Below are 234,494 nucleotides of genomic sequence, written 5' to 3'. Positions count from 1 at the left end.
AATATATCTTCCATTTATATTCCCTTTGGATAAAGTTATTTCTTGATGTAGTAGTGTCTTATTTTCATTTTTGTTCTTTCTCTAAATGCTATGAAGATCAATAGAAAAATAAATAAAGAAATCAACAGTGTGTATGGCTTTAAACCAGAAGCAAGATGGTTGTGAATATTGTTAGTATAGGCAAATGGCTCCTTTGTTTCAGACTAGATTTGAGCTAGCATCTCACACTTTTAATTTAGTAAAATCTGTGGTTAACCCTACCTAGAGGACAAAATTAATCTGGAAAAAAAAATCTCCTTAATAAAAAGTAATTTTGCCCCAGAAAAAAAAAAAGTAGTTTTGCCAAATTTGGCTATGATCTACTGGTTTGTAAAGCAATGCAGGACACCTTGATCTTGGGCTTCCAGCTTCCAGGACTTTGAGAAGTAAATGTTTATTTTAGAAAGAAGAAGAAAAGAAAAGCAATATGGCATCATTGACCTTGGGCTCTTCCATACTCCAGTATGATCTTGGACACAAGCCATTGCTTTGTGTTTCATAAAACTGGGGCTCAGAGTCAGACACTCCAAGTTTCAAGTCTAAGATTCTGATATAAACAACAGTGTAATTTAAAACTGGATTCAGGAAACTATATCACAAGCCTGGTTAATAACCCTTAGCATACACTGTGTACTGAATTCTGTATTACTTAGAACTCTTTGCAGAGAGAATTGTCATAAATTTGTAGCAAAATTATTGTGTGCATTGAGTAGAGATGACTTGAGGTGCAAAGGGACTGTGAGAGAGGCTGTGACCTTTCAGGCATGTCTCCCTTTCTTCATTCCAGGGAGTTACTGTCTAGAAATGTCAGGTTGTGTTGCTTAATTATGCACATTTATTTGATCTCTGCACCATCACTTCTAGTTGCAAAAAGTTACAATTGGAAAAATATAGCTAGCCATAAAACCTCATAGAGGAAAACATCAAATTTTACTACAGTATATGGATAAGGTTCTTAAAACATGAATTTCAGGGGAGTTGGGCTGTAGCGCAGCGGGTTAAGCGCAGGTGGCGCAAAGCACAAGGACCAGCATAAGGATCCCGGTTCGAACCCCAGCTTCCCACCTACAGGGGAGTTGCTTCACAGGCGGTGTCTATCTGCAGGTGTCTATCTTTCTCTCCTCTTTCTGTCTTCCCTTCCTCTCTCCATTTCTCTCTGTCCTATCCAACAATGACAACAATAAAACAACAAGGGCAACAAAAGGGAATAAATAAATAAAATAAATATTAAAAAAACATGAATTTCAAATACCTTTGGTCTGATTAGGTATAATACATTCCAGAATAGCATAATGATTAATAACTTCTAAAGATGGTTAAATATCTCCATAGGATGCTATGAGAATTATTGTAAACAGAATAGAACTAAAAATGTAGAAAAGTGGAGACTCTTCTCAGCTCATGTTGATGTTCTAAGTAATCAATTTTCATCTAATGCATAAGGTATACTATGTATAGTCTATGTTATTTTAAGATTATTTAATAGCAGCGTTAAGTCAAACAACACTGGAGAGGGTCAGTTTACTCATTTTATATAGTATCTTTTGGTTGATTCTGTCTAAAAAATATTTGGTGTAGTTGTACACTAGTAATTTCATACTCAAAGTTCTCTCTGATAAATATTTTACTTTGCTATGTTCCATATGTAGGGTTGCTAGAAATAGTAAAATATGAAAGTATGGAGTGTATTATTTTTAATCAGTCCATGCTGACTATTCCTTCGGTAATTGCTTAATGACAATAATGAGTATCTTTTCATAGGCATGTTGTATATGTGGCATAGAACATACAAATTCTAAGGAATTATTCACTGAGTGTTGTGTATTGTGTACCTGGCAATATTACCTGTCAAGTATTGCAATAAGGACCATGACTCTTTTACCTTTTGTGTTTCCTCTTCTCTCTCCCTCTCCCTCTCTGTGTGTGTGTGTGTGCGTGTAGTGTTGAGGCCTCCTGATTGTGCAAAGCTACTGCCCGTGGACCAACTTTTTTATTCTTTTTATTTCAAAGAGACAGAGAAAGAGGGAGAGAAGTCACAGCACTGTTCCACCTTCTGTGGAATTTCCAAATAAGTACCATGCACTAACTAATTGCACAATTGGAGTTCCCACCATCCACAGAATTTCTTTCAAAATACAAACCTGGAGCCCTCAACAACCAGACAGACTTATCTCCCAGTACCAGGGTGCATCTTTTTGAGTCAATCTCTTCTAAATTATAATAATCCTTTGGCAGTAGTTTACTAAGGCCAGATCCAGGTGTGGTTGGGAGAAGTTTTGTATATCTTGCCATCATTAAATAACCAATTAGTAAGACATTTCTGAGTGCTGATAAAAATAGCATAAAAAGTATGTAAAAAGGCGTTCATACTTTAAGCTCCAAAGTCCCAGGTTCAATGCTCAGCACCACCATTAGCCAGAGCTGAGCAGTGCTCTGGTCTCTCCTTTCTCTTTCTTCATATTAAAATAAATCAAATAAATATCTGAAACAGAAACCCAACATTACTGACTGATTAGGTGATTAATAAACAGAGGTCTAGAAAAGAGAGGCATGAGGGTGAGTGATGGTAGGGGTAGTGGGGAGAACTCAAATCTTTATCTCTGGGAATCACTGGATATTTGGGTATTAACTCCTGGCTAGGATAAGGATGATGGAGTTTATAATGCGGTAACTACAAGGCATGACTCCTCTGGTGACGCCCAGAGTCATTTTGAAGAAAATGACTGAAGATTTTCTAGTGGTCTGATTAGTCATCCTGCCTTTATTGTGTGGCCTGCGGGGATATACGACCCCCCACTGGAAACCTCTGCTTTGAGTTCTTTTAAAGCCTAAATTGCTTTCACAGTTGTTGGTGATTCAGTCCTGAAACAGAAAGTGGTAAAATCCTTGTGTGACTAAATAGTCTGGAAGTTTGTTTGTGGAATTTCAATCAGACTCTTTTATATTTATCTGATTTTTCTTTTTTTTTTTCGTTCCTTGCTGCATAGTACCGAATGCTTTGAAAGAAAATACACACAGAAATATGAGTATGCTTTGTAGATGGTGGCAAGCCCCTTCCAATATTCCATCTTGGGAATCTGCATTCTGGGATAACTAGAGCAAGTTAATGATTACTATGTCTTATTCCCCTCATCGCAAAACTGTAAAGGTGATTAAGAAGCATTCCATTTGGATACTAAAATTAAATGAGTAGAAGTACAGCAACTCAAATATTAACTGGCACATAGTAAATCTAAGTTTTAAAGATACTATTATTTTGAACCTATCTGAAATTTTATCATGCGTAACTTACTTTTTGCCTCTACTTTATTTTTGGTGTTTGTATGTTAATTGACCCCTTAATAAAAAAAAATCTAGTTTTTTTAAAGTCTTCTTGTCCCTTTTTTAAAAATTAATATTTATAAAATGGAAGTATTGACAGGGCCGGGCGGTAGCGCAGCAGGTTAAGCGCAGGTGGTGCAAAGCACAAGGACCAGCAAGGATCCCGGTTCGAGCCCCTGGCTCCCCACCTGCAGGGGAGTCGCTTCACAGGTGGTGAAGCAGGTCTACAGGTGTTTGTCTTTCTCTCCCCCTCTCTGTCTTCCCCTCCGCTCTCCATTTCTCTTTGTCCTATCCAACAATGACAGCATCAACAACAACAATAACTACAGCAATAAAACAAGGCAAACGAAAGAAAAAATAAATATTTAAAAAAATGGAAATACTGACAAGACTATAAGATAAGGGGGGTACATTTTCACACAGTTCCCACCCCCAGAGCTCCATATCCAATCACTTCTGTTGATAGCTTCCCTATTTTTTATCTCTCTGGAAGTATGGACCCAGGATCATTATGGGGTGCAGAAGGTGAAAGGTCTGGCTTCTGTAATTGCTTCTCTACTGAACATGGTCATTGGCAGGTCGATCCATACTCCCAGCCTGTCTCTCTCTTTCCTTAATGGGTCAGGGATCTGGGGAGGCAGGGTTCCAGGACACATGGTAGGGTCATCTGTTCAGGGAAGTCAGGTTGGGGTCATGTATCATCTGGAACCTGGTGGCTGAAAAAGAGTTAAGATATAAAGTAGTATAAATTGTTGACTAATCATGAACCTAAAGACAAGAATATTGCAGACGAGAATTTGGGGGTCTCTGTTTTGGAAAAAGCTAGTAGGTCTATTTTAGGTATATCCTAAAGAGCACATGACTTTACTAGTTTTTGCTTGAGCCTGACAGCTAATGTGGTGGATCCTGGTTATTGTCTGGGGAGATGGTGTCATAGTTGGAGAAAGGACCAGAAATTTGGATCAGGGAAGAGAGTAGTTAGTTCCAAAACATGGGGAAAGTATGTAAATATTGTTAACTACAAACCTCATCATTTGGATCTAGGGCCTATATTTAGCACAGGAGCCTATGTGATCTCTGCTTCCCTGTAGGTCTGAGCTGGCATTCTGTGGTCACGGCTTGGAACATACTAGGCTGCACTAATTTCAGGACCCATCTTCCTTGGGTAGTAGGTAGAATATGTTACCCAACTTCCCTTCAGAGAACGGAACATTCCCTACGATTATTGATCCACATTAAGGGCAAGGTCCTATGAAACAGTTTCTGCTTAGACCTAAATACCTTTCCTCACCTACCTCCTATTACATGTCCCTCAATCACTCCAAAGTTAACCTTGTCAGACAAAGTAAGGACTACAAAATAGGGCAAGAGATTGGCATACCTTAATGATGACTGTTAGTCACTATCAGGCCCTAGGCCCATCACCTAGGGCCCTATTCATGGAGTCCTGGGATTCCCAGACAGACATAAGGGGCCTAGACCTCTAACAGATCCCTCTTGCCACTGTCACTGTCATATCAGGAACAACATAATGGACCCCTTTGTGGACCGCTATAGAACCTTGCCTTCAAAAATCTAGTTTTTAAAGTCATTGGTCTTTGAGCTGGGGGGGGATAATATAATGGTTCTACAAAAAGATTTTCATGCCAGAGGCTAAATTTCATAAGTTTTCTGGAACTACCATAAGCCAGAGTCAAGCAGTTTCCTGGTTAAATTTAAAAAAATAAAACAGTTGGTTTTTAATTGTTCATATTAATGGGCCAAGCTATGATGGGATTCATTGCCCCCCAAAAATATGTATCTATAACTCAAAATTTGATTTTTAAAAATGAGGTACATTAAAATGCTCTTGATATATGTTCAGAGTATTGTAAGGTAAATGTTTTGCCTTCTTAGTGATTGATATAAGCTAATATTAGCTTTTGTTTGCATTCCCTGTAGCTAGCTCACTTAGGCAAGAAAATGGAAAGGGGGTAGAAAGAGGTTGTGCATGAAAAATGTCAGTGTAGACTCCAGTCATGGCAAGTAGAAACTGGACTGTATCATGAATGATTAGACAGGAAGCAGCATTAGGCAGGAGGCAACATGCTCTTGAAAGATTGGGGACAAGATTGGGTGTGTGCTCTGTATCAAGAAAATTTGGAAGCTTTCTCAGTAGCAGTGAGACTTACTTGAAATGGAGAATAGAACATAGGAAGATAAACGCTGCCGTCTTGAGGGAAATCTGAGTGAGGAAAAGAGAAAGTCTGAGCAAGCACTTCCTAGGAATTTATAAATCCTCAGCTGAGAAAAGTTAACCGAATACAGAAGAACAAGATCTGGAGTGCTTAATGTATTGTAGAAGTAGATTATTTCAGCAAAAATCTCTATAGTAACAGTGTGGCCTGCCAGAAGATAAAGGTCAAGGAGATGGGTTGGCTGCAGCTCTGAAAATGAGAGATTCATGTTTAATTTGAAGAGTTCATTTCAGCTACATTTTTAAAAACACCTATTTATGCCATCTTGAGTGTGGGAGGTAACTATCCACCTAAAAAAAAGTTTAGTCAAAAGACATTTAAGGGGGTCGGGTGGTACTGCAGCGGGTTAAGTGCATGCGGTGCAAAGCTCAAGGACCTGGAACTGGGTTCAAGCCCCCAGCTCCCCACCTGCAGGGGAGTCAAATGGTGAAGCAGGTCTGAAAGTGTCTATCTTTCTCTCCCCGTCTCTGTCTTCTCCTCTCTCAATTTCTCTCTGTCCTATCCAACAATGAATGACAACAACAACAATAATAATAACCACAACAAGGCTACAACAAGGGCAACAAAAGAAAAAAAAAAAAGGCCTCCAGGATTCATGGTGCAGGCACTGAGCTCCAGTAATAACTCTGGAGGCAAAAAAAAAAAAGACATTTTAATTCATTGGGGAAAATATTCCCCTTAGCCATGTTTTACATATTTTAAAATTATCTTTATTGATAGAGACAGTCAGAAATCAAGAGGGAAGGGAGGCTGATAGAGAGGAAGAAAGAGAGACACCTCCAGACCTGCTTTACTGCTTCCAAAGCTTTCCCCCTTCAGGTGGGGACTGGGGGCTTGAACCTGGGTCCTTGAGCACTGTAGCAGATGCACTCAACCAGGTGAGCCACAACCGGGCCCCCATGGTTTCCTTTTTTTTTTTTTTTTTAAATTCTTTATTGAGGGATTGATGTTTTACAATCCACAGTAAATACAATAGTTTGTACATGCATAGCATTTCTCAGTTTTCCACATAACAATGTAACCCCCACTAGGTCCTCTGTCATCCTTTTTGGACCTGTACTCTATCTGCCACCCACCCCAGAGTCTTTTACTTTGGTACAATACACCAACTTCAGTTCAGGTTCTACTTGTGTTTTTTCTTCTGATGTTGTTTTTCGACTTCTGCCTGAAAGTGAGATTATCCCATATTCATCCTTCTTTTTCTGACTTATTTCACTTAACATGATTTCTTAAAGCTCCATCCAAGATGGTCTAAAAATGGTGAAGTCACCATTTTTAATAGCTGAGTAGTATTACATTGTGTATATATACCACAACTTGCTCAGCCACCCATCTGTTGTTGGAGACTTGGGTTGCTTCCAAGTTTTGCCTATTACAAATTGTGCTGCTATGAACATAGGTGGACACAAATCTTTTTAGATGGGTGTGTTGGCTTCCTTAGGATACATCTCCTGGAGAGGAATTGCGGGATCATAGGGTAGGTCCATTTCTAGCCTGCTGAGAGTTCTCCAGACTGCTCTCCACAGAAGTCGGACCAATTTACATTCCCACCAGCCATGCAGGATGGTTCTTTTGACCCCACAACCTCTCCAGCATTTGTGGCTGATACCTTTCCTGATGTATGACATTCTCACAGGAGTGAAGTGGTATCTCATTGTTATCTTTATTTGCATTTCTCTGGCAGTCAAAGACTTGGAGCATTTTTTCATGTGTTTCTCAGCCTTTTGGATCTCTACTGTGGTGAATATTCTGTCCATGTCCTTTCCCCATTTTTGGATGGGGTTATATGTTTTCTTGTTGTTGATTTTGGCAAGCTCTTTATATATTTTGGTTATTAGCTTCTTGTCTGATGTATAGCATGTAAAGATCTCCCATTCTGTGAGGGGTCTTTTGGTTTGGGTAGTGGTTTCTTTTGCTGTGAAGAAGCTTTTTAATTTGATGTAGTCCCATAGGTTTATACTTGCCTTAGTCCTCTTTGTAATTGGATTCGTTTCATTGACGATATCTTTAAAATTTATGTGGAAAAGAGTTCTGCCAATATTTTCCTCTAAGTATCTGATAGTTTCTGGTCTAACATCCAAGTCCTTGATCCACTTGGAATTTACTTTAGTATTTGGTGAAATATAGTGGTTCAGTTTCATTCTTCTGTATGCTTCAACCTATTTTTTCCAACACCATTTGTTGAAGAGACTCTGCTTTCCCCATTTAATAGTCTGGGCCCCTTTGTCAAAGATTAGATGTCCATAGGTGTGGAGGCTTACTTCTGGGCTCTCAGTTCTATTCCACTGGTCAGTGTGTCTATTCGTGTTCCAGTACCAAGCAGTTTTGATGACAGTGGCCCTATAATACAATCTGAGATCTGGGAGTGTGACGCCTCCAGTTCTGTTCTTTCTTCTCAAGATTGTTTTGGTAATTCTAGGTCTTTTCTGGTTCCAGAGAAACATTTGTTTCATTTGTCCTATTCTCCTAAAAAATGTGGTTGTGATCTTGATGGGGATAGCATTAAATTTGTATATGGCTCTGGGTAGTATATTCATTTTGATGATGTTAATTCTTCCAGCCCGTGAATATGGAATATCTCTCCACTTCTTTGTGTCTTTTTCAATTTCTTTGAGTAGTGACTCATAATTTCAGTATACAAGTCTTTCACTTCTTTGGTTAGGTTTTGTCCTAGACATTTTATTGTTTTGTTGCTATAGTAAAAGGAATTGATTTCTGGATTTCATCTTCTTCTAACTTAGTGTTTGCATAGAGGAATGGCACTGTCTTTTTAACATTAATTTTGTAGCCTGTTACCTTATTGTATTGCCTGATGATTTCCAAAAGCTTCTTGGTGGATTCTTTAGGTTTTTCTATGTATACTATCATGTCATCTGCAAATAGGGAGAGTTTGACTTCTTCTCTTCCAATCTCTATCTCCTTAATTCCTTGCTCCTGCCTCATTGTTATGGCAAGAACTTCCAACATAGACTATGTTGAATAGTAAAGGTGATAGTGGGCAGCCCTGTCTAGTATCTGATCTGAGGGGAAATGCTCCCAGTTTTTCACCATTGAGTATGATGTTAGCTGTAGGTTTGCTATATGTAGACTTCACTATCTTGAGGAATTTTCCATCTATTCCTATTTTTTTAGCGTTTTGATCATAAAGGGATGTTGTATTTTGTCAAATGATTTAGCTGCATATTGATATGACCATGTAGTTTTTGATTTGCTTTTATTGATGTGGTGGATCACACTGATTGATATACGTATATTAAACCAACCTTGCATGCCTGGGATAAACCACACTTGGTCATGATGAATAGTCTTTTTAATATACAGCTATATCTGGTTGGCTAAGATTTTGTTCTTTTTTTTAGCATCTTTGCTCATCAGAGATATTGGTCTATAGTTTTCTTTTTTGGTTGTGTCCCTTTCTACTTTTGGTATCAGAGTGATGCTGGCTTCATAGAAGCTAGAAGGGAGTATTCCAGTCTCTTCAATCTTCTGGAAGACTTTTAAAAGTAGAGGCAATAGTTCTTCTTTGAAGGTTGTGTAGAATTCATTTGTATATCCATCTGGTCCAGGAGTTTTATTCTTGGGAAGGCTTTTGATGACTGTTTCAATTTTGTTAGCTCTGATGGGCCTGTTCATATTATCTAGTTCCTCTTTATTTAATTTTGAAGCTTGTAAATATCGAGGAAACCATCCATTTCTTCCAGGTTCTCTAGCTTGATAGCATATAGTTGTTCATAGAAGCCTCACATAATATGTTGATTTTCTGTGGTGTCTGTTGTGATAGTTCCTCTTTCCTTTACAATCCGATTTATTTGGTTCTTCTCCCTTTTTTGTTTTATGAGTCTGGTTATAGGTTTGTCGATTTTGTTCACTCTTTCAAAGAACCAACATTTACTTTTGTTGATCTTTTGTATGGCTTTCTTATTTTCAATGTTATTTATTTCTGTCCTAACTTTAGTTATTTCTGTCCTTCTGGTTGCTTTAGGGTTCATTCGTTCATCTTCTAGGTCTTTAAGGTGTACAATCAGGTTGTTTATTTGTGCTTTTTTCTTGTTTCCTAATGTGTGCTTGTCTGGCTATGAACTTCCCTCTCAGTACTGCCTTAGCTGTGTCCCAAATATTTTGATAGCTTGTGTCTTCATTTTCATTAAACTCTTGAAACATTTTGATTTCATCCTTTATTTCCTCTTTGATTAGTAGTTGTTTAGGGTGCATTGGATCGACCTTCCCATGGTGCATCTTGTGAGTACCCATTCATTGGGGAAACTGACGATCCTTCCTAGCCGACTGAATCCACATGGATCCCAGTCACTTTCAAAGCCAGCAACAAGCAGCTCCTGACAGCTTTCAAGCTGTTGGTCCTGCTCTTCGAGTCCTCCAACTTAATGTTGAGGGGCTGTCCTTTGCCAAACGCGTTCTTATTGGTCAGTTGGCGATACAGCATCAGGCAGATGTTATCTGCCTACAAGAAACACATATAGCAGTCGATGAAGCTGCTCGATTCACCATCAGTGGATTCGATTTAATATGCTATAATCTCCATCCTAAACACGGCCAAGCCATCTACGCCAAATCGTGTCTTGCGAACGTTTACCATACGGCCTCTTTGACCTTCTACGACTCCATTACTATTGGAACTATTCAGCTCGTCAATGTATATAAGCCTCCCAGTGCCTCATGGGATAATGAGGTCCTGCCTAGCCCGAATCACCCAGCCGTTTACGTTGGAGACTTTAATAGTCATCACCAAGACTGGGGATATTCCTCCACTCGTGCTGATGGCTCTATCTTAGCCGACTGGGCTTCAGCTAATGACCTCTCCCTATTATACGATCCCAAACAGCCAGGCTCTTTTCACAGTGCTAGATGGAATAAAGACTCGTCACCCTGTGCTGGATTAGCACAGTCAACGGCCAATCCTTTCCCGCTACAAGACAAGTTCTCAAGATCTTCCCGCACAGTCATCACCGCCCAGCTATCATCCACATTGGTCTCCAGCTCCCACTGATTCTGTGCTCAAAGAAACTAAGATGGAACTTTCGGAAAGCAAACTGGCGTCTGTTCAGTGATCTTACCAACAAATCTATTCCTGCAATTCCAATTAACTATATCCCCTCTGAAGATTCCTACAGGCGCTTCCGCCAAGCCATCTTCAAAGCAGCTTCCCAAGCCATTCCTTGTGGGAGACGTGCTAACTATACGCCTTGTCTTGATGCTGAATGTGAGCAACTACTAAAGCAGTATGATGAGTCAGGCGACCCAGATGTGGCTGACCATCTCATTGCCTCCCTGGATGCAGCACGCCAAGCCCGCTGGCAACAACTCACGGAAAGTCTGAACTTCACCCACTCAAGTAGGAAGGCCTGGAAGCTTCTTCACAGACTGGGTGCCGGTAGCCAACCCCTTCCCGTCTCCCATCCCCCCATATCTCCAAACTCAGTGGCCAGTCACCTAACTCAAATTGGACGTGCTAAGATCGACCCAATCTGGAAAAGAGAAATTTCCCAAGAGTGGTCATCCCACTTCCGGTTATCTTGTCCATCTCCAAAACTCTCTCCCTTTACACTGTCTGAACTGGAAAACGCTTTGAAGAGGGTTAAACCGGGAACAGCTGCTGGCTATGATAACATCACCCCAGAACTCATTCTTAACCCGGGTCCCGCGGCAAAGAAGTGACTCGCTTCATTCCTGTCCCACATCTTGGAATCTGAGTCTATGCCCAAAGTTTGGCATTGTGCGAAGATAATAGCGGTTTTGAAACCAAAGAAAGACCCAACACTGGCCGCCAGCTATAGACCAATTTCTCTCCTTTCCGTGTGTTACAAACTCGAGAGGCTGCTTCTGTCACGTATTTCTCATCTTACAGAGAAATTCCTATCACCCGCCCAAGCTGGTTTCCGCCCAGGAAGATCTACCTGCGAACAAGCCCTGGCCCTCTCAACTTACATTGAAAATGCATTCCAGAAGAATTTAAAGATGGGTGCTGTCTTTGTTGATCTCACAGCAGCCTATGACACGGTCTGGCACCGTGGTCTCCTAGTCAAGATCTCAAGATGCCTGCCTCCATGGGTGGCCAACACTATATCGTTTCTTCTCCAAAACAGAAGATTCCGGGTGCATCTGGGTGACAAGTCTAGCAGATGGAGACTTGTCTCAAGTGGCCTCCCCCAGGGCTCTGTCCTGGCTCCTACGCTATTTAATATTTACATCAATGACCTCCCAGAAACTTCTTCAAGGAAGTTCATCTACGCCGATGACATCTGCTGTGCAACTCAGGCATCCAAGTTCAACATCCTCGAGGAAACACTCACGAAAGACATGTCTCTGATATCTGATTACTGTAAAAAATGGCGACTAATCCCTAGCACTGCAAAAACGGTATCATCTGTTTTCCATTTACACCATGCCTCGGCCTCGCGTGAGCTTAATGTGCAGCTTGGCGATACGAGAATCCGGCATGAAGCCCAGCCAGTCTATCTTGGCGTTACTCTCGATCACACTCTGTCATTTCACAAACATCTCATAAAAACTGCAGCAAAGGTGGGCTTGAGGAATAACATCATTGCAAGACTGGCCAGCTCCTCATGGGGCGCGAGTGCTTCCACACTACGATCATCATCTCTGGCATTATGCTATTCCACTGCAGAATACTGTGCCCCAGTATGGTTCCGTAGCCCCCATGCCCACTTGGTCGATTCCAAATTATATTCCTCCATGAGGATAATTTCTGGAACCATCCGTTCAACCCCGGTTCCATGGCTGCCAGTTCTTAGCAACACTGCCCCGCCAGATATTCGTCGGGATGTGGCATCATCTAAGTTCATTTCCCACGTCTACGCTCCACCGGACCTGCCAATATACACGGATATCTTTGCCCACCCTGTCCAACGCTTGACGTCTCGTCACCCAATCTGGTCCCCTATGCCTACTCTGAACTTCTCTGTTCCAGTCTCTTGGAAACAGAGTTGGCAGTCAGCTCAGGTAAAGAACAAACACCTCATCACAGACCCCTGCAAGTGTCAACCCGGCTTTGACCTAGCACGTTATGATTGGGCCCTCCTCAATCGCTATTGAACAGGCCATGGCCGTTGCGCCGCTATGTTCCATTGCTGGGGAGCCAGAGACGACCCGAACTGCCCCTGTGGCTACAGACAGACTATGACCCACATAGTCAACGACTGCCACCTCTCCAGATTCAAAGGAGGTCTCGAAACTTTACATCAGGCTCAAACTGACGCTGTTGACTGGCTACGGAAGAAGGGCAAACGCTAGAAGAAGAAGAAGAAGTAGTGTACTGTTGAGCTTCCACATTTTGGGACTATTACTAATCCTTTGTTGATTGTTAAGTGTTAGTTTAATTCCACTGTGGTCTGAGAAGATGCTTGGGATGATTTCAATGCTCTTGAATTTGCTGATGCTGTCTTTGTGGCCTAACATATTGTCTATCCTTGAGCATAACCCATGTGGACTTGAGTAAAATGTATATTCCAGTTTCTTGGGATGACTGACTCTGAAAATGTCCAATAGTTCTAGTTTATCTATCTCCTCATTTAGCTCCCTCATGTCTTTACTGATTTTCTGCCTGGATGATCTGTCAACTTGAGAGGGTGGGGTGTTGAATTCCCTTACTGTTACTGTGTTGCTGTTAATATATTGCTGTAGCTCTTTCAGAAGATGTTTGATGTGTTTAGTTGGCTTCACATTGGGTGCATAGATGTTAGTAATTGTTAAGTCCTCTTGACTCACTGATCCTCTGAGCATTAAGTAATGTTCATTCCTATGCTTTTAAATTGTATTTATTTTAAAGTCTATTGTGTCAGATATAAGAATAGCTGTTCCTGCCATTTTTTTGTTGGCCATTGGCTTGTATGATAGTTTTCCATCCTTTCACTTTGAGTCTGTGTTTGTCTTGTTGAGTTAGATGGGTTTATAGGAGACCTTTCAGAACTTCTTTCAGGGCAGGCTTGGTGATAGTTGATTCAACTGTTGCTTGTCTGAGAAGGTATTTCTGCCTCCATCTGGTCTGAATGATAGTCTAGCAGGATACAGTAGTCTTGGTTGAAAACCTTTCTCATTGAGCACTTGATAGATATTTTGCCATTCTCTTCTGTCCTGTAGTATTTGTGTGGAGAAGTCTGCTGATAATCTTATGGGTTTCCTCTGTAGGTGACTCTTCATTTTTTCTTGCAACCTTCAGGATCCTTTCTTTATCCTTATTCCTTTCCATTCTAAATATGATGTGTCTTAGTGTCTTTAAGTCTGGGTTAATTCCATTTGGGACCCTCTGGGTTTCTGGAACCTTTATGTCTTTGATGTTGTCTAGGCTAGAGAAGTTCTCAGCTATTATGTTCTGAAGAATGCTTTCTTCCCCTCCCTCTCTTTCTTCCTCTGGTAAGCCAATAATATGCATATTATTTCTTTTTTTTTTCCTCCAGCGTTATTGATGGGCTCAGTGCCTGCACCATGAATCCACTGCTCCTGGAGGCCATTTTCCCCCCTTTTGTTGCCCTTGTTGTTGTAGCCTCGTTGTGGTTATTATTATTGTCATTTTTGATGTTGTTCCTTGTTGGATTGGATAGAGAGAAATGGAGAGAGGAGAGGAAGACAGAGAGGGGGAGAGAAAGACAGACACCTGCAGACTGCAGACCTGCTTCACCACCTGTGAAGCGACTCCCCTGCAAGTAGGGAGCCAGGGGCTCGAACTGGGATCCTTACACCGGTCCTTGTGCTTTGCTCCACATGCGCTTAACCCACTGCACCACTGCCCGACCTCCCGCATATTATTTCTTTTGAAGTCATCCCCTAGGTGTCTGTTGTTGTTTTCAGTATCTCTTAGTCTCTTTTTGAGATGTCTTACTTCTTTTTTAGTCGTCTCTAATTCGTCCTCGATCTTGCTAATTTTGTCTTTGGCGTCATTTATCCTATTGTCTCTCTCCTGTACTGTTTTCTGTAGTTCATCTATTTTGCTACCCTGTTTGGATACTGTTTTAGCTTGTTCAGCTAGTTGTGGTCTTAGCTCTGCTATTTCAGCTTTCAGCTCTCTAATATCCTTGAGATAATTAATGTTTTCTTCCAGAGTCTCATTTATTTTTTCTGCATTTCTGATGACAATTATTTCAAACTCTTTACTCACTCCTGTGACTATTTCCTTAACTAGTGTTTGGATGTTGACCTCATTATTTTGTGCTTCAACCTTTGGGGCACTTTTAGCTGGAATCTTGTCCTGGTTCATTTCTCCAATATTTCTTCTTGTTGGTTTAACCATTCTATATAGTATGTTATGAGGTCCCACTCTCAGTACTTTTCAAATTACTGATCACTCTTGCCTGGTTTGACTTGTGTCTAAATAAGGTAATTAAAGAGTTCACAGTTGTGGAAATTGACGTTTGTTTAAATATTATTTCAATCCCTGAGTTGGAGCACAGGGGCTGTTAAAAGTCTCTCTTCTTTTTCCTTCCCTGTAGGCTATGGGAGCCTGAGGGCTTTTAAACTATAAGTAGGCTTCTTAGCTTAATCACTCCTGACCAAGAGATAAAGCAGGGTAGGGGAGAGATAACACAGTGGTTATGCAAAGATACTCTCACATCCCAAGCATCCAAAGCTCTGGGCTTAATTCTGCTTCTCTGCCATGCCAGGCAGCACTGCTGGGCCTATGAATTTCTCAAGAAGTTCCGTTTATAGTCTATAGGTTCTGAGGCAATTATTCACCATGTTCTCATCAGGAGAACAATGTGAAAAGGCTCCCACTATACAACCCCACTGCTAGGCCACTGAGGTGTAGCTCTTCTCCTGAGTTTCCTGGTCAGTTCTCTGTTTCCAGATGTCAGCACAGGGCCTGCCCCTGCTGCTCCAGTCTCTGAGAGCAGTAGCAATGGAGACTCACAGTTGCATTTGGTCAGTTTTAGGGGAGTCCTCTCATCCTTTCAGCTATCTTTTTTTGATAAAACAGACTGGAGGTGTTTCCTCAACTGGTAAACTGGCGGACAGTTACCAGCTGCTCAATCTCTCCTTAGGCTCCTCCCTGTCCAAGAGCCACATGTGTTCGCACTACTGGTGGTTTGGTGGTTTCCTGAAGTCATTCTAGTCCTGCTTGTTGTGGTCCCAGGTGGTCTCCTTTGGTATTCCTAGTTGATCTGGGAGAGGAGAGGAGAGAAACACAGCTGCTGCTGCTGCTGCTCTGTAGCCCTGCCTCCAGAAGTCTCCCCATTTTTTACTTTTTAATCTTTGTCACCATACAGATAGTTCACACCTTCTAACAAAAAGTAGTTAATATTCCAAGCATGGATTCAAGGGTCTGTTAGGAACTAGTATTTTTTTTTTTTTTGCCTCCAGTGTTATTTTTTGGGCTTAGTGCCATCACAATGAATCCACTGCTCCTAGTAACATTTTTTCTCATTTTATTGAATAAGACAGAAATTGAGAGGGGAAGATAAAGAGGGAGAGAGACACCCACCTCCCAAACCACAGGCTCAAACCCAGATCCTTGTGTGGGTCCAACCTGACTTCCCTGTGCAAATGACCTCACCAATGTGTCCTGGAATCCCACCTCTCTAGAGCCTTAGCCCACTAGAGAAAGATAGAAACAGGCTGGGGGCATGGGTTGACTTTCCAATGCCCATGTCCAATGGAGAAGCAATTACAGAATCCAGACCTCCCACCCTCTGCACCCCATAAAGATCTTTGGTCCATATTACCAGAGAGAAAAAGAATAGGGAAGCCTCCAATGGAGGGGAGGGGAAAGGGAACTCTGGTGGTGGGAATTGTATCTCTTGTAGATCATTATTAAATCACTAAAACAAACAAACAAAAATATATATGAGAAAAAAAAGGGGAAAAATTAAGGGTTGACCTTGCAAACTCATTATTTATCACAAATAAAAAATGAAAAAAAAGTACAACTCAATATTTTTTTTCATGGTTGTTCTCCACTTGTCTACTCTTGTACACTTCCATTCACTTCTCACTATTACCTTTTGAATTCCCAGGTTACCCTCCTCATCCCCATATCACTGGTCCTTTTTTCCACTTCTCTAGCTAACAGCTTTTCCCCACCATGATTCATTGAAATAATCACAAAGTACTACAGTCTGAGTAGCTTAAATAACCAATAGTTATTTTTCTCATAGTCCTGGAGGCTGGAAGTTCAGGATCCAGGTGCCAGGGTGCTGATTTCTTCTGAGGCCTTAATTTTCTGACTTGCAGACAGCTCTTCCCTTGCTGTGTCCTCACAGTATTTTCTTGGTGCATGCATGATGTCTCTTTTTTCTTTTCCTAAAAGGACAACAGTTCTACTGGATTAAGTCTCCACTTGCATACCCTCATTTACCTTCCATTAGCTCCTTTAAGGCCTGATATCTAAATATATACACACTGGGAATTGGGATTTCAACAGCAGAAGGTGTGTGGGTGGAAGTCTATGATAACTTCAGTCTATGATAACTAGTATTCTCGCTATATTCAGTGATGATCAGGCTTACATGCAGAAGAAAAGCCTCACTGGCAGGACAGGCAGGCCCATATTAACAGTGGAATTAGCAGCTTTGTCTACAGAAGTTGCCTTGTGTGGCAAATCTAAAGGAATGATCATGGTGTTTGTGAACCCTCCCTTCTTAACTGGTTTGCTAACTGACAGAGCCCTGAAAGTCAATCTATTTTCCTAGTGGAAGACACTGAGTTAGCCTCCATTTCTTCTGTATCTCAAATAATATATTTCTTAATGCATTTCCTTTTGTGTATCCTCATGCTTTTTCCTCTCATGATCCTGTTGGAGAATTTTCCTTTGGTGATGGGAGTGGTGGGAAAAAAATAAATAGATAAATTAAAAAAAAAAGGAAAAGAGAGATAGAAAGAGAGAGAGAAAGAAAGAGAAAGAGAGAATTTTCCTTTCTGGAGTTTATAGTTTAAGTACTGCTCCAAGGTATAGTACTTTAGAGTTATGCCAAGTACTGCCAGGATAGGAACCCCAATTTTCTACCTTGCCAGCTTGATATTATTGCCTGCTTTCAAATGCTTTCTATTTGATTGTTACAAAGTGCCATTCCACTTTTGTCTAATTTGCGTTTCTTTGAGCAGAAGTGAAATCAAGCATCTTTTCTATATTGATGACTATTCATTTTGCTTCATGAGTCACCAATTAATTTTCTAAAAGAAACTGGGCTTTTAGACCAGTAAGGTAGTTCACCTGAGAAGGTGCATGCTTTGTTACATATGTGACCCAGGTGCTTGCTGGCCTCCACCCCCTTTCTATCTGAAAAAGTTAGATTGGAGCAGTGATGCCCCAGCAACACAATAATAAAAACCAAAAGGGGGGGAGGAAGAAGAAGAAGGAGGAGGAGGAGGAGAAAAATTTGGATTTTTTGTTTGTAATAAATATAAATGAATAAATAAGCCATAACAGTTATTGTTTTGTTATGATTTATAATTAAGTAGAAATAAATTACATAATCAGAATTAGAGAACACCAGAATGCTGTACAGTGTGGTAATTCTTGAGAGGGCAAATAATAATAATAATAATAATAATACCCTGAGATTAGAACCTTCATGTGCTTATATTTCTATAAAGGAAACTGGGAGAGATTTGGAAGCACAGGAGAGGTAATACCAGAGGACAGACAACATTCAAAACATACTACACCTGGGCTGGGTGATCACATGGGGATAAGCACACATAGTGTGAAGCACAGGGATGGGCACAAGGAGCTCGGTTCGATTCCCTTGGAGGCACCCCACCTGCACAGGGGTTGCATCGCAAGGTGAAACAGGTCTTCAGGTATCTATCTTTTGCTCCCTCTTTCTATCTTCCCTATCTATCTCAATTTATCTCTGTCCTACCCAACAACAACAGCAACAACAATAACAGCAGCAGCAATGACAACAACAATGGAAAAAGATGGCCGCCAGGAGCAGTGGATTCATAGTGCAGGCACAGAGCCCCAGTGATAACCCTGGAGGCAATAAACAAACAAACAAATAAATAAAAGAAAGAAGGAAAGTATTTTTAAAAAAGATACTATACCAAGAAAACATGGATAAATGCTAAATTACCAGTAAAGAATAAGAAGTCTAGCTTCAGGGAGGGTATTGTTGGGAGTGACAATTAAATTTGAACAATTTAGATTTAATCAGGGAAAAAGATGAATAAATTTTTAAGCAGAGATTATGGTCAAAAGTAGTTGCTATCTTTCAAATATTTCTGCTCCTCCTCAAACCATATATTGAAATCCTAATCTCCAAAGCTGAAAATATTCAAGTATGGGACCTTGATAGGTACTTAGGTCATGAGATTAGAGTCCACATGAATGCAATTAGTACCATCAGAGAGGATGCACCAAAGATATCCCTTCTACTATATGAGGACACAATAAGAATGTACCAGATAGAAAGCGTTCATGGAAATAAGATCAGGATAGTGTTTGATCTTTTTAAAATTTTATTTATTTATTTATTTATTTTTATTTAAGAAAGGATTAATTAACAAAACCATAGGGTAGGAGGGGTACAATTCCACACAATTCCCACCACCCAATCTCCATATCCCACCCCCTCCCCTGATAGCTTTCCCATTCTCTATCCCTCTGGGAGCATGGACCCAGGGTCATTATGGGTTGCAGAAGGTAGAAGGTCTGGCTTCTGTAATTGCTTCCCCGCTGAACATGGGCGTTGACTGGTCGGTCCATACTCCCAGTCTGTCTCTCTCTTTCCCTAGTAGGGTGGGTCTCTGGGGAAGCGGAGCTCCAGGACACATTGGTGGGGTCTTCAGTCTAGGGAAGCCTGGCCGGCATCCTGATGACATCTGGAACCTGGTGACTGAAAAGAGAGTTAACATGCGAAGCCAAACAAATTGTTGAACAATCATGGACCCAAAGCTTGGAATAGTGGAGAGGAAGTGTTAGGGGGATACTCACTGCAAACTCTAGTGTACTTCTGCTTTCAGGTATATATTTTGCAGTAGTTTATGGATACATGTGAACATATGCTCTCTCTCACAGAAACTGGTGTATAATTTCTATACAGGGTGGAAGAGTGAAATATATTATTCACAGGATTCTTCCCCCTATATTTCTTTCCCTATTCTCAGACTCTTAGGTGATATGTTAACCTTTCCTTTCTGTCCACAAACTACCACTTATCACATAGTAAGCACTGCTTGGACATTTTCCTATATTCCCTAAGATCTTGAAAAATACAACCAACCTTTTGTAAAACTTGCTATATTTTCATAATACTTGAGCACTGTAATAAAACAAAGCGACACTACCAAGTGATAATGGTCCTTTTATACATGATTCTCTGAATCTATGTTGTGGTCTTTTTGGTTAATATAATTGTTAAAATCCTCTCAACCAAGTACTGTTATAGTGACTGTCCTCTGGGATTTGGACAGAGAACTCTATGTCATACTTTAAAGGCATTTTGACATTTATTAGAATGCAATTCTATATGTATTATTAATTCCAACATCAGTCTGGATTTTTTAGCCTCCTCACAGCAGGAAACTTTGGTAATTATGCTAATGATAGCTGATTCATTAGGGCAACTTCCTAAAGTACACTTAATTAACTTGGAGATTTTATAAACAGCTGTACATGTAGGTTCTACAAATTGTAGAGATATGTCAATCTGACATGTATACAGTCTGCCTCCCTAACCTCATCACTTTTTACTATAGGCTGAAAATGAGAAACTTATCTCTGGCACATTTTTGAAACAAGTGTTTGGAAAGGATTCTGAGAAATTTCACTTTACCTTGTACAAAGATGAAGATGATCTGATCCATCCTGGCTGACTCAGAGAAGTTAGTCAGAGACTTGTGTTTTTAAGTTGGTATGAAGGAATGTTTATTAGTTTTCTTTTTAGCAAAGGGTACAACTGTACAACTTGTTCCTATAGTATGATTTTACCCATGGGTGTGTTAGTCCTATTACTAACAGTGTTTTTCATAGGACTCTTCTATAAGTCAAATTTCTCACACCTAGTCTCCAGGAACTCTGCTGCCTTTAGTTCCAGCTGCTGGGATGATGTGATATTTGCAAGCCTGGTCACTCTCTATGAATGTTAGTTACCTACGTTCTGACATATTTTGTTCAAACTTAATTTCCTCTTTCAAGTTAAAAGTAATGTACACAAACATGCCATTCAACCAAGACAGTACCATAGAAGACTACACACACACACACACACACACACACACACACACACACACACACACGAAACACAAGGTCTGGTGTAAGGATCCCTGTTCTAGCCCCTGGCTCCCCATCTGCGGGGGGGGGGGGTCGCTTGACAAGTGGCGAAGCAGGTCTGCAGATGTCTTTCTCTCCTCCTCTCTGTCTTCCCCTCATCTCTCCATTTCTCTCTGTCCTATCCAATAACAACGGCATCATCAACAACAACAACAGTAATAACCGCAACAACGTTAAACAACAAGGGCAACAAAAGGGAAAAAAATAGCCTCCAGAAGCAGTGGGTTTGTGGTGCAGGCACTGAGCCCCAGCTATAACCCTGGAGGCAAAAAAAAAAAAAAAAAAAAAAAAGGTAAGAAAATTGCAATAGAACCTACATTAAGCTAACCAAAATGGAAAGAAAAAATATCAAGACAATGGAATAAAAACATTACTGCATACAGTTAGGAGAAATACCAATTGCACAGAGCTAATGTGCAAAGGAGAATAAGGATGACTTTTTAATAATCTTCTTATTACCATTGTATAAGATCACACACTCAGCTAAGTCCCAGAAACTAAGCTAAGGATTTATTTATTGTTTCTCCAGGGTCCCAGCGAGATCTTTTTCCTTTATTAATTTAAGCTATAGTCTTGAGTACAATCTCTTTGGGAACGAGCTTGATTACATCTAGCCACAATCAAGCACTTATTGCTTAACCTTTTCCTTGACTTCGATTGTCAGCACCTCCTCCCCATTTTCAGCAGAGGGAGCCATACTGATGATGAGTGATTGATGGGTAGTCCCTCTGGGGAAAAATGCTCTTGTAGCCAGCTGGGGTGGTTCCTCTGCTGTAGAGGAAGTTGCTGTAAATTTTGATCTCTCCTCTGATTTCTCTGCTGGCTCACTTCCTTTGTCTTCATCCTTTGCTGGAGCAGAACTTTCTCTGTGTTTGTATCTGTCTACAGGTTTCTCTTCTGGCTCTTTTCCTTTATCATCTTTTCCTTTAGCTTTTCTGCCTTCTGAGTTTTCACTTTTCTGCAAGAGGCAGTTACAAAGAATTGGTAGTGAAATCATAATCAAGGACATTAAAATCTCTTGTTAATATGTAATGACTAAGGATCACCACTCAGAGAAAAACTTTGAATTAAGTCAGTCTGGGAATCATGCCTGCCTTTCATTTGACTCTCATTTGGCTAACTTTTCTCATGTGGTGAGAATGGAGATGAGTGCTACATTTGACTTGCAGAGTGCCTGGATTGCAGTTTTCTTAGTACCTAAGAATTCACCTACTTGTCTTCAAGCTCTGATTTACCAGATTCAGTGCTCAGGCCTATTTATATTTCTTTTAAAATATGTGCTCATTTTATTTTCTTTATAAAGATGAACTTTATAGGGACCAGGCAATGGCACAACAGGTTAAGGGCACACATTACAGTGCACAAGGACCCAAGCTCAAGCCCCTGGTCACCACCTGCAGGGAGAAAGCTTCACAAGTGCTGAAGCAAGGCTGCAGGTCTCTCTCTCTCCCTATCTCCCTCTCCCCTCTCAATTTCTTTCAGTTTCTATCCAATAATAAATAATTAAATAAAACAAAAAAATGTTTTAAAGATGAATTTTACAAATATTTATATTTAAATAAGAAGTATTAACCAAATAGTGTAAAAAGTGCAGAAAATATGAGCTTCCTCTTGCATAGACTCATGGAAGAACTTTAGGAAGAAATTCATCTCTTTTGTCTACAATTCTCTCCATTCCCCTGACAGAAGCTTCAGTTGTAGTTTTAGAACCCTTTATGTTAATGTTGTCTGCAGAAACTTCAAATTAAAGGAGACTATCCTTTCTCATGATTGGTCATGCTTGGAATCAGTTTGATAGAGACTAGTATAGGGTATGAGTATGCACATAAACGTTGAGAAACTCACTCAACAAATTTTCTTATATGTTTATCAATCTTAATTTGTCTTTTATATATAATTGATCATTTCTGTGATGAGATAAAGAAGATATTTGGTTCATACTGTATTTTTAACAGCATGTGTAGAAAAGGAACAAATTCTAGTCTTTTTTGAGTATGACTGACTTTATAATATTTGCTTTTCCAGTTGTCTGAGAGAAATACAACTACCCATTTACTGTAGTTTTATTGACAAAATAGTGGTAACATTGAGAAAACATAAATTCTTACTCTAGTTCTTTGTACCTACCTTCATAGGCTTCTTATGAGAATAAAAATAAGAAAAAGAAAAATTAACAACATTTGAGTTTCCTGATACTTCTAGGAATTTAGAAGATAGCTTAGAATAGGTCTAGACATTTGGATACCTGAGAAGTAGCTTTCACTCTGCTACTGATGTGATTTTATTCAAATTCATTGATTTTAATCTTAGTTTGAAGGGCTTCAATGAAATCTACAAAGCCATCTTCATCTTTAGACATTTGTGACCTAGGACTGAATATTTCTGAACATGTTTGCTAACTAGGTAAATTGTACTTGTACTATGTATTCACAAGCATATATGTATGTTCATACACACACCATTGTCTCTTATTAGTCATGGTTGTTTTGTTCTACATAGCTGCCCACATACTGAATCAGCAATTACTGAACCATTGCTCTTAGGGCTAATGCAAGATTAGGTTCTTCTAATCCGATTTTATGTATATTGGAGTTTTGAGGCTACTTATTTAATATATTGTTCATTCATTACATTGAACTCATAGTCAGTAACTCTATAACTCCTACCTAAATGAAGCTTATCTGACCCACATTTGCTCTATAAGGTACACCACAGCATTTGTGGTAGGGAGCACTGGACAACTTTGCCAGTATTATACTTGGGGATCCTTTTTAACAACAGGGCAGAAAAGCAGAACAAACCGCTGGGGGAAAAATAACTTGATACTAAATAGATCATGAAAAGATAACATTATGATTACTGAAATATGATATAGAGTGTTCCAGTTCATCCTCAGTTGGGCATATGAGCATTATATCATCCTTTGTAATTTCACATGTACATATCAAGACCAGAAAAGCAGTGCACGTATTAACTTTCGGCTTACATTTTAGTGAGCAGGAAAAGATGCAAATACAAAATTCAAAAATGATGAGTGTCAACTGGACTCAAGTATTTCATAACTATACTAAAGTCATCTGTAGTAGATTTATGAAGATTAAGTGTGCTAATTTCTAGGGGTACAGATTAAATAATATGTTCTTTATATAAAACAGTATTATTTAGATGCAACTTGTTCTGGTATCAGGAGTGGGGTAAGGTAGGAGCCTGTTTGGCTTTATTTAATCCAGTGATCTCTCTCTCTCTCTTTTTTAAAGATTTTATTTATTCATGAGAAAGATAGGAGGAGAGAGATAAAGAACCAGACATCACTCTGGTACATGTGCCGCCGGGGATTAAACTCAGGACCTCATGCTTGAGAGTCTGCTGCTTTATCCACTGCACCACCTCCTGGACCACAGTGATCTCTCTTTTACAGCTTTCCATTCACTTTGATTTATTACCTGAACTGTTTGTTCTCTCTTCAGTTTGAGTAACCTTGCAAGACCTCCTTTCCCTGTGCCTTTTGAAATAACTTTAAATATTTGGGGTGTGTCTTGTTTTGATGGGACAAGAAAGCCGAATCCTTTTCTTGGAGGGGTTGCCTCTGTGGCTGTAGTCTTGTTTAGAAGTTCTCTGTGGATAGGCGATAAAGGCTATTTTAAATGGCAATGTGAGTTTTTTATTTTCATTTTTAAACCTACCAGAATGTAATACTTTCTTCTAATATATGAGCATTTCAGTGGATAACAACACAAACAGTTGGCTGTTAATTAACTGTCACGGAGCAAGTTGATCACTGACGTTATAATACAATTCTTCTCTTAGATTTTGGACTTCTTTCTAATGGGATTTTAAGGGTTGTACCTGGCTTTCTTCATAAGGAGCTTTTCAGCATCTGGGTAATGCACCAGAATTTGTTGGAGGGTTTTTTTGTCCAGAATTAAAAGATTAGCAAATCCATGGGCCACCACATCGGCAGTTCGACGACTTCCTCCTCTGGGTGCTAAAAGACTGTAAGCAGGAACAGTTAGTCTTTGCCACCAATTTCACTTTTCTGTCGCTGAAATATCTTTTATTCTGTTTAAGTAAACATTATTACTATTAATGGTGTTTCAGAGATTATTCCCTAAAGGTGAGAGTTCAGGTCATGGTTAAATGTGGTAGTAATGAATTGGCATCTCATTTTCTTCTTCTTTTTTTTTTTTAAATTTGGTTGTTTTAAAAATTTACTTATTGGGTAGAGACAGAGAGAAATTGAGAGATAAAGGGGAAATACAGAGATAGAAAGAGAGACACCCACAGTAGTGCTTCACTGCTTGAGAAGATTTCCCCCTGCTGGTGGGGACAGAGGCCTAGAACCAGGGGTCCTTTCACACAATAGCCTGTGTGCTTAACTGGGTGCACCACCACCTGGCCCCAGCATTTCATTTTTCTTATTTATTTATTTATTGACTGTTTTAATAATGATCAATAAGATCGTAGGACAAGAGGGGTACAATTCCCACTACCAGAGTTTTCCTATTTTTTTATCCCTCGGGGATCATGGGCCCAGGATCATTATGGGGTGCAGAATGTGTGGAGGTCTGGCTTCTGTAACTGCTTCTCTGTTGGAAATGGGCATTGGCAGGTGGATCCATACTCCCAGCCTGTTTCTATATTTCTCTAGTGGGATAGGGCTCTGGAAAGGAGGGGTTCCAGGACACATTGGTGAAGTCATGACCAGGGAAGTCAGGTTGGCATCATGGCATTTCATTTTTCAGCCTATTTTGCATCTAACTTCCACTTCAAAGCAAGAATATATGGATATCAGTGCCCTATGATAGTCTTCATCTGATATTCAAGAAGTCCAGAATCTCTTTGGACTTGGTGTTCTCTATTCACTCCCTAAATTCATGTTTCATCCTCCTCATTCCCTCTCTCTTATATTTACTTGTTTTTTTTTTAATTTTTAAATTTCTTTATTGGATAGAGACAGAGAGAAATTGAGAGAGGAGGGGGGGATAGTGAGGGAGAGAGAGATACCTGCAGTCCTGCTCTACCACTTGTGAAGCTTTTCCTCTGCAGGTGGGGACCAAGAGCTTGAACCCTTGTCCTTGTGCACTGTAATGTGTGTGCTTAACCAGGTGCTGCCACTGCCTGGCCCCTCCTTCCCCATTCTCTTTGCTCTGCAAGAACTAGCACTGTGGACTTGCCCTTTGGGTCATTTGGATTTGGCCCATGGGGAATACAGTGAATAATAAGAAGGTCAGAAAGCAGGATAGAGGGGTTGAGTTTTTATTTCCCTTTCATTTCACAGATAGACTTTAGGTTAGCATTGGCTGCATTTCTCTTTCAAAATCCTGGTTCCTGACACATGTACATTTGCAGACTCGCTCTGGGTCCAGCTGTCTCCCCAGGCATTGGAAGACAGAGGTCAAAAGCGGCCTTCAGGGGTCCTGGGGTAGCTCAGCGTGTTGAGGGCAAACTATGCAGAGAGACAGGACAGTCAGCTCTGGGAAAAGCCTCAGAGGGAAATTCATTTATTGAAAGAGAAAGCAAGTACATATACCCATTGCCCAGGTAGAAGGTCAAGGTAATCATTTACCCAAGCACAGAGCAACATAATGCATAGCCACATGTTGATCTATAAACTATTTGATCACAAATGAAGAATTACCACACAAGGTTTGATCACAAGCTTCACAATGCATTTTTCCTCGGGGGTAAATTACAGGTACCTCAGGGTAAATTACAGGCATTTCTGAGGAAGGGGGAGAAGGAGGGGGGCAATTGAGCAAGAATGTATGTGGTGGCTTTCAAGTTAGTCCAAACACAATGTACAGTAATTCATGGCCTTTGTTTTAAGGGGAGAGGAGAGGCATGTGCAGAAAGGTAGCCCCTATTCTGGAGAAGCCATCCATCATTAGTTCAGGAGGTCAGGGGGACCTGCCCTCCTCTCTACTTGAAGGGAGAGTTGGGGGTCAACTGGCTTGGACCTCATGGAAACAATGGCCTGGACTTCCTGGGACAGTGGGCCCCATTCTCCAACATACATCTATCTCCTAGAAGTACAATGTTCACAGCTCTTTCTGGGTGGTATTAATGTGCTCTTCCCCCTAGACCCCTTCATTCCTAGCTGTGGAAAACTTTCCCTTGCTATTGCCAACCTTAGGATGCATCATCATCCTTCACTGGGTACCCTTATATTTTCCTTCATTCATTACTTTAATTATTAAAGTTCTACTAATGGTCTTGCTTGATTTTTTAAAAATTTCTTTATTGGGGGATTATGGTTTACAGTTGACAGTAAAATACAATAGTTTTTATATTCGTAACACTTCTCAGTTTTCCACATAACAATTCAACCCCACTAGGTCCTCCTCTGCCATCGTGTTCCAGGACCTGAACCTTCCCCCCCTTCCACAGAGTCTTTTACTTTGGTGCAGTACACTTACTTGATTTTTTCCCCCCTGACCACTCACAGATACAGCTCTGGCATTCACTTCTAACGATGACCTGGTTACTTCAGGTGAATCCAATTTCTTTCTCTACTTAACTCCTAAATCACCTTGTTTCTCAGTACCATACATTTCTCTATTATATAGTTATTCATACAGCTTCCTACTAGGCCAGTAAGTGAATTTTAAAAAATATTTATTTATTTATTTATTTATTTATTTATTTTTCCCTTTTGTTACCCTTGTTGTTTAACATTGTTGTGGTTATTGATGTTGTTGTTGGATAGGAAAGATAAAAATGGAGAGAGGAGGGGAAGACAGGGGGAGAGAAAGACAGACACCTGCAGACCTGCTTCTCCACATGTGAAGTGACTCCCCTGCAGGCAGGGAGCTGGGGGCTAGAACTGGGATCCTTATGCTGGTCCTTGTGCTTGGCGCCATGTGCACTTAACCTGCTGCACCACCGGCCAACTCCCTAAGTAAGTGAATTTTAAACTTTAAAGTTCTTAGAGTCATTGCTGGGGATTTTGCATTTAGAACTGATTTTTAAAAAGTCTCAAATAGCACACAAATGATAAAAAAAAAGTAGATAAAAATTATATCATTTATCAGTAATCTTCAGAATAAGAGCTGAAAAAATCTGAAAAAAACTATAGAAAAGAAATAGAAAAAAAGCACTATAGTCCACATTGTAACAATGACATGATAGACTGCATCTCTTGGGGTTAAAAATGGAGAAAGAAGACTTACTTTAATAATAAAAAAAATCTGTAGTGGGGGAAGGACAGAGAAAATATCCTGGTAGTAGGAACACACATTTACAGTCTTGACTTTGGGTTAATGAGATGTAAGAAACTATGTGAGTTCTATATTAAAGATTTATGTTAGATAATGAATACCTCTACTATTGTTGCAAAAGAAGGAATATTTCCTTTATCAATTATTAAAACACTAATATGGTTTAGCTCTGACATGTAATGAACTTAGATGTTGTCATTCCTGTCATTAACAATAAGAAAATAAAAACAAAGATGAATAAACTGAAAATCAATGATGTTTATTAGACCCAATAGGTTTTACGATAAACTCCCAGTCAAATCTGGATGGATAGATGACTCTAGAAAGAAATAAAGTTATTTACTGAGAACAGAACCACCATGAAGTATAATTGATGGGGCTATTTAAATGGTAATTTGGGTAAATTGCTATAGACAGAGTAAACTTATTGTCAATGACTTGGAGAATTTTTTGTATATGTTTATTGGCCTTTTGGATCTCTACTGTGGAGAATATTTTGTTTCTATCCTTTCCCCATTTTTGGATGGGGTCATTTGTTTTCTTGTTGCTGAGTTTCGTGATGTGTGATATTTTTCCAGTAACTTAAAATTTTTTTTGTTTATTATTGGATAGAGACAGGGAGAAATAGAGAGGAAGGTGAAGGGGCAAGATGAGAGAGACACCTGCAGCCCTGATTCACCACTCATGAAGCTTTCCTTCTGCAGGTAGGGGCTAGGAGCTTGAACCTGGGTCCTTGCACACTGTAATGAGTGCTTAACCAGGTGTGCCACTCCCTATCCCCAATGAGAAACTCTTGATGCCATGGTTGAGGAGACACTGACACTTTTACTTCGAGGAACCTTATTAGAGAAATGATAAGAGTAAATAATGGTCTACATTGTGCTCTCATAGAGATGATGGATGACTCAGACAGTGGAAGGTCACATTTCAGGGCACATAAACACCAAAAGACTGAAATTTAATCATATGATTATAGATTTCTGTGATACCTAACTATTAGTTCAACAGAGCTCCAGTTGCAGATTTTATTTGAAGAAAATTAAGGGAATGTCAAGGTTACAAGGAGTGACAAAACTCATATTTATGGATATCTATTTTTTGATAAGTGGAACAAACTATTAAATAAAGGAAGGAAGGTCTCTTCAACAAATGGTACTGGGAAAACTGGGTTGAAACATGCAGAAGAATGAAACTGAACCACTTTATCTCACCAGAAACAAAAGTCAACTCCAAATGGATCAAGTGTCCTGGATGTTAGACCAGAAACTATGGAATACTTAGAGAAAATATTGGTGGAACACTTTCCCATCTAAATTTCAAAGGCATCTTTGATGGTACAGACCTGATTGCAAGGAAGACTAAAACAAAAACAAATCAGTGGGACTACATCAAATTGAAAAGTTTCTGCATAGCAAAGGAAACCATTACCCAAACAAAGAGACTTCTCACAGAATGGGAGATCTCTACATGCCATACATCAGACAAGAGACCAATGACTAAGATATATAAAGAGCTCACAAAACTTAGCAACAACAACAACAACAAAAAAAAATGACCCAATTCAAAAGTGGGGAGGATATGAACAGAATATTCACTACAGAAGAGTTACAAAAAAATCCTCAGGGGTCGGGCGGTGGCGCAGTGGGTTAAGCGCATGTAGTGCAAAGCCCAAGGACCGGTGTAAGGATCCCCACCTGCAGGGGAGTCGCTTCACAGGCGGTGAAGTAGGTCTGCAGGTGTCTATCTTTCTCTCCCCTTCTCTGACTTCCCCTCCTCTCTCCATTTCTCTCTGTCCTATCCAACAACGAACAACATCAACAATGGCAATAATAATAATAACCACAATGAGGCTACAACAACAAGGGCAACAAAAAGGGGGAAAAAGTTGGCCTCCAGGAGTGGTGGATTCATGGTGCATGCACCGAGCCCAGCAATAACCCTGGAGGAAAAAAAAAAAGTCCTCTGTCTTCCCCTCCTCTCTCCATTTCTCTCTATCCTATCCTACAACAATGACAACATCAATAACAACAATAATAACTACAACAATAAAAAAGGGCAACAAAAGGGAAAAAATAAATATTTTTAAAAATCCGACAGACATATGAAAAATTGCTCCAAGTCACTGGTTGTCAGAGAAATGCACATAAAGATAATGAGATACCACCTCATCCTTGTGAGAATGTCATACATCAAAAACAGAAGCAACAGCAAATGCTGGAGAAATTGTGGGGACAAAGGAACCCTCCTGCACTGCTGGTGGGAATGTAAACTGGTCCAGCTCCTGTGAAGAGCAGTCTGGAGAACCCTCACAAGGCTAGAAATGGACCTTCCTTATAACACAGTAATTCCTCTCCTAGGGATATATCTTAAGGAGTCAAATACACCCATCCAAAAAGATGTGTACATCTATGTTCATAGCAACACAATTCATAATAGCCAAAACCGGGGAACAACCCAGGTGTCCAGCAACAGATGAGTGGCTGAGAAAGTTGTGGTATATATACACACAATAGAATACTACACAATTATTAATAATATTAATATCATTAATGATATTATTAATAATTATTAATAATAATGAACCCACTGAATTGTACCTTTCTTATCCCACAATATTGTCAATCACTATTAAATCACCAATAATAAATAAAAAAGAAGTTGAAAAATAAGAAAACACAAAGCAGCACAGACTGGGTTTGGTATATAGCACTAAAGTAAAGGATTCTGGGCATCGGGGGAGGGTTCAGGTCCTGGAATATGATGTCAGAGTATCTAGAGGCAGTTGAATTATTGTGTGAAAAACTGAAAAGTGTTATACATGTACAAACGACTGTATTTTATTTTTGTTACTATATTTTATTATTGACTGTAAACCATTAACCCCCCCCCCCCCCAAAATGAACCCACCTTTTGACTCATCTTGGATGGATCTAGAAGGAATTATGTTGACAAGTATGGAGTGATCCAACTTAGTAGCAGAATTTGTGAAAGAAGAACAGAAAGGGAAACACAAAGCAGAATTTGACTGATTTTTGGAGCAAAGCACCAAAGTGAAGAACTCTGGGGAGAAGGGAAGGCTAGGGTTAGGGACACAGATCTTTGGTGGTAGGAATGGTGTTAAAAATACTATTAAGACTATTAAATTATAGTCTTATAAATCACTGCTTAATCAATATGAGAGGGGACAAGTAGATTGAATGTCTTGAACTTTTTAATGCAGTGGAGGAGAAGGGATGTGGAACTCTGGTGGTGGAACTGTATGGAACTGTACCCCTCTTCTCCCACAGTTTTGTCAATCATTATTAAATCACTAATAAAATTATTTTTAAAAATGAGTGACAAAAACAAGGATACTAGAGAGATTTGGAAGTTCTGGAATCTACAACAAACATTATACACAGTCAAATTCTTTTTAAAAAACATTTATTTATTTATTCCCTTTTTGTTGCCCTTATTTTTTTATTATTGTTGTTGTAGTTATTATTGTTGTCTGTCTTCACTGTTGGAGAGGACAGAGAGAAATGGAGAGAGGAGGGGAAGACAGAGAGGGGAAGAGAAAGATAGACACCTGCAGACCTGCTTCACCACCTGTGAAGCGACTCCCCTGCAGGTGGGGAGCCGGGGGCTCGAACCGGGATCCTTACACTGGTCCTTGCGCCTTGCACCACGTGTGCTTAACCCGCTGCACTACTGCCCGACTCCCACACAGTCAAATTCTAATCAAATGAATCATCACACTAAAAATTCACCTAACATTTCACACTGAAGATCTATTTACCCCAGCTCTTACTGTCCATTTATATACTATGTACCACTTTCAAGACAAAGCAAGGACTAGGACCAGCCTGAATTAGAACGCAAATCTTGGGATTATATAACAGAGAATTAAAAACTATGATTAATATATTTATTAATATAATATTTAAAACTATAATAAAATATTTATTATATTTTATATAGTAAAAAAGTAGACACCCTACAAGAACACATAGATAATTTAGACAACCTAAGAAACATTCAGAAGGAAAAGTGAGATATCGAAAACAGTGTAACAAAATTGAAGAATGACTTCACTTTTTTTTTTTTTTTAGATTTTTTTCATTCATGAGACAGGTAAGAGGAGAGAGAGAAAGAACTAGACATCATTCTGGTACATATGCTTCCGGGATCAAACTCGGGACTTCATGTTTGAGAGTCCAATGCCTTATCCACTGCACCACCTCCTGGACCACTGACTTCACTTTTTTTTTCAAATTATTTTATTAGGGAAGTAATGATTTATGAGACAGTTACTAACAGAAGGGTACTGTCTCTCATCTGCCCATGGTAGGTGTGTGTACACCACTCCTTCCTCTCACCCAAGTCATTTTCCACCATTGTCCAAATGAACTTCCTTCCTTTGCCCCAAAGTCCCTGATTTTGCTGCAATACGTCACGGCCAGTTGAGGTTTCATCTTGTGTTTTCACTATCTTTGGCTTTTTTCTCAGCTTCCACCAATGATTGAGTTCATATAGTATTCATTCTTCTTCTGACATAACATAATGCCTTCAAGTTTCATCCAGAGTAGACAAAGGAGAACATTTCACCATTTTTATGGTTTTATATAGTATTTCACTGTATACATACACCACAATTTTCTTAGCCATTTTTCTATCTTTGGACATCAAGGTTGTTTTTCAAGTTTGAGCTACTACAAATTGTACTGCAATGGACATAGGTGTACATAATTCTTTTTGCTTGGATGTTTCTGTGTTCTCTAGGTAGATTCCTAGGAGGGGGATTGCTGGAACATAAGGTAGGACCGTTTTCAGTGTTCTGAGGATTCTCCAGGCTCTTTTACACAGAGGATGAACCAATTGACGTTTCCCTCAGCAGTGTAGAAAGGCTCCTCCCCCCCCCCCAAATCCTCACAGTTTGTTTTTTCCTGTCCTTTTAAAAACATATATCATTCTCGCATGTTTGCGATGGTATGTCACTGTTGTTTATATTGGATAATCAGGGGCCAGGTGGTGGCACACCTGGTTGAGTGCGCTGTGCATATTACAATGTGCAAGATCCTGGTCCCTACCTGCAGTGGAGGAAGCTTCACAAGGGTGAAGCAGGGCTGCAGTGTCTCTCTTTCTCTTTCTCTATCTCCCCTTCCCCTCTCAATTTTCCTCTGTCTCTATCAAATAAATAAATAAAATATTAAGAAAAAAGATAATCAGTGACTTTGAGCATTTTTTCAACGTGTCTGTTGGCTATCTGGAGATCTTCTTTGTTAAGATTCTGTTTATATCCTCTTCCCATTTTTTTTTTTTAGTGGAGATCTTTGTTTTTATGTTCTTAAAGAGTCAGTGAGCTCTTTATGGAGAATTACTTTAATAGACTCTTCAAAAGATCAGACATGACCAAGAAAAGAACAGATTAACATGAAGATAAGTCAAAAAGAAGTTCCCAAACTGAATTGCAAAGAAGAGAAAAAAAGAATAAACTAGAAAACAGAAAATAACATCAAGAACCAGAGGGACAGAGATTATATATATCCTGCTGCTATGCATATGAATACATTATTGCTATTTTGAATACATCTTATGGTAGATCAATTAAGAGAAAAATAATATGTCATTTTCCACTACTGATTCTTTCAATAATTTTCCTCTATTTATGCAAATTTGAGTTCTGATTTGTCTTATTTACCTTCTTGAAAGACCTCTTCATACATTATTATTATTATTATTTTGCAAGACAGGTCAACTCGCAACAAATTACCTAAATTTTTATTGACCTATAATTTCTTTCACCTTTATAGAAAAATTTCCTAGGGTACAAAATTCTAGGCTGGTGGGATTTTTTTTTTCCTCTCAACATTTTTAATACTTCACTATACTCTCTCACTTGCTTGGGTTCTGAGAAGTTAGATATAATTCATGTTTTTATTCATATATATATATATAGTACATTTTTTCTCTTTCCTTTCATATTTTTTTCTTTCTCATTGATTTTCTGTAATTGAAAATTATCTGCTGAGATATAATTAAAGCATTATCCTGCTTGGTTTCCTCTGAGTTTCATATGAGGTTATTATTTGCTGTAAATTTGTGAAAATCCCTAGCCATAATTGTTTCTAATATTTCTTTTATTTCATAGAAATAATTCCTTTTTGTTCCTCTTCTATGTTACACCTGTCCCACAATCAGTGAATATTTTGTTATTTACTTTATTTTTTTTAGTTTTTAAGCATAACTGCTGATATTCTTCCCTTCTCTTAACAGCTTCTAAATGTGTAATGAAGTACTGTTAAGCATACTGTAATATAAATCTCAGCAACCTCACCACAGCACTACTAAAGTTCTACTGCCATCATGCTATCAAAATGAACCCATCTAGCACCTATTTCCATCCCTTTTCCTCTGGTCAATATCATGTATTGGTGGTGGTGGGGGGCGGGGGCAAAATCTAATATAAGGTCATCTCAAACAATCACATAGGACCTACCACATGCACTTAACATTTACCTCTGGTCCAGAAATATCCAAAATAAGAGTGGAATAACTTCCAAAATAAAAAGTATTTACTTGGAATTCATAATGTTGCTCATATTAATTCCTGCTTATTTAGCTTAATGATTTCACATTTTAAATTTCTCCTTCCTTTTTTTTTAAAATAAAAAAAGGACTATGAATTTGTCCTTTTCTTAGCTTATCCCCAGAATAAACTTTGACTTCACCTTCTTTTTTTTAAAAACAGAAATGAATTTTGGTCTGTTCACGCACCCCCCCCTTCCCAAATTCACTTCTCTTTCTCCCTCTGTCTTTTTCTCACTCAATCAATACAATTAACCTCGTTAGTCATTTTTTAAATATTTATTACTGGATAGAGATAGAGAGTAATTGAGAGGGGAGGGAGAGATAGAGAATGAAAGAGACAGAGAGACACCTGCAGCAGTGCTTTACGACTCATGAAGCTTTCCTCCTGCAGGTGAGAGCCAGGGGCTTGAATCCAGGTACTTAACCAGGTGCACCACTGCCTGCCCTCCGCCCCCATCAGTCATTTATATACCTAACTTCCTGTGTACCTTCCTACCTATCTCTGTATGAAATGGATGCTTATATTAGAAGGACAGTGACTGAATGAGGCTATTTCATTCACATTCCAGTAGCCTTGCACACAGGGTAATCCAGCAGTTAAGCAGAGCAAGATGGCATTAGGAGCTTAATTTGAATCTGAGAGTGGCTCTCTGTGTGTCAGGCTATGAGAGCAGAACGGAAATAACATATTTAAATGTCAGGTTATTTTGAGACTTCTCAAGCTTTAATTAAACTTGCCTACAGGTTACACGTTTGGAGTGCTTGATGAGTTTTTGAACGGAAGAAATAGTCTGTCTGCCAGATGGATTTTGCCCAAACTCTCTCAGCAATGTTTAAAATAGCACCCCCCATCCACTAAATGCTGCTCCAGCATTCCACCAACGGAAAGTTTTGCTCATTAAATTGCTTAGTAAGAAGATCTCTAAATATCCTTAAGCCTGTATCAAGTTTCTGAAAGAGCACCTGCTGGAGGACAAACGTTGAGGTTAATGATAATTGTTCCCAGGTCAAAAAAGAGCAGTAGCCCAGGAGACAAGGGACTGGTTTCTAATTTTAGATCCACCTCTGTTTGTTGTGACATTAAAGAATACTTTTAAAGACTTTTCTATTTTAATTCCAATAAGATAAGTACTTATGAAACACCGAATATGAATTAGCACAGTGAGGTAAAGTAGCACAAAAAGGGAATTAGTAGAATATGGTAGAGTTTTGTGTAAAGAATATAAGCTTTAAAATATGAATGTATAATATTCATTGTATTTTTCCTGAGCAAGTTACTTAGTCTCTTTTTTAGCAAAGAAGACCATCCTTTTATACCTAGTATAGATACCTGATTATCCTGAGGGAGAAATAGATGTTTATAGATACATGATGTTTAATAATGAAGAAGGTGCTCTCAGGTAAACTTTTTAGGTAAAAAGTTTTAAGTCCTGGTTTGTGGTATGTATGTAGTTGTAGAAAGTCCAGAGCTGGCAAGCTAGCTCACCTGGGAGGTGCTCATTTTGCCATGCATGCAACTCAGGTTTGAACTCAATCCCCACTGCCCTGCGGGAAGCTTCAATGTTGTGGTGTCTTTACCTTTCTCCTCTTGTCTCTATGTGCTTGTATTTCTTTTTTATTTATTTATTTACTTTCCATTTTATCGCCCTTGTTTATTTATTGTTGTAGTTATTATTGTTGTTATTGATGTCATCGTTAGATAGGACAGAGAATTGGAGAGAGGAGGGAAAGACAGAGAGGGGGAGACAAAGAGAGACAACTGCAGACCTGCTTCACCGCCTGTGAAGCGACTCCCCTGCAGTTGGGGAGCCGGGGGCTCAGACCGGGATCCTTAAACCGGCCCTTGAACTTCGCGCCACGTGTGCTTAACCCGCTGCTATACCGCCCGACTCCCTGTGCTTGTCTTTCTATATGAAAAAGTCAACCTAGAGCTTTGAAGCCCTCTTAAAAACAAAAAAGAAACAAACAAAAAGGAAAAGTATACTGATTATATTACTCAAATCTGTTTAACGCTAATGAAGCAGAACTAGTTATCATCTATCAATCTATCTAGAGCATCTGACCAAGATAACTAGAAAAAAAAAATCAGTATTTTAACAGTTTATTTTTATTACCTTTTCCCTTTTTATTGCCCTTGTTGTTGTTATTATTGTTATGCTGTTGTTGGGTAGGACAGAAAAATCGAGAGGGAAGGGGAAGACAGAGAGGGGGAGAGAAGGATAGACACCTGCAGACCTGCTTTACTGCTTGTGAAGTGACGTCCCTTGCCTGTGGGGAGCCAGTGGCTAGGAGCCAGTGGCACAAACCCAGATCCTTGTGCTCCACACCTTGTGCACTTAACCCACTGTGCTACCCCCTGACCCCCTTAATATTTTATTTAATATTGCTGTTGCTGGGGCTTCACTGCTTTTGGCAGACTTTTTCAGATAGAAAAAGAGGGACAGAGAGGGAGAGACACCACAACACCAATGCCTTGGGGAACCAGTAGATCAGATCTGGGCCATGCACATGGCAAAGCAGGCACCTTCCCCAGTGGGCTAGCTCATGACTCTAAATATATTAAATGATAGTCACACTATCCAAAGCATATAAGGATATATTTATCACTAAATTCTACTCAAAAATTTATATATGATAAAGGAACGTAGAAGGCAAATGATTACATTTATGAAAACTAGCAGGGCAATAGGAAATTAATTCATTTAGCAAGTATTTATTGAGAATCTCTTATTTTCTAGGCACTATTTAGAGAAATTCAAATTAAGACAACCTATTAAATTGCAAAGCCAATGAATAAAAAAAAGAGTAATATTAGTGTTGGGAAAATAGCTATACATTGCTGTTTGTATAGTAAATTGGTTTAATTCTTCTGGAAGATAATGTGCTCACATATTATAAGCTTTATAGAAGTATTTTTTACCTTTTGACCTTTTTATTTCTCCTTTGGGGATAAACCTCTAATAAATAACATAAAAGAAAAGCAAAACATCTTTACAAAGATAAGCATAGCAATGCTATTTTTGATAATGAAAATTGACAAACAGGGTACAAGGTTGGGTATGCATATTCATGACAAATATAAATGTGTATTTTTCCACATTTGCAAAGACAGAAAGATAATTACATTCACTTACTTATTCAGTAACTATTTATTAGGCATGCATGTGGGTCAGGCACTGCCCTAAGAACTAGGCATGGCATGCAGAACAAACTCATGTGGCATCTGCTGATATGTCTGTGAGTAGTGTTTTCATATGAAATGGACAAATGTCCTCTGAGGGCTTCCATAATCCCATGAGTGCACAGCCTGGCTAGAAAAGTGACCTCTTGGGAGTCGGGTGGTAGCGCTGTGGGTTAAGCGCACATGGCGCAAAGTGCAAGGATCCATAATGTTTGAGCCCCTGGCTCCTCACCTGCAGGGGAGTCACTTCACAGGCGGTGAAGCAGGTCTGCAGGTGTCTATCTTTCTTTCCCCTTCTGTATCTTCCCCTCCTCTCTCCATTTCTCTCTGTCCTATCCAACAATGACGACATCAGTAACAACAACAATAATAACTACAACAATAAAACAAGGGCAACAAAAGGAAAAAAATAGTTTTTTAAAAAAAGTGACCTTTTTTGTAAGATAAAGGATACCCGTGCCTGAGAAAGAAGAAGCCTCAGGGCTCAAGACTCAGGACTGGAATATGAGCTGGATACCAGCCTTCCCAGTCCTTCACTGGACGTCTAGGCACAGAACACCAGTGGCACTGTCATACATAGTAGTTCTGTTCCTTATAATTTAATGAAAAAGCAAAATCTTTTTTGTTTTATTGCCACAAGGGTTATCACTGAGGTTACTGAGGGTGAGTATATGAAGGTATAAAATATGCCTCTACCCCACCCCCAGTAAAATGTGAAAAATTAAGGTTTTCCAAGACTTTTGTAACATAGGCACAAAACCAGAGACTGAAAATAAATGAAATTTATTCCCTCACAGTTCTGGAGGCCAGAATCCCTATATCAAGCTGCTGGCAGTATTATGTTTCCTCTGAAGACTCGAGGGAAGAATTCTTTCTTGCATCTTCTGGCTTCAGATGGTTCCAGGAGTTCTTTAGCTGTGACTGTATAACCCCAACTTTTGTCTTGGTGTTCATATGGGCCTTCCCTTCTTCCCTCTGTAGTGTGTCTTCTGTTTCTTGTGGAAAGACACTTGTCATTAGATTTAGGGCCTATCCAGATAATCCAGAATGGATTTCATTTTTGAGATCACTAATCTTTTTAAAATATTGTTATTGGTTTATTGTTGACAGAGACACAGAGAAATTGAGAGGGGTGGGGTAGATAGAGAGGGAGAGAGACATAGAGACATCTGCAGCCTAGCTCCACCACTCATGAACTTTCCCCTTCAGGTGGGGATCAGGGGCTTGAACCTGGGTCCTTGCACACTGTGATGTATGCGCTTAACCAAGTGTGCTAGATCATTAATTTAATTTCATCTGTAAAAATTTTTGTTTGTTTCCAAAGATAGCCATGTTGACAGATGCCAGGTGACAGAACACGCGCATATGTATCTCTGTGGAGGTCTATCATTTAATCACCTATAAGCATAATGTGAATGACCCTAGCTTTACCCCACAGTAGTGGCCACTGGTAATTATCTATGTACACACATCACAGTTTTCACATGGCTTCTATGAGCGGGCACTGAAAAGTCTACCTTCATTTCTCTAGTAACCTCAAGCAACTGCCAAATCCAAAAGACAACTTGGTTCTTTTTTTTTTCAATTTTTTTTTACATCTCTATTTTATTTATTGGATAGAGAGAGCCAGAAATCAAGAGGAAAAGAGGTGATAGAGAGGGAGAGATAGACACCTACAGCCCTGCTTTACCACTCGCAAAGCTTTCCCCTTTCAGGTGGTGACTAAGGGCTTGAACCCAGGTCCTTGCTCATTGTAACATGTGCACTTAACCAGGTGAGCCACCACATGGCCCTGACAAGCTGGTTCTTATGAAGCCTTTGTACTCCATAGTATCCTGCTTATACTTTCCATGGAGTATGCTTTATATGTCTGATCACCTGGCCCCAAAATAATTTGTTTCCTTGTTTGAGGGATGCATTGGATCGACCTTTTCGCGGTGCTTCCCGTGAGTACCCATTCATTGGGGAAACTGACCATCCTTCCTAGCGGACTGAATCCACATGGATCCCAGTCACTTTCAAAGCCAGCAACAAGCAGCTCCTGACAGCTTTCAACCTGATGCTGTTGACTGGCTACGGAAGAAGGGCAAACGCTAGAAGAAGAACTTGTTTGTAAGGTCCTTGAGGGAAACAATTGCTTCTTGCTCACCACTCTACCTTTATAGCTGGTGCCATGTAAGTCAAGGCCTCTTTGAGGCACTTTGTATTACGCTGCAAAGTAAGGGGTCAGGCGGTGACACACTCAGTTGAGTGCACACATTACCATGCACAAGGACTGGAGGTTGAGCCCCACTCCCCATTTGCAGAATGGATACTTGGCGAGTAGTGAAGCAGGTGTGTATCTCTCTCCATCACTCCCTCCTCTCTCAATTTCTCTCTGTCTTATCAAATAAAATAGAACAAAAACAGGGGGTTGGTGGTGGTGGTGTCAGGAGCAGCAGATTCTTAGTGTAGGCAACAAGCGTAGCCCAGCTGCCAATAAAAAAAAACAAACTATTATGCTGTGTTATATCACAATGATAATTTTCTGTTGTTCTTTTTATCAAATAATTTATTTATTTAATTAATTAAATTACTTATTTATTTCTTTTTCCTTCAAGGCTTTCACTGAAGCGTGATGCTGGCACCACGAATCCACTACTCCTGAAGGCCATTTTTTTTTTCCTTTTATTGGGTAGGACAGAGAGAAATTGAGAGAGAAGGGGGAGATATAGAGGAAGAGAGAAAGGTAGAAACATGCAGCACTGCTTCACTGCTCGTGAAGTGTCCCCCCTGCAGGTGGGGAGGCTCGAACCGGGTCCTTGTGCTTAGTGCTATCTGTACTTAATTGGGCATGCCACTGCCTAATTCTCGACAGTCATTCTGTAATAAATTAAATTTAATGGATAGATCCTGAACATTATTTTTAAGTGGACACTGGATATAAAAACAATCAACACTTATTGTAAAGACTTGGGGGTGGTGGTGGTGAGGGAGAGACAAAGAGAGAGGGAAAGACACCATAGTACCTACTGCCTCACCATTTATGTAACTTCTCTTGATGCTCCCATATGGTGGCAGATCTTAACCAAGGGAAATAGACATGGTAAAGTCTATGTTCTAATGAGTGAGCTATTGCCTAGCCCAACTTTGTATATATTTTATGTAGCTATTATTAACATAAAGCTGAAAAGTTGTTATATATTTTTTATTGATTTAGTAATGATAGAGTGTTATATTTTAATAGCTCAGTGTACTGAGGATTTAGTCTGACAAATTATATATTAGTGGTGACTACTCTGGTAAAATCATGTAGGAGATAATATGGAAGTCGGGAACAGGGGCAATTGGTTGACTTGAGTATCGTTATAAATGACTACAGAGAGGTAAAATTTAAATTGAGTCTTTAAAAATGCTTGGGAAGCTATTCCATAGAAACAATGAATAGGAATATTATTGAGATTATAATAGCAATAGTAGCATTAAGAATTTATATGCTTTTCAAGAAAAGCAAGATTTTAACAGGCACAGATAGAGGCTAGGAAGTAGTTAAATAAATTCTGTTAATATGACCTGGTACTAAATGTGTACATAAGGAAAACAGTGAAGTCAGAACTGTTAAAAGGCTATCTGGCAGACCCTGTGTCTCTCTTTCTTTTCAAAATGGGGTTTCTGTACTGTTCAGATGTTAATTGTAAATGTGGTCTGGGTTTTCGCCACAACAGGCTGTAAATCAATATTTTAGTCAAGACTGTACTCTTTGAGATTAATATATAATGTCTTTGAAAGTCCTCACCTTTTAAAAATTTCTTTATTGGGGAATTAATGTTTTACACTTGACAGTAAATACAACAGTCTGTACACACATAAAATTTCCCAGTTTTCCATATAACAATACAATCCCCGTTAGGTCCTCTGTCATCCTTTTTGGACCTGTATCTTCCCACCCACTCACCTCAGAGTCTTTTACTTTGGTGCAATACGCCAATTCCAGTTCAGGTTCTACTTATGTTTTCTCTTCTGATCTTGTTATTCAATTTCTGCCTGAGAGTGAGATCATCCCATATTCATCCTTCTGTTTCTGACTTATTTCACTTAACATGAATTCTTCAAGGTCCATCCAAGATCGGCTGAAAACGGTGAAGTCACCATTTTTTATAGCTGAGTAGTATTCCATTGTGTATATATACCACAACTTGCTCAGCCACTCATCTGTTGTTGGACACCTGGGTTGCTTCCAGGTTTTGGCTATTACAAATTGTGCTGCTAAGAACATATGTGTATACAGATCTTTTTGGATGGGAGTGTTGGGTTTCTTAGGATATATCCCCTGGAGAGGAATTGCAGGGTCATAGGGTAGGTCCATTTCTAGCCTGCTGAGAGTTCTCCAGACTGTTCTCCACAGAGGTTGGACCAATTGACATTCCCACCAGCAGTGTAGGAGGGTTTCTTTGACTACATAACCTCTCCAGAATTTGTTGTTGATACTTTTTCTGATGAATGACATTTTCACAGGAGTGAAGTGGTATCTCATTGTTGTCTTTATTTGCATTTCTCTGACAATCAAAGACTTGGAGCATTTTTCATGTGTTTCTCAGCCTTTTGGATCTCTTCTGTGCTGAGTATTCTGTCTATGTCCTTTCCCCATTTTTGGATGGGGTTATATGTTTTCTTGTTGATTTTGGCAAGCTCTTTATATATGTTGGTTATTAGCCTCTTGTCTGATGTATGGCATGTAAAGACTTTTCCCATTCTGTGAGGGGTCTCTTGGTTTGGGTTGTAATGTCTCTTGCTGTGCAGAAGCTTTTTAATTTGATGTAGTCCCATAGGTTTATACTTGCCTTAGTCTTTGTTGTAATTGGATTCGTTTCATTGAAGATGTCTTTAAAATTTATGTGGAAAAGAGTTCTGCCAATATTTTCCTCTAAGTATCTGATAGTTTCTGGCAATATTCAAGTCCTTGATCCACTTGGAATTTACTTTTGTATTTGGTGAAATATAGTGGTTCAATTTCATCCTTCTGGATGTTTCAACCCATTTTTTCCAACACCATTTGTTGAAGAGACTCTGCTTTCCCCATTGAATAGTCTGGGCACCTTTGTCAAAGATTAGACGTCCAGACCTTCCACCTTCTACAATCCACAATGACCCTGGGTATCCCCCAGAGGGATAGAGAGTGGGAAGGCTATCAGGGAAGGGGATGGGATGTGGAGATTGGGTGGTGGGAATTGTGTGGAGTTGTACCCCTCCTACCCTATGGTTTTGTTAATTAATCCTTTCTTAAAAAAAAGATTAGATGTCCATAGGTGTGGGGGCTTACTTCTGGGCTCTCAATTCTTTTCCACTTGTCAGTGTGTTTATTCATGATCCAGTACCAAGCAGTTTTGATGACAGTGGCCCTATAATACAGTCTGAGACCTGGGAGTGTGACGCCTCCAGTTCTGTTCTTCTCAAGATTGTTTCGGCAATTCTAGGTCTTTTCTGGTTCTAGAGAAACATTTGTAGCATTTGTCCTATTCTCCTAAAAAATGTGCTTGGGATCTTGATGGGGATAGCATTAAACTTGTATATGGCTCTGGGTAGTATATTCACTTTGATGATGTTAATTCTTCCAGCCCATGAATATGGAATATCTTTCCACTTCTTTTTGTCTTTTTCAATTACTTTGAGTAGTGACTCATAATTTTCAGTATACAAGTCTTTTACTTCTTTGGTTAGGCTTTATCCTAGACATTTTATTGTTTTGTTACTATAGTAAAAGGAATTGATTTCTGGATTTCATCTTCTTCTAACATAGTGTTTGCATAGGGAAATGCCCCTTCGCCACTTTAGAATGTTAATTTTGTAGCCGGACACTCTATTGTATTGCATGATGATTTCTAAAAGCTTCTTGGTGGATTCTTTAGGTTTTTCTTTTTTTTAAATCTTTTTTTATATGTTGTATTTATTTTCCCTTTTGTTGCCCTTGTTGTTTATTTATTGTTGTTGTTGTTGTTGATGTCGTTAGGACAGAGAGAAATGAAAAGAGAAGGGGAAGACAGAGAGGGGGAGAGAAAGATAGACACCTGCAGACCTGCTTCACCACCTGTGAAGTGACTCCCCTGCATGTGGGGAGCCAGGGACTCGAACTGGGATCCTTATACAGATCCTTGAACTTCACGCCATGTGTGCTTAACGGGCTGCACTACCGCCCGACTCCCAGGTTTTTCTATGTATACTATCATGTCATCTGCAAATAGGGAAAGTTTGGCTTCTCTTCTAGTCTGTATCCCTTTAATTCCTTGCTCCTGCTTGATTGCTATGGCAAGAACTTCCAACACTATGTTGAATAGTAATGGTAATAGTGGGCAGCCCTGTCTAGTGCCTGATCTGAGGGGAAATGTTCCCAGTTTTTCACCATTGAGTATGATATTGCCGGTATTTATTTATTCCCTTTTGTTGCCGTTGTTTTTTTTTTATTATTGTAGTTATTATTGTTGTCGTTGTTGGATAGGACAGAGAGAAATAGAGAGAGGAGCGGAAGATGGGGAGAGAATGGTAGACACCTGCAGACCTGCTTCACCACTTGTGAAGCGACTCCCCTGCAGGTGGGGAGCTGGGGGCTTGAACTGGCTTCTTTATGCCAGTCCTTGTGCTTTGCGCCATCTGCACTTACCCCACTATGCTTCCACCCAACTCCCTGAACAATCTTTTAAATATACTGTTGTATCCGGTTGGCTAGAATTTTGTTCTATATTTTAGCATCTATGCTCATCAGAGATACTGGTCTGTAGTTTTCTTTTTTGGTTGGGTCCCAGTCTGCTTTTGGTATCAAAGTGATGTTGGCTTCAGAGAAGCTAGAAGGGAGTATTCCAGTCTCTTCAATCTTCTTGACGACCTTTAAAAGTAGAGGCAGTAGTTTTTCTTTGAAGGTTGTGTAGAATTCATTTGTATAACCATCTGGTCCATTTCTTTTCTGCTTGGGAAGATTTTTGATAACTGTTTCAATTTCGTTAGCTCTGATGGGCCTGTATATGTTATCTAGTTCCTCTTTATTTAATTTTGGAAGTTCTTCGGTATCTAGGAAATCATCCATTTCTTCCAGGTTCTCTAGCTTGGTGGCATATAGTTGTTCATAGAAGCCTCACATGATATCTTCAATTTCTATGGTGTCTGTTGTGATATCTCCTCTTTCATTTATGATCTGATTTATTTGGGTCTTCTCCCTTTTTTGTTTTATGAGTCTGGCTAAAGGTTTGTCAATTTTGTTCACTCTTTCAAAGAACCAACATTTACTTTTGTTGATCTTTTGTATGGATTTCTTACTTTCAATGCTATTTATTTCTGCCCTAACTTTAGTTATTTCTGTCCTTCTGGTTGCTTTAGGGTTCCTTCTTTCTTCTTCTTCTAGGTATTTAAGATGTGCAGTCAGGCTATTTAATTTGTGCTTTTTTCTTGTTTCCTAATGTGTGCTTGTATGGCTATGAACTTCCCTCTCAGTACTGCCTTAGCTGTGTCTCAGATAGATCTGTGTCCCAAATAGATCTTCTCCTGAGTTTCCTTGTTGGTTTTCTGTCCCCTGGTATCAGCACAGGGCCTCCCTGCCACACTGCTCCAGCTTCTGAGGGTAGTAGCAATGGAGACTCACAGTTGCATTTGGTGATTCTTAGGGGAGTCCTCTCCTCCCTTCAGCCGTCTTTTTGTTGGTGAAACAGACTAGATGTGGTGTCTCAACTGGTAAACTGCTGGACTGTTATCAGCCACTTAATCTCTCCCTAGGCTCCTCACTGTCCACGAGCCACATGTGTTTTCACTCACCGGTGATTTTGTGGGTTCCTTTATTTCTTTTTCTTTTTTTTTTTAAAGGAAGAATCTTCTTTAAAAAGTTCACAATAGTGTTGAATTTAGCTCATTTGAACAAAGGTCATAGCATTTTGAGCATTAAGCATGATTCCTTGATTTTTCCAGTATCTAGATGGTTGCCACTGCAGAAATAACTAGAACTTTTGGGGCATATGACAGCCTATGGATATCTGGGGCCAGCAGGTGCATCCTGTTCTCAACCACAGCCAAGACGAGAACGAAAGCAAGAACTCCCTTTTGCTTGAAATCACCGCACTGTTGTACACGTTTAGAACTTGCCTGGTCTACTGGTTTCAATTTGGTCTTAGAAACCAAATGGATGATAGGAGATTTGTTGGAGAAGCTGCTGTCAAAAATATAAGATTCCTTTCAACTGCTACTCAGCAGCACCTGGATTCTATTTCTTGAGTATTTTCTCCTGTGATGATAATATCAGCAATTAACATGCTTGTATTTATAAAATTTTATTCTTCTGGGAGGAATCAATTCTAGGGAGAGGTCATCTAATTAATTTTCACAACATATCAGATTAGATTGCTGGCTGTTTTATGACCTTGAAGTTACAGTGATTATTAAGTCACTAAAATATTAAATCATTTTTTGCAAGTACTTTCAGTAAGAGAACCATAGAAAACTGACAAAGAGTTCAGAGTTTAGAAATTCTGAGAAGTGTTTTTCACTACTATCCCAGAGAAGGACCCTCAGAGAAGTGTCCATTCTATTTTAATCAAGGAGGAAAAGTAAAAATGGAAAGCCACATTATCAACAGCGAAATGCTCTAGCATTTTAAGCAAACACAAATTATGTTAACATGAAGCCACCTGAAATTATCCATATCTCTGGAAACCTGAAGATCTGCAGCTAAGAAATTGATTTCCTCAGCTGTGAAATGAATGCTAATAATGTGTACCCTTTCCTCTTACCTTTAGAGACAGAATTATACTTCTAGACTCCATCTTTCACTTGAACTATTGTAACTGACCTCCGGTGGATCTCCTTTATGTTATTATTGATACTATACAATCTATTCTCAACATCAATTCATGTTTTTATTTTATTTTATTTTTTCTTTATTAGGGAATTAATGTTTTACATTCAAGAGTGAGTACAATAATTTGTACATGCATAATGTTTCCCAGTTTTCCATATAACAATATAATCCCCACTAGGTCCTCTCATCCTTTTTGGACCTGTATTCTCCCCCCAACCCACCCCAGAGTCTTTTACTTTAGTGCAATATGCCAATTCCAGTTCAGGTTCTACTTGTGTTTTCTCTTCTGATCTTGTTTTTCAACTTCTGCCTGAGAAGTTGAAAATATGATCATCCCATATTCATCCTTCTGTTTCTGACTTCTTTCACTTAACATGGCAATTCATGTTTTTTAAAATTGTGGAGTTGGGTGGTGGTGCACCCAGTAGAATGCACATCTTAACACGCATAAGGACCCAGGTTCAAGTCCCTGGTTCCTACTTGCAAGGGGGATGCTTCATGAATAGTGAAGTGGTGCTCTAGGTGTCTCTCTTTCTCTCCCTTCTTTTGTCTTCCCCATATCTCTCAATTTCTCTCTGTCTACATAAATAGTGTATAAATAAAAAGCACTTAAAATATTGAAAAAATTATATCATGGTGGAAAAGGACCTAAGTTGGGGGTGAGAATATTCTGTTGCCACATATCACGAGAACACAAGAAATTGTACCCCTGTGTCAACAACTGTGTTGTAAATCATTCATCCTCCCCAATAAAATGATTTGAAGAATGTAAAGAAATAAAAATAAACATGTGGGGGACCTGATGGTGGCATATTCAGCTGAATGCATACATTATTATGTATAAAGACCTGGGTTTGAGCCCCTGTCCCCCACTTGCAGGGGGGCAGCAGGTTTGCAGGTGTCTATCTTTCTTTGTTTCCTTTGTCTCCCCCTTTTCTCTGTTCTATCAAATAAAATATAAATTTTTAAAAAGAAAAAAAAAGCAGTCAGGGAGCAGTGTACTTGTAGTGTGGGCAATGGGCCCCAGCAATAACCCTGGTGGCAATAAAATAAATAAATAAATAAATAAATAAATAAATAAATAAATAGCTCAGGCATCGGAGAAATAACTCAATGGGCAGAGTGCATTTCTTATATGTGTGAGACCCAGGTTTAATGCTCTGGTCTTTGCTCTCCTTTTCTCTTTCTTCTTAAAAAATAAAATAAGGGAGTAGCGCAGCGGGTTAACTGCACTTGGCGTCAAGTGCAAGGACCAGCGTAAGGATCTCTGTTTGAGCCCTGGCTCCCCACCTGCAGGGGAGTTGCTTCACAAGCAATGAAGCAGGTCTGCAGGTGTCTTTCTCTCCCCTCCTCTCTCCATTTTTCTCTGTCCTATCTAACAATGATGACATCAGTAACAACAATAATAGTAACTACAACAATGATAAAATACAACAAGGGCAACAAAAGGGCAAATAATAAATATAAAAAATAAAAAATAAAATAAAATTTAAAATATTTTTAAAAGAACTTGAAAAAAACACAATTCAGGTACTCGAACTATGTCTTTCTTTTGTCTAAAATCTCCACTGCAACTCCCCCCTCCCCGTCCACTTTTTAAGACCTGGGGTTCTGTGGAGTTGCTTTCTCAGCTGTCATGTAAGATTGTGCACAAGTCTTGATTGACCTCCAAGCACCCCTAGTCTTGCCATCTCTAAATCACCACTTTTATTTAAAATAGAATGCATTTCCCCCCCCCCCCCAAGGTCTTGTGTAAACTGGCCCTGGCTAATTTCTTTAGCCTAATCTTTCCATAGTGCCTCTTATTCACTGAACTCCAGCCATACTGACCTTTTCATCTTTTAACCAGAGAAGCTTGTTTTCACCTTTTGGTCTCTGTACTTGCTCTTCTATCATCCAGGTAGTTCTCACCTATTTCTGGATGACTGCTCCAGTTACTATTCCAAGTCTTAGTTCAAACACTGTCTGTTCAGAGTGATCTCTGACCTTTGTATCTAAATTAGTCCTTTTAGTTAATTTCTATTTTTGCCTCCATAGTACTTATGCAATGTGATTTTATATTGACTACTTATGTATGCATGTGTGTATTTATTGTCAGTTTCTCCCCTGAAAGGTGGGGTTTATAGTTAATAGTATTAATATACTTTTTCCATATTTGGGAGCCTCTCTCTGCCCTGATCCAGGTTTTTAGTCCTATCCTCAACCCTGACACCATCTTCCCAAACAATACTTTTAGCGCCCCCTGCATGTTAGCAGTTGAATTCAGGCAAAAATTGGTAAAGTCATGGGCTGCTTAGAATATACCTAAAATAAGCTTCCTAGCTTCTTAAAACAAATGAAGAAACAAAAATTTCATCTGCTGTGCTTTTACCTTTAGGTTCATGATTATTAAACAATTTGTTCTGTTTTTAATTCATTCAGCATTTTAATCTCAGGTCTAAATCAGTGCCTGGCATAAGGAAGATGCCCAATATATGTTCAACGAAAACTGAATGAATGAAAGAATGAATGAGAAAAGAAGAGGCTGAGAGTTAGTTGTTAGATTGTTAGAAAACTTGATAACACACCAAGAACAGTTTTGGGTAGGGGAATGAAAATGACCATCATGGTGGGATGTGAGTCCAAATTCCAGTTCCACCATATAAGAAATTTGTTCCTTGATAACATTCATAATAACAATAATGACGATTGTAGTAAATGTCGTAGGAGGTCTTGTATATGGTTTAATTCATTAAAAGAACTTAGAGGAACAGGGCAGTTGTGGCACCTGGTAAAGAGTGCCCATTACCATACTTGAGAGTTCAAGTTCAAGCCCACAGTCACAGTTCCTAAAACCCTTTTGTGGGGTGGGAAGGGAGACATAAAAATGCAATAATTGATGTCCTTTTAGCACAATCCAATCTTTGATAAACTGAGGGGGGAGTTTTACTAATTTTGTAACCTAATATTTTCCTGTGATGACAATGACAAAATTCAATATATATAATATGTCTTTTTGATACCTGATCTCTCCAAACACTGCCCCAGCTTTCAGAGTAACCAGAACTTGAACTCCATCAGAGCCTCCAAGGACTTGAACTTCTCCTTGTTTGATGATGTACATTTCCTTGCCAATTTCTCCCTATATATCAAGTACAAATAGGAAATGGTAGTTGTTTTGTTTTTTGACAGTCATGACCCAAATTGAGAAACGTACATTCTTTTAGCTTATGGAAACGAAGGAAGCAAAGTATGAATGCAAATGGAATTATATTAAAACAAAGTAGTTACAGCTACAGATAGTGGTTGAGCATGTGCTGTGAAATAAACATTTCTGTGAAAGAGATACCTTTTGATGTGTGAACTCTGTATGCTATGACTGGGCACATGAAGATATTTCAGTGAGCACACTGCCCCAAGGATTAGCACTAATAAGAATAAATATCTGTCAGCTTGGCCTCCCTGAATACGGTTACTATACTTTGAGAAAAGTACTTGGTCTATCCACTACAGATACTACGCTTCTAACTTTAACACTGAGAGAGAGAGAGAGAGAGAGAGAGAGAGAGAGAGAGAGATGAGGGAGACATAATGAGAGACACCTGCAGCACTGCCACTCTGCTTGTGAAGCTTTCCCCTGCAGGTAGGGACTGAGGACTTTAACCTAGGTCCTTCCACATGATAACTTCTGTACTCTATTGGATGCACACTGCTGCCTCTAGTATTAGCTTTTATTAGTGATTTTACAATGTTTTACAAACTTGTAAGTTTGAAGGGGTATAGTTTCACACTGTACCTACCACCAAAGTTCTTCCCCCCCCCACTTTCTTCTACCCACCAACCATCATAGTTCTCACAAAGTCTGAGAAAAATTGGTTACTTTCTGCTTCTTCAATTTTATGTGCTTTAATTACCTATTTTTCACATATAGGGATGAAACCATCTAGTAGTTGTCTTTCACTGAGGTCTGATTTTACTAACTGGAGGACAGGAGGTCTTTAAACTATTATTCTAACACTGTATTGAGAAGAACATATTAATGTTGCAGGGTTTTTATTAGTTTTTCCATAGGTCACACTTATCAGTTAATGTTCCTGTAGTCAAAGCTGTGCCCCTGTTCAGGTCCTGAGAACTAAGCTTTTAGAATTTTCAGACAGTCTGGAATTGTACCCCTCCTACCCTATGGTTTTGTTAATTAATCCTTTCTTAAATAATAAAAAAAAAAGAATTTTCACACAGTCACTAGATAATTGTGTTATTCTGTGTGCATGAGAGAGAATTGCTTATGTACTAAGCTGTCAGCATTGTTTTAACATAAACACAATTTATGTTATATCCTAGGTATCAGTTTGGAGTATAAACACAGTTTATTATGTAGCTACATGACCAACAACCTTTAAGAACTCAGATAGACTTCATTAGGTGGAAATATTTTGTTCTTGTCTCTGTGTCCATAATTTGACAGAACAGCATAAACTGTGACCATTTCAGAAGTGGGCCTCAGATTAGATTGATGAGGTCTACAGTTAATGGTATTTATATACTTTCGCCATATTTAGGAGCTTCTCTCTGCCCTGATACAGCTTTCTAGTCCTGTTCCCAACTCTGACACCATCTTTCCAGACAATACCTTCAGCCCACCTATATGTTAGCTGTTGGGGTCAGGCAAAAATTGGTAAAGTCAAGAGCCCCTTGGAATACACCTAAAATAGAGTTACTATTTTAAAGTGGAGATGCAAAATCTCATCTGCTATATTTTTGCCTCCAGGTTACTGATTACTAAACATTTTTTTCCCTGCTTTATATCTTAATACTTTTCAGCCACCAAGTTGCAGATGCTACTGTCATGCCAATTTGACTTCCTTGGGCCTTATTGGCTTTACACAGCAGCACAGAGTGCTCACTGCTAGAGAAGGAAACCTCTAGGCTTTTACTCATTACCTTAGAAGAGACAGATCACTGAACTGGGGACAAGAACACACCACAGTGGCAAGGAAAATACCTGTCCTGGTCTGTCCTGGCACTAAGGTGGATATACAGGAAGATAAACTTATCAGTGGCTGGTGGCTAAATAGAATAGTAAGCCACGTTTCTTCAAACATACTGAATAAAGCAGCCACTGCACAGCAAGCCCCTGAGTCTGGATACAGGCTGCAAGTCTACACATCACAGTGAGTTTAGAGACACATCCAGGAAATAACAAGAAACATACCCCTCCCCCACCCACATATAAACAAAGTGAAAACCAGGAGCATAACAACAGCGTCATCTTCTGGCCCAGAAATAAACAGCATGTCATATGTGCAAACAGTTAACATCTCATAGTTAACATTTGGGAATCCAAACTTTCATTTTATTTTTCCATTACTTTTATGAAGAAGGTAGAATAAGTACTTGGATTTTCAGCTTACAGAGACAGAAATAAAAGAACAGGTAGTTTTAGATGACTAGTTAAAAGTTTCATGTCAGTAACTAGAAGCAAAAGTAAGTCTATAATCCACATATTCTAACTGAGCAATGCAAGAGGTATGTTTACATTCATCATTGTACAGAGTAGTAAGCAGTTAATTATTTTCAAGTATAAATTAATGGAAGAATCCTAATGTAGGGCTGGGGAGACTGCCTAGTGGTTATGCAAAAGGTGTTTATGCCTGAGACCCTGAGAGCTTAGGTTTAGTCCCCAGCTACTCAGCACCACCATAAACCAGAACTGAGCAGTGCTCTGGTTTCTTTCTCTATACCTTCATTTAATTAAAAATAAAAAAAAATACTATGTGTGTTTAACCCGGTGTGCCACTGTCCAGCCCCCTACTAATGATGAATAAAGAATAATATGTTTAGAGCCAATAGAATATCTAAATTTGATTTAAAAAATAAGGGAAAGTGTTTGAATGAGTTTTTATTGGGAAACTTCAGAAAGTGATGGTTAAGACAGGGTTATACTTCTTTATTCTTTGTGTGAAGTAATTCTCAGGGAACTAGAATAATTTTTTTTTTCAAAGGCAGTTATTACAACTGACTGGAGGTAGAAGCACATAATGGGTACTTATATATAGTTCAGCACTTTAAATTACTTTTTAATGATCATTTCAATAATTTTCTGAGACCTGGCATAATCAACGAACCAAAACTTTCACTGTTTCTTGCATATTTCTAGGTTAATTTAAACCTTTCCTGCAAGTTTAATTAGCATTCAAACGGAGTAGACATTCTTCAGAGAACAAAGTCTGACAGCCTGTTCAAAACAAGATCAAATCAAGCACTTGTAGTTGGTTTGTGTATTAATTAGGAGAAAGTCTAGAAATGTAAGGGTTTCCCTGCAGAGTTGGGCACTTCTCAGTGAGAGAGCACTTGAAAACTTCAGGAAGCTGGCTGGCCTATTTCAATACTACAGAGGGAAATCTGCCAGTCAAGTGTACCACCTCATATAAGAGCAGTACTAATCAAAGTTGGGTTCCTGAACTGGTAATATTAGCATCACACAGGAGCTTCAGTAGACAAGCCTCACTGCAGAAGTATTGGATCATCATGTCTGGTGTAAAGCTGTAGAAATCTATGCATTTTCAAGATATTTAGGTGTTTTTTGCATTATAGGAAAGCATTCAGGGAAAATTCTCAAACATTCACTGAAGAACCACTGTAAAGATTAGGTATGTCAGCAGACTCAATCTTGAAACCTACTTTTTTTTCAATTATTCAATCAATTGTCAAAAAGGTGTGAGTCCCCCCCCCCCCCTTTTCTACAATGTTTTATGGAAATGATGAGCAAAAGCTAAGCTGAGTTCCAGTTTAGGTCAGGTCAAGTAATAGTCTTTCATTTCTGTTAGTATTTGCTATGGCTTAAATCCCCCCATATGCTATCAGTACAACAAAAACCAAATTCGTCTGTGGTTCTCATGACTTCTCACTTTTGCTCTTTTTACTCCTTGTTTTTTGTAAAGATTTATTTTCCTATTTATATCATATGATAGAGGTAAAATAATAAAAACAAAACAAAACAAAACAAAACAACTAACCGACCAACCAAACAAAAACAGAGTACCATTCTAGTACTTGAGGCAACAACATTGAATTAGGAACCTCAGGCATGCAAGTTTGCAATCTACCATTCCCCAACTGTTCTTTCTATGATTTGTTCCTCTTTCCTCATTAATGTTTGCTAGTCTGTCTTTATTATTGAGTGATGGATGCAACATGAGGAAGAGATTAGAAATGAGATGACTCCATGTACTCTACAAATCATCATATATTTTATGTTGCTTATTGGCATGGTACCTAAAGTTTATATGTTTAAAATCTTTCAATTTTCAGTTCCTGCAGTCATTAGCACAAACAGAATGACCATTTTTGGTGCATTAAGGCTAGGTCAGTCCAAAAGTACCAATGCACTTAAATTGAGCTGTGCCTTCTATTTTAATGATAATGATTTTATATTGTAAATCTCCCTACTTAAAAAAAAATCTTTATTGGAGGATTAATGGTTTATAAAATCTGTCTACTTTTAACATGAACTAATTTGTGTGGCACTATATATATTCCTGATTTCCATTATATCATAATCTAACCTCCAATTTCACCCTAATAGATAAACAAAGATCTATTTCTATTTACCTAAAACTAGGTAAGAGAGTTTCACTTGATAGAGAGATAGGGAGAGAAATCAGAGACTCAGGCATGAGAGTCTTGGGATCTACCAACTGAACTATTTCCTTTCTTCTTTTTCTTTTTTTTTAATTTATTCCCTTTTGTTGCCCTTGTTTTTTTTTTTTTTGCTTTGTAAGCATCTTATTTTATTTTTAAATTTTTTTTAATTTAAGAAAGGAGACATTAACAAAACCGTAGAATAAGAGGGGTACAGTTCCGCACAATTCCCATAACCCAATCTCCATATCCCATCCCCTCCCCTGATAGCCTTCCCATTCTCTATCTCTCTGGGAGTATGGATCCAGGGTCATAGTGGGTTGCTTTTTTTTAAAAAAACAATTTTTATTGCTATAGTCGTTGTTGGATAGGACAGAGAGAAATGGAGAGAGGAGAGGAAGACAAGAGGGGGAGAGAGAGACAGACACCTGTAGACCTGCTTCACTGCTTGTGAAGCAACTTCTTTGCAGGTGGGGAGCTGGGGGCTCGAACTAGGATTCTTTCGCTGGTCGTTGAGCTTTGGGCCATATATGCTTAACCCGTTGCACTACAGCCCGGCTCCCTTTCCTTAGCTTAAAAAAAAAAAAAATCATTAACAATAATTCTCAGTTGCCCACATGTCGGGATATTGTGAGGAGCCTCACATTCCTTAAAACATTAAGCGGGGAGTCAGGCGGTAGCGCAGTGGGTTAAGCTCATGTCGTGCAAAGCACAAGGATCTGCTTAAGGATCCCAGTTTGAACCCCTGGCTCCCCACCTGCAGGGGGGTCACTCCACAGGCAGTGAAGCACATCTGCAGGTGTCTGTCCTTCTCTCCTCCTCTCTGTCTTCCCCTCCTCTCTCCATTTCTCTCTGTCGTATCCAACAACGACGTCAATAGCAATAATAACTGCAACAACAATAAAAATTGTATGTCTCAAAGTTTTTCAAAACACAAACTGAATCTTTTTAATATGTAGGCTGTGTATTTGATATGCGGACTCTCTCAAAAGCCTAGACCAAGTAGATTAGAAGCATCCAATAGCACAGCTATATACAAGATACTGGATACTGTACAGCAAACCATAACAAAAGGACTTTTCAAAGTTAACCCAATTACCAAATAATGTGATGATAACATTAACTATCAATTGTCTTTTTGAACCATAAAACAGCAGGAACCTCACATCTCCACTATAGAGCCCCTACTTCCCCCAGTCCTGGAACCCTTGGATAGGGCCCACTTTCCCATATGCATCTCCCAATCCAAACCAAATAATATTGCATCTGCTGATCACAACCTAACCAACGCAACGATTGCCACCTCAACATGCTTCACTTCAGACTGTGTCCAGAGACTTCACGTGTGGAATGACAACCCTTCAGCTTCATTACTCGGGTGAGACCTTTCCTTTTATAGTACACTCTAATTTCATCTCAGGTGGTTCACTTTCTAACAAAGTCCCATAACCTAGATATTCACCAGTTTCTGTGAGAGAGAGCTTATGTTCACACGTATCCATAAACTAGTGCAAAATATATACCTGAAAGCAGAAGTACACTAGAGTTTGCAGTGAGTACCTCCCTAACACTTCCTCTCCACTATTCCAAGCTTTGAGCCCATGATTGCCCAACAATTTATTTGGCTTTGTATGTTAACTCTCTTTTCAGTCACCAGGTTCCAGATGTCACCAGTATGCTGGCCAGGCTTCCCTGGATTGAAGACCCCACCAATGTGTCCTGGAGCTCAGCTTCCTCAGAGACACACCCTACTAGGGGAAGAGAGAGGCAGACTGGGAGTATGGACCGACCAGTCAACGCCCATGTTCAGCGGGGAAGCAATTACAGAAGCCAGACCTTCTACCTTCTGCAACCCTCAATGACCCTGGGTCCATGCTCCCAGAGGGATAGAGAATGGGAAAACTATCAGGGGAGGGGGTGGGTTATGGAGATTGGGTGGTGGGAATTGTGTGGAGTTGTACCCCTCCTACCTTATGGTTTTGTTAATTAATCCTTTCTTAAATTAAAAAAAAAAGTTTAAGAAAAAACTTAATGAAGCCAGCTCCCCCTGCTCCACCCTGCATTCCTGATACTATGGCCTATCTACATAATCATTGTTTTGCCTAAAAGATCCCCACCCAGTCCATTCCTTTGATCTATCTTCTTTCTACCCTCCCTGCCTCTAGGGTAGTATTAATCCCACCAGCTAAAATCCTCGCAACAGTTCCTAAGGAAGTTCCTACCTTTCTGGCCTTTCTCCATCCCTTTCGTAGCCATTTCTGTTTCTGACCTGCCACTTCCGGGTCTGTCCTATAAAAAGTCACAGCTCTCTGATCAATAGATAGATATTGCATTGTCTCGCCATGTGTTTGGTTCCTGAGTCATCTCCCTCATGTCGCTGAGTGAGTAGCAGCCCAGGCTGGCTCCAGTTGAGTTCTCTCCAACCCAGAGAGTACATGCCCAGGGAGAGTTACCCCCATGCTAGCCCGGCACCCACAGATTATTTTAATTTTTATTACCAAAACACTGCTTAGCTTTCATTTATGGAGATGTTCAGGACTACACCTGAGACCTTAGAGCCTCAGGTCCAAACTTCTTAAAAAAAAAACACTATTCCAACTCCCCAGCTTGATGCTGATCCTTGTTTATACACTTTCTCCAAAACTATAAATTGTGTTTGAAATTCACAGCCTTGGGGTTTTTTTTTTCCCTCTTCTTTCTTCTTGAGCTCATGAAGTTATGCAAAGATTTATTCGCAGTTCCATCTTCTCTCATGAACCAAACTGATGTTCAATTATGCACTCTATATCCACCCAGATGTCTTGGCATATTTCACTCTATTTGATTTAGTTTTTGCAGCCAGTATCTGAGCAAATGGTTTGCATTTGTTCCTTAAAGTGACAAGCTCTATTGCACTTCATGGTTCTAAGTCTTTATCTAAAATGCTATCTCCACGTTTTTGTTAGATTCATTTTTCTCCTTAGTTTTTACAAAAGTGAAAACAAACCTTACTTTTGTAAAAGTCTGAAGAGATAATCTAACAATTTCTCCCTCTTCTGACTTTTCAAGTTAAGGTTGATGTCTTTGCCTCTACACATCCTCCTGGAAAATTAATATATTTATTTTTATTTTTTATTTATTCACTTATTGAATAGAGACAGAGAGAAACTGAGATGGAAGGGAAATATAGAGAGGGAAAGAAGACACCTGCATCACTGTTTCACTGCCTATATGAAACTTTCCCAAAGTAAATGTTAGTTCTTTGAAAGAGTGAACAAAAGAAATAGAAGAATGAATATGGGGTGATCTCACTCTCAGGCAGAAGTTGAAAAACAAGATCAGAAGAGAAAACATAAGTAGAACCTGAACTGGAATTGGCATATTGCACCAAGTAAAAGACTCTGGGGTGGGTGGGTGGGTGGGGAGAATACAGGTCCAAGAAGGATTCAGAGGACCTAGTGGGGGTTGTATTGTTATATGGGAAACTGGGGAATGTTATGCATGTACAAACTATTGTACTTACTGTTGAATGTAAAAAACATTAATTCCCCAATAAAAAAAAATCAGAAAAAAAAGAAACTTTCCCTCTACAGGTGGGTACTGGGGGCTTGAACCTGGGTCCTTGCACATGGTAACATGTATCATCATCCACACCCACTTCGAGGACAATTCCATTTTCCCTTTTATGGAATTTAGCACATTTTGTAGATGTGCATTAAAAATTATTCAATTTTTGTTTGTCTCTTCTAACAGGCCAATGATTTTCTATTTTAGCTATATTTTAGAATAATCTGGGAATTTTCATCAGACCAGTTGAATTACTGGGGATAGAATCTAGACTTCTAAATTTAGGTGACTGATTTATAGTACAAATGAATACTTTGGCAGGCATTAGACATTAACTTTTTTTTCTTTTTCTTACCAGAGCACTGCTCAACTCTGATTTATGGTGCTGGGGACTGAATCTGGTACTTTTGGTGTTTCAGGCATGAAAATATTTTTTGCATAACCATTATACTCGCTCCTGAGGTGTTGACATTAGATTTTATGCCAATCCCTCCCCCCCCCCCCCAGAGGATGAGAATCAGTTTTTCATTTTTTTACTATAAGTGTTTATATCCAGTTAGGCACAGTGTTTTCCCATAGTATTAAAAATAAAGTTGTAAAAGTATGTTTAGTTTATTATTCAATGAGGGAGAGAGAGAGAGAGAGAGAGAGAGAGAAAGAGGGAGATATTGAGAGAAACAGAACACTGCTCAGCTCTGGCTTATGATGGTGCTGGGGACTGAACCTGGAACCTCAGAGCCTCAGGCATAAAAGTCTTTTGCATAACCATTATGCTATTTTGCCAGCCCAAAATATCAAGTGTTATTAAATAAATGGCATTAAAGTTGCTCTAGAAACTTGTCATATTCCTCTGTGTTCTTTCTTGTATAGTTCTTTTTTGCCTTAGTTAATCCTTACCTCATTCTGGAATGGCTATTTCTTCTTTTACTTGGTCTTGACATAAGCCTTACTGAATATTATCTTTTTCAGATGATCTTGCCAGCACTCAACTGGGACAAATGTGCTATCTCTATTCCTTAGAAAAGCTTGTATTTACTACTACTACTTCTTCTTTTTTTTTTTTTTTTTGCCTCCAGGGTTATCTCTGGGGCTCGATGCCTGCACCAGGAATCCACTGCTCCTGGAGGCCATTTTTCTCATTTTGTTGCCCTTATTGTTACCATTGCTGCTGTTGGACAGGACAGAGAGAAATGGAGAAAGGAGGGGAAGACAGGAAGAGGAGAGGAAGAAAGACACCTGCAGACCTGCTTCACCAACGGTGAAGCCCCCCCCCCCACGGTGGGGAACTGGGGGGCTCGAACGGGGATTCTTGAGACAATCCTTGAGCTTAAGCCGCTGTGCTGTGCTACCCCCCAGCCTCCTGTATTTATTTCTATCATAGCATTTGACACAATGGTTTGGGACAATGTAAACCTTTTTTTTAATCTTCACTTGACTGTGAGACTACCATAGAGTTTTATATCAGTTTGAATTTCTCTGAACAGCTCATCTTCCACTATCCTTTATTTTTATTATTGATTTAGCTAGATATAGAACCCAAGGTTATCTCTTTTCTCATCTTCTTGAAGTAATCAGGCAAAAATAAACATCTTCATTTAAATTAAAATTATATATAACCTAGAAAGTGGTTGAACGAGAACTGAAGTCTTCATTAAGTTACACTTGTTAGAGGTAGTGAGCTGGCAGTGACAGAGGAATATAAAAATAAAACACATCATCAAGGGCCAGCTAAGCTCTGGGAGATGGTAATAGACTGGCAGGGTAAAATTACACATTGCATCAAACTCTAGGCCAAATCAGAGGAGTAGAAATAACAAAAACAAACAAAAAACCATTTATGTGTAATAATAATAACAGTGGACATTTAAAAATTAAATTTGATATGCCCATATACTAGAATATTATGCATTTAAAAATGAGATATTAGAAGATACTTAACAATACATAAAATATCACATTATCTGCTGCTACATAACAAAATATAAGTATTCTGTAAATATTATAAAATAAGCATTGTCTATCCATTAATCCAAATTAAACGATAGATTGAAATATATTACTAGTGGTTTAGCTGATTTTTCTTTTTGATTGTGGTAGAAATTTTCATCTTTGTTCTTTTATGTGTTGTCACTGTAAAACAATGAATGCATTACTTGTGAAGTCATATTAAAAGCACTGCAGTTTAAAAACTGTAGCATTGATTATTCATTAAATGAAAATAACTGATAAGTTGGAAGAAACTTTAAAAAAAAGGGCAGAACTATCCTTAACTTCTGTAATTTCCACCACCACTTTATGTATTTGAAATGTGATGATCAATACTTTACATTTACACAAAATAACTTTTCAGATTCCCTACACTGAAATTGTATAGGTAGTAAAACTCATATTGTCTTGTTCCATTTTGTGCTCTGAGAGAATGCTGGTTTACAGAATTGTATGTCATAATTAGTTCTGTATTATAAAATTCTCACTGGACAACTTTTTAAAAAAGAATCTATGCTCTTAACCTATGTCTGAACTCCTGAAATGTATTTATCTACTAGTTATGCATTTAAAAAATATGCACTCACCTTTTTGTAGACAAAGTCACCAGGTAAATAAAGAGTGGATTTTAATCTTAGCAACATGTCATATAACATCTGTGTATCACAACCCTAAAGGGAAAATAATAAAGAGAAAAATATAGACATGGTCAAAGGTCAATATAACAAATGATCTTAAAATGCAATTAAAAGAAATAGTAATAGATGTTGTCTATGTAAACATAAAATATCAGTAGTCATTAGATATAGACCTGTCTTGATCCAAAATTTAGAAAAAAATTAATAACTTTGACCCTGAACACACCCAATTTCACCCGATTTTGGAAGCTAGAAAAAAATCTGTATATTGTACAATAAAATAGCTTTAATTCTTTTTTCCTTAGTAGAAGTAATCCTAAAATCAAGCCAAAGTTTTTGTTTTCTAGAGAGTTTTGAGTGATCAGAGCACTGATTTTCAAAATGAAATTGCAGTATTAAAATGTACTGACTTGGGGGCAGCGGGTTAAGTGCAGGTGGTGCAAAGGACAAAGACCAGTGCAAACACCAGCCGAAGGATCACGGTTCAAGTCCCCCACTGCCTAGTTGCAAGGGAGTCACTTCACAGGCAGTGAAGCAGGTCTGCAGGTATCTATCTTTCTCTCCCCTTCTGTATCTTCCCTTTCTCTCTCCATTTCTCTCTGTCCTATCCAACAACAGCGACATCAATAACAACAACAATAATAAGCACAACAATAAAAATATACTGTCCTAGTAAGTCAAACATTTAAAACTACGATTCCAAATTAAGCAATTTTAAGAAAATAATGTTTGTGATTTATTTTAGAAAATCTAATAATTTATAACATATGGTAAAATACTTTATACACAACAAATGCATAACAAGGGAAGGAATGGCAAATTTCCTACCACCCAGAGGATCTTTGTGTTGTCTTTGCAAATACAATTCATATTCATTCTCAAATGATTCAAACTGTTGTAAGCACAAAAAAAAAAACTTTCTTTTTTAAAATTTCTTTTAAACCTTTTTTAATTGTTTTACTTATTTATGGGATAGAGACAGCCAGAAATTGAGAGGAAGAGGGAGATAGAGAAGGAGAAAGACAGACACCTGCAGACTTGCCACACCACTCATGAAACTTTCCCCCTGCAGGTGGAGATTGGGGGTTTGAACCCGGGTTCTTGTGCATTGTAACATGTGTGCTCAACCAGGTGGGTTACCACCAGACCCCCACAAGAAAACTTTCTAATGCTTCTTATCTTCACTCACAATTAGAATTTACCCCCTAAAATTTTTTATGGATATTAACCTAGGGTGTACAGTATTATGACTAACCACTACCACTCGTAGGTTTTCTGTTAGCTGAAAATATTACCCCAACTAGACTCACTTTCTTTCATCTTTGATTGCTCCATGGACATGATGCACACTATCTTCTTATTAATAAATGTTAGACAGTATTAAGAGAGTTATTCCTGTTGACCCTGGGATTTTTTTTTCAATCTTGTGTAATCCAAACCAATGCTTTTAAAATAAAATTTAAAAATCTTGATGCCAGGTTCACCTGAGTGCTTATCAATGACCACATCAGTCATAAATCAGTAACTTTCTTTATTAGTCAAACTACCCTAATGTCTAAATTTTATGAGGATCTAGGTTAAATGTTTGCTACTGAAATTATTGTGAAGGGAGTCAGGCGGTAGTGCAGTGGGTTAAGCGCACATGGTGCAAAGCGCAAGGACCCGCATAAGGATCCCAGTTTGAGCCCCAGGCTCCCCACCTGCAGGGTAGTCGATTCACAAGCGGTGAAGCAGGTCTGCAAGTGTCTATCTTTCTCTCCCCCTCTCTATCTTCCCCTCCTCTCTCCATTTCTCTCTTATCCAGCAATGATGACATCAATAACAATAACAATCATAACTATAACAATAAAACAAGGGCAACAAAAGGGAATAAATAAATACATATTAAAAAAAAAGGAATCATTGTGGAAAACTGGTGATTGCTAAGGGAATGATTATCCAGTTCACAGACTGGGTACAGACCTTTTACTTTTATTCCTTCTTCTTTTTATACTGGCTATGATTACTTCTCTACAAGCACACCCCCTCCAACTTCCCCACTTTTCCCATCACCCCATTCCTACCACAAGGGAGAAATACCTTTCTTCTTCTTACTTTTAAAATTTCTACTAAATATTTATTTATTGGGTAGAGAGAAAATGAAGTATTTTAAAAATAGATTTTATTTATTTGTCATTGGATAGAGACAGAGAGAAATTGAAAGGGAGATAGAAAAGGAGAGAGACAGAGAGACAACAGCAGCACTGCTTCACTACTTGTGAAGCTTTCCCCTTGTAGGTGGGGACTAGGGGCTTGAAGCCCGGTCCTTGCTCACTGTAATGATTGCATTTAACCAGATGCACCACAGCCTAGCCTGGGAGAAATTGAGAGGGAAGGGGCAGACAGAAAGGAAGAGAGAGAGACACCTGCAGCACTGCATCATCCTTGCAAAGTTCCCCCCCTTTGTGTGGGGACAGAGGCTTGTACCTGGGTCCTTGTGTTTTATAAAATGTGTTCTCAACCTGATGTGCCACCACCCACCACCTGGGCCCCGAAGAAATACATTTCTCTTTTCTATTCTTTAATTAATCTCACCAACAGAAATCCAGTCAATAGACCAAAGCAGCAGCTAAACCGTATAGTAGAGAAATAAACCATTAGCACTTTCCTTAGTGGAAATACACGTGAGTTTATATCAACAGTTTTCAGTTTATAGCTTGGATTTTTTCAGGAAAGAACATCTGAGGCACTATACATGCAAACTTTCATTAGCATAATAGCACAGAACATGGATAAAATAATATAAATGGAATTTATATGTAGTGGTATACAGTAAACACAATTTAAATTTTTCCTATTAAGTGATGTTGCCCTCCTAGCGATTGTTTTGTGAACAGGTGCTACCGGCCTTGGGGAAACTATCATTTCGGACCAGATCTTTTCCACCTGTGCTTATACCTAATGAAATGGTATATGCATTTAAAATTGTTGAATATTATGATGTGCTTGACAATAATTATCCACTCCAACAGACACACATATAAAGATTGTTTTCTTGAGATATGGTTTGTTCCATTATTGTATGATTAAGAGGAATTATAACTTAGGGCTCACTTTTTGCTCATAATATAGATCCAGTTCCGTTATTAAGAAAGTATTCTGGTTTACAGAAAGTCAGAACAGTTATTGTTTCATAAACATCCCTCCCTATCCCCCTTTTTTTTTCTGCTCAACTCTGGCTTATGGTGGTGTGGGGGATTGAATCTGGGCCCTGGGAGCCTCAGGCACGAGTCTGTTTGCATAACCATTATGATATCTTCCCCAACCCAACCCATTTTTCATAAAAACAAGAATACTTACATAAGCATCAACACTAACATTATATTAGTACATGAGATTGTATGAAATCTTACCATTTTCCTGTACTTATCTGCTTAATTCTTCCAATTCTCTTGTAATGCCTGGCTGTAACTAATGTATTTTTATCACTCCTGGTTTTCAGATGAGACATCAGAGGCTCAGGGAAGTCTACTGAATTTCCCTAAAGTCACACATGCAATAAGTATAAGTGTGTGTATATTAAGTCTGAGAAACTAGAGGGCAATATTAGTGTCTTATTCACTTACATATTTCCAATGTTTTTCAAGGGTTGGGGTGTGCTAAGCACTACATAAATTTGGGCTTATAGATAAAACGACATTGTTAAAGATCATTCCATTTTGGCTATGGGATTTCAGTGCTACATAAAAACTATGTGATACACATTTGAATAAGTATTCTGGAGATGTGAAGTGGAATTGGTAGAATCTATTTTTATTTAAGACATAACCTACAGGTTAGAAAGTGATTCATATACCTGGAGCACTTTAATAACAGCACATACTGAACACACCTGTAAAGTTAGCAAAATTTATGACTGGAAAACCTACATTCTCAGCCCTATAGAATTTCTACATATTGATGTTCATTTCTGTTTCATTCAAAACAGAATTTAAGATATTATCTGTATCCTATTGCTCACACTGACTTCAATCAGCCTCAAGTCCAAATGATGGTCATGAGGGATTTTTCCATCTTAGTCTTGTTTTATAAAGGAAAATACTTTATCCTACCTCAGTCTTCATCACTATTAAGCAATGATAGTTGATGTCTATGGCAGGGAATTCTGTGTCTAGTTGTCTATGGCACTGCTTATGTCAACTATGTTGTTGACTTGTAACCACTGAGCAGATGGGGTGAGCTCTGTGGATGATTAAATGGTGCTGTGGCACTTTTCCTCACTTTCTCTGTTTCTTCCTTTTTTCTCTCTCTTAAAAATAGAATGAGAATAGAGCCCCTACTTCCCCCAGTCCTGGAATCCTTGGATAGGGCCCACTTTCCCGTATGCCTCTCCCAATCCATATCAAATAATATTGCATCAGCCGATCACAAACTAACCAATGCAACGATTGCCACCTCAACATGCTTCACTTCAGATTGTGTCCAGAGACTTCACGTGTGGAATGACAACCCTTCAGCTTCATTACTCGGGTGAGACCTTTCCTTTCATAGTATACTCTAATTCCATCTCAGGTGGTTCACTTTCTAACAAAGTCCCAAAACCTAGATTTACACCAGTTTCTGTGAGAGAGAGCATATGTTCACACGTATCCGTAAACTACTGCAAAATATATACCTGAAAGCAGAAGTACACTAGAGTTTGCAGTGAGTATCCCCCTAACACTTCCTCTCCACTATTCCAAGCTTTGGGTCCATGATTGCTCAACAATTTATTTGGCTTCGTATGTTAACTATCTTTTCAGTCACCAGGTTCCAGATGCCATCAGGATGCCGGCCAGGCTTCCCTGGACTGAAGACCCCACCAATGTGTCCTGGAGCTCAGCTTCCCCAGAGACACACTCTACTAGGGAAAGAGAGAGGCAGACTGGGAGTATGGACCAACCAGTCAACGTCCATGTTCAGCGGGGAAGCAATTACAGAAGCCAGACCTTCCACCTTCTACAACCCACAATGACCCTGGGTCCATGCTCCCAGAGGGATAGAGAGTGGGAAAGCTATCAGGGGAGGGGGTGGGATATGGAGACTGGGTGGTGGGAGTTGTGTGGAATTGTACCCATCCTACCCTATGGCTTTGTTAATTTATCCTTTCTTAAATAAAAATAAAAAAAAAAGAATGAGAAAATTGGCCCAGGGAAGGCCATTGAGTGGCGGAAATGCAAATGTGCCAAGCCCTGGCACCATATTTAAAAGCCAAAATTAAAAGCAATACTTTGTCAATCTACAGATCAATGGAATAGAATTAATAGCATTAATAAATTCACACACATAGGTGTACACATGGGTAATTAACTTGTGACAAAGGAGCCAGCAGCATATATTAGTGAGAAGAACATTTCTTCAGTAAATGGCACTGGGAAAATTGGATAGTCATATATGAAAGAATAAAGTGAGATCATAGTCTTACACTATAAATAAAAGTAAATTCAAAATGGATTAAAAACTTGGATATAAGACTTGGACCTTAAAATACAAAGAAGAAAAAGAAAAGCAATTTCTTCCACAGTATAGCTTCAGTAATGTCTTGGTGACTCAACTCCAACAGCAAGAGAATCAAAACCAAAAATAAGCAAATAAAGTTACATAAAACTAAAAATCTGCACAATGGAAGAAATTATCATTTAAATGAGAATTAACATTGAATGGGAGAAATTATTGCATATTATGCATCTGATTGGCTAACATCCAGTGCATATAAATATCTCATTCAATTTAACAACATGAAACCAAGTAATCTTTTTTTTTAAGTTTTTAATTTAATTTTATTTATTCCCTTTTGTTGCCCTTTGTTGTTTTATTGTTGTAGTTATTATTGTTGTTGTCATCGTTGTTGGATAGGACAGAGAGAAATGGAGAGAGGAGGGGAAGACAGAGAGGAGAGAAAGATAGACACCTGCAGACCTGCTTCACCGCCTGTGAAGCGACTCCCCTGCAGGTGGGGAGCCGGGGCTCCAACCGGGATCCTTATGCCGGTCCTTGTGCTTTGCGCCACCTGCGCTTAACCCGCTGCGCTACAGCCCGACTCCCAGTAATGTCTTTCTTTCTCACTCTCTTCCTCTCTCTTTCTCTCTTGCCTCCAGGATTATTGCTGGGACTTGGTGCCGGCGCTATGAATCCACTGTTCTTGGTGACCATTTTTTCCATTTTGTTGGATAGGACAGAGAGAAATTGAGAAAGGAGGTGAGGTAGAGAGGAAGAGAGCAAGACACTTGCAGACCTGCTTCACTGCTTGTGAAGTGTCTTCCCTGAAGGAGGGGGCTTGGGGGCTTGAACCTGTATCCTTGCATGGGCCCTTGTGCTTAGTACTATGTGAGCTTAACTGGGTGTACCACTACCCAGCACCCCCCCTCCAAATAACCTCTCAGAAATAATAAAAAGGCAGAATAATTTGTTGTAGGTGAAGCAGAGCAGGGAGTCTAGGGATCCTAATTGGAGCTTTGCTGGTCAAGTCGTAAATGAATGTCACAATGAAAAATCAAAGAGACTCTATCAGACTTCCAGGGAAGGGAGCATTTACTGAAGCAAAACAGGGCTGGGAAAGAAAAAGATAAGGGCCAGGTGGTGTTGTACCTGGCTGAGTGTACATGTTACAATGCACAAGGAACCTGGTTCAAGCACCCAGTCCCAGCCTGCAGAGCGAAAGCTTTGCAAGTGGTGAAGCAATATTGCAGGTATCTCTCTGTCTTTCTCCCTCTCTATTATGCCTTTCCCTCTTTATTTATGGCTGTCTCTATTTAATAAATAAATAAAGATGATAAAAATTAAAAACAAAGAAAAGAAAAAGATAACATACATAGATATATGTAGGCACTCAAGAGTGAGTGGCATTAAGTTTCCTGTCCTACCTAGTTTTGTAGTGGGTCTAGGGTTGGGGTAAGTCACTATAAAAAAGTGAAGTAAACTATGAGGTATGTTCATCTTTCAAACCGTCAAACCCCTCCCCAATTCATAATTGTCTTAGCTCTGTGTCCTGCCATCTCTGGTTAATGTTTCACCTCTAGGTATTGAGCTCTGAGGTCAAACAATTCATAGCCTCAGACCAGATGAAAAGGGGAGGTATCAGTGCCAGAGTGTGATGTCTGGTCACTTTTTCATGTTATGTGTTGAATGTTGGGAGGGTGGTGTAGGGTTGCTCAGTCAGTTTGACCATCTTTCCCATATGTATCATCTCAACGCACATCAGGATTACTCACATGTTGCAGGCAGGGTTCCTGTTCCTAATAATATCACTCCTAACAAACTGGTTACACACTTCTTCAAAGAATGCCGGGATAGCCTGAGGGTACTTCTTCCCGAGCCGGTGCTCTCTGGGTTGGAGAGAACTCAACTGGAGCTGATCTAGGCTGCTGTGTGGGAGAGGGATCAGGAACGCGTGCTGCACCAACTTCCGCAGGAGATACACTCTGGAACTCTTGGAGCCGGAAAGCAATTTCCAAGTGTCTTTAATCAGAAGAGCAGCTGTTTTTATACTCTCCAAGTAGGGTGGAAACAGGATGTGATATAGAGAGGGTGGAGAGAAAAGTGACTGGTGAAAATCAGAGTGTGACAAGGAGGGGGCGGAACAGGCGAGAATCCTATAACTGAACCACCAATGCCCTGGAGTGCTTTATGTAAAAGTGATTTATGTAAGTAGACCAAACCTTTGGATCAGTAAATCCCTATATAGCCATATGGATAAGAAGAAGCCAGGGGGAGATGGCAACTACCCAACATCTCCCCCTTTCTTTTTAACTTTTTGCCATAGTATCAGGAGTGTGGGGCACTTTGTGAGGCAGGGAGACTGATAAGAGGCACACCTTTTTTGGGGTTCTACTGTCCCTCCTTGCTCAACCTCTCCGTGGAGAGAGAGACTAACAGGATTGACACACCCCTCAGGCTCAAGCCCTTCCAAGCTCAACCATATCCTCACAATTCCCCAACATCTTCCTCTTACTTAATGGCCATATATAACTGGGTCAATGTCTGTAAAAGGCTTCATCTCTGTCAGGGGAATAGCAGTGTAGGGGTGAACGGAAACCTGTTGGGAAGAAAGCAGAATGATAGTGTGTAAGTGTCTTTAAAAAGAACTAGCACAAGACGGAGGGATAAGTAAGAGTAGCAAGAGACAGAGTGAGCCTGATGGGTGGAGGAGTGGGGGCCTGATAAGCCGAGGGGCTAGAGGGGTGATCTGGCATTGCAAAATCCCGAGTCAGCCTGCTACAGTCATTCTTCAAGAAGTCCAGGAGTATAAAAGGAGTGTCCAGCAAGTTCTATAGAAGCATCAGTCCAATGTCAACGGCCAGGAAATAAATGCCACACGTCTATCTTGATGGAGGAGGACGGCCACCGGAACTTTTCTTCTCTGTAGAGAGTGACCTGGAACCGCCAAAACATGATGGGCGAAACAGAAGCAGGAAGAGCAGACACCGATGGTTGAGAGAAAGGCAGTAGGAAAGTCTTGTCCTTCGGAGTCTGTGAATCAGGTTCTCCAGATCGTGTCAGGTCACATCATGGGTTTCTGGGGATGGCTGTAATTGTGGGTGATGTCAGAGGTCAGGGGTCCAAGATGGATTTCTGGGGATTCTATATGAGCAGATGCTTCTTTATGCGAAGGCTTGTCATAGCTGTAGTCAATTACTTATGAAAAAACTTTGTAACAAATTAGAAGTTTACTACAATTGATAACTCAATGATTATAACTGGTTTAGGTATCTTTATAATTTTGTGTAAAGATCATCTTACGTGACCTCATGTAGCAGTCTTTATATAGCAAAGTTTTCATACCGAGTTTAAGTTACATATATTGATTCTTGACTATTTTTACATTGGGTTTTTAAGCAAACTCAGGTTACTAGAGTTAACACATTTTAGTGACAATTTTTTTTTTTTTGGTACATTTACAATATCAGATTGATGCCAAATTTGTTGTGGATTAATTTCCACAAGATAGCTTACAGGACATTTTTGGGGGCCCTCCAAAAATGACCTGTATAGAGAATTTGTATTTTAACTTAGGAGATGATGAATTGTCACATTGAATATTTAGAGTTTTACCTTAAACACTCAGTTACTTAAATGAATTGATTTTACCTCTTCTCGTAAAAATGTAACTTCGAAGTTACGATTTAACTGTCAAGTTAATGTTTACCAAACTTGAAACACGCATATTAAACATATAGTTTATAACACACAGGAGGAGAAAAACTTGTAAATAAGATATATCATTTCAAATGTGAATTTAGAACTACTGTCATAGTTGAACCATCTTTACTCACACAGTTTAAGACTAAACGTTTCATATTGATATCAAGACTTAAAAAAGAAATCAAAAGGGGGAATGAACAATTTTTGGACTGTTTCTGGATGTCTCCAGAAACCATGGCTGCGTCCAGCCGTTTGATATAAAGTCAGTTAACTTTCAGAGTACTCTGAGCACAATGGGTCATACAAAAATTTTGGTCACTCAACTCACTCAATTTTTTTTTTTTTTTCACTCACTCACTCAAAAAACACAACTGGCCAGTCATAGCATAAGACATTCATTGGGGGGGGGGGGAGAGTTCTGTGAATCAGATTTTTTTTTTTTTTTGATTCTGCCATGCTGTATTATGGATCCTGGGGTGCATCCTGTAGCCAGTCCTCTTGCAGCCAGTCTTCTTGCAGTGTTTCTTGTTCTTCAGGGATATCAGCACCATCATGTGGGTATTGCCGGACATGGTGGGCAGGAACCCAAACAGGCTTGGAGTAATTTTGTGGAAAAATACATGCGAAACCCCTCCCCATAGTCAACAGGGGGTCAGGTCCTTTCCAAATTTTATCAAGTGGGTCTTTCCATTTGACTTTAATAGCTGGGAGGGTGGGTGGTGTTTGCCAATGAAGAATTATAGGAGGTTGGTCGGAGTTTTTGTAAATATTAAAGAGATTTAATGTAGTTAAGGCTTTTGCCAGCTGGATATTAGGGGGGTACATTTCCCCTTTTTCTTTATTTAATTGAGCCTTAAGAGTTTGATGGGCCCTCTCAACAATGCCTTGTCCCTGTGGGTTATACGGAATGCCTGTAGTATGAGTAATGTTCCAGAGGGAACAAAAATCTTTAAATTGTTTGCTGGTAAAAGCAGGTCCATTATCCGTTTTAAGTTGAAGAGGTAAGCCCATTACAGCAAAACAGGAGAGCATATGGCTTATAAGCTTTTTTGAGTTTTCTCCAGTCTGAGCTGTAGCCCACATAAACTTAGAGAAGGTATCAATTGAGACGAACACATATTTTTGTTTGCCAAAGTTAGGTATGTGGGTAACATCAATTTGCCAAAGAGCGTTGGCTTTTAAACCTCGAGGATTAACCCCTAGAGTCTGAATAGCAGGTGTTTTGATTAGACCTGCACAGGAGGAACATGTAGCAAGAATACGTTTTAACTGTGGCAGAGGAATATCAGGAAATCGAGCTCGAAGACCTTTAAGATTAACATGGGTTAGGGAATGAAAGACAGCAGGATTAGAGACAGAGGCTAGGAGAATTCCTGTGGAGGCAAGGCGGTCAGCTGCAGCATTCCCTTCGGACAGGGGACCAGGAAGAGGGCTGTGGGAACGTAGGTGCTGAACATACAGTGGATGGGTTCAAGAACAGAGCATAGAGGCAATTTGAATTAAAAGAGGAGAAAGTGGGTTGTCATCAATTCTTACATAAGATCGAGCAAGCCATGGAAGTAAGTTAACAGTATACACACTGTCAGAAAAAAGGTTGAAGGATTCTGGTACAGCTTTTAATGCAAGGAAAACAGCATAAAGTTCTTTGTACTGAGGGGAATTATCAGGAAGTTCAGTAAAGAGAGGTTTGGGGTATTGCTGGTCTGGATAATATATAAGGGCAGCAGCTCCCTTTTTTCCACCATCAGTGAACACTGTAGGAGCAGAGGGGATGGGATCTCGAGAGAAAAGTTTAGGTACTAGTAGAGGCAACAGAGGTAAAGAAGCTATCAAATTATTAGAGGGAAAATGATTATCTAATTGTCCTGGAAAACCCATTAAACTTATGGCAAAACGAGAATGGTGGCGTATGAGCCATTCTGTATCAGTGAGAGAAAAGGGAAGAATGATTGAATCTGGTTCCCTTCCTAAGACCTGAACCGATCTGTTTCTTCCTTGGCGAACCATAAATGCTAAGGCATCAATCTCGGTAAGGAGTCTTGGAGCTCCGCCTACTGGCATATGAAGCCATTCGAGAACGCCATGTTTCTGCCACAATGCCCCCACTACCGTGGGGGTGGAGTTAAAGATTAGAAGATTTACTGGAGAGGAGGGGGAGAATCGAACGAGGTGCATGTCCTGGAGAGCCTGGTTAACTTTTTCCAGAGCCAAGGATGCTTCGGGGGTTAACATACGCTTTGAGGAGGGCTGTTTGTTTCCTTTTAACAGATCGAACAGTGGTTGCAGGCAGCTCGTAGGCAGATAAAGATACTGCCTAAGCCAATTCAAATTTCCAAGAAAACTTTGTAAAGAAGCAAGAGTGAGATTAGAAGGAAAAGTAACACAAGGTTTTAAAGGACGAATCTGCGTTAGGGAAATCTCTGAGCCTAAGAAAGATATTGGAGGGATTAGTTGTATCTTCTCAGGAGCTACATTAAGTCCACTTCTCTTTAAGGCAGGGATTAGAAAATCACGTAGGGCGGAGAGATCTGTATCTAATTCTCCCCATATTAACACGTCATCCATATAATGAAAAACCTTAAGGCCCTTATGAATATATGGAAAAAGGGCAGATTTAACAACCTCTTGACAAATAGTAGGACTATTAGCCATGCCCTGGGGCAGTACCACCCATTCAAATCTATCGGCAGGGCTGGCATTATTAATAGAAGGAACAGAGAAAGCAAAACGTTTACAATCTTGTGGGTGTAAGGGAATAGAGAAAAATCAATCCTGTATATCAATAGCTATGATTGGAATTCCTGTGGGAATTGCGGAAGCAAGAGGCAAACCCCTTTGGGGGGAGCCCCAAACCTGCATGGTTTTATTAACTGCACGAAGATCTTGGAGGAGGCACCATTTTCCTGAGCGCTTTTTAATTACAAAGACTGGAGTATTCCATGGGCTCCGAGAATGACGAATGTGTCCCAACGATAACTGCTCTTGGACGAGTTTTTTAAAAATTTCTAGCTTCTCCCTAGGCAAAGGCCACTGTTCCACCCAGACAGGCTCATTAGAAAGCCAATCTAAGTGGGGAGTTCTGTTACGAACAGTGGCAGTTAGTATTGGGGGTGCTGGTTGGGTCTAGCAGTCTCACAGGAGTGAGTGTGGTGTCCTGCAGAGGTGTCTGAGGATATCACTACATCTAAAGATTCCAGCAAGTCTCTTCCCAATAAATTGGTGCTTATATCAGCTATTAAAGGCTGAAAGCGTCCGGTAGTCCCTTCTGGATCTTCCCACACAAGGGAATCTCGTGTGCAGAATGCCTGAGTCAATCCTCCAACACCATGTAAGCGTGGTCCTGGGAGGAGTTCCCAACTCTGGGGAACCTCTGCTTGTCTTAATATTGTCTTATCTGCTCCCGTGTCAATCAAACACTTAAAAGGAATATTACCAATCTTTACTGTCATAGTTGGGTGACCCCTTTCTAAAACAGGGGTGGTCCATAAAATCTCAGGCTCTGAATTCGAGCTGTTCTCTTGCTCCAGCCGGTTATTTCTATGCTGGAAGTTCCCACATACCACGGGTTCCTCCTTCTGCTCACCCTCTGTTATTGTTACTTGGCGTGGTGGGTATAGCGACGGATTGGGTCCCAAGCTGGGCTTCTGTTTGTGGAAGAAGGGCACAGCACCAAGCGGGCGACCTGCTTCCTTCCCTCTTGGGGGCGGGGCTAAGGGAAGCCCCATACCTAGTTTAAATCCCTGTTTACATTTGGCAGAGGCGTGCTGTTCCTATGGAACCTTGACCAACAATCTCTCCTCCAGTGAAATCCTTTCTGGCATCTGGGACAAGGCATTCGTGGTCTCTGATTCCCTGTCTGGAGGCGGGGTTGCCCTGATTGGAGGTGGGGTCGCCCTGACTGGAGGTGGGGTCGCCCTGACTGGAGGCGGGGTCGCGGTCTATTTTCTGGACATTGGTTACGCCAATGCCCTTGGCGACCGCACTGAAAGCAAGCTCCTTTTTGCTTATGTAAGGTAGCTGCATAGGCCTGTAACATATGTCCTTGAAAAGAGCTTGATCTGAGATCCTGTGTAGCTAGAATCCAAGTATCTGGGTGTTCATTTTTAAGAGTGATACAGGCCTGTCGAAAATGCGGAAGCATTCCATCCCAGACTATGGATCGCAGTAGGAGAAAACGAGTGTCAGGATTATAAATCTTCCTTTCCAAACTCGACTGGACCCTGGCAATGAATTTAGCGAGGGATTCATCAGGTTCTTGTTGCAGGGAGAGAATGGGGGCTGAGGCTGCTCCCATGGGTGGTGTTAATCGCTCCCATGCTTTTAATGCACACAGGCGTACTTGATCAAAATACCCCGCTGGAAACTTGGCTTCCGCCTGTTGAATCCCTGTTTCTAATTGGCCTGTTCCAAACAATGCATCAAAATTACCCTCTGGCTGATTTTGAATATTTTTCCGCGATTGTTGTAAACATTCATCGCGAAAGAATGCCTCCCATTGCAGGAAGAGGGGGCCTGGGAGCGTAGCACGAGTCACATCTCTCCAATCTTGAGGGGTATTAAGGTTCTGAAGCAGGCCTTGTAAAATGGACCTGGTCCATGGGGCATGAACACCGTCATCTTTGATAGCCTGGCGTAGTTCCTTCAGGTCTGTGGCGGAATATGGATACCAGGCCTGAGGTTTTTGTCTATTGGGGGCAACATTGACCGGAAATGTGTGGACTTCCTCTGATAAGTGTGTAGCGGTAGGAGGAGTCACTGAAGTGGAAGCTTCTGGACAAGTGGCCGAAGAAGTGGTTTTGGAGGCTACAGGAGAATTCGGACATGTGTCTATCAAAACAGGGTGGGGTGAAGAAGCAGCCGTGGAGGCAGCAGGAGGTTCCGGACACGTTTCTGCCAAAATGGGGGTGGCCGAAGAAGTGGCTGTGGAGTCCAAAGGAGAATTCGGACACGTGTCTGCCAAAATAGGGGCCTCAGGGCAAGATGCCAAAATAGGGGCCTCAGGGCAAGATGCAGAGGAATTAGGGTGGGTCAAGATCACGACAGGCCTTTGCTTCTTCTTGTTTTTAAGGTGCTGGTTAAGTTCTATGATTACTTCCTTTATCTCTTGGACCTCAGCCTCTAGTTTCTTAAGCCTTTTGAGAGGTTGCCCTATATATCCCTTAAAAGCTGCTATGATGATCAACAGGATATAAGGTGAAGCCCCGAGAAAAATGTCCCAGATATATAAAAATTGTATACTGGAAAAAGAATGCAGGATTTGGAAAAGATTTTCCATGGTGGAAAGATCTCCGGAAAACAATAAAAAAGAAAAAAAAAATCACAGTGCCTTAACACAATATTGCAGATACCCAAAAGGTGTGTACTTATCTAAGATGTCTTCTTGTAAATCTGCTGCTTACGGGTCCCTGTTCCGGGCGCCAGATGCCGGGATAGCCTGAGGGTACTTCTTCCCGAGCCGGTGCTCTCTGGGTTGGAGAGAACTCAACTGGAGCTGATCTAGGCTGCTGTGTGGGAGAGGGATCAGGAACGCGTGCTGCACCAACTTCCGCAGGAGATACACTCTGGAACTCTCGGAGCCGGAAAGCAATTTCCAAGTGTCTTTAATCAGAAGAGCAGCTGTTTTTATACTCTCCAAGTAGGGTGGAAACAGGATGTGATATAGAGAGGGTGGAGAGAAAAGTGACTGGTGAAAATCAGAGTGTGACAAGGAGGGGGCGGAACAGGCGAGAATCCTATAACTGAACCACCAATGCCCTGGAGTGCTTTATGTAAAAGTGATTTATGTAAGTAGACCAAACCTTTGGATCAGTAAATCCCTATATAGCCATATGGATAAGAAGAAGCCAGGGGGAGATGGCAACTACCCAACAAAAGAAGACATGCACATGACTAACAGACATAATAAAAATACTCATAGCCAAGTATTGTTATGGAAACACATATAAAAACTACAGTTAAGACATTACCTCACAGCTGTGACAATGACCTACATCTAGAAAACAAATAACAATAAATGCTAATGGGGGTGTGGGTGAAAACAATCTAGTATATTGCTGGTGGGAATTCAAACTTATCCAAGTGTCATGGAAAACAGTATGAATTTTTGCTAAGTAAATTAAAGAAATCTACCATGTGATCTAGTGACTTATCCCATTTCTCTGTCTGTCTACCTGAAGAATATAAAAACTCTTCTTTGAAAAGATTTTTACATTTATTTTTTAATTTTAAATGTTTATAATTTATTTATTTGGTAGAAGCAAAGAGAAATCAAAAGGGAAGGGGAAGGATAGAGAGTTAGAGAGAAAAGAAAGACACCTGAAAACTTGCTTCACTGCTTGTAAAGCTTCCACCCTAAAGGTGGGAACCAGCGGCTGGAACCCATGTTTTGAGCGCTGTAGTGTGTATACTCAACCAGGTGCCCCAAGATATGTATACTTTTATAGTCACTGAAGCACTGGTTTTTTTTTCTTTTTAATCATTCCAGGAAAGATAACTTTTTGTAATTGTAATTATCAATCCACACATTTATTTTTTCATTAACTTCTTCCAAAATTCTTTAAAAATATTAATCTTTGTATTTATGCACGTAAGCATTTATTGGATAGAGACACAGAGAAATTGTGAGGAAAGGGGGAGGAAAATAGGGAGGAAGAGAGAAACTGCACTCCTAAAACACATCCAGTGTTGTAAGCCACCATAACCTTAACAAACTTAACAAACCAAACAACACTTTATTACCACTATGGCAAAAATAGAGTTAATGAAAATGACATGTAGTAAGACTGACTATAATGACATGATTTCATGCTCTCTACAGGGATACATGGTGGCCTGATTAGAGTCCTGTTGCAGAGAAATCTGTGTGAGTGCTAAAAATCATTTTACCATTCCCATTCATTCTTGACTCAGTAACTCATACAAAAATTCCCATTTCTCCTGCTACTGACATGAAAGTAGGAAACGTTTCCATGCTTGACTTGTTATAAAATGACAAGTAATGAATCACAGACCCCAGTGAAGTGTTCTGACTAGAATGGGGGGGTCTGCATTTTTATAAGAACAGGGACCAGACAGACACATTGGGGTTTTTGTTACAGATTTGACTGCATTCATCCTTTGATTCCCTAGTGTTAACCTGGGAACTTTCACAGCTTCTAATGGACATGGTTTTACTGTTAGACACTAGATGGCACAGCAGAACTTTCATTGAAATTTCTCCTATTTCTGGTAGTCAGAGGCAAAATGTTATTTTCATAACATTTAATTTGATAAAACATATTTAAGAATCCAAATCAAAATAATAAATCACTGGAAAGGAGGGGAAATGTCCCAGCCTCATGGAAATGAATCTCTCCTTGTTAGCTTAGTACTTGAACTAGGGCTAGAAAAATATGAAATCTCTAAGGAAGAAGAGCCATTTTGTAAAAATTTAAAAATATATTACTATTCATCTTTAAACTCTTTTGAAACTCTGATCATCCTAATTAACCACAATTGACTTAAGCCAAGTCATAAAAACATGTGATTTAATTCTACCTGTTTTGATTAAGAGAAAAATGCCAGATGAGATTCAGATTCTTAGGAAAGTATCAGAGTGAATGTCAATTTAGATGTACGTTTTAGCACCTCTTTCCTTCTTTCTTTCTGTCTCTTTTAATAATTGACAAGTTTGTATTATAAGAGGGGTACAATTTAATACAATTCCCACTTTTTATATTTACTTATTTTCCATTTTGTTGCCCTTGTTTTTTTTTTTTTTTTTTACTGTTGTTGTAGTTATTACTGTTGTTGTTATTGATGTCGTTGTTGTTAGATAGAACAGAGAGAAATGGGAGGTACAGGCGGTAGCGCAGCGGGTTAGGCGCAAGTAGCGCAGGGTGCAGGGACCAGCGTAGGGATCCCGGTTCGCTCCGGCTCCCCACCTGCAGGGGAGTTGCTTCACGGGCTCTGAAGCAGGTCTGCAGGTGTCTTTCTCTCCCCCTCTCTGTCTTCCCCTCCTCTCTCCATTTCTCTTTGTCCTATCCAGCGACAAACGACATCAACAGCAATAATGATAACCACAACAAGGCTACAACAACAAGGGCAACAAAAGGGAGAAAAAAATGGCCTCCAGGAGTAGTGGATTCATGGTGCAGGCACCGAGCTCCAGCAATAACCCTGGAGACAAAAAAAAACAAACAAAAAAAACCAAACAAACAAACAAAAACAACAGAGAGAAGTGGAGAGAGGAGGGGAAGACAGAGAGTGGGAAAGAAAGACAGACACATGCAGACCTGCTTTACCTCTTATGAAGTGACTCCCCTGTAGGTGGAGGGCATTGGCTCAAATTGGGATCCTTATGTGGGTTCTTGTGCTTGCGCCAAGTGCGCTTAACCTACTGCGCTAACACCTGACTCCCCCAAATTCCCACTTCTATGGTCAAATCAGTTTCATATCCCCTCCCCTGCATTGGAAGCTTCCCTATTCTTTTTTCCCTCTGATGATATGGACCAAAGATCTTTATGGGGTATAGAAGGTGGAAGGTCTGGCTTCTGTAATTGCTTCTGCTGGACATGGGCATTAGCCAGTTGATCCATACTCCCAGACTGTTTCTAGCTTTCCCTAGTAGGTTAGGGATCTGGGGAAGTGGGGTTCAGGGACACATTGTTGAGGCTGTCTGCCCAGGGAAGTAAGATTGGTTTCATGGTAGCACCTGAAACTTGGTGGCTGAAAAGCATTAAGATACAGAGCAGAACAAATTGTTTAATAATCAGGAACCTAAAGGGGTCTTTATGTTGGAAGAAGCTAGGAAGTCTATTTCAGGTATAATCCAAGGGGTCCATGACTTTACTAATTTTTGCCTGAACCTGACAGCTAACATGTAGGTTGGCTAGGAGTATTGTCTGGGAAGATGGTATCAGAGTTGAGGTTGGACTCTAGAAACGTGGATTAGGGCAGAGAGAAGCTCCCAAGTATGAGAAAAGTATATAAATACCTTTAACTGTAAACCCAATTTTCTAAGGAAGTTCCTGTTGTTTTCGATGGGCTATGTTGTTTTTGCCGGGCTGGCTTCACGGGCAGGTAACAGACGACCAGGGACTCATAGTTGAGCTGTAGGCAGTATCTCTTTATTCATGCAGGACACAGCACAATCTAAGACGAGCTAAGCTAAACTCAAGGTAAAGTACTCTAAAACTCACAATGCTGTCTTTATATATACTTGCCAAGTAGGGTGGAAACAGGGTGTGACATAGAGAGGGTGGAGAGAAAAGTGACTGGTGACAATCAGAGTGTGACAAGGAGAGGATCAGGGTGTGACAAGGAGGGGGGGTGGAACAAAAACATATCATGAAACAGTGGGGATTGAACCAATGCCCTGGAGGCAGGTGCTTGTTAACAGCGGTTATATAAATAGAATGAAGTGGTTATGTAAATAGAATAGTGTTAAGCAGGGGGGATTTAAACCAAATGAAACAGAAGGGGTCTCATGCATACCAACAAGTTCCTACCTTTCCAGCTCCCTTTTGTCTTTCAGCGACTCAAGACAATTGATCTGACGTAGGGCCCATGTCTATTCATATTTAGCACAGGAGCCTTTGTAGTCTCTGCATCCCTGTTGGTCTAAGCTCGAATTCCATGGTCATAGCTGGGAACATTCTAGGCTGCACTCATTTCAGGATCAGTCTTTCTTGAGTGGCAGAGTATGTTGATCCAGCATCCATTCAGAGAGTGGAGCAATTTCTTTTCTTTTCTTTTCTTTTTTTAAATTTTATTATATTTATTGATTGGATAGAGATAGCCAGAAATCGAGGGTCAGGGGGAGAGTGAAAGAGACAGAGAGATACCTGCAGCTCTGCCTCACCACTTGAAAAGCTTTCCTCCTGCAAGTGGGGACCAGGGGCTTACACACTGTAACGTGTGAGCTCAACCAGGTGCACCACCTGGCCCCAGGTGGGGCAATTTCTACTACCATTGTTCTACATTGAAGGCAATGTTCTGTAGAGACTCACAGAGGGTTTATGATTTTCCTAATGACCAGTGATATGATGTTCCTAATGGAGATGACCAGTGATGGTGGAGAGAGGGATCTGTTAGAGGTCTAGGCCCATCATATTTATGTGGGAATCCAAGGATAACCTGACTAGGGCTCCAGATGATGGAGTGGCCTAGTAGTGACCACTTTCTTGACTTTGACAACTTCACTGGCTCCTTAGAATCTTCTCATGTACTCAGATAAAGCTCATAGGGAACTGGAAGATAGCAGTCCAGAGTAGCTAAGTTCATAGAATGGAGTAAAAAAAAAATCCTATATTCAGGGTTTGGGTGGTGGTATGCCTGGTTCAGCTCAAATGCTACCATGCACAAAGTCAAGGTACTTCAAGCTCTAGTCCCTACATGCAGTGGGGAAGCTTTGCAAGTGGTGAAGCAGTGCTGCAAGTTTCTCTTTGTCTCTCTCCCTCCTTTCTTCATTTCTGTCTTATCAAAAAAATAATTAATCATTGTGATGTAATTAGCAAAGGCCTGATGTCAGGATGGAGCTTAAGTATGTACTAGATGGAAGAGGTTCTCTCTTCCTGTGATGCTCTCTTCCAGCTCCTGCTTCCCTATGTGCTTGAGGTGCCCACCATGGCTGCTTCTCCTGGGAACGGAACAGGTATAACTGAGCTAGCCAGTAAACTCTTAAGACTCTCCTCAACAGCCATTATGACTAACCTATATATCTGCTGATAAGTGCCTATTTTGCTGTACCTAAAATACGCTGTTCAGTACTGCTGAACTGCCATGTAATAAACCTTTGAGTTAAAGTTGCACTAAGCTGTACTTTCACAAAGTCCTTATATTTATTTATTTATTTAGCCTCCAGGGTTATCTCTGGGGCTTGGTGCCTGCACCACAAATCCACTACTCCTAGAGGCCATTTTTTCCCCATTTTGTTGCCCTTGTTGTCGTTATTGTTACCATTGATGTTGTTGTTGGCTAGGACAGAGAGAAATTGAGAAAGGAGGGGAGATAGAGAGGGAGAGAGAAAGACAGACACTTGCAGACCTGCTTCACTGCTTGTGAGGTGACCCCTATGCAGGTGGGGAGCCTGGAGCTCGAACTGAGATCCTTGAGCTTGTGCACTTAACCCACTGCACTAGCAGCTGACCTCCCTTATTTTTTAATTACAATAATTAATAAAAAGAAAATAGAAAAAACAAAGTCCTATGCTCAAACCCTATTCCATTTCTTAGTGCTCCATTGCCTCAGGTAAGTAATTTGCACCATTTATTTATGGAGGGGGTTAATACTTTGCAGTACAAGAATTGGCATATGCATACAATTTCATTGTATAATAGGCCCCCAGAGTTTACTTCCTATCCACCTTCTTCCACCAGAGTCCTTTACTTTGGTGCAACACACCATGTTCAATCCATGTTTCACTTTTGTACTTTCTATAAAAGAGGAATATTGATAAAAGTTTTTCAGAGGCTTGCTGTGAAAAGTAAGAGGTGATGAAGAAATTAGTACACTGTAGTCCATAACTTAAATCTAATAAATACAGTTATTATTCTTTTGAGAAGACATGCATCAGATTTGAAATTTGAGATAGCAACAGCTTAATTTTGTATCTTTGACTTAATTATACTCCATACAGCTTTGATAATGGGTAAGGCCTATGATGCTTAAGTTTTTCTGTAACTTGGCTAGACCTTAGTTATTTCGATCTTCAGTTGAAAACAAAACAAAAATGAAAATCACAGTGCCACGGTGAGGACACTATTATTATTATTTTAGATGAGGTTAACATATCTATAGACTGAGTAAAGTTGAGTATACTTCACTATTTGGGTGGACAACATCCAGCCAGCTAATGTCATAAGAGGAAAAAAGAAAAAGACTGAATTCTCCCCTTCCAAGAGAATGAATTTTCTTCCACATTGCTTTTTTTAAATTTAAAATTTTAATTTTGATTAATAGTGGGTCACAGGTTGTAAGGTTATAGGGAATAGGTCCATACCACACTCAGCACTAAAGTTCTGTGTCCCCACCCTCCCACCTCCCAATGAGCCACCATAGTTCACACAAAGTCTGAGAAATAGTTTTATTTTCTGGCTTTTTTTTTTTTTCACGAGTTCATGTGTATCAGTTCTCTAGATTCTATATATGAGTGAAACCATCTGGTAACTGTGTCCTATCTCTCTACTTATTTTGCTAAACATAATCACCTCCAGTTCCATCAATTTTGGGCCAGAGGACACATCTGTGAATTCATTTAAGACATTTATTTCTTCATTGATGTTTGTTGTTATTGTTGTTGTCCTGATAATCTGTCTCTTCCTGTATGTAGTGTGTTAAATTCTCCTACTACTGTCTTTTTGTTTGTTTCTTTATGTGGATGATTTTCTATGATGGTCTTGCTTATTGTATATATGTTCCTTATTTGTCTCTGTGTTATATTTTGGTTTGTGGTTACCATTAGTATTATGTCTAACTTACAATATCTACAATAGTATTTCCTTCCCTTCCCCTATTTTTTTTCATTTACTTATTTATTTTCTCTTCCCACAAATCCTTCTCCCATTTTCTTATCAGGGATTTAACACTGATTTACAAAATCATGAGATAACGGGTATAATTACATACCATTTCCACCATCTGAATTCTGTGTCCTCATTCTCTCCACTGAAAACTGCAGTGGGTCTCTCAAGGTCATAGATATGGGTTGACTATTATTTTTATAACTATCTATATTTAGATATATTTCCTCCCCCCCTTTTTTTTCCTTATGTGGTCCTGCCTTCTCTTCATTTCTAAGTCATACCTACACTAATGCTACTTCTGAATGTTTTTTCCTCTTTTCTTCTCTCTCTGGGATTTCATGGAATTAGAGTCCATAGCCCTTTCATCATCTTCCCCTAACATTTCTCCCCCTCTTGTGTTATCGACCAAAATTCTTTCTGGGGTGCATAAGGAAGGTGTTCTGGCTTCTGTAATTGCTTCTCACTGAACATGGGCATTGGTGGGTGGATTCATACTCCCAGCCTGTTTCTATCTTTCCCTAGTGTGGTAGGGCTCTACAGGGGTGAGGTTCTAGGACACAATTGTGAGGTCCTCTGCCCAGGGAAGTCAGGATGGAATCATGGTAGTATCTGCAACTTGGTGGTTGAAAGGCAGTGAGATATAAAGCAGGACAAAATGTTAAAGAAACAGGAACCAAACAGTAGAAACAGAACAGATGAGAATAGGGATCTTAGGGTGGAAAGAAGCTAAAAAGTGGCACTAACAGTGGTCTTTCTTAAGTTGGCCTCTGTTCACAGACATTTGCCCATACTACTCTATCCAATTTTGCCTTCCCCTTTCCTGTGTCTTTGTTTTCCCCTGTTGTGTTCTGGTTCTACTGTACAACTGATCACCTCATTAACAGTTGGAATTCCTTTGCTTCTTTTCACATGGGACTCCTTTCAGTAGTTCTGGTAAAGCTGGATTGGTAGTGATGAGTTCCTTCAGTTTCTGAGTGCTTAGATGTTTGAAATATCTTTAATTCTCCCTCATATACAAAAGATAGTTTAGCATGATAGAGAATTTCTGTCTGCCTCTATCTAATAAATAAAAATAAAAAATAAAATAAGATAGATATATAGATAAATAGATCCAAAATACCATAGCATGACTCATCTCTAGTACAGGCAGTGTTAGGAACTGAAACTGGGACTATACTACACAGATATGTCCTGTGCTTTACCCCCGAGTTATCTCCTTAGCTTCATTCTTATTTTTATTTTTACTTCATGCACTTAACTGTGTGCACTAATGCCTGGTCCCCTCATTCTTTTTTTCTCCACATATTTACCTATTTTTCTCCACATACTTACCTATTTAAAGCTTATTATTATTATTATTATTATTATTATTTTATTATCTTTATTTACTAGATAGGGACAGCCAGAAATAGAGAGGTTAGGGGAAGATCGAGAGGGAAAGACGACTCCAGAGATAGGGAGAGAGACAGAAAGACACCTGTAGCACTGCCTGACCACTCATAAAGCTTTTCCCCTACAGGTGGGGACCAGGGGTTTGACCCTGGATTCTTGTGCATTGTAACATGTGCACTTAACCGGGTGTGCCACCACCCAGCCCCTAAAGCTTTATGTTTATAATGTTCACATCTATTTTTCAACACCTTTTTTAAAATTTGAACTCCATTGTTCAAGTTTATGTTTTCAGTTGCATTTCTGGTCACTAAAATTAGATTCTAAATAAATCAATTTAATAGGTGAATCAATAAATCCACACACATTGTTAATTGCTACATGCAGTGTTATGCAAAAAAAGAGCATATGAAAGTTAAGAATATCCCAAATGTTATACATTTATTTCCAAAGAAAAAGTCTATAAATATGAATTTGATCACTTCAGAAGTCTAATTTTATGTGTAATGGAAGACATGATTATGCACAATCCTTTGACTGTCAAGCCAACCCAGAGCTAATCCATATGTGCCAAGGCACATTCATAAATAGGAAATGATGTGCATACTAGCAAAATCATAGAACTGTAGTGTTTAATTATATCTAAATTAATGCAAGAAGAGTCTAAACAACTCTTCTTCTTTGATATTAATTTTAAGATGCCAAAAGAATAAATCATCTGCTGAAGAGAGACCAATAGTTTGTTGTCTTTCCAAATTACTCTACTTTAAACATACACAAAAAATCATATAGGTATATAATAAGGACTTAGATTTTATAGAGAAATTGATATCATGCTCTTCTCTTAATTATAAAAGCACTTACCTTGAACAAGTCAACTTTGCTGATGATGTTGAAGTTCATATCAATGGCCAGAGATAATTGCATTGTTGTTGGAAGGTTCTCAAGAACATGAGACTCGTCTTCATAAAGACAAAACACATCAACCCAGAAAGCAGAATAAATAATGAGAAAAAGCACCAAAGTATAAGGGGAAAACAAAACAAAACAATACAATAATAACTAATGAGTAGACACCAGCTTTTCCTTTCTTTTTTTTTTTTTTTCAGCTTTTCCTTTCTTCTTTCTTTCTTCCTTCTTTCCTTCCTTCCTTCCTTCCTTCCTTCCTTCCTTCCTTCCTTCCTTCCTTCCTTCATTTCTTTCTTTCTTTTTGCCACCAGGGTTCTCACTGGGGCTCCTCCTCCTATTGGCTGACCCCCCCCATTTTATTGGATAAGACAAAGAGAAATTGAGAGAGGAGGAGGGGATACAGGGAGAGAAAAAGATACATGTAGACCTGCTTCACCGCTTTTGAGTGTCCCCTCTATAGGCGGGGAGCAAGTGGTTCAAACATGGGTATTTGTTCTTAGTAATATGTGTGCTTAACCAGGTAAGCCATAGCCCAGCCTCCCACACCAACTCTTTATATATAGTCACTTTAACTTTTATATTTTTATTATGTGGGATATATATATATATATATATATATATATATATATATATACATATATATATATATATATATATATATATATATATATATACACCTCACATCATAAAAGCACTGTTTTTTGTCATAGAAACATATTTTAATTACTGGTGATTTACTGAATAATTCCAGGACCTGTGCTGGCTGAGTTTCTAGATGTGAAGTTTAATGTTTATAAAAAATAAGCGTTTGGGTAGTCGGGCGGTAGCGCAGCGGGTTAAGTGCACCTGGCCTGAAGTGCAAGGACAGGCTTAAGGATCCCAGTTCAAGCCCCCGGCTCCCCACCTGCAGGGGAGTCATTTCACAGGCAGTGAAGCAGGTCTGCAGGTGTCTATCTTTCTCTCCCCCTCTCTGTCTTCCCCTCCTCTCTCCATTTCTCTTTGTCCTATCCAACAACAATGACATCAATAACAACAATAATAACCACAACAACAATAAAACAACAAGGGCAACAAAAGGGAATAAATAAATAAATAAATAAGCGTTTGAACAAACAGGGATGAGAAAAAGAATATTGTCTTCTAATTCTACAACTTCCAGCTTTGATAGCCTAGAGTTTTCAAATAATGAGCACCATGTGGTAACCGAAAGCTTATAGAGCTCTGTCATATCCATTATCTTATTTGATTTTGTGACAACCTTGAGGATACAATTCTCGTTCTTGCTTTACAAAAAGAATAAAGAGGAACTGTGACTCAGAGAAGGTGTAAGTGCCATGTTCAGTTGTGCATGGTTTGAACTAGACCCTTCTGGGACTGGAATGTAAAGAATGTGTTAAGTGAACAAGTCAAACATTCAAATTATTGCTATTTATTTGCTTATTAACTCAGTAGAGAATGTGATACATCAATATTCTTTCCAAGTGAGAATTAAATGATAAGCCTTTTATAGATGATATACACCATTAAAGAACTGCCAACTTTTTGTGTCTGGTGTGCTATGAATTACTAAAAGTTGATTTTTTAAAATATTTATTTAAAAAAATTTATTTACTTATTTATTTATTTATTATTGGATAGAGCTAGAGAGAAATTGAGAAGGGAGGGGTAAGATAGAGAGGGAAAGAGAGACACCTGCAGCTCTGCTTCACTTCTCGTGAAGCTAGCTTTCCTCCTGCAGGTGGGGTCCAGGGGCTTGAACCTGGGTACTTGTGCACTGTAATGTGAGCACTTAACCAGGTGTGCCACTGCCTGGCTCCTGATTTTTTAAAATATTTCTTATAGCCATTTAGAGGAGAAAAGTTCTTTAATCCCAATACTGATTCTAAATATGTTTACATCTAATTCTCTCTTTTTTGATCCATTAAGTCAGAACAGTATTCAAAATTAAGTAGTGATGCTCATCTTAGTACTCTTTCGTTTCTTAAGTATTTATTTATTGCTTTCATTTATGAGAATGGAAACCAGAGATAACTAGAATATCACTTGGTACACATAGTACTGAGGATCATACTCAGGACTTCATGACTGAGAGTCCAATGCTTTATTTACTGTGCCATCTGGACTTTGAGCCCATCATTCTTATTTTTGGTGTGTGATTTAATATTTATTTACAAGACTGTAAGGGGTATACTGTAATAAGGGTGTGATTTCATACAGTTCCCACCAGAGTTCTATGTCCCCTATCCTCCACTGGAAATTTCCCTATTGTTTATTCCTCTGGGAATATGGACTAGAATTCTTTTTGGGGTGCAGAAAGTGGGAGCTTATTGTTGCTCTTTTTCAGGATTTTAAATGCCCTAAGAAATAGCTAAGGATGACCATGATTGTTTTGTTTTTTCGGATTCACTCAGGCTCTAAATTAAAGACTGGAGTTTCAAAAATGGCATGAAAGTGAAGAAAAGTATACACTATCAATAAAGAAGTGTTTCTTTCTTATCTGGCCTTAACTTTTATGGATCCTTGAAGGGCTCACACGATGCCATGTGCAAGGACTAGGGTTCCAGTGCAAGGCTACCACATGGAAGCCCCTAAAGGGGAGAACCTTAAATGGAGTGGTATTGTGTTGTCTATCCTTCTTTTTCTGTCTCTCACCCTCTGTCCAAAAAAAGAGAGAGGAAAAAGGTCACCAAATGAGGTAGAGTTGTACTGGCACTGCACCCCAGTGATAACCCTGGTGGCAAGAAAAAAAGAGGAGGAGGGAGACTTTTTGTGATTTAAAGACCACACCTGAGATATTACTACTCCTAGGGGTCGGGCTAAGCACTTGCCTAAGCAAACATAGAACTAAGTGCAAGGACTTAGGTGAGGGTCCTGGTTCAAGTTCCAGCTCCCCACCTGCAGGGGGAAGCTTCATGAGCTACAAAGCAGGCTTGCAGGCTTGTAGGTGTTTCCCTCTTTATCTTTTCCTTAACTTTCAAATTTTCTCTATCCTATCCACTAAGATGGAAAAATGGCTGCTAGTGGACTCGTAGTGAAGGCACTGAGCCCGAGGGGTAACCCTGGAGGTTAAAAAAAAAAAGAGTTGCTACTTTCCCCTTTCCTCCTCTCTCCTGACCCCCCCCCCCATGGCACTAATTCCTTTATTTCTTTTTTTGTTTAATTTTTAAAAATATTTATTTATTCCCTTTTGTTGCCCTTGTTGTTTTATTATTATTATTGTTATTGATGTCATTGTTGGATAGGACAGAGAAATGGAGAAAGGAGGGGAAGACTGAGAGGGGGAGAGAAAGATACCTGTAGACCTGCTTCACCGCTTGTGAAGCAACTCCTTTGCAGGTGGGGAGCCTGGGGCTTGAACTGGGATCCTTGTGTTTTGTGCCATGTGCGCTTAACCCGCTGTGCTACCACCCAACTCCCTAATTCATTTATTTCTATGCTGAAGTATTAGGGAATAAAACTTTAATCTGATTTGGCAGTGAGCACATTGTCTCTGACATACTTTAATATTGTATATCCTTTAATGAAAATTATTATTTTTTAAATAAAAGTTTTTTAACTCTAGAATTGTAGTCCGCATAGTAGATACTGTGAAGTATCATTCTGTAGAAAAGGGCGATAACACAGAGCAAGGATTTAGAGAACAGAAAAGGGCAATGACGCAGAGCAAGGATTTAGAGAACAGAAAAGGGCAATGACGCAGAGCAAGGATTTAGAGAACAGATTCAGGTCTGAGTCCATTTAGACCATTGCTGACTCTGTGTCCTTGCCCAATTTTTTTTACTTAGGAATATCCATTTCTTTGTCTCCAAAAAGTGCTGATGGTACCTGATTTGTGTGTGTATGTACATTCTATGAGGCAACGTGTGTAATAAGTAGCCTCTGGTAGGCACTGAATCAGATTTAGTCATTACTCTATAAAAACTGCATAACCAGCCAATCAAGACCGTATCTTTAAGAAAAAAATATTAATCCCACAGTATAAATTTAATGCTTTAAAAACCATTTAGTTGTTTTTGAATCTTTTGTTCAAATCCAATTAGTCTCCACATCTAGAACTTTTTTTTTTTCACAGAACTTCCCTTATATGGCAAAGTTTACAGGGATTTAGTTAATAACTCACTATACTTACCTAGTATTCTCTGAGAGTCCCATGTATATTCATACCAAGTTCGAACCCTTTTCTGTACAATCCTTGGAATGGAGTAAGTATTCATATAGGCTATAGTTTGATCCATGCAGACACGGAAGTTGTTTTGATTGGCTGTGGCTGCTCCAATTATATCTCTCATCTAAAACCACAAATACAGAAGACGTGGAAGATTTTTAACACACACACACACACACACACACACACACACACACACACACACACACACACACACACACTGCCATTATATCTTAATTACAACTATTTACACAAAAATAACGGGAAAATCATTTCTTCTTTTATTTATTTTTATTTATTTATTGTTGGATAGATACAGAGAAATTGAGAGGGGTAGGGGAGATAGAGAGGGAAAGAGAGAGACACCTGCATCCCTGCTTCACCACTTGTGAAGCTTTCCCCTCGCAGGTGGGGACCAGGGGGTTGAACCCAGGTCCTTGTGCATTGTGACATGTATGCTCAACCAAGTGTATCATCACCTGGCCCCCATTTCTGCTTTCTGAGCAAAATGCGGACAACAAGATCTTACTGCAGGAGGCTTTTGCCAGAACTCAGTTATATAATGCCAACATCTGAATACACCCTCCCCCCCAAATTTGTGTATTTCTGCAAGTAAGTTAGTTGACATTTTAGAACTTAATGGAGTTTGTGCTTATGCAAGGATTGTGCAAAGAAAGCTGAACAATTATGTGGCAGAATGACTAGGCTATATTCATAAATCTCACTTTGAAAACATCCTTCATAGATTATCCAGTGTGGCTGGCTATATAGATTCAATTCATCATGAAAGTGCAACCTCTGTACTTCCCCCTCTGTTGTTTAGACAGATAAAATCAAATCTCATCGTGCTTAAGGCATAGTATTCAGGAAAAGTCGAAATGTCTTGAAATTACTGAAGCATCATCTACTGCTGTGACAATACTTAAGGAACTGTCAGGTTTTAGTTCTTAGATGTTTATAACTCAGCCATAAAAACCCACTCTAGGTTAAAAGCTGATCTTTAAGGTCTCAGCACAAAAAAAGATATATAGCTCAACTCTTTCTCTCACATAGAGGGAAGCAAGTGGCTGTAAATTTGCTTTAGCTGTGAGTTTATAATAGGGAAAGGAAAAGAACCAGGACCTCACTTGCACACTTAAAATTTACCTCATTCATTCTACTGGCTAAACCCCTTCTGTGTATTAAAAGGTACTCATTCATCTAGGTCTAACTTAAATGGTTCTTTTATTTTGATACATTTATTACTTACCATTTAACAAGTTAATAAACATCCATTTATCAAAAGTATCTGATGAAGCAACTGTATAGACAGTCAAAATAATTGTATCATTTCTTAATTTTTTATTTAATTTATTTTGGATAGATACAGAGAGAAATTGAGAGGGGAGGGAGAGACAGAGAGGAAGAGAGAAAGAGAGACACCTGCAGTACTGCTTCATTGCTTGTGAAGCTTCTCTCTTCCCCCTTCCTCATCCTTCCCACCCCCAGCACATGGGGACCTGGGGTTTGAACCCAGGTTCTTGCACATTGTAACACTGAATTCTCTACTAGGTACACCGCCACCTGACCACTGTGATTGTATCTTTTTTTTTTTTTTTTTTAGTCTTTAACTTTCTCCTTTGTGACTATTTCAGGTATTTTTCAACATTCTCAATACATAGATCTCTTTCTTCCAAGCTATTCTTGATAGGTGCTAAAAATTTTCAAATTCATCACTTGGAAATATATGACCTCTACCAGGTGTATTACCTCCCAGCACCAGTCCTCCAATTTATTGAAATAGACACAAGTTAGCAAACAAACAAAAAACATATAATGTATATGCACATATATGTATGAATATATATATATGGTAGATTTATTTTTTATTGTAAACTTTACAAAGATTTGTTTAGTCTTTCAAAAAGGACAGTATTAACTATCTATGAATTAATATTTACAACTCAATTTACCTGACCAATTAAGCTGGAAAACACAAAAACTCCTAGAAAAAAGTTCAGCAGTTGGAAAACAATTTGAAATGTTGTTTGTGGTTCTGGAAGACCCCCAATGGTAATCAAAGATCGAACTGCCCAGTAATAACATCTCAGATACCTGTGAAATGATAAGATACTTAGATTTTCATTTTCACTACAACACAAGAATACGACTATGTTTATAAGTATAAATTACTATTAAATTTTAATACATTTCTTCCTATATGTATTCTTTTCTGTAGGTAGCACTGACAAATATCATAGCTACTGGTGTGCTCACTTCTTGATAAACATTGTGAAATGATGAAATAAACCAAAGCAGGTTGTTTACTAGCTATTCTATTTATTTCTTATTGATTTGGTTGTATAAAGTAATTACTTTATTAGGTTTATAATTTTGTAGATTGGGAATCTGTACAAGACTAAACAGAGATGGTTCATTTGTGATTGACTCTCAGTTTGGGTGATATAAATGGCCAAAGATACATGAGAAGACTTGATTAAGAAACAGAAGTCTGGGGCCTTGATTCAAGCTGTTACATGGGATTTTTGGTCTCCACAGTTATATGCTAGAAATGCTAAAGGTTGCATTCCACAATGATCTTGGGTCCATACTACCAAAAGGTTAAAGAATAGGAAAGCTATTAGGGGAGGGGATGGGATATGGAGGTCTGGTGGTGGGAATCGTGTGAAGTTGTACCCCTCTTATCCTATGGTTTTGTCGGTTTCCTTTTTATAAATAAAAAAATTTTTAAAAATGCTGAGGATACCTTCTTTTCTTGTATATGTAAATCTGGCCTAAGATATTGAGATAACTGTAGGAAGTTGTTATCTCTTTCTTTTCATTCAGACTATTAATATGACTAGCTTGAACTTTTTTTATAGCACAACAGCCTCAGGGTATATAAATGCTGTTTTTTTTTTCTCAGAGAAATAAATAAATAAAGGGAAATAAATTTTAGATACACCTTTCAATCAGAGGAGCAGCAAAAAATTTGAGGCTATCTTTAAACTGCTATTGGTATGTTATGATTTATGAGAAGTATCATAGATATCAAGGATATTTATGCAGCTGGAAAACCTGTTATTACTACAGTTGAATTTTCCAATTGTTAGTGCTAGAAAACAGAGCAAGTAAACCCTTCCTTTCATATTGCTAACTGTATCTTACTACATCATTGAATATGTAAGCTGTGACACAGAGAAGAGAGCTGAACTCTGTACAATGAGGGGTTGGGATACGGAACTCTGGTGGTGGGAATTGTGTGCAGTTGTACCCCTCTTATACTACAGCCTTGATAATCATTATTAAATCAATAAAAAATTAAAAAATAAATTCAATACTGAAGAAAAGCAGGTATTCTCAGAAAATATACTTGGTGAAAACTCTATTCTTAATTTAAACAAATACAAATGGAGAGACTGAAATCATTAGAGCCTATATAAAGAGAGAATCATATATATGCATGATCAGGCAAACTATTTGGTATATTCATACAGCTATATAACATGACTGAAGTAGGTATTTCCACTAAATACTTGATGATATATGTTCTGTGTATATAGAACATCTCCAGATACTGTTAAAAAGAAAAAGTTAGATTCAGTGGGTACCAACTAGGTATTCTAGAATCTTGGATTAACATTGAATAGCTTGAAATTTTTAGATCTGTAAGTAGTAAGAGGGAATGTAAACTGGTCCAACTGTTGTCTCAGAAAACTAGAAATAGACCTACCATATGACAGCAATTTCTTTCTTAGGTATTTATACAGAGGAAACAAAAAACTTGTCAGAAGAGACCTATGTATACCTAGGTTCATAGCAGTACAATTTATAATCACCAAAACTTGGAATCAGCCCAGATGTTCAATGACAGGTGAGTGACTAAAATAAATTGTGGCATATATGCATGATAAAATAGTCCTTGGATGTCCAAATGATGATGCCATCTCCTTTGTGTCATCTTGGATAAAACCAGAAGATTTTATTGATATTGTGTTATGTGAGATAAACCAAAAAGAGGACAAATACTGAATAATTTCACTTATAAGTGGGACCTAATAAATAAAGACAAGGAAAGAGAACACAAGTGTAGTGTGATATGGTACATAGTGTAGTGGGTATGGTACATAGCATCAAAGCAAGGAACTCTGGGGAATGAGGGCAGAGGGAAGGATGGAAGAGAACTTTGGGGGTCTGGTGCATTATGATATTATATTCATGTACAATGACTGCATTAACCTCTTCAAATAAATAAATAATTTAAATCTCAAAAAAGAGAGAAAGGGAGAAAGAAAGAAACCCCCATATACCTCTAGACAACTAATTTATGGCAAGAGGACTCAGAGCATTCAGTGGAGGAGGCAGAGTCTTTTCAGTAAATGGTACTTGGAAAATTGGATTTAAATATGCAAGACAACAAAAAAAGACCACAGCTTATCATCTTGCACAGAAGTCAACTCCAAAAGGGTCAGCCACTTGGATGTCAGAACAGAAACCATAAAATACATGGAAAAAAAAAACATTGGCAGAACACTCTTTGAGATTTGTTTCTAAACCATCTTTGCAAACTCAAGTCCAGTAGCTAGGAAGACAAAAGTAAAAATAGACTAGCTGGAGCACATCAAATTGATAAGCTTGTGTACAACAAAAGAAACCATTACCAAAACAAAGAACACTTCACTGAATTCAAGAATAAAAGCAAACAGTTTTAAAAATGGGGAGAGGACATAGACTCTTCACCAACAAAGATATCCAAATGGTCAACAGAGAGATGAAAAAAATGCTTTAAGTCACTGGTTATCAGAGAAATGCAAATAGAAACAACAATGAGATACCATTTTACACCTTAGAAAGGACAGAAATAACAAATGCTACTAGTTTAACCCCTTTGGAAAACTGCCTGGAGATTTCTCAGAACATTAAAGCAGACCTATTAGGAGTTTATCTAAAGAAAACAAAAACACCTATCTGATGTACATGCATGTTCATAGCAGCACAATATTTAATAGCCCAGACTTGAAAACAACGCAGATGCCCAATGACAGATGAGGGGCTAAGAATTCTGTAGTTCATATATATAATGAAATACTACTCAGCTGTAAGAAAGGATGGAACTTGAAGGAGTCATGTTACATGAGATGAGCCAGGAGAATGACAAATATCAAATGATATCACTTATAGGAAGAATTTAAATAAGAAAAGGAAAGCACAGGGTAAAATCTGGATCAGGTGTAGCCTGTTGCAGCAAAGCCAAGCACTCTGCATGGGCAGGAGGAGGTAGGAGAGAATTGAGAGAGTTTCAGACAAGGTACATTATGGTGGAGGAGGATTCAGGTTGATGGTGAGAGTGGTGGGCAGACACTTATGATAAGTACATAAGAAATGACAACTGTCCTATAAATTATTTCTCCTTTATTTGTATTTTTTTTCAATTTATAAAAAGAAAAAAGTCACATAAAAGGAGAAAAAAATCAAATTGTTGTTAAAGTTAGTATTAAACACAAATTTGTATTACTGGACAACTGGGAAAAGAAGTTATGGGAATATGTGTTCAAGGTACTACGCAGCTATTAAGAACAATGAAACCACCTTCTCTGACCCATCTTGGATGGAGCTAGAAGGAATTATGTTAAGTGAGCTAAGTCAGAAAGATAAAGATGAGTATGGGATGATCCCACTCATCAACAGAAGTTGAGAAAGAAGAACAGAAAGGGAAACTAAAAGCAAGATTTGACTAAATCTAGAGTAGGGTACCAAAGTAAAAACCCTGTGGTGATGGGGAGGGGACACAGTCTTTAAAAATAAAAATATAATAAAAAATAAATTAAAAATATGTATTCAAGGGATTACTAATCTCCAATTAAAAGAGATAGTATTGTATTATTTGGGACAAAATGGATGGAACTGGAAGTGTTTACGTTCAGTGAAATAAGCAAAGAGATGAAAGGCAGCTACCAGATGGTTTCACTCATATGTGAAGAACAGACAGTTAATGCATATAGATTTGCAAAAAGAAAGTAGCCAAATGATCTCTTATACTTTGTGAGAACTATGGTGGTTGGGGATAGTGGTACAGAACTTTGGTTGTGGATGTGGTGTGAAGCCTTACACTTGTAATCTTATAATTTTGTAAACCATTAATTAAATCACTAATAGCAACACTAATAAATAGATAAAAAATTACCAATTTTTAAAACCAATATCTTTTGAAGTGCACAGTATTATTATTATATTTAATCTGGTAGATAAAGGAACAGAAAAACTAGTTTGTTGGTAGAATTTGAGACTATTCTGTCATGACAATACAAATATTACCACCCTGCAATTTCTTTAGCAGGCTTGATGGGATTTAATGATATTACAGTGAACTTGGTGTCAAAAAGAGTCACCTTGAAGAAGTATGGAATTAATTTTGTGCACTGCATTTTTAGTTTTCAAATTATAGCTTATAATTTCTTGCTGCATAATTTATTTTGGCCAAATGTCTTGTACATGTGAGTCTCTTTAAGTTTAGGAAATATATTAAATCTTTAAAAAAACTTAAAATATTTATTTATTTATTTATTCCCTTTTGTTGCCCTTGTTTTATTGTTATTATTGATGTTGTCATTGTTGGATAGGATAGGGAGAAATGGAGAGAGGAGGGTGCAGGTCACTCCGGGTCCCTGCCTCCCTGGCTGCAGGCGGCAGAGGGTGAAGTGGCCCCCTGGGACATACAGGGTGGCTCTGCGTGATGAGGGTGTCCTGTGTGGAGAGGAAGAAGCCATGCCAGAATTATCCAGATCTGGGAGAAGCTTCAGATGGCAGATGCAAGCAAGCAGATATACCCATGGTCCAGAAAGAAGGTTGAGGTAATCATTAACCCAAACACAATGCGCAGTTACATGTTGACTTACATTTTATCACAACTGGAAAGCCACCATACAAGGCTTGGTCATGAGCTCAACAATGCAACTTTCTCTGAGGATAAATTACAGGGACTTCAGGGCAGGGGGAAGGGAGCAATTGAGTACACAGTAATTCATGAGCTTTGCTTTAAGGGAATAGAGTGGCATGTACAGAAAGGGTGCCATGTCCGGGGAAGCCATCCATCATTAGTTCATGAGGTCAGGAGGGACCTTCCATTATCTCTATCTGAGGGAAGGGGGAGAACTTAGGGGTCTACCCGCTCAGACTCTTATGGAAATAATGGCCTGGGCTTCCCAGAGAGTGGGCCCATTTTCCATAGGAGGGGAAGACAGAGAGGGGGAGAGAAAGACAGACACTTGCAGACCTGCTTTACCGCCTGTGAAGCAATTCCCCTGTAGGTGGGGAGCTGGGGGCTCAGACTGGGATCCTTATGCTGCTCCTTGAGCTTTGCGCCACCTGCTCTTAACCCGCTGCACTACTGCCCAACTACTCAATTTTTTTTATTATCTTTATTTATTGTATATAGACAGAAATCAAGAGGTAAAGGAGAGATAGGGAGGGAGAGAGACATAGAGACACTCACAACACTGCTTCACCATTGGCAAAGCTTTCCCCCTGCAGGTGGAGCCTGGGGGCTTGAACCCAGGTCCTTGCACATTGTAACATGTACACTCAACTAGGAGCACTACCACCTGGCCCTGGAAATGTATTAAATCTAATACTACCCAGGAGTGGCAACTGGGCCACTTCCATCATAAGGACTATTATTGTTCTCTTCAAAGTTACTTTAGTGACAATGGAACAAACATGTGTAATCCTTTCTTTCAACTTGTGGATGTTAGGAAAATGACAATCGAATGTGAAACTTTGGCACTGATTTTCCCTATCTGAAGGGTTAGCCTTGAACTATTTCTCATGTATATGAAATGGCCTGTTAAGTTAATTGGAAATTTTCTGCTCAGATGCTTAAAAGTTTATTTTGGGATTCTTTCCTCAGACATATTTTAGACCCAGACATGCACAACCAAAGGTAAGATTTGTAATTTAGTTAGATGGCATTTTATTGACTTTCTAGCATTAGCTTAATTAGTCAAGTGTGTCCACCTCTAGTATTTACACCCTGGTCAGATAGCTTTGTTCAAAGAGATTCTATCTAGCTGATTTAATACATAATCTATTTATCAGGTTGTATATACACAGACATGCTAGCTCCATGTTAAAGCAACAAGGTAGAATTTGACACAATATCATAAAAACATTTAGTGTGAAATAGAAATTCTTCCTCTGTGAATCAAATATAGGAAGAAATGCCCCCCCCAATGAAAAACTCCTCCTGCTCCTTCCTTCCTTCCTTCCTTTCTTTCTTTCTTTCTTTCTCTCATCAGCTAATGGTTTTTAACAGCACTGTTGTTGATACAGGGGTACAGTTTCTTATCTCCCTGTGATATGTGTCTATAGGATATACTGACCCCCAACTTAGTTTTTTTTGTCACCATCATGTACCAGGACCATAATGATTTCTCCACCTGCTCCCCCTCCTAACCCAGAATCTTTGTTTTTCTGCAATACACTACACAGGCCCAGTTTCATTTTTTTTGCTTTCCCTTTCTATCTTTGTTTCTTTTCTTGTCATTTTTTATTGGAGTATTAATGGTTTATAGTGCAGTGGTTGACACATGGGTACAGTTTTTCATCTTCTTGTAAACATTTTTTGCAGAACAATAAAGGTTCCTTTACATCATCATAGAACAGATCCCCAGTGTTTTTTCTTCATTCCATCCCTCCCCCTATTTTCTTTGTCCTTTTCTTTTAAAGATATTTTATGAGACTATGACAACAATTGAGTTAAATATTTCTCTTTTTTTTGAGTTTGAAAAATTTATTGGTTAATTTTATTGCAGTCATTTCTCTCATCTTGACCTTAAGCTAACAGTTTATCTGAGCCAAGAAAATACTATTCAGAAGAGGTATGTTATAGTAACACAGTAAAATGGACAACAATGGAAAGGTTGCCTACATTAAAGCAAGTTAAATTCATGAATCCTGATAAAATTAAATCAAGTTAGTAAGAACTTATAACCTTGCATGCTCAGTTGAGGAGGGCCTTTCCCGAATAGAGACTGACTGGTCTTCGGTAGAGGCTATACCAGTAGCTGTGCTCCCCTGCTAGAACCTCCAGACAAGCTCTCAAGCTCTAAATGCAACGCTGTGGGAAGTTTTCAAGAAAACCATTATTATGTATTTGTCTTAATTTTTTAAAAATTATCTTTATTTATTGGCTAGAGACAGCCAGAAATTGAGAGGGAAGGGATATATATATATATCCCTTCCCTCTCGATTATATATATATAATAATTATATATAATTATAATAATATATATATTATTAGCATCGCTACATGCATACTTTAGGCCACCAAATATAGGGAGAGGGAGAGACAGACAGAGAGAGAGAGAGAGAGAGAGAGAGAGAGAGAGGAATAGAGAGATATGGGGGGGTAGACAGAGAGGGAGGGACACCAGCTTCCTCCAGAACCACAGAATATTCCAAGTGGGTTCTGGAGTTATAATAACTCTTGTCAGTGTTCATAGTGAGGCAGGAACCCTATCCAATGATATATCTCTCTGGTGAAGACCATTCTTTATTTTCATGGTAGCTTCTGAAATAGCTAAGGAACTCTAAGTGAAATATTTTTAAGCTACCTAATCTTCATAAGCAAAAAACAAGAGGTAGTGGAAGGTCTAAACTTTTCTAACATAATGGTATAGTAATTCTGATTCCTTTTTTACCCCAAGACAACTGTGCTTACTCTTTCACTCCTAGTTTATGTATTAGGGATTGTAATTAAGGATCTGTTAAATGCTTTGTGTTTGCAAGTAAAAATTATGTTAAAAATGAACATGGGTATGTATGAACAAGGGTACACTAGAAGACATTCCTGGGTATCAAGTAATTATAACTACTTCTATTTTCCTTTTGAATTAAATCTTTACTCTTTTAAATTTCACAGTTTAATGAAGGGTGATATTTATACAATTCACATGAAAATGACTTGCTATCTTCCACTGAGACAAGTAGACACTTATTCTTGAGAGGACTTATAGAAGTAATAAACTTAACTCTTTTTTAGATGTTTGCAGTGCTCTACCGGTATGCCACAATTTGCTGCTTAATTCTAACTGGGGCAAAGTTTGCAATCCAATGGATTTATAAATAGCCATCAAATTATAGGTCAGCAGAAACCATCACAAATGTTTTTTTAAAGAATACTTTAGAATTATAAGGTCAAAGAGTAATATGAAGAAACAGAAAGGTGATGTTGAAAAATTTTGATGAAAATTAAGTATGATAATAACTGCCATATACCTATTTTACTAAAAAAGAATTGTAAAAATGTAGCTTTTAAAAGCCAGTTTCTTTATGCATGTGACAACCTGTGTGCCTGGCTAGTATAATTCCAGTTTTAAGTGAGACCTGTTGTCCAAATCAGTAGAGCAGAGACAATATAGTAATGCTTATATTTTATAACCAAATAACAAAGAAAATACATTATAATGCTGGGAATATACTTAAACAGGTCTTTTAAAAATGATTTTTAATATTTATTTATTTATTTTACCTTTTGTAGCCCTTGTTTTTGCTGTTGTTGTTGTAGTTATTATTGCTGTTATTGATGACATTATTGTTAGATGGGACAGTGAGAAATGGAGAGAGGAGGGCAAGACAGAGAGGGGGAGAGGAAGACAGACACCTGCAGACCTGCTTCACCACCTGTGAAGTGACTCCCCTTCAGGCAGGTGGGGAGCCGGGGGTTCCAACCAGGATCCTTATGACAGTCCTTGCACTTTGTGCCACATGTGCTTAACGCAACTCCCTTTTTTCTTTTTCTTTTTGCATCCAGAGTTATTACTGGTGCTTGGTGCCAGCACTAGGACTCTACTGCTCCTGGAGGCTATTTTTCCGCTTTTGTTGTCCTTGTTGTTGTTGGATATGACAGAAAGAATTTGAGAGAGGAGGGGAGACAGAGAGGGGAAGAGAAAGATAGACACTTGAAGACCTGCTTGGCGGCATAGGGTGGTGGGGTGGGGTGGGGTACTTCGAGGTAATTAGAGAACTGAAAGCTGAAATAGCTGAACTAAAAGGTCAATTAGCAGAATAAGCTAATACTATAACTGAATTGAAGACTGAAGCTGAGGGAAGGGAAAGCACTCTAACAGAAGTAGAAAACAGAATTAGCCAGACAGAGAATGTGCTAGAGAAAACAAAGAAAGAGGTAAAAGAGTTCCTAAAGAGATTGAGAGATACTGAAAACAACAACAGAGACATATGGGATGCTCTCAAAAGAAGTAACATTCGAATAATTGGCCTGCCAGAGGAAGTAAGAGAAGAAGGGGAAGTAAACATACTAGAGGAAATTATAGAAGAAAACTTCCCAGACCTAAACAACAGCAAGGACATTAAGATTCAAAAGGTTCAGAGAGTCCCAAACAGAACCAACCCAGACCTGAAGACACCAAGACACATCATAGTTACAATGAAAAGAAGCGAGGATAAAGAAAGGATCCTAAAGGCTGCAAGTGAAAAACAAAAAGTCACATACAGGGGAAAACCCATAAGACTATTTGACTTCTACACTCAAACTCTTGCTGCTTGCAAGAATCCCATCTGACCCAACAAGACAAACACAAGTTTAAAGTAAAGGAATGGAAAACTATTCTACAAGCCAGTGGACCACAAAAAAATGTCAGGAATAGCCATTCTCATCTCTGACACAATAGACTTTAAAATAAATAAAGTAATAAAAGATAGTCAAGGCCATTACATAATGATTAGAGGATCAATCAACCAAGAAGATTTAACAAGTATTAACATGTATGTATCCAATGAGGGCCCATCTAAATACATAAAACATCTACTGAAAGAACTACGAAAATACATGAATGGTAATACAGTAATAGTGGGAGATTTTAACACTGCACTCACACTTGACACATCAGTGAAGCAGAGAATCAACAAAGAAACAAGAGAATTACATGAAGAGACAGACAGACTAGACCTTCTGGACATTTTCAGCATTCTTCACCCCCCAAAACACATTCTTTTCAAATCCACACAGCACATACTCAAGGATAGACCACATGTTAGGCCATAAAGGCAGTATCAACAAATTCAGGAGCATTGAAATCATACCAAGTATCTTCTCAGATCACAGTGGAGTAAAGCTAACTTTTAACAACAAACAGAAAATTACTAAAAGTCACAGAATTTGGAAACTCAACAACATGCTACTTAAGAACCACTGGGTCAGAGAGACACTCAAGCAAGAAATTCAAATGTTCCTGAAAACAAATGAAAATGAAGATACAAGCTGCCAAAATAGTTGGGACACAGCTAAAGCAGTATTGAGAGGGAAACTCATAGCCATACAAGCACACATTAGAGAACAAGGAAAAACTCAAATAAACGACCTTACTACACGTCTTAAGGACTTAGAGGAAGAGGAACCAAGGAACCCTAAAGCAACCAGAAGGACAGAAATCACTAAAATTAGAGCAGAAATAAACAACATTGAAAATAAGAGAACCATACAAAAGATCAATGAACCCAAATGTTGGTTCTTTAAAATTAAACAATATTGGGAGTCAGGCAGTAGCACAGCGGGTTAAGTACACATGGCACAAAGTAGCAAGGACTGGCTTAAGGATCCTGGTTTGAGCCCCCGGCTCCCCATCTGCAGGGGAGTCACTTCACAAGCAGAGAAGCAGGTCTGCAGGTGTCTGTCTTTCTCTCCCTTTCTCTGTCTTCCTCACCTCTATCCATTTCTCTCTGTCCTATCCAACAACAACATCAATAATAATAATGACAACAATAAAACAAGAAGGGAAAAAAGGAAATAAATATAAAATATTTAAACAATATTGACAAACCCCTAGCCAGACTCACTAAAAAAAGGGAGAAGACCCAAGTAAATAGAATTGTAAATGATAGAGGATATATCACAACTGACACCACAGAAATCCAGAAAATCATGCAAAACTTCTATGAAGAACTATATGCTACCAAGCTTGATAATCTGGAAGAAAAGGAAAAATTCCTAGAAACATATACCCTTCCAATACTGAACCAAGAAGAACTATAAAACCTAAAACCTAAAATCCTAACTTCTTTGGGTAGATGACCTCACCAATGTGTCCTGGACCCTCGCGTCTCCAGACCTCTGGTCCACTACGGAGAGATAGAAACAGGTTGAGGGTATGGATCGACTTGTCAACGCCCATGCTCAGTGGAGAAGCATCTACAGAAGCCAGAACTCCTACCTTCCTCTCCCCAGAAACAACCCTGATCCATATTCCAGCAGGGGAGAAGTGGTAGGATGAAGATAAAAAGGCACTGAACTCCAGCTGCATTAGCATCCAGAGAGAGAGAAGGAAAAAGGAGAGGGACATATGGAAGTAGTTATCATGTCATGTTGGAGGGGAAGAAAGGATTAAATCAGAAAAAGAAGGGGTAACTATGTATAAATGTGGACAGATAGCTGTAGAGAAGATGGTTGGCCCATGTCTAAAACTTTAAGGGAACTGTGGTGGACTGCAGTGGGGAGACTGAAGATTCAGAACTCTGGTGGTGGAAATGGTGTAGATTCAAACCCCTGTCAACCTGTAATTCTGTAATACAAAAATACATAAATAAATAAATAAATAAATAAATAAATTTTTGTTTTTTAAAAAAGAGGAGGGAGAGAGAGAGACACCTGCTTCACCCCTTGTGAAGTATCCCTGCTGCAGGTGGAGAGTGAGGGCTGAAACATGGATCCTTGTGCTTGGTAATAAATATGTGCACTTAACAAGGTGTTTCACTACCTGGCTCCCTGAAAAAATTTTCCACATAAATCAATGGTAATTCCATTTCCAGTTGGTCATTCCTCTCTTTTTTCCTTCTAGACTTTAAAAACATATCATTTAAAGAAAAAAGATTTAATAGATAAATTTAGTTGAGTTGACAACGTGCTAGGCAATGGAAATAACATATTCCCTGGGTAAGCTGCAGAGTGGTAGTCAGACAAGAGAAAGAGTTCTACTTTTTTCTAGAAGCTAATTCTGATGCAATCCTATATTATTTCGCTAACTTGATAAAGAGAGTCATCCATCTCAGGCAACTATTAATATAAGATCGAATGCTCACTTTTAGGTGATAGTCAATATGGTTATTGTTTTACTCAATTCATTAGTTACTTATATTAAAGAGTGTTTTACTTAATAAATTAGTTACATTTAAGAAAATATACACTTAAGTAATTTCAGATTTTAAAGATAATTCCTTATAGATTTGCTAGTAAATATTTCAGGGGTCGATTTCTCCCTCTTTCTTCCTATGTCTCATTTTTATTCTCTATGTGAAAGTATGTGTGCATGTTACCAGTTTGTGAGACTTCCAACTTTTAAGTCAGCTTTGTGAAAAGTTTTAAGAAATGTTATAATCCCCCATGCAGCCCCTACTCTAGGAACTGTGTAATTTTATGAGGTATGTTGGCTCTCTTTGCTCTTTTACATAATTGCTTTCCTTCCTGAGACCTCTCTGAGCTATGCTTCAAAGTAATGCTGGGGACCTGCTCTTTTCCATTAAGAACATTGCCTTGCAATATACTCAATGTCATTTCACTGGAGCAAAAAGTTAGAGAAATCTGCTTAAAGCCAGACCCCTATATCTACCCAAAAGAAATTTCACTACTAAACAATTTAGCTGTCATTATTGAGTTCTGGCTCTGCTGCACATTTAAAAAATTACCTTCCATTTTTTTATTCCAAGGATATGTGCATATCTAATTGTCAAGTTAAATTTATGATGCTTGTAACTTTCTAAGTGTTTAATTGAGTTAGTGGTGATAGCTGACTCATAAACTCATAAAATCCTTCAGAGTTAAACCAATTAGCCACTGCACCTGCCCTCCAAATAATTAACATTGTTGATTACTAACAAGTAGCATTGGAGTTATTAAAGGTTACCTTACCATTCATTGTCTAAAGCAGAAGCTTTCATACTTTTGAGCTTGATCTAAATAAAGGAAAACTTTTCCCAGGTCAACCCAAGGTGGATGGACAGACAAGCACATGTGCATGCCTCAACTATGTGTAACGGGCCCTGACATTTTCTGTTCTATTTTCTCCTACTCATTTCACTTAAAACAAACAAACAACTTACCTACTACATAGTTCTTACTCTCTATTAATGGATTCTGACATATTTTCAAAAACTTAATCTTAAAGAAACATCTGGGGGTCGGGCGGTGGCGCAGTGGGTTAAGCGCATGTGACGCAGAGTGCAAGGACCGGCGTAAGGATCCCGGTTCGAGCTCCTGGCTCCCCACCTGCAGGGGACTCTCTTCGCAGGCGGTGAAGCAGGTCTGCAGGTGTCTGTCTTTCTCTTCCCGTCTTCCCCTCCTCTCTCTATTTCTCTCTGTCCTATCCAACAACGAACAACATCAACAATGGCAATAGTGGTGACCACAATGAGGCTACAGCAACAAGGGCAGCAGAAGGGGGAAAAGATGGCCTCCAGGAGCGGTGGATTCATGGTGCAGGCATGGAGCCCAGCAATAACCCTGGAGGGAAAAAAAAAAGGTGCAGCACTGAAGTAGAAAGTTAAAAGAATTATTTAAAAAATTAAAACTTACTGGTTTCCTTCACCATTATATACCCAGCCAGTAGTGCCAATTCCTTCATAGTCTGAAGCCCAGTAATAAATACAGGCATTAATGTGTAGAGTAAACAGCAAATATCCAGTTGTTCGAATGACTCTGTCAAGGAGAATAAATGCAAAGTAAGACTCATGTTGTTTCTAGAATACAGCCTATTTTAACACTTTTCTTTTCCTTAAGGCTTCTACTGAGCCTCCTTACTTTACATTTGTGAATTGTTAACTTTCATTAGTACAGTATAAAGTGATGGTGTCACCACAGGTTTTCTGACCACAGTGTCTTGACTGGGACTGACAGCGTGTAAAAAAAATCTTCCTCTCTTTTCACAGATGGTGTGAGTCAACTTTCTGAAAGACACGTCTCAAGGGTCACCTCTCTGCTTTGAGTACAATAAAATTTGCCATCCTGATTTAACAGGATATCTCTGAAAACCTCATGGGACTTTATGGTACGATTAACTGTGACTAGAGGTCTCTGTACAGGTGAAGATCAGAACAGCAACTGAATGAAATTCAGAGTGGAATGAATTGTCATGAGGGTAGTGTCATCAACTTGAGAGAGAACACATCTATCTGAACTTGTTAAGACTGAAGCAGGTAATTAGTCTTTTTTTTTTTTTTAAGTCCTGTGTTCTTCTAAAATTTAATATGATTTTCTCATTTTTATCTCACTTTGAACTATTCAAATCAGTTTTAGAATATAGCCTTAGATTTTTTTTGTAGTCCCCAATCAGAAATTATCTCTTTATTTGAGCAAGGAGATCACATTCTTCCCACATGCTGTCTAAAATGTTATACTTTTATACCATTACTTTCCCTCCCACTCTTTAAATATACTGAGTTATACTTTACCTGTAAATATATGCCTTTTTCATTATCGACTCTAGGTGATGATTAAACTCAAAAAATGAATTGTACTATGCAAGAAAGAAGCAGAGAAACCCAAAAGTATGTTAGTCTTAGTTACATCTACTTAAATAGAACAATATAAAATGATATTTTGTTTCTGAACATAATTTTATTAGTTTGTCTTTAAAATCTAGCACATTCTAAGGCTATTTTCTTTTCTTTTAATTAATTAATTTGTTTAGTTTTACTGGGAGGCTAGTGGCTTGTAGTACAGTTGTTGGCACATGGGTACAATTTTTCATCTCATCATAATAGGTGTCTACAAAACACTCTCAGCCCCAACCTAGGTCTTTTTCCATTATCCTGTGCTAGGACCTCAAAGACTGCCTCCCTTTACCTATCCTCCTTCCCCAGAATCCCTGCTTTGGTGCAAAACATCAAACCATTCCAAGTTTTACTTTGTGTTTCTTCTCTCTGTATTATTTCTTAAGTTCTGCCTGGGAGTGAGTGAGATCATCCCATGCTTTCTGGCTTAACTCACTTAATATGATTCCTTCAAGCTCCATTCAAGATGGGGTGAAGGGTAGCACAGCCAGTTAAGCTTAGGTGGTGTAAAGTGCAAGGATTGGCCTAAGGTTCTCGGTTCGAGCCACTGGCTCCCTACCTGCAGGGGAGTTGCTTCACAATCGGTAAAGCAAGTCTCTCTTCTTTCTCTCCCCCTCTCTGTCTTCCTCTCCTCTCTTTATTTCTCTCTGTCCTATCCAACAACGACATCAATAACCACAATAATAACTACAATAATAAAACAACAAGGGCAACAAAAGGGAATAAATAAATAATTAAAAAATATGGGGTGAAGAAGGTGACTTCATCATTTTTAATAGCTGAGTAGTAAGTATTCCATTGTGTATATATACTTTATGGTAGTACAGTTTAACATAATAACAAACTTCCTTGCTTTATTGTATTTCTACTCTCTAGATTATTTTATTTGCAATGCTTATTGAGAATCAAATGTAAAACATTTGTTTTATTTTTCTATTTAAGGCATGTAGTAGAATTCTATTTTATAATAATTAAGGATCATACTCGTCTACAAACACAACAGGAAAATAATATGACACATTGAAATTGTAAAGTGTTAGGTCTTTTGCTCCATACTAGCATTAATTTCCAGCAAGTTGAATTAAATATGTACTTATTTCTTTTCAAATTTTTTGATAAAGACCGAGTGGTAGAGGGTGAAAGAGAGAGTGAAAGAAACCACAGCACCAAAACTTCCTTCAATGCAGTGTGGGCCAGACACAAACCTGCATCACACATGACAATGCAGCACATAATCCATGAGACCTATTTTGACGGCCAAATATGTACTTATTTCAACAAAACTGAAAGCCAGTGACAGAAGTTTTAAATTTGATCCATGGTACCACAAAAAATGGAGCAGCAGTTCTGTGGTCTCTCTCTTTCTCTCACCTCAGGAAGTTTCAATGCTGTTTTTTGCTCCCCTCTTAATCTGATTTTTTTTTAAAGATAAAATGTCTACTCAGAAGCAGTGAAACCATGCATTCATGAGACCCCCAATGTCACAAAATAAGCACATAAATCAAAGAAATAATTAAAAATAAGTATAGAAAAGAACTAGAAGCATGACTAAGTAGTAACCCAAATAACTTAATAAAAGAAGAAAAAAAAAAAGCAATAACCTACATAAATGTGACCCTGGATTCAATCTCCAGTTAAAAATAAAAAAAAGTCCAGAAGGTATTAGCCTTGGCTAGGTTCTTTACATCATTCAAAAATACAGTAAATTGTTTTGTCATTGCTGTGACCAAGGTTCAAGTCCTGCCCCTCTCCACTGCAGTGAGAGAAGCTTCTTTGCTGTGGTATCTTTTTATCTATCTCTATCTCTTTCTTTCTAAAAATAAAAAGATCTGCCAGGCCGAGGAGGACCCAGAAGGGGGTTAGATTGTTATGTGGAAAAATGAGAAATGTTACCCATGTACAAACTACTGTATTTTACTGTTGACTGTAATCCATTAATCTCCCCAATAGAGAAAAAAAGAGTCTGCCTGAACTAGTGAAGCCCCAGTGATGACCAAAAACCAAACCAAATACATTGAGTTCATATGCGGTTAATCAAAAATGAACTTGCTCTTTGACTCAAGGTTTGTTGGTTTGTTTTTATAAACATCTATTTTTTTTTCTTTATTTCCTCCAGGGTTATCGTTGGGGCTCTGTGCCTGCACCACCAACCCACTGCTCCTGTGGCCATTTTATTTTTACTTTTTAAATAGGACGGAGAGAAATCGAAAGGGGAAGGGAAGACAGGGAGAGAGAAAGACACCTGCAGACCTACTTCATCCTCTGTGAGGTGGCCTCCTACAGGTGGGGAGTGGGGACTCAAACTGGGGTCCTTGTGTGGGACCTTGTGCTTTGAACTGTGTGTGCTTAAGTGCCCACCTCCCCTTACCACTTCTCCTGTCTCAACTCTTAATCCATAATGGACTATCTCCAATTTCCTCTTTATTGCTGTAGACACTGTAACAAAGGAGTGAGAGCATGAAATTCAGAGCCAAATACCAATGTTGTCCTGAAAATTCACTAGTTGTGACCTTGGAATTTTTTTTTTAATGTAATATTTCTGTTCTTTGGATTTCTCATCTGCAAAATAAGGACAATAGAAAAACATTCGCCGGGGGCGGGGGTATAGCTCAGGGACAGAGCATCTGACTGCAGAAAAATATTCCTCCAAAATGAGTTGCCTGTGTATATGGTTTAATATATTTACCTTTCAAAAGATGTGCTTACTGAAGAGGAAGGGAAAGGGGGGGAGAGAGAGAGAGAGAGAGAGGGAGCGAGTATCACTCAGGCATGTATGGCACCAGCAATTCAATTCAGGACCTCACACATGCAAGCCCATCACTCTTTCATTGTGCCATCTCCTGACACTGAGCTAATACATTTAATTGTTAAAGACCAAGAGATTGTCGTAGAGCATAGGACGTGCCTACCTGAAACCCCAGAGATTCTAGCTTCAATTTCAGCACCACCATATGGTCATATGCCAGAGTTGAGCTGTGGTCATTGTTTCTCTCTCTTCAAACATTTTTTTAAATTACCTTTATTTATTATTGGATAGAGACAGCCGGAAACTGAGAGGGGAAAGAGAGACAGAGAGGGAGAGGGACAGAGAGACATCTGCAAACCTGCTTCATCACTTGGAAAGTTTTCCTCCTGCAGGTGGGAACTATCAGCTCAAACCCAGATCCTTGCTCATTGTAACATGTGAGCTCAACCAGATGTGATACTACCCTCCCACCTCTCTCATTCTCTCTCTGGAAAGAAAATCAATATTAACTTTAGAATTTTATTTATTTATTTATTTTGCTTCCATGGTTATCTCTGGGGCTTGGTGCCTGCACTACGAATCCACTGCTCCTGGTAGCATGTTTTTTTTTTTTTCTTCCCATTGTTGTTGTTGCTGTTATTGTTGTTGATGGATAGGACAGAGAGAAATTGAGAGAAGAGGGGAAGACAGAGAGGGGGGGAGAGACAGACACCTGCAGACCTGCTTCACTGCTTGTGAAGTGACTCCCTTGCAGGTAGTGGAGCTGGGAGCTCGTACCGGGCACTGGAAACGGGATCCTTACACCGGTTCTTGAGTTTCGCACTCTATGAGCTTAACCCGGTGCGCTACCCCCCTCTCCGTGCCCTCAAATCTTCTATATTTATAAAAGTCTACTGACATTTATCCAGAAGATATGAAAACAGTAATTCAGAGGGACAAATGCACCTCTCTATATAGCTACATCATTCACAGTAGCCAAAATATGGAAGCAACCTAAGTGCTCATAAACATGACTGGAGAAAGAAATTATGGGACAGGTGCTCAATGTACAGACACTCAGCAGTTGAACTTGAAAAAATAGTCAATTCATCTGTAAGAACTTGAAAATGTTGTGGTTATTGCTGGGGGCAGGTTTAGGGCATGGAACTTTGGTGATGGGTGTGGAGTGCAACTTTGCTCCTATTATCTTGTAAATTACTGTTAAAGCACTCATGAAAAAATAAATAAGCCTACTGAATATAGAGGATGATTATAGATATGGGATGTGATATGTTTTGGGATACCTTAAAGATATAGAGATAGGCTGACAAGTTGGCATTTTATAACTTTCAATGTAATACCAGAAAAATTTCTAAATCCATAGAAACTCGAGTTTACCTGATAGTTATTTATCTCTGAGTAGGGAATCCCTTTAAGCTTCCTATAAATTTGTGAGATTAAAATTCACCAACTGTTTGGATTGTTAAATCCTGCTTCCGTCTAGAATCATAGTCCATCACCAAACCAGAGGTCTCTACCATTGTCTTGGATGTCTAACAATATTGGCTAAAGTTCCTTCAGATTTGGTAAAGTCGAGGATGAAAAGTCTTTTTTGCCTGAGATTTATTTGTCAAACTGACTAAAGACAGGTGAGTCAGAAAAATAAGTAAAAAGAAAAGATAGAATCTACTGATACTATACTCACTAGTAATGTGGCTTGGCAAATTTTTATTTTCACCCTAGTAATGTTCATTTCCCTCATCTCTAACCTGAAGTTGTTGGGAGGAATGAATGAGACAATGTGTAGCTTATAGCCCTAAGTGTGTGCACACAGTAGTTGTTGCAATACTTGTTACATCTACCATCATCAGGATCTACCCATGTTCTAATCTAAGAAATCTTTGGTTTTCTTTTAAGAAGGTTGTCTTTGGGGGCTGGGGGTTAGTGCACGTATTACTAAGTGCAAGGACCCATATTACCAGGTTCAAGCCCCACTTCCCACCTGCAGGAAGTCTACTTCATCAGCAGTGAAGCAGGCTTGCAGGTGTCTCTCTTGCGCTCCCTCGATCTTCCTGTCCTCTCTTAATTTCTCTCTGCCCTTAATATCTAATAGAAAAAAAAAAAAGAAAAATGACCACCCATCAGCCTCAGTGGATTCATAGTACCAGCACTAATCCCCAACAATAACCCTGGAGGCAAAAAAATAAAAGGATGGAAATACAAGCTATTATTGCGTTTGCTAAAGATTTACATGAAATTTCACATCCTGACTCTCCAGATTTTTTTAGGAACTCAGTGAAACTGTGAGTTATAAAATATTTATGTCTTGCAATCTTTTTGAATAGGCAATATATTCACACTGCTTAAAACCAATATAAAACACTTTCAGAAGTCTTGCTCTTACTACTGCCTCTATCCATCTAATTATTTCTCCTTTTTCAGTTCTCCAGATCAAATCACCATTATTATTAAAATTTACAATTTTCCAGTATTCATGGAAATACAGAAAACTGGGATTTTTTTTAAAATGTAAGATTTTTTTAGCAGCAAATGAATCTTTTTTTTTCTTTTTTTAATATTTATTTTATTTATTCCCTTTTGTTGCCCTTGTTGTTTTATTGTTGTAGTTATTATTGTTGTTGTCGTTGTTGGATAGGACAGAGAGAAATGGAAAGAGGGAGGGGAAGACAGAGAGGAGGAGAGAAAGATAGACACCTGCAGACCTGCTTCACCGCCTGTGAAGCGACTCCCCTGCAGGTGGGGAGCCGGGGTTCCAACCGGGATCCTTATGCCGGTCCTTGTGCTTTGCTCCACCTGCGCTTAGCCCGCTGCACTACAGCCCGACTCCCAGATTTTTATTTTTATACACTGTTCTGTAAATAGTTTTTTTTTTACTTATTAATTTATCTTAGAGATCTTTCTATTTAATAAGAAGCTTCCTTTAACTTTATGTTATTATATTTTACTTTATATAGAGACAGAAAGAGAGAGAGGAAAAGAGAGACACCAAAGCACCAGTGCAGTCTTTTTTTTCTCTATTCATTTATTTATTTATCCCCTTTTGTTGCCCTTGTTTTATTGTTGTAGTTATTGTTGTTGTTGTTGTTGTTGGATAGGACAGAGAGAAATGGAGAGAGGAGGGGAAGACAGAGAGGAGGAAAGACAGACACCTGCAGACCTGCTTCACAGCCTATGAAGCGACTCCCCTGCAGGTGGGGAGTGTGTGTGTGGGGGGCTCGAACCCAGGTCCTTAAGCCGGTCCTTGAGCTTTGTGCCACCTGTGCTTAACCTGCTGCGCTACCACCCCACTCCCATCCAGTGCAGTCTTCATGTAGTGGGGACCGGGCTCAAACCTAGGTTGTAAATATGACAAAGTAGCACACTATCGAAGGGAACTATTTCACCATTCCAAAAACTTCCTTTTAGTAATTTTAAAGTTACAAAGTATTCTCATACTTAGGCATATAATAATTTACTTAACTATTTCCTTGTTGATGAGTTTTTGAGTTACATGCAAGTATGTGCAAGATTTTGTTATGCAAAGTATGCTTGCTTTTTATCACTAGAGTTTTAGGTAAGATGACTTATAGGTCAGCTAAGTGAATTATCTTTTATAGTCTATACCCCAGGTATTTAGTGGCTCTTAAAAAACAAAAGGACAATGGTGAAGAACAAAAGAACAATAGATTTATTTTTAACTATAGTTATATTTAGAAGTACAAATGCATTCCTGAGATTATAAAAATTCCCATCATTGATGTTTCATAAAAGCAACCAATTCCATTAGTAGAAGCAATGTTTTCCTTCCTTCATTTTTAAAATTTATAAGCATTGTTCCCATCAAAGTGGGAGTAGCTTAGGAAAAATTAATATTATACTCTGAGGATGCTTTATGTTATTTCAAGATTTCCATTATTATAAAATACTATTCTTTATTTATAGTTTTGTTAATAATAGTAACGCTGCAGGATTATAAGAATACAATGTATAGTTCCATACCATACACACTACCAAAGTTTTGTATCTCTACTCTCCCAAAGAAAACCACCATAGTTCTCACAAGTTTTATAAACAGTTTACTTGCTTCTGTTTTGTTTGGATTCTTTGGGCAAGTTCATGTAAACCAGATCTCTAGATTCCACTATGAAATCATCTCATGGTTGTCTTTCATCTCTTTGCATATTTCTCTAAGCATAATCACCTCCAGCTCCACCCATCCATTTTGTCCCAAAGGATACAATTTCATCTTTTTTTGATTTGCAGAACATATCCTATAATTATATCCTATAATTTACAAGAAGACTATTAAATATAATTACCTTACCTTTAATATCCTATTTGTCCTAAATATTGGGTTAAATCCAAAGAAAAGGTAGAAAACATCAAATGGAATTACTGATGCGACATCCAACTGTTGGGAGGACACATTCACAATTATGTTACATTTATGTGTTTTCAGATATGGATAGTCTTATACTAATGTATGTAAAATTTGATCAATCACCCTGTGTTATTTGTCATGTGATGCAAAATCACATTAAATTAAAGACAAAAGTACTATTTTATAGTTTATTTCCAATGTATTTAATTTCTATCTTCTTGTATCTGATAACTCTGTAGACACTAAATGTGGGATTTTTGTCTAGCTATTATATATGCATCAGAGATGGCAAGGTTGCTAATGTTAAAATATATTTTAATTGTGTTTTACACATGGAGCTTTTGGCTGAAAATCAAGTTAGAGGTTTTTGCAAGACCACACATGAAATATTGAGTTGAAATAATTAACCATGCACCAGAAATTCAAAACCTCTTGTTATTGAAAGGATGTGGCACTTTCAGTCTGAATTAACCAGATTGGCAACTGTAAACAAATTAATTACTAAAAGTATTGGATTAGAAATTGCATATCATCAAAATTAGATTTTACTCTATAGATCACTGCCAGTTCCATCCATTTATTTCTAAAGGACACATTATAATCTTGTTCAACTGTTGAGTAGTACTCCATTGAGTATATGTTTCATGATGTATTTTTTTTTATATCTAGATGTTTCAGATTAGTGATTTTTATTCTACTGTTAAAGGTCCACCACCCCCAACTATATCTAAGTATTTATTACAAGGTCACCCTCATCCCTTATATTTTAAACCTTTAATCAGGAAAAAGAAAAGACATACAACAGAGAAACATGGGCCACAAATGGTTGACTATATGAGGAATCCGATGTTCATTTTTAAGAATAATAATTTTCTTTGTATATTTCATCAAAGTAATTAAGAACATTTATGAGTCTTTCTAGCACTTTTTAATTTTACATAGAGAATTCTTTGGTGATTCAAAAAAAGTTGAAAGGGAGTATAATCACCACAGTCATCAAGAAGAACACTTTGGCACCTAAAGGAAAATTATTATCATTATTATCTATTACCAAAGTACTGCTTACCTCTGACTTATGGGTAATGCTAGGGATTAAATCTTGGGTGGTGAAATCTTTTATACTAATCATTTTTGCATAGCCATTATATTATCTTTCCTGCCTTGTATTTGTATTTTAATGAAAAATTGAGGTCACTAAAGTATTGTCCTTTGATGACTATAGGTAATTCCCAATCTCTGCCTATTTCTAAGAGCGAGGAGTAACAAAATGGCTGACAAGTACTTAGTAATTTTATCCAGGTGATAATTTGTAAATAATTGTAGATGAAAATAAGATTATATTGCTATTAGCAGGAGAGAAGTAATAATATCTACCCAGTTGCTTATACTTATTTTTTATTTTTCTTATATGAATAAGAAACAGGATTCCAAACAACTCTTTTGAAAGATTTTTTTTTTTTTTTTTGCCTCCAGCATTATTGCTGGGACTCAGTGCCTATACTATGAATCCACTGCTCCTGGAGGTCATCTTTTTATCATTGTTGTTGTTGTTGCTGTTGTTGTTGAATAGGATAGAGAGAAATTGAGAGAGAAGGAGAAGATGGGGGGGGGGAAGATATAGACACCTGCAAACCTGCTTCATCACTTGTGAAGTGATCCCTCTGCAGGTGGGGAGTCTGGGACTGGAACTAGATGGTTACTCAGGTCCTTGTGCTTAGTACTTTGTGTGCTTAACCCAGTGTGCTACCGCCCGGCACCCTTGAAAGATTTTAAAAATATTTTATTTTTCTTTAATTATCTTTTTATTTATTTATTGGATGGAGACAACCAGAAATCAAGAGGGATGGGGGTGATAGAAAGGGAGAGAGATGGGGGAGTCTGGTAGTGCAGCTGGTTAAACGCACGTGTTGCCAAGTGCAAGGACCTTTGTAAGGATCATAGTTCGAGGCTCCCCACCTGCAGAGGCGTTGCTTCACAAGTGGTGAAGCAAGTCTGCCGGTGTCTCTTTCTCTCCCCCTCTTTGTCTTCCCCTCCTCTCTCCATTTCTCTTTGTCCTGTCCAACAATGACAACATCAATAACAACAACAATAAAACAAGGGCAACAAAAGAGAATAAATAAATAAATATTTAAAAAAAAGAAAGGAAGAGAAACAGAGAGACACCTACAGCACTACTTCATCACTTGTGAAGCTTTCCCCCTGCAGGGGGGGACCAGGGGCTCGAAGCTGTGTCCTTGTGCACTGTAACCTGTGTGCTCAACCAGGTGTGCCACCACCCGGCCCCTTATTTTATTTTTATTATATTTGGTGAGACAGAGAGAGTGAGAAGGTAGGAGGAAATAGAAGAAGAAAGAGACACCTGCAGCACAGCTTCACCACACCTGAGCCTTCCCCCTGGTAGAAAGGGTTGGGGAGGGGCTTAGATCTGGGTCTCTATGTATGCTAACATGTGTGCTCAACCAAGTGAACCAATGTCTGGCTTCTTAAACTGAACTATTTAACTTTTATAGGCACATGATTTGGAGGTTAGAATTTTGTATGAATAAGACAAAATACATATTCCTTTATTGGTGTTTAAAATAGAATTTTGTTCTGCAAATTGCTACTATCTTAGTTTGCTTAGCAAAGACCTATATGATAAATTACTAAGCACATATAGAAGCAAGTGTATCATGTAGTTATTAAAAAGTAAAAATCACATGCCTTTGTCTAATTAAACTTTATCTGTAAAGACTGATGCTTAAAGGAAGCAGACTTCTTTTTTTTGCAATGTACGCTTGGAACTTAATGTGAGAAGTATAGTAATGGACTACTTGAACAATTTTGTAATTTTAAATCACCCTTCACTCACCTGAAATTTTGTAGAGCTCCTGTAGTGTCTCTTTAGCTCATATGTGTCCACCTGAAATATATTTACATTTCACATAAATTTTAGTCAATTTCATCAGTTATTATCTTACTTTAAATACATTTATAGTTATTTCTCTCTACTAGTTCCTTTCAATTTTATTCTTTAATGACCTTATTATGTCATTCTCAAAGGCTGTCTTCTTTATTACTATTATTTTTTGTTATTTATTTTTTATTTATATATAAAATGGAAACACTGACAAGACCATAGGATAAGAGGAGTACAGTTCCCACCACCAGAGCTCCATATCCCATCTCCTCCCCTGATAGCTTTCTATCATTTCTCCCTCTGGGAGTATGGACCCAGGGTCATTATGGGGTGCAGAAGGTACAAGGTCTGGCTTTTGAAATCTCTTCCCTGCTGAACATGGGCTTTGGCAGGTTGATCTGTACTCCCAGTCAAAAGCTGTCTCCTTTGATAATTTTTGTAGTTATTGCTTTGCCATGATTTTTACACTCAAAATTCTTAAGAGTCGTCTACATCACTTAAATATATCTTCCCTCATACTTATTTCTTAGCTCATGGCAATTTACAACAACTTATATATATTTTTTCCTTTTTTAAAATCAAGGTTACTGATGTGAAAGCTACCAGTGGCCTCTTTATAGTCACACCTAGGAAGTCATTATTTTTTAAAAATTTCTTTATTGGGGGATTAATGTTTTACATTCTATAGTAAATACAATAGTTTGTACATGCATAATATTTCTCAGTTTTCCACATAACAATACAACCCTCACTAGGTCCTCTGTCATCCTTTTTGGACCTGTGTTCTCCCCCCCACCACCAGTCTCTGGTTTGTGTTAAATCATATGACTCAAAGAAAACAACAACTAAACTTTATTTTGTTGTATATAAGACTTCATTTTCTACTTCACTTGCCTCATTAAGTACTTTTTTTTTAAAATAATTTATTTCTTTATTGGGGAATTAATGTTTTACATTCAACAGTAAATACAATAGTTTGTACATGCATAACATTCCCCAGATTCCCATTTAACAATACAACCCCCACTATGTCATTCATCATCTTTCATGGACCTGTATTCTCCCCACCCACCCACCCACCCCAGAGTCTTTTACTTTGGTGTAATACTCCAATTCCATTTCAGGTTCGACTTGTGTTTTCTTTTCTAATCTTATTTTTCAACTTCAGCCTGAGAGTGAGATCGTCCCATATTCATCCTTCTGTTTCTGACTTATTTCACTCAACATGATTTTTTCAAGGTCCATCCAAGATTGGCTGAAAATGGTGAAGTCACCATTTTTTACAGCTGAGTAGTATTCCATTGTGTATATATACCACAACTTGCTCAGCCACTCATCTGTTGTTGGACACCTGGGTTGCTTCCAGGTTTTGGCTATTAAAAATTGTGCTGCCAAGCACATATGTGTACACAGATCTTTTTGGATGGATGTGTTGGGTTCCTTAGGATATATCCCCAGGAGGGGAATTGCAGGGTCATAGGGTAGGTCCATTTCTAGCCTTTGGAGAGTTCTCCAGACTGTTCTCCACAGAGGTTGGACCAATTGACATTCCCACCAGCAGTGCAGGAGGTTTCCTTTGACCCCACACCCTCTCCAGCATTTGCTGCTGTTACCTTTTCTGATGTATGACATTCTCACAGGAGTGAAGTGGTATCTCATTGTTGTCTTGATTTGCATTTCTCTGACAACCAGAGACTTGGAGCATTTTTTCATGTGTTTGTGGGCCTTTTGGATCTCTTCTGTGGTGAATATTCTGTCCAAGTCCTCCCCCCATTTTTGGATGGGGTTATTTGTTGTCTTGTTGTTGAGTCTGGCAAGCTCTTTATATATGTTGGTTATTAAACTCTTATCTGATGTATGGCATGTAAAGATCTTATCCCATTCTGTGAGGGGTCTCTTGGTTTGGGTAGTGGTTTCTTTTGCTGTGAAGAAGCTTTTTAATTTGATGTAGTCCCATAGGTTTATACTTGACTTAGTATTCTTTGTAATTGGATTCGTTTCATTGAAAATGTCTTTAAAATTTATGCGGAAAAAAGTTCTGCCAATATTTTCCTCTAAGTATCTGATAGTTTGTGGTCTAACATCCAAGTCCTTGATCCACTTGGAATTTACTTTTGTATTTGGTGAAATACAGTGATTCAGTTTCATTCTTCTGCATGTTTCAACCCATTGTTTCCAACACCATTTGTTGAAGAGACTCTGCTTTCCCCATGTAATAGTCTGGGCCCCTTTGTCAAAGATTAGATGTGCATACGTGTGGGGCCTCATTCCTGGGCTCTCAATTCTACTCCACTGGTCAGTGTGTCTGTTCATGTTCCAGTACCAAGCAGTTTTGATGACAATGGCCCTATAATACAGTTTGAGATCTGGCAGTGTGATGCCTCTGGTTCTGTTCTTTTTTCTCAAGATTGTTTTGGCAATTCTAGGTCTTTTCTGGTTCCAGATAAACATTTGTAGCATTTTTTCTATTCTCCTAAAAAATGTGCTTGGGATCTTGATGGGGATAGCATTAAATCTGTAGATGGCTCTGGGTAATATATTCATTTTGATGATGTTAATTCTTCCAACCCATGAACATGGAATATCTTTCCACTTCTTTGTGTCTTTTTCAATTTCTTTGAGTAGTGACTCATAATTTTCAGTATACAAGTCTTTCACTTCTTTGGTTAGGTTTACTCCTAGATATTTTATTGTTTTTGTTGCTATAGAAAAAGGAACTGATTTCTGGATTTCAATTTCTTCTAACTTAGTGTTTGCATAGAAGAAAGCCACTGACTTTTGAATGTTAATTTTATAGCCCAACACCTTACTGTATTGCCTGATGATTTCCAAAATCTTCTTGCTGGATTCCTTAGGTTTTTCCATGTATACTATCATGTCATCTGCAAATAAGGAGAGTTTGACTTCTTCTCTTCCAATCTGTATGCCTTTAATTCCTTGCTCCTGCCTGATTGCTATGGCAAGAACTTCCAACACTATGTTGAATAGTAATGGTGATAGTGGGCAGCCCTGTCTAGTACCTGATCTGAGGGGAAATGCTTCCAGTTTTTCACCATTGAGTATGATGTTGGCTGTAGGTTTGCTTTATATAGACTGCGCTATCTTCAGGAATTTTCCATCTATTCCCATTTTTTATAGTGTTTTGATCATAAAGGGATGTTGTATTTTGTCAAAGGCTTTCTCTGCATCTATTGATATGACCATGTGGTTTTTGGTCTTGCATTTGTTGATGTGGTGGATCACATTGATTGATTTACATATATTAAACCAACCTTGCATGCCTGGGATAAACCCCACTTGGTCATGATGAACAATCTTTTTGATATACTGTTGTATCCGGTTGGCTAGAATTTTGTTCAATATTTTCGCATCTATGTTCATCAGAGATATTGGTCTGTAGTTTTCTTTTTTGGTTGTGTCCCTGTCTGCTTTTGTTATCAGGGTGATGTCGGCTTCATAGAAGCTGGCAGGGAGTATTCTAGTGTCTTCAATCTTCTGGAAGACTTTTAAAAGTAGAGGTATTAGTTCTTCTTTGAAAGTTTTGTAGAATTCATTTGTAAAACCATCTGGTCCAGGACTTTTATTTTGGGGAAGATTTTTCATAACTGTTTCAATTTCATTAGCTGTGATGGGCCTGTTCATGTTATTCACTTCCTCTTTACTTAGTTTTGGAAGTTGGTAGGTATCTAGGAAATTGTCCATTTCTTCCAGCTTCTCTAGCTTGGTGGCATATAGTTGTTCATAGAAGCCTCGCATGATATGTTGAATTTCTGCAGTGTCTGTTGTGATATCTCCTCTTTCATTTACTATCCAATTTATTTGGTTCTTCTCCCTTTTTTGTTTTGCGAGTCTGGCTAAAGGTTTGTCGATTTTGTTTACTCTTTCGAAGAACCAACATTTACTTTCATTGATCTTTTGTATGGTTTTCCTGTTCTCAATGTTATTTATTTCTGCCCTAACTTTAGTGATTTCTGTCCTTCTGGTTGCTTTAGGATTCCTTTGTTGTTCTTCTTACAGGTCTTTAAGATGTGCAATCAGACTGTTTATTTGTGCCTTTTCTTGTTTCCTAATGTGTGCTTGTATAGCTATGAACTTCCCTTTTAGGACTGCTTTAGCTGTGTCCCAAATATTTTGATAGCTTGTGTCTTCATTTTCATTGAACTCTTGAAACATTTTGATTTCTTCCTTGATTTCCTCTTTGACCCAGAAATTGTTAAGAAGTGTACTGTTGAGCTTCCACATTTTGGGACTGTTACGAATCTTTTGTTGATTGTTAAGTGTTAGTTTAATTCCACTGTGGTCTGAGAAGGTGCTTGGGATGATTTCAGTGCTCTTGAATTGGCTGATGCTGTCTTTGTGGCCTAACATATGGTCTATCCTTGAGAATGATCCATGTGGATTTGAGTAAAATGTGTATTCCAGTTTCTTGGGATGAATGACTCTGAAAACGTCCAATAGTTCTAGTTTATTTATCTCTTCATTTAGCTCCCTTATGTCTTTACTGATTTTCTTCCTGGATGATCTGTCAAGTTGAGATAGTGGGGTGTTGAAGTCCCCTACTATGATTGTGTTACTGTTAATATATTGCTGTAGCTCTTTCAGTAGAAGTTTGATGTATTTAGATGGCTTCTCATTGGGTGCATAGATATTAATAATTATTAAGTCCTCTTGATTGACTGATCCACTGAGCATTAAGTAGTGTCCATTCCTATCTTTTTTAATCTTATCTATTTTAAAGTCTATCATGTCAGACATGAGAATAGCTGTTCCTGCCCTTTTTTGTGGGCCATTGGCTTGTATGATAGTTTTCCATCCTTTCACTTTAAGTCTGTGTTTGTCTTGTTGGGTTAGGTGAGTTTCCTGTAGACAACATATTGTTGGATTGTGTTTTCTGATCCATCTTCCTACTCTGTGTCTTTTAATAGGTGAATTCAGGCCATTGACATTTATTGATATCAAAGATTGAAGATATTTTAACGCCATTCTTGTAGAGTTTTAGAGTGTTTTGATATATGTCCTATTTGTGGTGGTCTGGTTGTTTATAGGAGACCTTTCAGAACTTCTTTCAGGGCAGGCTTGGTGATGGTTGCTTCCTTCAACTGTTGCTTGTCTGAGAAGGTTTTGATGCTTCCATCTAGTCTGAATGACAGTCTAGCAGGATATAGTATTCTTGGCTGAAAGCCTTTCTCATTGAGCATTCGATAGATATCTTGCCATTCTCTTCTGGCCTGTAGTGTTTGTATGGAGAAGTCTGCTGCTAATCTTATGGGTTTTCCTTTGTAGGTGACTCTTTTTTTTCTCTTGCAGCCTTGAGGATCCTTTCTTTATCCTTCTTCCTTTCCAATCTAAGTATGACATGTCTTGGTGTCTTTAGGTCTGGGTTAATTCTGTTTGGGACCCTCTGGGCTTCTTGAATCTTTATGTCTTTGGTGTTGTCTAGACTAGAGAAATTTTCAGCTATTATGGCCTGGAGAATGCTTTCTTCCTCTCCTTCTCTTTCTTCCTCTGGTAAACCAATAATGCGTATATTGTTTCTTTTGAAGTCATCCCATAGGACTCTGTTGTTGTTTTCAGCATCTCTTAATCTCTTTTTGAGATCTCTTACTTCTTTTTTAGTTGTCTCTAATTCATCCTCAGTCTTGCTAATTCTGTCTTCAGCCTCATAGATTCTATTCTCTCTGCCCTCTACTGCTTTCTGGAGTTCATCTATTTTGTTGCCCTGCTCTGATACTGTTTTAGCTTGTTCAGCTAGTTGCCTTCTTAGCTCAGCGATTTCAGCTTTCTGCTCTCTAATAACCATGAGATAATTAGAATTTTCTTCCATATTCTCATTTGTTGCTCCTGCATTTCTGATTACAATTTTTTCAAATTCTTTACTCACTCCTGTTATTATTTCCTTAGCTAATGTTTGGATGTTGAACTCGTTGTTTTGTGCTTCACCCTCTGGAGGACTTTTAGCTGGACTCTTGTCCTGGTTCGATTCTCCAAGATTTCTTCTTGTTGTTTTAACCATTTTATATATTATGTTATGAGTTCCCTTTATCAGTACTTTTCAAATTATTGATCACTATTGCCTGGATTGACTTGTGTCTACGTAATTTAATTAAAGGGTTTACGGTGGTGGAAGTTAACAGTTTTTTCAATCCCTGAGTTGGAGCTCAGTGGTGTAAAAGCCTCTTTTTTTTCCTTCCCTGTAGGCTATGGGAGCCTGAGGGCTTTAAAACTATCAATAGGCTTCTTAGCTTAATCACTGACTCCTGACCAAGAGATAAAGCAGGGTGTGGCAGAGATAATCCAGTGGTTATGCAAAGAGACTTTCACAGCCCCTCAGCTATGCCACCAAGGTATAGGTCTTCTCCTGAGTTTCCTGGTTAGATCTCTGTCCCCTGGTGTCCCTCCCTATTGCTGCTCCAGATTCTGAGGGTAGTAGCAATGGAGACTCAGAGTTGCACTTGGTGAGTCTCTGGGGAGTCCTTTCCTCCCTTCAGCTGTCCCCTTGTTGTGGAGCAGACTGGAGGTGGTGTCTCCACTGACAAACTGTTGAACTGTTAGCAGTCACTTAATCTCTCCTTAGGCCCCTCTCTCCTCTCTGTCACCAGCCACGCGTGTTTGTACTCACAGCTGATTTACTGGGTTCCTGTGGTCATTCTAGTCCTGTCTTGTTTCGGTCTGGGTGGTCTCCTTTGGTATTCCAATTTTCTTTTTTAAATCACACATCCAGAATGTCACAAACAACATGGTATTCGGACTCATTCATTCTTGCTTATGCTGTCCTTCCTTCCCTCATTTTGTTGTGGTTGCTTGAAAGCTGCAAGACATCCCTCACTAAGTACTTTTAATTTTTGTTGTTTAGCAATTAAAAAATTTTTTATTAATTTAATCATTGGAAAGAGACAGAGAAATTGAGATGGAAGGGTAATATTAGAGAGAGAGAGAGTGAGAGAGAGAGAGAGATAGAGATACCTACAACACTCCTTATCCACTTGTAAAGCTTCCCCCCTGTTAGTGTAGACAGGGGCTTGAACCCAGACCCTTGTGCCTTGTTTGTGGTAACAGGATGCACCACCACCATGTCCCTCTAGAAGTTTCTTAAATGTAGCAGGTAACTTAACGATATGCAGAGAACTTAAATTTGTCCATCAGGATTTGGACCAGGTGCCCCTTCTTCACATAGCTTTCTTTATGACTCATAGCATTAGGGTTCATACTTTATGACTTATGTCACAAAACTCTCATTTTTCCTATTCAAGTAGACATACTAAGTTTATAGAAGTATACTATATGTCATGTCCATTTAAAGATTTTGTGGAGGGTTGGACGATGGTGTATTGGCTTGAGCACATAATACACAGCGCAAGGACCCACTCAAGGATTCCATTTCGAGCCTCCAGCTCCCCACTTGCAGGGGGTTGCTTCAATAGCAGTGTTCCAGGTTTTCAGGTGTCTATCTTCTCCTCCTCTCTCACTCTCTCTCTGTTCTATCCAATAAAAATGAAAAAAAAAAAAAAAGGCCTCCAGGAGCAGTGGATTTGTAGTGCAGGCACCAAGCCCCACCAATTACCCTGGAGGCAAAAAAAAAAAAGGATTTTGTGAATTGTCACAGGTAGACATGCTTACAAGTTTTGAAATAAAGGTTGATTCATATTTCAGTCTTATGTAAAATCAGTTAACTTCTTCAATGCTTATATGTGATTGATAGATATCTCAGATGTGAAGTTAAGTCAAAATATCACCCCTCCTCCTAACCTGGAAGAATGCTCTTTAGCAGTTATCCCTTTACCTCCAAGTTTATCTATGATTTTTTATTGAGCAAGTGTAAATAGAACTAAAACTTGCTATATAGATTAAGTGAAAATGCCATTGAATGACTTTAAAATCCCTCTTCTTTCGAGCGCTAAATAAATTTGGTGTTACTAGCATTAGGAGGATCAACATGCTTACCGGTAACAATTAGGCACTTATTTTTTAAATGTCACCCTATTTAGTTCTTACTTTCTAAGCCTCATCATAATGCAGGAGCCATTTCTTTAGGAGAGACTTATTTTAGGAATATGCTAATTGCACTTAAATCTTTTATTCCCAAAGATAATTTTTAAAATGCTAAAGCTCTACCCAGGTATTGTTACATTTACTTATTATTTGCTGTTTCTGATAAATAACTCATACACACTCCACAATTTCACACATGAAAAAAATGCTTCAGAAACAATATAATTTGAAACAACTGCCACTGATATTGAATAATTATCCAATGGAGGAAAAAAATCCTTGAACCAAGATTCAAGGATGGAACTAACTATTCATTCAGTCTTTCAAACATATCTTGAGGGAGTCAGGCGGTAGGGCAACGGGTTAAGTGCACATGGTGCAAAGAGCAAGGACAGCATAAGCATACCAGTTCTAGCCCCTGGCTTTCCACCTACAGGGAAGTCGCTTCACAGGTGGTGAAGCAGGGCTGCAGGTGTCTATCTTTCTCTCCCCCCTCTGTCTTTCCCTCCTCTCTCCATTTCTCTCTGTTCTAACAATGGCGAAATCAACAACAACAATAATAGCTACAACAACAATAAAAAACAACAAGGGCAACAAAAGGGAAAATAAATAAGTATTAAAAATTATTTAAAAAGAAATTAAAAACAAGGAAACAAACATATCTTGAGTATAATCTGAGGTAAGGAAAATGAATATTGTCCTTACTTCAAGAAACTTATGAGGTTAGAAAAAGATCTTCATATACAGGTAGGAAATGAGAGGGGGAATTACATGTGTGGACTTCCATTCAATGGACTAATTGAACAATTTAAACACTACTTATTTATGACTTATTATTGTTTTTTAATTGTCACAAGGGTTATCACTGGGCTTGCTGCTAGCACTCTGAACCCACTGCCTGAGGTTCCCCTTTAATCCCTGCACCACACTTATGAGAATGGTGCTCTGGCTTGTGCCTCATTCTGCTCCATTAAAAACTCTTACACACATAGTGTATTTTTTTCAAAGATGGATACTACAATTACCACTTTATAAGATGAAATATTGTTCAAGTGAAAGAATAAAATGATTTTCTTCAAGTAGTACTGTTTGTGAATTTCAGAAGCAAAATTTAGCCTTGATCTGTGTTTATAGTATCATAGTTTATAGGCATTTTATAAATGCTTTTGAATGAATGAATGAATGAATGAATGAGTGAGTGAATGACTTGGTAGTGCACATCAAAAGTAGCATAGGTAGCTAAATGTAGTGAGGCATACAGGTTAGGTACTTACTTGCAAAACTCTCTCCCCAAAATGTAATCAAATTTCAAAGGCTAACGCTGCCTATTCTAAATTAAAGGAATCACTAAATGCATTTTGAACAAACAAAGCAATTAGTTCCTGCTCTATTATTTGCAGCTTGTGATAATGCATTTTAAATAGAGCCTGTTGAATGTGTTTTATTGGGTATTTTTCTTGGTTGTAACACTCCATTGTATGCAAAGGCCTCTAAGAAAATTGAAAATAAAACTCTCCCCTTACTGATTTTGTCATTTTCCATTTGTCAAACATTGATTTTCTCCCCTCTTGTGCATCTAATGGAGGTTGAAATTAGCGTTCTTTTTTGGTGTGTGTTGTTTACTTCTTATTTGTACACCACCATCATCATTCATCAAACTGCCAGTGAGCTCTGGGAATAATGCTGGTGAATTAAATAATGCTCTGAAGTCCACATAAGGAATATTTTGAATAGGTCTTTTTGTTCATTTAGTTTGTTACAGTTTTAGCTGTTACCTTTTAAATTTATTTTCAAGGAAGACATTCAAATATAGGAAGCATTTCCCGGCAAGTAATACATTAAAAAAAAAGAAAGAGTTCTTTATATTTTTGATAATTTAAAATATTCATTTTTGTAAATTAACAGCATGGATTTTATTCTATTAGAAATAAATCAATATATTAGAAAGTAAAGAAAATATTTTGGAAATTAAAAAATATTCAGGAGCTTCAGTAACCTATTTTTCTTTTCAGAAAAAGCATATATGAACTCATGGTGCCACACACTTGGTCATTATACTTTTCTTTGTGACACAGGAGGACCTACTCTGTGTAGCCCTGGCTGATTCTGTCAGGAAATATAATGGGCGTGAGTTTGAAAGAAAACATGTTTCAGGCTGGGGTTATGGATTGATCTGCCAACACCCATGTTCAGTGGGGAAGCAATTACAGAAGCCACAACTCCCATGTTCTACACCCCCAAAATAATCTTGATCCATACTCCCAGTGGGGGAGAAGTGATAGCAGGAAGATCAGAGGGCTCTGAACTCCAGCTCCAACAGGAACCACAGAGAGAGAGGAGGAAAAAGGGAGGGACATTGGGATGTAGTAATAGGGTTATGAGGACTGGAGAGAGGGCTGGACTTGGAAGAAAACGGGGGTAACTATGTACAAATGTAGACAGATAGCTGCAGAGATGATAGTTAACCCATGTCTGTAACCTTGGGAAAACTGCTGTGACTTGCAATAGAGGGACTGGGGATTCAGAACTCCAATGAGATGGTATAGAATTATACCCCTGTTGACATGTACTTTTGTATATCAATATTAAATCACTGATAAAACAAAACAAGCAAAACAGAACAAGTTTCTAGCTAATTGAAGGTGGGGGTGACAGATTAGTGCTGTTAAGATTTGAGTATGTGCTTGTGACAGCCTCATGCTTTTGTTAAGAATGGCTATAAAAATTCTCTCAAATTTGAGAATAAATAAAGGGAATTTATTAAGATAATTTCTTTTCTAAAAACTTCTTTATTGGGAGACTAATGTTTTGCAGTCAACAGTAAATACAATAGTTTGTACAAACATAACATTTCTCAGTTTTCCACATACCAATACAACCCCCACTAGGTCCTCTGTCATCCTTTTCTAGGACCTGTATTCCCTGCCACCCCCTCCCCAGAGTCTTTTACTTTGGTGCAATACACCACACAAACACTACAGGCCAGAAGAGTGCTCAATGAGAAAGGCTTTCAACCAAGACTACTGTTTCCTGCTAGACTGTCATTCAGACTAGATGGAGGTAAAAAGCCTTCTCAGACAAACACAGTTGAAAGCATCAACTATTAACAATCCTGTCCTGAAAGAAGTTCTGAAAGGTCTCCTATAAACAGTCAGAGCACCATAAATATGCCATTTATCAGAAAACTCTAAAAATCTACAGTAATGGCATTAAAATATCTTCAATCTATGGTTTTGGTAAATGTCAATAGCATGAATTCACCTATTAAAAGGCACAGAATAGGAAGATGGATCAGAAAACACAATCCAACAACATGCTGTCTACAGGAAACCCACCTAACTCAACAAGACAAATACAGACTCAAAGTGAAAGGATGGAAAACTATCATACAAGCCAATGGTCCACAAAAAATGACAGAAACAGCTATTCTCATATCTGACATGACAGACTTTAAAATAAATAAAATTTAAAAAGAATAGGGATGGACATTACTTAATGATCAGAGGATCAGTCAACCAAGAGGACTTAACATTTTTAACATCTATGCACCCAATGAGAAGCCATCTAAATACATCAAACATCTACTGAAAGAGCTACAGAAATATGTAAACAGCAACACAGTGATAGTAGGGGACTTCAACACCCCACTCTCTCAACTTGACAGATCATCCAGGCAGAAAATCAATAAAGACATGAGGGAGCTAAAGAGATAAACTAGAACTATTAGACATTTTCAGAGCTATTCACCCCAAGAAATTAGAATAAACATTCTACTCAAGTCCACATGGGTCACTCTCAAGAATAGACCATATGGTAGGCCACAAAGACAGTATCAACTACTTCAACAGCATTGTAATCATCCCCAGCATCTTCTCTGACCACAGTGGAATTAAAATAATAGTTAACAATCAACAAAAGTTTAGTAATAGTCCCAAAATGTAGAAGCTCAACAATACACTACTTAACTACTACTGGGTCAAAGAGAAAATAAAGGAAGAAATCAAAATTTTTCTAGAGCTCAATGAAAATGAAGACACAAAATATTTAGGACACAGCTGTGGTACTTTTGAGAAGGAGGTTGATATCCATACAAGCACACATTAGGAAACAAGAAAAAGCACAAACAACCTGATTGCATATCTTAAAGACCTGGAAGAAGAATAAAAAAGGAACCCTAAAGCAACCAGAAGGACAGAAATAACTAAAGTTAGGGCAGAAATCAATAACATTGAAAATAAGAAAACCATACAAAAGATCAATGAAAGCAAATGTTGGTTCTTCAAAAGAGTGAACAAAATTGACAAACCTTTAACCAAACTCACAAAACATAAAAGGGAGAAGACCCAAATAAATCGGATTGTAAATGAAAGAGGAGATATCACAACAGACACTGCAGAAACTAACACGTCATGCAAGGCTTCTATGAAGAACTATATGCCACCAAGCCAGAGAAACTGGAAGAAATGGATGAGTTCCTAGATACCTATGGACTTCCAAAATTAAATAACGAGTATCTAGGTAATATGAACAGACCCACCACAGCCAAAGAAATTGAAATAGTTATCAAAATACTTCCCAAGAATAAAAGTTCTGTACCAGATGGTTATACAAATGAATTCTACAAAACGTTCAAGGAAGAACTAACACCTCTACTTTTAAAAGTCTTCCAGAAGATTGAAGAGACTGGAATACTCCCTTCTAGCTTCTATGAAGCCAACATCACTCTCATACAAAAAGCAGACAGGGACACAACCAAAAAAGAAAACTACAAACCAATATCTTTGATGAACACAGATGCTAAGATATTGAACAAAATTCTAGCCAGCCAGATATAGCAGTAAGTTAAAAAGATTGATCATCATGACCAAGTGGGGTTTATCCCAGGGATGTAAGGTTGGTTTCATATACATAAATCAATCAACGTGATCCATCACATCAATAAAAGCAAAATCAAAAACCACATGGTTATATCAATAGATCCAGAGAAAGCCTTTGACAAAATACAACATCTCTTTATGGTTAAAACATTACAAAAATGGGAATATATGGATAATTCCTCAAGATAGTGGAGTCTATAAAAAACAAATCTACAGGCAACATCATACTCAATGGTGAAAAACTGGAAGCATTTCCCCTCAGATCAGGTACTAGACAGGGCTGCTCACTTGTTGGGAAATTGTGCAGATGTGGTTGAACATTGGCAGGGCCCACAAACCACCATATTTCCATGCAAGTATTATTATTTACATACTAATCTTCTCTTTGTCTTAGAAATGACTAAAGGTCTCCCCACCATGTTATCCCCTCAGGGTATTGCTAATTCCCACCAGTTAAAACCATCACAACAGTTGCTAAGGACACTTTCACCTTCCCAGCATGCCTTTTGCCTCTCTCCACCCCTTTTCCTAGCCATTTCCGTTTCCAACTTGCCACTTCTGGTATTATCCCATAAAACCACTTCTGTTCCTGGTTTTACTCTCTTTTCTCCCCCACGTCCCGACCTGGAGAAGGGCTGGCATAGTGGCGTTAGGCCATTGTGGTTTGGCACCACGTGGCCTAATCCACTATGCTCAGCCCGACTCTGGGGCCCCACAACACTAAAGAATTGTCTTACCACACTGCCAAGAGTCCCTGGATCCTCTGTCCAACCTGCAATACTAGCCCAGCACCCACTATCACCATTACTGTTCAAAATAGAGTTTGAAGTTCTTGCCATAACAATCAGGCAGGAGCAAGGAATTAAAGGGATACAGATTGGAAGAGAAGAAGTCAAACTCTCCCTATTTGCAGATGACATGATAGTATACATAGAAAAACCTAGAGAGTGGGGCAGAGCCAAGATGGTGGCTTGGGGAGAACACCTGGTGTGAGCTCTGGATAAAAGCAGCTTTCAATCTGGGACTCTTGGGGGAAAGAAGGATTTCTGACCATCAGTGCTAAGGGAGAGTAAGGCATGGTCAGGATAACACCAAAAAAAGAATCCTATAACTCACTTTTGGGCTGGCAAACAGAGGCCAAAAGGACAAAGGAAATGAAGATCTTTGTCTTGGCTATTTATGAATTCACCCTGAACCCTCACCCCAAAACCAGCCCCCACAGGCTGGCCAGCTGCTCCTAGGAGGCTTCCTGCGGAGATACTATCTTTACCAATATTCCTAGCCCAGCAGGGGTGGAGTGTCATTCCTAGCCTTTTTTTTTTTTTTTCCTTTTTCTTAATCCTTTTCTTTTTCTTTTTCTTTTTGAAGGGGGCTGGAGCTCTATTTGAGTGACAGAATACCTGGCCAATCAGGGCCCCAGCCCTGCCTTGGAAAGACTAGCTGGAGAGTTTTTTTTTTTTTTTTTTTTTAATATTTCTTATAATTGGCTGTCTTTGCATTGTTTTGTTTAGTAAGGGGACCAGGCTGTGTGCAGCCAATCTCTAGTGGTCAAAGATGCAGATTGACTTTTAGGGTTTTATGCTCTATTTGATTTAATTATTACTTTTATTATGTACACGTGTCCCTTTTCCCTGTTCCTCAGGCTGAACAAAATTAACTGTTGTTGTTTATTCCATTGATAAGTGACTGGGTGTGCTATCCATTGTGGGAGGAATTTGTTTCTCTCCCTTCCTTCCCTCCACCCTGATTATTCTCTCCTGCTAGGTAATTTAAAAAAAATCTCTTTCCTTTCACTGCTCTTTTTTTTTTTTTTTTTTTTACCTTCTTCTTCCTTCTTTTGCTTTATGAATTCACTGACACTCGTTTGTGATTTATTTTGTGGATAAAATCTCACTCAGCGTGGACTCTCTCTGTGTCTCTATTTCTCCTTTCCTATATATATATATATATATACATATATATATATATATATATGTATATATATATATATATATATATATTCCATTTTGTTGCCCTTGTTTTATTGTTGTAGCTATTGTTGTTGTTGCATAGGACAGAGAGAAATAGAGAGAGGATGGGAAGACAGAGAGGAGGAGAGAAAGACAACTGTAGACCTGCTTCACTGCTTGTGAAGCAACTCCCCTGCAGGTGGGGAGCTGGGGGCTCGAACTGGGAGCCTTCTGCCAGTCCTTGTGCTTTGTGCCTCATGCAGATGGACAGGCTGGACCTCCTGGACATTTTCAGAGTTCTTCAACCCAAAAAACTGGAATATACATTCTTTTCAAATCCACACAGCACATCCTCAAGGATAGACCACATGTTATGCCACAAAAGCAGTATCAATAAATTCAAGAGCATTGAAATCATCCCAAGTATTTTCTCAGAACACAGTGGAGTAAAGCTAACATTCAACAACAAAAAGAAAGTTACTAAAAGTCACATAATTTGGAAACTCAACAACTTGCTTCTTAAGAACCACTGGGTCAAAGAGGCACTCAAGGAAGAAATTCAAATGTTCCTGGAAACAAATGAAAGTGAAGATACAAGCTGCCAAAATAGTTGGGACACAGCTAAAGCAGTATTGAGAGGGAAACTCATAGCCATACAAGCACATATTAGAGAACAAGAAAAAGCTCAAATAAATGACTTTACTGCACACCTTAAGGACTTAGAGGAAGAGGAACAAAGGAACCCTAAAGCAACCAATCAGGCAAGCCAGAAATCATAGAAATTAGAGCAGAAATAAATAACATAGAAAATAAGAGAACCATACAAAAGTTTAATGAATCTAAATGCTGGTTCTTTGAAAAATTAAACAAAATTGACAAATCACTAGCCAGACTCATTAAAAAAAGGGGAGAAGACTCAAATAAATAGAATTGTAAATGATAGAGGAAATATCACAACTGACACCACAGAAACCCAGAAAATTATGGGAAACCAATTACGAAGGACTATATAACACCAAGCTAAAGAATCTGGCCTTTGGTGGTGGGAATGGTGTTTATGTACACTCCTAGCAAAATGTAGACATATAAATCAGTAGCTAATTAATATGAGAGGGGGAAATCAATTGTATGTCTCAAAGTTTCTCAAAAGACAAACTGAATCTTTTTAATATATAGGCTATGTATTTGATATGCAGACTCTCTCAAAAGCCTAGACCAAGTAGATTAGAAGCTTCCAATAGCACAGCTATATACAAGATACTGGGTACTGTCCAGCAAACCATAACAAAGGGACTTTTCAGGGTTAACCCAATTAACAAATAATGTGATGATAATATTAACTATTGATTGTCTTTTTGAACCCTAAGACAGCAGGAACCTCACATCTTCACTATAGAGCCCCTACTTCCCCCAGTCCTGGAACCCTTGGATAGGGCCCACTTTCCCGTATGCATCTCCCAATCCAAACCAAATAACATTGCATCTGCCGATCACAACCTAACCAAAGCAACGATTGCTACCTCAACATGCTTCACCTCAGAATGTATCCAGAGACTTCACGTGTGGAATGACAACCCTTCAGCTTCATTCCTCGGGTGAGACCTTTCCTTTAATAGTACACTCTAATTTCATCTCAGGTAGTTCACTTTCTAACAAAGTCCCATAACCTAGATATACACCAGTTTCTGTGAGAGAGAGCTTATGTGCACACGTATCCATAAACTAGTGCAAAATATATACCTGAAAGCAGAAGTACACTAGAGTTTGCAGTGAGTACCTCCCTAACACTTCCTCTCCACTACTCCAAGCTTGGGATCCATGATTGCTCAACAATTTGTTTGGCTTCATATGTTAACTCTCTTTTCAGTCACCAGGTTCCAGATGCCACCAGGATGCTGGCTAGGCTTCCGTGGATTGAAGACCCCACCAATGTGTCCTGGAGCTCAGCTTCCCCAGAGTCACACCCTACTAGGAAAAGAGAGAGGCAGACTGGGGGTATGGACCGACCAGTCAACTCCCATGTTCAGCGGGGAAGCAATTACAGAAGCCAGACCTTCTACCTTCTGCAACCCTCAACGACCCTGGGTCCATGCTCCCAGAGGGATAGAGAATGGGAAAGCTACTATGGGAGGGGGTGGGTTATGGGGATTGGGTGTTAGGAATTGTGTGGAGTTGTACCACTCCTACCTTATGCTTTTGTTCACTAATCCTTTCTTAAATAAAAAATTAAAAAAAAAAAAGAATCTGGAAGAAATGGAAAAAATTCCTAGAAACATATGCCTTTTCAAAACTGAACCAGGAAGAACTAAATAACCTAAATGCATCAATCACAGACAAGGAAATTGAAACAGTTATTAAAAGTCTTCCCAACAACAAAAGTCCTGGACCAGATGGCTTTATAAATGAATTCTACAAAATCTTCAGGAAACAGTTAATACCAATACTTCTAAAGCTTTTCCACAAGATCGAAGTAACAGGAACACTCTCTTCCACCTTCTGTGAAGCCAACATCACCCTGATACCAAAAGCAGATAGGGACATAACAAAAAAGGAAAACTACAGACCATTATCTCTGAACATTGATGCCACAATATTGAACAAGATCCTGGCCAATTGGATACAGCAGTATATCAAAAATATTTTTCATCACGACCATAATCCAATACCTATTCATTCTCAAAACACTAAAAAAATAGGAATAGATGAGAAATTTCTCAAGATAGTGGAGTCTGTATATACACAGCAAACCTACAGCCAGTATCATACTCAATGGAGAGAAGCTGAAAGCATTCCCCATCAGATTGGGGACTAGACAGGACTGTCCATTATCACCATTACTCTTCAACACAATATTGGAAGTTTTTGCCTTAGCAATCAGGAAAGATAAAGAAATCAAAGCAATACATATTGGAAAGGAAGAAGTCAAGCTCTCACTATTTGCAGATGATATGATAGTATACATAGAAACACCTGAAGAATTCAGCAGAAAGCTACTGGAAGTTATTAGGCAATATAGCAAGGTGTCAGGCTACAAAATCAATGTACAAAAATCAGTGGCATTTCTTTATGCAAACGCTAAATCTGAAGAAGAGGATATCTAGAAAGCACTCCCACTCACTGTTGCAGCAAAATCAATAAAATACCTAGGAATAAACCTGACTAAAGTAGTGAAAGACTTGTATACTGAAAACTATGAATTCAAAGAATTCAAAGAAATAGAAAATGATATCAATAAATGGGAAGACATCCCATGCTCATGGATTGGAAGATTTATTATCATCAAAATGAATATTATCCCCAGAGCCATATACAAATTTAATGCAGTACCCATCATAGTTCCACCAAGCTTCTTTAGAGGATAGAGCACAAATTACAATCATTTACCTGGAACCAGAAAATAGATAGAATTGCTAAAACTATTCTGAGGAAAAGAAATAGAAATGGAGGCTTCACACTCCCAGATCTCAAACTATATTATAAGGTCATCATCATCAAAAAAGACTGATACTGGAACAAAAATAGGCACACAGACCAGTGGAACAGACCTGAAAGTCCAGAACTGAGCCCCCACACCTATGGACATCTAATTTTTGATAAGGGTGCCCAAAGTATTAAATAGAGGAAGGAGGCTCTCTTCAATAAATGGTGCTGGGAAAACTGGGTTGAAACATGTAGAAGAAGGAAACTGAACCACCTTACCTCACCAGAAACAAAAGTCAACTCCAAATGGATCAAGAACCTGGATGTTAGACCAGAGACTATCAAATACTTAGAGGAAAACATTGGTGGAACACTTTCCCACCTAAATATCAAGGACATCTTTGATGAAACAAACCCAACAGCAAGGAAGACTAAAGCAGAAAGAAACCAGTGGGACTACATCATATTGAAAAGCTTCTGAATAGCCAAAGAAACCATCACACAAACAAAGAGATCCATTACAGAATGGGAGAAGATCTTCCCATGCCATGTAGCAGACAAGAGACTCGTAACCAAAATTGTTGGAGAATGGGGCCCATTGTCCTGGAAAGTCCAGGCTATTGTTTCCATGAGGTCCAAGCAGGTTAACTCCCAACACTCCCTTTTAGGGTGAGAGGAGGGCAGGTCCCCCTGACCTCTGAACTAATAATGGATGGCTTCTCTGGAATGGAGGCTACCTTTCTGCACATGCCTTATCTCTCCCCTTAAATACATGGGAGTCGGGTGGTAGCACAGTGGGGTAAGTGAACATGGGGCAAAGTGCAAGGACCCATGTAGGGAACCTAGTTTGAGTTCTGGCTCCCCACCTGTAGGGGAGTCACTTCACAAGTGGTGGAGCAGGTCTGCAGGTGTCTATCTTTCTCTCCCCCTCTCTGACTTCCCCTCCTCTCTCTATTTCTCTCTGTCCTATCCAACAACGACAACATCAATAATAGCTACAACAATAAAACAAGAAGGGCAACAAATGGGAATAAATAAACAAATATTTAAAAAAAAACCCAAACAAACAAAAATAAAAGCCATGAATGTACATTGTGTTTGTGGCCTAACTTGAAAGTCACCACATATGTTCTTGGTCAACTGCCCCATCCTCTTCCCTCTTCCTCTGAAGTGCCTTAATTTACTCTGAGGTGCCTGTAATTTACCCCCAGGGAAATATGCATTGTGAAGCTTGTGATCAAACCTGTGTGGTAATTCTTCATTTGTGATCAAATAGTTTATAGGTCAACATGCGGCTATGCATTGTGTTGCTCTGTGCTTGAGTTAATGATTACCTTGACCTTCTACCTGGGCAATGGGTATTGCTTTCTCTTTCAATAAATGAATTGCCCTCTGAGGCTTTTCCCAGAGATGACTGTCTTGTCTCTCTGCGCATGTTGCCCTCGCTGAGCTGCCTGAGGACCCCTGGGGTCCACTTTTGACCTCTGTCTCCCAATGGCCTGGGAGATGGGTGGGCGGATCCAAAGCGAGCCTGCTAAAATATACGAAGAGCTCAGCGAATTTAGCAATAAAAAAGCAAATGACCCCATCCAAAAATGGGCAGAGGGTCAGAGGATATGAAGAGGAAATTCACTACAGAAGAGATACAAAAGGCTAAAAAACACTAGAAAAATTGCTCTAAGTCACTGATTGTCAGAGAAATGCAAAAAAGGAAAACATTGAGATACCACGTCACCCCTGTGAGAATGGCATATATCATAAAGGATAGCAACAACAAATGCTGGAGAAGATGTGGGAACAAAGGTACCCTTTTGCACTGCTGGTAGTAATGAAAATTGGTCCAACCTCTGTGGAGAGCAGTCTGGAGAACACTTACAAGGCTAGACATAGACCTCCCATATGACCCAGTAATTTCTCTCCAAGGGATATAGCCCAAGGACTCCATAATACCCAACCAAAATAATATATGTACACTTATGTTCATAGCAGCACAATTTGGAAAACCTGGAATCAACCCAGGTGCCGAAAAGCATATGAATGGCTAAGAAAGCTGTGGTATATATACACAATGGAATATTATGCAGCTATTAAGAACAATTAGCCCACCTTCTCTGACCAATCTTGGATGGAGCTAGAAGGAATTATGTCAAGTGAGCTAAGTCACAAAGAAAAAGATGAGTATGGGATGATCCCACTCATCAACAGAAGTTGAGAAAAAAGAACAGAAAGGGAAACTCAAAGCAGAATTTGACTGAGTGTAAAGCAGGGCATCAAAGTAAAAATATCTGGTTTGAGGGTGAGGGTGGATGTCTGGCTTTACTGAGGAGGCGGAGGGGTGGGGGAGGATGGGATGGGACACCATCTTTTGGTGGTGGGAATGGTGTTTATGTACATTCTTATTAGCTTGCAGTCATATAAATCTAATTAATATGAGTGAGGAAAAATTGATTGAATGTCTCAAACTTTTTAATGCACAGACCATAGGCTGAGTCTTTTAAATGTTACTTCTCTAAAAAGTTTAGACCAGAGAGGACAGAAGCAACTGGTGCCATTACTCTATAAGACACAACTATATACAAATAATGTCAAAGTACATAAATTACAGTGATGTTGTGTATGATACAGCAAATCCTAACAAACGAATTTTTAATGTTAACCCAACTCCCAAATAATTTGATTACAGCAATAACTATCTATAGTCTTCTTTACCCTAAGACAGCAGGAACCTCCCGCTTCCTCTACAGAGCCCAGTCCTGGAACTTCTAGGGAGGGGCTCACTTTCCTGCATGCTTCTTTCAATTCATATCAAATGATATTGTATTTGCTGATCTCAACCTAATCAATGTAACGAGTACCACCTCAGCAATCTTCACTTCAGACTGTGTCCAGAGATATCAGGCATGGATGGAATGTCAGCCCTTCAGCCTCATTACTCAGGTGAGACCTTTCCTTTCAAAGGATTCTCTAATTCCATTCTAGGTGGTTAACTTCCTAACAAGTCCAAAACCTAGATATAGACCAGGTTTCATGAGATAGGGCATATGCTCACATGTACCCATGATTTAGGGCAAAATGCACAATAGTCTGCAGTTTATCAGTATATGCAGCAAGCAAGTAGAAAGACCTAAAAAGATACCATAAAGTTCCTAATGAAGTAGTGTCTACTTAGAAGTAGATAACCTCCTCAGCTACCAATTCACTTTCCTTAGTCACTCCAAAGCTAACTGTATCAAAATAAGGACTATAAAAGCTGAACAAGAACAAGTGACTGGCATATTTTGATGATGACTCTTTAGTCACTATCAGGCCACCCCGTAAGCTGGGGCCCTATTTGGGGAGTCCTGAGATTCCTAAACAGACAAGATGGGCCTATACCTTGAATAAATCCCTCTACCCATTGTTATTGGTCATCTCTATGAGGAACAACACAATAGACCCCTCTGTAGGCCCCCATAGGACCTTGCCCTCAACATGGATCAATCATGGTAGAGAATGTTCCATCCTCCGAAGAGAGGCTGGACAACATACTCATCTTCCACCTGAGGAAGATGGGTTCTGAAATTGGGTCATCTTAGAACGTTCCTACTCATGACCACATAATGTGAGCTCAGATCTACAGGGATGCAGAAGTCACATAGGTTCCTAAACTGAATATGGGCTCCAGATCACATCAAATCGATGGGGTTTACAGTCAACAATATTTATACACCTTTCCCATATTTGGGAGCTATTCTCTTCCCTGATCCAGCTTTCTGGTCCTTTTTCCAGTCATGACATCATCTCCCCAGACAATAACTTGGATCCACCTGCATATCAGATGTCAGGCTCAAAACAAAACAAAACAAAACAAAACAACACTATTATAGTCATGGGTCCTTTAGAATATACCTAAAATAGGCCTATTAACTATCCCCTCGATTGACTGCAGGCAGCCTGAGCAAAGACAAGCATTTCTGTTTTTAGGATGAGGAAATGGAGGCACAGTAAAATGCATGGTCTGCATCATATTGCTGCCATTATTACTGATATTATTATTATTTCTATTTTTTAACATTTTCTTCATTTTATTGAGAGAGATACAGAGAGAGACCAGGAACCTCAGAACCTCAGGTATGAAGAGTTTTGCATAACTGTTTTGCTATATTTCCGGCCCTTTTCTACATCTTTCTCTTTCTTTCTTTTTCTTTCTTTCTTTCTTTCTTTCTTTCTTTCTTTCTTTCTTTCTCTCATTCTTTCTAGTTGTTTCTAATGGTTAAAGACGCATGTTTACAGTCAAACAGCAAATAAAATATTATTAATTTATACATTTTGTAATTCAATCTCATATTCATTTATCAGTATATCCTTCTGAATCGCACTTACTATTATGTCTCCCCCTCTTACAAACTGGAGTCTGGGCTGGATAAGTAGCATGTCGCAAAGGTAGATGGCATCACATATGATGTCTGTAATAATCCAGTAGCGTGTGTTGTCTGGTGTTTGATATGGAAAGACGAGGCGCAGTGGTATAAGCCAACAGTTCCAGTTATAGGTAATGGTGACAAGCAAGAGCCATAGGAGATAGAGCCGATCTAGAAAAGCAGCAATTAAAAGTAAACCTAGTGGCATGTAACAGTCATTAAGATAATTATCCATCTTAGTCTGGTAAAGTTAGAACACTCAGCAAATTGCTACAAGAGGCTCTAGTAAACATTCAGCACAATTCTACCTCTTGAGCAAGAGGTATTTGGCATTTCAAGTGATAGGAATGTCAACTCTCCTGAAGTGGAGAGTGTTCACTAGAGAAGTGATTCTTTCCCTAGAGATGACTGTACTACTTGGGTCCAGTTAAGAAAAATCAGGGGGAACTGTAGGATATTTCTGTCATACGCCTTTTCCCTAAGATCACTGGAAGAGATGGATTAAAGGCCACATTCTGTCTGAAATGGTATTGACTGAAATGGGAAGAAGGCAAAGAATTAGCCCTTCCAGGCTAATTCCCTTCATGTTCCTTTGCATATTGATATGTTCTTTAGACTGGATATAGATTTGCTAAACTAGAATAATTAATGGTTGTGAAGCTGTTGAAAGAGATAAATACTTCATGCAAATATGTTTACAAACATATATATTTACTATTTTTTTTAAATTAAAAAAATCCAGGGCACCGACCAGCTTTGGCATATGCTGGTGCTAGGGGTTGAACCTAGGAACCTGGAGCCTCAGACATGACAGTCTTTTGCATAACTGCTAAGCTACCTACTCACCATTACCCCTAAATGTGATTTATTAGTTTTCTTTTTTTGTGTGTGGGTGTCAGTGTACATATACTTGAGTGCTTCTGACTTCTTTTTAAAAGTTACCATGTACAAAGTAGGTTCTAGACTTAGTTTTCATAAATGGCAGGATAAGAGTTTTATCTATGTCTTCACCTGAAAGGAGAAAGGATTCACTGCAGCCTACATAGTTTGTATTCTGCTTTTGAGATAGATTTAAAAGTATACTAGGGAAAATAGAAGCCATCTGTGATTTTAGGTTCTGAGTAATAACCAGTCCTTCTATCGGGATAGTCCACCCTTTGATGGTACCTGTATGAGAATCTATGCTTCTTGGAAGTCTAATTAGCTTTAAGTACTCAGTTAGAGGCCGTTTTTGGAATTTACAACATAACACGCTGTAATACCGTTCTTCTTTTACTTCAGAACTGCTTTCTTTTGTTGATGATGCATCTGTGGGTTTTGCTTAATAAGAAAGAAAGAAAAAAAAAAGAGGAAAATATTTGAAAAGGTTAACTTAAATTAGCAAGAAGCTTGGGCATCTGGAAGTCGGAACTTTCCAGAACCTTCCCCTTTCATTGCAGTCAGATGAGGCATTTTATGACATTTTAAATAATGACATTTATGAAAATATCCAGGTAATGAAAACATTGGAATTTGGAAATAAATAGCAGGTTTAAAGTTCACTAGTAAATTGTCACAAAGGTATTTTGAATAGAAAACTCTAAATACACATTTGGGTCTCATATTTTAGGGCCATAAATAATGTCAGTACTTTGGTCTTACACTGAGCAGAAATGCTATCAATTTACACCATTACTTTAGCTTCACACGTACACTAAGTTATAGGTAAATAAAACTCAGAATATATATTTTTTCAATTTATGTCCCAAACTATAAAAATTATGATTTATTTTAGCACTTTCTCTTTAAAAATAAGCTATTATAAATTTTCTTGGAAAATATGACTTTACTTCTACAAAATTATAAGGAAAATCTTAACACCATAACATGCAATGAATAGCTTAGTTTAATATTTTTTTCAAGTCAATTTTTACATTTGTGATTAATAGTGGTTTACAAGATTATGAGAGTACAGGGTATAATGCCACATACACCCACCAGCAAACTTTTGTGTCCCCACCTTCATAACAATAACCACCACAGTTATCACAAAGACTTTGAGACTTTTTTTTTTGGGGGGGCGGTTATATGTTTAGTTCTCCAGATTCTACATATGAGCAAAACCATTCATTCAGTAGTTGTCTTTCACCTCTATTTCACTAACTGGAAGCAGACTAAATGTTCACTGAGAGATTACTGGCTGAAGAAGTGATGGGACATATGCTCCATGAAATACTAGAGGTGAGGGGGGAGACATGTGGGGCTTGGGGGAGGGCGGAAAGAAAGACAGAATAAGAGGGAACAGACACCACAGTACCTTTTCACCATCATATGAGGGTTCCCTACTCAGGGTGCTCCCATGTGGTGCTGGGAATCAAATCTAGGACTTTGCAATTGGGCATGTTTAAACTGGCCTATTTCCTAGCCCACTCTAAGGATAACTCTTTTTCTCTCTTTTTTAGCCTGAGCAGTGCTCAGCTCTGGTTTATGGTGCTGTGGGAGCTTAAACCTGGGGTTTTAGAGCCTCAGGCATGAAAATCTTTTGCATAAGCATTATGCAGTCTCCCTTGCACTCTAAAGATAATTCTTAAGTGTGCTACACATTGATTTTTAGATAGATCAACCTTGGTTTGCCTAGACATACCTTTATTGTCTTAACTTTCATCTGTTTTTTTTTTTTTCTCCTCTCTCTCTCTTCTTTGCTTATTTAGAAAGCAGTGAGTGAAAGGCCATCTGTGTTTCTTTATCCACTCTTATCTTTTTGAATTACCCTCAAAAAACAAAAACAAACAACCCAACAACTATTTGCAGTGAAATTATTGTGTAAGGATCTACTATTTGAAAGCCTGAAATAAGACGTTTATAAAGTATATCCCCGCTCTCTTTAGAACTTTCTTATTCCCGGTACCTTGAAGCAATTTTACTTACTAGTTTGGGGACTGGCCTCAGGTGAAGTGATATCTCCTTCCACCAACTTTCTTTTATAGAGTGCTGTTCGTTGACGCATCTTTTTCACCAGCTTGTGCAGCTGGGCATCAGCACACTCATTTATAACAGGAGTTCCAAATGGTATGGTTTTTGGACTAAATGAGGGAAAATTTACAATAGAGATGAGCAGGTGAGAAAGACACTAAGTCTTTCTATATATATATTTTTTGGCCTCCAGGGTTATTGCTGGGGCTCTGTGACTACAGTACAAATCCTCTGCTCCTGGTGGCCGTTTTTTTTCTTACATGTATATGTGTATGTGTATGTGTATGTGTATGTGTATGTGTATATGTATATGTATATATATATATATATAACAAAGAGAAACTGAGAGGGGGAGGAGGAGATAGAAAGGAAGAGAGAAAGACGCCTGCACCGCTTATGAAGTGCCCTCCCAACTCCGGCCTGCAGATGGGGAGCCAGAGGCTTGAACCGGGATTCTTGTGCAGGTCATTGCGCTTGGTACTGGGTGCATCACTGTCTGACCTCACATCAATTTCTTCTATACCAACATTCTGAATGCTATTTTTTCTGCAGTTAAACACAACAACCCAATAATTAAATTAGATAAAAAGGTACTGGTGGAATACAGACTTACTACCAAAACATTATAATTCAAAAATATTTAATGACCTTTCTTGACCATATTAATAACAATTACGTCATTAAAATATATACTTAGAAGGAAAAAGTTATAGGTAACTTTTTAAGGCAGAATAATAAAATAGTTCTCAGTATATATGTCCCCCCTTCTCATCCTTGAGGCAATTATTGTGGTCAATTTTACTTCCCCAAATTAGTACAAGAAAACTTGATGTAGTCAAATGAACTTTTTAAAGTAGAGAAATCCTCCAGCTTCTGACAAAGGAGAAAGTCAGAGATTTGAACATCAGGGGCATTTACTCAAAACCTTATCTTTTAAAAAATCTGTTTTCATTGGGGGGAGGGGTAGTGTCTTACAGTACAGTTGTTGACATATGGGTGCATTTTCTTTTCTTTTTTTTTTTTTTTTACCAGAGCACTGCTCAGCTCTGGCTTATGGTGGTGCAGGGGATTGAACCTGGGACTTTGGAGCCTCAGGCACGAGAGTCTCTTTGCATGACCATTACGCTATCTACCCTCCGCCATGGGTGCATTTTCTAATCTATCCATGATAGGCATCTGCAAAACTCTCTCACCCCCAACTTAAGCCCCTTTCTACCATCATTACTAGAAACCCAAAAAATTCCTCCAGCATTCTCTATTCCCTCAAACTTTCCATTTTTTGATTTTGGAGAAGAAAGAATCCCTTGATAAGAGTTCATGAAGCCCTTAGCAACTGAGAGTGATCCCTGGCAAGCTGGTAACAAGGAAACAAAGGTATCAGTCTCACAAATCTGGGAAAATGAATTTTGCTAATAGCTTGAATTAACTTGGAAGGAGATTCTTCTCCAGTAATTCTGATAATATTATAGTCAGGATTGGTTGACACATTGACATTGTCTGTTGAGTGAGACGTTAATTATGGAATCCAGCCAAGTCCGCTTAGATCTGATCTGTGGGACTGAGAGCTAATAATTAGATGTTGTTTTGTCACTAAGCTTGTGATAATTTGTTATGTAACAATAGAAAACTACTATGGTCAGTATGATTTATTGATTTCTCCTTCTAAAAATATGTGAACAAGTTAGTACAGAGTAGAAGAAGGAAAGTTAGAATACCTTAAAACAAAAAACAAAAACAAACAAACAAACACAACTCTTAGTTTCCGTAAAGGACACGTGCTCTGGGTCATTGCAAAAGCAAATTCTTTGTCTTATCAAGCTTGCTAAAATTCACTGCCAGGCCCATGAGAAATGAAACTTTTGGTCATGTTCCAGGTTTATTCAACTCTGTGACTTTAGCAATTGTAAGGCAGAATCATGAATTCCTGATATCTCCATGCCCATGTGAACACGGCACACAGGTGTTTCTAGACATTTTTAACTGTGAGTCCTTGTTGCTGCCCAGGACCACTCATGCACTGATCTCTCTCTCTCTCTCTCAGGCATTCATGGAGCACCAGATATAGTGAAGGGAGTGAAGAACCCTCCTGTGCCACCAGTGCCAATCAATCAAGACAATAGTCCAGGAAATATCTCAACTAGAACAGAGTTAGGTAAGCTAACAGATGAGCATATTAAAAAAAATCCTAAAGATGTTCACTGAACGTAGGAGATCAATGGAAGAGAAAATCACCAAGGCCAAGAAAGTGTGAGAAAACCCCAGACATGCTATAGAGCTTAAATAATATGGTGACTGAACTAAAAAAAAAAAAAAAAAATAGAGGGACTCAACAGTGGAATAGTAGAAAGGTCAAACTGGTTCAATAGAGGATGATGTAGAGAGAAATCACATAAAAGACCAAAACAAAACAAAACAAAACAAAATCCCCAAAGAAGTTTAGTCCAGATTTCCAGAGAGGGAGAAATGTTAGAGGAATACGACCAGAGGGCTCTGAAACCCAAGTCTATCAGGCTCCAGAGAGAGAAGAGATAAAAAAAGATCAGAAGTAGTAATAGGAGTAGGTGTGACTTAGAAAGGAAGAGAAGGCAAGGCCATAGAAAAATGGCATACAGTACTCACGTATACAAATAGTTACAGAAATAATAGTCAACCCACATCTGTGACCTTACGAGAATCACTGTAGTTGCCAATGGAGGGAATGGGACATAGAACTTTGATGGTGGGAAAGGTGTGGAATTATACCCCTGCTGTCTTGTGATTCTATAAATCAGTATTAAATCACTACTAAAACACAAACAAACAACATAAAAAATCGATGGGGTGACATCAAGAACAAAGAGTTTCCATTAGAAAGTAAGAGAGAAAGGTGAGGAACTTTCGTTTGAAGGCTTTTATAAGTCTTCTCAGGATAGTGAAGACTGAGTGTCAGTGGGAGAAAACTTTATACATATGAAATAATACAGAAATTGGCATTAGGCTCACAAAATCCTTTTTTCTCTTATTAAGAAATTTTGTAATACGTATTATTTCAGTGATTTCTTCTTTAACATCTTATGTCTAGAAGCACATTCACTTATCAAGCAGCTAAATTTCTACTTTGTGAACTGAAAATAAAAAGCTGTGGGTTAAGGAGCTGACTCAGTAGTAGAACACATGCTTTGCTTGTATGGGACCCTAGGTTTTATTCCTAGCACTACATATTTTATATATATGAGAGTGAGTATTCCTATGAATGCTCATAGTCAAATGAGGAAGACATGTATTAAAATAAGTAGCTAGTAAGAAGCAATGAAGATATATGCAAAGGGTTACATTCAGTCTGAACTCAGCCTGCTATATCAAGAAAGGGTTACACAGAAAAAGTACCATAAGTCTGATAGGTTTATAGGGTATTTGATGGATAAATGAAAAAAAAAAAAGCTTTCTAGGCCTTGACAATTATTTGTTCAAAAATGTGGGATAAACCACATACCCATTCAGTAAGTACCTTAGTTTGATTGGGTAAGGATATGCACATGGAAGGGGTTAGAGGAAGGAGTGATGGTGGTTAGGATTTGAAAGGCTAGTAAAGTCAGATTATTATAGTTCCTACATGGCCTGGTTAGTAGTTTAGGCATTAACCAGTAGTATCAGAAATGGAGCCTATATAGAGTCCTAAGTAAATGAAGGACACAAGCAGATAATAATTTTTTGGATAATAGCAGTAGTGCGAGAGTTGAAGAAGAATAGTTAAAATATATGGAAGAAAAAAATTAATAGGTTAGATCTAGTGGGGATAGAGTGACTAAAGAAATATTTCGGTCAGGCGGTAGTGCAGCGGGTTAAGCGCACCTGGCACAAAGCGCAAGGACCAGCCTAAGGATTCCAGTTCAAGTCCCCGGCTCTCCACCTGCAGGGGAGTCACTTGACAGGTGGTGAAGCAGGTCTGCAGGTGTCTTATCTTTCTCTCCTTTTGCCTGTCCTCCCCTCCTCTCTCCATTTCTCTCTGCCCCTATCCAAACAACAACGACATCAATAATAACTACAACAATAAAACAACAAGGGCAACAAAAGGGAATAAAAAAAAGAAAAGAAATGTTTCAGAGGTAGAAGTGAAGAATTTGAACTTTGGGATTTATTTTTTGATGAGCCAAATAAGGAATTAAAAATAATTGAAATATTTATTATGAGACTAGATTGATGAAGGCTATATTAATATAAAGTGGAATTCAGAGAGCAGATATTTGCAAATAGTGACCATGATTAAAACATTTTTTGGGGGTTGTGGTCCTTTCCAGGGCTTTATCATTCTGAGCTGACAAAAAGACATCATACTTAAGCATCCTTCAAACTAGTAGAGGCTGGTATTGAACTTGGATTCCACAGCTGGCAAAGCAGCAAACTATTCAAATGAATTATTTTTCAGATTCATATTTTTTTAACTGTATGTTCTATTCAAGGTGTTAGTATGGCTGTATAACAGAACCTTGCTTATGATACCCAGGAGACATTCAGAAATATAATTATAACAGTATTATCAAGATCAGTGCATGTGGGATATTTGAGGTATTATGTGGAAATGACATTATTATGGACTGATGTTTTCTTATCTTTCTCTTCTTCCCTTTTTTCCCTTCATTTTATTGGGGACTGAATGATCTAAAACACAGCCTTTGGCACATGGGTACAATTTCTTATCTCTCTGTGATAAGTGTTTGCAAAACATGCTCTGTCAATTTAGGTCCATTTTCACTTTCATGCACTAGGACTCCAGTGCCCTCTCAACCTCATTCCCATTCCCCCAACCCCCAGAGTCCTTTACTTTTCTGTAAAACACTACACCCAATCCAAGTTTCATTTCGTGCTTTCTCTACCTTAGACTGAAGTTTTCAAAGTTGGTAATATTCTTTTTTTAATACTCTATGTAAGACCTAACAGGAAATATTTTAATAAATGCTTATTGAATAAACTCACTATTTCTAACCTTTTGTTTGAATTTATTTGATGTGCCTTGCTGCACTTAAAAAAAATTCTAGTCTCCTTGCTTGAAGGAATCATGTGAAGTGAGATCAGCCAGAAAGAGAAGGATGAATAAAGTATCATCCCATCTGTGGAGAGAGTGGAGAAATAAAACAGAAGGGAAAATAGAACTTGGACTCGAGTTGGTGTCTTGTATCAAAGTAAAAGACCCTGGGATGTGGGTGGGGAGTGTTCAGGTCCTGGAACATAATGGCAGAGGAGAACCTAGTTGTGGGGCTCGAGTGTTACGTGGAAAACTGGGAAATGGTACACATGTCCGAATGACTGTATTTTACTGTCAACTGTAAATCAGTAATCCCCCAAATAAAGAAAAATAACCTCTTCTTAAAAAAATCTATATACAATGAAGTCAGTGTTGGTGGTTTATCAACTGTAAAGACAGGTATTTAAACTGTTAAAATGCCTAATTCAAGGTCTGAGGCCTCGGGAGAATGATTTTTTTCTTTTCCCAAATTGTCAATACGCCTGTTTAGCCATATAATTATGCTAAATCATATCAGTTTGTACTGTAAAAATCTACTTTATAGTTAAAATAGTAAACATTTTATTAGAAAAGAATAGCATTTCAAATATGTAATTATATTTAAACTACTATATATTTCCCTTTTTGTATTATATGAACATTAATATGTCAGTCTATTTCATTTTATCTTTCCAGTTTTTTTTTGGGGGGCAATAGCTCTTGTTTATCATCTTCCTTGCTTATAAAGTAAAGTAGTCATGCATAAAAATTATGAATGTTGAAAGCGATAGAACTAAAATCTGGTCCAGTTTTTAATGTAAGCGGTATGAAAATTTCCTAGGTAATTTAAAAATAGTTCTTTTATTGGAACCAGCAATTTCTTTACTGGGATATTTCCAAGGAACACAAAAACATTAATCCAAAAAGATATCTGTACCTGAATGTCCACTGCAGTATCATTTACAACAGTAAAAATTTGCAAATAATCCAAGTTCCTAAAACAGATGAGTGGCTAAGGAAGGTATGGTATACATACATTATGGAACATACTGTTTATCTTTAAGAAAAGATAAAATCTTGCCTTTGCTACAATCTAGACAGGATTATGAGGATCATGCTAAAAGCATCAGGTCATAGGAAGGGCAAATGATGAATGATCTTGCTTATATTAAGATAATTTTTTTATTTATTCACCACTCCTATCACCAAAGGCCTGTGTCCCTGTCCCCACCCCCACAGATAACCTCTATAAGTTAGTTCTCTCACAGTCTTGAAAATAGGTTGACATTTTTTTTTCCACATTTGTATATTAAGTTGTCTATATTTGGCATAAGAGTGAAACCATTTTGTAGTTGTCTTTCACCTCCTTACTTGCTTCACTGAAAATAACCTTCTACAATTCCATCCATTTTATCCCAATGGACACAATATCATCCTTTTTGTTGCTGTACAATATTCTGTTGAGTATATGCCCCATAACTTTTTTATTCAGTTATCTGATGAAGGGAATTTTGGTGGTTTCCAGGTTTTTGCTATCGTGAGCTAAGTCGCTATCAACATGGGGGTGCATATGTTCCTTCAAGTCAGTGTTAATATATCTTTTGGGATTGTTGAATCATATGGCAGTTTCATTTGTATTTGTTTAAGGATTTTCCCTTACTGTTCTCCATAGTGATTGTACCAGTCTACATTCCTACTGGCACTATAGTAGAGTTTCTCTCTTTCTTTCTCCATATCCTCTCCAACACTTATCTTCTCTTGTTGTATTGATGGAGCCCATTCTTAAAGGTGGCTCATATTAAGATTAAAAATACAAAGTTAGGGACCACAGAGCATGAAACCTATACAAGCCCTGGACAGAGATATGGTACCACTAAAGGTGTGGGGTAAAAGGTACTTTGAAGATGGGAGAGTTATACTAACATATATTTTGGGGTTGTGTAAAACTGTACCCCTGAGATAATAACTTGTAAAACATTTCTCCTATAACAATATTTTTTGAATGTTCAACCCTCAAGAAAGTTTATTAAAACATTGCTCATCTCTTTGATTTCATACTTAATAGATTAAAAATACATACTCTCAGCTAGTAAATTGAGAAAAATTTCTTTCCTTCTTGTAATGATAAATGTAGGCCCTTGTTCTGGGTTACCTTAGATGAAAATCTTCCTTTTTAAAAAGGCTTAATTTTTACTTATTACATAAAGAGAAAGTTTCTCACAAAGCAGTGAGAGGGGAGAGAAAGAGAAGAGGAGAGGAGGAGAGAGGAGGAAGAGAGAAGTTAGAGCACTCCTTTGCTATATGCAGTGCTGGTAATTGAGCTGTGGTATAAAAGTATTTTTAATCCAAATTATTAAAAAGTAAATAATAGTTATACATATATTTTCTTTAGGCAATTTTGAGACTGAATAGAATATAAAACGTGGCAATGAGCAAATATTTCAGGAAATATAACCCTGAAATTAGGTAAGAGAGGGAACCAGTGGATATGTCTTATACAACTGTGTTTCATTTGAGTTATATTTGCTATTTCTAGCTCAATATCTAATTGTTAATGATTAAGAATGTAGTTATATGGGAACTTGCAGTGGCGCAGCTGGATAAGTGCACCTATTACCAAGGACTGGGCTTGGAAACTCTGCTCCTCAGGGGGTTCACAGATGTCTTTATATCCCTCTCTCTCTCTTTTTTTTACATTGCATGCAGCAGAATTTGGCTTTTATTTTATTTTTTTATTTAAGAAAGGATTAATTAACAAAACCATAGGGTAGGAGAGGTATAATTCCACACAATTCCCACCACCCAATCTCCATATCCCACCCCCTCCCCTGATAGCTTTCCCACTCTCTATCCCTCTGGGAGCATGGACCCAGGGTCATTGTGGGTTGCAGAAGGTAGAAGGTCTGGCTTCTGTAATTGCTTCCCCGCTGAATATGGGCGTTGACTGGTTGGTCCATACTCCCAGTCTGCCTCTCTCTTTCCCTAGTAGGGTGTGTCTCTGGGGAAGCTGAGCTCCAGGACACATTGGTGGGGTCTTCAGTCCAGGGAAGCCTGGCCGGCATCCTGATGACATCTGGAACCTGGTGACTGAAAAGAGAGTTAACATGCGAAGCCAAACAAATTGTTGAGCAATCATGGACCCAAAGCTTGGAATAGTGGAGAGGAAGTGTTAGGGGGATACTCACTGCAAACTCTAGTGTACTTCTGCTTTCAGGTATATATTTTGCAGTAGTTTACGGATACGTGTGAACATATGCTCTCTCTCACAGAAACTGGTGTATATCTAGGTTTTGGGACTTTGTTAGAAAGTGAACCACCTGAGATGGAATTAGAGTATACTATGAAAGGAAAGGTCTCACCCGAGTAATGAAGCTGAAGGGTTGTCATTCCACACCTGAAGTCTCTGGACACAGTCTGAAGTGAAGCAATATTTTTAGAAACTTGAGTATTTTTTGATGGGAATGGTAAGGTAATGGTGGTTAGGCAAAAGTTCATGCTGGACTTGTTATTTGTATTTAATCTTGAAAAATGAATGGCACTTTGATAATGTAAAGGAAAGAAACTCAAGGTAAAGGATGCAGTATGAAGAAAACTTGTATCAGTTTTGGTCTTGTGGTGTAGGACACAGTATAAAAGAATTAAAATAGGGCCTAAAGTTACAATTTGTCTTGAAAGGGCAGTTTAGATGAAGGGAGAATCAGTGCAGAATTCTGAACAAAGAGGAATATGTTTTACCTACTTTAAAAAATGTTTCAAAAAAAAAGGGCAAAGCTGTGTGGAGAAAGTATGACTTGAAGAAGGGATAGCAGTCAAGTTGAAATATGTGGGTGAAAGTTATAGAGAGAAACTACAAGTTTTTTTTGGGTTCTACATTGAACATGTCCTGCAAAAATTCAGATCTACTTGGAATCTCAGCACATGAATTTTTTTTTTTTTTTTTTGGAAACGGGATTTATAGATAGAACTAGTAATGTAGAGTCATTTCAGGGAAGACCCTAACCTAATGACTGATGGATGTCCCTATAGGAAGGCCAAATGTATACCTTCTCTTGTCATGTGGTAAAGTGTCAGAGCCTGGTTCCTAAGTCATCTATCTCCCGCATCACAGAGTGAGTAGCAGCCCAGGCTGAGTCCAGTTCTCTCCAATCCAGAAAGCATGCACTCTGGGAAGATGCACCCCACACTAGCCCAGAATGGTGGGAGTAATATCATGGGTCAGGTTTCTGGTAATAGTTTGCATATAACAAGAAAATATTGGGAGGTCAAGACCACAGAATTTGCTGACATTTTAAAGAGCACCATGTGGAATAGGTTTGAGTAATTAGAGGTAGATCCGAGAAAGAAAAATGTCACAGAAGCCAAGGAAAAGGAGGCCATATTATGAACACAGTGAGTTGAAAGCATCTTAGAAGACTTCAATTGCAGGAAGTTAGGGTTCAACAACAATAAAATTAGTTGGAGAAATATGTTATTAAATTTTGTTATCCCCTACCCTTATTTTAACATGCACTTATTGAAAAAAGTACTTAGAATCTGCCCTTGTGCTCTAAAGAAATTTTAGACTTCCATTTACTGGTTCACAAAATCATTTAAAAGTAGTTTTTATCTCCTCTAACATGATTATCTTCAACTATTATTATTATTTTTTTGCAGATTTTACCTTTCTAGATTCCTCTTAATGCAACTAGAAGTTAATTGATTTTTCAAAAATTTAACTCATTAAATATTTAGTTGGTTAAAATTGATTAAAAACTTTTTTTCTTTCTTTTTTAAAAACATATTTCTAATTACTTTTTATTATTGAATAGGGACAGGGAGAAATTGAGAAGGGGAGGGGAGATAGGGAGAGAAACAGAGAGATACCTGCAGCCTTGCTTTGCTACTCATGAAGCTTTTCTCCTGCAGGTGGGATCATTGGCTTGAACCTGTGTCCTTGTGCGTTGTAATGTGTATGTTTAACCAGGTGTGCCACCACCTGGTTCCCTAAAACCTCCTATTTGTGTCCTGTTGAATAACAGACATGGACTAGGCAAAGAATATTATTACATTACAAGGTGGGAAGCTTTGGGAGAGTATAGGAGCAGATCTATTTTCATTTGCTGTATTTTCACAATAATTGATGGTATATTCAGGCAAAGTCCTTAAATGTTATATTTGAAAGAAAAGGAACATTTTTTGATGAAGTGAATTTTTTTGTAAAAGTAAACACTTCTGAAAGAAAATATTTGAAATTATCATAATTATTATTCTAGTGCACCCATCCAGAAACCAACTTTAAGCAATTTGAGTCCATTTTGATCAAACTCAACCAAGTGTTAGTTCACTCTCTTCTCACATTCACCTTTAAATGCTGTGAATATTCTGAGTTGTTTGCTACATTTCACTTATGCATATGGTATTGTTTGTACACATTAGTGTGTACATATGGTGATGTACATATGGATATTATAATTCACAATTTTCTATCCTAAATTATTCTAGAACTTGATACTATGATTTTATGATCCTTAAAGCTTTTGAAAATCCTTTTAAAGCAGTTTTCTTATTATCTAATTAATTTTGTTAAAATATTAGTATTAGACAGAAGGGAAAACATAAAGCAGAAGTTGGACTGGGTTTGGTGTATTGCACCAAAGTAAAAGACTCTGGGGTGGCGTTGGTGGGGGGGAAGAGGGGAAGGGTTCAGACCCGGGAACATGAAAGCAGAGGAGGACCTAGTGGGGGTTGAATTGTTATGTGGAGAACTGAGAAATGTTACACATGTACAAACTACTATATTTTACTTTCCACTGTAAACCATTAAGCCCCAAATAAAGAAAATAATAATAATAAAATTGAAAATAACTGATAGTGTTGTTTAAAATCATAAATACAGAAACACTTGTAGAGTGACTTACTGGAAGATCCGGTTATCAAACAAACTGTGGCAATACAGGTCACCAAAATTTTCAATGTTCCCATATCAGAATGAGGATATAATTATGAAGTCTGGTATATATTACTTCCCCCCCATCTGGTTGTATAATTAAAGTCATGAATAATGCCAAGTAAACAATTTGACACATAAAAAACCCCAAAAACTAGCACTAGAGATTGTGTTCAATCTGTATTATTATTGTTAGTGAATTACATTTTAATGGCTCATAAATTATTAATTCTATTACAAGTTAAATACTGGGGCTGGGCGGTGGTACACCTGGTTGAGCACACATGCTACAATACTCAAGGACCTGGGTTCAAGCCCCTGGTCCCCACCTGCAGGGGGAAAGCTTTGCAAGTGGTGAAGCAGGGCTACAGGTGTCTCTCTGTCTCTCCCCCTCTCTATCACCCGCTTCCTTCCCGATTTCTGGCTGTCTCTATGCAATAAATAAATAAGGAAAATAAAAAATAAAAAGAAGTAAATACTTATTTCAAGGTGAACATGAAACTAAAGCTGTAACAATAATGTCACAAAGTTTATAGATTTATGTCCATTTCACCTATATATACAAATGCATATATATATATATATATATATATCAACATATGTAAGAAAAGCAGCTCTTCCTAAATATTAAGCCAGTTGGAAAAGGAATGAATAATCATCTTATTATAAATACACAATAGCCATATTTATGATACATCTCCTTTCAATAAACAAACACTTTAATGTCTTTTTCTTTTTATTAGTGATTTAATATTGATTTACAAAATTACAAATAACAGGAGTAAAACTCTGCACTGTTTCCCACCAGAGTTCTGGATCCACTAGTCCCTCCACTGTAAGCTATAGCAGTTATCCTAAGGCGATATGTGTTAACTATTATTTCTATAACTATCAGTCTATATTTGTCCATTTTTTAAGGTCCCATCTTCCTTTCCAAGTCACATATACATTTATTACTACATCCAAATGTCCTTCCCTTTTTTCTCCCCTCTCTCTGGCTCCTGATGGAGTTGGGGTTCAGAGGCCTCTTGTCATCTTCCCCTTATCACTTCTTCCCCACTGGGAGTATGGATCAAAATTATTTTGAGGGTCCAGAAGGTAGGAGTTCTGGCTTCTGTAACTGCTTCTGCTTCTCCACTGAACATAGGTGTTGGCAATTCATTCCATATACCCAACCTGTTTCTATCTTTCCCTAGTGGTGTAGGGTTCTGGAGCCATGGTTCCAAGATGCATTGGTGAGGTTGTCTACCCTGGGATGTCAGCATGGAATCATGATAGCATCTGCAAGTTGGTGGCTGAAAAGTGACAAGATACAAAGCAGGACAAAATGTTCAATTAGCAGAAAACAAAAAGTAAGAGTAGAGCAGATGAGAATAGGGACCTTGGGGTGAAAAGAAGCTCGGAAGTCCATTCTAGGTATTTTCCTAGGGTCCAGTACAATCATAGTTTTTTTTTTTTTTTTTTTTTTGCCTGAGTTTGATATCTAACATGGAGTTGGACAAAACTTGTCTGAGAAGATGGTGTCAGAATAGAGGAAAGGGCTAGAAAGTTGGAATAGGGCAGTGAGTAGCTCCCATTCTTGAATAAAAAAAAAAATCTATGAATAAAATTAACTATTTACCCCATTCACCTGACCCAGGGCTCATATATATTTATATTTATTTATTTATTTATTTTATGAAATCTTTCTTCTTTACTGCTCAAAAATCATCTTTGCTCCCCAGAAATCGGAGTATAACTACCTAGGAAGACTCTGTAAAGAAACCCATTGCAGATTAATATATAGTGAACATGTAATCCATGACCTCCAACAAATATGGACATCAAAAAGAAATGACATATCATTAAAAACTTTGGTCTTAAGAAATAAATATTATGAACAGATATGGGCCCTTGGGCATATCAATAGGGTCTATAGTTAACAATATTTATATACTTTTACCATATTTGGGAACTACTCTCTGCCCTGATCCAGATTTCTAGTCCTATTTCCAACTCTGACACCATCTTCCCAGACAATACTTTTAGTCTGCTTGCATGTTAGCTAGCTATTGGGCTTGGGAAAAAATTAGTAAAGTCATGGGCCCATTGATAAACTTAAAATAGATTAACTTAAAATAGACTTCCTAGCTTTTTCTTTCTTTTTTTTTTTAAATTTTTTAAATATTTATTTATTTTCCCTTTTTGTTGCCCTTATTGTTTAACATTGTTGTGGTTATTGATGTCATCATTGTTGTTGGCTACGACAGAGAGAAATGGAGAGAGGAGGGGAAGACAGAGAGGGGGAGAGAAAGACAGACACCTGCAGACCTGCTTCACCGCCTGTGAAGCGACTCCCCTGCAGGTGGGGAGCCGGGGCTTGAACCGGGATCCTTACGCCGGTCCTTGTGCTTTGCGCCACGTGCGCTTAACCCGCTGCGCTACAGCCTGACTCCCTATTCCTAGCTTTTTCTAACATGAAGACCCCCAAATCTCATCTGCTATATTTTTACCTTTGGGTTCCTTATAAGTAAGCAATTTGATCTGCTTTGTATTTTAATGCATTTCAGCCACCAAGTTGCAGATGCTACAATGCCAACCTGACTTCCTTGTCACTTCACCAATGTTTCTTGGAGCCTCACCTCCCCAGAGCCCTACCCCAGTAAGGAAAGATAGAAACAGGCTGGAGGTATAGATCAAGCAGTCAATGTCCATATCTAGTGGAGAAGCAATTACAGAAGCCAGACTCCTACCTTCTACACCCCATAAAGAAATTTGGTCTATACCCAGGAAGATAAAGAATAGGGAAACTTCCAATGGAGGGGATGGAATACGGAACTCTAGTGGTGGGAATTGTATGGAATTGTACCATTCTTATCCTACAATCTTGTTGATCATTATTGTATCACTAATAAAATATAAAAAATAAAAAAGAGGGAGTCGGGCTGTAGCGCAGCGGGTTAAGCGCAGGTGGCGCAAAGCACAAGGACCGGCATAAGGATCCCGGTTGGAACCCCGGCTCCCCACCTGCAGGGGAGTCGCTTCACAGGCGGTGAAGCAGGTCTGCAGGTGTCTATCTTTCTCTCCTCCTGTCTGTCTTCCCCTCCTCTCTCCATTTCTCTCTGTCCTATCCAACAACGACAACAACAATAATAACTACAACAATAAAACAACAAGGGCAACAAAAGGGAATAAATAAATAAAATAATAAATATTAAAAAAATAAAAAGAAAGTATTTAATTTACACCTGTTAACATTAGTAGTGGGAAATTCTTAGTATTATTTTTCTGTCCTTTTTAGAGATATATGCCACTTATCTTATTATTTTTATCTAATTTTCACCAAAAAAGTTATCTTTTTTTCCTTGCTTCCCCCACCCCTGTCATTTTATTTGGAGGTTAATTAGTATACAGTACAATTGCTGACATATGTATACATGCATACAATTTCTTATCACCCTGTAATCGGTGACTGAAAAACACTTATCACTTTCCGACTTAGGTCCTTATCAAGCACTGGAATCCCAGTGCTTCCCCACCTACTTAAACTTTTGGTGCAATAGACCAAACCCAGTGCAAGTTTTATTTTCCCTTTCTGTTCTTGTTTCTTTTCTTCCTTTTCTTTTCTTTTCTTTTCTTTTCTTTTCTTTTCTTTCTCTTCTTTCCTTTCCTTTCCTCTTCTCTTCTCTTCTCTTCTCTTCTCTTCTCTTCTCTTCTCTTCTCTTCTTTTCTTTATTGCTGGGGCTTGGTGCCTGCACTATGAATCCACTGCTCCTGGAGGCCATTTTTTACCTTTTGTTGCCCTTGTTATTGGTGGTGTTACTATTATTGTTGTTGTTGGATAGACAGAAATCGAGAGAGGAGGGGAAGACAGAAGGGAACAGAAAGATAGACACTTGCAGACCTGCTTCACCGCCTGTGAAGCGACTCCCCTTCAGGCAGGTGGGGAGCTGGGGTCTCCAACTGGGATCCTTGGGTGGGTCCTTGCGCTTTGCGCCACATGCGCTTAAGCTGCTACGCTAATTCTTAAATTTCACCTATGAGTGAGATTATCCAGTATTCATCTTTCCAGTTTTGGCTTCTCTCATTTAACGTGATGCCATTAAGCTTCATCCAAGATGAAGCAAAGGAGACTATTTCATCATTTTTAACATCTGAGTAGTATACTCTTAAAGAGTAGAAAACATTCAGAATACATGGCTCACATGAATGAAAATTAAATCACTTTGGTCCTATTTTAATGTGCATTGGAAGGTGAATTTATTAAAATTAAGGACATAGTATTACTCATATGCAATATAAAGCTAATAGTTTGCAGAAAAATTAATATGATGCATTTCTAAGAGGAAAATGTGGGAAACTGAAAACACCATATGGCACTCTAACATAAATTTTCAGGCCTTTCACTAAGGTAGAACCCTCTCCTGATGAACATTGTCATCAAATTTTATGGTGAAAATTACTTACCATGTCTTGTGCAAATAATTTGTATAGTCTGTCACATTCTGTATTACATTGAATACTCAATTCAAATAACCTAGTTTCTGAAGGGCATAACAGCATATAGCAATAAAATTTACTCATAAATCATATGGGCATGGTTGAGGGAACTCAGTATTTCATCTATTTGTAGTCAGTACAGATCTTGGCTGTGCATCACAGCTTTTTATGTAAATCAGGGACATTGCTAGTCATATAAATTTGCATTTGCAACTTGATTCTTCTTAGTGAATGTGACAGATTATTCTACTGGCTACAAGCAGACTAAAAAAGCAATGTGAAAGTGTTTACGGTCTTAAAATATTGCAGACATCCTGTGACTCTGTTCTTTTTAATTTGCTATTTGAGAAGAAGAGGTAATTATCAGCAGAACTGTGTATGAACTTTTTGTGAACCATATTTTGTTTGTCTTTCTAGTGAAAATCTGGACTTTGGATGCTCTGTAATTGATATGTAGCTGGGATTAGTATGGTTCCTGCCATACTATCTGAATACTGAGCTCTTAAATTATAACTCATGTGATAAAATATTTTTCATAAAAACTTTAAGTTTGGTGGCCTTGAAAGCAAAAGAATATAGCAACATAGCTTGAGATAAGCATACTTCAGTTGTACATATGAACAGTGGATATTCATATTTGCTTGCATGCAAAGCAAATTTAAGACTTGTGAAGCTGAAAGTTTAAATAATTTATAGGAGTCTTTTTAAAGAAAGAAGATAAAAGATCATTAATTCTAACCCAAAACTTACAATATGAACAGAGTTGTGTGACATTTGCTGTGAGTGAAGAAAGGATTGTCAATCACATGAAGCAAATGACCCCATCCAAAAGTGGAGAGAGAATATGGACTCAATATTCACCAAAGAAGATATCCAAAGGGCCAACAGACAAATAAAACATACTCAGAATCACTGATTACTAGAAAAATGAAAATAAAGACAACAATATGATACTACTTTGTTCTTGTAAGATTGACACACAGCAAATATTGTAGAGGTTGTGGAGTAAAAGAATCTTCCTACACTGGGATGTTAATTGGTTCAACTCCTGTGGAGAACAGTCTAGAGAACTCTCAGAAGCCTAGAAATGGACCTACCCTATGACCCAACAATTTCTCTTCTGGGGGTATATCTTAAAAGAATCAAATACATCCATTCAAAGAGATCTATGGACATCTATGTTCATAGTGGCTATACAGTTTGTAATAGCCCAAACTTGGAAGTGTCCAACAATAGATGAATGACTTTACCAAGCCACCTCATCACCTGGGGCCCTAGTCAGGGAGTCTTGGGATTCCCAGACATGATGGGCCTAGACTTCTAACAGATCCCTCTCACCATTGTCACTGGTCATCTCCATCAGGAGCAGCATAATGGACCTCTCTGTGGGCCCCTATTGGACCTGGCCCTCAATGTGAATCAACAATGGTAGGGAATGTTCCATTCTACAAAGGGAGGTTGGATAGCATACTCTGTCTATCACCGGAGGATGATGGGTCCTGAAATTGGCACAGCCTGGAATGTTCCTAGTTGTGACCATGGAATGTAAGCTCAGACCTACAGGGATGCAGAGGTTACATAGGCTCCTGTGCTGACTATAGGCCCCAGATCAGATGGATGGGGTTTATAATTAACAATGTTTATATACTTTCCCCACATTTGGGAGCTACTTTCTTCCCTGATTCAGCTTTCTGGTCCTTTTTCCAACTATGACACCATCCTCCCCAGACACATGCACATTAGGTGTCAGGCACAGGCAAAAACTAGTTGAGTCCTGGGCCCCCTGGAATATACCTAAAATAGACCTACTAGCTTTTTCCAAAATGGAGACCCAAAATCTCCATCCACAATATTCTTCCCATTAGTCAACAATTTGTTCTGCTTTCTGTCTTAACTCTTTTTTTAGCCACCGAGTCCCAGATGCTACCATGATGCCAACCTATCTTCCCTGGGCAGGATGGCATCATGGTAGCTTCTGGCACCTGGTAGCTGAAAAAGAGTTAAGCTAGAAAGCAGAGCAAATTGAATTCCCTGGGCAGATGGCCCCACTATGTGTCCTGGAACCCCACCTCCTGAGATCACTGCCCCACTAGGGAAAGAGAGAGACAGGCTGGGAGTATGGATTGACCCGTCAACATCCATGTTTAGTGGGGAAGCAATTACAGAAGCCAGACCTTCCACCTTCTGCACCCCATAATGATCCTGGGTCCATGCTCCCAGAGGGTTAAAGAGTAGGAAAGCTATCAGGGGAGGGAATGGGAAATGGAATTCTGGTGGTGGGAACTGTGTGGAATTATACCCCTCTTATCCTATGGTCTTGTCAGTGTTTCCATTTTATTTGTTTATTTATTTTTAATTTCTTTATTGGGGAACTAATGTTTTACATTCAACAAGTGTTTCCATTTTATAAATAAGAACTTAAAAAGAAGAAAGTTGTGGCATATATACACAATGGGATACTACTCAGCTATTAATAATGATGATGTCATCTTTATCTTATTTTAGATAGAAGTTGAAGTTATCATGTTATGTGAGATAAGCCAGAAAGAGAAGGATGAAGAAGGGATGATCTCACTCATAGGCAGAACTTAAGAAACATGAACAGAAAGGGGAAACACAAAGCAGAGCTTGGACTGGGTTTGGTGTATTGCACCAAAACAAAGGACTTTAGGGTAATAGGACAGGGGATGAGGTGAGGGGAGGGAAGACTTTCAGATTCTCATACAGGGTGATGGAATGATGGGCCTAATTTGGGGCTAAGAATATTTTACAGACACCTGTCTTGGTGAGATGAGAAATTGTACTCATGTGCCAATAACTGTACTGTAAACCACTAGCCTCCCTCCCACAAAAAAGACCAGAAATAACATAGGCAAAGGTAGAGTAGGAACTGTCAAGTGATGAATTAAACATGGGAATTCTAAACTTAGGATTTACTGGTTATTTAAAGCTCTTATGTTTCAATGAACCTTTGAAATACATAGAAATAATGCACATTTTTTCTGGAGAAATGTTTATTTTTAGATTTCTCAAAGTGAAGCACCTTGAATTTTAGAATTATAGCTAAGTTCATGCATTGCCAGAAAAAATGATTTAGCAGATGCTATTTTTGTTCATATTATGAACTCTTGTTCTTCACTTAAGCAGATTTTTAACTTTGAGCATAAAATATCAGAAGTGCCTTATTTAGGAATCAACTTTTAAAAAATATTTATTTATTTATTTATTTTTTTTTTCTCTCTTGGGTTATTGCTGGGGCTCAGTGCCTGCACTATGAGTCCGCTGCTCCTGGGGGCCATTTCCCCGCTTGTTGTTTGTCATTGTTGTTATTATTATCATTGTTGTTGTTGGATAGGACAGAGAGAAATCGAGATAAGAGAAGACAGAGAGGGGGCGAGAAAGATAAGACACCTGCAGATCTGCTTCATCACTTGTTAAGCGACCTCCCTGTAGGTGGGGAGCCGGGGGCTGGAACCATGATCATTTAGCCTGCCCTTGCGCTTTGAGCCATGTGAGTTTAACCCGCTGCGCTACAGCCTTCAGGCCTTCCCATCAACTTTTAAAAAAAAAAAAAAAATTATTATTACTTATTTTCCCTTTTGTTGCCCTTGTTGTTTTATTGATATTGTAGTTATTACTGTTGTTGTTGTTGATGTCGTTGTTGGATAGGACAGAGAGAAATGGAGAAAGTAGGGGAAGACAGACAGGGGGAGAGAAAGCCCCCTGCAGACCTGCTTCACTGCCTGTGAAGCGACTCCCCTTCTGGCAGGTGGGGAGGCAGAGTCTCCAACCTCGATCCTTGGGCAGGTCCTTGCGCTTTGGGCCAAGTGCGCTTAACCCGCTGTGCGACCGCTGGACACCCTGAGTCAACTTTTTAAAGTAGACTTTATCTTAAATTTTTTTAAAAGTATAGCATCGTAACCAAACAGGTGAACTAAATACTAGTGATTTATTTTCTTTTATCTTTTCAACCAGTGATTTTTTACTGTGGCAGAAAACGATAGCAGTTTATAAGGAAAATGAAACCGGTGCACAATTTGCTATCACAGTCGCACAGAATCTTCTCCCTCCCTCTAGTGTTATGAATAAGACTGATAGAAATACAGGCATTCCTAGTCTTCTTAGAGGCAGTGAGAAGCAAAGGAAATTGATGACATCTATATCCTGAATATTTATAACGTAATAAAAGGGACAGCATTTTTAAGACTTTTAAGGGTCATACAGTCAAAGAATCCTCTATGTCTATTTCAGGACTTAAGGGCACTTGTTATTTCTTTGAAGTTTTTCAGTTGTAGTTACGCCTCATAGTAAGTGGCCCATGTGATATGGATGGCTTATATTCTAGTGAAGATTATAAATAGTTAATACTTTACTGTTTTAAAAGGAATAGATTTAGGCTGTCTCTCTCTCTCTCTCTCTATCTCCCACTCATCTCAGTTTCTCAGTCCTGTCCAGTAAAATGGAAAAGTATGGTCATCAGGATTAGTAGATTCATAGTGCTGGTACGGAGTCCCAGCGGGATAAGGAAAAAAAAAAAAGGTAGAATCAAGTTTTGCTTTGTTTGTTTTGATATCTTAATCCATCCCTCAAATATATTGATTCTATTTTACTGTTTGTTGTCATATCTTATTTCAGCTTATTGACTTAGTAACTTTGTCATCTATAACTTTATCTTAGCCACTGAAAAATATCCTTTAGCTGATCTATTAAAATTCACTAGTTGTATTCAAATAACTATAAATTCTCTGAACATATTCATCCTCTTGTTTGAGAAGACAAAATATAATATCAAATTCTGTTCTAAAGTCAGGTTAACTGGATTTGTTTATAAGCAACTTGATTTGTTACCCCAGGAACCAGTATTTTGTTTCAAATGCTCAAAAATCATGTTCAACAATCAATTCTAGAATTTCATTAAAGATTAATATAAAACTGTATGATACATAGTTTCCAGACTCTACATTACATCCCTCTTTGCAAATTAATGTCTGCTCATTTAAAAAATTATCTTTATTTATTTATTGGATAGAGACAGCCAGAAATCAAGAGGGAAGGGCAAGACAGAAAGGAAGAGAGGCAGAGACACACCTGCAGCCCTGCTTCACTACTTGTGAAGGTTTCCCCCTGCAGGTCCCCAGGGGCTTGAACCAGGTTCCTTATATATTGTAACATGTGCCGCTCAACCAGGTGCGCCACCACCTGGCCCTTGCTCATTTTTCTGTAACAGATTTAAATCATTCATAAATGAAAAATTTCCTGTCTATTATTTGTTATGTAGATATGCTTTGGAAACTTCAAATATATATTGTTTTTTTGTCCTGGTGTGGTTCTTCTGAATTTACCTGCATGTAGAGATCATTATGACTTTATAGTCAAGTGTAAATAATTCTCTATGCTGAGTGAAATAGAAAGCAAATTTCAAGCTTTTACTGGATAGCAGCTTTGATTTAGACAAGGTCACATTTATATAATTTGTATTTATAGAAAGACATTGCTTATATTTTAAATTCCTTTGCTTCATTCTCTCCACAATATTTCCCTACAGGTTTGATGATATCCCATATCATAATTGAAATTAGATTTCACTTGTCTTTTGGAGAGTATTACATTATTTACGTTAACATATAAATTACCAAGGTCATTTAGTTTCCTGGAGTAGATTTAGATTGTGAAGTCAGAGTAAAGATTATGAAGTGAGCAGTAGTGCTTAGTGAAGATGGATAAGATGTTAGAGGGAATATTAAGAACCTGGGTTATCAGCATGGAAGATAAAAAGAGGGTGAAAACAAATTTAAAGAGCACTAAAAGGAAAAAGTGCTAAAAGGGACTCTGTGGACCATAATCCTAAATTTAAACTATTTCCCAGCTTAACACTAGATAACTCCACACCACAGCGAATTTAAAATAACAGGGATGGAGATAGTTTGACATTGAAAATATTTTCCTGTTCATTTTTCCCCTTGAACTTTCTGATTTTAGAAACTTTGTCACCTTCTGCCTTCTCACCTGTATCTCCTAGACTCTTATTATTAGTCTCTCATCAACTTAAGTATATATTTTATTATTCCTGGTGTGGGTTAATTTTTCTCAATTAATACTCATTTCCTTAAAATTAATAATAAATGACAGTTAAGGTTATCATTTGCATACATATTTACATTTTGAAGATGAGTAAAATAGAATATCCCTACAATTTATTTAAGAGTTTTTGCTTTGAATTCCACTCAAGTTGAACCCACTTTCTTATTACATCTGTTCTACCTTAGTTGCATATTGGGAAATTCTAAGAAAATTTACAAATCATTTAAAATCAGATAGTAACTAATAATTTAATTATAAGCTAATTTGCCCTTAAAGATAAACTCTATACTAAGACTGCTGCATAAGAACATTGGATAGGGGAGTCGGGCGGTAGCGCAGCGGGTTAAGCACACGTGGCGCAAAGCGCAAGGACCTGCATAAGGATCCTGGTTCGAGCCCCTGGCTCCCCACCTGTAGGGGAGTCACCTCACAGGCGGTGAAGGAGGTGTAGAGATGTCTTTCTCTAGCCCTCTTTGTCTTCCCCTTCTCGCTCCATTTCTCTCTGTCCTATCCAACAACGATGATATCAGTAACAACAACAATAATAAGTACAACAGCAATAAAAAAACAAGGGCAACAAAAGGGAAAATAAATAAATAATCAATGAATATAAAAAAAAAGGAACATTGGATACAAGTAGACTTCCCAATAAGCCAGTCATTGGTATTTATGGATTCTGGTTGAATCATAATTATGGTACTATTCCAGGACAAATAATATTCTGATATTTACAATAATCAGTAAAAGGAATAATTGCTGAAAACTCAAATTCTTCATTATTTGAAAATTGCAATTATTTTTCAGAGTTTAATTTCCCCTATTTTCACTCTTACTGTGTTATATCCCTTTTACTAAATGCAACTGTTGTGAGACTTAAAAATAATCATGTTCTGGGGCTAAGTGGTTGAGTGCACAGATTACCATGCCCAAGGACCTAGGTTCAAGTTCCTGGTCTCTACCTGTGTAAGATGGTGGTATTGCCTTAGAAGGAAAACTCCAGAGCAACAGTATTGACTTTTTTTTTGAGTATGGGTATTCTTAAGAATTCTGATAAAAACTAAAGTTGTGCTTTCCACTTACTGAACCGCTCATATTATAAACATGTAAACGTTTTCTGTTTATTGTGTCACTATGCATGCTTTCTAAAAGGAAAATTTAGTTTTGACAGTATTTTCTTATTTTTATTTTTTTCCCCAATAGGACAGAGAGAAATTGAGAGGGCCGAGGAGATAGAGAGGGAGAGAGATAGACACCTGAAGACCTGCTTTGCTGTTTGTGAAGTGTCCTCCTTGCAGTGGTGGGGTGGGCAGAGGGGGTGGCGGTCCTTGCGCTTAGTACTATATGCGCTTAACTCAGTGCGCTACCGCCCAGTCTCAGAAACTATTTTCTTTGTGATTTCATCCAGATTAGAAACTTCTCCATATATTTGAAAAAAAAAACTTTTTATTATAATTTTTGAAAAGTTATTTTTGCTTTAAATTTCATCCATCTGAAATTTCTTTGACTATTTGGTCTGATGTAAGGATTCATACAGCTCACCACCTAATGCAATTCTTTGAATAATCTCTCCTTTGTTTTTGTCAGGTATGATGCTATTTTCCTTCAGTGTTTCTTTTCTTTTTTTTTTTAAATCAGATTCTGACTTCAGAGAAGGCATACATACGCCGGGCATTTATAAATTACATATACGGCATGATTTATTTTATTTATTGGGGGAGGGCTAATAGTTACAGTACAGTCATTGACTCCTAGGCACTACCCCTCATCTCCCTAGGTCTCATGATCGCTCCCCCAGCCTACAGCCCCCTCAGCCACCATACACCAGGGACAGCATAATTCTTAGCTCTTAGCTTTTTCAACGTTATTTATTTATTTATTTATTTACTTATTTATTTATTTTGACCAGAGACTGGTTTATGCGGGTGCTCTAGATTGAACCTGGGACTTTTGGTGGTTCAGGGATGAAAGTCTTTTTGCATAACCATTATGCTGTCTCCCACAGCCTCTCAGCATTTTTATAGGGGAAAGCTTGAGTGTTACTGTTTGCTAGAGATGAAAGGGGAGAAGAAAATGAGAGTTTTCTAATAATTTTTCAATAGAACTTTATATATTTTAATTTCTTTCTTTTGTAACATTTATTATTGGATAGAGATAGAGAGAAATTGAGAGGGGAGGGGGAGATAGAGAGATACCTGCAGCCCTACAAAGCACCACTTGTGAAGCTTTCATCCTGCAGGTGGAGACCAGAGGCTTGAACGTGAATTCTTGTGCACTATAATGTGTGCACTCTGCCAGGTGCGCCACTGCCTGGCCCCACTTTAATTTCTTTTAAAAGCATTTCCTGGGAGAAATATAGGCTCTATGGTGGAGATGTGAGGTTCCTGCTGTCTTAGGGTTCAAGAAGACAATGGATAGTTAATGTTATCATCACATTATTTGGTAATTGGGTTAACTTTGAAAAGTCCTTTTGTTATGGTTTGCTGTATAGTACCCAGTATCTTGTAAATAGCTATGCCACTGGTTGCCTCTGATTTACTTGGTCTAGGCTTTTGAGAGAGTCCGCATATCAAATACACAGCCCTATATATTAAGAAGACTCAGTCTGTGTTTTAAAAACTTCAAGACGTACAATTAATTTTTCCCCTCTCATATTAATTAACTAGTGATTTATATGACTACACTTTACTAGGAGTGTACATAAAAACAATCCCACCACCAAAAGACTGTGTCCCATCCCACCCACCCACCCCCACCTCCCACCAGCCCAGGAAGCCGCATGTCTACCCCTCACCACAGGGGTACTTTGGTGCCCTACTTTCAATTTAGTCAGATCCTGATTTTAGTTTCCCTTTCAGGTCTTCTTTCTCAACTTCTGTTGATGAGTGGGATCTTTCCATACTCATCTTTATCTTTCTGATTTAGCTCACTTAACATAATTCCTTCTAGCTCTGTCCAAGATGGGTCAGAGAAGGTGGGTTCATTGTTCTTGATAGCTGTATAGTATTCCATTGTGTATATATACCACAGCTTTCTCAGCCACTCATCTGTTGTTGGGCACCTGGGTTGCTTCCAGGTTTTAGCTATTATGAATTGTCCTGGAACCTTAGGATAGGGCCCACTTTCCCGCATGCCTCTCCCAATCCATATCAAATAATATTGCATCAGCCGATTGCAACCTAATCAACGCAACGATTGCCACCTCAACATGCTTCAGCTCAGACTGTGTCCAGAGACTTCACGTGTGGAATGACAACCCTTCAGCTTCATTACTCGGGTGAGACCTTTCCTTTCATAGCAATCTCTAATTCCATCCCAGGTGGATCACTTTCTAACAAAGTCCCAAAACCTAGATATACACCAGCTTCTGTGAGAGAGAGCATATGCTCACACATATCCATAAACTACTGCAAAATATATACCTGAAAGCAGAAGTACACTAAAGTTTGCAGTGAGTACCCCCCTAACACTTCCTCTCCACTATTCCAAGCTTTGGGTCCATGATTGCTCAACAATTTGTTTGGCTTTGTATGTTAACTTTCTTTTCAGCCACCAGGTTCCAGATGCCATCAGGATGCCGGCCAGGCTTCCCTGGACTGAAGACCCCACCAATGTGCCCTGGACCTCTGCTTCCCCAGAGACCCACCCTACTAGGGAAAGAGAGAGGCAGACAGGGAGTATGGATCGACCAGTCAACGTCCATGTTCAGCAGGGAAGCAATTACAGAAGCCAGACCTTCCACCTTCTGCAACCCACAATGACCCTGGGTCCATTCTCCCAGAGGGATAGAGAATGGGAAAGCTATCAGGGGAGGGGGTGGGATATGGAGATTGGGTGGTGGGAATTGTGTGTAGTTGTACCCCTTCTACCCTATGGTTTTGTTAATTTATCCATTCTTAAATAAAAAATAAATTAAAAAAAGAAAAAAACAAAGGTTGGGGGTTCATGTCCCACATTAGGTGACAGCTATCAATCAATCAATAAATAAAAATAAAAGCATTTCCTTCTTTCTGGGAGTCACTGTTTCCCTTTAATCTCTTTCCAGTCATGCAATTTGATATTGCATGCCTCTGTATCACATCTGGTGGATGGGCACTAGAGGGCAGTGTAAGTGCATGCTTATTGGAACAAAAGACGCCACTCATTGGCAGTTCTGAGATGCATTCTAGCTTTGCTGTGACTGATTTTTTGCTGTGTTTCTTTTTCTTAACTTAATCCATGGTTCAATTCACTAGTCCTCTGAACAGTAGGGACCAGTATGCTGGGCTGTACGTTTTGGTCTCACAATGTTGAATTAATTAATTAACTCATATTTTCCAACAGGTTTATACAAGTTTGACTTCTATTTTGTATTCTTTAAAATTTCTAAAATGCACATGTCAAAAAATTCTATGTGAAAGAAAAATTCTGACATTCAGATTTTTAAATTATTATTATTTATTTTCCCTTTGGTTGCCCTTGTTTTTATTGTTGTAGTTATTATTGTTGCTATTGATGATGTTGTCGTGTTGGACAGGACAGAGAAATGGATAGAGGAGGGGAAGACAGAGACGGAGAGAGAAAGAGAGACACCTGCAGACCTGCTTCACCGCTTGTGAAGCGACTCCCCTGCAGGTGGGGATCCATGGGCTCGAACTGGAATCCTTACACGGTCCTTGCGCTTTGTGCTACCTGCCTTTAACCCGCGGCGCTACCGCCCGACCCCCCACTCAGAATTTTTATAACTTAGTCACATTGCTGTACTTAGGATAGAGGAAAAAAATGGAGGAAAAAGCCAATAGGCTGTGCTTTCTTACAGGGTCATCCTGAGATGTTAAAGGCATTGCTGGAGCTAATGTAAAGTGTTTGTTGAGAAGAAAAGATGGAAATCACTGGAGACTAGGCTCATTTTAGACTCCCTGGGTGGGAAGATCTGCCTCATGAATCTCCTTATCTTCCAAAGACTTGCCGTTTTGCCACTTCCTTGCAGGCATTTCCCCAAAGGACTTTCTGCCCTGGCAAAAATCACATTAGGGACTTGAAGTTTCCCCTCTAGTATATTGATCTCTAACTGATTTGATCCACCTTGAGGAGCTGAGATGGTAAGCTCCCTGTCAGGGGCACTGTAGCAGGGATGCGTTTCAAACTAGAACTCAAAATACAATTTCCCACAGATTAGTTCTATATTGTAGTTCTTTTCAAACAACTCTGGTCTTAAGTAAATTATAATCTCAATTTAATTCTGTGGCTCTGCTTCTGTATCTGCTATTTTTAACATAGCTATAATGGAAAAATGCATTAGAAGTTTTCAAATAACCAGTGACTTTCGAAACACTATATATATATATATATTTTTTTATTATTTATTTATTTATTTATTTATTTTCTCTTCAGAGCATGATCTGTTAGAGCTAGGGGAAGGGAAGGTAAGTCTCTTTCACTCTGGGTCACTACCAGCCCAGGATTTATAAATGTGGAATTAGCAGTTATGGTTAAAAATAGGTTAGAGTTAAAAATTAGATTTGGAATTGACTTAAAATAGTCTGTGTCCAAACATTTAATGCTATTCACTGGCAAAGAAACCCATCCCACACCTCTCAAAAAGCATCTTGGAAATAGCAAGTTGCCTAGGAATTCTAATTATCTGCTGAAGTCGTTTGCCAATAGCTCACTCTGAGTAGAATTCTCATATGCATTTCTGTCAGTGAGTAGACAGCTTTCTTCTTTGGACAAGTAAAACTCTGGTTTTTGCTTTAAATTTTAATTAAATCACTTTATTGGATGGGGGATGATAATTTATGAGATTGTCACCACAGGTGTACATTTTTCTTTTATTATTTTTTAAATTGTCATCAGTATTATTGCTGGAGCTTTGTGCCAGTACTACAAATCTACTGCTCCCAGTGGCCATTTCCCCTCTCCCCCCTTTTTCTATTTTGTCTTGAAAGGACAGAGAAAAATTGAGATGGAGTGGGAGGGCAGGATGAGATAGAGAGGGAGAGAGAAAGACACATGCAGATCTGCTTCACTTGCTAGTGAAACACACCCCAAACTCCCTCCCCACAAGTGGGGGTTGGGGAGCTTGAACCTGTTTCTTGTGCATGGTAATGTGCACCCTCAAACAGGTGTGCCACTGCCCAGCCTCCTAGAGTATGATTTCTATCTCCTCATGATAGGTATCAGCACAATACACTCTTCATCAACTTGTTTTCCTTCACAATAGGATACTGAAATTTCAGCCTCCCTTTCAATGACCACTTGTGGAAGTTTTCATCTTCATCATTTACATTTTATTCAGCCTTTTACTATACGTACCTGTCAAAATTATGCTATAGATCAACAAACTCTGAGTTCTGAGAGGGTGAATAAACCTCAGGTGTGAAAACAGAAAAAGATGGTATGGTAGACAGAATTATTCCTCCAAAGACCTTATCACATTCATCCCTAGAACCTGTGGATATGAGAACCTGTGAATATGAGAACCTGCGGATATGTTAATGGCAAAAACAACTTTGCAGGTTGTAGACTCTAAAGTGGAGGAGCAAACCCTATGGGTCCAACTGAATCACGAAAGTCTTAACAAAACAGAAAACTTTATTTGGTTGCAAGCAGCTTGGACCAATTCTAAAGAAAACACAATCAAATCTTAATACTGAGTACAAATTGTCTAGCAAGGCTGCATGCATCATGAACATGTGAGCATAAATGAAGGAGTTCCCTGAGCTGTGATGGAGTAGCAGATTTCCCTTTTTATTTGTGTCTTAATACAAAGGATGCCTAGGCTCTGGTCTGAAGTGGGCAGTGAAATGGTAAGTTACTGAGCACGCTAAATTTGTATTTGCTGCAGTGTATATGTGGAATTAATCCAAACTATGTGGACAAACAGAGACATGGAATAGGAATAGTGGGTGACTCAGAACCAGATGCTGAAGAAACCAAAGCAGAATTTTGTTGTTACTCCTAAATTGCCATTATGTCACTGATGAGGAAGAAATAATGACTTCAGCATTTTGCTTATTGAAATTTTACACAAAGAGTAAGATAAACATGATAATATAAATGTAGTTGCTTGCATAAATTGCCATGAATAGACTATTAATGACCAGAGTATGAAGCTCTTTTCCTATTGAAGTTTAATTACTCAGTAACTTCCCAAAAGTTGTCTTGTAAGGTTGGGAGTATTCTTTTTTTCATGTCCTACTAATACCGAGTAAAATCTGATCTAAGAAGAATAGATTGATGACTGAATAAAGACTGCTGAGCTTGAGGGGGCCAACTAGGCAAACAGTCCCTTGTCCCCTCAGATTAACATCTGAACAAGGCCTATTTAAATCTACATGAACCATATGCTACATTGCCAGTTCCTTTCAAAATATATGTTGGTACTGTTTAAGCAAAACATTCATTACTTTAAAAAGTACCCTCAGATTCTAATTTTAAAAGCATGTGAGTAAATGCTTTGCTGATTAGTATGAGCAAAACACTGCATTGAGCTCCAAGTAGGTAAAAGTGCAAGTCTTGAGAGCTCTTTTATTTGGTCACCATTTGTATCTTAATCCTGGAGGAAGAAAAATCTTTCTCCAATTAATTCTGCCTTATATAGAAGGCATACTGTGTTCCATACTCTGGTACTTTCATTAAGTGGACAGATACCTACCAAAGGCCAGAGTTAAACCTTAGTTTTCCTTTATTTGTGTCTTAAATTATGCCCTAGAGTGAACACCTAGTGTAATCACTCTGATTGTAGTGCTTTCTTCAAATCTGGCTATCATATGAATCATTAGATTGAATGCAGTTGAAACTAACAATTGTAGAGAGGAAATCAAATGCATAATTTATACTTACTACTTCTTACACTTGTGGAATCAGTTAAAGCATGAGGGTTCAATTTTATTCTTGACCTCAAATAGCTTAAAATCAATCACTTTAAATTGCAACTTTGCAATGAACCATTGGAAAAGACTCAGTGATATTTTGTGATAAAAATGTTGGGAAATCAGACATGGAGCTGGAACAAATGTATTCATGGAAGAAGACTTGCAGACTAATTTACTTAATAGACATTAACTTGACCAAATTCAAAATTTAAAAATGAAATCACAGCGGAGGCATAATGGTGGCCTGAGGACACCTAACCAACTCTCTGCAAAAAAAAAAAAAAAAAAAAATCACTTTAAACCTGAGAATTCTGAGAGCAGGATTTCCATGCCAGTAGGAGAGAGGCTATAGAGGAAGGGACAAAGAAGAACCACGGTGGATAATTATAACTCATCTATAAATTGGAAAGGTGGTGTTAAAGAGGAGAAAGGAAAACAGCTACTGCCACCAAGTTGCAGATGCTACCATGTGCCAACCTGACTTTCCTGGGCAGGTGACCTCGCCAATGTGTCCAGATCTCTGTTTCACCAATGAAAGATAGCAACAACTGGGACTATTTAAACATGGTCCTCTTTAAATAGCTTTACTATAGAAAGGCAACAAGAGATGAAAAATTGTTGATTGTTACCTGTTGCCATAGAAAAAAAGGACAGAACTTTTTGCATCTATGTCCCTTTGATATAAAAAAATCAGCATTTTTATATTATTTGTGGATTTTAAAGCACAAAGAGGAGGGGGAGGGAGGTAGATAGTAAAACAATTCTATTAACATTGAATATTTCGTACAAAACATATATCCAATTATCTAAGACACAATATTAATTTTAAAATATTTTGAATTAATTCAAAATATACTGATTCTATCTTCTTCCTCCCCCTCTCTTTCTTCTCCTTTCCCTATTCCTATATCTTTCTTCCTTCCTTTCTCTCTCTTTCTTCCTTTCTTTCTTTCTTTCTTTCTTTCTTTCTTTCTTTCTTTCTTTCTTTCTTTCTTTCTTTCTTTCTCTTTCTCTTCCCCAGAGCACTGCTCAGCTTTGGTTTATGGTGGTGTGGAGGACTGAATCTGGGACTTCAGTGCCTCAGGCATGAGAGTCTCTGCATAACCATTATGCTATCTACCTCCTTCCCCCTCTCTATAGTAAAGCTATTTAAAGAGAACCACAAATTATTTCTGTGGTCCTCATTCAAAATTATTGCATGTTCTCATATATATGTTCTATCTTTTGTCTTCTGACTCATGTCTAACTACTTACCAGCAAAACATTCTTGCTGTTTCTAACATAAGCCTGCTTATTCATGGTATAATGTATCTGATTTTTAGTGGGAATGAGTATCTTTTAAGAATAGAAAATACAGATGAAAGTTCTAGCAGTTAACTGGTATACCTATATATGTACAAATAATATATGTGTGATATTTAAATAACATGTATATAGTTGTACTACAAAGTTATTTTTTCTTTCCTTTTCTTTTTATATTTTATTATTTATTATATTTATAAAAAGGAAACACTGACAAAACCATAGGATAAGAGGGGTACAACTCCACACAATTCCCACTACCAGAACTCTGTATCCTATCCCCTCCCTTGATAGCTTTCCTATTCTTTAACTCTCTGGGAGTATGGATCCAAGGCCATTGTGGGATGCAGAAGGTGGAAGGTCTGGTTTCAGTAATTGCTTCCCCGCTAAGTTGATCCATATTCCCAGCCTGCCTCTCTCTTTCCCTAGTGGGGCAGGGTTCTGGGGAATAGGAGCTCCAGGACACATTGATGGAATTGTCTGTTCAGAGAAGTCTGGTTGGCATCATGCTAGCATCTGGAACCTGGTGGCTGAAAAGAGAGTTAATATATAAAGCCAAACAATCTATTGACTAATCATGAACCTAAAGGCTGAAACAGTGCAGATGAAGAGTTGGAGGGTCTCCATTTTGTAGATAGCTAGTAGGCATGCAGAGGTCACATAGGCTCTTAAGCTGAATATGGGCCCCAGATCACATCAATTTGATGGGTTTACAGTCAACTATATTTATACACCTTTCCCATATTTGGGAGCTACTCTCTTCCCTGATCCAGCTTACTGGTCCTTTTTCCAGCCATGACCTCATATCCCCAGAATCCACCTGCATATCAAATTTCAGGCTCAAGGGGGAAAAACAACAACAACAACAACAAAAAAAAAAACCCCAAAAAACTAGTATAGCCGCAAGCCCTTTGGAATATAACTAAAATATGCCTACTAGATATCTACAAATTGATATTTTAATAAATAAGTTCACACCCATGTGTCCTGGAACCTCTAGGAAAAGATAGAAACAGGCTGGGGATATGGATCTACCTGCCAACATCCATGCTCAGCAGAGAAATAATTTCAGAAGCCAGAACTCTCACCCTTTGTACCCCATAAAGAATTTTTGTTCATACTCCTAGAAGGATAAAGAATAGGGAACTGGGGCTGGGTGGTGGCGCACCTGGTTGAGCGCGGTTGAGCGCTCGTGTTGCAATGCTCAAGGATCCAGGTTCAAGCCCCCAGTCTCCACCTGCAGGGGGAAAGCTTTGGGAGTGGTAAAGCAGGATTGTAGGTGTGTCTTTCTGTCTCTTTCCCTCTCTGTCTCTCCTTTCCGCCTGATTTCTGACTGTCTCTATCCAATAAATAAATAAAATAATAACAATATAAAAGAATAGGGAACCTTCCAACTGAGGGGACGGGATATGGGACTCTAGTTGTGGGAATTATATGGAATTATTTTTTATTTTATTTTTTTTTTTATTTATTTAAATTTTTAATTTAAGAAAGGATTAGTGAACAAAAGCATAAGGTAGGAGGGGTACAACTCCACACAATTCCCACCACCCAATCCCCATAACCCACCCTCTCCCATGATAGCCTTCCCATTCTCTAGCCCTCTGGGAGCATGGACCCAGGGTCGTTGAGGGTTGCAGAAGGTAGAGGGTCTGGCTTCTGTAATTGCTTCCCCGCTGAACATGGGCGTTGACTGGTCGGTCCATACTCCCAGTCTGCCTCTCTCTTTCCCTAGTAAGGTGTGTCTCTGGGGAAGCTGAGCTCCAGGACACATTGGTGGGGTCTTCAATCCAGGGAAGCCTAGCCAGCATCCTGGTGGCATCTGGAACCTGGTGATTGAAAAGAGAGTTAACATACAAAGCCAAACAATTTGTTGAGCAAACATGGATCCCAAGATTGGAATAGTGGAGAGGAAGTGTTGGGGAGGTACTCACTGCAAACTCTAGTGTAATCCTGCTTTCAGGTATATATTTTGCAGTAGTTTATGGATACGTGTGCGCATACGCTCTCTCTCACAGAAACTGGTGTATGTCTAGGTTATGGGACTTTGTTAGAAAGTGAACTACCTGAGATGAAATTAGAGTGTACTATAAAAGGAAAGGTCTCACCCGAGTAATGAAGCTGAAGGGTTGTCATTCCACACGTGAAGTCTCTGGATACACTCTGAGGTGAAGCATGTTGAGATGGCAATCGTTGCTTTGGTTAGGTTGTGATCGGCGGATGCAATATTATTTGGTATGGATTGGGAGAAGCATACGGGAAAGTGAGCCCTATCCATGGGTGCCAGGACTGGGGGAAGTAGGGGCTCTATAGTGAAGATGTGAGGTTCCTGCTGTCTTAGGGTTCAAAAAGACAATCAATAGTTAATATTATCATCACATTATTTGTTAATTGGGTTAACTTTGAAAAGTCCCTTTGTTATGGTTTGCTGTACAGTACCCAGTATCTTGTATATAGCTGTGCTATTGGAAGCCTCCAATCTACTTGGTCTAGGCTTTTGAGAGAGTCCGCATATCAAATACGTAGCCTATCTATTAAAAAGATTCAGTTTGTCTCCTGAGAACCTTTGAGACATACAATTGATTTCCCCCTCTCATATTAATTAACTACTGATTTATATGTCTACATTTTGCTAGGAGTGTACATAAACACCATTCCCATCACCAAAGGACCGTGACCAATCCCTCCCGCCCATTCCCACCCCCCACTGGCCCAGAAAGCTACATGTCTACCCCTCACCACTGGGTTTTTTCTTTGGTGCCCTACTTACAATTTGATCAGGTCCTGCTTTTAGTTTCCCTTTCAGATCTTCTAAGTCAGCTTCTGTTGATGAGTGGGATCATCCCATACTCATCTTTAACTTTCTGACTCAGTTCACTTAACATAATTCCATCTAGCTCTGTCCAAGATGGGTCAGAGAAGGTGGGTTCATTGTTCTTGATAGCTGCATAGTATTCCATTGTGTATATATACCACAGCTTTCTCAGCCATTCATCTGTTGTTGGGCACCTGGGTTGCTTCCAGGTTTTAGCTATTATGAATTGTGCTGCTATGAACATAGGAGTACACACCTCTTTTTGGTTGGGTGTTATGGAGTCCTTGGGGTATAACCCCAGGAGAGGAATTATTGGGTCATATGGAAGGTCCATGTCTAGCCTTCTGAGGGTTTTCCAGACTGCTCTCCACAGAGGCTGTACCAATTTACATTCCCACCAGCAATGTAAAAGGGTTCCTCTGTCCCCACATCCTCTCCAGCATTTGTTGCTGCTGTCCTTTTTGATGTATGCCATTCTTACAGGAGTGAGGTGGTATCTTAGTGTTGTCTTAATTTGCATTTCTCTGACAATCAGTGACCTAGAGCAGTTTTTCATATGTTTGTTAGCCTTTTGGATCTCCTCTGTGGTGAGTGTTTTGTTCATTTCCTCTGCCCATTTTTGGATGGGGTCATTTGCTTTTTTGCGGCTAAGTTTGCTGAGCTCTTTATATATTTTGGTGATTAGTTTCTTGTCTGATGTCTGGCATGTGAAGATCTTCTCCCATTCTGTGAGGGGTCTCTCTGTTTGTTTAATTGTTTCTTTGGATGTGCAGAAGCTTTTCAATTTGATGTAGTCCCATTGGTTTGTTTCTACTTTGGTCTTCCTTGCAATTGGGTTTGATTCATCAAAGATATCCTTGAGGTGTAGATGGGAAAGTGTTTTACCAATGTTTTCCTCTAAGTATTTGATTGTTTCTGGTCTGACATCTAGGTCTTTGATCCATTTGGAGTTGATTTTTGTTTCTGGTGAGATAAAGTGGTTCAATTTCATTCTTCTGCATGTTTCAACCCAGTTTTCCCAGCACCATTTATTGAAGAGAGCCTCCTTCTTCCATTTAATCCTTTGGGCCCCCTTATCAAAGATTAGATGCCCATAGGTGTTGGGATTTACTTCTGGGCTTTCAATTCTGTTCCACTGGTCTGTGTGCCTATTTTTGTTCCAGTACCATGCTGTTTTGATGATGATGGCTTTATAATATAGTTTAAGGTCTGGGAGTGTGATGCCTCCATTTCTGTTTCTTTTCCTCAAGATGGTTTTGGCAATTCTAGGTGTTTTCAGGTTCCAGATAAATGATTGTAGTGTTTGTTCTATTCTCTTAAAGAAGCTTGGTGGAACTTTAATGGGTATTGCATTAAATTTGTATATGGCTCTGGGGAGAATGTTCATTTTGATGATATTTATTCTTCCAATCCATGAGCATGGGATATCTTTCCATTTCTTGGTATCAGTTTCTATCTCCTTGAGTAGCGACTCATAGTTTTCAGCATACAAGTCTTTCACTTCTTTGGTCAACTTTATTCCTAGGTATTTGATTGATTTTGCTGAAACAGTGAATGGGAGTGATTTCTGGATGTTTTCTTCTTCAGATTTAGTGTTTGCATAAAGAAATGCCACTGATTTTTGTACATTGATTTTGTAGCCTGATACCTTGCTATATTGCCTAACAACTTCCAGTAATTTTCTACTGGATTCTTTAGGTCTTTCTATGTATACTATCATATCATCTGCAAATAGTGAGAGCTTGACTTCTTCCCTTCCAATCTGTATCCCTTTGATTTCTTTCTCTTGCCTGATTGCTATGGCAAGAACTTCCAATACTATGTTGAAGAGTAACGGTGACAGTGGGCAGCCCTGTCTAGTCCCTGATCTGAGGGGGAATGCTTTCAGCTTCTCTCCATTGAGTATGATGTTGGCTGTAGGTTTGCTATATATAGACTCCACTATCTTGAGGAATTTCCCATCTATTCCCATTTTTTGTAGAGTTTTGAGCATGAATGGGTGTTGGATTTTGTCAAAGGCTTTCTCTGCATCTATTGAGATAATCATGTGGTTTTTGGCTTTGCTTTTATTGATGTGATGAATGACATTGATTGATTTACGGATGTTGAACCAGCCTTGCATTCCTGGGATGAATCCCACTTGGTCATGATGAACAATCTTTTTGATGTGTTGCTGTATCCGGTTGGCCAAGATCTTGTTTAATATTTTGGCATCTATGTTCATCAGAGATATTGGTCTGTAGTTTTCCTTTTTTGTTCTGTCCCTATCAGCTTTTGGTATCAGGGTGATGTTGGCTTCATAAAAGGTGGAAGGGAGTATTCCTGTTTCTTCAATCTTATGGAATAGCTTAAGAAGTATGGGTATTAACTGTTTCCTGAAAGTTTTGTAGAATTCGTTTGTGAAGCCATCTGGTCCAGGACTTTTGTTGTTGGGGAGATTCTTAATAACGGTTTCAATTTCTTTGTCTGTGATTGGTGCATTTAGATTTTGTAGTTCTTCTTGGTTCAGTTTTGGAAGTGCATAGGTTTCTAGGAATTGTTCCATTTCTTCCAGATTCTCTAGCTTGGTGGCATATAGTTCTTTATAGAAGTTTCGCAGAATTCTCTGGATTTCTGTGGTGTCAGTTGTGATATCTCCTGTATCGTTGACAATTCTATTAATTTGAGTCTTCTCTCTTTTTTGTTTGGTGAGTCTGGCTAGGGGTTTGTCAATTTTGTTTAATCTTTCAAAGAACCAACATTTGGCTTCATTGATCTTTTGTATGGTTCTTTTATTTTCGATGTTGTTTATTTCTGCTCTAACTTTAGTGATTTCTGTCCTTCTGGTTGCTTTAGGGTTCCTTTGTTCCTCTTCCTCTAAGTCCTTGAGGTGTGTAGTAAGTTCGTTCATTTGGGCTTCTTCTTGGTGTTTAATATGTGATTGTATAGCTATAAGTTTCCCTCTCAGTACTGCTTTAGCTGTGTCCCAAATATTTTGATAGGTTGTGTCTTCATTTTCATTAGTTTCCAGGAACATTTGAATTTCCTGTTTGAGTGAGTGTCTGACCCAGTGGTTCTTAAGGAGCATGTTGTTTAGTTTCCAAATTCTATGTCTTTTAATAATTTTCTGTTTGTTGTTAAAAGTTAGTTTTACTCCACTGTGGTCTGAGAAGATACTTGGGATGATTTCAATGCTCTTGAATTTATTGATGCTGTCTTTGTGACCTAACATGTGGTCTATCCTTGAGTATGTGTTGTGTGGATTTGAAAAGAAGGTGTATTCCAGTTTTTTGGGGTGGAGGAGTCTGAAAATGTCCAAGAGGTCTAGTCTGTCAATCTCTTCATTCAATTCTCTTATATCTTTATTGGTTCTCTTCTTTGTTGATCTGTCTAAGTGTGAGAGTGGGGTATTGAAGTCTCCCACTATTATTGTATTACTATTGATGTATTTTTGAAATTCTTTCAATAGGTGTTTAATGTATTTAGATGGTCCCTCGTTGGGTGCATAGATGTTAATAATTGTTAAGTCTTCTTGGCTGATTGATCCTCTTATCATTATGTAATGTCCTTGCCTATCTTTTATTACTTTATTTAATTTAAAATCTATCGTGTCTGAGATGAGAATGGCTGTTCCTGCCCTTTTTTGTGGACTGTTAGCCTGTATGATAGTTTTCCATCCTTTCACTTTAAGTCTGTGTTTATCTTGTTGTGACAGATGGGATTCTTGCAAGCAGCATATGGTTGGGTTATGTTTTCTGATCCATCCCCCCACCCTGTGCCTTTTGATGGGTGAGTTTAAGCCATTGACATTTATTGATATTATGGATTTAATGTATTGTAGTGCCATTGTTCTAAAAAACAATTTGTTTGCTCTGATATATTACAAGTATTATAGTGATGTTCTTGTTTATAAGAGGTCTTTTAATACCTCTTTCAGGGCCGGCTTGGTGATAGTTGCCTCCTTTAACTGTTGTTTGTCTAAGAAGGTTTTGATCCCTCCATCTAGCTTGAATGAAAGTCTAGCAGGATATATAATCCTTGGTTGAAACCCTTTTTCATTCAGGGCTCGATAGATATCTTGCCACTCCCTTCTGGCTTTTAGAGTTTGAGTTGAAAAATCTGCAGAAAGTCTTATGGGTTTTCCCCTGTATGTGACTTTTTGTTTCTCTCTTGCAGCCTTTAGGATCCTTTCTTTATCCTTACTTCTTCTCATTGTGACTATGATGTGTCTTGGTGTTTTCAGGTCTGGGTTGATTCTGTTTGGTACTCTCTGGGCCTCTTGCACCTTGATATCCTTTCTGTTATTCAGGTCTGGGAAATTTTCTTGTATTATTTCCTCTAGGATGTTTGCTTCCCCTTCCTCTTTTCTTCCTCTGGCAGGCCAATTATACGAATGTTACTTCTTTTGAGATCATCCCATATGTCTCTGTTGTTGTTTTCAGTGTCTCTCAATCTCTTTTTAAGCTCTTTCACCTCTTTCTTAGTTTTCTCTAACTCATCCTCTGTCTGACTAATTCTGTTTTCTGCTTCTGTTAGTCTGCTTTCCCTTGCCTCAGCTTCTTTCTTCATTACAGCTATTTCAGCTTTCAGTTCTCTAATTGTCTCAAGATAATCAGTATTTTCCTTGGGGGTCTCAACTGTTGTTTCCCTAATACTGCCATTTCTTTCCTCCAATGTTGTTTTCATTTCTGTGATTAATAAGTTTATTATTGCTTGCATACTTTTCTTATCTATGGTTACTTCTGACTGATTTGTGGTTTCTTCTGGGCTCTTGTCTTCATTCATTGGGGTAGCAGTTTTATTTGTTTTTAATCTACCCATTTTTTTTTAATTTATGTGTTTCTCTCTTTTTTTTTTTTTTTAATGTTCTGTTGTTCCTCAGTTGTTGTGTTTTGAGCACAAGTAACACTGTACTAAATACCTTTATGACAATTGCACTCACCAACCTCCGGAATAACCGTAGCAACTTTGCCGACGACGCTATCAGAGCACTCGCTGTTAGCGACTTCTCATGCCGTCGCCATATTACCTCCCGACAATTATATGGAATTATACACCTCTTATTCTACAGTCTTTTTTATCATTATTAAATTACTAAAAATATATTCAGTTCTCTGGTAATAGCCTGGTGGAGAAGAAGTGTTATGACAGCTACTTTTTTATTTATAGTAACCATTATATTTGCTTTAACACTTACATAGCATATATGTTAATTATTTTACATATCTGTCATTACAGGTATCTCTCAAGTGAGGCACAGAGATCAGTTCATTTTAGAACTAGATACTACTGCTACCATTAATTAAATTTATGACAGCTATCTTATGGAGATGGGAACTATATAGCTATGACAATAATAATCCCGTAAATCAAGATTTCTTAAATAAGTTATTAAAAATCTTGCCATTTCAATTCATGTTATTTCCTTTTTTAAATTAAAAAATTATAGTTATTGGATAGAGACAGCCAGAAATCAAGAGGGGAGGAGGAGATTCAGAGGGAGAGGGACACAGAGACACTTGCAACACTGCTTCACCACTCATAAAGCTTTCCTTCTGCGGGTGGGGACTGGGTGCTCAAACCTGGGCCCTTGCTCATTGTAACATGTACACCACCACCTGGCTCCCTCCTTCATGTTATTTCTTTATACACTGAGCAACTTAATTATCTCATAGTTCTCCCTCCATCTATTATTTTCTTGCTACAGTTCATCAAATTACTGCAAGACTGGTGTTACCAAAGAACTTCCAAGAAACCCTCAAATGGCTCCCACTTAGCTACCAAAGAGCAATCATATACCTCTGAATTTTAAAGCTCCCCTCAATCTTCTAGTCACTTGATAGCCTTTTTTAAAATTTCTACCTTTGCTTCAGCTAATCTATAGTATATATTTTTCCTCAGTCTTACCACCGCATTTCCATTTGTGTCCCTTCAGTTAGTAATGCTCAAATATTAGTCTTCCTTCAAAATAAAATAAAACAAAAGTCTTTTTTTTTTGTCTTAAAGCTTTTTTTTTTTTTTATTAATTCATCATTTTGGGGGCCTATAGCAGGAGCCTCATGCATATACAATTTGACCTTTCTAGGGAAAACTTTTTCACTTTTTATATGAGATGAGAGAGAGAGAGAGAGAGAGAGAAAGAGAGAGAGAAAGAGAGAGAGATATGCACCACAGCTCCAGAGTAGTCTCAAGTGTTGTAGGGAGCTCAAACCTAGGCAAATGGCAAGGTGCATACCCAACTGTATAAGCTATCTTTGGACTCCTTTGGGATTTTTAATACAAAGTAAAATATACTATGTAAAACATTAAAAATATTTATTTTGTGTGAGGGAGAGACTGACTACTTTATGAGAGAGAGAGAGAGAGAGAGAGAGAGAGACTGACCAAATTATCACCTGATTATATTGTGGTGTCCAGGAATGTGTCCTGGATCTCATATATAATATATCTAAGACATGCTAGTCAATGAGCCGCTTTCTAAATCATAAAGACAATTATTTTCCACAAAACAAATTGAAATGTCTGTTACCAATCCAAAAACGAAATTTAATCAGAATTTAAATTTAAGGGAATTTTTCATATCAGGGTATTTTGTTAATATTTTTCTGTCCTTACATTTTATTGTTATATGATATCTTTGTATGTAGTAGAGTATATAAATTTTTTCTGAATCTTGAATTTTAGGAAAATGCACATTTCTAATATATAAAGGAACTTTCACATTTTCCCCCCAGAACTTACATGGTTTCATCATTTTACATTTCTGATCTAGTTGGGAATTTATCTATTTAGCTATTTAATATCAGTATACAATTAGCCTAATAGTTCTTATTAAGATTTACCTTTTGAATTTTTAAAAAAGATTTATTTATTAAAAGAGTTAGTGAATGAAAGGGAGAGAACCGGAGAAGGAGGATCAGCACTGCTCAGTTCTGGCTGGAGTTAGTGCTGGGCATTGGAACCTCTAGGGCCTCAGGTATACAAGTTTGGCACTGTAACAGACTAAGCTACTTTCCAGTCCCTAAAATCTACTCTTATTGTACTGATTTAAGGTGACAACTTGGCTATTTACTATATACATTACATTTTCTACGAAATTTGATACACTTTTCAGACTTTTCAACTCTATCTAATCTACTGTCTAGTGCACTTTCTTTTTTTGTTATTTATTTATTTTATTTTATTTCATTTTATTTTGTATTTTTATATTACAGAATTACATGTCAACAGGGGCTCAAATCCACACCATTCCCACCACCAGAGTTCTGAATCTTCACTTTCCCCACTGCAATCCACCACAGTTCCCTTAAAGTTGTAGACATGGGCCAACCATCTTCTCTACAACTGTCTGTCCACATTCATGCATAGTTGCCCCTTCTTTTTCTGGTTCAATCCTCTCTTCCCTTCTAAGCCACTCATAACATCATAGCTACCTCCTTATGTCCTCTCCTTTTCCTTCTCTCTCTGGGTGCTGATGGAGCTGGAGGTGCACTAACTTTCTAATCGTATAGATACTACTTTTAATTCCTTGTTTGTCTTGCATATATAATTACCAAATGTCTTTTCAGTTCTGACCATTTTTTTTTAATCTGTCGTACTTCAATCCCCTTCTTTTCTCTCCTTCTAGATTTTTTTTTAATACTTATTTCTTTACTATTTATTTGTGGGTGGGTGTGAGAGAACCAGAGCACCATTTTGGCACATGCTCAGAACCTCATGCTTGAGACTCTAATATTCACTGAGTCACCTCCCAGGTCACTGTCTTTCACTCATTTACATATAATTCACACATTTATCTTACATTTTATTTTTGGTTATTTGACTAATATTGAAAGTCTGATGTGATAGTTTGTTGATTAATGTTTGTGGATTAGTATTGATTTTTGAATACTATGCTCTCAATGTAAAGTATTCAAACCAATTTTTTAGTTTCATGTTTTTTTTTTTAAATTTTGATAGAGATGTCATAGAAAGTCTTGTTTTGTTTTCCACCGGTTCAGGCAGGCATTCAAATGTAGGCTTTATATATTATGCAGTATTAAATTACATTCTTCTGAAATAATTTCCTACAAATGTTTAGTCTGCTATACTTCTAGAAATAGAAACTACCAAGTTATTATTAAAAATGAATTGTCAATCTGTTGTTAAAATTATTTGCAATGCCTAATTATAAAACATTGCTTACCACAGAAGAAAACTTTAATTTGGGGCCAAAATCAACAGCACACTATTTTTATCATACAGTTCACATACGTAAATATTTCCCTTTTTTGTAAACTCATGGAAGAAGGGCAAACGCTAAAAGAAGAAGATTTGAAATATAAATTGTATTTTATACTGTACACATTTCTTTTCTATCTTAACTGTAAAGTCACATATAGATTTCTTTTTTTTTTTTTTAAGGAACATTACTGGGGTGATTCTAGCTTTTTTTTTTTTTTAAGATACAAGACAATAAACATCAGTGTTTTTTTTGAGTGCTGCTAAAATTCTGAATTCTATTCTGCTCTTATTATTCCTGCTGTGAAGTGATTGCCTATTTTAAAACCACCCAAATAGAGACTGATTGCTATTAGGAGAAAAGAAGATTATTCATAGAAATAACGTTCCTTCTCGGGCAATATGAGTAGCAATGGTGATGAAAAGTCATTTGCCATACACTATCCTGTAAAAATCAGTCTTTCTGTGCACCTTTGTCAAAGACACTGTACATTTCACTCACTTGCTTGTTCATCATTTAAGCACTTAACCTAATAGTCATCCAACTCTGCCCTTTTTACAGACATACAGTGTTTCCAGACGCCCCCCCCCCATTCCCACAAAAAAGTACTTTTATTCTTGCTATTTAGCAGTGTTCATCAAAATATACTTTTTTTATATTACAAAATAAGAATTTGCTGAGACAAAATACAAGAAGCACATTATTTTTCTTGGTAATGGGAAAATGGTATCAATGGTTCTCTCCAAGGTTGAACTCCTTACATATCTATAGTAAAAATAATTTATCTCACAAGACAATAAATTGGTGCCTTCATTGAGAGAAGATTTGCAAAGAATTTATTTCCCCAGAAGCGTCAATTTAAGAAATGTTGTGAAAGGATGTAAAATGGAGAATAAAGAAAGGAAGCTAGTTTAATACAGATGAATTCAAGTCAGAAACATGAAAATGTAGTGGTTGGATATCTTGATAAAAAAAATTTCTTCCTGAGCTGACATACATTTGAGATAAGAAATATTACTGTGCTTATAAATTAATTTAGACTCTATTTAGGATCTTAAATAAATGTTGGATAAAACATCTTATGAAATTCATAGCTTTATAACAGTGAAAACCATAATTCTCTATAATTTTTATGTTTGTAGAAATAGTTTTAATATAAATAGCCAAATAAACATGATATGTAAATTTGACCCAAAATACATCCAGATTCTTTTTATACTAACAAAACTATATTTGAGACAGGGGCACAAAGGAATACCCTATAAATAGGATTTAAATTTTGAAAATAGTAAACATTAATTTTAGTTAACATTGCAATTTCTGTTTTGTGGCAGGATGAAGATTACTACTATAAAAGTCTGAGAATATAGAGGTTCTATATTTAAATATTTTGGGGTTGGTTGATCTTTTACTCTGTTCAGTCTGCTATATAACAAACTATGTGGCATATAAACAATAGGACTTTTTTTTTTTCAAAGCTATCAAGACTGGAAGATTAAAACATATAATTCCTTTTAAAAGGTCAGTACTCTATTTAAAAGGGTTCTGCCCTTATGACCCAATTTATTTTCAAAGGTACAATCTCCTAATATTATAATACTGGGTATTAAAGCCTCCACATATGAATTTGAAGAACACACAAATATTCAGTTCATTGCAGATGAGATGATATTCAATTCATTGCAGATGAGATGGGATGACAGAGTGAAATGGTGAGAAGAGACTGCATCTTAGTAACAGAAAAACCTGGGTTGTACTATTTTGATTCTCTTATATGGTTGATGGAGGCAATAGTGGTAATTTTTTCACTTACAATTTTTTTATTATTAGTAACATAACAGAGTTTTATAAAATTATTAAAACTTCAGGGATATAATTTCACACTAATGCATAGTGTGTCTAAATTACTGTATTCTCCACTAAAGTCTATACTCATTCCCTTTCCAAACCTCCAACCAGCATACTTCTCATGAAGTCTGAGAAATTGGTTACCATTTTTTTGCAAGTTTATTTACTTTATCCATCTATATTTCACTTAAGAGTAAAACCAGCTAGTGGTTGTCCTTCACTATTTTACTTATTTCACTTAGTATCATAACCTCCAATCCCATTCATTTTGTCCCAAATGATACAGTCTTACGTATGATTGCCAAGCGGTATTCCTCTGAATAATATCCCATAACATCCTCATGTATGATCTTAAATTTCATATGTCACCTTGAATGAGTTACAGGGTGCCCAGTTCTTTCATTAAATGATACTGTGATTGTAAGTGTGTTTCTGGATGAGAAAAGTATTTGAATCTATAAATGTGCAGACTGAGTAAAGCGAATTGTCATCTCTAATATAGGTGACCTTCTTGCAAGTATGAAACTCACCCTGCCTGAATAAGCTGGAGATTGATCTTCAGACATGAACTAAAATATTAATTATTGGTTCATAGGAGTGTCATCTTCCGGACTGAACTACGCAGTCAGATCTCCTACTTCTCAGGTCTTCAAACTTATACTACAACTATACCATTAAATCTCTTGTGTCTATAGTCCACAGACTAGAGACCTATGGACTTCTCAGTCTCTATAATCTTGTGAGATAATTCTTTCTTTCTTTTTTTTTCTTTATGGGATTTGTACTTTACAAAGATTCTTTCTTTTTTTTTAAATTTTATTAGTGATTTATTATTTATTTAAAAATTTACATGTCAACAGAGGTATAATTCCACACCATTCCCACCAGAGTTCTGAACCCCTAGTCCCTTTATTGCAAGCCACAGAAGTTCTCCTAAGGTTGCAGACATGAGTTAACTATCATCGCTGCAACTATCTGTCTACATAATCACCCCTTTTTCTTCCAGGTTCAGTCCTTTATTCCCTTCCAAGCCACATATAGCCCTATTACAACATCCAAATGTCCCTCCCTTTTTCTTCCTCTCTCTGCGGGTCATGAATGGAGTTGGAGTTCAGAGCCCTCTTATCCCCTACCTCCTATCACTTCCTCCCCACTGTGTAGATCAAAATTTTTGGGGGGTGTAGAAGGTAGGAGTTCTGGATTCTGTAATTGCTTCTCCACTGAACATGTGCATTGGCAGGTCAATTCATACCCTCAGCCTGTTTCTATGAGATTATTCTTTATAATAAGTTTCCCCTGTTAAGTTATATACAATGCATTTAAAAAAATTTATTAATTTATTCCCTTTTGTTGCCCTTGTTTTATTGTTGTTGTTATTGCTGTCATTGTTGTTGGATAGGATAGAGAGAAGTGGAGAGAGGAGGGGAAGATAGAGAAGGGGAAAGAAAGACAGACACCTGCAGACCTGCTTCACCAGTTGTGAAGTGACTCCCTTGCAGGTAGGGAGCTGGGGGCTTGAACTGGGATCCTTACTCCAATCCTTGCACTTTGTGCCATCTGCGCTTAACCCCCTGTGCTACCACCCAACTCCCTTCATTTTTATATATGTACATGTATTGAGAAAAGTCATGATGCATTTTTACATAGAAAAAAGCATATCATGGTGGCTGAGTAGTGGCACACTTGGCTGACTGCACACATTATTATGCACAAGGACACACTCCCCACCTTCAGGAAGAATGTTTCGCAAGTGGTGAAGCAGGTCTGCAGGTGTCTATCCTTTCTCTCCCTCCCTTTTCAGTTTCTCTGTCTTATCACTAAAAAAGAAAGAAAAAAATAGTTGTATTTAAAAACAACACAAAAATGTTAGGGCTTTTCCAACAACCTAGTAAATCTATGTACATGTAGTTGTATATATATATATATATATATATATATATATATATATATATATATATATATATATATATATACATAGTTGACAGTTGATTATTTTTGTTTTCATCCCTGCCCATCTATTCTGTATGATAGAAACTAAAGGCATTATCAGTAGTATGATACCGCTTTTTATGCACAGAGGCAGAAAAACTGACAATATCCACTCTCTCTAGTACTTTTGACCATTAAGTCATTTAATATCTGTGCAACCTATGACCTATCCATCAGGGGATAAAGTAAATGCACTTAAAATAAGAAACTTACTTTAAAAATTTTTAAATTTATTCTTGTTTCAAAGGAAAAAATTGAAGCAAAAATCAGACACCATCTATATTTAGTGCCTAAAAACAATCCTTAATTATAGGAGAACAGGCTTTTTAAAACCTGATCTTATCCAAGGTTAAAGTTGTTTATTTTTAAAATCATTTTATCAGAGGCTTAACGGTTTACAATACAGTTGTCAACACATGGGCACAATTTCTAATCTTCCTGGAAAAGTGTCTGCAAAATAGTAAGCCCCCACTTAGGCTTTTCCACCATCATGCAAGTGGGACTCCAATGCCCTCCAGTCCCTTTTCTTCCTCATAAGGTCTCTCAGATTTTAATAACTGCTAACACCAAAACATTTTTTTTACTCATTGACAACAGTGTGAAATGATACTTTTGAAAAGAAGTTATTTCTTCTTTGATATTTTCTAAATATATGAGAAAGCTCTTCTCCTGTGATCAGGGAAGTATTTCAGAAAGTGGAACATACATTGTTAATGTATGAGGACCCAGTATGATTCCTTATACCATTTATTATGGAATAATGCTCTGGGCTTTCTCTCTTCCCAATTCATAAAATTAATATTCAAATATTGGAAAAACAAAACCAAGTTTTTTTCTCTAGGATTCTAGATATGATTCTAGATGCCCATGAATTCAAGACAGGAAGGTTCAGGTAAGTCTTGGTACTGGAATATTTGGACTCTTGATAACATTAGTCAAAAGTAACACTGGAACTTCCAGTAACCCTCTTAAGTTGCTCCTTTAGTAGAGATGGTTTTCACTTAATCCTGAAGAAAAGTATGTCCAGTCATTTATTTATGTATTCTTTCAAGGAATATTTATTTATTTATTTATTCTCTTTTGTTGCCCTTGTTTTATTGTTGTTATTATTGATGTTATTGTGTTGGACAGGACAGAGAGAAATGAAGAGAGGAGGGGAACACAGGGAGGGGGAGAGAAAGATAAAGCCACCTGCAGACCTGCTTCACCACTTGTGAAACGACTCCCCTGCAGGTGGGGAGCCAGGGGCTGGAACCGGGATTCTTAAGCTGGTCCTTGTGCTTAGTGCCACCTGCACTTAACCTGCTGCACTACCGCCGTACTCCCTGTGTCCAGTCATTTACTAACAAAGCAAGTCAATAATTTTCAAGTAATTTTGCTGCCTATGCTGCAAAAAGAACAACTCTTGCAGAGAATACTAAATTCATTAGGATGAGAATGAAGTATTAATGGTATGACTTTAACAGAGTGATAGGAAGGTGGGTAAGAAGTTGTCTGTTGAGAGAGAACAGAATAAGAACAGATGGGATACTGGCCAAGCAGAGTCTTACAGGCCATCCTAAGGATTTCTGTGGTTTTGACCATACTGATTAATCCACTTTCTGAATAATTGAAAGGAGCCAGTATTTACCTTTCAGATAAATACAAGTTCTATGCTGGGAATGGATAAGGAGTTAAGAGGATTATGTCTCTAAAATTTATTTATTTATTTTTGTTTTTGCCTTGTTGTTTTATTGTTGTAATTGATGCCATTGTTGTTGGATAGGACAGAAGTAAATGGAGAGAAAGACAGAGAGGGAAAGAAAGAGAGACACCTGCAGACTACTTCACCACTTGTGAAGTGATTCCCTTGCAGATGGGGAGCTGGGGGCTCGAACTGGGATCCTTATGCTGGTGCTTGTACTTTGCACCACCTGCGCTTAACCGGCTGCGCTACTGCCCAACTCCCGTCTCTAAAATTTTTAGTTATGATTTCCACTTTAGTAATTTGAAAACATATTTTGCACCACTGCTTACTGCAAAAGTAAAAGAAAAAAAGCAAAACTGTAAAGAGATATAGAAAGAAAGATATACTTGGAAGTCTAAGATGTTGCTTAAGATGAGTGGATTGTTGTGATGGAGGAAAATATTCTGCTGAGAAATTTGAGTTACTTGCAGTCTAATTTTTGACTGAACAGATCTTGTTACTATAGGAAAAGTAATTAACCTCTTTGTGATTTGGCTGCTTATCTGCAGAGTGAAGATAAAAGTGACCCACTAGTAGTACTGAAAATCATTCTGTAAACACCTGTAGTGACAGAAACAATATAAAAAATTACTTATCCTACTTATAAAATACTAGCATTTACCTCAGAATTTAAGCATGCCTACATATATAATATTCCAGATTTAATTTTTGCCAAGCAACTATTTGTGTGTGTGTGTGTGTGTGTGTGTGTGTGTATGTGGCACAATAGTTGTGAACTTGTATTAACCTGTGATACACTGGCTCCTAGAGTATTACAATTATTTTTATTGATAGCACAGTTTAACACACTGGTGGAAAAAGTGAGGATGGAAAATTGATGGGGAGGAGTAAGTACTTTCAACTTCTTTTTAATGACACCTACTCTTGTCTACAAGGTAAGAAGAGTATGTTTTTATTATTTCATAAGCCTATTGCAATTATATTAACTATAGTTAAGCAATTAAAATAGGATCAGCAGGCACAGAACAGCACGCCAAGCAGTAGCAAAAATGAAGAGACTCCTGGTTGTGTTTTATCGTGAATTCTGTGACTCATACTGAAATTTCTATCTCTTTTTGTGGTATTTTCAATAGCTTGTAGCAAGTGTTTATAAAACTGTATTTATTTCAATGGCATAGAGATTACCCATTTCCATCATTATTCTTGGTTATCATGCTACACTTTTGCAAACAAAAGGAAACAATTATAAATCTTGTGAAACAATAAAATATTTACAGCATTGTAACAACTATTTCTTTTGTGAACTTGTGTTCTCTATAATTCCTTCTTTTTAAAATTTATGCTTAATATATATGTAGGTTGTTTTCATGAGTCAGACATGTGACTGTCATGTTCTGTTGGTATGATTTGGCATGTAGTCAAATGATTGCCTAGAGATTATAGATAATGGTCATAAATGACTGAGAAGGAATAAAGAAACAAACTTTTAGTTTAGGTCCACTTGCTTTGTCTTATGTGATGGCTATAGTTATTTTTTCTTTTGCTCAGTTAACTCAGTGGAGAATTGGTGTTTGCATTTTTCCCCCAGGACAGTCTAAACAAACATCTGATATACATACATTATTTGTTTTATTTAGTTCTCACCTGATGAAGCCTTCTTTCCCAGTCTCTATTTCTTTCTGCTCTGGTCTAGTTACTGTTGATTCTGCTGCATTTTGAGGGTCATGTTTTGTGGTCATATTCTTGAAGATTTCATCTATGGGAAAGAAGCACTATAAATATAAGCCATACTTGATATAGCTATATTTGATTATATAAGATAGAATTACAGATAGCTTTTCCAGAATAGTTTTCTCAGGGATACCTCTGTTTAGATTGCTGCTAAATAAGATAGAAGCTAGTACAGTAGGAATTAACCTGTAGACAACTGGAAGGTGAGATGAATAATGATTAATCATTCAAAAGATATTTTCAATTCTGTTAAAATTTTCATAGCTTATGGCTGGAATTGATGCATTATAAAATGTCAGCAAGATAAAAGAGAGAATTAGCACAGACATTATTTTACAGTTTTGTATTCTAGTCTTAATAAAATATTTTAGGTTTGATCATCTTTAGAAATGACATATTTTCTGAAGAAACAACACAAACATATATCTTAGATTCATTTTCAATACACAAATTATCTTCCCCTTCAAGACTACAAATATAATTTCTAATTTATGTAGTTGAAATTACAATTTACCCACAGAATAATGATCACTTCACCAGTAAATATTTGTAATATGGAGAAGATTTTAATGAAGGTAAATTAGCTAATATAAAGAGAAAATATGGAAGTACAAAGAAATACAATGAATACAATTTAGTGGTTACTCATTATCCAGTTTCTAATTTATTTTTAATTAGGTATATTGTGCTTAGAATATTGAAAACAAAGCCAAAATAATAACTCTTATCTTACTGTAATACACTATGACTAAAAGAAAACCTTAAGTAAGAGGCTGGGCGGTAGCGCAGTGGGTTAAGCGCACATGACGCAAAGCGCAAGGACCAGCTTAAGGATCCTGGTTCGAGCCCCTGGCTCCCCACCTACAGGGGAGTCCGCTTCACAGGCAGTGAAGCAGGCCTGCAGGTGTCTATCTTTCTCTCCCCCTCTCTGTCTCCCCTTCTCTCTCCATTTCTTTCTGTCCTATCCAACAACAATGACATCAATAATAACTACAACAGTTAAACAACAAGGACAACAAAAGTGAATATAAATAAATAAATATTAAAAAAAACAAACCTTAAGTCAACACAACGTGAAAAGTCTGAGTTTGCAAAAATGATGACTCAGTGATCACTTATCAAAAGTTTTCACAGTACAAATCTTTAATGTAAAAAAATTATGACCCATATAAAATCTATTAAATTTCTCAGGGACATGTTTCAGAAAATAAAAGAATAATAGAGTCACTCCTGACAGTTTAAATTATGTATTAAAAAAGCATACTCCCTTAGATTTCCTGAAATAATCTTCTTCATATTTGTCTCTTATCTACCTTTATGTTAGAACTATAGTAATTTTGTTACCAGATATAAGACAGGGTAATAAGTATATTTTGATTAATATTTAAGTGGAAACACCCTCCACTCCCCCCAAGAATTCTGAATTTATTTAGAATACAAAAGTAACTTCACTGCAATTATGACCCTGAGATAGATTCTATGAACTGTATTCCAGATGAAATATAAACTATTACTGGGGGTCTGGGTGGTAGCACAACTGCTTAGGTGCACATAGTACAAAGCACGATGACCTGTACAAGGATCTCAGTTCGAGCCTCCTGCACCCCACATACAGGGGGTTCACTTCATGAACAGTGAAGCAGGTCTGTAGGTATCTATCTTTATCTCTTCCTCTCTTTCTTTCCTATCTCAAGTTTTCTCTTTCCTATCCAATAAAAAAATGGAAAAAATGGCCTCTAGAAGCTATGGATTTGCAGTGCTGGCACTGAGCTCCAGCAATAACCCTGGAGGCAAAGACAAAAACAAACAAACAAAAAAACCAACCAACCAAACAAACAAAAAAACCCTTTTACTGAATTATATTACTATGATAAGGTACCTTTTATATGAGTATATATGGTACAACAGTGAGTTTTATCAGTGCCAACAGGTGTCAAAGTAAACAGAACTTTACCTTCAACATATCATTTTTTAAACTAATAGGTATTTGATAAACATAAGGGAAAGATGTGTTTTTCCTGTGTTTGGATCAAATTTTATTTTATTTTTCCAATTTACACCCCATATTTCCAAATCTTTGACATTTTGCACTGCTTCCTAGGAGGGGGAGTATAGCTAAATCCTTATCCCATGTCCATGATACAAGGTAATTATTTTAAGGAAATTTAAAGCAGGTTTCTTATTTTTAATTTTGTTTTTATTAGTGAATTAATATTGACTCACAAAATTATCATGTAACAGAGGTCTAATCCCACACTATCCCCACCACCAGAATTCTATGTCCCCACTACCCTCCAGAGGAAATTGCAGTAGTTCTCTCCAGGTCACAGCTATAGGTTGAATATACAAACCATTTTGATTCACTTCTATGGCCCTGCCTTTACTTCCTTTCTACCCTATGCTCTGCAGTTCCACTCCTGGGGATATATCCTAAAGAATCCAACACACCCATCCAAAAAGATCTGTGTACACATATGTTCTTAGCAGCACAATTTGTGATAGCCAAAACCTGGAAGCCACCCAGGTGTCTAGCATCAGAAGAGTGGCTGAGCAATTTGTGGTCTATATACACAATGGAATACTACTCAGCCATTAAAAATAGAGAATTCACCTTCTTGCCTTCATCTTGGATGGAACTTGAAGAAATCATGTTAAGTGAGATAATCCAGAGGGAGAAGGATGAATATGGGAGGGTCTCACTTATAGACAGAAGTTGTAAAATAAGAACAGAAGGGAAAATACAAAGCAGATCTTGGACTTCATTTGGTGTATTTCACTAAAGTAACAGACTCTGGGGTGGGGGGAGTGTTCAGATCCTGGAACATGATGGCAGAGGAGGACCTAGAGGGATTTAGGTTGTTATTCAGAAAACTAAGAAATTTTATACATGTACAAACTATTTGACTGTAAACTACTAATCCCTCCAATAAAGTATATATATAACAAAGACATGAGTTCTTTGTATGAGCCAGGAGCAAGAAAGGGCAGGAATGCCTGATTAAAAACTATCAGGATTCAAATAAAACATGAACATGAATAAATAATTGGGAAAAATGAGTACTTCTTTTTTCTTTTCTTTTTTGTCTTCTTTCTTTCTTTTTTTTTTTTTTTTTTTTGCCTCCAGGGTTATCGCTAGGGCTTAGTACCAGCATTATGAATCTACTACCCCTCGTGGACATTTTGCCTTTTATTTCGTTTTTTCTTTCTGTTTTTTAATTTTTTTATTTTATTAGCTAGTATAGAGAGAAATGGGGAGAGGATGGGGAGATAGAGATAGAGAGAGAGAGAGAAAGACAGACACCTGCAGACCTGCTCTACCACTTTTGAAGCATCCCCCCCCCCCCCCCCCCGCAGCTAGGGAGCCAAGTGCTTGAACCCAGATCCTTGCACTTAGTATTATGTGCTCTAGGCTGGGTATGTCACTGCCTGACCCTCTATTTTTTCTTTTTATCCTCACCAGGGTTGACTATTTCATATAGAAGCAGAGAGGAGAGAGGGACAGGGAAAGGGGAGGGGGAGTACATACTTAAACTTTCTCCAGAATGTTAAGGGTCAAAGCTTAAACCTGGGTCATATGCATGACAGATCAAGTGCACTATTAAGGTGAGATATCTTGCTGGAACAGAGTATTTCTTTTAAAATAAATTTATTTATTTATTTACAAATTATAGATTGCTACTCCGGAGCTTCTTTCATGTACCACTCTGCTGACTCCTGACCCAATTTTTCATTATTATTATTATTTTCGATAGCTAGGGATAAGGGGAGATTGGTAGAGAGAGAAAAAGAAAACAACACAGCACTTGTGAAACTTCCACTGATGCTTACATGCATGTTGTGCCAAGGCTTGAACCAGGGTCGTTGCATGTGATAAGGTGTGCACTCTAACAGCTGAGCTATCACCTGGCTCTCAGAGTATTTCTTAAGAACCTTTATTGACTATTTACTTCAAAAGTCTCCAATAAACTGCTTCCTCTACCTCATTGTTTACTGAAGCTGCAACATCTGTATTACATCTGTAGTGTTACTTTTATACTAGTACCAGTTGCAACAGTACTGTCCTGTTGTAATAAGGAACTTTTGTTTGCTATCATAACATTTGGACTATTTGTTTTTGAACTAGAGCACTGCTTAGCTCTGGCATATGGTAGTGTTAGATATTGAACCTGGAAGTGCAGAGTCTCAGGCTTAAAAGTTGTTTGCATAACCATGATGCTGTCTCTCTAGGCCTGGACTCACTCCAGTAGATCGTTCTACCTTACTGAGTTATCTGTGGACATTATTCAGTAATTCTAAAATGATCCTGTTTCTATTATGACAAGTCTAGATTATTTGGAAATTAATTACAGCCTAATTTGTTTTGTGTTCAAGCATTTTAGTTGCAGAATAAATCCTCTATTACAGCTTGCTGATGAAGATGAGAAATCAGTTATTGCCAATTCTTGAATTCAAAGCAAAGCAACTTTAAAGTACCCAATGTGCACTTAAAACAAAAGGATCCCTGTCAACTATAGTCAGTTGTGGGTGTCTTTTTTTTTTTTTTTTTTTTTATCCTTGCTGCATGTTATTTGTTTGTGGAACAGATGGTCAGATTGTTTGCATCATCCTCATTATGAAAGAGAAATCTAAAATACACTGTAAATCTTGTCCTGGCATCTGGGTGAAGTTTATTAAAATGCACATTGTACTTCTTCCCAAATTCACACATGGACAGCAGGATTCCCTCTTTTGTAGTTGCCCAAATGAAAAGCCTTAAGCCTTTCTGCCAAGTGTACTCTTTACACACTGTGTAGCAATTGCCAGACCTTCTCGGGACACTTGGTCAAATTTTAGCCTGGTATGTGTGCCTATGGTAAACAGTAAAGTCTGGAATCAAATCAATCTGATATGGTTGCTTTTACTGAATGTGTGCAACTAAGTACTGAGCTTGCCCTCTACATACCTTGCTGCCAGACTTACGCCAGGTCTCTATAGTACACTCCCACCCTGCTTTGCTCCATGTAGCAGCACATCATGGAGACCTGTGCATTACTGAAACATCTGCCTCTCTTTTCAAATGAAGAAATAAGTGATGTAGAAAGCCATTAACCACCTACATTTTATCAGTGCTACTAAATAATCGCTGGAAAGGGGAAAGTCAAAGAAAGAAGTTAATTTGGAATAAGGTTGTAAATAAGGCCCTGGTTCAGTTGCCTTTTTTTTGTGTGTGGTTGGATATAAAGAGGAGAAAACTTAAAAAAATGTTTTCACTGGCTGTAGAGGCTGATGTGGGAGGTGATGTCATTTGATTGAATTTCTAACTTGAAATATCAAGTGCTGGGGGCTTGGCAGTGGTACATCTGGTTGAGTATACACTTTAAATAGTTTGAGTATATTGGTTAGGTGCAAGTATGATACTATTATGTTCATCTTAATAAATAAATGTTTGGAGTTAAAATAATGAGACCCACAGTTTCAAATATTGTATGATTTACAATTATTCTCTAGCACCCAATACTGCATTTTTGATTCAGCTTGTGCTTAATTTCATGGTTGCTAGAATATATAATGTTCTTCAAATAGTTTTAATTGTAACACTTTGATAACATTTGAAAATTTTATATCTTTATAGCTTATGAAGCAGAGAAAGTTGACAAACATTATATCAGTGTAATCAAATGGATTTGAAGGAGCACCCTAGAATATGGTTAGGCAGAAAACAAGAGTACTTTGTATTAAGAAGAGCTCATGCAATTTATTACAAATCCACAAGAGAAAGAATTTTAGTTTGAGAGTTTGGGAAACCATCCCATATGAAGGCTGACAAGAGAACTTAAATTTTGTGCTTTTTGCCCAGTTAGGACCTTGTATGTATGTTATGGTACCACTCCCATGTCACTTTTCCAGAGAGAGAGAGAGAGAGAGGACACAAAGCATCAGAGCTTACACCAGTGCCATAGGAGGTCCCATGTTTTTTTAGGTCTTGAACCCAAGTTGCATATATAGAGTCATGTTCGTCATCTAACCAATAAGCTGTCTGTCTGGCTTGCAATTTAAATTCTTCAAATAAAATATTGAAGACAAAGTCATGATTGAGAAGTTATTTTAAACTCACTGAAGGGTTGTTGTTAGAAAAGCAAATAGATATATTTCATATGTTTCAGGCGGTTGAAGAAAGAGAGTTAACAAAATATAGTCTAACAACTATACTTAATTAATAGTGAAGTTTAAGGTGTAAGGCAGTGAATTCCTGTTGCTGGAGGGTGGAAAATGGAGCTGACTTTAAGGGAAGTAGGTTGCGGATCTTGTATCTGATCAGAGGTTAGAGATCCTCTGTTCAAACTTAATGTGCTGTAAAATCCTGAAGGGTTTTTTTTTAATATCTAGGTAAATTTAGAGTATTAGGGTATCTCATAAGTGAAGAAATTAAAAAAAATCAACAATACAAAAGGAATATAGATTATTCTAAGTCAGCTTTGGTACTGTGTCATGATAGAGGGATCCTGTCCTCTCTCAATGTCATGCGTGGTTTCACAAATATTTTATTGGGAATAATTCATCTAAAAAGTACATTTTATATACATGAATTACAGAATGTGCTGAGTTACTGGTGCTGGGTACTGAATAGAGCGCTCTAATCCTTACATCACTAATTCCCTGGATGTCTCTGGGTAAGTCACTTTTCCATAACAGTTTCCTCATCCATAAAATAAGAAATACTTTGTCATGGGGATTTCTGTGAGGATTAGATAAAGACTCCATTTGAGAAAATGCAATATAAACACAAAATGTTCCAGTAGCCAGTCTGGTGTAAATTATCTTCTTTTTAAATAAATAAAAAAAAGATTTGTTAGCCTTTTCAGGTCTGTTCATTATTGATGTGTGTGATATATGCAGGCACTTCTATTTATTTAAGATTTACTTAAATGTTCCAGGGATCAGGAATGCAGAATGTAATATCTCTTACAACGGTTATATTCTTAAGAGAGAAACTTAAAAACAGAGATTGGCTTAATTGAATTATGCAAATATATTAAAATCATGCAAACTACAAAAATATAACCTTTTATTTTAAAAAGGAACAAAAACCCACCTTTATTCATATTGGTTAAAATCTCTTTAAGTTTCATGTGGAAAGGCAGCAGACTTGTTAATCTTAGACTGATCTTTGATTTGATATTTAAAACACAGTATACACTTTATACTTAATTTATTCATTTAGCTGTTATTGTTCTCTCCACCTCTTTGTCATCAGAGAGGGCACTCTGTTCTATTATATATATAGCTGTAGTTTCTGACTGTGCTCATAGTTGGGTACTTGTCCTAAAGAGTGTGATGCTGCTACAGCTGGCTGGTGACCTGGCTGTTGGTATGAAGGGCTCTGCCCAGCAGGAACAGTGGTCATTATCTAAGTCAGTCAGACTGCTCTCTGGAATTTGGACTGGAAATTTTGAGTAGCTGAGAATGAGAGCAATCCAGATTAGATTTTCAGAGAGAAACACAGCAACCATGAGAAATGTTACTATATTGGCTGTGAAAGAGAGGCAGAGAAAGTAATTAACTTCTAGGGCTGCCTCCACCCCCAGAAAAAATATTCGATTCTACTTATCCACAGGTTTTCTTCATCTTTCCACTGAAAGTGCCTTGATATTTTCTTTAATCCTTGCCAAACCACCCTAGTCTGAAATTTCCCTCATAATTTAAAATTATAAATCTCATAGTTTATCTTTTTTTTCCTGGGCTAAGTTCTCAGAAGTTTCACATACCAACTTCATTGTTATTCTTTTTGTTCACCATTGCATCAAGTTTTATTTTAAAGGTATTTCTTATTAAATTTCACATTATAATTATTTACTATAAAAGATGACTTGTTTATTAGTGGAAGAGAGAAATGTGCTTGAATTATTTTTAATTAAGTTACACTCAGGTGGAAGACAGAGCACCAGCTGTGGTGCAAAAATTATCATGTGTGAATTACCAGAGATCATAGGTTAAATCTCACTCCTCTGCCCATTACCATAAGCCACAGCTGAATAATGCTCTGGTAACAAAACAAAACAAAGCAACAAAACAAAACAAAACAAAATGTCAGAATTCCACAGATGTGTCTGTGTGAAATAACAATCTCAAACCTTGCTCATTATTATTTTTTCTTTTTTTATCCCCACCATAAACCAGAGCTGAACAGTACTCTGATCTCTCTCTATATCTATCCCTCATATTAAAATAATATCTAAAAAAAAAGATTTGTGGGCTGGGGGGTGGATCACCTGGTTGAGTGCTCACATAATGGTGCACAAGAACTCAAGTTAAAGCCCCTGGTTCCCACTTACAGGAGAAAAGCTTCAGGAGTGGTGAAGCAAGGCGCAGGTGTCTCTCTCCATCTCTATCCCCCATTCCTCTCATTTTCTAGCTGTTTCTATCCAAAAAGTAAAGAGAATTAAAAAAAAAAAAAAAGGAAAGAAGAGACGGAGCAGCAGCAGCAGTGTTTCTCTTCTCTCTTCTCCAGGGTCAACTAGGAATACCAAAGGAGACCACCTGGGAACACAACAAGAAAGGACTAGAACGACTTCCGGAACCCACCACATCACCAGTGAGTGCAAATATGTGTGGCTCGTGCACAGAGAGGATCCTAGGGAGAGATTAAGTGGCTGGTATCAGTCTGGTAGTTTATCAGTTGACCTCCAGCCTGTTTCACCAGCAAAAAGATGGCTGAAGGGAGGAGAGGACTTCCCTAAGAATTACCAAATGCAGCTGTGAGTCTCTATTGCAACTGCCCTCAGAATCTGGAGCACTGGCAGGGAGGCCCTGTACAGATACCAGGGGAAAGAGAACTAACCAGGAATCTCAGGAGAAGATCTCTACCTCTGTGGTCTAGTGGTGGGGCTGTGAGCATCTCTTTGCATAACCACTGGTTTATCTCTGCCTCACTGTTCTTTATCTCTTGGTCAGGAGTCAGTGATAAGCTCAGAAGCCTACTTATAGTTTAAAAGCCCTCAGGCTCCCATAGCCTACAGGGAAGAAAAAGAACAAAAGAGGCTTTTAAGTTACTGAACTCCAACTCAGAATTAAAATAATATTAAAACAAATGTAAATTTCCACAACTATGAGCCCTTTAAGTACCTTACTTAAACACAAGTCAATCCAGGTAAGAGTGATTAGTAATTTGAAAAGTACTGAGAGACGGACCTCATAACATACTATATAAAATGGTTAAACCAACAAGAAGAAATATTGGAGAAATGAACCAGGAAAAAAGTCCAGCTAAAAGTCCCCCCAAAGCTTGAACCACAAAATAATGAGTTCAATATTCAAACACTAGTTAAGGAAATTATCACAAGAGTGAGTAAATTGTAAAGAGTTTGAAAGAATTGTCATCAGAAACACAGAAACAACAAATGAAACTCTGGAAAAAACATTAATTATCTCAACATTATTAGAGAGCTGTAAGCTGAAATAGCTGAGCTACGAACACAACTAGCTGAACAAGCTAAAACAGTATCAGGATAGGGTAACAAAATAGATGAACTACAGAAAACAGCAGAGGGGAGAGAGAATAGAATCAATGAGGCTGAAGACAGAATTAGCAAGATTGAGGACGAATCAGACACAACTAGTAAAGAAGTAAGAGATCTCAAAAAGAGATTAAGAGAGTCTGAAAACAACAACAAAGACATATGGGATGACTTAAGAAGAAATGATATATGCATTATTGGCTTACCAGAGGAAGAAAGAGAGGGAGGGGAAAAAAAGTATTCTTCAGGAATGCTTAATAGCTGAGAACTTCTCTAGTCTAGACAACATCAAAGACATAAAGATTCAAGAAGCCCAGAGGGTCCCAAAAAGAATTAACCCAGACTTAAAGACACCAAGACACATCATATTTAGAATGGAAAGGAAAGGAATAAGGATAAAGAAAGTATCCTGAAGGCTGCAAGAGAAAAAGAATCACCTAAAGAGGAAAACCCATAAGATTAGCAGCAGACTTCTCCACACAAACACTACAGGCCAGAAGAGAATGGCAAGATATCTATCTAGTGCTCAGTGAGAAAGGTTTTCAACCAAGACTACTGTATCCTGCTAGACTGTCATTCAGACTAGATGGAGGCAGAAAAATCTTCTCAAACAAGCAACAGTTCAAAGAATCAACTATCACCAAGCCTGCCCTGAAAGAAGTTCTGAAAGGTCTCCTATAAACTGTCAGACCATCATAAATATGCCATATATCAGAACACTCTAAACTCTACAAGAATGACATTAAAATATCTTCAATCTTTGATATCAATAAGTGTCAAAGGCCTGAATTCACCTATTAAAAGGCACAGAGTAGGAAGATGTATCAGAAAATACAATCCAACAATATGCTTTCTATAGGAAATCCAATTAATTTAACAAGACAAACACAGACTCAAAGTGAAAGGGTGGAAAACTATCATACAGGCCAATGGCCCACAAAAAGGGGCAGGAAAAGCTATTCTCATATCTGACATTATAGACTTTAAAATAAATACAATTTAAAAAGATAGGATAGACACTACTTAATGCACAGAGGATCAGTCAATCAAGAGGACTTAACAATTATTAACATCTATGCACTCAATGAGGAAACATCTAAATACATCAAACATATACTGAAAGAGCTACAGCAATATATTAATATCAACACATTCATAGTAGGGGACTTCAACATCCCATTCTCTCAACTTGACAGATCATCCAGGCAGAAAATCAATAAAGACATGAGGGAGCTAAATGAGGAGATAGATAAACTAGAACTATTGGACATTTTCAGAGTCATTCACCCCAAGAAACTGGAATACACATTTTACTGAAGTCCACATGAGTCACTCAAGGATAGACAATATGTTAGGCCACAAATACAGCATCAGCAAATTCAAGTGCATTGACATCATCCCAAGCATCTTCTCAGACCACAGTGGAATTAAAGTAACATTTAACAATCAACAAAAGATTAGTAATAGTCCCAAAATGTAGAATCTCAACAGTACACTCCTTAACAACTACTGGGTCAAAGAGGAAATAAAGGATGAAATCAAAATGTTTCAAGAGTTTAATGAAAATGAAGACACAGCTATCAAAATATTTGGGACACAGCTAAGGCAGTACTGAGAGGGAAGTTCATAGCCATACAAGCACACATTAGGAAATTTAAAAAAGCATAAATAAATAGCCTGGTTGCACATTTTAAAGACCTAGAAGAAGAAGAACAAAGGAACCCTAAAGCAACCAGAAGACAGAAATAACTAAACTTAGGGCAGACATCAATAACATTGAAACTAAGAAAGCCATACAAAAGATCAATTAAAGTAAATGTTGGTTCTTCGAAAGAGTGTACAAAATCAACAAACCTTTAGCCAGACTCACAAAACAAAAAAGGGAGAAGACCCAAATAAATTGGATCATAAATGAAAGAGGAGATATCACAATAGACACCGTAGCAATTGAAGATATCATGCAAGGCTTCTATGAACAACTATATGCTACCAAGCTAGAGAACCTGGAAGAAATGGATGATTTCCTAGATACCTACTAATTTCCAAAATTAAGTAAAGAGGAACTAGATGACATGAACAGACAAATCACAGCTAATGAAACTGTAACAGTTATCAAAATCTTCCCAAAAATAACAATCCTGGAACAGATGGTTTTACAAATGAATTCTAGAAAACCTTCAAAGAAGAACTAGTACCTCTACTTTTAAAAGTCTTCCAGAAGATTGAAGACACTGGAATACCCTTACAGCTTCTATGAAGTCAACATCACTTTGATACCAAAAGCAGACAGGGACACCACCAAAAGTGAAAACTGTAGTCCAATATCTTTGATGAACACAGATGCTAAAATATTGAACAAAATTCTAGCCAATCAGATACAGCAGTATATTAAAAAGATTTTGGAAATCATCAGACAATATAGTAAGGTGTCAGGCTACAAAATTAACCTTCAAAAGTCAGTGGCATTTCTCTATGAAAACACTAAGTTAGAAGATGTTGAAATCCAGAAATCAATTCCTTTGACTACAGCAACAAAAACAATAAAATATCTAGGAATAAACCTAGCCAAAGAATTGAAAGACCTGTATACTGAAAACTATGAGTCACTACTTAACGAAATTGAAACAGACACAAAGAAGTAGAAAGATATTCCATGTTCATGGGTTGGAAGAATTAACATAATCAGAATGAATATACTACCCAGAGCCATCTACAAATTTAATGCTATCCCCATCGAGACCCCAACCACATTTTTAAGGAGAATAGAACAAATGCCACAAATGTTTATATGGAACCATAAAAGACCTAGAATTCCCAAAACAATCTTGAGAAGAAAGAACTGGAGACATCACACTCCCCGGTGTCACATTTTAATATAGGGCCATTGTCATCAAAACTGCTTGGTACTGGAACCTGAATAGACACAATGACCTGTGGAATAGAATTGAGAGCCCAGATGTAAGCTCTCACACCTATGGGCATCTAATATTTGACAAAGGTGCCCAGACTATTAAATGGGGAAAACAGAGTGTTTTCAACAAATGGTATTGGAAAAAATGGGTTGAAACATACAGAAGAATGAACCTGAACCACTATATTTCACCAAATACAAAAGTAAATTCCAAGTGGATCAAGGACTTGGATGTTAGACCAGAAGCTATCAGATACTCAGAGGAAAATATTGGCAGAACTCTTTTCCACATAAATTTTAAAGACATCTTCAATGAAATGAATCCAATTACAAACAAGACTAAGGTAAGCATAAACCTATGGGACTACATCAAATTAAAAAGCTTCTGCACAGCAAGAGATATTATAACCCAAACCAAGAGACCCCTCACAGAATGGCAGAAGATCTTTACATGCCATACATCAGGCAAGAGTTTAATAACCAACATATATAAAGAGCTTGCCAAAACCAACAACAAGAAAACAAATAATCCCATCCAAAAATGGGGAGAGGACATGGACAGAATATTCACCACAGAAGAGATCCAAAAGGCTGAGAAACATATGAAAAGATGCTCCAAGTCTTTGATTGTCAGAGAAATGCAAATAAAGACAAAAATGAGATACTACTTCACTCCTGTGAGAATGTTACACATCAGAAAATGTAACAGAAGCAAATGTTGAAAAGGTTGTGGGGTAAAAGGGATGTGGTGGGAATGTCAGTTGGTCCAGCCTCTGTGGAGAACAGTCTGGAGATCTCTCAGAAGGCTAGAAATGGACCTACCCTATGATCCTGCAATTCCTCTCCTGGGTAATGTCCTAAGGAACCCAACACACTCATCCAAAAACATCTGCGTACACATATGTTCTTAGCAGCGCAATTTGTAATAGACAAAACCTGGAAGCAACCGAGGTGCCCAACAACAGATGAGTGGCTGAGCAAGTTGTAGTATATATACACAATGGAATACTACTCAGCTAAAAAAAAATGGTGACTTCACCATTTTCAGCCAATGTTGGATGGACCTTGAAAAATTCATGTTAAGTGAAATAAGTCAGAAACAGAAGGATGAGGATGATCTCACTCTCAGGCAGAAATTGAAAAACAAGATCAGAAGAGAAAACACAAGTAGAACCTGAACTGGAATTGGCGTATTGCACCAAAGTAAAAGACTCTGGGGTGGGTGGGGGAGGAGAATACAGGTCCAAGAAGGATGACAGAGGACCTAGCGGGGGTTGTATTGTTATATGGAAAACTGGGAAGTGTTATGCATGTATAAACTATTGTATTTACTATCAAATGTAAAACATTAAATTACCTAATAAAAAAAAAAGTATGTGGGCCCCTCGCGGGACCTGGGAGGGCCTTTTGAAGAACCCGGGAGCCTCTGGCTTTACCACCCTTCATTGGAATTAGCAGTAAAACCTGTGGCCACAAGCCACCTAGACTAGGGCCTGGGCCTAAGACACCCATCAGTGGCACTTGAAGAAGAAAAACCTGTGGCCGGAGGCCAAAAGGAGTCATCCCCTAAGTGGTAGAGAGTTGGCCTAGCTCGCTCATTATTATAGCCAGAAAATACAACAACAAAACACACCTAATCAAACTTCATCTGGAACAAAGGTGGGTACAGGTGAGTATGGTAAGTGGGCAGAGAAGGGAAGATGGAGAATATCTCAGGGTGGAAGGCACGGTACTCATCAGCTAGCTACCAGTGTCATGATAGCAGTGGCACCAGGACCACCTAGGAAAATAGAATCTGGGCTCTTAATTTCTGAACCCAGACAGCATCTCAGGGGAATCAGGCTACAAGGGCTTAGCATATGAAAGAGAAATAAACTTGCCGATAACAGGAAGCTGAAGCACGCAAAGATGGTTTACTGGGTCTATTTCCCACAGGTGAGAGCAGTAGGTGCTGGAACAGAAACAGGCATGGAGACTGGGAAAGTGCACCCTGCCTATTCAAATAACTCTTAACACTGCTGGTTCTTAGAAATTTAGGTGCAGGCTGGAACACTCCATGTTGACACTGTGCCTCACAGGTATTAATAACTATAGCATTGTCTAGCACCAAACTGTGTTTACTTCAAAAAGCCTATGCCTTACCTCCACTGGAACACTTTAGTACTGCACCACATGCTGGCACAACAAAAGAAACCAACCTTAACTTGCAAATATGGAAAGAGAACAGCTACACTAGTTGGCTGGAAATGCAAACTGGTACAGTCCCTCTGGAAAACAATATGGGCAATACTTTAACAAATAAAATGGAAATTCCTTGTGATACAGCAATACCAAAGGACATGAAAAAATATTTCAAAGGGATATATTCACCCATATATTGATGACTGCATTATTTACAATAGCCAATTTATGGAAGACACCCAAATGCTCATTGATAGAAGACTGGAAAAGAAGTTATGTGGACTATAGATAACTAAAGTATATACATTTGATGAAAAGAGTAGCCAAAAGGGCAGACTTTGTGTAAACTATTGTGGTTATCAGAGTCGGGGGCTTGAGGTTGGTGGAGAGGCACAAAGTTTTTATAGTAGATTTGGTATGAATTGTACTCATGAAATCTTATAATTTTGCTAGTCGTTATTAAAGTACTAACAAAAATAATATTAGAAATACAACGGAATTGAAAAAAATTACTTTAAAAATTACATTCCTTTTTTCCTTTTTCCTATCTTATCCTTTAATAAACAGTAGTGAAAATTCTTGACTGCTTCTTATAAGTTAAATTTTAGTAGAGAGTATGGTTATTTTCCTACTGCATTTAGGATGAATTGCATTATATAAGGTAACTATTACTGCCAAGAACTGAAGAGTGTTTCCCTGTTTTAAGCAAACTAGGGTTTCCCTTTTTTTCCCGTGTATTTAAAAAAATATAGAGACTATTAAAAGAGTATTTTATATCTGGAGTAGTCTTTTAGCATTCTGTCCAACTAAGAGATGACTGAGAGGAAGGCAAAGTTAGTTTGGATAGGCACTGGGGGACTGGAAAGACCTGGGATACTTCTACAGATATGGAATTGTGTTTGATTGGGAAAAAATTGACTATGGAAATTAATTTGAATACTAGGAGCCCTAGAAAGATTCTGTCTTTGCAATTTCCTTTCAATGCAAGGTATGGGATGGAAGTCAACTAAAGAATAATACCACTAAATTACAATGCCAGTTTTAGAATCTTCTTTTGGGTTGCTAATGTTTTTAGTTACAACAAAACCTAGTACCTACTATATGATGGTTAAAGGTCAGAAAACAGTCATATGGGCTAAATTTTATGAGGATTCCTTCAGTTATTGCTGACCTGAAAAGCTCTGCAAAACTGATTGATAACTTAGCAGGTATTCTTAAAATATTCTTAAGTGGAAGCCTTTCCCATTTAGGACTTTGAATATATCCTGACAGTCCTTTCTAGTCATTAGAGTTTCTACTGAGGAATCAACTGTCAGTCTATGGAATTTCCTTTATTGATGACTTTGCATTTTTTTCTAATAGTCTTCAAATTATCTCTTTGTCCTTGATGTTTGCCTTTTTATTTATTTATTTTTCTCCCAGGGTTATCACTGGAGCTTGGTGCCTGCACTATGAATCTACTATTCCTGGTGGAAATCTTTTTTCCATTGCTGTTAGATAGGACAGAGAGAAAATGAGAGAGGAGGGAGTTGGGCTGTAGCGCAGCGGGTTAAGCGCAGGTGGCGCAAAGCACAAGGACCGGCATAAGGATCCCGGTTCAAACCCCGGCTCCCCACCTGCAGGGGAGTCGCTTCACAGGCAGTGAAGCAGGTCTGCAGGTGTCTATCTTTCTCTCCTCCTCTCTATCTTCCCCTCCTCTCTTCATTTCTCTCTGTCCTATCCAACAACAACAACAACAATAATAACTACAACAATAAAAAACAACAAGGGCAACAAAAGGGAATAAATAAATAAAATAAATATTAAAAAATATATTAAAAAAAATGAGAGAGGAGGGGAAAACAGATAGACACCTGCATATCTGCTTCACCACTTGTGAAGCGACCTTCCTGCAAGTGGGGCGCTGGGGCCTCGAACTGGGATCCTTGTGCTTTGCACTGTGTGTGCTTAATCCAGTATGCCACTGCCCGGCTCCTGCCTTTTAAATTTTTATGTGCCTTGGATTCATTTTTCTTGGAGTCTGCTAGATCTCTTGAATTAGTGGTCTATCTCCTCCTTGAATACCAGGGTATTCTCAGCTAAAATTTCAGGTGTACATCTTGTCTGTCCCTTCATGCCTCTCTTTTCTTTCTTGTACCTCTATGACACAAATGCCATTTATTTTGATGCTGTCCCATCCATAACTCTTTTCTCATATCTTCAGTTGTTTTAGTGTTTCTTTTCTTTTTGGGGGTGGGTGGTGGTGGTGGGGTGGGGTGGTGTCTTCTTACTGTTCTCTATTTTGATCTTTGGTATCTGTCTTTTTTTTGTTCTTTTTTTTTTTTTTTTTTTTGGCCTCCAGGGTTACTGCTGGGGCTTGGTGCCTGCACCACAAATCCACTGCTTCCCCTTTTGTTTCCCTTATTATTATTATTTATTACTGTTGTGGTTCTTATTATTGTTATAATTGATGTCATTGTTGTTGGATAGGACAGAGAGAAATGGAGAGAGGAGACAGAGAGGGGGAGAGAAAGACAGACACCTGCAGACCTGCTTTACCGCCTGTGAAGCGACTCCCCCTGCAGGTGGGCTCAAACCAGTATCCTCAGTCCTTTAGGTGCTTTGTGCCATGTGCACCTAACCCGCTGCACTACTGCTTGATCCCCAGTACCTATTTTTTTGCAGTTGCTTTTCTCTGCAGCATTTTTAGTTCTGTCATTGTACTCTTCATTCCTCTTATTACTGTTATCAGTATATCTATAAATTTTGTCATTATTTCTCTGAATTTGTTGTAGGTTTTCTGTATCATTCTTCTCAATTCAGTAAGCATCTCTAGGACCATAGCTTTGAGTTCACTGGGAGGCTTAAATAGCTCTATTCATTTTAGAGTTTTCTTCAAGCTTCTGTCTTATTCTAACATTTCAGGTGAATTACATTGTTTTCTCATTATGTGATTCTCCAGGAAGGCAGGGTGGCAGGAGTTTAACAGGACCTGGAAGGCAGCCACAGAAGCAGAGGGCCTAACAAGGCAAGGTATAGGAGGCATGGGCTGAAGAGGGCATAGACCGAACTACACACAGCAAATTGCTCAGGTTGAAATCCAACTGCTGAACCATAAGAGCTGAACCTCAAGGGTTGAACCAGACTGAAGCTAAATCAGAGTTCAGACTGAATGGGATTTGAGCTGAACTGGACACAGACTGAACCAGGCAGTAATGTTAGACTGAGGTGGGGCAGGTGGGGCATTCCTGTCACAAGGCTAGTTGAAATCAGAGTTGAGCAAGGGTTGAGCCAAGATTGTGCTGAACTCAACAGTTGTCACAAATACAGCCAGCCCACAGTGAGTGGCCATGACAGAGGTTGTGCCTATGCAAAGGCAGCAATAAAAGCAGCAGGGCCAAAGCAGTCAGACCAGCAGTGACTAGAGTTCAGCAGGGCAGATGGCTGCTGCAGGGAAAGTTTGATCAGTGACATGCAACAAAGTAAGGGATTAATCTTTACTTTGTGAATCTCTCTGTCCTCACCACTTGGGTTCTGTACTTTTTTCTTTTGCTGTTAGTTCATCTGAGCTCCAAGCTTATTTTTATGCCATTTTTTCAAAAACCTATATCCTTAGCACACTAATATTAGCACCTTCTTCATAAAAAAAATCATGGGTTTTAGAGATTGAGGTGTGAATTGTTGTAGGGGCCATTATTTAGACTGTTGGACCCTACTAGCCATGAACACCAATCTTTGGTTTATTTATTCACAAATAAAGTCAACTTATGGCTTCATAAACTATTTAGTAATGATGGACATATCCTCCACTATTATCAAACCATTTGTTTAAGGAAGCCTTTAATGTAATTTTAGTGAACTGGAAGTCTATGAAAGATAGTTGGAATCAAAATGGGACTTTAGCAAGTTCTCTTTATTTGAATCCAAAATTAATCTTCATTTCCATAGCAGATATAAATTAAGCCATGCTTTGCAGCTGATAAAGGTTCTATAATCAGAAATCAACATCTGCAGATATTGTGACATTGCACCTGCATGTTTTGAAGTGAGGAACACAAAAATGCCTAACACATGTAAGGCTATCTTTAAGCACTAATAACTCTGCTTTATTGAGATAAAATATCGTAAATATAACTATTTCTATTCAAGTCTTGAAGGCATGATAAGTCTTCAGATTTAAATGAAACTATTTTCCTTTCCACCCAACCCCCATTAAATGAAGCTTCCACAAAAGTTACAATATAGATTACAAAAGGTATAACAAGGTTAAAAATAAACTTGTCATCCAAACGATGTGACACTTAGTTCCATATCAGTAAAGTTGTATTTTTATGTGAGAAAAATTTAAATTTAAAACTATTACTATTATAAAATGCCTCAGAGTAAATGGTGATTTGGATGTCGTATTTATCAACATAATTTTTCTGTGTTTCCCCCCTTTCCTGTAGTTTGTGAAGACTGATTTCTTTTCCTCAATGTCTCTGTTTGTTCATCACATTTCAATTCATACAGTGTAAATTCTTATATCATCTAAGGGGCAACTTCTTTTACTCCTTCTGAAAACAACTGAAAGTGGATGGACACTATTTATTGATAAAATTTCAAAAAAAATTATTTTCAACCTGTATGACACAACCTCCCAGAAAACCCTTTCTTTTCTTTTCTTCTAGATACAAGGTGAGAAATAGAGAGCTAGAGAGGGAAAGAGAGGGAAGGAGAAGGAGTGATTCCATAGCTTCACTTCACTGTCTGTGAAACTTCTATATGTGGTGGTGGAGTGGCGCCTTGCACATGGTAGTGTGTGTCTTACCAGGTGAGTAATCCCTCACACCCCTTCTAAATATTTTTTTTTCTTTTTTGCCTCCAGGGTTATTGCTGGGGCTTGGTGTCTGCACTATGAATCCACTGCTCCTGGAGGTTATTTTTTCCCTTTTGTTGCTCTTGTTTATCATTTTTGTTTTTATGCTGTTTTTGTTGTTGGAGACAAATCAAGAGAGGACAGGAAGACAGAGGGGGGGAAAGACACCCACAGACCTGCTTCACTGCCCATGAGGTGACTCCCCTCAGGTGGGGAGCTCGGGGCTCGAATTGGGATCCTTTCCTTGCACCCTTTAAGCCATGTGGGCTTAACCTGCTGTGCTACCGCCTGCCCCACCCCCCGTTCTAAATATTTTTATCATATCTTCTTGGTGTATGACTCTTATTATTTGTTGATTTAAAAAAAAATATATATGAACTTCTGTCAGAAAAGAAGTTTCATATTTATTACGTTTTCTTGTTTCATTGATAAATCATACAGAATCAAATCATCATAATCAAGTATTATTGATCAGTTAGAAGGTATTAAGTTGCATTCACATTCAAAAGCTTTCCAAAACATTCATCCCCTCCCCCAGTAAGTAAATATTACTTGGGTGACAACTATTTGCTCTTTCTAAATTCGATGATACAGCATCAGAAATACTGTGGTGAAATAATGAATGTGAATCATACCAGGCAAATATTCTCTTAGATAAGGATTAGGTTAGATTCCAATTTGAATAGTAAAAACATATAATTGTTTTTCAGAGAAATAAACAAAGTCAAGAAAGTCCATGTACCTTATCTCCTCCTTATTTTTTTTAAAATGGGTAGAGAGAAGATGGGTAGAGAGAAAATGGGTAGAGAGAAGACAATAAAAATTAGACATAGAAATTAGTTAGAAAAAAAGTCAACATCTTTATAAAGCTGTCCACCCAATTGAAAACATTGTTTTCCTCCCTTTAGCTCAGTTTGTTCTACATTTTTCTGTTTAATTTTTTTTTTCCACACTGGTGCATTTTAGTGAAGTATGGGCAGTCAAGTATACAAAAATGTATCCTTTCTTCATGGTAACATATATTTATTTTATTTATTTCACGAGAAAGGAAGAGAGATATATGTAAGCATAATGCAGTTGTGGGGATTAAACCTGAGACTTCAGGCATGCAAAGTCCTTTGTTCTTCCTGCTGAGTCAATTCCTCTATTGCTCAGAGCAATGGTTTTGATTGTGGGGATATGTTTTGCCAGGAATTTGCTTACTTACAATGTTTATTTTGATAATAATTTTTAAAGTTTGCAGTCTATCTTACAATTTTCACATTAGTAAACTGTATATATTTCTTCATCCATAGAAATGAGAAATCTGGGCTGGTAAAAATTCAATTGTGTTTAAATAGAAAGTTACCAAACTCATCAAACAGATGAAAAACTGAAATATTTGCTCTAGTTTTATGACAATATTATTAGAGTGATTATCCTATTTGTGTGATAGTATTCACTCTGTGGAAAGTAGGACAAAACCCCTAAAAATGGCAAGATGGGAACAGATGACATGAGGTCTTACTAAGTGAAATGAAGTACGACTCTGTCATAAGTACTATATAAAGATACATAAAGATTTTGCGTAGAGACATATCAAAATGATGGCAAAGACAATTGACCAAAATGGTAATAGAGGAGGTTCTTTGCTTTGTTCCTAAAAAAACAACTAACAGTTGACCAGAAAGAAATGTCATTGAGAAAAATCACACAGCTTGGGGCTAAGACTGAAGCACCTCTTATGCTGCAGACATCAATTCAGGCTGCAACAGAGGGGACACAGAAGAGATTCATACATCATTGGACAGAGGTGGATGAAGTGTAATACTTGCAGACTTTGATCTGGGATGATGATAATTGGGATGAAAAGCACCATGTTAATTTTACTCATTTATAGTAGATAGAGAAAACAAATCCTGTGCTACAAGAAAAAAGAGAGATGCGGTGATACGAAGTTCTAACCAGAAGACTTTAAACAGCTTGGCCTGAGATAAACATAAATGTCTGAGTCACAATGGTACCAGTGGAAGTGAAACGGAATGGAGTGAATTTGAGGGCCATTATGAAAGAAAATGTGTTGAGCAATTTCCTCCATAGGTCAGTATATATAGAGGAGTCAAACAAGAAGAGGGTTTTGAGCTTGGAGACTAAAGTAGTGATAAGATTAGAAATAGAAATTAATCAAGAGATGGAGTTTATTTGAAGGGGAAGATAAAGAATCCAATTTTAGACATGCTTTAGGATGGCAGCAGAGCACACTGGTATATATGTCCAGTAGTTTCTGGGAAAATATTGTGATAATCTTGAAAAGATATTGGATTGACATATAAAGAGAAAAATTAATGTAGAAATTTATTCTTGTTTTTATAACCACAATTTGAAATTATATTTTCCATTATGTGATTAAAATAACATAGATTTGTTCCTCGCTGAATTTCCTGTCTATAGACCAGTGGCTTGGCAGTTGGTTGGAGATACAGATACTTTTATTGAATAAATGAGCAATAAAAATGTTTCTTTTCTAAATATCCAGATATTAGAACAATTTAAGTGTAACCATACATACCTTGCCTTGTCAAGGGTAAGTGCTTTTCAGAGAAAGTATACTTTAATCTTTTGGCTTTCTTTTGTTCCCCCCAGCATATTTGGGTTCTGACCTTTTATTTGAGTGTGTGACTCATCAGATGTGATTGGACTCATCTTGGCTTTGAGAGATTTCTTTTCACTTTTTTTTTCTTCCTTTGGGGGGAAAAATAGAGATGGCAAATGATGAACGGGAAAAAAAATGAAGCTGTATGTAACGGTTTTTATTCAATTGCCATTAAATTATTTCATGCTATACTAAAAATGATTTTTATGCTTAAATGAATAGTCTTAGTTCAACTAAAGGATAATAAACTTCAACCTCCACAATTTGTTGGTCACAGGGACTCTGTTTTTGCAGTGTATATACAATGTGTCCTCTGGAACCTGCTTCTCCCAATACTTGTTATGTCTTCTCACAGTCCTTACATTGGCCCAGTTTAGGTCACTAGTGATAGAAGTTAAAAGTGATAGAACAGGTTAGTCCATTAACAAGTAACTTTATTATTTCAATTATTTAATTTTTGTCTATTTCATTACTGGTCTGAGAACCTAAACTTTATTTTGAAATTTAAGTATATCTTTCTGACTCATGACCAGAATGTTCCAGAGGATATTCTTTGGGGAAAGAGTAAGATAAAAGTTTAGGGAGTAGGGCGGTAGCGCAGTGGGTGAAGCGCACGTGGCGTAAAGCGCAAGGACCAACTTAAGGATTCCGTTTGACTCCCCACCTGCAGGGAAGTAGCTTCACAGGCGGTGAAGCAGGTCTGCAGGTGTTTTTCTCTTCTCCTCTCTGTCTTCCCCTCATCTCTCCATTTCTCTCTGTCCTATCCAACAACAACGACATCAATAATAACAACAATAATAACTACAACAATAAAACAAGGGCAACAAAAGGAAATAAATAAAAATATATTTAAAAAAAAGATATAAGTTTAGAACACAGAAAGTTGACTCCAGGGGGTGGGCGATGCCCCACCCAGTTAAGCACACATATTGCCAAATGCAAGAATACTGTTCAAGCCTCTACACTCAGTCTGTAGGGGGGAATGCTACACAGGTGGTGAAGCAGATCTGTAGTTATTTATCTTTCCCTCTCTCTATCTCCCTCTCCTCCCTCTATTTCTCTCTGTCCTATCTAATAAAAATTAGAAAGAAAAAAAAAGAGATGGAAAAAGTGTTCTTTGGAAGTGGTGGCTTCATAGCACTGTCACCAAGCTCCAGTGATAACCCTGATGACAATAAAAATAATAAAAAATGAATCAAAAAAAGAAAATTGATTCCAAAGCTTCCTACAGTATAGTAGGAACACAAAATCACCAACTGTCACTGGGCTGATAGCTCACTTAGTATGATGAATACCGCACCTGAAAACTCAGGTTCATACCTATGGCAACACATGGTAACACCATGCACAAGCATGGTGCACTCTCTCCTCCTCTGTCTCTATCTCCCTCTTTGTCAGCTTTTTTTCTGTGATTGAAAGGAGAAAAAAAAGAGATTTTTTTTTTGCAAAGATAAAACACAACTTTGTTGACACCTCAGTGAATTTTTTCAAACATTCTAGTGGAAATGTTACATTCCTAGTGTTTTTGTTGTTTCTTTATCTAGTTGTTTCCCAGAATGATCTTTCAGTCACTGCTACTCTGTGGACACACACCAGAAAGTCTTCCTCTATAACTAATAAATCTAGTACTACAAACTCAAGTTCATTAAAACTCTAATTCTGTACTCCAGAATAGGATATTAACTGCACATATCTACATTTAAATGAATGCACCTAACATGATGAATATATTTATGAACAACCTCATGGTATAATATAGGCATATTTTATTGAAATCAGAAATTTTCATTGCTACTTTATAATGTATCCAGAATTTCATAGCTCTCTGACCACTTCACCATATTCTATTCAGTAACAGGAATGGTCATAACTGCCTTGACCTATATAGATACAGATACTGAGAAGATTAAATTAAACCATCTTACTTTGCTTTCCTATTTAATGTTTCAGACGTACAGTATCTATAAGTAATGGTGGAATTTTTATTATGGCTTACAAGGCTTTCAAGATTTTTGTCCCCACCTTATTTACTAGTCTCATCTCACATTTTTTTCCCCATCCAACTACTTCTACTGTAGTCTCTCTCTACTTAAATACCTTAAGCTTTTGCTATATGTACATCCTTTACCTAGAGCATTTTAAACTTCTTTTTCAGCTGCAAAACACAAATTTTATCTTTGTAAAATCAAGAGTCATTTCCTTTAAAACAGATTCTATCCCTCCCCTTCAATTATACTAAAATTGATCATTCTACCTTTATGGTTCATCTCCATCCTACATGAACATTGTTGTACATATTTTTTTGTGTGTGCTTTTTTATTTTCATCACTTATAAATGTTGCAGGCTTTCATGATTGCACTATTCTACCATTACCATCAACCTCTTTTTTGTCTCCTTTCAATCACAGACAGAAGCAGAGAAGGACAGAAGATAGAGACAGAGAGAGGAGAAGAGATAGCACCATGCCTGTGCGTGGTGCTCCCTTGTGGTGCCATAGGCTTGAATCTGAGTCCTCATGTGTGCTATTCACTCCACTAGGTGTGCTGTCTCTCAGCCTCTGCTACAGTTTGTGATTTGTGCTCTTACTATATTATAGAAAGCTTTGGTATCAACTTTCCTTTTTTAAATATTATTTTTTATTGCCACAAGGGTTATCACTGGGGATTGGTGCTGGCACTGTGAATCCACTGCTCCTGGTGGCTACTTTTCCCATGTTGTTGTTGTTCTTTTTTAAATAAAAATTCTTTATTTTATTAGGACAGAAAGAAACAGAGAGGGGGGGGGAAGGAAGATAGAGAGGGAGAGAGAATGAGAGATATTTGTAGCACTCCTTCACCCCTTGTGAAGCTTCCTCCTTGCAAGTGGTGATCAGGGTCTTGAACTCTGGTCCTTGCATATGGTAAGCAGTGCACTCAACTTGATGTGCCACTGCCTGGTCCCCAATAGCCCAGGCATTGAAGTCAGAAGAGAATTCTAACTTAGGCTTTGCTATTTGGTAGCCATGTTTATGTAGCAAATAATGAAAGAATTGATTATTATTTTTGAAGTTTTAACACAATTGTGCTTGGAAGGGATTGGCACCTTGCTTGGCACATAGTAATTGTTGTTGATTGTTGTTCTCCAAGTAAATACTATGTTAACTATCTCTGTTTGATTTGTCGGAAAGTTATTATGACACATAAGGGTTAGATATTAATGGCTATAGAGAAACACAGAAAGAGGAGCTGAACTAGGTCAAATATTGGCAATATTTCATGATTTTTAAAAATTTTAAATTACATTTAATATTTGGATTTAGTTATCTTGACAAGGAATTAGAAAGAAGTCAAAGGCACCCTTATGAAGCAATACTAAGCATATTTTCACATATCCTCTCTATTGCAAAAACAGTTGTTAATCAGAAAAGGAAAGTAATTTTTTCCTGGGCTAGTGCTCCATAATCTCATTTTTTTCTATATTCTAGGTTCATTTAAATACAAATAATTAAACTGCATTATTCTAGTCCCTGAGGCACACATCTGCTTGTACTTGACGTTTTTCATCCAGTTTTTAAAAATGGGAAAATAATTGTTGTTTAAAAAACTTTATGCCAAGGTTTAAAAAACTTAAAGTTCTTTTAGGTAAATCTAATGAGTGAGGATCATCCTATAGGTAGTTGTAAGTGAAAAGTGATCTTATTATTATAACTTTGAACTTAAATCTGTCCCACAAACTCAAATTAAGAATGTTATAATGATGATGATATTAATAATTGCCATTTGGGAAGTCCCTACTACCCTCTTCCTTATATTGTCTCTGGTTTGTATAATAATGTTATGAGAATGTCTTCACTTTACAGAGGTATAGACTTAGAATTTAGGAAAAGACTTGTCTGCCTCAGAGCCCCTCTGCTTTGGTAGGATTATAACTATGAACTAAATACTTTCATGCTGTGAAGGGCTGTCCTGTATGTTCTAGAGTGTCTGGGAGCATCTCTGGCTTTTACCTAATATATGCCAGTAATGTCCTTATTCCAGAGCTGTGACACCCAAAATGTTGTTCATACAGTTCTGCCACTTGTGTTGAATAACAAAATGTTTGTTGCTGAGAACTCCAAGTCTAGAGAAATTGTTGTCATATTATAGTTTACTAAAACCTAGATGTTTGACATTTTTTTTTATTCAAGAAATCACTTCATCCCATTGGATGATGGGAAAACTGAAAATCGCTGTGAGGACTTTTATTTGACTTTTGCAAATTCTAAGATAATCTTCTAAGACATCTATTATTTTGATTGAAAATAAATATATATAGCATATATAAAAAGTATGTGAATTGATCTCAAAGACAAATCACCTGTGATCCAGATGGTAGCAGGTAAAACTGTGGAACAATCTTAGATACCACAGAGTTAATTATAATACATCATCTGACAAGAAATGATGAGAATCAACACTGCGTTAGGTATGTAAGGATCATACCTGTCTCCTGGATTGCTGAGACTGATTGCTTGGATCAAGACCTTGTTTATTCTCTTCAGTCTCTTCTTCAGGTTTCACTTTGTTGAATTTTTTAGTCAATGATTTAAGCATCTTCTTTGATGTGATTCTGAAAACTTCTGTTTTTAAAACTCTGCCTTGAAGTGGCTGTACTTTGTTTTCTTTTTCCTTAGTAGACAAGCCAATTAGTTGTTTAATAAGGATTTTGTTCTGGTTAATTCCTAGATGTAACTCTCAAGCTAGCAAGGGCTTTAGCTTAAAAGCAGCAAATTACTTCTGCTTGGGAGATTTGAATTCTGTTTATTAGCCTTAGAGAATCAAAATGCCCTTGTGAATAACTTACAAGTAGGAGACTAAGCAAACTTCATTATTGATTTTAATTGTTTAAATTTGATCACATAACCATTGATTTATTTTCTTATCTATCTTCATCTACCTTTTTAAAATTGAAGTAATGTATGCAAAGGATTAAAGAATATTTATAAGCATTTATTAAACCAACAGTTTACTCTCCTGAAACTCCTATCTCCAGTTCTGAAACATAAGACAACTACTTTTTTTATTATTGCTATTTAAATTTCATTTATTTTGGCATAGAAGTCTGTGGCATATAAAATTGTTGCACAACAAAATAAGTCCTGGTTGGGGCCAGGCGGTGGTATGCCTGGTTAAGCACACACATTACAATGTGCAAGGAGTCTGGTTCAAGCCCTTGGTCCCCACTTGCAGAGGGATAGTGTCAAGAGTGGTAAAGCAGGGCTGCAGGTGTCTCTCTGTCTCTCTCCCTCTCTATCCCCCCATTTCTCTCTGTATCTATCCAACAGTAAATAAATAAAAACATATTAAACAATGATTGTCTAAAGAAAAGAAATAGGCCCTGCACCCACAGCACGTCTAATTTTTTGCAAGGGGACCCAAACGCTTAAATGGAGATAGTCTCTTCAACAAGTGGTGTTGGGAAAATTGGGTTGAAATGTGCAGAAGAATGAAACTGGACCACTATATTTCACCATACAGAAAAGTAAACTCCAGGGAGTCTAGTGGTAGTGCAGTGGGTTAAGCGCACGTGGTGCAAAGTGCAAGGACTGGCTTACAGATCCAGTTAGAGCCCCCCAGATCCCCATCTGCAGGGGAGTCACTTCACAGGCAGTACAGTAGGTTTGCAGGTGTCTTTCTCTCCCCCCTCTGTCTTCCCCTCCTCTCTCCATTTCTCTCTGTCCTATCTAACAACGATGACGACATCAACAACAACAACAACAATAAAGCAACAAGGGCAACAAAAGGGAAAATAAATAAATAAATAAATAAGAAAAGTAAGCTCCAAATGGATCAAGAATTTGAAGTTCTCTCTTCTTATAAAGACATCAGTCACAGCAGTCTAGCTCCCACCTTAATTTCTTTAATTTAGATATTTACTTAAAAACAATATATTGACTGGCAAGATAATTTACCTGAGTAGCTCACTTCCTCTCTCATGAATGTGACCCAGGTTGTGGGCTATGGCAGCAGAGCCAAGGACTCCAAAGAAGTGATGCAAAAGGGAGATAAGCTGGCTTCCGGGAGATGGTAAACAATCGTGAAGAAAGACTTAATTGGTTTGGAGACACCTATCATGGTGAGGAGAAAAACTACTCCTGTGATAACTGCTTTACTAATAATTATTTTCCCAATAAAATTATTTGTGAAACAAAAACAAAAAAATAAGCCAAAACAAAACCTCTTTTCAATTGAGGTATTGGGAGTTAGAACTTAAAAATATAATTTCAAGGGATATTCTCCATATTCTTCACTTCATAATAAAGTATAATTATTACCGTAGCTTAGAGGAAACATGTTTTACTACAAAAGCAATGTGCTCCAAAATTTCTTATAACAGAGGCTGGGTGGTGGCACACCTGGTTGAGTACACATGTTACAAAATTTCTTAAAACTTTATCAATTTCTTTTTAAAAAATGTTTATTTATTTATTATTGGATAGAGACAGAGAGAAATTGTGAGGGAAGGAGGAGATATAGAGGGAAAGAGGCAGAGAGTTACCTACAGCCCTGTTTTACCACTTGTGAAGCTTTCCCCTTGCAGGTGGGGACCAGGGGCCTGAACCTGGGTTTTCGTGCACTGTAATGTGTGCTCTTAACCAGTTGTACCACCACCTGGCCCACTTAGCTTATCAGTTTCTTAAACTTTACGATTTTCTTACAAATCACCAGAATATGCTGAAAACTCTATGTGATCTCTTATTTGTTAAGCCTAGGTAGCTCACTATATTAAGTTTGTAAGTTATAAGAGAAATGTGTACTTTAGTATGATTTTTTTTCTCTCTGCTTCACCACTTTATTATTATTATTTTTTGATTATTTATTTTGGAAAGAAATTGAGAGGGCAGGGGGAGAGAAATACCTTTAGCATTGTTTCACCACTTGTGAAGCTTCTCTCTTGCAGGCAGGGGGGCCGGAACCTTGAACCCTGATCCTTGTGCACTATAATGTACTGTGCCAGGTGCACCACTTCCTAGCCACTATTATTTATTTTTTATGAGTGTGAGAGGAAATGGATTACCCAAACATCATGTCAACATTTATGAAGCTTGTTGCCATTCTTGTTTTGTGGTGCTGTGGGTGGAACTTGGGCCTTCAAATAAGCAAGGTTTTTTGATTTATAACTAAGTCATCTTCATGGCACATCTGCAAACCAATTTATCCAATAAGACTAAACTCATTGAGGGTGCATACCATACATTACTGTCATGCATCAATGTTTAAGTAGAATATCCTGAATAGAATTTAATTGAAAACCTCTTAGGAGCTTGACAACTCTAGTCATTCCTTATAGCTCTGCTTTAATTCAAATGGAAATAATCAAATTTTACTACACTGTCAATCTTTAAATTTATAAATTTCCTCAAGACTTTACAACAGAGACAAAAATGAAGCCATGGGAGTCTGGGTAAAATCAAGAACCTCAGACAGATTAATCTTCTGGCATGTTCAAGTATATGTAGTCATGACCGCATCTGTGAAGAAAATAAAACCAAGGCAGCAGAGTCTAAGAAAATTCAGGACTGAAAACGACCACTTGATGAGCTTTCCGCTAAGCCAGAACTACAGTGACTGAACATCTCATTTAAATAAAGCATATCGAAGTGAAGACTGTAGTGTGTGTGTGTGTGTGTGTGTGTGTGTGTGTGTGTGTGTGTGTATTTAATCACTTCTTGTCCTAGACAACTTGGGTGCAAAACTCCAGTGCTTCTTGGGTCTGTAATCTCTGAGCTGTAATCTTAGAACCTCAAATGCATGTTTTTTCCTTTGCTGTATTCAATGAGGCTGTGGTTTCTTTGTAAATTATCATAAATCATATTATATTATATTATATTTACAATTAATCGCTTTGTAATTTGGGTGCAAACAAATACCTATAGCTAACAAGTTGTTACCTTCAATAGATTTTTCTTATAAAGTATTTGTGAGAGCCTCTTTCACAGTACAAAACATGATATCCTGTAAACAGGTAGATTTCTTTTCTTTATACTGAATATATATTGTAAAGATAAAATAAGTATTTCAGTTGTCAAAATATGTTTTTCTTTTCTAAAATAAAAGTTTATATCACAAAAAACTTCCTGCTCTTATGTCAGAATACCTTTTAAATGTCTTTCTTCCTACATGGATTATCAAAGACACCCAAATAATTAACATAATTGAAAAAAGTAGATATTGAATTAATTGAAATTCACTTGTTTCTTTGCATAATATAAACAGCTAATATATATGTAATATGTTGCTTCATAATTTTATTAAAATTCCCATGTGAAATTGAGATATAAGAATTCTTGGATGTTTTGTCAGTAAATTATCAATGTTTATCTCCATTATTGATGGAATCTTGTTTCTTGCTATGAAAAATTAAATTAATTAATTAATTAATTAATTTTAATTTTTAAAAACTTTATTTTAGTTGATAGTACAGAGAGAAATTTAGAGGGGAAAAGGGTAGAAAGGGAGAGAGATAGAGAGAGATACCTATAGCACTGCTTCACTGTTTGTGGATGAGGACTGGTGACTTGAACCCAAGTCCTTGTGCACTGTAATGTGTACACTTACTCAGATGTGCCACTGACTGGTCCCAAAATTAAATTTAGAAAGTGATTTCTCAACAGAAACTCTAAAGGGTAGAAGGGACTGACAGGATGGATTTAAAGTTCTAAATGTTTTATGCAAGACATGAGATATATATAGTGAGAGGATATGGGTGGGAACGTTCTGTTTTTCTGGTTGATATTGCTAAGAAATTACAAAATAACTGAATTTATATTTTTCTTTGAATCAACTAATGAAGGTAATATTTAATAATTCTTTGTATATCCTCTGAGTTAAATTAAAACAGTTTGGATATTATTTCAATAAAAGAAAGATAATCACTCAGCTCAGGAAGGAACAGTACCAATTTAAAATGGACAACCTCAACCAGAAGTTCCCCCCCCCACTGACACCCACCCAAATTTGAAAAGTTGTACTTTAAGAAGACAATAAACTTTTAAGACTGAACACTGGCCAGGTGCTGAAGAGTCCATTACACTGAATGCATTGTCTTCATTAAGAAAGTACAGTAGACGTGCTATTGACATTTATTTCAGTTATAAGACTTTAGAGGAAGAAATATTGAGCATATTGTCAGATCACATATAAATCAGTTTTGGATCTCAACTGAAAACTACAATAACACACTCTTACATGTGCAAATGTCACATAAACTAATATATGTGGTGATATATAAAAGGCATCCAGTATAAATTAAGTGCCTAACAAATAATTGTTAATTAATCAAATAAAACAAATTATATTTCTGGAAAGCACTAAGCTTTAAAATTTCCTGTTTACTAATGTATGTAGTTTTATTGAGTATTAAATACTTAAGTTCTTACTATGCTTCAGATGTTTTACTCGCTGCTTTTGGGGATATATTGACAACCCAAACATGGGCCTATCATGAGAAAAATTCACATTATTTTTTTCTTTATTGAAGTAACTGGTTTGCCATGTTATATAGGTTTCAGGTATACAGACTTTTTTTTTTTTAATTTCCTGAGTCTGGGACCTCAAACCTGCACAAGTTCACTGTCCCCAGACTTACTTACTCTCACCCATTCTTTCTTATTTCAAAAAACAAACAAACAGACAAACAAAACAAAAATGAGAGAGAAATAGATACCTTCGCATTGAATCTTCCTGTAGTGTTGTGGTACATACTTCTATATGGTATTGTGACTTAGAAAGGAAGAGAAGGTAGTGCTATAGAAAAATGGGCAAAAAAATATATATAGATTATTATAGAAATAATAGTCTATATGTGTGACTCTGGGATAACCACTGCAGTTTCCAGTGGAGGGAATGGGTATGCAGATATCTGGTGATGGGAATGGTGTGGAATTATTCCCCTGTTATCTTGTAATTTTGTAAACCAATATTAAATCACCTATAAATAAAAGAAAAAAGAAAAGTTTGTTTCTGTAATTTATTTTGTCCCTTTGTTTTTTTGTCTTTCACTTCAAAGTGAGATCATACAATACTTATCTTTCTCTTCACTTGGTATAATACTAGGTAAATTCATCCAGGTTGTCATAGATGGTAAGATCTCGTTATCTTTTTATAGGTGAATAGTACAATATTCCTTTTTGTGTTTATACCATATCCTTTTCTAAAAAAATATTTGATTTATTAACGAGAAAGATAGGAGGAGAGAGAGAACCAGTCATCACTCTGGTACATGTGCTGCCAGGTATTGAACTCAGGACCTCCTGCTTAAGAGACTATTGCTTCATAAACTGTTCCACCTCTCGGACCACCCATATCCTTTTATTCGTCTATCTACTGATGCCACATATTTGGGTCTCCTGCGAGGTTGAGCATGGACAGTTGACTCCCCAGAAGTCTGCCTGTCAGTCTCCTACTGGCATGCCAGCTTTTGTGGTCAAGCAAGACAGGCCAGAGTATGTGGGGAATTCTGACCAGACCAGCCTATCAGTCTCACCACAACACTTCACCCCTCCTCCCTCTGGTGGGGTTCACCTTTAAGTTTTTATTTCCCCATTCCAACATCACCCTCCATACCCTCCCCTTGCCTTGCTCTCTCTTTCCTTATAAGGAGATAATAGTCTCATTGGTTGTCTTGGCTGCCTTCCCCTGCACAGCTACCCCTTTATAAACTTGTAACTGAAACAATAAAGTGTTCCATTCCACTGCCACGGTGTCCTGGGTGGTAAGTTGTACCGTCCACAGCCACGGTGTGTTGGAAAACCACTTAGCAAGCTCACCTCTCCATCGCTGGCCTGAGGTCCCCGGTTGTCTGCCTGTTTCTGATGGCCAACAGACTGGGCAGTGACTTGGGAGCCAGCCTGGCCCATTCCCCTGAGGAACCTGACACACATAGATTTTTTCCATGTCATGACTAGTAAAGATAGTGCTGCATGAAGATAAAGGGGTACATATACTTTTTCAATTAGATTTGTTTATTATTTTGTCACTTTATTTTCTTTGTACTCTATATATGAGTAGAATTGCGCAATATTTGATAACTATTCCAAAGTGAAATAAATGGATCATATAATATTTTTAATTTATTTTATTTAAGAAAGGGTTAATGAACAAAACCATAGGGTAGAAGGGGTACAACTCCACACAATTCCCACCACCCAATCTCCATATCTCACCCCCTCCCCTGATAGCTTTCCCACTCTCTATCCCTCTGGGAGCATGGACCCAGGGTCATTGTGGGTTGTAGAAGGTGGAAGGTCTGGCTTCTGTAATTGCTTCCCCACTGAACATGGGCGTTGACTGGTCGGTCCATACTCCCAGTCTGCCTCTCTCTTTCCCTGGTAGGGTGGGTCTCTGGGGAAGCGGAGCTCCAGGACACATTGGCGGGGTCTTCAGTCCAGGGAAGCCTGGCCGGTATCCTAATGACATCTGGAACCTGGTGACTGAAAAGAGAGTTAACATAGGAAGCCAAACAAATTGTTGAGCAATCATGGACCCAAAGCTTGGAATAGTGGAGAGGAAGTGTTAGGGGGGTACTCACTGCAAACTCTAGTGTACTTCTGCTTTTAGGTATATATTTTGCAGTAGTTTATGGATATGTGTGAACATATTCTCTCTCTCACAGAAACTGGTGTATATCTAGGTTTTGGGACTTTGTTAGAAAGTGAATCACCTGAGATGGAATTAGAATATACTATGAAAGGAAAGGTCTCACCCGAGTAATGAAGCTGAAGGGTTGTCATTCCACACGTGAAGTCTCTGGACACAGTCTGAAGTGAAGCATGTTGAGGTGGCAATCGTTGCGTTGATTAGGTTGTGATTGGCAGATGCAATATTATTTGATATGGATTGGGAGAGGCATACGGGAAAGTGGGCCCTATCCAAGGGTTCCAGGACTGGGGGAAGTAGGGGCTCTCTAGTGGAGATGTGAGGTTCCTGCTATCTTAGGGTTCAAAAAGACAATCGATAGTTAATGTTATCATCACATTATTTGGTAATTGGGTTAAGTTTGAAAAGTCCTTTTGTTAGGGTTTGCTGTACAGTACCCAATATCTTGTATATAGCTGTGCTATTGGATGCTTCTAATCTACTTGGTCTAGGCTTTTGAGAGAGTCCGCATATCAAATACACAGTATATATATATATATATATATATATATATATAATACTTTTATTCTTTATATTTGAACATATTCCACACTAGTTTCCATAGTGGCTGCATTAGTGTATATTCCCACCAATACAAACTCATATTCTTAACTTCCATAAATGGAAATATATTATATTCATATAGAATAGCAGATGACAGAGTCTGCCTATGTGCGAGCATACGGTATATTGGTGTGTAAAGTCCTATAGAGGCATTAATGCTCATAACAGACTTGGAGGAAAAGGAAGTCACTTTTCAGATATATTATGATAGGACTTTCTAGATACAGAAACGGTACCCAGTTAATTTATATATTATGGTAAGTGGCAGTTATTTTGGTCAGTGTGGTGTTTTTAGTGTCTGCATGTAACGAAGTCTTGTTAAACTACTGATGAATATTAATATTTAACATTAATATTTAATATGGACTGTAAAGATAGTTTTCTTTACATTAAATATAGTCCATAGCCCATAACAATTCCAGGGGGGGGCAAAGACTTTGATTTTATGATCTTTTCATTTTTATTAATTTAAAAATACTATTTGTTTATTTAAAAATTATATTTATTTGTTTATTGGCTAGAGACAGCCAGACATTGAGAGGAAGGGGGAGGTGGAGAAGGAAAGAAATAGATACCTACAGACACTGTTTCATCACTTGAGAAGCTTTTCCTCTACAGGTAGGGGCAGGGGAATCAAATCTGGGTGCTTGAGCATTGTAACATGTGATTTCAATTAGATGCGCCACCATTCAGCCCCTATTTTATTTATTTTTAATAAGAGAGATACAGAGAGAGAGATACCAGAGTCCTGCTCAGCTCTGGTTTAAGGTGGTGGTGATTGAACATAGGACCACAGGAGCCTCAGGCATGAAGGTGATTTGCATAACATTATGCTGTCTCCTCAGCCCTTTTCATTTTTAAAGGCTTAACAAAACACTGAGATAAAAGAATAATAAAAAGACCCCTTCTAAATATATCTATTTTTCTTGAGTTACTGACATTGAATATTTAATGATACTACAAAATGGTGTTATAACAACTTATGCTTGGAAGAAATTTTCCATCATAAAATATGTATAACACTACTTAGAAATATTTGCCAGCATGATTTTATGTGATGACGAATTTAGAGTATTTAGATTTAGTCACCTGCAGGTGTAATGTGAAGATATAATGCAACTCACCTGACAACAATTTCTGAAACTAAATTTAAATATAGCATTTCAGTGGTGGAATGTGCTTTGTTTCCTTGATTATAATATTTGTATTACTTTTAATTTTTAATTAAAATGTATGATCAGTGAAAGTAACAGATATTAAGGGTAAAAATGCCTTCAGGAAATTGTTAATAACTAGTGGCATCTGTGACTAATGAATGCTATATTGGCTTAGACTGTGACTAATAGAATAAATGTTTTGAAAAAAATCCTTATGTTAGTATTTTATAAACATTAATCAGATCATGATGGATTTGTTATGTGGATATGGATGGGGTAACTTGTGAATTTATCTTAATTTCTTTTATCTTTTTACAAAGTTGATTGGCCTGTTTCAGTATTTAGTTCCACTTACAAGCTATCATTGTTTATTTATTTTTTATCATCAGCTACTAAGCTAACTAATAGCACTTCAGTTGATTGAACATCATGATCTACAACTATGTCAGGAGATTAACCATGCATTTTGTAAAGATTTTCCACATATAATTAACTCCCCAGCTAAACCCTTTTTAACTGGATCCCCCTCCCCATATTAAATTTTTATCTATGATCTAAATCTAGTAATTTAGGACTTTTTAAAAGCTATATCTGGATGCTATTAGTTCTAGTAAAAAGCACACACAGCTGCTAAAGAAAGAAGTTGTTGTTTTATGAGTGAATAATAGTTGTCTGGTGACCTCAGTTACAAAAGGCAAAATGTGTACAAAGCAAATTATCTTTGTCCTTCAACTAACATGAGGTTGTGACTACTTTTGAAAACTCAGATTTACCATTAAGGAAAACGTTATTAGCATCTTATATTTAAGATGTGAAATTAATATAATTTTATTTATTTATTTGTAATCAATAGCTTTTACTGTTAGGACTTTTTTTTTTGTCCTCAGGGTTATGGCTGGGGCTTGGTGACTGCACTAGGAATCCACTGCTCTTGGCAGCCATTTTTTTTCCATTGTTGTTGTAGCTGTTATTGTTGTTGCTGCTGTTGAATAATACAGAGCGAAACCTAGAGAGGAGAGGAAGACAGAGAGGGGGAAGAGAAAGACACCTTCAGACCTGCTTCACCTCTTGTGAAGGGACACCCCTGATGGTGGGGAGCCAGGGGCTCAAACAGAGATTCTGTGCACTTAACCCAGTGCTCTATCATCCAACACCCCCCCCCTTTTTTTCTTCTTTTTTTTTTGATTGAGGGAGAGAGGGAGCCAGCAAGTAAGACATCACAGCTCAAAAACTTTCCCTAATGTGGTGGGAGTTAGTTGCAAACCTGGATAGTATGGCAAAACAGCCATCATCCATCCTATGGTGGTCTATCTTGTTGGTTTGATATATTGTATTTTGAAAATCCTCTGAGAAAGTTCTTTTTTTCCCTATTTATTTAGAAGCCAGAATTAGTTTCAACTTTGAGTTTTAGCTTCATGATTCCTACAGCCTGTTGGATGTTTAATTTGGAATGCCTTGTAAGCAGTTTATAATTAGCCTATTTAAAAACAAATTCATCTTCTTTATCATGTATCTAGCAGATTCTTGGCTTTCTGCTTTGTTAAAGGAACCACTTTTCTTTCTTTTTCTTTTTTTTTTGCATTTCATGTATTATTGTATGAACTAATTACCTGCTTCTTTGATTCTTTCTGTTTTTTTTTTACAAAATAGAAACTAGCCTATTAATTTTTATTAGTACAATAGTTTTATTTTTGATAAATTTCTTTTAAATTCAATTATACATTTATATTTTACTCTATATTATTAAAACTATTTCACTGAAATAATTATGGTTTACATGATTGTGCATATTTTAGATGAACCATTTCACCTCTCCTCAAATTGTGTATTGCTCATTAAGAACATCTTAGTACCCTTCCCCCACCCAAGACCATTGAGCATCTCTCCTCCTATCCTCTCTTCCACTACCTCTCTGGTAACTTCAGTTTTGTTTCAGTGTTTTACTATATATATATATATCCCCAGGGTTATTGCTGGGGCTCAGTGCCTTCACTACGAATCCACTGCTCCTGGAGGCCATTTTTCCCGTTTTTGTTGCCCTTGTCCATCGGTATTGCAGTTACTAATATTGTTGTCATTGTTGTTGGATAGGACAGAGAGAAATTGAGAGAGGAGAGGAAGACAGGAGGAGAGAAAGATAGACACTTGCAGACTTGCTTCACCGTCTGTGAAGCGACTCCCCTGAGGTGGGGACCGGGGGCTCCAACCAGGATCCTTACATTGGTCCCTACGCTTTGCTCCATGTGCGCTTAACCCGCTGCGCTATCGCCCATCCCCTACAGTATATTTTAATCTGATATTGTTTGTTCCTTTGCTTTTTTTTTTTTTTTTTTTACCGTATGTGGCTAGTATTTAAGATAAAGAACTCACAAAACTCATCGACAAAAACCAAACAACTGGATCACTTCATCAGAGTTCTCTTTCTCTCTCTCTGCCTTCTTTATCACAACAACAAAAGGAAGTAGACCTATTCAATTCCAATCAACAATTTTCAAGGTTCCTTTGTAACCAGATCCTTACCAACACTTGTTTCTATCTTTGTTTTTATAAGTCATTCCTATGGGTGTGAGGAGATAATTCAATGCAAACTGATTGCTACTATAAATATCATGTATATGAATAATTTCTAGTGAATTTTGGTTAATATATTAAGAAGGAATATATTCCAAAATATTCCACAGAACTTTATTCTAACTATTGCCTTCATTTTCTTTTCTCTTGTTTCTTTCTTTCTTCCTTCCTTTCTTTCCTTCTTCTTTTCCTTAGTTTTTCTCTGGGATTTTGAACCTGCATAATTCTGCTGCTCCCAATGGATTATTTATTTTATTTTAATTTTAGAGGGTGAAAAATAAAGAGAAAGATAGATGAGAGAGGGATACCATAGTACTCCTTCACTGTGAAACTTTCCCCTTGCATGGTTCTTCCATGTAGCTAGAGGTTTGAACCAGGGACTTTGCTCATGGTAAATTGTATGCTATATAGCATGAACTATCTCATGACTACTGCCTCTCACCTCCTAGCTGGGAGAAAAAAAAAGTCCATGAAAAGTAGAATCATGCAGGTATGAAGCCACTCTACTGAATTTTAATTTTACATATTCAGTGATATTCTTTTTTCAAGTCTCCTAAATGAATGTATTTTCCCTGTAGACATGTTTAGATTTGTATTTTAATGATTATAAGCACAGCTGTTTTGTAGTGTTTGTTGTAGGCTTCCCAAGACCACTCCTAGATTGAATTATTTGCTTCAAAGATTCATAGGACTCATATTTCTCAATTTCTCTTTGTTTCTTTCAAAACACAAATAGAATATTTAATAAAAAAGAAAGGAGTTCACCTTTGATTTACTTCTGCATAGGGCCATCTTAACTAAGTTTAAAGTTTGAGTTCCATGGGTTACTGGTCATTGGAACATAAACTGAAATTTTGAACAAGAGCTGCTCCACTTCTGTAGATAAAGATTCTTCCTTCAACATAAGTTAGGTTAGCATCCTCATAAAACTTTTCAACTAAGCCTTGTGTTTAAACATGTTTTCTAGAGTCTAAATATAAATAAAGCAAGAATCATCCATCTTTAATATTTAATCACCTTTCATAGTGAGTCATCACCATCACTCACTGTACCCTAGGTAATATCTGATATCTTTGGCCTGCCTTTAGCATGAGTCTTCTAGGCCATTCAGCAAGAATTATCTTATCCTGCTAGTAATTTTCTATTCACTAGTATTCTAGTCACTGATCCCCTACCCTTTATGGCTCTTTGTTTGGGGATCAAACATATGTTTCTTTGTTTTATTTGGAGTTAAACTCAGTTTTCACTACAGCAAAATTCTACTATATCAATAGCAGTCTCAGTGCATATCAAAGTTGTCCTCCTGAAAAAAAAATCTACACAGTAACTTTTTTCTTTCTTTTTTTTGCTTTTTAAAAATTTCTTTATTGGGGAATTAATAGTTTACAGTCAACAGTAAAATAAAATATAATAGTTTGTACATGTGTAACATTTCTCAGTTTCCTACATAACAGTTCCTTTTCTATTCTTATTTATTTATAAAAAGGAAACAATGACAAAGCGATAGGATAAGAGGGGTACAACTCTGCACAATTCCCACCACCAGAACTCTGTATCCCATCCCCTCTCCTGATAGCTTTCCTATTCTTTAACCCTCTGGGAGTATGGACCCAAGGTCATTGTGGCTGCAGAAGGTTGAAGGTCTGGCTTCTGTAATTGCTTCCCCGCTGAAGATGGGCATTGGCAAGTCGATCCATACTCCCAGCCTGTCTCTCTTTTTCCCTAGTGAAGGGCTCTGGGGAAGCTGAGCTCCAGGACACACTGGTGGGGTTGTCTGTCCAGGGAAGTCTGGTTGGCATCATGCTAGCATCTGGAACTTGGTGGTTGACAAGAGAGTTAACATACAAATTGTTGACCAATCATGGACCCAAGGGATGGGATAGTTCAGATGAAGAATTGGGGGGGGGGTCCCAACATTTTGTAGATAGCTAGTAGGCATATTTTAGTTAAATTCCAAAGGGCCTGTGGCTATACTAGTTTTTTTTTTTTTTCCTTTTTCTTTTGCCCCTGAGCCTGAAATCTGATATGCTGGTGGATTCAAGTTATTGTCTGGGGAGATGATGTCATGGCTGGGAAAAGGACCAGAAAGCTGGATCAGGGAAGAGAGAAGCTCCCTAATATGGGAAAGGGATATAAATATTGTTGACTGTAAATGACATTGATTTGATGTGATCTGGTGGCATAGCTATATAAAAATAATGTCAAAGGACATAAAATATGGTGACGTGGTGTACAATACAGCAAATCCTAACAAAAGGATTTTTCAAAGTTAACCCAATTGTCAAACAATGTGATTAAGGTAATAACTATCTATTGTCTTCTTAAACCCTAAGACAGCAGGAACCTCCATCTTTCTCTATAGAGCCTGTATTTCCTCCAGTCCTGCAACCTCTGGGGTGGGGCTCACTTTCCTGCATGCTTCTCTCAAGTCATACCAAATGATATTATGTCCACCGATCCCAACCTAATCAATGCAACGAGTACCAATTCAACATGCTTCACTTCAGACTGTGTCCAGAGATGTCAGGCATGGAATGCCAACCCTTTACCCTCATTACTTGGATGAGACCTTTCCTTTCATGGTATTATCTAATTCCATTCCAGGAGGTTCACTTCCTAACAAAGTCCCAAAACCTGGATATAGACCAGATCCTGTAAGATAGAGCATATGTTCACATGTATCCATAAATTAGGGCAAAATATATACCTGAAAGCAAAAATACACAATAGTCTGTAGTGATTCAGTATAAAGTTCATAATGAAATAGTGTCTACTTAGACTTAAATACCCTCATCACTTATTTCCTATTATAGTTCTCTCACTCATTCCAAAGCTAACCTTATCAAAGCAAGGACTGCAAAAGCTTAATAAGGGCAAAAGACTGGCATACTTTAACAATGACTCTTTAGTCACTATCAGGCCACCCTATAAGCGGGGGCCCTATTTGGGGAGTCCTGAGATTCCCAAACAGACTTGATGGGCCTAGACCTCGAATAAATCCCTCTCTCCATTGTTGCTGGTCATTTCTATCAGGAACAACACAACAGATCCCTTTGTGGGCCCCCATAGGACGTTGCCCCCATAGGACCTTGCCCTCAACTTGGATCATCAATGGTAGGTCATGTTCCATCCTCCGAAGGGAGGATGGACAGCATACTCTATGCTACACCTGAGGAAAATGGGTCGATATTAGGGCAGCATGGAATGCTTCTACTCATGACCACAGAATGTGAGCTCAGATCTACAGGGATGTAGAGGTCACATAGGCTCCTAAGCTGATTATGGGCCCCAGAACACACTTTTTCTTTTTTTTTTTTTTTCTTTCTTTCTTTCTTTCTTTCTTTCTTTCTTTCTTTCTTTCTTCTCTCTCTCTCTCTCTCTCTCTCTCTCTCTATTTTGTAGGATAAGAAGGGGTACAATTCCATACAATTGCCACCACCAGACTTACATATCCCATTCCCTCCACTGGAAGTTTCTCCTAGTCTTTATCCCTTTGGGAGTATGGACCCAGGATCTCTATAAGGTGCAGAAGGTGGAAGGTCTGGTTTCTGTAATTGCTTCTCTACTGAGCATGGACTCTGATAGGTCAATCCATATTCCCAGCCCGTTTCTGTCTTTCCCTAATGGGGCAGGGCTCCGGAGACACATTGGCGAGGTTTTCTGCCTAGGGAAGTCAGGCTGGCATCATGGTAGCATCTGCAAATTGGTGGCTGAAAATAATTAAGATATAAAGCAGAACAAATTGTCTAGTAATCAGGAACGTAAGAGAGAAGAGATTTTGGGTGAAGGAATCCTCTTCCCTCATATGCACTCTTCCATAACAAAAGGCAAAGACAAATGTAAACCATGGGGATGGTGTGGAAAGGCATCTTGGTCTTTGCCTTGGGAGTGGAGGTCATCTGAGGTTGACCAAGAAGAGCACCATTTGATCTCTGCAAAAGGATGTATGACACTGTCATAACCAGGGTTATGGTGAGGACCAGAGAATAGCCTGCATCTCCATATATGAGTTCTCTCATCTTGACTATCAGAATTCATCTACATCTGGGCCATGAACCATGCAATGGAAGAGTGAGAAGGTAGTAATAAGCAGATTTTGTGGGTAGTGCATATGGAAATAAGGAGCCAGAGCAGAGGATTACTTACAGGAGAAAACAGGGCCGATTTCTATGGTAGATAGCTTTTATTATAATGTATCACTTCTGGGACAATGGGAGACTTTTCCAGAGGGACTGAGATAGTATGTGAAGCTGGAGTGTGCTCTTGAATGTTATACAAGTTGAGATGATTTTATTTTATTATTTCAAAACACTTTGTTTATTTTTATTATTTAATGGACAGAGACTGAGAGAAATCAAGAGGAAAAGGAGGTGGGGAGGAGACAGAGATGCCTACAACACTGTTTTACCTCTCGTGAAGCTTTCCTCCTGCAGGTGAAGACTGGGGACTTGAACACTGTAACATGTGCACTTTATCAGGTACAACACTGGCTGACCCTGAGATGACTTTAATATTAAATGTTTAGAGGCCATGTGGTGGAGCACCTGGTAGAATGCACATAAACGTCATGCACTAAGACCTAGATTCAACTCTCTGGTCCCCACTTCCAAGGGTAAGCTTCACATATTGTGGAGCAGTGTTTCAGGGGTCTTTCTTTCTCCCTATCACTCTCTGCATCACTTTGTATCTATCAATAGTTAATAAATAAATATTTTTGGAATATGAAATGTCTATTTGATATTTACCACCTGCCAGGGTCTGTTCTAGTTTTACGGATGTGAACTAATTTAGTCTTCACATAAATTAATCAATTAATTTTTATTAGCACCAGGGTTATTGCTGGCGATCAGTGCCTATATGATAAATCCATTGCTCTTAATGGCCATTCTTTCTCCTTTTTCCTTTTCCCTCCATTTTTTTTTTAATTATTAGATATGACAGAGAGAATTTGAGCAAGGATGAGGAGATAGAGGAGAGAAAGATACCTACAGTCCTGCTTCACTGCTCATGAAGCAGACCCCACCCCCTGCAGGTGGGAAGTGGGGCCTCAAACCTGGGTCCTTGCTCTTGGTAATAAGTTCACTTATTACCAGCTGCATTACCAGCCAGTCCTGCCTTTACATAAGTTTAGTAAGGGTATTATATAAATATTTTACAGAAAAGGTAGAAGAAGTCTGAAGCAGTGTTGAAATCCAGGCAGGTAGGTCTAGAGTCCATTCTGTTAATCGCCATGCTGCAATGAGACTCAGGAATCAATGAAAGGAGACTTAGTCTCAAAGTCATTTATCCTTGAAGCATCTAATGATCAACTACATGCAGATATCAAGCTAGGTATGTCACTTTTAACTAAAGGATGAAATCTTGATAAATATTTTCAAAATATAGAATGCTGAGGGCTCTTCACTTCAGGAATTCTATTCCAATTAATTTGATGTATGTCTCAAGAAATCTGAGAGTCAAAAGTTCCAGGTGATTACAGTTTTCATTTTATGTTAACAATCATGGATTTAACTTTTGTTTCATCTTTTCTTATTTAGCTAAAGCTACATAGAAGGACTAGACCAGTTGTTATTAAAGTATGAGTATGAATGTAGACCAGCAGCAACAGCACATGGAAATTTGCTTTTGAAAGGGAAATTTTTTGCTCCACTTCAAATGCATGAGAGGAGAAACTCTTTGCCAGGGCATGCACTTTGATTCTTATACATGTCCAAGTATGGGAGTAACTGATTTTAAATAGTTATCATAATTCACAAACATGAAAAACTTTCAGTGGTGACCTAAATGTTTCTTTTTCCTTTTTGAAAACTGATATATTGGTATATTTCATTTTATATTTACTAATCTATTTCAGCCATTTAATAGACCTGCATAATTAGATAAATTCTTTTTTTAAAGATTTTATTTATTTATGAGAAAGATAAGAGGAGATAGAAAGAACCAGACATCACTCTGGCACATGTGCTGCTGGGGATCAAACTCAGGACCTCATGCTTGAGAGTACAAGGCTTTATCACTATGCCACCTCCCAGACCACAGATAAATTCTTAATATGTCCTGTGATAACTGTTTATGAGTAGATTTGGTTTGAAGACGACTGCATACTAATGGTTTGGGTTTAATTTCTCTTCGTGAGACTCACATAATTATGAATAGCTTATCATCTAGCTTGATAATAGCTTTTGATTAAGAAAATACTGGGGAAAATGTCAGTAGTTATAAAGTAGTATATAAAATATAGTCTGCTATTACTTTTCTGACTTTCTTTGGCTATATGAATTGTAATAATTGCTTTAGTTAGGAAGTAAGTAATTGGGAATTAACTGGTGACTTGTACAAGGTCACAATTATTATTATTATTTTTTATAAAGCCATAACATCACTTAGTTAAATTAACAAAACCATAGGATAGGAGGGGTAAAAATCCACACAATTCCCACCACCAGGACTCCATATCCCATCCCCTCCCTTGATAACTTTCCTGTTCTTTATCCCTCTGGGAGTATGGGGTGCAGAAGGTGGAAGGTCTGGCTTCTGTAATTGCTTCCCCACTGAAGAGGGGCATTGGCAGGTCAATCCATACTCCCAGCCTGTCTCTCTCTTTCCCTATTGGAGTGGGTTTCTGGGGAATCTGAGCTCCAGGACACATTGGTGTGGTTGTCTGCCCAGGGAAGTCTGGTTGGCATCATGGTAGCATCTGGAACCTGGTGGCTGAAAAAGGAGTTAACATATAGAGCCAAACAAATTATTGACTAATCATGAAACTAAAGGCTGGAAAAGTTCATATGAACAGTTGGGGGGGGGTCCACCATTTTATAGATCGTTAGTAGTCCTATTTTAGTTATATTCTAAAGAGCCCATGACTATACTAGTTTTTGTTTTTGTTTTCCTGAGCCTGACATCTGATATGTGGGTGGATCAAAGTTATTGTCTGGGGAG

At 38.0% G+C, this 234,494-nt stretch overlaps 1 protein-coding gene across 1 annotated transcript; it reads right to left on the bottom strand.

The window, feature by feature from the left end:
* Positions 1–21,466: 21,466 nt before the first annotated feature.
* Positions 21,467–216,180, bottom strand: CNGB3 (cyclic nucleotide gated channel subunit beta 3). Its single transcript, XM_007517351.1, has 22 exons — positions 216,070–216,180; positions 211,616–211,697; positions 207,646–207,664; positions 202,743–202,764; positions 196,892–196,913; positions 189,467–189,530; positions 140,617–140,771; positions 138,877–139,029; positions 137,672–137,880; positions 115,027–115,077; positions 112,119–112,205; positions 104,968–105,032; positions 104,093–104,215; positions 90,486–90,627; positions 88,498–88,657; positions 84,324–84,421; positions 60,358–60,441; positions 49,621–49,739; positions 24,685–24,831; positions 24,282–24,453; positions 21,778–21,796; positions 21,467–21,702 (listed from the first exon to the last, which is right to left on the bottom strand). Exons 1-22 carry the CDS (start codon positions 216,178–216,180, stop codon positions 21,467–21,469), a joined length of 2,340 nt encoding a protein of 779 aa, XP_007517413.1.
* Positions 216,181–234,494: the final 18,314 nt, after the last annotated feature.

Source organism: Erinaceus europaeus, chromosome 1, assembly GCF_950295315.1.
Source record: "Erinaceus europaeus chromosome 1, mEriEur2.1, whole genome shotgun sequence".
Taxonomy (NCBI): domain Eukaryota; kingdom Metazoa; phylum Chordata; class Mammalia; order Eulipotyphla; family Erinaceidae; genus Erinaceus; species Erinaceus europaeus.
Note: the sequence above shows the minus strand (reverse complement) of the source record. Positions and strands in the feature narration are given on the sequence as shown.

Bases quoted from the DNA above. Each gene is read 5' to 3' on its own strand.
- CNGB3 (XM_007517351.1), bottom strand. From the start codon at position 216,180: ATGCTTAAATCATTGACTAAAAAATTCAACAAAGTGAAACCTGAAGAA. The intron at 24,832-49,620 runs GTATCAAAAAGA...TCCTGCTTACAG, and splicing joins GCAGTGTTTGGAGAGATCAG to TCTTTTAGCACCCAGAGGAG. The intron at 24,454-24,684 runs GTACAACCCTTA...GCCTATCCACAG, and splicing joins CTCCTTATGAAGAAAGCCAG to AGAACTTCTAAACAAGACTA.